General features: G+C 35.4%; 16 protein-coding genes and 1 long non-coding RNA gene across 20 annotated transcripts; 10 read left to right on the top strand and 7 right to left on the bottom strand.

The window, feature by feature from the left end:
- The first annotated feature begins 32,688 nt into the window (after positions 1-32,688).
- Positions 32,689-37,060, top strand: LOC136808343 (RNA-binding protein 42-like). Its single transcript, XM_067064874.1, has 5 exons — positions 32,689-32,766; positions 33,143-33,474; positions 33,859-34,071; positions 34,412-34,606; positions 36,304-37,060. Exons 1-5 carry the CDS (start codon positions 32,717-32,719, stop codon positions 36,414-36,416), a joined length of 903 nt encoding a protein of 300 aa, XP_066920975.1. The 5' UTR covers positions 32,689-32,716; the 3' UTR covers positions 36,417-37,060.
- Positions 37,061-37,785: 725 nt separating this feature from the next.
- Positions 37,786-60,833, top strand: LOC136808342 (uncharacterized). The gene is made up of 18 exons (XM_067064873.1): positions 37,786-37,850; positions 38,678-38,796; positions 39,079-39,231; positions 40,556-40,656; positions 41,768-41,997; positions 42,951-43,078; positions 45,660-45,795; positions 46,667-46,824; positions 48,598-48,838; positions 49,440-49,561; positions 49,946-50,444; positions 52,395-52,519; positions 53,203-53,749; positions 54,435-54,577; positions 55,009-55,127; positions 55,703-56,181; positions 59,020-59,385; positions 59,816-60,833. The coding sequence occupies exons 1-18, from the start codon at positions 37,790-37,792 to the stop codon at positions 59,881-59,883; spliced, it is 3,795 nt and encodes a 1,264-aa protein (XP_066920974.1). The 5' UTR covers positions 37,786-37,789; the 3' UTR covers positions 59,884-60,833.
- Positions 60,834-70,767: 9,934 nt separating this feature from the next.
- LOC136808341 (neurocalcin homolog) lies at positions 70,768-78,153 on the top strand. Its single transcript, XM_067064872.1, has 2 exons — positions 70,768-71,593; positions 76,169-78,153. Exons 1-2 carry the CDS (start codon positions 71,347-71,349, stop codon positions 76,486-76,488), a joined length of 567 nt encoding a protein of 188 aa, XP_066920973.1. The 5' UTR covers positions 70,768-71,346; the 3' UTR covers positions 76,489-78,153.
- Positions 78,154-84,794: 6,641 nt separating this feature from the next.
- LOC136808356 (uncharacterized) lies at positions 84,795-87,364 on the top strand. The gene is made up of 3 exons (XM_067064886.1): positions 84,795-85,075; positions 85,506-85,649; positions 86,339-87,364. The coding sequence occupies exons 1-3, from the start codon at positions 84,889-84,891 to the stop codon at positions 86,581-86,583; spliced, it is 576 nt and encodes a 191-aa protein (XP_066920987.1). The 5' UTR covers positions 84,795-84,888; the 3' UTR covers positions 86,584-87,364.
- A 626-nt stretch (positions 87,365-87,990) lies between these two features.
- LOC136808355 (tachykinin-like peptides receptor 86C) lies at positions 87,991-89,445 on the bottom strand. The gene has a single exon (XM_067064885.1). It carries the CDS (start codon positions 89,375-89,377, stop codon positions 88,268-88,270), a length of 1,110 nt encoding a protein of 369 aa, XP_066920986.1. The 5' UTR covers positions 89,378-89,445; the 3' UTR covers positions 87,991-88,267.
- A 6,602-nt stretch (positions 89,446-96,047) lies between these two features.
- On the bottom strand, positions 96,048-99,431 carry LOC136808340 (cingulin-like protein 1). The gene is made up of 2 exons (XM_067064871.1): positions 98,096-99,431; positions 96,048-97,618 (listed from the first exon to the last, which is right to left on the bottom strand). Exons 1-2 carry the CDS (start codon positions 98,991-98,993, stop codon positions 96,330-96,332), a joined length of 2,187 nt encoding a protein of 728 aa, XP_066920972.1. The 5' UTR covers positions 98,994-99,431; the 3' UTR covers positions 96,048-96,329.
- A 1,642-nt stretch (positions 99,432-101,073) lies between these two features.
- Positions 101,074-105,491, bottom strand: LOC136808339 (glutamic acid-rich protein-like). Its single transcript, XM_067064870.1, has 7 exons — positions 105,319-105,491; positions 104,938-105,050; positions 103,570-103,794; positions 103,225-103,345; positions 102,596-102,784; positions 101,808-101,955; positions 101,074-101,582 (listed from the first exon to the last, which is right to left on the bottom strand). The coding sequence occupies exons 1-7, from the start codon at positions 105,374-105,376 to the stop codon at positions 101,234-101,236; spliced, it is 1,203 nt and encodes a 400-aa protein (XP_066920971.1). The 5' UTR covers positions 105,377-105,491; the 3' UTR covers positions 101,074-101,233.
- A 3,469-nt stretch (positions 105,492-108,960) lies between these two features.
- LOC136808338 (AP-5 complex subunit zeta-1-like) lies at positions 108,961-116,093 on the bottom strand. Its single transcript, XM_067064869.1, has 4 exons — positions 115,413-116,093; positions 111,390-112,058; positions 109,387-110,918; positions 108,961-109,114 (listed from the first exon to the last, which is right to left on the bottom strand). Exons 1-3 carry the CDS (start codon positions 116,037-116,039, stop codon positions 109,611-109,613), a joined length of 2,604 nt encoding a protein of 867 aa, XP_066920970.1. The 5' UTR covers positions 116,040-116,093; the 3' UTR covers positions 108,961-109,114; positions 109,387-109,610.
- A 3,586-nt stretch (positions 116,094-119,679) lies between these two features.
- On the top strand, positions 119,680-124,224 carry LOC136808337 (dipeptidyl peptidase 2-like). Its single transcript, XM_067064868.1, has 8 exons — positions 119,680-119,880; positions 120,202-120,338; positions 120,683-120,846; positions 121,115-121,250; positions 121,531-121,846; positions 122,654-122,766; positions 123,230-123,531; positions 124,043-124,224. Exons 1-8 carry the CDS (start codon positions 119,712-119,714, stop codon positions 124,137-124,139), a joined length of 1,434 nt encoding a protein of 477 aa, XP_066920969.1. The 5' UTR covers positions 119,680-119,711; the 3' UTR covers positions 124,140-124,224.
- Positions 124,225-128,735: 4,511 nt separating this feature from the next.
- LOC136808336 (calsequestrin-1-like) lies at positions 128,736-137,423 on the top strand. The gene is made up of 13 exons (XM_067064867.1): positions 128,736-129,064; positions 129,797-129,881; positions 130,143-130,209; positions 130,860-130,893; positions 131,324-131,429; positions 131,802-131,875; positions 132,325-132,408; positions 133,622-133,671; positions 134,537-134,582; positions 135,063-135,117; positions 135,287-135,387; positions 135,888-135,962; positions 136,341-137,423. The coding sequence occupies exons 1-13, from the start codon at positions 128,795-128,797 to the stop codon at positions 136,569-136,571; spliced, it is 1,278 nt and encodes a 425-aa protein (XP_066920968.1). The 5' UTR covers positions 128,736-128,794; the 3' UTR covers positions 136,572-137,423.
- A 302-nt stretch (positions 137,424-137,725) lies between these two features.
- On the bottom strand, positions 137,726-149,501 carry LOC136808334 (uncharacterized). The gene is made up of 4 exons (XM_067064866.1): positions 149,238-149,501; positions 147,017-147,450; positions 138,825-139,043; positions 137,726-137,898 (listed from the first exon to the last, which is right to left on the bottom strand). The coding sequence occupies exons 2-4, from the start codon at positions 147,441-147,443 to the stop codon at positions 137,726-137,728; spliced, it is 819 nt and encodes a 272-aa protein (XP_066920967.1). The 5' UTR covers positions 147,444-147,450; positions 149,238-149,501.
- LOC136808335 (uncharacterized) lies at positions 137,845-147,131 on the top strand. Of its 2 annotated transcripts, XR_010846868.1 has the most exons (5): positions 137,845-137,926; positions 138,405-138,442; positions 138,888-139,083; positions 140,453-140,554; positions 147,041-147,131. It is a non-coding gene; the product is annotated as an uncharacterized lncRNA (long non-coding RNA). The 2 variants fall into 2 exon arrangements; XR_010846867.1 differs by lacking the exon at positions 137,845-137,926 and having other exon boundaries at positions 138,317-138,442.
- Positions 149,502-151,951: 2,450 nt separating the features above from the next.
- On the top strand, positions 151,952-169,263 carry LOC136808333 (neural cell adhesion molecule 2-like). 2 transcript variants are annotated; one of them, XM_067064864.1, is made up of 11 exons: positions 151,952-152,052; positions 155,755-156,024; positions 156,354-156,647; positions 157,089-157,367; positions 159,680-159,810; positions 161,320-161,473; positions 162,044-162,328; positions 163,366-163,632; positions 164,546-164,833; positions 165,379-165,631; positions 167,294-169,263. In XM_067064864.1, exons 1-11 carry the CDS (start codon positions 151,998-152,000, stop codon positions 167,322-167,324), a joined length of 2,307 nt encoding a protein of 768 aa, XP_066920965.1. In that variant the 5' UTR covers positions 151,952-151,997; the 3' UTR covers positions 167,325-169,263. The 2 variants fall into 2 exon arrangements, with proteins under 2 accessions (XP_066920965.1, XP_066920966.1); XM_067064865.1 differs by lacking the exon at positions 163,366-163,632.
- A 1,013-nt stretch (positions 169,264-170,276) lies between these two features.
- On the top strand, positions 170,277-175,407 carry LOC136808332 (acid-sensing ion channel 5-like). Its single transcript, XM_067064863.1, has 3 exons — positions 170,277-170,320; positions 172,351-172,559; positions 173,265-175,407. The coding sequence occupies exons 2-3, from the start codon at positions 172,448-172,450 to the stop codon at positions 174,635-174,637; spliced, it is 1,485 nt and encodes a 494-aa protein (XP_066920964.1). The 5' UTR covers positions 170,277-170,320; positions 172,351-172,447; the 3' UTR covers positions 174,638-175,407.
- A 4,362-nt stretch (positions 175,408-179,769) lies between these two features.
- Positions 179,770-180,888, top strand: LOC136808330 (neuropeptide Y receptor type 1-like). Its single transcript, XM_067064860.1, has one exon. The coding sequence runs from the start codon at positions 179,770-179,772 to the stop codon at positions 180,886-180,888; it is 1,119 nt and encodes a 372-aa protein (XP_066920961.1).
- Positions 180,889-181,616: 728 nt separating this feature from the next.
- On the bottom strand, positions 181,617-203,053 carry LOC136808331 (uncharacterized). 2 transcript variants are annotated; one of them, XM_067064862.1, is made up of 10 exons: positions 202,638-202,715; positions 193,756-193,857; positions 192,966-193,037; positions 192,646-192,773; positions 192,063-192,098; positions 191,406-191,478; positions 190,783-190,845; positions 188,161-188,281; positions 182,743-182,934; positions 181,617-182,195 (listed from the first exon to the last, which is right to left on the bottom strand). In XM_067064862.1, exons 2-10 carry the CDS (start codon positions 193,801-193,803, stop codon positions 181,957-181,959), a joined length of 972 nt encoding a protein of 323 aa, XP_066920963.1. In that variant the 5' UTR covers positions 193,804-193,857; positions 202,638-202,715; the 3' UTR covers positions 181,617-181,956. The 2 variants fall into 2 exon arrangements, with proteins under 2 accessions (XP_066920963.1, XP_066920962.1); XM_067064861.1 differs by lacking the exon at positions 193,756-193,857 and having other exon boundaries at positions 202,638-203,053.
- Positions 203,054-238,476: 35,423 nt separating this feature from the next.
- LOC136808354 (uncharacterized protein C14orf93-like) lies at positions 238,477-239,268 on the bottom strand. Its single transcript, XM_067064884.1, has 2 exons — positions 239,004-239,268; positions 238,477-238,832 (listed from the first exon to the last, which is right to left on the bottom strand). The coding sequence occupies exons 1-2, from the start codon at positions 239,064-239,066 to the stop codon at positions 238,524-238,526; spliced, it is 372 nt and encodes a 123-aa protein (XP_066920985.1). The 5' UTR covers positions 239,067-239,268; the 3' UTR covers positions 238,477-238,523.
- Positions 239,269-253,242: the final 13,974 nt, after the last annotated feature.

Raw genomic sequence — 253,242 nt, 5'->3', positions numbered from 1 at the left:
AAGAGGTGGGTCAAGTGAAAGAGTTCAAACAACTTTGGCTCTTTCACAGCAAAAAGCGAGCGCGTATTTCGGCGGAGCCTCTCCTTGCGCTGCTCAATCTTTCGATTTCGATGATAGACCTGCAAGAAAAGATCTTAGAAATCAAGGAAAGATTGAAGAGCTCAAGGAGAGGGTAAGAGGTGGGTCAAGTGAAAGAGTTCAAACAACTTTGGCTCTTTCACAGCAAAAAGCGAGCGCGTATTTCGGCGGAGCCTCTCCTTGCGCTGCTCAATCTTTCGATTTCGATGATAGACCTGCAAGAAAAGATCTTAGAAATCAAGGAAAGATTGAAGAGCTCAAGGAGAGGGGTAAGAGGTGGGTCAAGTGAAAGAGTTCAAACAACTTTGGCTCTTTCACAGCAAAAAGCGAGCGCGTATTTCGGCGGAGCCTCTCCTTGCGCTGCTCAATCTTTCGATTTCGATGATAGACCTGCAAGAAAAGATCTTAGAAATCAAGGAAAGATTGAAGAGCTCAAGGAGAGGGGTAAGAGGTGGGTCAAGTGAAAGAGTTCAAACAACTTTGGCTCTTTCACAGCAAAAAGCGAGCGCGTATTTCGGCGGAGCCTCTCCTTGCGCTGCTCAATCTTTCGATTTCGATGATAGACCTGCAAGAAAAGATCTTAGAAATCAAGGAAAGATTGAAGAGCTCAAGGAGAGGGGTAAGAGGTGGGTCAAGTGAAAGAGTTCAAACAACTTTGGCTCTTTCACAGCAAAAAGCGAGCGCGTATTTCGGCGGAGCCTCTCCTTGCGCTGCTCAATCTTTCGATTTCGATGATAGACCTGCAAGAAAAGATCTTAGAAATCAAGGAAAGATTGAAGAGCTCAAGGAGAGGGGTAAGAGGTGGGTCAAGTGAAAGAGTTCAAACAACTTTGGCTCTTTCACAGCAAAAAGCGAGCGCGTATTTCGGCGGAGCCTCTCCTTGCGCTGCTCAATCTTTCGATTTCGATGATAGACCTGCAAGAAAAGATCTTAGAAATCAAGGAAAGATTGAAGAGCTCAAGGAGAGGGGTAAGAGGTGGGTCAAGTGAAAGAGTTCAAACAACTTTGGCTCTTTCACAGCAAAAAGCGAGCGCGTATTTCGGCGGAGCCTCTCCTTGCGCTGCTCAATCTTTCGATTTCGATGATAGACCTGCAAGAAAAGATCTTAGAAATCAAGGAAAGATTGAAGAGCTCAAGGAGAGGGGTAAGAGGTGGGTCAAGTGAAAGAGTTCAAACAACTTTGGCTCTTTCACAGCAAAAAGCGAGCGCGTATTTCGGCGGAGCCTCTCCTTGCGCTGCTCAATCTTTCGATTTCGATGATAGACCTGCAAGAAAAGATCTTAGAAATCAAGGAAAGATTGAAGAGCTCAAGGAGAGGGGTAAGAGGTGGGTCAAGTGAAAGAGTTCAAACAACTTTGGCTCTTTCACAGCAAAAAGCGAGCGCGTATTTCGGCGGAGCCTCTCCTTGCGCTGCTCAATCTTTCGATTTCGATGATAGACCTGCAAGAAAAGATCTTAGAAATCAAGGAAAGATTGAAGAGCTCAAGGAGAGGGGTAAGAGGTGGGTCAAGTGAAAGAGTTCAAACAACTTTGGCTCTTTCACAGCAAAAAGCGAGCGCGTATTTCGGCGGAGCCTCTCCTTGCGCTGCTCAATCTTTCGATTTCGATGATAGACCTGCAAGAAAAGATCTTAGAAATCAAGGAAAGATTGAAGAGCTCAAGGAGAGGGGTAAGAGGTGGGTCAAGTGAAAGAGTTCAAACAACTTTGGCTCTTTCACAGCAAAAAGCGAGCGCGTATTTCGGCGGAGCCTCTCCTTGCGCTGCTCAATCTTTCGATTTCGATGATAGACCTGCAAGAAAAGATCTTAGAAATCAAGGAAAGATTGAAGAGCTCAAGGAGAGGGTAAGAGGTGGGTCAAGTGAAAGAGTTCAAACAACTTTGGCTCTTTCACAGCAAAAAGCGAGCGCGTATTTCGGCGGAGCCTCTCCTTGCGCTGCTCAATCTTTCGATTTCGATGATAGACCTGCAAGAAAAGATCTTAGAAATCAAGGAAAGATTGAAGAGCTCAAGGAGAGGGGTAAGAGGTGGGTCAAGTGAAAGAGTTCAAACAACTTTGGCTCTTTCACAGCAAAAAGCGAGCGCGTATTTCGGCGGAGCCTCTCCTTGCGCTGCTCAATCTTTCGATTTCGATGATAGACCTGCAAGAAAAGATCTTAGAAATCAAGGAAAGATTGAAGAGCTCAAGGAGAGGGGTAAGAGGTGGGTCAAGTGAAAGAGTTCAAACAACTTTGGCTCTTTCACAGCAAAAGCGAGCGCGTATTTCGGCGGAGCCTCTCCTTGCGCTGCTCAATCTTTCGATTTCGATGATAGACCTGCAAGAAAAGATCTTAGAAATCAAGGAAAGATTGAAGAGCTCAAGGAGAGGGGTAAGAGGTGGGTCAAGTGAAAGAGTTCAAACAACTTTGGCTCTTTCACAGCAAAAAGCGAGCGCGTATTTCGGCGGAGCCTCTCCTTGCGCTGCTCAATCTTTCGATTTCGATGATAGACCTGCAAGAAAAGATCTTAGAAATCAAGGAAAGATTGAAGAGCTCAAGGAGAGGGGTAAGAGGTGGGTCAAGTGAAAGAGTTCAAACAACTTTGGCTCTTTCACAGCAAAAAGCGAGCGCGTATTTCGGCGGAGCCTCTCCTTGCGCTGCTCAATCTTTCGATTTCGATGATAGACCTGCAAGAAAAGATCTTAGAAATCAAGGAAAGATTGAAGAGCTCAAGGAGAGGGGTAAGAGGTGGGTCAAGTGAAAGAGTTCAAACAACTTTGGCTCTTTCACAGCAAAAAGCGAGCGCGTATTTCGGCGGAGCCTCTCCTTGCGCTGCTCAATCTTTCGATTTCGATGATAGACCTGCAAGAAAAGATCTTAGAAATCAAGGAAAGATTGAAGAGCTCAAGGAGAGGGGTAAGAGGTGGGTCAAGTGAAAGAGTTCAAACAACTTTGGCTCTTTCACAGCAAAAAGCGAGCGCGTATTTCGGCGGAGCCTCTCCTTGCGCTGCTCAATCTTTCGATTTCGATGATAGACCTGCAAGAAAAGATCTTAGAAATCAAGGAAAGATTGAAGAGCTCAAGGAGAGGGGTAAGAGGTGGGTCAAGTGAAAGAGTTCAAACAACTTTGGCTCTTTCACAGCAAAAAGCGAGCGCGTATTTCGGCGGAGCCTCTCCTTGCGCTGCTCAATCTTTCGATTTCGATGATAGACCTGCAAGAAAGATCTTAGAAATCAAGGAAAGATTGAAGAGCTCAAGGAGAGGGGTAAGAGGTGGGTCAAGTGAAAGAGTTCAAACAACTTTGGCTCTTTCACAGCAAAAAGCGAGCGCGTATTTCGGCGGAGCCTCTCCTTGCGCTGCTCAATCTTTCGATTTCGATGATAGACCTGCAAGAAAAGATCTTAGAAATCAAGGAAAGATTGAAGAGCTCAAGGAGAGGGGTAAGAGGTGGGTCAAGTGAAAGAGTTCAAACAACTTTGGCTCTTTCACAGCAAAAAGCGAGCGCGTATTTCGGCGGAGCCTCTCCTTGCGCTGCTCAATCTTTCGATTTCGATGATAGACCTGCAAGAAAAGATCTTAGAAATCAAGGAAAGATTGAAGAGCTCAAGGAGAGGGGTAAGAGGTGGGTCAAGTGAAAGAGTTCAAACAACTTTGGCTCTTTCACAGCAAAAAGCGAGCGCGTATTTCGGCGGAGCCTCTCCTTGCGCTGCTCAATCTTTCGATTTCGATGATAGACCTGCAAGAAAAGATCTTAGAAATCAAGGAAAGATTGAAGAGCTCAAGGAGAGGGGTAAGAGGTGGGTCAAGTGAAAGAGTTCAAACAACTTTGGCTCTTTCACAGCAAAAAGCGAGCGCGTATTTCGGCGGAGCCTCTCCTTGCGCTGCTCAATCTTTCGATTTCGATGATAGACCTGCAAGAAAAGATCTTAGAAATCAAGGAAAGATTGAAGAGCTCAAGGAGAGGGGTAAGAGGTGGGTCAAGTGAAAGAGTTCAAACAACTTTGGCTCTTTCACAGCAAAAAGCGAGCGCGTATTTCGGCGGAGCCTCTCCTTGCGCTGCTCAATCTTTCGATTTCGATGATAGACCTGCAAGAAAAGATCTTAGAAATCAAGGAAAGATTGAAGAGCTCAAGGAGAGGGGTAAGAGGTGGGTCAAGTGAAAGAGTTCAAACAACTTTGGCTCTTTCACAGCAAAAAGCGAGCGCGTATTTCGGCGGAGCCTCTCCTTGCGCTGCTCAATCTTTCGATTTCGATGATAGACCTGCAAGAAAGATCTTAGAAATCAAGGAAAGATTGAAGAGCTCAAGGAGAGGGGTAAGAGGTGGGTCAAGTGAAAGAGTTCAAACAACTTTGGCTCTTTCACAGCAAAAAGCGAGCGCGTATTTCGGCGGAGCCTCTCCTTGCGCTGCTCAATCTTTCGATTTCGATGATAGACCTGCAAGAAAAGATCTTAGAAATCAAGGAAAGATTGAAGAGCTCAAGGAGAGGGGTAAGAGGTGGGTCAAGTGAAAGAGTTCAAACAACTTTGGCTCTTTCACAGCAAAAAGCGAGCGCGTATTTCGGCGGAGCCTCTCCTTGCGCTGCTCAATCTTTCGATTTCGATGATAGACCTGCAAGAAAAGATCTTAGAAATCAAGGAAAGATTGAAGAGCTCAAGGAGAGGGGTAAGAGGTGGGTCAAGTGAAAGAGTTCAAACAACTTTGGCTCTTTCACAGCAAAAAGCGAGCGCGTATTTCGGCGGAGCCTCTCCTTGCGCTGCTCAATCTTTCGATTTCGATGATAGACCTGCAAGAAAAGATCTTAGAAATCAAGGAAAGATTGAAGAGCTCAAGGAGAGGGGTAAGAGGTGGGTCAAGTGAAAGAGTTCAAACAACTTTGGCTCTTTCACAGCAAAAAGCGAGCGCGTATTTCGGCGGAGCCTCTCCTTGCGCTGCTCAATCTTTCGATTTCGATGATAGACCTGCAAGAAAAGATCTTAGAAATCAAGGAAAGATTGAAGAGCTCAAGGAGAGGGGTAAGAGGTGGGTCAAGTGAAAGAGTTCAAACACAACTTTGGCTCTTTCACAGCAAAAAGCGAGCGCGTATTTCGGCGGAGCCTCTCCTTGCGCTGCTCAATCTTTCGATTTCGATGATAGACCTGCAAGAAAAGATCTTAGAAATCAAGGAAAGATTGAAGAGCTCAAGGAGAGGGGTAAGAGGTGGGTCAAGTGAAAGAGTTCAAACAACTTTGGCTCTTTCACAGCAAAAAGCGAGCGCGTATTTCGGCGGAGCCTCTCCTTGCGCTGCTCAATCTTTCGATTTCGATGATAGACCTGCAAGAAAAGATCTTAGAAATCAAGGAAAGATTGAAGAGCTCAAGGAGAGGGGTAAGAGGTGGGTCAAGTGAAAGAGTTCAAACAACTTTGGCTCTTTCACAGCAAAAAGCGAGCGCGTATTTCGGCGGAGCCTCTCCTTGCGCTGCTCAATCTTTCGATTTCGATGATAGACCTGCAAGAAAAGATCTTAGAAATCAAGGAAAGATTGAAGAGCTCAAGGAGAGGGGTAAGAGGTGGGTCAAGTGAAAGAGTTCAAACAACTTTGGCTCTTTCACAGCAAAAAGCGAGCGCGTATTTCGGCGGAGCCTCTCCTTGCGCTGCTCAATCTTTCGATTTCGATGATAGACCTGCAAGAAAAGATCTTAGAAATCAAGGAAAGATTGAAGAGCTCAAGGAGAGGGGTAAGAGGTGGGTCAAGTGAAAGAGTTCAAACAACTTTGGCTCTTTCACAGCAAAAAGCGAGCGCGTATTTCGGCGGAGCCTCTCCTTGCGCTGCTCAATCTTTCGATTTCGATGATAGACCTGCAAGAAAAGATCTTAGAAATCAAGGAAAGATTGAAGAGCTCAAGGAGAGGGGTAAGAGGTGGGTCAAGTGAAAGAGTTTCACAACTTTGGCTCTTTCACAGCAAAAAGCGAGCGCGTATTTCGGCGGAGCCTCTCCTTGCGCTGCTCAATCTTTCGATTTCGATGATAGACCTGCAAGAAAAGATCTTAGAAATCAAGGAAAGATTGAAGAGCTCAAGGAGAGGGGTAAGAGGTGGGTCAAGTGAAAGAGTTCAAACAACTTTGGCTCTTTCACAGCAAAAAGCGAGCGCGTATTTCGGCGGAGCCTCTCCTTGCGCTGCTCAATCTTTCGATTTCGATGATAGACCTGCAAGAAAAGATCTTAGAAATCAAGGAAAGATTGAAGAGCTCAAGGAGAGGGGTAAGAGGTGGGTCAAGTGAAAGAGTTCAAACAACTTTGGCTCTTTCACAGCAAAAAGCGAGCGCGTATTTCGGCGGAGCCTCTCCTTGCGCTGCTCAATCTTTCGATTTCGATGATAGACCTGCAAGAAAAGATCTTAGAAATCAAGGAAAGATTGAAGAGCTCAAGGAGAGGGGTAAGAGGTGGGTCAAGTGAAAGAGTTCAAACAACTTTGGCTCTTTCACAGCAAAAAGCGAGCGCGTATTTCGGCGGAGCCTCTCCTTGCGCTGCTCAATCTTTCGATTTCGATGATAGACCTGCAAGAAAAGATCTTAGAAATCAAGGAAAGATTGAAGAGCTCAAGGAGAGGGGTAAGAGGTGGGTCAAGTGAAAGAGTTCAAACAACTTTGGCTCTTTCACAGCAAAAAGCGAGCGCGTATTTCGGCGGAGCCTCTCCTTGCGCTGCTCAATCTTTCGATTTCGATGATAGACCTGCAAGAAAAGATCTTAGAAATCAAGGAAAGATTGAAGAGCTCAAGGAGAGGGGTAAGAGGTGGGTCAAGTGAAAGAGTTCAAACAACTTTGGCTCTTTCACAGCAAAAAGCGAGCGCGTATTTCGGCGGAGCCTCTCCTTGCGCTGCTCAATCTTTCGATTTCGATGATAGACCTGCAAGAAAAGATCTTAGAAATCAAGGAAAGATTGAAGAGCTCAAGAGAGGGGTAAGAGGTGGGTCAAGTGAAAGAGTTCAAAACAACTTTGGCTCTTTCACAGCAAAAAGCGAGCGCGTATTTCGGCGGAGCCTCTCCTTGCGCTGCTCAATCTTTCGATTTCGATGATAGACCTGCAAGAAAAGATCTTAGAAATCAAGGAAAGATTGAAGAGCTCAAGGAGAGGGGTAAGAGGTGGGTCAAGTGAAAGAGTTCAAACAACTTTGGCTCTTTCACAGCAAAAAGCGAGCGCGTATTTCGGCGGAGCCTCTCCTTGCGCTGCTCAATCTTTCGATTTCGATGATAGACCTGCAAGAAAAGATCTTAGAAATCAAGGAAAGATTGAAGAGCTCAAGGAGAGGGTAAGAGGTGGGTCAAGTGAAAGAGTTCAAACAACTTTGGCTCTTTCACAGCAAAAAGCGAGCGCGTATTTCGGCGGAGCCTCTCCTTGCGCTGCTCAATCTTTCGATTTCGATGATAGACCTGCAAGAAAAGATCTTAGAAATCAAGGAAAGATTGAAGAGCTCAAGGAGAGGGGTAAGAGGTGGGTCAAGTGAAAGAGTTCAAACAACTTTGGCTCTTTCACAGCAAAAAGCGAGCGCGTATTTCGGCGGAGCCTCTCCTTGCACTGCTCAATCTTTCGATTTCGATGATAGACCTGCAAGAAAAGATCTTAGAAATCAAGGAAAGATTGAAGAGCTCAAGGAGAGGGGTAAGAGGTGGGTCAAGTGAAAGAGTTCAAACAACTTTGGCTCTTTCACAGCAAAAAGCGAGCGCGTATTTCGGCGGAGCCTCTCCTTGCGCTGCTCAATCTTTCTTTCGATTTCGATGATAGACCTGCAAGAAAAGATCTTAGAAATCAAGGAAAGATTGAAGAGCTCAAGGAGAGGGGTAAGAGGTGGGTCAAGTGAAAGAGTTCAAACAACTTTGGCTCTTTCACAGCAAAAAGCGAGCGCGTATTTCGGCGGAGCCTCTCCTTGCGCTGCTCAATCTTTCGATTTCGATGATAGACCTGCAAGAAAAGATCTTAGAAATCAAGGAAAGATTGAAGAGCTCAAGGAGAGGGGTAAGAGGTGGGTCAAGTGAAAGAGTTCAAACAACTTTGGCTCTTTCACAGCAAAAAGCGAGCGCGTATTTCGGCGGAGCCTCTCCTTGCGCTGCTCAATCTTTCGATTTCGATGATAGACCTGCAAGAAAAGATCTTAGAAATCAAGGAAAGATTGAAGAGCTCAAGGAGAGGGGTAAGAGAGGTGGGTCAAGTGAAAGAGTTCAAACAACTTTGGCTCTTTCACAGCAAAAAGCGAGCGCGTATTTCGGCGGAGCCTCTCCTTGCGCTGCTCAATCTTTCGATTTCGATGATAGACCTGCAAGAAAAGATCTTAGAAATCAAGGAAAGATTGAAGAGCTCAAGGAGAGGGTAAGAGGTGGGTCAAGTGAAAGAGTTCAAACAACTTTGGCTCTTTCAACAGCAAAAGCGAGCGCGTATTTCGGCGGAGCCTCTCCTTGCGCTGCTCAATCTTTCGATTTCGATGATAGACCTGCAAGAAAAGATCTTAGAAATCAAGGAAAGATTGAAGAGCTCAAGGAGAGGGGTAAGAGGTGGGTCAAGTGAAAGAGTTCAAACAACTTTGGCTCTTTCACAGCAAAAAGCGAGCGCGTATTTCGGCGGAGCCTCTCCTTGCGCTGCTCAATCTTTCGATTTCGATGATAGACCTGCAAGAAAAGATCTTAGAAATCAAGGAAAGATTGAAGAGCTCAAGGAGAGGGGTAAGAGGTGGGTCAAGTGAAAGAGTTTCAAACAACTTTTGGCTCTTTCACAGCAAAAGCGAGCGCGTATTTCGGCGGAGCCTCTCCTTGCGCTGCTCAATCTTTCGATTTCGATGATAGACCTGCAAGAAAAGATCTTAGAAATCAAGGAAAGATTGAAGAGCTCAAGGAGAGGGGTAAGAGGTGGGTCAAGTGAAAGAGTTCAAACAACTTTGGCTCTTTCACAGCAAAAAGCGAGCGCGTATTTCGGCGGAGCCTCTCCTTGCGCTGCTCAATCTTTCGATTTCGATGATAGACCTGCAAGAAAAGATCTTAGAAATCAAGGAAAGATTGAAGAGCTCAAGGAGAGGGGTAAGAGGTGGGTCAAGTGAAAGAGTTCAAACAACTTTGGCTCTTTCACAGCAAAAAGCGAGCACGTATTTCGGCGGAGCCTCTCCTTGCGCTGCTCAATCTTTCGATTTCGATGATAGACCTGCAAGAAAAGATCTTAGAAATCAAGGAAAGATTGAAGAGCTCAAGGAGAGGGGTAAGAGGTGGGTCAAGTGAAAGAGTTCAAACAACTTTGGCTCTTTCACAGCAAAAAGCGAGCACGTATTTCGGCGGAGCCTCTCCTTGCGCTGCTCAATCTTTCGATTTCGATGATAGACCTGCAAGAAAAGATCTTAGAAATCAAGGAAAGATTGAAGAGCTCAAGGAGAGGGGTAAGAGGTGGGTCAAGTGAAAGAGTTCAAACAACTTTGGCTCTTTCACAGCAAAAAGCGAGCACGTATTTCGGCGGAGCCTCTCCTTGCGCTGCTCAATCTTTCGATTTCGATGATAGACCTGCAAGAAAAGATCTTAGAAATCAAGGAAAGATTGAAGAGCTCAAGGAGAGGGGTAAGAGGTGGGTCAAGTGAAAGAGTTCAAACAACTTTGGCTCTTTCACAGCAAAAAGCGAGCACGTATTTCGGCGGAGCCTCTCCTTGCGCTGCTCAATCTTTCGATTTCGATGATAGACCTGCAAGAAAAGATCTTAGAAATCAAGGAAAGATTGAAGAGCTCAAGGAGAGGGGTAAGAGGTGGGTCAAGTGAAAGAGTTCAAACAACTTTGGCTCTTTCACAGCAAAAAGCGAGCACGTATTTNACAAGGTAATGAACAGCAGGATTGTTTTTTCTCAAGATTTTTATCTTTAAATACACCAATGAAACCTTAGCGGCGGGGTCTACAGGAAAAAAAAGAAAATTGAGAAGTATTAGTGATATTTCCATGATGTACCACTTTTTTCTCACCCTCTTTCGAACCGTGATTAAGTGGGTCAGCTATCACTGGTAAATTTTTCAAGGTCCGCTCTGTCGACACACACGGTATGTTACTTCGAGACAATTCCCTGAAAATGTAACCGTAGTAAACGCCGGCCATAATTTAACGCCGGCCTCTTTTACGCCGGTGTAACCGTAAATCAAGGACACTCGCTATACAAGTGTCCTTGCGTAAATCTTTACTCCCCGGAAAAAATCACTCCCTCAGTTATAATTTCCCGGGAAAAAATGACCCCCGGATTAATAATTACCTAAGAAATTATTACTCCCCCGTGGAAAAAATTACTCCCCTTCAAATTGCAAATTTGTTTGCTCTAATTAGGGGGGAGTGTTATTTTCCCAGTAAATTATGACTCCCTGGTGAATTCCGGCTATTGCATATTCGAATTAAACATTCGATTTGGACATTCCAATCAATGAAGTCACTTGCTAAGTAAAGACGTTTTAAAAATGTATCCATAAACTTTATTGTTGTGGTTGCTGTAAAAGAAAACCTAGCCATAAAATCATCTACAAGTTAAAGTGACCCGTTGTTACCCTCACCCATCCCGTTGACGCCAAGAATATTTTCATCCGTTCGGGGAAAATCAAAGAATGCTATCCCCACTGTAGCGATTTTTTATCTCCATTTTCCTTTTGAAATATTCTACTCTAAGGACCCGAATAATAGAGGGGTTTCTGTAAAATATAATAGACGAGGGGGAGGGTTCGAAATCAGTATAGTAAAAAAAGATGCCTTTTTATTAAAATTTTTATTGGGCCAAGAAAAAGCTCTACGAACAAGAATTTTTTGAATTAAATTTCAAGAATTATTTCAAAATAAAGAAAACAGTGTTGCAGTGTCAAGATGTAGCCAGGTTTTTAAAATATCTCTCAATTTTCTAACCCAAGCAAATCGCACTCAAGAAAAAAGTTTAAATTCAATTTAAATGTCAAAATAACAGTAAAAGTTTCCATATTGTTTTTGTTATTTATTCATGATAAACAGGAAAAAAAAGATTCGGAAACCGAATGTTGATCGTGATATATGCCAGTTTTTTGGTATACTATCAGGGGAGCAAAGATTTCCCGAATGGAGTCATTATTTTCGCGTAAATTTATACTCCCGGAAGTAATAATTTCCTGGGAAAAGATTACTGGGGAGTAATTATTTCCCAGTAAATAATGACTGGAGAGTATAAATTTTGGGGAGTAATATTTTACTGTGACACCGGCCCTTATTCCGCTACAGCCTTATTTTGGGCTTACGCCAATCAGGGCCGTAAGTAATGCCAAAACTTGTAAAAATCGCTATTCAGACTTCAAAAGAGTAAGTATTAACTAAAATTTACATTAAAATGTCATCTTTCAGTATCAAACTGTTGAAAGTTCCATTGAAAATCATTGATTTTCGTGAAGTTTTGGATATAGAGTAAAAAAATGGATAGTTTTCATCCTTTAATCATGCCTAACCTACCCATACTCAATTATTGATCTCGGCGAAAGTCAACTGTCAAACGTGTCAGATTTTAAATATCTTGGTGCTTATCTCAATTCGAATCAGCCTAATACTGGTGAAAAGGAGATCACTCACCGTATTCAACTAGCATCTGCAAAATTTTCACAAATTTCAAGTATTTTACAAAACTTTCATTTAAAGCTGAAAACGAGAGTTTTGTTTTTGAATTGTTTTGTTCGAAGTCGTCTTGTGTATGCCTGTCAGAATTGGAACCTTAATCAAGACAGTTTGATCGTCTTGACGTGGCGTATCGAAAATTTATGCGTCGAATGATACGTGGTGGTTTCAGATTTGTGAATCAGAATCAAAATGATTACAGATTTTCAATAAACAATGCGCAGCTCCACAGGATCTGTGAAACCTCTGATGTTAGCTATTTTATTCAATCACAGCAACATCACTATGCTGCACACGTCCTTCGTATGCCCTCTTCTCGTTCTTTGAAATTATTAACATTTAATGATGACCAATACACGAGAAGAGGTCGCCCTGTCAAGTCTTTGTTGGATCAAGTTGTTGGTCATAAAATGATTTCTATTAGTCAATTTTGTTCTCTTGCCTTAAGTTAGGGATTTATGTTAGGAACAGACCATGCTGATTACCCTCTTAAAATGTGCCATAGGTTATAAAAACTTGAAAAAACATCAATTTTTAGGGTAGGAACCATTTTTGGTTTCCCTACCCGGGTATTTAGGGTCCACCAACTGCTCAAAGGGGCTGCCCTAGGAGTGATTTTTTTCTTTGTCAAAAGATAGTCATGTGACCCCTCATTGGAAAGAGAATTTCATGCAGATTCCAAAAAAGGTCACAAGTAGTGGCTAAAAATGAGGTTATAAAAAGGTATGCCTGCTAGAAAATGATGATTTTGTGATTTTCCCTCTAAAACGCATGTTGAGTATATTAAGCTCTGACAATCAATTCCCTATCCAAATCGTTATACTTTGATCAATACTTTCAAAAAAATCATACAGAGTTGAGTAAATCAGACTTTTTGTCATAAGATAGCAGTATTTTTCAAGAGCTCAGTAAGTACATGTATGAAGAACATGGTACTCAATAAAAACATGACATTTCTTGAGCAAACAAATTCAATAACTTTAAAAAGTTTATAAAACCCTCCAAAGAAGTCAAGGTAATTAAACTTGAATAGGCTGATAAAGTCAAGGACCAGAAAACTGAAGCCTTTACTGAAAAAGAAAAGGCAAGATTGAGTGAAGGGTCAAAAAAGTACTCATTATTGGAGACTTATCTCAGGCCCATATAACTCAGAAGAAGAAATTACTTTAGAAGTACGTCGAAACAAACTTGGATGATAAACTTAAAAACAAAATGATGTATAATGAAGTGAAATATGCCAAAATTACATGCATGTCTCTCAAGCGAACGCAATCATCGCAACCTCTCCACAGATGAGTATGTCGAAAACTTGAGCTCTTACCTCAGTATCGCACGTTGTTGCCCTTAGACAACTATTAAAGATCTTAGAAATGTTATACATGGAATTGTGGGTAAGAGGGATGATAGTAAATCACTAACACTGGAACTCAACTCTCCTTTACAAGGTCAAGGGGATGAAACAATACAGTCAAAAAAACTTGTTATATTGGGGAGCAGTTAAGTCCAAAGACTTGTGATATTGGGGAGCATGTTATTGCCTTTTGGCATGAGGGTATTGGTAATGAGACAAAATGACATTTAAGAGTAGTAGAAAAGGTTCAACCAGTAAAAGGTTCATACATGACACGAACTGATAAAAGCAGACACAACTGGACATTCCCTGAAAAAGTTGAAATAATTAAGACATCTGTCGACCAAGTGATTGCGACTAAAATTTAAGTCCAATATCTAGGAACTGTGAGGATAAGATGTTGTCAAAAATACTTCAATTTCAATTTATTAGGTTTAAAATCTAATAGCAAACTCTGTAAAATATCTTTTGGATAAGGTTTGAGAGGTTGACGGACTTTCTAACTTCGACTGTTCTCGATTAGAGCAACGAAATTTCTTATTTGTCAAAGAGCTCCTTTATTCTTGGTTTTATAGTTTTTAAATTTTTAAAATGATCCTGTAAATTCAAAATGTATGATATCAGTAGAAAATAAGCACTTATGTTTATTTCATGTAGGTCTTCCAAAAAATATAATGAAAGTATAAATAATTGCAAAAGTATGAATTTTTTAAGACATTACACGATTACACTAAAAAAGCCTCTTTCAAGAGCAATGTAATGTACTCTACAACCTTATCACTTCATTTTTGATGCATAGTCATGATGTTTTTCTTAATCTACATTAAATTACCTTTCAAATGAGGGGTAACTTGATAGGTTTTTGAGAATTCTTTTTTTAGGCAACCTAGCAGTGAGATTCCGAGGTGGGCGTGGCCTTAAAGGCCCCGGTAGGGAAGTCAAAAAAGGTTTCTACCGAATTTGTTCTACTTTTTCTGAAATTATACATGTTTTGGCACATTTTGAAGGGGTAATCAGTTTATGATTCCAAAAATCCATTTTTAACATAGATCCCTACTTAAGTAGTAAAGTAATGATGTGAATTTGAATTTAATTAGTTCGACATGGGAAAATACCTTTAAGTGAATAGGCCTCACGGTGAGATACTTTCCCATGTCCAACCATGTCCAGTAATGGGCGGTTGTAGAATTTTATTACTTATTATATTATCATTATTATTAAAATCATTTTAAATTGAGAAAAAATGCCGCTTTTAGGTAAAAATTGGAAAATTTTGGCCCTTTTAACACCGGCCCTTATTACGCCACGAGCCCAAAAATAACGCCAATAAGAGCCGGCGTAAAAAGGGCCGATAAGGTATAAGCCTAAAAATATTTTATTATTCTTAAAGTGTTCTTATTTTCACCATTTTGTGAGTATTTTGCGTCGGGTGTTTTGGAGTACGCAAAGCTTTAGAATATTTTTATATAACGTGAAAGAATTTTATCTTAGGCGAAAATAAAAAAATGTAGTGTTTCCGGAATACGAGCGAAGGAAAAAAACTCCCATGCGGCCGGCTGGAAAAAATCTTTTTTTTGCTATTTTTGATCACTTTTGATCATTGAAATAGGACTTTAAATATAACTTTTATGTACAAACATTATGAAATAAGCCCTGAATACTAATGTATCAACTATAACGAACAAAGCTTGATTTACAAGCGGGAATATCTAACTAAACGACGTTTGATATTTGAACGGTCAACTTGATTTTCTTTATGAACCATATTAGATGAACCCATAGTCTGCAGTCAGGTCAGAAAATTTTTCTTTTTCACCCGACCGTTTCAGGAAACACTACATTTGTTTAATTTTCGCCTTATTTAGTTTTTTTTTCTTCTTGAACACCGTATCAATAGTGAAAGGAATAGATACATACCGAAACAAAATTCACAATATTCCATTTTGAAAACCAGACAATTAATCAACTTTTACATGGTCACGTGATCTAACTGGATCAAAATGATACTCGATGTTTCAATTATCTGTAAGGTAGAAAAGATGAAATTATATTAAAGGGTACGCCCGGAAAAAGTTACTCTTGTCTCCCGAATAGACGGGGGGGGGTCCGAATAAGCATGGGGTAGAAAATTTTCTAAATTCTAATAAGCGGGAGGGGGGTGGAATAAAAAGGGCCCCTAAAAAGGGGGGGGGTAATTTGAAGACAGAATTTTTTTTAACTGATATCAATTTCAACAACAAAAAAGAAAATTTAACAATAATGAGCACGTACAATACGAAAACCAATACTAACAAAAAGGAAAATTAACAAGTTTAAGATCTTTCTACACTGTAATAAAATATTGAATTATTCTAATTTAATTAGCGGGGGGGGTCTTTTTTCCAATAAGAGCGGGGGAAAAACATCTTGGGGCTTTCAAAAGAGAAGAAAGGGGGAGATTTTTTTCTCTCTTAACAATTAGCGGGGGAACAACGTCTATTTGGGAGACAAAAGTACTTAAGTTGGCTAAAGGAATAATTTTATGATTGTATATCTGTATATGGTGAAGATCAGAGATCTGAACTCCAGGGAAAGCAAAGTGTTGAAATACTAAATAAAATATATGAAACATGAAAAGGGACTAATATTTTTATACCACAAACTAAGGGCTTTCATTATTTCAGGGGGGGGCACGCAGTTACTACAAGACACTTACTACTGTGGTGGTACTGTTTTCAAAAATTTTGAAAGCAGTTACATACTACACAGTGTAGTAACTGCTGTTTTGGGTGGTGCCTTATTTTCCATTAGCTACGAAAAATTACAAAATAAGCTCTGAAACCCCATTTTTACCAGGGCCAATGTTGTTTTTATTGGATTAGGAGAGTTTGGGTGATAATTCCAGAAGCTTCAAATCCAGTCGACATTGAAGGAAATTAATTTTTAGAAAGTCTTCAGGCCTTTTTTATGTCTGAGATTGAAGATTTAAGGTTCAATGAGTTCAATGCTCTTTATCTTTTTCGAGAAGACATCTAATTAAATCCTATTTGAGATGGTTTAATCAATTATAAACAACTTTTCAGAGCTCCCTGATGCACCCACCACCTGCGTGACTGGGACTGAAGGTTCACCCATTTTAGTCCGGGAGCCAAACCTGAGCATTTTGCTTAACCCAAGATTTTACAGGATAAACTATACATTTTTGGAATCCTCAACTATCCTAGTTTAAGAAATGATCGGTCCCCGAAGCTAACTCCAGGTCAATTTTTCATATTTGGCCCGAGTTTAGGGGGTACTTTTTACCCTTTGCAAGGATTTGTTAAGGAAAATATCTTTCCATGTATGATTTAATTTGCTATATCTCATGAATAAATTGACCAATTGCTTTGAAACTTTGCCATTATTGGTGATCATTATTGGCAAAAGACTTTTGCAAAAAATTATTTTTGGGGGTTTACCTGGGGCAAAATAGGGAAAATTTGGGTATTTTCACTGAATTTTGACACTTTATACCCGACTTTATAAGACTGGGACCTACCAAAACAACTTTTAATGAGGCACACACTTTGTTTAACATGTTTTTTTTATAAGCATAACGTTTATAAGCATACCAAGACCTGAATTTGTCTAAAAAATAAACATATTACAAGCATATTACTGAGCTTGCTTTTGAGGTGTGTAAGTGAAAATGTTTAATACAGTACACAGCCTGCATTAAATTAACAAAACGTGTCTTCAAACGGCATTTTAATTTTAAAAAATAAAAGCGTAAACGCGGCAATTGTTCACAACTTTCCTGAAAAATCTTATAAATATCCTCATGTATAGCAACGACAGATTTTGAAAAAATTGGAGACTCAAATTTTTCGGTAAAATAAGCATATCATAAACATACTTCGAGCCTGAGTCTAAAATATCTCTAAGCATAACTGAGCTTGTTTCCCAAAAAACATATGCTTATAAAAAAAAAGCATGTATGATAAAATTTGATGCGATACACCAGAAAAATTTCTTGTCAATTGTATTTAGTTTCATTTTTGACGATTCAAATGCCCATTTTATTGAATTTTTACATTTAATTTGAGCAATTTTCACTGCTTATCTCGCCTAAAATATCTTCGAAAATAGTTTTAACTTGATCTTTGTGTAATATACTCTGGAAAATTACAATTCTGGCTTGAAACTATCACATTCAGAGTGCAACTGGACAAACCAGGGGGTAAAATTATCCGTTTTAGTGGATTTTTATAAATTTTTATTGATTTTTGGGCCCATTTGACCCATAAAAAAGTAATAAGGTGTACGAAATTACTACTGAAGTTTCCTCAAAAACCTAAATTTTTAGGATGGACACCAGCTCTAACAAACTTTAAATTACCATTCCATCATTTCTTAGTCTTTTTAAAGACAACAACACAACATTTCGATGCTTTTAACTGAAGTTACAGCTGCATAGTTACAGTGATTTAGCGTAATTTTGGCAGCTTTTACTTCCCGAAACGGTCACTTCTGCTGGTTTTTGAGTAGAACTTGTTATTTTGAGGAAAGCTACTGTCAAAAGGAAAATAAAATGGCGGAGGAAAAGAGAAGTCACATCAAAGCATGACCTTAAAGAGGACACCAAGTTCTACTTTCATCGAAGATGATTTGGCTTTCTTCGTCAGTCAGGTCGTATCCCCCTTAAACATGCAAAATATCAATTTTATTTCTACGTCTTCTAGTAATTATTTATCAAGTACCAGACTCCAGATAATAGCTGTACTTAAAACACTGCTAGTAGGGACCATTTTCAGGAGGTCCTGAGAAGCAATACAAGAAATCTACCGGGTCTGTGAGAAGGGGTGTAGCATACAGAGTACAGTAAACCACAATTATTATTATAGTAAAAAATAAAATAATATGATCCTAGCTATTTGGCAGTCATAAACTGTCAGTCACGAAATCTCTGTTTATCAAATTTATCGTTGTTTATGTGTATCCAAAGGTACATTTATCATATTAAAAACATTATCTACCATACACAGCCTTTTTTACAAAAGGAAGTACAACTTATTCTCCCCTTTCTGCTCTGTGCGAGAGCAGAGAATTTGAGAAATTCTTCTGTGTATTTTGCTTTCTGGGCATGTAAGCACGCCTCGGTAGAAAAGAATAATATCTGTAAAATCTCAATGTGTTACCTTATATCAAGATAATCTGTAGTTTATCGTATGATGGCTCCTCCAAGTAAAAGCATGACCAATCTTCCCATATTTCATCATCAGAGTCTACCAAAATTACCATCTCAAATTTGATACATTCACTGCACTGATGATTCTTTGATATAATTTACCCTATAAAAATTGTGAGACAGACGTTAAAAAAAAGATACATCCACACTAAAATACAGACAAAAAGAACCACTTGATTTCAAAACGACCACATGTGCGGCCCAAAAATGAGACCTTTGAAATCAGACCTTTACAATGTGAAAAAAAAATATTTGGCCGATCGACCTTTACGGTGTACTTTCTTGAAAATATACTTTGAGAAGCGTGAAAAACGACCCTTTGGGGCCACTTACTATATTGTACATTTTGTTAAAAGGACTATTTATTTATATTAGACAATTACATGCATTCTCCAACGCTAGATCCATGCAGGTAAATTCATCACAAAAGCAAAAGAGATGATCAAGAAACACATTCAACTATTTTTTTTTATTTTATCCAAGTATTTTTTCCTAAACAATATTTTGCTACGTACAATATATATAAAAATCTATCTACAATGTTTCATAATAATATGATATATACATGTGTGTTATCAAGAAAAAGTAAATTTTATTTTTAAATACTAGGTAGTAACTGCATCCTTTAGGAAAGGGTTGTGTAAACTATGGTTTTTTTCGTTGTTTACATTCTTTGAAAATCAAAACAGATACAAAAACACTTTATTTCAATCTGATGATATGAAAGTTTGCAATATCAGTATCAGAACAGCATAACTCTTAGTTTTGATTTTGAGTATTTTTACATTAGCTAAATATTATTAATAAGATAACATAACAATAAGAATAAACATCAAACAAATATATAATAGGTACAATACAACACAATACTCTGATATGATACGAAAAATCTAAAACAATACAGAAATTAAACTTCTTGCCTCACTTCATAAAATGTTTATTGCAAGCAGTGGCGGCCTGGCAGGGGGTGCAGGGTGTGCAGTGCACCACCCAGAAAGATCTGAGAGGGGCGCCAAAAGAGCTTTTCAAAGGGGCGCCAAAATTTAGTTGATGTTTGATTGGGCGATTTGGCGCCTTTCGACAAGTTTATAGCGCCTTCTATAAGTGCAATGTTTATTTTTTTTTGCCTGCGGCGCTTCGTTTTATTTTACGCTCTTGCATCCTTTCTCTTGAATTTTTTCAAAAATACTATCAACATTGAATCGCAAAAAGTCAAAGCAAGAGAAGTGTTGTGTATCCACCAGGGGTTAAAGAGGATGCTCACCCCCCCCCCCAAATTAGAGATTGCCAAAAAAGAAAAAGATCGAAACTTATTGATGCTCGCTGTGGTGTTTTGTGGTCATAAGACTAACTTTCTCCTTTTTAGAAGATCTTGTAAGCTGTTTGACCTTTTGCATACAAAATTTTTTTGCCTGCGGCGCAAAAATTACTAATAACTCTTATTCCTGCCAACCTTCGACTTTTGGGGCCTCTTTCATCCATTTTATCTTTAATCGACAGTACCCAGACGGCACACAACGTCAAAACAACGTCCATTTGACATTCATAACGTCCAAATAACGTTATTTGAACGTTAAAACAACGTTGTGTGCCAGCTGGGTAAAGTAAGACCAGTGCCGCAAAAGTTTAAAGATTATCAGGTATGAATTTTTCTGAAAAAGTTTTAGAAAATAAAAATATTGAGCAAATCGACTTACTAGGTATAAAACTTCCATTTCAAGTATCAACAGCTCATGTTTTTTATTTTAGGAGCTTTATTTTTTATGCTAAATCGGTATAAATTGGGGCATTTCTAGATGAGTATGACATTTCAAATTATAACAAGGAAACAGATAACTCAAAGTTTCCGGGCGTTACTTTCCACCAGTCACTGCTCTTACAGTTTAATATTTTCACTTAATGGTTAATGATGGAGGGCGCAAATAAGGACAAAAAAACAGGGGCGCCAATTTCATGTTTTGCACCACCAAGAAAATTAAGCCAGGCCGCTACTGATTGCAAGTTAATTATTTACCTTTAATTGGGGTTAATTAAGGATAACTTTCAAAGCTTTCAAACAGCAGACTTCTCTGGTCTGCAAGATATGAATAGACCTTTTCTTAATCACAATGTTTGTTTTTTCAATAAAACTCCAGCATCAAAATAACACTGATATATAATTAATTAAAACCAAGGACCAGAAAATACTGTGATTAAAAGGTAATGAAAGTTACCCCAAGAGTAACGGTAATACCAGCTGTAATTAAGAAATGTAGCAAAGTTTAAAATAATATGTCAATATATTTCCTAATGGAGATAAAATTGACACAATTCCGCATATGAATTTTATAAAACTAAAGTACATTTTGATCAGAAATTTATCACAAATACAGATGATAAAAATCGTTTCAAAATCAGGTTTTGATCAAAATTACTTCAACAAAATTAATATGTATATATTGGAGAGTATGATCCCTGGGTTCTTTAATACTATCAATTACTTTTTTTAAGATATGTCTAATCTCATTTTTAATTTATTTCTATATCTGGCTTTAAAATTTGTAATATCGACATTCCCCATCAATTTTGATACTCTTCTTAAGAGATATACATAATATGAAAGTTAGAATCACTGACTGAAAAAGGATTTTTCCTCTCCAACCACTAAGCAAAGAAAAAACTTTCCACCTTCTACAGTGAGTTGGTCTAATATCGACATCCCTCGTCTAATTAGACACCCTTCTTTAGAAAAAGGAATAATATGAGAGCTTGAATCACTGATTGAAAAAGGATTATTTCTCTCTGACCACTAAGCAAAGAGCAACAGTTTCAACCTTTCTATAAATTTCAGCTGAAAAAAAGGTGTCGGAATTAGAGGATGGGTTTCGACATTAGACCAAGAGTTACGGTATTATTTTCAGCTCTAAAAAAGGCTGTCCAACCTAGATGACGGATGTGGACACTACCAAGTTAGTTACGATAGTATATCTTTTTTAAAGACAGTCATGTAAAAGCAATGTAAAACATCCATAGATATTTAGAAATTTTTACAAACAAAGCATTTCATCAACAGCATGCTATAAAAATTTCCAGATAGTCAACAGAGCATGTAGAAACAAACTCAAAGCACGTCACCCATATAATGAAAGCAACAATTATGTTGTCTTTGCTAAGCAAGAAAATTATTTACTTCTGCTCTTTCAAATAGATTTTTACCTCAATATATTTTTTTACCTGGTATATAATGGTATATATCCATCCCAGTATAAAAAAATGAAAGCTTTATTGCAATAAAGTTCTTGTGGAATCACTTAGTCAAGGAAAAGTTGAGGAAAACTATTTTTTGTAGAAATTAAACGAGTCGGTAGGTATTGTAAAAGTGTCTGGTCGGTATGATGGCAAAAAAGATGAAACTTTACTTCCAAAATTTTTCCCATCATCATCAATCTTCATCATCTCCACCAATTAGAAAACTGATTCTTCTTTGCCTGGTGGCATTACCCTCTACACTATTTGAACGTTGAAATTTTCTTGGGGACAGTGGAAAATTTGGTGCAGAACCAACATGTTGAAAGTCAGAACAGGAAGATGGCGACGAGGATGATTGAGTGGTTGTTGGAGAATTTATTGGAATTGCTGCTGATATTGTTGTGGTAGTAGGACATGAAGATCCAAGTAAGTTTGAACTCGAAGACCCTTTGATCATTTGTGGTTTTGTTTTCCAAATCAGCATTGGCATACTGTTAGTTTTGGACATTTTAAATTAAAAAAGCTCCTTTTTTTGCACGTGTGATGTTTCTTTTGTCTGGTCCAGGTCGCTTCTGTCACCTTTCTGCACCTTTCAATTTTATAGCATGTTTACAAAAATCGGCAGCCGTAATAAAATTCATTAGAAGCTCAAAATGGTAGACAGAGCTATGACCCGTCATTTGGCCTGAAAACGTTGTTTGGCACGGTTTGGCACTGCTGCCTGTAACTTCCTGCTCGGCTTGTGCTACAAATCTGAGATACGAAAGTGAGATGTGAGAAAGTTATTTTTTAAAGGATATTTTCCAAGTTATGTTCATCCTTTCTTTCTATTTTTATCTTCTGATAACAGCTCAGTCAGCTAGTCCAACAGGACCCTGCCGACGCACCGGACTTAACGAACGTGAACACCGGACACGCGAAAGTTCGGTGTGAAATGAGAATTTTTTTAACCACCGGACAATTTCTACACCGGACTTAAGGAAGTCGGAAGTCCGGTGTTGGAGAAGGATATTTTTCCTACCGAACAATCAAAACACCAGACATGACCAGTCCGGTGCGCCCGGTGTTTCTAAATTTTTTGTTTCATAAATGTCAGGCGTCCAGAATTCCCTGTATGCAACACCGGACTGGCACCAGACTTATTGCGTCCGGTGTAGCGAAAGGATACTTTTTGCCACCGGACAAATACACCGGACAGTCCGGTGCGTCGACAGAGTCCTAGTCCAGACGATCTCAATCGAACGGAATCGACGATCGAACCATTCGAACCAAATCAAACGCAATCGACCGATTGAAATTCGATTGTCGAACGCAATCGAATCTCAATCGAATATTACCGCAATTTTCAGATTCGCTTGATATTCGATTGCGTTTGATTGATGTTCGATTGCGTTCGATCGTCGATTCGTTGACCCCCGGATGGTTCATCGCATAATTTCTACGGGAAATCGAAAGTAATTTCATTCGGCTTGTGATGTTTGAGAGCTTGGATGTTGGGAAGCTGCAAGAATAAAGCCAGACGATCTCAATCGAACGGAATCGACGATCGAACCAGTCGAACAACAATCGAACCAATCGAATATAACCCAAAATTTTGACGTTCGATTGAGATTCGATTGCGTTCGACAATCGAATTTCAATCGGTCGATTGCGTTCGATTTGATTCGACTGGTTCGATCGTCGAATCCGTTCGATTGAGATCGTCTGGCCTAGTCCAACATGTTTTATCTTTCCCTTCTTTTAAATTACTAGCCGTATTGTATAAGGGTTGCGAAGCGATCCAGACTCCACCTCAATTCGCAAGTTGCTAGCAAAATAAGAGACACTCTAAAAATCCCTCTAATAAAGCCGCTATAGACAATAGAGACAGGGTCGTAACACAAGTGTTTCAACCGGTATTCCAACGAAGCCATATTTTGGTTTGTACAGAAATTTCGCCCGCTCAAATCTAAACAACAAAATGGTCAATCTCACTAAAGCAAAACATTGCGGCCACAGCATTTCCCTGGATAAAAATTCTGGTCGCGTGACCATCCGTGATTTTAGACCAATGAAAACGCTTCATTTCCCCGGATTAAAGTTGTGTCTACACTAACACGCGGGAAATGGCTAGAAAACGAGAGAAAAAACCGGGGGTCAAATTAATTTTTTCTTCCTTCTTGCGGCAAACATAAAAGACTTTAACAGGCCATTTATTTAAGAAAGGGGTGTTATATCACCAGAAGGTGTCAATCGAACAACTTCGAACAAAAATCGCAATCGAACCAATCGAACGTAATCGAACGTGATCGAATAATTGCGATTCGATTGTCGAACGTAATCGAATCTCAATCGAACGGCTGATTCCTGGGTAATATTTGATTGTGTTCGATTGCGTTCGAGTAAGGTTAGATAGCGACTCCAGAAGTCACGCAACTTTCGTTGACGTCAAACCAAATGTTTCATTTTTCCGTGAACTTTGAACCCTTCAAACTTCTTTTCTATGTATGCTAAAGCGTTCCGGTTTTTACTAAATGAAAGCCCGTGATCTTAGCTTTCCAGCGGTATATAACACTGTGGACACGGGCTAGACGGCAAATTGGTAAAATGCCGAACGTTTTGCAACATTTTGAAAATTGTTTGCCGACGGGAGAAAAACATTTTGCAACTTTCGATGAATAAATGTGTCTGGAAATGGAGGAAAATGTGTTTGAAGGCTGAAACTTTGCATGTTTATCAGAAAAAGGGTGAGGAATTCAAAAATCACAATTCGCTAATTCTAATTCTTTCATTTTCATGTAGTTTTTTTCACTTTTTTGCTTCTTTTGCATGGGAATGTCCCAAAAAAAAGTTTTTATTTCTGCCGAAATGGATTTTCTTTTCATTTGGAGTTTCTCCTTTCAGAAAAACTTATTCTTTATTCATAAGTTTTTGTTCCTCCATTTCCAGAGGCCCCTTGAAAATGGGTCCTACCACCTTTTTTGACTCATTTCAACCTTTTCCAAGCTAATTTTCTTCAAAAACAAAAATAAAAACAATGCAATGTCTTCTTTTTTCAAAAAAGATATATCTTTCATTATTTTGATAAATATACTAAATATTTACAAAATATTTTTATATAATAATATTCTAACACCATCAAAGAATTCTCCCTCCAAATTTCAGGTCTCTAGCTACACTAGAAAAAGTGATATGCAAAATTGAAGAAGCATGACTGGAAAATTTCTTTTTTTTCTTTTTTGACACATTTTTCGAATTTTTCCAAGCTATTTTCCTAACCTTTTTTTGACATTTTTAGTCAAATTTTTGACACTAAAATTTGAATATCTTTACAACCACTTATCCTCTAGAGGCCTATGACCCCTCATTTTCTTTCTTTTTCAAAGCTCTACAAGATAGGATAGGTTTTGAGAAAAAAATTAAAATTTGAAAAATCTTCTGGAGTTGCTAGGTTAGATTGGTTCGATTGATAGTTGACTATGTTCGACTGGTTCGATTGATTGTCAATTACATTGGATTAATCTTCGATTTCGTTCTATTACGATTATGGTCGATGAGTTCGATTACGATTAAACTAAATTGGATCACTATGTTAGATAGAGCTTTTTAGCGTGGGCGGCCGAGTGCTTGAAGTACCATACCAAAGCGAATAAAATCTAATACAATTGAATCAATCAAACGCCGAATCAATCGAACGTAATCGAATACAATCGAACGTAATCGAAGCAATCGAACAGCAAATCCTGGGTAATATTCAATTGCGATTCGATTGCGTTCGACAATCGAATTGCAATGATTCGATTGCGTTCAATTGCGTTTGATTGATTCGGCGTTCGATTCGTTTGATTCGTTCGATTGACACTGTCTGGATATCATAAATGAATTATGTAAGTAAGTGATATTTTAAGTAACAAGCTCATTAACAATTTTGTTTTGAAGTTTGTTTAAAAAAACAGAACTCCTGTGCTATAAGATAATCTCATTTTCTTAACTTGTGGACCCAATTGGAAGTCTTTGTAATACAGATCCTTTGGCAGTGTAGTTGCAGCCTATACAAGAATTAAAATCTAAAGTCTGAAGTCGTAACTCCTTGTCAGTGACCCCGCAGAGAAGTTTTTAGTTGGCAGACACTGACTTTAGGTTGGTTTGGAAATCGTTTTATTTTGAAATGTAATCTTCACTTTAGATGAATACTTTTATTTATTTGGATTCATGAAAGGTTCAAGGTTTGTTTACTTTTTATTTCAAATTATTTCATTGATTTATTGAGCTGCAATAGCTGAATGAGAAACGAAGCTTTTTGATAGTTATCATCGTGGGCTTGGCCGCTATTTTGAATTTTGATTTTTTTTCTCCTGTACTCGGCAATTTAGAGGTTGTTCGTAATACGCGATTTGGCTTACGCATAACACTTGTGGTAAGAGCCTTAATGCCAAACATACCACATAATCCACGGCGGCACAACACTCGCCGCCGCCAACGCATCGCTCTTTTTTTCCTTCTAGTTCTAGTTATTCTAGTGTAAATGGTGCCTTAATAAAATCAAACGATATTCGTCGAATGATCGAACATTTTTATTCAAATCACGAATCGTCTGTCGAAATCATCAAAACATAAAAATAAAACAAAAACAAAAATGTACAAAGATGGTTTGTTGGTTCTTGGGCAGTTTTGATTTTATTCTTGACAAATTCGACAAATTTGATTACCTCCGTACTTCTTTATCATAGATAGAATATCCACTTGATTTTGCAAGGTAAGTTTCGTTCACTAAAAGAGCACTCCTTCCGCCCGCGGGACTTGCAAAAACCTCTCATTGATTGACAGACGGTGACAGAAAGGATCTTCATCATCTAACAGCAAAATAAACATTTAAAAACCGAAGAACCACTGCTTAGATTGCTTAGATGCGTGCCGCCCGCGCGACAATCTGATCAACTTCAGATTCTAAGTCCGTGTTTCGGCTTCCGGTAATTTTTTTGCTGTTCACTGCTAGGGTACACCATTTTAAAACGGCATTTTTCGCAGTCCTAGCTACCAAACCGAGAAAGTCTTCGTGGCTTTAAGCCAAACCATTCAAGGTCATTTTGATAAAATCATCAGTTTGAAGATGTGATTTATATAGAAAATTTTATAGCAAATTTTCTCTTGGGATAGAAGTTAAAGGTACGTGCACAATATAGCAAAACTGCTTCGCTCATAAATTCGCTTCGCAATAAACAATACAATGCTGCTGACAAGTTGACACAACACATTGATTGACAAGTAATCCCTGTGTGAAGTTTACAGATTGCTTTCTTGCGGCGCTCCTCGCAAACTGTTGATCAATTTTCTTTCCGCGAAAATAACTTGTAAAAAAGTTCATGTTACTGTATCTGTAATAAAGAAGAAGAAGATTGAAATTCTACCAATCCAATGCAATGGAGATAACTGCCTGTGGCCTTTTAGTGCCTTGCATGATAGACGACTGTAAAATGTCACCCTTCAGAATGCCTCTTTCATTTGTGTTTTAATCCCTGACCCCTAACTTGTAGGATTTTTCCCATCTTCAATTATTTTAATTTTAAGAAAAAAGCAGGGGATTTGTTTTTGATCAGTTAAAAACGGCAATTATTGCTGAAAAAAGCAATATTTTCAACAATGAAATGCCGAGTCAGCAAAATGTGTCGTCCTTATGCAAAGTCAAAGATATCAGAGCTGTTTGAAAATTGTAAAATTGTTTATCAGTTTTGCATGAACACTTGGTATTCCTGTTATTGTGCTGGACCAGGATCCTGAAAATTAAATAAAGAGGTGATTAGAATATAGAAAATACAAATTAACGGGAGCTTTCTTACACAAGATGTTTGTTTCATTCATTTTGCTTTTGTAGAGCTATTCTGGAATTTTAAGAGAAAAGCAGTCACTATAGCAAAGGTTTGAGTAATTTTTTGGTTTTTGCCTAAATTACACATAATTTAACAAGAATGTCCTAGAATATGAGTGTAAAGCGGGCAGCAGGACTAAAATTAACTTCATTTTCTTTTATCTCGCATAAATTATCTCCTAGAATGTCGTTTTGCGTTAATTAATGGTGATTTTTTGTGTGAAAATGTTTCTGTGAGAAACCTTTTAGGTATGTGAAGCATCTCTGAAAATATGGGTGTAAAGCGGGCAGCAGAACTGAAATTAACTTCATTTTCTTTTATCTCGCATAAATTATCTCCTAGAATGTTGTCTTGCGTTAATTAATGGTGATTTTTTGTGTGAAAATGTTTCTGTGAGAAACCTTTTAGGTATGTGAAGCATCTCTGAAAATATGGGTGTAAAGCGGGCAGCAGAACTGAAATTAACTTCATTTTCTTATATTTTGCATAAATTATCTCCTAGAATGTCGTTTTGCGTTAATTAATGGTGATTTTTTGTGTGAAAATGTTTCTGTGAGAAACCTTTTAGGTATGTGAAGCATCTCTGAAAATATGGGTGTATAAAGCGGGCAGCAGAACTGAAATTAACTTCATTTTCTTATATTTCGCATAAATTATCTCCTAGAATGTCGTTTTGCGTTAATTAATGGTGATTTTTTGTGTGAAAATGTTTCTGCGAGAAACATTTTATGTATGTGAAGCATCTCTGAAAATTTATACAAAAAATAGTCATCTTAAATGAAGTTATAGCCATTTTCCTGATTTTTTGCATTAATTTTTTGAATAATTGAACTCATTATTCCATAATTTATGCACTTTAAATATGCTTTGGATAGGTATTGATTACAAAAAATCTACAGGTGAAATAGTTGAGGAGCTCCTGAAAATTTGAGGTCAAAAGCTTCATTGGATGGAAAGTTCTATTAATTTTTGTATTGAATTCAATATGTAGAAAGCTTCTTTTGGTGCCGTTCTATATTGGGGTTTGGCTTATAAAAGGGTGTAGACTTATTCCTAAATTGTACCAAAAAAGCAAATTTTAGGCAACTTTGAACACGCATATCTTGAGAACCGCTTGAGCTATGAAGTTGGGTGACCCCTCATTGTTTTTCTAACGGAAAGGGCTTTTAGAAAAACCTGGTTTCATTTGGATCAAACCAATTTAAAATTTCCACTGGCCCCCCCTAGCATTATTGAGAAAAAGGTTTTTCGGATTTTTAAAAATGATTATTTCAATTTTTCAGTGCTCAATATACATGGAAAGTTCTAAAATAATATTTAAATAGATGCCAAAACACAGCAAGAAAGAGAAAACAAAACCCCTGTTGTAAGTTTGTTTACACATGACTCAATTTTGCTAGTCTGCATCATTTCCAATAAAAAACAGTTGAAAACAAAAGTAAGTGAGGTACAGTGGGCCTACCGTGAGATTGGGTAACTTGCATTATCAGTGGAGGCTAACATGCATAGCCCTCAAATGAAAGACCTGGCTGGTCATTAAAATACAAAGTTAAATCAAAACAAAAATGGTAGTAGAGTAGAGCTTGGAGTGGAGCTGCGTAGTTGTATTTTAATGACCAGACAGGTCATTCATTCGAGGGCTGTGCATGTTAACCTCCACTGATGCAAGTTACCCGATCTCACCGTACTAACTGCAAGGGTGTCAAATCCCACATGTTCAATAAATTCAGCTTTTCTTTCCAAAAACGGCAATAATTTCCAAGAACAGTAATTTTCATTTATTTGCCTTTTTTACTATTCTTTCTGCTGAGGCTGGAAATTGTTGGTTTACAGTTACCCAACCGACCCTACCTCGAAACCTACCGACCTAAAAAATTTTATTGCCATTTTAAAGAAGATTTTTTTCCTTCATTTGTCTCAAGCATAAGAATCGTAAATTCCCTGCTAGTATTTCTGTTTTTTATTCAAAATTACCTAAATGTAAACCAACTGTTAACCCTTCCATGGACAAAACTTTCAAAAATCGCCAAAATAAAAAAAAATTTTGACCAACCAACCCATCTCCAAAATCTAGGGTTGGGTGACGGCAAACCAAAAATTTTTTAAGCCCAGCCTGATTCAGCATTTCATTGTTGAAAAAAATTACGGTTTTCGGCTATAACTGCTGTTTTTATCTTAAAGGGGAACTCAACAAATTTTGGATTTTTTTGTTTCTATCCTGAAATGGTTTGTTTCAACGATAAATTTCAAAATTTCAAGGTTGCAACTCTCCTTTCACTCTAAAAATTTGTTTAATGAGCTTTTAAAAAGAGGCTCCCCTCTACTAAAATGAAATTGTTTATCAAATAAAAAAGACGCACTTTCAGCTGTTTTATGACGTAGCTGCATTCAGAAAGAGGAAGATGCTTATCTTCTCAGGCTAAAAATCAGTGAAGACAGGCCCTTCAGTAGAGTGTTTGTGACTAAATTTTTGTGTTTCTTGTTGGATTTTTTATTGTTATTCAGCTAAATCACCCACAATTTACCAGGAATACTATTCTATGTGTTTATTTCTTATTTAAAACAGAACTCTGAAAACATACTGTAGTCATAACTGAATTTGTTCTGTTTTCTGAATACTTTGACGTCATAATCCAAAGAGAAGTCGATCTTTTTTAAAAAGAAAGGGGGTGATTTTTTGAGAGATCGAACCTATATACTTTCTTTCTCATTTTTATACTTAATATTACCAAAAATCAGAAAAAAAATAAAAATGAAAAATTTGTTGAGTTCCCCTTTAAACACACCCAACTGTTGATGCAAGAGTTATATTATTGTCAACAAAGTGCCACAAAAAATCATTCAATAAAAGAAAAATTTGAAATCTTATATGAATATTAATTTTCAAGAATTGATGCAAAAATATGAACTATGGAAAAGTGCCCAACAAAGCTGTGTGTTAGGGTCTTAGGGGTGTTTAACAGTGTATATAGGTGGAACTTCGATATTCTAAGATAATGATTTCACCAGCTGTTTACCAATTTTTGCCTCGCTGACCCAAATCCTGCAACCTTTACCTTAAGGAAGATCCAAATCAGAGTTTTTCAGCGTTCTGAAAAAACACTTTGCCAAAATCTTCAATCGATTCTCAAGTACAAAAAACACCTTTTGTTCAATTGGTTTTATTTATAAACCTTTACCCCATTCGTCAGCATTTTTTTGGACCTACCTAAGGTAGTCCTTTAAATTAACCCTTGTCCGTTCGTTCGTTCGTTCGTTCGTTCGTTCGTTCGTTCGTTCGTTCGTTCGTTCGTTCGTTCGTTCGTTCGTTCGTTCGTTCGTTCGTTCGTTCGTTCGTTCGTTCGTTCGTTCGTTCGTTCGTTCGTTCGTCGTCGTTTCGTCGTTCGTCCGTTCGTTCGTGTTTCGTGTTGCCAGCTTTTCTCGGGATTGGCTCATTAGTTTTTTCTAATTTTTTGCACAATGATGCAAAATGGCAATGCCCAAAATGTGACGGAGCCCGATTTTCGAAAAAAAAAATTTTTCCGGCCGAAAATGGCGGAAATATGCCGGAAAAACTGGTTTTTCGGCATTTTCTCGAGATTTCATCATTAGTTTTTTCTGATTTTTTGCTCAAAGATGCGTATTAACAATGCCCAAAACATGGCCTAGACCGATTTTTGAGAAAAAATTTTTTCCAGCCGAAAATGCCGGAAAATGTCCCCGGAAATCGCCGTTTTTCTGGATTTTCATTGGACTTATTCCATATAATTGGTTGTTTTTTTTTTCATTTTTCATTCAAAAAGATTATTAATAGCAATGCCCACCATCAAGCATGTTTCAATTTTCAATAAAATTGATTTTTGAAGCCGGAACTTTCTAAAAATCGCCGGAACAGCCGATTTTCGCCGGAAAAACGGTATTTCTTGAATTTCTTGAGCTGTACTTTATATTTTTTCATGAAATTTTGCACACTGATGCAAAATGTCAATACCTAAATTGTGACGGAGCCCGATTTTCGAAAAAATTCATTTCCGGCCGAAAATGCCGGAAATATGCCGGAAAAACTGGTTTTTGGCATTTTCTCGAGATTTTATCATTAGTTTTTTCTGATTTTTTGCTCAAAGATGCGTATTAACAATGCTCAAAACATGGCCGAGTCCGATTTTTGAGAAAAAATTTTTTCCGGCGGAAAATGCCTGAAATATGCCGGAAATCGCCGTTTTTCTAGATTTTCATTGGACTTTTCCATATAATTGGTTGTTTTTTCATTCAAAAACATTATTAATAGCAATGCCCACCATCAAGCATGTTTCAATTTTCAATAAAAATTGATTTTTGAAGCCGGAACTTTCTAAAAAAAAAAAGCCGGAACAGCCGATTTTCGCCGGAAAAACGGTATTTCTTTTCTTGAATTTCTTGATCTGTACTTTATATTTTTTCATGAAATTTTGCACACTGATGCAAAATTTCAATACCAAAATTGTGACGGAGCCCGATTTTCGAAAAAATTCATTTCCGGCCGAAAATGCCGGAAATATGCCGGAAAAACTGGTTTTTTGGCATTTTCTCGAATTTTCATTTTTAGTTTTTTCTGATTTTTTGCAGAAAGATGCGTATTCGCAATGCTCAAAAAATGGCCGAGTTCGATTTTTGAGAAAAAAAATTTTCCGGTTGCCGGAAATCGCCGTTTTTGCAGATTTTCATTGGATTTTTTCCTGGTATTTCTATGTTCTATTTTTCACACAAAAACATTATTGATAACAATGCTCACCATCAAGCATGATTCAATTGTCAATAAAACTGATTTTTGAGACCAGAACTTCCTATTTATTTTTTCCCTACAACCCTTCTCTCCTCCCCCCCCCCCCCCCCCCATCAACAATCAATGATGAATTTATTGTGTTGTGTATTTTTGCTAAATGCTATATTTTCTGACTGATTTTTTTCATTTTTCTTTTCGCATTGCTATCAATGCTAACTAACTTTCATCATCAGGTAGGTCCATTCAGCATGTTGCTTGTTTATTTTTGCTCCGGCTTACATAGTTTTATATTTAAAAAATAGCAGAGATAGGCAGTCCAGCTCACTGTGAAGTTTTGAGCTCAATTTTTTTGTACAAAAATTGTAGTATTGAACAAAATAAAATAGTCAAAGATAACTTCAATTACAGTTGATAGCAAGTTGGGGCTTTCAAAGTTTTTAAATACGAATGGTGGCTTTCATGATCTAAATCTTGACGTACCATTTTCAACATTCCCTCAACATCGAAAATGGAGAAGAACGAATTTGTCTTTTAAATTATGACTATCAATAGATTGTAATATATTGTATTAAATTGTCTTTCCCTCCCTTCCCTCTGAAAAATATTAAACAATGAAGGCAACCATTTATAAATATATGATAATGATTAAATTCTTTATTGAAAATAGATATAAAAAATAAAAATGGGGGATGACAACAAAAGAAAACTCAACCTGGAAGATGAAATGAACAGGTATTCATGCCATGTGTGTTATAATTTGTGTAGTCTTTCTGGATATCATGATCTTCTCACAACCCTTATTAAAAACTTTTATTCCCTTACAACACTTTGAAATTTATCGATTTTGATGGTTAAGATAATGAAGGTTTCGGTTTTTGCAACGCAATGCTTTTCTGTTTCATCATTATGACGAACATGATAAATCCATCATTACACCTTCCTCAGACTGACTATTCTAAATCCATTATTACACCTTCCTTTTTAGACTGACCATTATACATTTTGAGTGAAACTTTAACGATATTCTTTTAAAGAAGTTCTTTGAATCCTTATAAAACTTTTATCACTTCAAACCCCAGGAATATACTTATTGTTCTGTTTTGTCCAGGTTTGAGCAGGAGATTTCTGGCAATCTCCCTCCTCCACCAAAAATGCCAAAGATGCCCAACATGGTGGGTCCACCTGGCTTCATGGGCCGTCCTCCCATGCCCCCTCCACCATTCATGAACCAAAACCGCAATTGTAGTGGAGGGCTGCCACCCATGTCATTCCCTCCTGGTCCCCCTCCTCAGATGCCACCTAATATGTTTGGGGGACCACCAGGTGGCCTACCGCCACCACCGGCAATGCGTGGTCTCCCTGTTCCTCCACCAATGATGGTCCCTCCTCCCATGATGCCAATGCCGATTCCTCCAATGGCGATGCCCTCATCTGCGCCAGGTAAATTTTACTACCCTTTTTTCAGCTACCCTTCCTTTCGGAACAATTAAAACTATAATATAGTAGACCCCCAATCTAGTAGACTTTACATTATAGTGAGCCTTTTCAGAAACTTATTCAATTGTCAAGGGTAGAGGGGAAAACAAAATATCTGAATGACTACAAATGAGAGTAAACATAATTGGATACCATAAGAAAACCTCAACATCTTTCGTTAGATTGTATAGGTATCACATAGTTCATGATTCAGAATAAATATATTTATTAGAAAACCACAGTTCTGCTGCCTTTTAAGGTGTGATGAAACATTCTGAATTTTGTTATAAAAATACTTGAAGGTTGAAGAACCTGCTGCCAACAATATTCCTGTCATTAATTTTATAGGAAACAATTTTGGTGGATCAGCGAACAATACATCAAGCAACGATAACATGTCATCATCTGTTTCAAATATTAACAATCCTACCGCTGACAATGTGGTAGGTGGACCCGGTGGGAGTGGTGGTGAAAAGAAGAAGAAAGATAAGAAGAAGACGGTTGTTCGTGTGGCAGGGAGCAGTGTTTGGGAAGATGATAGCCTTCTCGATTGGGATCCTAGTAAGTCTTGAATTGTTTGTAACTTTTTGAGACTACATTCTTCAAGTTAAGGCGTGGTTTCTAACTTAGAATAATAATAAAATTAATAAATTATAAAATATACTATCGACCCTTGCCATAGAAGCTGTTGGACCTGGTTGGACATACATCCAATACTTCAACACATTCATTTTACGGTGTTTAATTTGATCAGACAAATTATCTAGATCTATTAAAATCTCTGTGAATCCTCTGGAATACTGCCAATTTTTTTAACCTCTATTTTTTTACGACTTTAAGTGGAAGGGGCCACTTCTCAGCCTACAAGTTCATTGTTCTAAAATCCTTCTTCCATTTTCAGATGATTTCCGTATTTTTGTCGGTGACCTGGGTAACGAAGTGAGCGACGACCACCTTCTTCGGGCGTTCTCCAAGTACCCCTCCCTCAACAAATCACGCGTCGTTCGTGATAAGAGATCGAAGAAGACCAAAGGTTATGGTTTCGTCAGCTTCAAAGATCCTCAAGATTATTTGAAAGCAATGAGAGAAATGAACGGTCAGTAAAAAATGGTCGAATTTTGAATACAATTGGATGTCTCCAAAACTCAAACACTGACGAAGAACTTAAATTTGTTCGAGTTATGAAAACTAGATTATAAGGCATTGTTAACTTAAGGGGCAAGAAAAATTGTTCGAATTAAGGTGACATTTGAGAGAGGTTCGAATTCTGTAGACTCCAGACTACAATCAGTGACAAAATACTTGGCACAAAAGGGAAATTCACCGTGGTGTTTTGAAACCACAGTCGATTTGTAAGTGCTAAAGTAGGTTCGAAGGGTAGAGTTTTAACTCTGAGTTTTAACGCTAGACTTAAGACTGAGGATCCAAAAGTTCAAAAATGATCCAGTAGGGCTTGAAATATAGCCTAGAAACCAATACATCCCTCCCAGATCGAAATAATCGATGAAATTAAGTTGAAGGCCTAAGATGACGGGTGACTCTAGAGTAGCAGGGCAAGCTTACTCATGGCCACACCTGATGCCAGACTTTGGTCTTCATCTATCCGCTTTCCATTTATTTCTCAACTTTCTTTAAATTCACTTACCGGTTTTCTCTCCGCTAAATTTGTAGATTTATATTGATTGTTTGTCTATTGTAAGATTGTTTTTTTTTTTTTTTTTTTTTTTTTTTTTTTTTGTGGGTTGTTACTTTTTGGTTCTTTGTTTTTATTTTGTTATTGTTGTTGGTTTTAAGGTTTGTCGCTGTTTTGTTTTGTTGGTTTTCAACTTTTGTCCTTGTTGCGTTAAGTTGGTGAAAATGATTTCTCGCTCTGTTTGAATGTTTTTGATTTTTAGTTTGACACGCGTTTTCTGAATTTTAATTAGCTTTTTCAGATAAAAATTGACATTCTCGCTTGAACTTCAATTTTCAAAAAATTGTGAATTAGCCAAAAGTGCCAATATATTATGGCACTGATTGTAGTTCATTGTAGGTTTTATAAGAACCATGAATTTTTGAAATTTCGACATGGAAAAAAAGTCAGTTTTTTTTTAATTAACTTTCGAACTACTTTTTCAAAATTTAATGTATGATAGCTCAAAATTCAAGTAAGTGCATCCTCTATATAATAAAATGAAAGGTCCTATCGCTAGCGCTGGGCCAGCAAGAATAAACTAAAAATTTAAATCCAGAAGCTCACAATATCTCGACAAACTTGTATACTTTTTTTTGGTGCACCCGATATAAAATTATGTTAAAATTCGTACTTACTATAGCCGGGAATGGGAGAAGTTGTTTTCTTTTTTATGGAAATGCTGTATAAGCAGATAGGAGATACTCTCGGGTACCTAATATACGGGGGGTTAGTGTGGGTGGAAAAATTCTCGAAAGTTAATAAGCAGGGAGAGGGTTGGAATGAAAATATCCTGGAAAATTTCTTAAAAGGAGTCTAAAGGCTTGGGGACACGAGAAGTTTTTTTCGCGTCGGTGCAATGCAACATGCTCTTTCCAACCAACACAAGAAAAAAGGTGTGTCTACACGGTTTCTTTTTTTGTTTCATGGGACAAAAAGTGAGGGAAATACCCAAAAGACGCATTAATATTATTAATAATCGGGGGGGGGAGGTTGAATGATGTCCTGGGTGGAAAGTTTTCGACAAATTAATTAGCGGGTGCGACGCGTATTAGGTATCCGAGAGTACTTTAAACGATGTCATTTTATAAAGATTCCTAATAAATTCTCAATTTACACAGGTAAATACGTTGGTAACAGACCAATCAAGTTACGCAAAAGTAATTGGAAAGATCGAAACATCATGACAGCAAAGAAGAAAGAAAAGGAAAAGAAGAAGCTTGGCTTACGGTGAAAGTTTGGCGATCTGCAAGTACACGTGGACCTGATTCGGCCGAGATTATTATTTTTCCCTCGATCGTAGCTTCGAGAAGAATACAATCGATTTTCACATCGTATTGTTGTTGAGATGAAGTAGGAACAGTCCCAGATTTTTCACTTCTAGTTTTTTGGCTTATTATTTGAAGCTGGATACACATAGTCATTGAATATGCATCAATGGTTGCGTGCTTTACAATATTATGTTGGAGGCGAAGATATGGTGTTAGTCAAAGCTAATTGAACTCTACATTGCAGTATGTTTTTCTAGTTGGCTAAATCAATAAACAAAACAATCGAGTAATTATAAAGGGGCGAGCGTTGACTACTCCCTCTCTCTCTTTCTTTCTCTCTCTCTGATAAAACTTCTTGAAATCAAAATTGACTATTATTTTTTTTTTTCCATTATCTCAAATGTACTTCACTCAATATCGTTGAAACCTTTTTGTATACTTTTTCTAATAATTTGGCATTTGGAGTTCTAAATCCTACAAAAATTCGAATCTATGAAAAAAAAGATATCTGGAGTGACATGGTCGTTTAGCATTTTTAACTTGTTTCTTTATGTGGACGTTTTTAGGATAATTTGAAGAAAATAAACTACGGTATTTTCATTCTATCTTGCTTTTCCTATCCAAATTCCGGGATATCAATTTTTATGGGGTTTTTTCTGAGTTTTTATACAGTGTGGTCAGCCATTATTGGAAAAACTTTAATATACTGATAAAAAATTATTTTTACTTGAGTATCACCTAATGGAATTTCAAAGTATTGTGAGTTTATTTCAATGATTTTTGTTATTCGACCGTTTAGCAAAAAATGCTTCAACAAATAATCAAATACAGGATTTATAACGACAAAATTGGTTTGTCAGCCAATAATAAGGGAGGGCTGGCAACCTTTTCCTAAACGGTAACCACAACTAAAGAACTATATTCATCCTAAAATCGGTAATATCTTTGGATTTAATCATTTGTGTAAATGTAGGAAGAATTATCTTTTCAAGCTTTCGAAAAAAGCTTTTTTGATTACTTTCTAAAGATTGATAAATTGGACACCAATTTTGGAAAATTAAAAGACCAGGTCTCGGTCCCTCGTATATGAAATATTGAGATAACACTAATTTTCATTAAAAAAAATATATTATTTTTTTGGTAAAATATTAATTAGTTAGGCTCATATTTTATTCCATAACTCATTGCCCTATTTTTTTTCAACAAAGGGCGCTCTACAGGACCGTGGAGTAAGCTTTATATTTCTCATCAGTAATATATTCAATGTTTTGCTGAACAGACGATTCATTACAAAGTAATATGTGAGTTACAAAATAATCACACAAGTTTTTTGAAAATGGTGAATTTATGCTACGTTGTTTTACTTTTTAATCTTTACTTGGTGTTCTTAAATGAAGGTAAATGCTTCTTTAATGGGCAGTCTGTTCCTCTAAAGAATCCTGCATTGTAAACACGTATGCGTAGTATGTCGTTCTTTAAACCATATGTAGTTAATTCCTGTGATAAGCAAAGAGGAATGAATACGTAGGTGTGGTGCAGGCACTTTCGGTCGGGGTTCGTTGGGTATGTCAACATTTGTCGCTCTTTATGAAATTTGTCGTTCTTTTTGTCTATTTTTAGTAAATGCAGGATTATTTAGATAAATCCCCTCTGGGCAATTTCCTACTTTATAAAAGGGCTCAATTTTATTCAATAATAACATAATATTCATCTATACATACATTGCTAAATTTATTTAGATGTAACATACGATTTATCATGTTAGAATATTTATTAGGGTTGACGTACGCGCTCTTTTTATATAAGCATACGGGAAAATCGGATCGAGGCTCAATATGCTTAGCAAAATCTCGTGAATCTCTGCTTGGACTTCGATTTGTTTTCCTTGGGTTCTTGAAAATTTCGAATTTTTAAGTCGGAACATTGATTCGGCTCATAGAATGAATTTCTTTGTAGTTTGGCGCCGTAGGCGAAATTTTTTGGTATAAGAAAGCTCAAATTCCTTTAAAAAAACCTAAAAAGCTTTAGAAAAGCTGTACGATTTCTTTTTACATTACAGCTTGGATGTATGCTTGACATTGTCCTTATTTTTTACCGAATTTAAGCCTAAGCGTGCTTATTTTAAACGTTATGCTTATAAAAAAAGAGTACACTAAATCAGTTTACTTGTAATCACTCAGAAGTTGATCGCTCCAATTCACTGTCAATGTATTTCATTTTACAGCATTGACTTTCTACCCTGAGGATGGCGCAAAGCGAATGACTTCAAATCGAGTGAAATTGATGCTGGATGTGCCTTTCAACTCAAATTTTCAAGGGATCGATACAAAAGATCATGTTTATGTAAGTTCCTAAATACACGTACTTATTTGGATCTCAACCGCAGAATCCCTTAAATTTCCAATTCTGGTGGAAAGAAGCAGCCATCGAAGCAATATTTTATACAAATGATGTGTTCTGATTTCTAGGAAATCTCTGTTATACTCTTTGTCTTCCTAACTGTGAACTGTTTAGCATAGTGCCTTGTACTTAAAGAGCAGAAACTTTCGCGAATATTACTCTTGAAACGAATTTAGCTGATATAACCTTCGCGAATTTTATGAAATAATCTTTTGTTTTCTTCAGATAAGAAACCATGGCTATATTTCTACTGAGGGATATCATTACAGTAAGAAGGGAAATTATATCAAAGATCATCGAAGAGGGTTTTACCCTTTTTGTGGTGATTTCGAACCAGGAAAGAAAGGTTATGTCAGCTTCTATCAATCTCAAGCAAAGGTACGTGTTTTTTTTAATAAGAATTTCCAAAATTTTTGAAGTCTTCGGATTATTTTAACTTTTTGGGTTTCAAGCGTAAAAATGTTCTTATTTCACCATTTTTAGAGTATTTTAGTCCATTTCCTAAGAAATTTGGTTTTCTTAGAGTCCACAAAGCCTTAAAATATTCTTAACTTGTTCTTAATATTTCAGCCATCGAAGCCTTATGTTCTTATAGTTTGTTCTTATAAAAATAACGTTTAATACAGTAGCCTCTCCATAATTCGAATCCCTCTTTTTTGGCACCTTCTAATTTTCTACATACAAAACTCTCTGCAATGAAACAATTATTCCTTTTTTTAATTACTTGTATGAATAAATTGAACGAATTGTCAATGTCGGTTTCTCTCTATTTCGATTCTCTCGCAGGCTAAAAGAACTTGCATTGGTAATTCATTAGTGTTTCCAATTTTACTTCCTTTTGACAATCTATTAACAGTATACCAGAAAACTTAGACATTTGAATATTGTGATGTTTCCTTACTGGCCCGGTAAGGCGAGACAAATTTAATTTGTTGTTCTACGGGCAGAACTTTAGCAAAATATGTCAGTCGGTCGGTAAAATAAGAATAAATTTTTCATTTATCAGAGTTTGGTAAACACCGAAAATGTTTTCCAAAAAATATCTGGTTAAAAAATTCACTTTATTTTATCTTTGATGAAGATCATAATAAAATCTTAGTGTATGGAATACTTGATTTTCTAAATTTTTCAATTTCTTGAATTAATTTTCAGCTTTATTCAAATTTGATTCTTAAAAATAACTAGTGTGTAAAATATATTGTAGTGGAAATTCAATATAATTATTTTTTTTGACTTTAGCAAAAATAGGGTCGGTCGGGCCTGTAGAACAACAAATTAAATTGGTCTCGCCTAATTGATACCCGGGGGGGGCACTGGGTTTGCGGACTGACGGTATGTGCGGGCCAAAAATTGGCTTTTAAAATTGCACCCTTACAGTGCAGCAAAAATCAGTGAAAATCATACCCTTAGAGTGCATTTTCCCCTAAATTTTCGATCCCTTTCGTGCAAAAAATGGTCAAAATTCTAGTATTTTTGGTCAAAATATCTAGATTTTTCAAGAATTTTCTGATATTTCTACCCTTACAGTGCATCTCTAGTTTTTCCGACCCTTACAGTGCATTTTAAACATATTGGAAAAGATACCCTTAGGACCCGCACATACCCGTCGGTCCTTTTGCCCAGCTGCCCCCCCCCCCCCCCGGGAATTGATAAAACTGACAACAAAAAACGTTTAATCGTATAACTTATTCATTATTTTCAGAACATTAAAGATTTGGTTGATAGCGATCTTCAAAAAATGAACGTAGCAAACTTTGTTCCACTCAACACCCTTGTCATTACCTATAAAATTGGTCGAAAAAGGTGAGGATGTTGTTGCTATGCACATTTCTTTCTATAAGCAAACCATGTTGCTCAGGAGGCACGAGTAGGCATGAAATCTGCTTTATCTTTTTCACTAAATCCCAAATGAAAAGCTTTTTAGATAATCTTAAACTATGGCAAACGATAGTCCGAGACCCAATGGGCTTTTCCAGAAAAAACCGTATACCCCCTGTTGAGGAGGTCCATCCCTCTGTGGCTGAAAATGCTATAACCCCCTAGAATTCCAGGCCATCTCAGGCTTAAATCCCTCCGGAATTCTGAATTTTAATAGGATTTAAAAAGCTACCCCTAAGGAATTCCAGTTATTTTAGACAGATTTTTGTATCTCCCTATGGAATTCCGCCACATATGAAACCTTACCCCTTGGAACGGAAATGGACCTCCTCAACAGGGGGTATACGGTTTTTTTCTGGAAAAGTCCAATAGCACATTTTTCAGAAATTGAACTACTTAAAATGGTTGCTTCAGCAGCTCTAGCCCAGACAGAGATTAAAATTGAGTGTTCTTCTTAATTGCCCGGTGGAGACGGAATTTTGGAGACTTCATCCTCCCACATTTAATCTGATATTCTTTGCAATTTTTGTTTATATTGATTCTTTTTTAGACCTACCTCAGAGGTAGGTAGGAGGTGCCTAAAAACCGTTTTTTTTGGCATTTTCTCAAGATTTCATCATTAGTTTTTTTGTTGTTTTTTGCATAAAGATGCGTATTAGCAATGCCCAAAACATGGTCAAGTCCGATGTTTGAGAAATTTTGCCGGAGATTGCCGTTTTTGCAGATTTTCATTGGACTTTTTCTTCGCTTTTTCGCACAAAAACATTATTGATAAACAATGCCCACCATGAAGCATGATTCAATTGTCAATAAAACTGATTTTTGCAACTGGAAATTTCTATTTCTTTTTTCTCTACTCCCCTTCCCTCTCCCCCATAAACAATCAATGATGAAATTCAATGCATTTTCGCTAACCGCTATATTTTCTGATTGATTGTTTTTATGTTTTTCCTTATTGCTATCTAACTTTCATCATCAGGTAGGTTCATTCAGCATCTAGCTTTTTGGTCCTAATAATAATTAATCAAACTTTCAGGAGGAAAAACCTTAACCATTACCAAATCATCATAACCTACAACACATCCAAAATGTACATCATCACAATTTACAAGGAATTATATGACGCAGCAATTGTTGGTTTTAATATTACTAATTGCCAATCCACCATTATTAATCCTCAAAGAGCAACGGATATGGCCAGAGAATCTAATATAGGTGAAGCTGGCAAGTTTATATGGGAAATCAACGCATTAGAATGTGATTCAGGTATAATTTTTTTTCTCTGGTAAAAGAGGGGGGTTCTTTTTAAACACACTTTTTGAAGCAAAGATAGAGGAGTGTTCTGAGATGTAGTGTTTAAAGATACAAGTCAAATAGACTTTTTCCGTATTTGTTTGACTTAATAAATCCAAAAAATCCAAACAAAAACCAAAAGTGAAAAATTAGTTGAGTTCCCCTTTAAACAATTTCAAACGCTGGAATATCTTTCTTTCCCTTCTCACAGGAGAGTTAGAATCGGAAGAGAAGGCTCTATTCCATTTTTATCAGTCAAAATGGATCATGGGTAATCAGGACTAATTGCGCCTCGATAACGGTTTCCCGTTGGTTAGACGCAAAAATATTCAAAAATTATCAAAACATTGGACCAATAGTAAGTCGTTATTAGCGCGCAATTGTCCTGATTACCCATTACGCTTTGCGACTGTGAAATGGCCTATAATAACGCCATGCTGTTTTCTCATAACCTAGCTAGTGGGAAGGTTTAGGGAGATTCCACTGATTCTACCTACTACCGATTCTTCGGCCTTTTCATAAATTGTTTTGAGTGCAAAGGCTGCCTCTTTTTGAAACCATTACCATGGTGCTTATATCCCTTGAGACTCCAAGTATTATTTTCTATTTCAAAATAGAGTGAACTTTTTGTGAGCGTCTCTGGGAATCAATTGCCAAAGTAATATTTTAAAAGCAGGTTTTAAAAGCGTTCCTCATGACGCAATTTATGAAGAGGTCTATTGGCCGACTATTGAGTCTGTCAGACTTTCGTGTTAGTAGACAAAGCCCCCTTCTGGGTTTCACGGTTGGTGGAATCAGGCCTTTTTTTCGGACGGAGTGCCGGAATTCGGCGATCATTTGGAAGAAGGAAAATTGAACTGTTTTTATCCGGGCTCGGTTTTAAGATCTAAAAGTGATCACTTTTCTCTTTCTCTTTCTTTTTTTAGAGAAGTATTTTCCTAAAGTGACGGAATTTCTTGGTTATAAATATTTGTCACGTGGGAGCAGTAACGTGGATAAGATTCGACTCTCAAAACAAATGCCATTGTTCAGTGGTTACCATGACACCTTTTATGTGAGTATATTTCTTATGGAGTATGAAATCTTTACCGAACTTCCTGGGTCAATTTATGATATACACCATCGCAATGTCTTCTGGCATTACATCACGGTAGCTGATTGGCTGTAAGTGACGTAAAATCAGTCAATATGTCACTTTCAACCAATCATCGACATGTCTTCTGGCATTACATCACGGTAGCTGATTGGCTTTAAGTGACGTAAAATCAGTCAATATGTCACTTTCAACCAATCATCGACATGTCTTCTGGCATTACATCACGGTAGCTGATTGGCTGTAAGTGACGTAAAATCAGTCAATATGTCACTTTCAACCAATCAGCTTGTTGGGTCCGTGGAAGACATTGCAACGGTGCATGTCATAAATAGACCAATAATACTGGCAGAAAAGAAAATCTTTCAACAATTTGAAGAAATTACAATGGGTTATTTCGATTTTTAAACATACAAGGGAAAAAATTTTCTTTATATTTTAAAGTGAGGGTGGACGAACTAAAATCAGTCTTTTACGCCTGGAAATTTTAAAATAATTTTTTACCAAATGGAAAATAAAAAAACCTGCGTTTGACCCCAAGGAAATATCTTCTTCACATTATCCACTGGAAATGTTCTTCCACCCCCTGTAGATGTTAAATAGAATGGCCCTAATTGTAAAATAATTGAATTATATTTCATAAATATTATTTTATAGTATAATGTAGAGGCCATATTCAAATAATACTCGAATTCTATAAACTCGAACTCAGTACCTCAGTTCACTTTTTATGATTCTGATAGCGCACAAGATTGCGTATCACGTCCATCAGTATAATTAAAAATGGAGCAAGTGGTTCTGGGTAGGAGACTGCCATTTTTAACGCCCTTTTTGTATTCGCTTTTTTGAAACCTAAAGAGAGGCCCTTGCTATTATTTGTCCCTTTCTTCTGTTATTTCTCGTCTCCATGCTCTGAATTTTCTATTATAGTAAGCAAGAACTTTTAAGAGGGGTACCACGAAGATCAGTAGCGTGGACAAGAGGGGTGCAAAATTTGTGTAGGAGAGCAGATTTTAATGACACAGTAGTTACCTTTTTATATTATGAATAAATAATTACGGCGTAGTGGTGTAGTGGTTATCGTGCCTGACTTCTATCCAGGAGTTTCGAGTTCGATACCCACCGTGGCACTACGATTCACTTGGCAAGTGAATGCTCCTTCGCCCGGGTCAACCCATGCCATGTGAGGGGAATTGGGTACCATAACTCTGATACAAGAGTATGGGTAGATATTCCAGACATTGTGGTGTGCCGAGACACTTAGGAGGTTCTACACCTGCGAGGACATCCGTTCTCCCGTGTAGTTCGAATGTCGTGGTATACACCATGGCTCGGCAGCTCGCATCTGTAGGGTTACAATGTCTGCTTGCGCTGTGACTCCTACTCCATCGTGGGTACGACCCATTCCGACCCATCGGAGGGCATATCTATATATATAGTCTAGAAGTATAAAACCTTCAACTACTCAAAATGGAAACAATAAATACAAAAACCCACAAAACAAAAAGACAATACAAATACAACAAAAATCTAGAATGAACATTCACAGAAAATCAATCAGGTTGGAGTAGAAAAGGAAAATATGATGACATAGAAATCCGTCAATGTAAAACTAGTGATCTAAAATGACTTTAAGGAAGAAAGTAACTCAATATGAGTTAAGATGGAAAGAAGTAACTCAATATGAGTCAAAAAATATTTCAAGAAAACACATTATCTGTTCCTCAGTTTTCGACCTACACAGGATTTCGGCCATTTGTGAAAATATCCTCCTATATGATGGAAATAGGGTTGTGTAGGTAGGCCAAGCAGTGTTAATTAGACACCACCACAGATAAAAGATAGTAAAAAGATGTGTTTATTGAAAGTATAAAACGCGCGCAATAATATAAAATAAACTAAAACGTAACACGGAACCAGCCGAAGAAACTAAAATTACAATGAGAAAAGAAGTATACTTTCTACTAGACAAAGTTGCCACACCTTTGACACGTTTCTGCCACAACGTTGAAGAAAGCATACTAGAAGAGAAGGAACTGGGATTGGATTGCCACTATCCAACCCTGTGGCTCTCACACACATTTTACAGTTCAAAGAATAAGATGGAAAGAGTGGGGAAAGAATGAGAATTTAAAAAATCGGACTATAACCCGGTTCGAAGCCCCGTACACCGTGACCGCTCACCGCAAGAGCTGGCGAACGAGTGAATCTTGAGAGAGTTGAAATCTTGAAAATTCTGAAAAATGACGAACTATAACCCGTCGAAGACTGCAATCTAACTTTGCGTTTTCAGCACCTTGACATCGCATTCTTTGTATAAAAACTTTGGCTTTAACTTTCAAGTCCTCGAAAAGTAACGTAGAACGAGCAATCCTGAGAAGTTCACCAACAAAAGAAGAATAAAAAATCGATTCTGGCAAGTTGCTATCTTTATGTGGCATTCGGACTATAAATAATTACTGTTTCATAAAAGTCTGCTCTCCTTCACAAAATTTGCGCCGCTCATGTCTATGCTACTGAAGATGTCTTTCTTTAACTCTAGTTGGGTACTGATGGCTACCTTTCATTGGAGAATCTAAATAATTCACGATTCAGTTGGATAATCAAACCTCAAAACATGGTGTACAATAAAATCTACTTTGCGAATGTCAACTTCAATACAGGGCAAGATGGAAGAGGTATACTGTTGCCTCAAATTCCCTGCCTTTCTTTGATAGTTCCTACCTGTAAGACCTAGTTATCGGTAAGAGCCTGCTTCTGCCTTGCCTCCTCTCGATGTAAGCGACGGCATAAGATCGATAGAAAAGTTTGCAGTTTCAAATCTTTGCTTGAAAAAGATAGAACAAGTCGTTGCATTGACGTCAAAAGAAGGCATCACATTGACTTTAGACAGTCGATTTTCTGCCGACTTTCGTCAAAAATGAGGGAAGGCAAGGTAGAAGGTGGACCGTCTAAACTAGAGCTAATTATTTCTATGCCTTTCAAGCCCTTGTTTATATGTCTATCATTCGCACGGGGAACGCACATTTTCTCGAGATTCGTAAGGGGTTGGTTATTTAAAAAGGGAAAAGAAAACCTCTATCAAAGTCCTCTTCAAAAACTTCAGGTAGTAGGGTAGGAATCTGTTAGTTGACGATGAAAAATTGTTCAAGTTAACAAGAGTACCGACTGTCGACGTTCTAGTCTACACAATAGGCAGCACCTGGCTTTTAGGCCTTTTTTTTAAGAGGTCAGCCTTACGCTTAAAACGAAGGAATTCATGGCGTAGTCTAAAACCACATTCAGACGTTTCGGGTTTTCCGAAACACTGTGTAAACTTCAAAATTCGAAACGTCAAAAATGAAGACGTTACAAAACAAAACAGATCGAAACGCTTTCGATCCACTATTTTCATCGGAACGGTACTGCTCCACTTCGTTACTCCAAGACGTTCCGAAATCAATATGCGCACTTCCTATCCGTAACAAACACCATGTAGGAGTATTACCAAACTGTAACGTCTGAACATTGTTTTAAACGTTTGCTTACCTTTCATCATTTTCCCAACAGGAAACATTTCTTACCTTGAGATCACTGACACATCCTCTAAAGTCATACAACTTGCTAATTCACAAATGAAGTTTTTCCTTGGAAGGGATTTCAATACCAATCATGTTTTTATGGTGGATTATGACAACATGCTTGAAGATGGCTCCAACTCCAAACCGGTAAGACTATGATATTTGTTATGTGAAAATGAAATCTGTAAGTATGTCTTTGACCACAGTCGGAGGGGGGTCGCTCTTTCGATAGCTAATCTGTTTTATCTAGCTATATATGCGATAATGAAATTTGTAGCTTCGGAATATTAAAGGAACCTTCTGAAACCATAAACTACAAAAAAGGTTATTCACTAGAAACAATTTAATTTATTTTGGATTGAGTTTCAAAAACTGATTGAGTATTTTGGCCGGTAGACGGACATAAAAAATTCCTGCTTACTGAAAATTCGTTACCGTGAAAAGCACAGGTCGAAATCATATATCGACGCTGTACCGACGAATCCAAATTCTATTCAGCGCGCAATCAACGAAGACAAAAGTAACCGTGACGACCATCCAAGATCTTGGATGAAGTTCAAAGTTGATATTTTTATTCCCGTCGTTGAAAACACAACTAAACAATGTCATCAATGCTTTTTAAAGAGAGTCAGTTGTTCGGTTTTTCAAATGCCTAATGATGCCAGCGTGTTGGCATTTCGTTGGCATTTGAAATATTATTCAATACTATTATTCAGTTCTTTCTTTCTAATGATGCCAGCGTGTTGGCATTTCGTTGGCATTTGAAATATTATTCAATACTATTATTCAGTTTCTTTCTAGATTGTAAAATTTGCAAGATTTGCCATAGCCTAGCCCTACGGCAAATGACTTAATGACTGCAGTTTTTGAGAAATTCCATGCTTTTCATTGTTTGATCTGTCAAAGTTGAACTTGAGGGAATCACCTTTTCAGTAATGACTCTAAAAAGACGATTCCTTAAATGCCATGACAGAAAATAAAATGGAAAAGCTATCAAAATCGAATCCCTCATGAGCAAATGCCAAATTACAAATCCAATTGGTCTAAACGCAGCCTTCGATTACACTTGGAGGTTTCTGGGAAATTCGTAAATAGTAAACTGCATACTGATACAGTCTGCTAGACATTTATATGGTAACATTTGCTCTTCATCTTTGTTTTTTTTTCTACAGTGATTAGATTGACACATGTGCGATAAAATTTCTATTATTTGTCTCCAGAGGTTAATATATTCTTTGAAAACTTAATCTCTGATACTCAGGGTAACAATTCGTATTTTCAAAGAAACAATAAAGATCTCAATAAATAAAGGCGGTGCAAAACATGAATTTTAATACAGTCAAAAAAACACGTCCCTATGAATTAAAACCTGTGTCTTGAGCTTGACTTTCTACTTTAAAGGCTGCTATATAGTATTAACTCCGGACTGAAATAATTGAAGCGAATAACCATTTCGAAGTCTATACACTCGTTGATGTTTTGTCAATTCATACATAGCAGAAGCCGAATGAAATCTCTCGAAGTCAAACCCCGGGGGGGGACTCATATGGTCCGACCCACGGCATGTGCCGTCCTTAAGGTAGGTTTTTCGAGACCCTTGAAATGCACTGTAAGGGTGTACTTTTGATGGAGTGCACTACAAGGGTGTGTTTGGGGACAGCTCAATTGGAAGTCTGACAATAAAAATCTCATATTTATTTATAGTTTTAACTTGCACCCATTTTGATTTGTTTTGTACATTGTGTCGACATAACAGGCTCATTTGGCTTCGGTAAAACAAGATATAAAACAAACTACAACAGTGTAAGGGTCAGAAACTTTCAGTAAAATGCATTGTAAGGGTACCTTTTCACTACTCAAGAGTTGCACTCTTGAACGCCATGCTGTGTACACAACTATAATTGAATCTTTTATCTTTAGAAATCGTTTCAAGTAGCACTGGTCAGTAACGGGATGGAGGCTTATATCATCATACAATATCATACCTACCTCGGGTATGGAACAAAGAATGCGTATGAAAGCAAGAATTGTAACTGGGATGCGAACAGACTAGATGTATTCTTTTCATCTACTACTGGAAATCAGAACAGAGTGCTATCAAATACAGGTCGATCTGGACAGTATATTTTCAAAGTGTACGATCAAACTTGTATGCACAAAGGTACTCTTGTTTCATTTGGAATAATATTTTTGATTCCTTAGATTTACCGACATCTTAGTTACTCTAAACCAAAGTGTATCTCACATTTATCGCTTCGTAGTACACTCTGTGCGCACTATCTGTTTGATAAAAATTTCCCGTACGGAGACCTCTGCGATGAAGTATGATTTATAATTAGCAAGACTTCTCTAATCGTCTCCCCTCTTTCACCAGCACTCCATCGCAGCTGTTGATTTGAAAAATCTCAAATGAGAAAAGACAACGACAATAGATCCTCTACGGCAATTAACTTTGAAATTAGCCGTAGATAGCTGGGTCTGTGTACAGACAAGATCTTGGCATATGCATGCTAATTTCTTTCGGTGATGAATTTACACCCATGGTAGAAACTCGATTTACTGAGGTTAATACGAAAGAATGAATAATTATTCTGACCTAAGAGTCTTTGTCAAGGAAAAGAATTTATTGCACGTGTGAATCTTTAGATTCTATTTAAGAGACTCCTGATATGTTTATAGAAATATTTTATATTTTTTTTAGGAACGTGAGTCCCTTACAATTATTCCTGCAAGAGTCTAATTTCAGTAATTTCTTTTTCCAGCCTTTATACCGTACGGTTCATCTAACGGAGACACAATATTGAGCAAGTTCGACGATGCAGAACGTCATATTGAATTGAAAAAGACAATGCCTTTGTTTACAAAGCTCAGCAGATTTCTTTACGTAAGCAAGTTATCAATGCATTAATTAATGTTAGGATAGAAAAATTTAACCTAACTAACTTAACCAAATTTCGCCGTTATGAAAGAAAACACTTTTCTTCCAAATCTTAAAATGACCACAGCATAAAGTTTGAAAATACCCAGCTGGCACACGTAACGTTCTTTTAACGTTTATCTAATGTTCACAACGTCCATATAACGTTAAAACAACGTTGTGTGCCAACTGGGTACGTGTTGTCCCTGTTTCCCAGCAGGCACCTATAGCAAACTCGAACCTAACCTCAGAACTTTGCTTTAGGTTATGCCTGTAAGGCATCTCAAATATTTTTAGGTAAAGTACCAGTCGAAAAGGGAATCAATTTTTTGTCTTCATTTTACTTTCCAGCTATCACCAAATGGCAGATTATCGCTACTACGGGCTTCTCAATACGAAACAGAGCTCATGACCAAAGACTCTGTCGCTTTCTCTACATTATACAGTGACTTCGAATCAGATTCGATCGGGAACATTTATTATCGAGAAACATTCGATCAATCCGATCTTGACTTGATTAATAAAGCATTGAATCAGACTGGTTTTCGAATGAATCATGCTTTTGTAGTGACTTTCATTAACGTTCGAGATGCAGTTGATGATATCTTCAGCCGTGGTTATAAAAACAGTTTTCAAATGATATTGGCTAGTGATGGGGAAACTGCGTTTGGGATTTCAATATACTATAGAGTTGACAGCGAGCGTTGGGCTGAGGCAGGTTACTCGGATAATACTTGTGAGAAAAACGTTTATTTCCATATTCCATCATATGAGGATTTGAGAAGATCAAATTTTCAAGAAATGACCAAAATTCATCAACTGACAGATCATGGATGTAAAAAACGCAATAGTAAGAAAAACAACCCTTTCATTAATTTCAGAGGACCTGAGAGGAAAGGTTTTTAAGCAGAATTTGGTGCATGGAACGTGTAACTGGGTTCAAGAATTGATTTTGACAAGCATAATTCTTTTCTTAGATAACGTCGTTCCAAAACGTTCATCAATTATAGAAAGGCTTTGATTTATGCATACGTGATATCTCTAAAGTTGATTGGGCTACTAAACAAATTTCAAGTACACTGTTTTCACCAAAAACGTTGATTCCAATCTCCCCGTCTATTATTTAATTGGTACTCGAGAGTACTCTTAGGTGCCAAATAAACGGTCCCCCCCCCCCGCTTGTTAATTTTTCGAAAATTTTCCAACCCCCGCCCCCCCCGGACCTTATTAGGACCCCCCGTTTATTAATTTTAAAGAATATTTTCAATTGGCTAAAAGAAGTCCCCTTATTTTGCTCCAAAAAGCCTGATTTCGCCTATATTTACCTTATTTTGGGATTTTCATAAGTCCAATTTCCACCCCCCCCCCCGGCATTAGTTCCCCCCCGTTTTTAAATTTCAAAAATTTTCCAACCCCCTCCCCCCGTTTATTCGAACCCCCCCCCCGTTTATTTGGTACCTAGAGTACAGCCTCACACCAGTAAAGAAAGCCGGGCTGGAATATTACCACATTGTCTTCTCAGTAATTGCTGTCTATCTCTGTCTCCGAGCTTTATAAGAACATCAAGATGCTCAGTTTATTATTGGTAGACAGTTTTTGAATTTTTTCTCTTATTTTCCTTCACAAAAAGTTTTTATTTTCTAGATATCTTTGAATGTACCCAATAGAACTTGAACTAATTTGGACATATTTTAGAGGTATTTTGGAAATATAATAGTTTTTTCGCCAAAATTTAAATATAAGAACTATATTCAAGGATGACAACTTTCTTGTCAGTTTGAATGATAAATTTTGAAGGTGCTGGCTTGAAACTTTCACAGTATTATCTTAAACTTTTTTCTTGATTTCTAAAAGATTCACTGAAATATTGCGAAGGCATTCGAGGCACTTTGTTTATTTTTGAGTTCTTTCAGCCCAGCCATTTTGTGCTTGTTTAAATTTCTTATTGTTGATCTTTCCTTTACAATGATTTTATAATACAAGTGTATTATCAAGGGTATATCATTAATGTCCAAAACACACTGAGAAGTAAGTATTAACGACAAACCAATAAAATTTACCATTAAAGATGCTACATTACTGATCTCTTGATAAAAAAATAGTCATCAAATACGACAGAGATAGAACAACAGAAGTTCAGATGTTATCATTCCAGCCGCGGCTTTCTTATACTATACTCACACAATTTATTTTCGCATTCAAGTTACGGTTGGTGCTCTCTACAGGGTGTCCCTAATTAAAGTATCGAGTCGAAACACAACTATGAGTAGAAAGTTTTATGTGCGTGTTCACAAAATTATATTTTAAGCTCTCCCTCTTTTTTCTTTGTCATTACGATTAATTTATACGTTGTAACTACCTTTTGTAATAAGCCTGTGTGATGGAGAACGTTCTTATATTTTGGCGATAACACACACAAACTTTTCTACTCAATCGCATGTTCAAACTCGATACTTTAATTAGGGACACCCTGTAATTCAACGTTCTACCATTCGATGCGCTCATCTATTATTTGATGAAAATCCAATAGATGTCTTTTTATAAATTACGTCACAAACATTTTTTGCCTCGTATTTAAACAATTACCATAGTGCTTATGTCTTTTGAGACATTAAATGATTTCTTAATGAATAGAAAGCAGTTTTAATATAATCCGTTGGGAGTTATAATCACCTTGGCAATGATTTCAAAAAGAGGCAAGTGATGTCCGTGACGTAATTATGAAAAGATCTATTAAAGGGTATCAACTGCATCTTTAGAAAAAAAAAGATTAGGGAAACGAATCTTTCTTTTTCTTTAGATTATTTTCCATTTGATGAGACTCGAACTGATGCTTTCGTACCTTACAACTCTTCCGATTCATTTATTGAGATTCAATTGAAATTCCCGATGCTCCTTGGTCAAGAGAATGTCACCAAGATATACGTAAATAGATTTTACTCTTTTTCCTTCGTTATGAATGATAATTTTTTTGAAGCGATAAACGTATTATAGACTAGAACCTCATTCGGGCTAGAACGATATCACGTGGGAATAGTGAGCGTATGAGCGAAGTAAGCGTACCAAGAAAATCTGTCGGTGGAAGTGGCTGAAATCTGCACCTTCTCACAAAGGTTTCCTGGACTAGCGTTTCCTCCCACGCAGTTCATATTTCAGCAAACGACTGCCACCATAATGTTCTCGCCTTCCGACATGAGTAATTAACAAACTAGTTTGCCGAGATACACCGCCAAAGAATTATTGGGACAAACCGTTATTTTTCGTGCACTGTCAGAGATGAAAAGTGTGTGAAAGGTTATCATAGTTTCTTTAACATACAGTGTGTCCCGTAAAGAGCGGCTAAATCTTTATATTAAAAAAAATCCTCAAAACTCAATTTCTAAACTGGGTTTAGAATAATAGAAATAAGATTACAATTTTCTCTGTAATCAATAGATATTCAATTCAATTTCCAAGATGAATAAATAGGTTTTGGAGAAAAAAATATTAGATATGCAAAATTTTGCATAAATTATGAGGATTTCACTTTATATAAAAAATTTTCCGCTTTTTTTTTTGGGACACGCTGTTCTTATTACTAATATGAATCACACGTTTGTATCTTTCAGGTCAGTAAATATGGATTCGTTTCCTTGAACAAAAAACCTAAAGAAGACATCGTATGGTTTCCGTATAATCATTCCTCAATTGTATACGGATATGTCACGGATCTGCCCGGTAACGTCTATATCCAACAATCAAAGGATCAAACCCTGCTATCTAATGCTACGAAACTACTTTTGCGAACTAAAGATCAAATTTCCAAAGAAAAACCGTTGACAGATTTAGTGATGATTACATGGTTCACGCCCGAGAGGGACGGAAAAAATCCCGCCCATTTGAAAGCAAATGATTTTCAAATTGTCTTTGCTTACAATGAAGATGCAACTTGGCTTTTTCTGTTATATCAGCGGTTAGATTCCATCATTGGTCAAATTGGAATTAATGTACCTAGATGTTACGTTGCACAACCGTATAAGCATATAGAGAGCCGTTATATTTTTGCTAAGAGTGAGCTCACAAAGCAATGGCCTAATGTACCACCTGGTGTATATGTGTATGAGTTGAGTAAGATATTTGGTCAATGTTTTAATGGGAGAAGCAAAGCGAATACTAGTAAGTTTTTAAATAATGAACAAGAATATTCTTTTTGATAACGTCCACTTATCTACAAGGACCAATTTTATATGAGTTTTCAAAACTACAGTTTATGTGTCAGTTACTTTAAAGGGATAAATTTTTGCGGGGATTAAATTTCGTAACCAGCAAACTACTACTTTGATGCCAGTAAACATTTTAAGTAGTTATTTGACATTTTTTTCAAAAATATTTCGTGGATAACACCTTTCCAAATTTCCATTAGGACTTGATTTAAAATTTGATCCCCGCGAAAATTTATCCCTTTAAAGTAGGCGCCTAATGGATTTCAAGCCTAATGGAGTGAGAATACTAGTCTACAGGTTGTGAATCAATCAAAACCCTTAATCCACGAGGTTGTATTTGAAACCGTGGTGCAGTGGTAGTGCATTCGTCTACGGTTCGCAAGGTTTTGGGTTCAACCCCCAGCCGGGTCATACCAAAGATTCCCAAAATGGTACTTGATGCCTCGCTGCTTGATGCCCAGCAATTAAGAGAAGATCAAGGATAAGTGGAGAAATCTAGGGAGAAAGAGTGGCGCCCTCCCCTACCTTCGGGTAGATAGCTATCGAAAGAGGAGCCTTCGGGTCACCTCCGATTACGATCGCAGACTTTACTTACTTACTTATTTACTCACTATTTGATTGGTTACTTTGTATTTCAGATTTCGTTGCAAATGGATTACCACACGGAGACTCGTTTCTCGGTTATTTGGATTTCATCGAAGATTATGCAGCACGAAGTCAAATATTTCAATTGCAAAAACCAATGATATTTTTTGGAAACAGAACAGCAACACGATTGAAAGTAAGCAATAGCATACCACAGTGATTCTTTCTAATTCAATTTTCAAGGGACCTAAAATTTTTTTCGAATTTTTTAAAGGAAGATTTGAATAAGAAAAAAGGGTAATTTATACCACTCTCCACTACTGAGGGAACCAATATTTCTTATAGTTTGATATCTCAATATTTTGTAGTTTTCGACCAATATATTGTCCTCCTAATGTTGTTGATTCGAAGAATCTTTCAGAAACAACTTCCCATAGAATTAACGGTTATTGAATTTTCAAACAAGAAAAACACAATTAATTTACAAGAATTTTCGCTCATATTTTTGAGCAATATTTAGTGTCTAATAAATCAGATAATCAAAAAATGACAAACTTGAAAAAAAAATCACTAGAGCCTCTCTCTTTCTAAAAAAGACATTCAATTTGTTGTCAATTTTTGTCATAGATCTTTCCAGATGGTTTTATTGTGATCAACAACGACAAGGACTCTATGTTAGATTTGGATGAAGATCTAAAAAAGATGGATGTAGTTGTTGCATATGCCAGTCCTTATCATACTAACAGGTATTGAAAATTACCTTTGAATCTTTTCTCAAAACACAAAACGTGTAAATTAAAAACTATTCCTTGATCACAGCGACTTGTTTTAGTTTGCCTAGATATCCCGAGTGCGGCACATTTTTTAATTGACCGACGAGTATGTGCGGTGGTTAAGGGTATGCTTTTCAAGATAGCAGAAATGCAATTATACCTTTTAAGGGTGGAACTTTTGATAAATGCACTGTAAGGGTTGAAATATTTCAGTAAATTCAGGATAGATTGCAAATTTTGATTCTTTTGCTCTAAAAGAGTTGAAAATTTGAGAAAAATGCACTGTAAGGGTATGAATTTCCCGAATTTTTGCTGCACTGTAAGGACGTCATTCTAAAAGCCATTTTTTTCACTGCGCATGCCGTCAGTTGGTAAACCCACTGCCATCCCTGGTAGAAATTGAAGCTTTAGATTTCTGGATAAGGTTAAAAACTTAGATATCATGTCAAATAAAGCAAGTTATCAATATAAAATTCTTTTACAAAAGATATTGAAAAATTTGGGACAAAGTTTTTCATCCCTTTTTAAATGATTCTATTTCCTTCTAGAAACGGTGAAGACGCTCTTTATATACGTGAGATATTTGACGAAAAACAGACATTCGATCATACAGATCACGCTATTACAAAATATTTGGAACTAAATGCTCAGTATGGAATAAGCCAACCAGCTTACAGCTCAAACAATGCCCAATATGGTATTAACCAATCAGATTCAATGCATTCTGGATTTGGCGCCCGATGTAAAACGAACCATGCGGTCGTGTCAACATTTAACACGTTATATAATGCTCATTTTCAAGTGATCTTTGCTTCATGTGAAAATCTTAACAATGATACTTTTCTTGTCATCAATTTTGGTGATTTACCAAGATTTTCAAGATTTATGCATGGTGTTTCAAATCCAGGTTGCCGTTGGCAACAAATTAATAAAATTTCTTTGATTCAAACGGAGAGTTATGAATTTCAATCAAATATTGGTGTCCCTGGACAGTTTGTGTACCCGATCACGAATCGTGAATGTAAATGTAAGTTTGATTTCAAAGCCCCCAAGGGATTAGATCCGAAACTCCTGAATGAGAAATGAAGCCACGCTTGACCTGCATTTTATCAAACAAAATTTCAAAATGCAGCTTAAATCGTTAAGACTTCACTTTTTCTTGCTTGAGAAAGGTTGAAGATTCTTCTCTAGCCTCTTCGGGGCTTCAAACTCAATGAGATAAGAACTCACCATTGATTTTAAATCCCCGAAGGGGCTCGATCCGAAACTACAGGATGGGAAATGAAGCCACTTATTTCCCATCCAAAAAATGTGAACCGCGTGTTTTTCAAACAAATGCGGGGCAAACTTAAGGCTTCACTTTTTCTTGCTTCAGAAAGGTTGCAGATTCCTCTCTAGCCTCTTCGGGGCTTCAAACTCAATAAATGTAAGTTTGACCAAGGTGATTAAATCCTTTTAGTCTTCAAATATTACTTTTATACTTCTTATGAGCTCTTCTGGGAATCAATCACCGTAGCAATATTTTGATGTAAACCCTACTCGTTGACGTAATTTATAAAAAGGTCCACGCGCAAGTGTCGGCTGCTAATCAGACACGAAATTTCCGATGGGTGACCCCTTGTTCGGGGAGGGGGGTTAATTGAAAAGTCTATAACAAGTTTGAACGAATCTTTACAGATTAAAATTTAGTCAGGAAGAAAAGACACTTTTTTATTCTGCTACTAGCAGTTTCATGCTACTTTGGTGACAATCTTCAGGCAGATTTGGTTGGCGCTCAATAAATTGACACATGATTTTTAAAAGGAAATGCTTTTTTCTTGACCTGTGTAATAGAAATCAAGCATTTAAAGGATTTACACTACCACTGAGATAATCCACACGAGTGCCTTATCCTTTTGTGTAAAAGAAAAGCTGTTTGTCCTCTGTTATTTTAGTCAATGTTATGACATAAACAAGCAATTTTTCATATATTATTTTATGGGAAATCGAAATCTATCTTGTTCCAACATAATCCACATGTTTTTGTATCATATCCTTTCCGAGGCGCATTCACGCTGTTCGCTTGGCGTGATTGAGACGGATAAGTAACAGTTAAATGTCAGGTTATATTATATCCTAAATCGCAGCATGTAGGAGATATACTGCTGGTTAAAACCAATATGAAAATATATGATAATGATATGTTAAAAAAATATTTCAAAGTTTTAACATTCAATTTCTGCAAAATTAGCTTTTCGATTTCCTACCTATATACATTTAGTGAGGTCTGTTAGCCACATGAAAATTTGGAGTTACTGTTTAAAATTAAGCTTAAGACCCTCTAAGGATCATTTGTGCCAAATTTCATGCTTTTATCACCATCTGAAGTATTTTTGTGCTAACAGACCCCCGGGGGGGTACTACCCTTGCCGACCGACGGGGGTGCTCCGCTGAGGTTCGAAAAATGGACCCTACGTGGGACTCGAAATTTGCGAAAAAAGTGACCCTGAATAGGACTGAAATTCCAAAATTTTCTCAATTTTTCTACTTTTTCCCCAAATTTTCTAAAATAGGCACCCCACGAGGGACTGATTTCTCTATTTTGGTGTTTTTCGACCCTACCTGGGACTCGTGGAGGTTAAAAAAGGTACCCTGACCAGCGGAGCATCCCCGTAACCCATCTTGCCCTAGTACCCCCCCCCCCCGGGAACAGACCTCACTAATTACCCTATTTTATAGAAAATAAAAAGCAACTGCAAAACTTTCCAATTATTATCATAAGATTGGTGTTTTTAGTACATTATATTTTTCTACGTCACTGCAGTAACCAACTTTTTATGGTAGAGCACCTCTTTTGCAAATTGAGAAACGTTTTTGAAAGACAAACAACGATCGGAAATAGTTCTTGATACCCAAGTCAATTGAATATTGAAAATAAATCAATTTTTTTAATGTCTTTAAAGGGAAATATACATGCATTGATTTGTGCATTTTATCCCTGTAAGTTCAATAGAAAATAGAATTTAGTAGAAACACGACCCGGGGGAGGGGGTATACCTTTACCAACCGGCGGCGATGTACCACTGAGGTTCTAAAAAATGAACCCTACTAGGGGGACGTTTTTTTTTATTATTGCGAAATTTGCGAAAAAAGTGACCTTGAATGGGAAATTTTCTCGAATTCCTTCATAAAAATACCATACGAGTGACTGATTTTTCTCTTTTTATTGATTTTGCGACCCTACCTTGGACTTATGGAAGGCAGAAAAGGTACCGTGACCAGAAAGCACATCCCTGTACCCCTTTTGGCCTGGGATTCACGAATCATACGAATGAAATACAGGCCCAGCGGAACAACCGTAAAAGTGGGGAGGCTGAAGACTCCTTTGCTCAAAGTTGGGGGGGCTGAGGTCTCCCCGCTCCCGCCGAGCCTGAAATAGGCTAATGAAACATCGTTGTCTAGACTCTATCTTCTTGGAAATGCTACATTTCTTCTTGGTCTTTCAATTCACCAAGATAATATTTTTCAAACATCCTAAGATATAACAGAAGCGTGGTGGCTCGACTAAAATTCGGCAAACTGGGAAGGCAATTTTAGAAGATTTAGACTTTGGCGCCTACAATAAAAGGTGCATATCTATTTTCTCACTTTTTGGCCAAAAACTGTCAATTCTAAGGTGAAAAAGAGAAAAGGGGCGCTGAAATTAGTAATCAGAAGCATCTTCTTTTACGCCTTTCGTATTTCGCTTTTTGGCACCCAAGAGAATTGGCCGCTGGCGGGGGTACTACCCCCTGCCCCTCCCCCTGCCGCTACTGAAAATAAGGTTCATTCGCTCAGAAATTAGTGCCCCCTTTATATTTCAACACAAATTGTATCTTTTTTAAAGCTCCATTTACATCGTCATCGACAACGACTACGACCACTGGTCCATCCTCGACAATCGTTTCTACACCAAAAACCACTTTGCCAAAGATAACACCACCACCAAGAACGACAGGAGCGAAACCCATATCAGAGAAAAAAACAATCTCACTAAAACCATCAACAAACCATCCTCTACAAACAACAACTCATCGACCAATACCAACAAAATCTCCAGAAACAGCACTGCAAACAACAAAATACTATTCAAAATCAACCCAAAGTTTTCAACATACAACATTCAAACACATTCAAACCACGCCAGAAAAACAGAATTGCAAATTAGTCATAAATTCAACTAATTGTCAACCGATATCAGCTGCCCATAAAGGTATGTTTTATTTGTTTTACTACTACAGTGAAGTGACTCTATAACTCGAACCTCTGTAATGTCTCCTTTATTCGAACAAGTTTTTTCTTGGTTCCTTTAAGTAACGAACCTTCTAAGTTATAGAGACTTCACTCTGTATTTATCTTAATTTCAAGGATAATTATAGGATTATAACGTGATTGTAACATTTAAAATATTTATAGCAAGATCTAATGGTGTGTCAATAACACATTTGTCACAGAGCTAGTGTCCTCCCCCTCTCTCACTGTGGAAAATCAGTTAGGCCATAACCAAAAATTACAGTAAAATTCAACCCACGAAAACAAAATCAAGCTGAATTCTCCTCATACAGTATCTCTTGACAGAGTTACTGGGCCACTGAATTGTGTATGATACTATCAAAGGGTGTAATATTTGATTACTTTTTCAGATATGGTTTCAAACATGGTAGCCATCACTGCACTGGGAATCTGCTTGGTTTCTTGGAAGCTTCTTTGATTTTTATCAACAGGAGAAGTTAATAACCCACCGTGGCACACAACGTTTGGTTAGCATTTATCTGGCGTCAGTCTATAACGTTGTATTGGTGTTATAAACTGACGGTATGAATATTAAGTGGGCGTTGTTATGACGCTTTTGTCGACTGGAGAACATTTCAAAGAATTCACAATATGGAACTGTCTTACTCTATTTAAAAATGCAATTGTTTGTAAGATACACCTATCAAAATCGCGAGGAGACTGTTAGCGTCCACAAGGTAGAATTAACATCACACGTCTGAACTCCTAAATGACGGCATAAATTTTCGTTAGAGGAGACATGCCCCAGTGCGCTTTTTTTTTGCTGACGGCATACCTTCCTCCATTTACGACCCAATCTCTTTGCTTTGCAGCGTTTTAAGGTTGTAAAGTTAGTTACACATAGATGTAACTATCAGATGAATAGATCTTATCGGAGTTTTTGGTTTTTCTAAAAAAGCGATGCATTGTGGGATTGTTTCGAGTGTATTACAATAGAAATCTTTTAGGAATTCCTCGAGGGAATTCTATTGTAATACACTCGAAACAATCCCACAATGCATCACTTTTTAAAACAATTAAAAATTTCGATAAGGTCTATTACCATGGTAAAGCCTGTTCAGCCTCTACAGATTTTCACATTTTCTACACGTTTTTATTTTAAGGCTTTGCAGACTCAATAACACCCATGTCTTAGGAAAATGGACAAAAATACTCAAAAAATGGTGAAAATAAGAACATGTTACATGAACATTTTTAGGCTTAAAACTCCAAAAGTTAAGAACATTCAAAGGCTTCAAAAATTTTGGATGTTCTTATAAAAAAAACATGTATCATAAAAATTAGCGACTTTACTGGAATGAATACTTTGTAAAATGTAACATACAAAGTGTGAATTATAATAAAGAAAAAATGATATAATATTTGTTTTGGAGCTTTTGGAGGTGTTAAGCTTCGTCTGGTTGGGTAGAGTACTTTACTGAAAATTTATAGCTATAAAGGTCAGATTCTTTTTGCAAAATATTGTGCTTGATAGGCTCTTTCATGGAAAAAACTTGTCTCGATAAAACTCTTTTTTGTGAAAGCTTTTTTCATTTTCTTTACACTTTGAGATTCAAATTGTTCGTATCTTGTTCTTATTTTTAGGGCAAAATTATGGTGCTTTTTTTACTCTCTACTCTACCCTAAATTTTTGATTTTTTTAGATCTATGTTTCTTATAAAAAACTTCTATTTGTGTTTTAAGTTTGTTCGAGTTATTGAGAGTAATAGACTTTAAGGCTGGTATTTTCTGAGCTGAAGGGACAAAATTTTCAAAACATTTTTAACTGAACCTCAATCTATATAGGTTTTGTTTTATTTCTACTTAAGTGTTCCCGTTTCATATCAGACACATATTTTATATCAGGACGGTGTCTGCCTATTGTATTATTATACTGGTGTAAGCAAAAAAATATTTTATTTTCCTTTTTTTAACTAATCTTGCTCCACATCCATGTCAATCCAATGTGAAAAAGCTTGAAAATTAAAATTGATGAGTAAGCAAACGATATCATTCTTATTTAAAAGCAAAACCTTCAAATGAAAGCAGCTGGTTATGAGCTCAAAACAGTTTTACAGCTAGATTTCTAAACTAGATTTAAACCTAAGATATCGATTCTTTTATAGTCGGTAGGTATTTTCTAGTGTTCGAAGGACCCCATGCTTCCAAAAGGCAGACACCGTCCTGATATAAAATATGTGTCTGATATGAAACAGGAACACATATGTAAAAACAAAACCTTTAAGAAAACATAGATTGAGGTTCAGTTAAAAATGTTTTTCAAATTTTGTTTCAAATATTAGGAAGGAAATCATAACACGCCTTTTCACGTTGTGGGGATCTTTGAAATTACATACACGTTTTTTTTTTTATAAGAACAAACTATATAAGAACATAAGGCTTCGAGGCCCAAAAGTTTAAGAACATTCTAAGAACATTCTAAGGCTTTGGAGACTTAAAAACATGCATTTTCTTAAAAATTACATCAAAATGCTCAAAAAATGCTGAAAATAAGAACGTTTTAAGAACATTTTTAGGCTTCAAATCCAAAAAACTAAGAACATCCGAAGGCTTCGAAATTTTTTGACGTTCTTATTAAAAAAACGTGTATTAGCAAACTGGGATGACAGAAATTGCTGTAAAGGTTGAACGTAGATCTTAGCTCTAATGATTTTCAGCGCGTGTCTCTTCCTTTTTAAGGCGGTACTTTTTGTTCGTATATATTAATATAGATTTGATAAAGAAAGCTAAATAAATGTAACAGTTTTTCTTTATGGAGAGTGATATATCAAATCTGTCATACAGACTACAGTATTTTCAATTTAAGAGGTGAGCTCTGCGAAGAAGGGTGCTCAGTGCTATAAAGGTGTTAATTTTATTGGTGCTTTAACTTATGAAAATCTTCCCCAAAGATGTTTTTCCAAATTAATTGTTTGATAAAGCTGTAAAGCTTTATCGCGGTTTTTTTAGCATGAAAAGATATCAGTGATTTTTCTTTTTACTTTTTTTGCCATTTTGTTTTAAGCTATGAATTGAGCGCTCGGTAGGATGTAAAGCTTTGAAGTCATGATTATTAGAGCATAGCGGTGTCTATAATCCCTCCATCTTTCAATGATAGCTCATAATCTCTACTATAAGACCTGTATAGACGACACTTGACTATTCTCATTCTTTCTCATATTGGACAAGTCGGTTAGCCTGTCAACATTATTTTTGATTTTATTTTTTAAAGGATTTTATTTATATAGAGCTTTCTATATTATTGAGTCGGATTTCTTTAATTGATTTATTTTCCTGGAATATTCCATTTATGATTTTATGGGATGGTTTGTGGTTTTAAATACACTTTTTCGACCGTAGTCACGCGGTCAGGCACGTGCCACTTTAATATCTAATCATCCCCCTAAACCCGATCCAATCCTTTTTTTTACACCTTTTTCTATTGTCTATAGGTGCGAAAAAAAGACTGGAACGGTTTTAGGGCGGTAAAACGGACAAAAGATGACCGCGCAGCAATTTGTGGTTACGATCGAAAAGGTGTATAAGACGCGATTGGAAAGGATGTGTGGTTTTCTATGATTTGCGTAAATGTGAGTGGGATATACAACTGACAGTAGGGTGATGGGTCAACCAAAATTTGAGCAAACTAGGGAGGCAAATTTTGAAATTAGGTAAATATTTCTGTGTCCCTTATCAAGAAACTTTGCATGGAACATGAAATCAATCTAGATAAGCGATAGCGACGATTTCAAGCCTCCGTATACGATATCTCGGTATTCAAAACACTGCCGGTGACGGTAAATTGATGGAAATTTGTTCGGTATTCCGAGTTTTACTTCATAAAAACTACAACACACGAATCACAAAGTCTGCCCAAAAAGTCAGTAGAAGTTCTAAATTTCTAATGTTGATTGCATTGCATTGCGTGACTGAACTAGCGTATTCTTGAGTTATAAAATAGTTAGCGAGAAAATTGATCGGAATTTTAACTATGCAAAGTCTAATATAAACAAAAAAAACTTCGGCTTAATATTGAATAAAATTTCTGATTTTAAGTTTGAAATGTTCAGAAAATGTGAGGAAAATGTTTTCATCCCTTCGAGGGTAGACTGGTACGCTGATCGGAATGGAACGATATCACGTCGTTGGAAAAGACATTTCATCTCCATTAGAAATTCAATGTCAAAAATTGCACTCCAAAACCATCCCCACTGGATATTTCACAGTCTGGAACAATAGAGTTTCTATCCCCATTGCTATATGTAATATATGTCGGTATCTACGGTACCGAATGAATATGTGATGATAATATTATGTTTTAGAATGCTGATTTAAAAAAATGTACTGGGCTTCGACACAGCCCTCACAGACCTAGTAAGATCAGCCGGTAGGGGTAAAAATAACGGACCAAAACTCAATGGGAATTAATATTCCTTTTTTTTATGGTGGAGCATTTGAATTATATTGTTTTCAAGCCAGAAAATTCAATAGGGATGGAAAAAATAGCACAATATTTTGCATGATTTGCTTATCTGATTATTGTCAGCGGGGACCAAAATAATTTTCCACTGGGGACGATATTTTTGCCAGTTTTTCAAGTGGGAAGAGGTCCCAGGGGGTCTGCGAGAATGGAGTGTTTTGACATGCCCTGACAGGTACCTATGTTTTATCCAATAACGTACAATCTCTTGCGGTCATAATATTTTCATAAAGATTTTTCAATGATAAGAAAATTGTTTTTTGAGATAATAAAACAAATCGTGAAGACTTTAAAGTAATGAGATTTTTAAATTTTATTAACTTAACAGATTTGGACTTAAAATGAATTATGGCGACAAGAAAACAATAGTTCTCATTTAAGTTTGGATCAAACTTTAATCCATTCCTTTTAGATATTTTTATTTTTGTGATTTTTTGATAAATCTTCTAATATTCTGATTTACTTTTCATATGCGGTCCAAAGTCTTCTGTTAAACTCATTCAAAAGCACGGAAAAAGACGATCGATCAAATAAAGATTTTAATTTGAAGTTAGTTCAGTTGAAGATTATTTTTCATAACCCCTTATTTATGGTAAAGGGGGACGTGCTTGATTGTTTTTAAGGGAACCAAAACGAAGTCGGTTATCTTATCAGGAAAACTAGAAGGCAATAGATTATTTCATTTTAATCATAGAGGTATAAAGAAAGACAGGAGATGAATTTGTCGGTAATTGGTCGTTAAAGTCTTTTGATTTCTTTTATGTAATAAATCAAAAGAAATTCTAGGCTCGCCCGATGAAATACGACTTTTTAGTAGAACTCAAGTCTGTTCTGAACATTCTTACTATCAGCATCGAAGATTTCTAGCCTTCTAATATACGAGGATAAAATAAAATTTAGCTCCACGAAATAAGTTTGCGTTCAATTTTGGCATCCATTAAATTTTGTTTTGAAAAGATATTTTCTCTAGCCAGAAAATAAAAAGTTCTTTATAAGCACACACAATTTCAGACCCAATTTGTAGGCAAAAAGTCGCTGGAGAATTTTGGAGGAAAGTATTAAGCAATAGGGTTCACCTTGAAGAAAATGTTGATCGAAAAATCTTGTCATTTGATGAAGGATTGCAAAGTATACAGGCCCTTTTTTAGTCCAAATATTTTCTTACACCAATGTCAGAAACAATGAATCTCGTCTCATCTCATTTCCAACACTTAAGTTAGCCAATAAGATTTCACCTATCAAAAAAAGAGCTCATTAAAAATGCACGATATATGAGATTATGAGCATGCATACCTCGTAATTTTTTTAATCGTAGGGCGAGCATGGTTACAATAGCATACTTCTCCTGTTTCTTTATACCTCCATGTTTTAATATAATACCTACACGTGAGTTGTAGCACGACGAGATTTTCCAATTTTCCTGTTCCTTTTTGTTACTGTTCTTGTTCTGTTCATAGTGGCCCTTGGTGGAAACAATTCTTGAGCTGTCTAAAAGCTTTAGAATCTTTCGAAGCCAGCCACTTAAAATATGCGTTATTACTATTTATTATGTATCGACTTTAAAGCCCGAAGGATAGAGAGAAATTTCTTGTATGGAAACTAGCGAACACCTCACCAAACTGGGATTTTTCATTTAATTGCGTAGAAAGAACGCAGGTGACGTCTAGTATAGGCTATCTTTTTCTTACTTGTGAAAGGTTAAAAATGTTCTCTCTAACCGTTCGGGACTTAATCTCCAAAGCTAGACGGCGTCTACGCTTTACGGTTCGTTATATTTTCGAAGTAAAATGAAACAATTCCATTGGTTAAAAAATGATAATATTCTCTTTTTAATGAATCAACGGATCCTGCACTAATGTACTTCCCAGTTTTCTCAAAGGTAACGAATCGAATGGGAATTGAACCCACGACCTCTCGCTTGCCGGACGATTGCTCTCCCAACTGCGCTATTCTCTTTTTATCCAATAGAATTAGTTTTGGATCGATATAGAAAAGGGGTGTGTGAACGTGTATCAGCTTTGATTTAGTCCGCTCAAAAGGATGAAGCGATACGATTTTTGTTAAGAGTCGAGAATAATGGTATGTGACTGTGGTAGTAGGTGGCACGTTTGTAGTATACACTGACCTTTATATATCCCTGAACCAAGTTACTCAATGCCAAGCAAAATATTATGATCGGAGTTTTTTGAAATTGGTACCCGCGGAAAGGGCGCTAGATCTAGTTTCGCTTGTACACTAATGATGTAGCGCCGTTTGTCGTTAGGCAAAGTTTCAAACACTACAATGGCTTCTTTGTGGGTACCAACTTTTAAAAAAACTTTGATCAAAGATGGCGGATATAACTTGGTCCAGGGATATGTAAAGGTCAGTAGTAGTATGTAAATCAATCAACTTAGGAGCCTTTCCAGGTATTATCAATGTCACACTAATTCGAACTGAAACGGGAAACCAAACTTGTTCGAACTAGAGAGAGATCCAAATTAAAGGTATATTTCCACGAGGTTTTAGAAAAGGAATTGGCCTTAGAAATTAGCTCAAATTCATAGAAAAATATCAAGTCCAAATGAGGGAATCAGTGAGATTCGCAGTATACCGGGTCATCAAAATGTTTGATGTTTTTATTGGTTCCACCCCAGTAATTAAAGTAAAAAAGTCTGCAACCGCAGTCGGATGCAACCCGAAGGCTCCTCTTTCGATAGCTATCTACCCGAAGGCCACTCTTTCTCCCTGGATTGCTCCACTTCTCTTAATTGCTGAACATAAAGCAGAGAGGCATCAAGTACCATTTATGGGAATGTTTGGTATGACCCGGCTGGGGGATGAGCCCACAACCTTGCGAACCGTAGCCGGATGCTCTACCACTGCACTACTGTCCTCCCCAGTAACATCTCTTTATTAATCTGGTGGTTTAGCTACGGCGGACTATTGAGCCCATTTTGGCAATGTGAGCAAGTGCCCTGTCGGCAACCCTTAACTGACTTTTCAACTCCCCTCATATGGCATGGGTTGACTTGGGTGAGCTCAATGTTTTCACATGATGCAAGGTGTGGGTGGGGCGTACGATGTTTTAGTATTAAGGAGCTTTTATCGAGCTTTTTTACTTCGAATTTCGAAAAATGATATAATTCTCTTTCGGCGTTTCGGAGTTCTGAAATTGCTTCGGTATCAGAAATCGATCCATTTTTACTTCGGAATTTCGGTAATGAGAAGTTTATGCTCAAGTATTTTGGTATCTATGCTCGTAAAACAATTTTTTGCGTCATTTAGGCAAGATGACGAAAATAATAAAAAATTTAGTATTTTGGAAATCAGAAACCTTGCCCCCCCCTCAAGTTCTTTTCCCATCAAAGCATCATATCATATGCACGAGACTTTGTGTAAAATACATACTGAGTTTTTATCAAAACGGTCAATTTTTATTGGTGAAAATGTTTATCAGATAACAAAAAGAGCTATAATGTAAATCTTAAAATATTTGGAGATCTCCTTTAAGTCGTCATATGTTTGACAACCTGTTTATTAAACAGAACATACTAAGTCTGTCAATATGCCCATCAAAATTTGAAAAAGTTGTTACGCAAGTACATGTCTGCCCCAATGAAGTATAAGCCCGAAGGGCTAGAAGTCAATCTCTTTGGTAGGATTTGAAGCCAACAAATCCTACCAAAGTTGCGCGGCCTTGAGTGACCCGCCTGGTTTTTACACAAATGACAGATTGAAACTAAAATTTACCGCTTAATTTCGAAAAATATATCACTCGAAAACAAAGGAATTGCTAGATTCAATCCGTCATAAAAAATACGGCGCATATTTTAAGGCTTCACTTTTTCTTGCCTGGGAAAGGTTAGAGATTGACCTCTAGCCCTTCGGGCTTGAAACTCAATGGTCTGCCCTCACATTTTTTCACAAGCAGAGAGAATTTTTCTGGAAAGCAGGCTGGTTGGAACAATAAAAGTAGTGTTTTCCTGTAAAACTAAATATAGAAAGACAACGTTTATTAAAACCTTGAGAAAATTTAGAAACCACAAAAAACGCCCCTTCAAGAAAGTTTGGAACCTTAAATTAGTCTTTCTCTTCCAAATAGAAACATGTTTTAGTAAGGAGACTCGGAATGTTGTGAGAAGAAAGGCGTCTGCGTGTTATTGGGAAAAAATGAAGTTAGTGAGATTCAAAGCCGTGGACAGTCTCACTTAGAGATGTATACAATAAGTTGATGAAGATTTCATATACTTGGCCAGTCTCACTTAATCTCACAAGGGTAGAGTTTTTTGGACATTAAATGGACGTCAAATGAGCATTTTTTGGTAGCTTGGTTGTGTAATAATGGGAGTACTGTTTAAAAATTTGTTTCATATTTTTAAATAAACAGCTCTTGAGATACCTTCAGTCAATAGCTTCCCACCATTCATTCTCCAAGTAGAAAATTATGTTTGGCAAGAATCGGTTTTGTTGTTCTCTTGGTGGAGCTATTTCAGATCTTATCACCGCGTAAAGAAAGAATGGTAGTTGAAAACCACGCCTTTTTTCTTCGTTGCGGTGAGTACCCGGTGAGAATTTCTCTCACTGAGATTGAAGGGGTTTTAAAAGGCAAGTTATAACTTGTAAACACTGGACCTTTATATATGTTTAAAGATTTGCCCTATAGTGAAGTCAAAGTGTATCTGGCAACCATCGGTAAAGTTTGTTCAATTGGAAATTATATTAGAAGATTTTTCGGTTTTGTGATTTGAACGAAAAGGATAATGTGTCGACGACATTAGGTCTACCGAGAGGGAATCCGAACCACAGATTTCTGTAAAACCAAAAGGGCTAGATGTCGTGTTTTAAGCTCTTCCAAGCAAAAAAAGTCGCAAAAATTATTGCTGCAATTATTTTCGAAAACCCGCGAAGCTTCTGATTGGTCAAGCGCTGAAATTCTATTGTAACGTCACATGACCTAGCTAGGATTTCCTACCTAACCTCAGCACACTTTTCAGCCAAAGTACGACATCTAGCCCTTCGGGCTTTATAAATCTATGATCGGAACTCTGTGGTTTACGCTGAACATGACAGTAAAGAAAATGGATACAATGAATAAAGAAATATTTTACTTTTTCTTGATTTTCTCAGAATCTTTGCGATCGTCAAGAATTTATTAACATAAGATAAATTTTGTTTCACAGTTTTCATAGTACCGTACAAACGGAAAATAAAAATTTATGCAAAAAATGCTTGTGGGAACAGATTTTCGCAAATAAAGTCAAACTTGCAAACTTGCAAAAACTTAATTTAGAAGTTGCAAATAATCCTGGTCAAATAGGATTTGATTTAATTAAGCTGTTAGATAGTAAAAGAACTTTTTTTATATATGATTGATTGAATGATGACACGCTTCTCCTTACAGGGGATGTCCGGTTCGTTATTGAGTGGTCTTGGAGTCGTCTTGTTAGTACCGTCTATGCTGTAGTTTATAGTGCCTGCCAGCTTGCGAGACACTGACACACAGTTATTCGGATCAAGTGTATTAGTCTGGTGCGAACCACTAGGGAACAGTGAATTCTCAACTCATCCTTGGTGTATTGTGAAATCGATCGCACAGTCACCGATAGGTTTCTTGAGCTTATGTCTACTTAATTCCCCTCACATGACATTGATTGGCTCGGAGGGATGGTACATTCACTTGTGAATCACAGTACCTAATGGGAATCGAATCCCGATCTCCTACATTTATGGTCAAAATCTATTGAGAATTTAGCTTATTTCCTCGTTTTTCGAGATTTGGATTTCGGGCGAGAAATATTCGGATATTTCGATTTGGCACGGGTTTTTAGACTTCCGAGCTATATTTGGACCATTATTGAACTTTTGGGTCCTCGATCTTAAGGTCGTCTTAAGTCTAGCGTTAAAACTCAAAGTAAAACTCTACTCTTCCAACCTAACTTAGAGCACTTCCAAATCGTTTGTGGTTTTGAAAATTCGTGAGAATTTCCCTTTTTTTCCAAAATATTTATGACCGTGATTGTAGACGGCAGTCAAGATTGATAACCATTACACTACTGCGTCCTGAATTTAGACCTGCACCCTTTTAATCTTCAAATCTTGATCTTAAGATAAGGTAAAGATAAAGTACGTAGATTTGGTGTTGGGTGTAAGATATTTGATACACCCCTGTCTCAGTGAACCGGTTGCAATATTTAAGCTAGTAAGTAAGGATAAAATGAAAGTACTGAATGTCGATTGGAAAGGGGTGACATTTTCTACTTCATTGTTTACATTACAGATCAAAGATGCGGTGACAATTCTTAAAATCATTTCATCGGGGATGAGAATTAAGTAGAATTTTCTAACAATGAAATTCGTCGGTATTTCTTAGGGGGGACGATTGTGGTTGATTTTCCCAGTGGGTAGATATTCCACCGGGTGTGTGATACGGAGGTGTTTTATAGAAAAATATCGAGTTTCTGAACTAACTGCAAATCAGAAATACTTTTCATTTAAACACCCCTGTCTCACAACCCCGTTGAAACTTTTTCCTACAGTGGGGATAAAAATTTCGATTGAAATCTCAATGCACAATGGGGATAAAAATTCTTATTCTTCCAAGGTTAAAAAAATTCTAGGGTATTTTTTCCACCGAAGACAAGATCTTGTCAGATTTTCCACTAGGGCTGGTGCCCCAACAGGTCTGTGACACTGGGATGTATTTAAACATTCGGATAAGTTTTCCAAATGGATGTGTTATTATAAAGTGGATAAAACTTTGTTAATGTTTGAGTCTAAAAGTAGAAGTAAAATTTATCAGGGACTTTTAAAGTCTTTTGAAGTCATGTCAGCTAGATTAAACATTGTTATTTATATAATTTTATTGTTATTTTAGGGAAAGGAAAAATATATCCTTTAAAGTAGATTTAATGAGAAAAATAATCTTATGATCTTTTTTGATGAAATTTGAATCCCAAAAATTTGTCAATATAAAAGAGATAAGGTCATCAAGTACTTGTTTTGATAAACTTGGCATTTGACCATAAAGGTTGTTGTATTAAATCTCACTAATCATCATACAAGATAAATATACAAACCTCTTAAAACGCAAGAAAGAGTGAAAGGAGTGCGAGAAAACGTCTTTTAGTCTTTACACATTGTTGGATAGATTTGAATTTGCACAACGAAGTGATTTTCTTGAAGAGACCACCGAGTCATTTATAGGGACGTATATATCTTTGTGAAAGATATCCAGAGCGACAAACATTTTGGATTGGAAGAGAGAACCATTTTTAAATATCTTCTGTATCGTGGTATATTTTGAACTGAGTCAAGAGATTTCCTCCAAGTCTCATAATAATTCACCCTTAGTGAACCGAAAGAGATTTTTGAAAACAAACTGTTGACAAGAAATCTAACATTATTCATATATAGATCATCTAAATATTTGAATATCTTATTATGGGTGTGCATGGATCAAAAAGTAAAATACCACCTCAGCAACTATGTGAGTTGGTCAATCATACTCATTTCGATAGCAAAGAGTTGAAGAAATGGTATAACGGTTTCCTGAAGGAATGTCCTGACAATCAAATGAGCAAGGAACAATTCATTAAACTGTATGGTTCGTTCTACGCACATGGGAATGCAGCGAAATTTGCACAACATGTGTTTCGTACCTTTGATTATAACAGTGATGGTAACATAGGTGAGTCTCTTGATTATTTCCTTTATTATACTCTGGAAATCGTGTAAACCCAGGGTCAGAAAGTTTCAAGCTTTGCACAATAATTGAATTAACTCGTTCTAATTAGAATCTCTATTATTCGAATCTCTCTGTAACTCGAACTAAAATATTGCGGGTCCCTCAACTGGAATGTCTTTAAACTACTCTCTTTAATTTGAATCTTTCTCTAATTCGAAGAACATATTTGGTCCTGTGAAGATCGAATTACAGAAAGAGTCAATTGTACGCATGTGCTGCCTTCTGATATCGGTTCTCAAATCGCTTTAAAAAGACAAGGCGAAAAAACAGGAACATCAAAAATAAACCAAAAGGTTTTCAACCAGGTTAACAAGGCTATTTGTATTACGGCTGTCGAACATGAGCTTCTAAATTTAGATCAAACAGCCTCGAATCGACTTTTGCTACAATTTTGCTAAAACTAGAAAGCTAAGAAAATCTAATTGGCTAAAAACTGTACATATTTTACATTTAGAGAGTCTGTCTATACACTCGATTACACCCCTGTGTCACAGACCTGCTGGCACCCCAGCCCCAATGAGAAATTTGCCCGAAATTTCGTCCCCGTTTGTAAAAATACCCTACAATTTCAGCCCCACTTGGAAATTAACTTTGTTTATTCACTTTAATGGAAAACTTGAACTAACCATCATCACATGAATTTTTGGGCTGGAAACAATACAAATTCTTGTTGTGAGACAGGGGTGTTTTATTTGACATTTTTCGTGCGAATTACACGGAATCGAAAGATAGTACAGTAGATCTAATTCGGAAGTCGCATATATTTGGTGAACTCGAATAGGAACTTTTTCATGATCAGGGTATTTTTCTCACGGTCGTTAGCGATTCTTAGAAGTTTTTTGATTCTTTAAGAATTTTAGCTATGGAATTCTTTTGGAATATCTTTCGATGAATATTGTTAAAATATGGACTAGTAAAACATCCAAGGTTAAAGGCTATGCTGTGACCTTTTGATACTTATCTATTTCGAGCATTTCCGCATAGGGTCTGTTACAAAAATGTTAACATTTTCATGAAAATATTTTTGCTTTCCTCAAGGTATAAACAGTTTAGAATTCCAACTATTAGTAATAGTGGATCGAAAAAAAACTATAAACGAGCTTTTATCAACGCATTATTGACGCTTGGTGACCACTTTATTGAACGAGAGAATGGAATAAAAGTGTCGGATGGATAATTGAAATGACTATTGACTATTGACAATTGTTAAAATATGGACTATCAAAAAGTCGAAGGTTAAAGGCTATGCTATGACCTTTTGATCTAGATCTATTTCGAGGATTTCCGCATAGTTTAAAAACAACCACAATTTGTCAATGTTGAATCGTCTTTTCTTTTTTTTCTTAGCAACTATGTTGTGGTCGAGACACAAAAGGGTCAAGTATACTATGAACAACACAGTTTAGCTTCCTCCAAAATATACCTTTTATAAAAGGTAGATAAAATGGATAGAGTTTAGCTCCCTCTAAAATACACCCCTTCTCACAAACCCAGTGGGATTTTATTAGCCAGTGAGGATAAAAATAACGGACCAAAACTCGATGCGGATTCATATTCCTATGTTTTTTCTGGCTGGGGATTTGAAATCCATTGTTTTCTAGCCAAAAATTAAGCACAATATTTTGCAGTGTGGGTTTGCTTATCTGATCATTTTCAGCGGGACAAAAATTTCAGGATAATTTTTCACTGGGGACGATATTTTGGCCGATTTTTCCAGTGGGAAGTGTTCCCAATGGGTCTGTGAGAAGGGGGTGTTAAATTTTAACATGAGGCGATGGACATAAAGAACTTTGATATTCAAAGAATTGAAGACAGAGAACCTCGGCAAAAATAGGTGCTGGGTATGTGCGGACGGTAAGGGTCGGGTTTTTCACCTTTCAAAGTCTCTCTAAGGGTTACAAAAATCAGGAAATTTCAAAGTAGTCTCTCTAAGGGTGGGAAAAACCACGATTTTTAGAATAAAATTTTGATCTCGAGGGAAAAAATTACAAAAAAGTCTCACTAAGGGTATAGGAAATTCTCTCTAAGGGTCACTTTTTCACTAAAATTTGGTCTCTCTAAGGGTCGGTTTTCGGAGGTCCCGTCCGCACATACCCCTCATTCACCAACCCTAGTACCCCCCCCCCCCGGGCAGAGAACACATATCATCATGTTAAGCTTGAGTAGATTCTGTCTTTGAATTACAACTAGCATTTTACATGTCTTACAGCCCCGGTGGAACTTTTTTCCTCAGTGGAGATAAACATTCCCATTGAAATCCCAATGGCGTTGGAAATTCTATTGTTCCAAGGTTAAAAAATCCAGTGGAGATGGTTTATGAGTGCAATTTTTAAACATGGAATTTCAAATGGGGAGGAAATCAAACTCAATTCCCCAGTGGCGCTGAAATTACAGGGTCTTTTCCCACGGGGGACGAAATTTCTGCCAAACTTTCCAGTGGGGCTAGGGTCCCAGTTGGTCTGTGACACAGTGATGTCATACAACTAGCATTTTACAATTCTTCCATCTATTTAAGTGAGTTTACTTCAAAAGAAATAATCCCAATTTTCGAGCTTTGTCTAAGATAATCTTTTTCAGTTTCAGTTTGGCATTAGGGCATTGTAGATTGTACTCAGTAGAAGATAAATGATTTTAACGCTTATTTCACAAATATTAGGACAATATAGACTATTTATTTATGTATTGTTTCATTCCCACAAAGGTTAACCTTTTTGTCCATTTTCTAGAACCTTAGATATAGTATCAAAAGGTTTAACTTTAATTTACAAATTTGGTATGTTATTACAATTACACGTGTTTTTTATAAGAAATAACTTTATAAGAACATAAGGCTTCGATAGCCAAAATACTGAGAACAAGTTAAAAATATTTTAAGGCTTCGCGGACTCTAAAACACCCGATTTCTTAGGAAAATGGACAAAAGTACTCAAAAAAGGTAAAAAAAAGAACATGTTGAGAATATTTTTAGGCTTAAAACTCAAAAAGTTAAGAACATCCGAAGGCTTGAAAAATGTTAGATGTTCTTATAAAAAACGTATGCAACCTTGGCAAGATTAATATTAAACATGAATTTAACGTCTTTAAAGTAAAACTTTTTGGAAATGTGATTTTTAAGGTGACAAATGTCAATTCTTGAAATTCTTGAAATTCTTGAAAGGCAAAAGTTTTGATATTAGCTTTGTAGACTTTTTTTTTATAAGAACATCCACAATTTTTGTAGCCTTCGGATGTTCTTCATTTTTTGAAATGTAAGCCTAAAAATATTCTTAGCATGTTTTTATTTTGACCATTGTGTAAATATTTTTTACCATTTTCCTAAGGAATAGGATGTTTTTTGAGTCCTCAAAGCCTTAAATTGTTCTTAACTTGTTCTTAACATTTTGGTCATCGAACCCCCCCCCCCCGGGGGGGCACTGGGTTTGCGGACTGACAGTATGTGCAGACCGAAAATTGGCTTTTAAAATTGCAACCTTACAGTGCAGCAAAAATCAGTGAAAATCATACCCTTAGAGTGCATTTTCCCCCAAATTTTCGATCCCTTTCGGCGTGCAAAAAATTATCAAAATTCTAGCATTTTTGGTCAAAATATCTAGATTTTTCAGAAATTTTCTTAAATTTCTACCCTTACAGTGCATCTTTAGTTTTTCCGACCCTTACAGTGCATTTTTTAAACATATTGGAAAAGGTACCCTTAGGACCCGCACATACCCGTCGGTCTTTTTGCCCAGCTGCCCCCCCCCCGGGGGTCGAAACCTTATATTCTTATAGTATGCTCATATATAGTTTTGATAAAAGCTTCGTAGACGTTATAAATCATAATTTCTTGTTTTGGAGTTTGAAAGATGCACCTCCCCACTCTGAACACCTTCCTCTAAAATGTCAGAATATTTGCAGACAACATTTTTAGAGTCAAGAATAGTTGTTTAAGAATCAAAAATTTAATAACATGCTCTAAGCAAGAAAAGTTTCAGATGTTGCTTTTCTACTTTCCATGAGCCTAATCTTTTTTAAATCAAAAATATGTGTAACGAATTTTGAGCCAATGAAACACCGAAAAAAAACAAAAGAAAAAATGCTGGAAATATCTTCCACATCCACATTAGCATAGAATCATTAATTACAATCAAATCAAATACATCATGCAAAAGCGCGGATGTTAAACCCTTTCTATGGTACAACTTCTGGAATGAGTAAATAGACCGATAGAATTGAGATGGTAAAGTTGTGGTCAGAAGATTTTTTACACGCTTTTTTTATAAAAACCAGAAATCCTTGGCTAAGGCTCGGCTTTGTAACCTTTAATAGGGCTTAGAATCAGTATTTTCACTATCAGCATTTTTTAAATCTGAGACTCGGTTAATCCTTATAAGAGTTTGGACAAAATTGAGCCTCGTGTTCTTAAAAAGTTTTTCTTACAAAAAAGGGTATAATGGAAATTTGGGTAAGTTAAAAAATCAAAAACCTTGTAAGATGATAATGGAGTGTGCCTCGTCTAAATATTCCTCTCTTTTCCAACAGATTTCCGCGAATTCATCATGTCACTATCCGTCACAACTCGAGGTTCTATCGATGAAAAATTACGATGGGCATTCCAAATATATGATATCGATGGAAACGGTTTCATCACACAAAACGAACTCTTCAGTATCATGAAAGCTGTTCAAAATATGGTTGGTGCTATTGACGATGAAAATATCATGAGTAAATCAAGAATGTCTAATGTTTTCAATAAGATGGACCTTAACAAAGACTGTAAATTGAGTTTAGAAGAATTTCTTACGGGAGCACGAGAAGATGAGACTTTTGTTCATCTGTTGAGCGCTTATAACGGTAAATAAGCTTCAGTAAACGGATGGAGTTATACTGGTATAATAATGTCTATCTTTATTCTTTACTTAATATCTGAAATCTTCAATTTCATTAGAAGAATGAAAGAAACGTAGAAAGACAGTATGGTTATTCCATTGACCAGACATGTGTTTTGCTTTAACACCGACCTGGTTTTTGTTTCATTTGAAATCACAATAGTTAATGGATAATACTTTAGGCGTAGAAACTTTCGCGAGCAGAAACTTTCGCGATTTTCGCGAATTTTGGCCCTTTTCGCGAAAGTAAATGTCTTTAAAAATTCTAGGAAGGGCCATTCGCGAAAGTTTATGCTCGCGAAAAATTCTTGACAAAATAGAAAATCTGTAAAACTTCAAACTTTGAATAAAATGTAACTTTTATGGCACTTTTTAGCCTGCTAAAAGACTAATAAGTCAAAGGACAAATGTTTCAAGCCAACCCAAGAAGTATTTGTGTCTCTAAGCCATTTTTTCATGTGAAAATTCTCAATTTTACGTCTTGATTCGCGAAAGTTTATGCTCGCGAAAAATATTTTTCCGTTAAATTCGCGAAAGTAAATGTCGTGAATTTCGCGATTTTTCGTCCTCGCGAAAGTTTCTGCTCGCGAAAGTTTGTACAGTCCACTCTCGCTTATTCGAATTTCTATTATTCGAATCTTTCTACAATTCGAACTTATTCTCAGTTCCCGTCAGGGAAAACCCTCTTTAATAACTCTCTATAATTCGAATTCGAATCTATCTGTTATTTGAATAAAAAAGATTCCCGGTTTGAGTCTGAATTAGCGTGAGTCAACTGTACGATAGATGGATTCTTTAAGCCAGTCTCTGTAAAGGGGAGGGTAGGCCCGGACTGGCAGAACAACCGTTAAAGTGGGGAGGCTGAAGGATCAAAATGAGATAAAATTTTCTAGGAGTTCGAGAAAAATTCTTTCCATTTTAAAAGGTGATACGATGTAGCCATTCTATAATCCTAATCCTTATTGGTACTTAGTTCTTTCATTTTAACTCCTCTTTTGACAATGGTATTCTCACATTTTCACATTTCTTTCCTTCTGATATATCTAATACCAATATCTTAAGGCAGAGTCTAAGGTAGAATGCGCCAATGAAGTATAAGCCCGAAGGGTTAGAATCGATTCTTTAATTTTTCTCAGGCAAGAAAAAGTTAAGCCTTGAAAAAGCGCCGCATTTTTGACGACGGATCAAATCTAGCAATTCCTTTGTTTTTGAGTGATACTGTTTTCGAAATTCGGTAAGTTTTAATTTCAATCTGTCATTTGTGTAAAAACCAGGCGGGTCGCAGTAGCCTGCGCAACTTTGGTAGGATTTGTTGGCTTTAAATCCTACCAGGGAGATTCAATTCTAGCTTTTCGGGCTTATACTTCATTGGAATACGCCTTTTCGGCAGCCCGGGATGATAGAACGAGTTGGCCATTAAAGCTTATTATGCGTAACTAAAGAATTCTTATGATAAAATCGAATAATAATATAACATCATGTAAAATTTTATATACTTAAGTCAGTATGAATTTTTGAGATTTATGAGAAATTTTTTTGTTCATTATAATTAGTGAATTGTTTTATGAGGTACTTGTAAATATAACGAGGCATAGGGTATAAACCTGTAACAAAAAGATAAAAATTCTCAAAAAACTATTAAGGAGTGTGACTCTTCCAGCGAAACAATGACATTACCTATTCAGCCTAGAAAAAAGACCTAATTTAGATTCTACAACAAAATACACGTTTTTTTATTAGAACACCTAAAACTTGGCTGAGCCTGGATGTGCTTATTTTTTTAGAAACTTTCAGCCTAAAATGTTCTTAAATGCGTTCTTAATTTTTCAGACTACTCTAAATCGACAATATCATGCAAAATAAAGAGCACTTAAAATTGGTAAAATTTGAACAATTCATATTTGACTCTCGATTTTAGAAAATTCATTCCTAAGTTCAGTTAAAAGTGCGTGAAAAGAGGAAAGAATTGTAGTTTCTTGTCATTTTTTTCCAAACTGAGGCTGGGCATGTTCTTAAGATGTTCTTAATTTTTGGACGAATTTCAGCATCAATGTTCTTATAAACTAGGTTCTAATAAAAAAAAACGTGTACACCCACTTCTCAGGGGGTTGTAATTTTACGGTGTGACGAGATTGGCCCTTTTTTAGTATGGTATCACGGGGTTTGACGAAAAAAGAAATGGGAAAACGGTATTTTAAAATCAGACAGGTGACGGTTTTTAGTCTTATTTTTTGTCATTGGTCCGTTATTTTACCCTCTAAAAACCGATGTGACGGTTATCATAGTTATCTTTTGATTTCAATTTTCGGGATTCCACTATTTAGCAAATATTTTCACGAGAAAATAGTATTTCGAGCCCCCACAAATCCCCCTCTTCTCACTGATCTACTGGGACCCCTTCTCACTAGAAAAATTGGCCAAATTATCCTCCAACTTTTTGTCGCCACTGAAAATAACCAAACAAACTATCTACCGTGAAAAGCACAGGTCGAAATCATATATCGACGCTGTGCCAACGAATCGAGATTCTATTCAGCGCGCAATCAACGAAGACAAAAGTAACCATGACGACCATCTAAGATCTTGGATGAAGTTCAAAGTTGATATTTTTATTCCTGTCGTTGAACACAACTAAAAAATGTCATCGATGCTTTTTAAAAAGAGTCAGTGATAGAAAATCATAACATAAAGTCTGTCTATTATTTCGATTCAATTAAAGTGACATTTCCACATTAATAGTTTAGTAATTACTGTTATACATTTGGGATCATTGAAAAAATTTCTTTCGAAAGAAACTCACTTCAATTACACTTGGAGGTTTCTGGGGAATTCGTAAATAGTAAACTGCATACTGATAAGTATGCTAGACAATTAATAAGGTAATATTTGCTCTTCATCTTTGGTCGTGTTCACACTGCAGACCTTCCTTAATTAAATCCATTAACAACAAACAAAGAGATTCATGATAAACGAATACACTGGTTTATCACAGTTCTTTGTAGCTTCACAAAATCTTTTGGTAACAGATAATTGATTTTGCTTAAGCCTTCTGATTGGTCGTTTTTAATTGATAATCTCATGTAAGTTTGTAGACTGTGTTTTACGAAAAGTTTGATGTCGCGCTTAAAGCCAAATAAGTAGATTGAAGTTTTGAGATTAATCGTCCTCACGCATCAACAACACTGATTGATATGATTCAATTTTTCACATTTTTTCTCTCTTTTTTTTATCTTTTCTGTTTTGCTGAAATATACTTTAGTGCACGAAACGCTCCTTTTGTTCATGTTAATGTATCTTCCTTAATAAAATCTTTTGTTTTAAGGGAAGCCTCTACCCTACCTTCCAGTTTTTATTTGACGTCAACTAGATCAGACGCTTTTGCAACGCTCTTCGAAAAAATGGCTGAAAACAAATAAAAACATCAAAATTCATGAAAATAACATCAAAATGGATAAAGATCAGCATTTCGAAGCAGCCTCATCACCTCAAGCTTGCACGCCGTCAAGATGTACTGAAGACGATGACCTGGATCGCTTAACATGCAAAAAATGTAAAAGATCAGTTCATTATGAGTGCACACAGTTACCCCTGTATCAATTACAAATATTCGTGACATCCTACAACGATCATTACTTATGTTCAAACTGCGTACGAATAACGAAAAACCTAAGAAATAAAGTGGGAAAAAACACTCAACATATGATGCAAAATGAACTTAAAAAGAAAGACGACGTCATACAAAAACTGAACAATGAGGTCAACACCAACACAAAAACCCGTGATTCCATCAAAAATGACCTCAAAACCTTTCTGGCAGGAAAACTACAAGAGATGGAGGAAAAGACAAGAAGCATGATAAAGGAGGAAATAAAGCACACAGCAGAAATAATGACGGAAACATCAAAGAAAACATACGCCGAGATTACCAAGAAGCAAAAAGAAGACTTAAAATCTGCCGAAGAACAAAAACGGAAGGAAGAAAGTGAAAAGAGAGACATAGAATCTAGAAAACTGAATATGATCGTTCACGGGTTTCTCGAATATTCAGGCCCAGATAAGGAAGAAGAAGAAAATGGGAAAAAATATGACATATTTCGGTTCCGAGAACTCCTAGATGACATCAATGTTCCAGAAATCAATGTTACTCACCACAGATTAGGAGACAGAAAAACAAAAAATGGCCGTCCTCTGAAGGTCACCCTGCAAAGTCAACATGACAAAGATCTTATCATGAAGAATTTACACATGCTAAAAGAAACTTGTTTCTTTCAGGTAAGTATAACGGAAGATTTCACAATCAACGAACGGAAAAAGATCAAGGAGATGCACGAACAAGCAAAGAAACTCAACAAAAACAATAACGATAAAGCTTTCAACTGGCGCGTAAGAGGAAGCCCAAGAACAAAACTACGCCTCGTTAAAAAATTACAAAACCAAACAAAAATATTTTCAAATTACAAACCAAAATGCTCTACAGAAGAAATCGTCAGCGATTGGGCATTAACAGATGATGATGAATGATTCATTTTGTAAAATAGGCAGTCGAACTCTATTAGCTTTAAAGCTAGTACAGATTTGTACACATTTTTCGACTTTAAAGAATATATACATTAACATTAACATTAACATTAACAAGACAATAGAGCTTACGACTTTTAATTAAGGAAGATCGATTAAAAGTTACAATACTACGCGTTCGACTCTTTGTTAAATGCACGTTCTGTATTGTAGTCAACAAAGGATTCTCCTAACTATATTTTAATTAAGGAAGGTCTGCAGTGTGAACACGACCTTTGATTCTTTCTGCAGTGATTAGATTGACACATGTGTGATAAAATTTCTATTATCGGTCTTCAGAGGTTAATATATTCTTTGAAAACTCAATCTCTGATACTCAGGGTAAATAAACCACTCCTCATTGCAAAATAGTATGCTATTTTTCCTGTTTTTTTTTTCGGCTCGAAAACAATAGAATTTCAATCCCTAGCGATAAAAAATATGGGGATATTAATCCCCATCTTGTTTCAGTCCATTATTTTTACCTCCACTGGCTGAAAAAATCTCACCGGGTCTGTAAGAAGGGGGTGTCAAAATGAGAGGACTATTTTTTAACATGAAGACGAGGCCGAATTTGACCAAAATCTAAACATTGAAAAATCAAAAACATGTACACATTTTTTATAAGAACATGATGTTCTTAACTCTTTGGGTCTAAGCCTAAAAATGTTCTTAAAATGTTCTATTTCCATTTTGTGACCATTTTGACTGCACCATTTCGCACGAAAGTAGAGACCGGCCTCAACATGTGATACTCATGGTAACAGTTTGGTGCTTTTCATAGAATCACCTTTCATCCAGTTGTGAATACACATTTTTTATAAGAACATCCAAAATTTTTGAAGCAGTGGGATGTTCTTAACTTTTCGATTTTTAAGCCTAAAAATGTTCTTAACATGTTCTTATCTTCACCCTTTTGTGGGTATTTTTGCCATTTTCTAAGAAATTCGGTGTTCTAGAGTCCGCAAAGCCTTAGAATGTTCTTAACCTGTTCTTAACATTTTGGTCATCGAAGCCTTGTGTTCTTATAGTTTGTTCTTCTAAAAAAAGTGTATTGAATAAGCTTTATTTCGCGAGGATTGACTTAAACCTAAACAAAACAATCATAACAAAATCAAGTGCCAATCCTAACCAGAAAGATCACTTTCGCTTTCGAAATTATTTTAAAGCAAAAGGCAACGGTTTTGAATGTTTTAGTTGAATAACGATGTCAGGTCAAAAGTGTTTTGTACCCAAGACTGGTAGAGTTAGTCTGAATCACAGACCTCTACAAAACCCCAGGTAGTATAAGGAGCATGAATCCGTTAGTGGATGCTAACAGCCTATGGTTTGAGTAGCCTTTCTTTTTCATGATTTTACCTAATATATCACTATTCAAAATGAAACTTTTGGAAAGGCATCTTATTGCTAAAGTTGACAGCCAGCTCATAGGTTTTAACTGTTTGTATATCAAATCTTCTAGATTTGAATAGATTTGAAGAAATGAATAGGGATCAAGTGGAATCAAAGAGAGTTACATATAGATCTTAATCAGAATATAAAAATGTTGATCACTTTTTAAGATGGGAGGATTTTTATTAATCATCAAAATTTTGAAATGTTTTTAGAAAAAGCATCAGGACGACGTCTGTTTGTCAAAATTGTTTGAAAAGTTTTGAAAGTTAACTTTTTTCATAAAGTTATTACTTTAAAACTATGGCTTCTTGAAGAGATCTTGTTAACACTATGCATGCATGTTTGTATTTTTGTGGTTTCTCAAGGAAGTAAATTTTTGCCAATGATTTCTTGTTCGGCGTCTTTTGCATTTAAGTTTTTTCCTCGTTTTGCTTTTCCTTATCATCTTCTTGGCCATGCATGTTCACATAAAAGGAAGCCATTCTGTTGGTTCGTTTCATCAAAGGAAGCCATTCTATTGGTTCCTTCATCAAAGGAAGCCATTCTATTGGTTCCTTTCATCAAAGGAAGCCATTCTATTGGTTCCTTTCATCAAAGAAAGCCATTCTATTGGTTTGTTTTATCAGCAGTCTTCCTCAATGATGATGATGATGATGTTGACTCGGATGTTGGTTTGAAAAACTTACTCATATTTTCAAGTTTGAAATTAGATTAGATGTTTAGAGTTACATTAGCAATGTCATACATAGATGCTATGGTCTATTTCAACAAGCATGTTGGTATCACAACACTTTATTTGTTTACTTTAACTAGTATACTAGTATAAAAAGTCAAATTGACATCGATAGCTCTAGATGGATTTCGAATAACCGTGCCCGTGTGGTATCATAAAATATACAATATAAAGCCTAAAGGTTCGCAAATATTACAAAAAAAACAGAAAAGAAATTTTGCAAATTTGTCTTTTTAGTTATGGTAGGTAATAATAATCCTGGATAGTTTATTTCCCAAACGGTGCTCAACATTGGGTTTGAGCATATTGTAATTTGGATGTTGTGGCGGATGTTGTTGGGCTTGGCAATGCATGAATAAGGTTTTGAGTTTTTGTGCTAGCTGGGTTAGTATCTGAAAAGAGGTATGTACAATTGTTGGCTAGAGAGCGGCCCTACTTTTGGAATGAAAGATTGGATGTAGTGTTTTTTTTTTGTTTCACGCGACATTCTTTTCGAAATCTACCGATTGATTTTACTTTCAATATGGCGTTTGAGTGAAAACCGCGTGGATTACGCGTTTTAGATGGGAAACAAATGACATCTTTCTCCCATCCAATATTTTCGTGGTAGCCACTTCGGAGCATTAAACTCAATGAATTTGTACGGCCTTGTTTGATCTAGTCATCTAGGAGATGAAACGATGTTATCGTCCATTACAGTGATAGTAAAGGCGGGAAAATGGTGGTAGGCGGGTGGTATGGCGTTTTGGTGGTACAGAAAAAAATCGGCGGGAGCGTTTCAAAGAAGGCTGGTAAACTCTACCGACTATAAACTCTTTTCGGAAAAAAACCCTTTAGCAAATTTTCTTCGGCTTTGGGCTTATTTCTTAAATAGTGATTTGTCTTAGACTATAGTATAGTCTACTAGGAGATGTAAAACCTGAAATTTGACTTTAGAGGTGAGAAAGTCTGTCTGTCGTTTAAAATTGCAAGTTTTTAAAAGAAATATTTTTTAACAGTTTATAAAACTTTATATATGCAGAGGTCATTTATGTATTTGTCACAGAATCTGTGTTTGTCGATTCTTCGTCACGATTTATTACACGATATATGAATCAGTTTGAGCTTATTGACAAAAAGGATTGATATTAGGTTTTTGATGTTTATTCAGTAATAGCGGATAATCTGCAGTAGTATGTCTGTCGTGATGTCTCTTAAAATTAATATGGTAAATTTTAACAATGATCATTCGAGAAGATATAGGTTATATTCTTTATTCGGTATGCTGAGCTCAATTGTAATTCTACAATGATTTATTGTTTTGTCAAATTTTTCCATTGTAAAGTGTTAGTTGCTTGTTCTTTGAAAATTCCTGTAAATATGAAGAAAAATAATTCTTTGTACGTTTGAGTCATTTTTCTATTGGAAACAGCCGTAAAAACCAGGATTTGACCCCCCGTCTGTTGCTAAAAATAGAAACACGGTAGGCTTCTGATCATCTCTAGAATAAATAGTTTCTTATAGAAAGTATATCTATAGAGGTCTGCGATTTAGAATTGAAGCAGGGGGGTCAGAATCCGGCTTTTTCGGGAGCTTTCGTTAGAAAATATGAATTTACGCATATTAAGAATTTCATAGTTTCTGTTTTCGAAAAAAGTATTTTTACCCATGAGATTTTAGCTAGTAAATTATTACAAGCCGATTGGAAAATGGGAATGACAGAAAGTACTCGAATTCGTTTCTTTCTATTGCACCTCATACTGACCATGGCCACTTTCACTTTGGTTTTATCCAGCACTGTCAGTGATTACTGGTCCATCTTCAAGTATGGATTTCATGGCTTGTTCAAAGAATGTCATCTCATTGATGCCTGCAACTCGAAGACACACTCTAAAGGTAAGTTACAAGGTTTTTTATAAGAGCATTAAACAATTTTGAAGCCTTTGGATGTTCTTTGAGTTTTAAGCCATTTTTTAGCATTGTCTAGTTTTAGAAATTCCAGGAAAATTGGCTCGTGACTTCATAGATGCTGATGGTTTATAAAAAATCATGCTTAAGGTCCCAATTTTTAACGCCTAATTTATGACATCTTGGGATATTCAATGCACCCTTTCTCACACAACCGATGGGACCCCTTCCCACTTTAAACCCCTTGAAAGTTTACCAAAATATCGTCCCCAGTGGAAAATGATACTCCGCGAATTGTCGTCCTCTACTGTCTGGGAAAAAGGGCTGTTTCGATAATTTACACAAAGCTTCTTTTACTATTATTCATCGATCATCCCGATTACCAGCAATAAATTGACATTTCAGTTTTCTATTTTAGCTGTATACCGATTGGTCCAACTCTTGCAAGTCTTAAGTGTCGTTTCAATGTTGATTGCTGCCGTCTACACTTTCATTTCACTGCTTCTACGACAGTACATCAAAAACAAACTTTATGTCTTGGCTTTGTTCTACGGAATTTCAGGTTAAAAAAACTGCTAGCTACGTCAATTTTCACCCCATATCTCACTGATCTGTTTAGATTAGTAATAGAGCATAATTGACACTCTCCAATTCGACGTTTTTCTATTTGATACGCTCCGTTATTCGATTATATTAAATGTTGACGACGGTAAAAACTCTTTCATAAACGACGCTCCCTTATTTTATTAAATTGCGCTTGGAAATCGAATTAGAGAGCATCAACTGTAAAAGTCTAATATTTACGAGACTTACATGCTTCGAGCAGCCATATTCATGATATGCGCTATTACAATGTCTTCTACACGGACCCAACATTTGATTGGTTGTAGGTGACGTAAAATCAGTCATTACACTTTCAAACACGAATCAGCTGTTGGGTTCGTTGAAGTCATTGCAATGGTGCATATCATGGATAGAGATAATTGACCTGGTATCTTATTTTACTTATTCTTTTTTGATCCAGGGAGTAGAGTTTGACATTCATTATGCAGAAGTTGAACGAAATGGGTATTGGGGAAAAGGGGACTTGAAGAGCAAGGGATAAAAGACAATAAAAGACAATTCTTTTTAAAAGTCAAACGGAATAAACCAGGCTGTCAAGTATTCTGACATTTTCAGGGGCTTAATAAGGCCCATTTCAACTCTTACATAAAGGTAACTTAAGTTTTTCTATTCTTCTCTAATTTCCAGTAATGAGTGTTGTGGTCGTCACACCATTATACATTATTTACCTACACCGACCTTTAAAACAAGATAAACTACGAGTTGGATGGGCATTTTACGTTTTCGTATCGTCAGGGTTTACAAGCCTACTTGGTTTGGTAATGTCGTTGTTGATGTGTAAACAAGAAAGGAGCAGAGAATCGACACTTGTTGTTATGGATGAAAAAGAAATGAAATACCATGTCAAGTCAATCAATAAAACTAAAACTTGAAAATGAAATTGAGAAATGTCGGTTGATATGATAATTTTTCATGAAGGCCAGGATCTAAAGACAATTCTTCAAGAACTGTAATTATTGACAACCCCCTTGGTTTTTTACCTCAATATTTTTCTCAGTTGGACAACCAGCTTTCTGCTTTCTCAGATGGAACAAAATGTCACAAAACGTCATCACAACGTCTATCTGATGTCCATCTAACGTCCAATCATCGTTAGAAGAGTTTCGAAGCCACCTGTGGTAACATCCCTATATCACAAAAATTCACTCCAAAACCATCCTTTTTTTACCTGTGAACAATAGAATTTCTATCCTCGTTGGGCTTTCGATAGAAATGTTCATCCCCACTGTGGGGAAGAGTTTCCACCAGGGCTGTGAGACAGGGGTGTGTGATACCTTCTGGAGAAATTGGCCGTTTAAACATGAAGGTTAGAAACTGGAGCGTAATGATTTGGAGGATTGAGAAATAATCTGATAACGAACACAGAGATGGGAGAAGAATGCTGCAGAAGTTGGCGGGTGGATGTGGATTTATATCTTTCAAAATTGGTAATGCAAGAATTTCATTAAAATAACATCTGCTAAGGGATATAATTTTTCTGCCAAACTGGCTCACGGCGACGTTTCGACGTTCAAATATCGACGCGCATGATCCAACTTTTTCGTGGGCATTCATTGACTTCTAAGCCCGAAGGGCTAGACTCGATACTCTTGCATGGGAAATGAAGCCACTTGTCTCTCATCTAAAACGCCCACGCGTGGTTGTTACAGCAAACGCCGGATTGAAAATAAAATCTATCGCTAGATTCCAAAAAATATAGTCCTCCAAAACAAAAGAACCGCTAGATACACCCGCTGTCATGCTTGCGGCACGTTCTAGACACGTTCTGGGTGGGAAATAAGTGGCTTTACTTTTTCTTGCCTGCGAAAGGCAAAGAGATTCTACTCTAGCCCTTCGGGCTTCAAAATCAATGTGAGTATTGTTATTAGCCTGTATCATAGGATTGGTGCATCTGTTACATGCTACTTTCTATTCAATTTAAAGGAGACAAATTCACAAAGCTGTATAGACTTCAATTCGAGAAAGACGTTGAAAACTTTTTCTAATCATTCAATTTGCTTGGGAATTCTAGAACTCGTTTTCATTGTTTTTGCTTTTGTAAAATTTATAATCTAAATTCACAAAAGAGTGCTCATCCATAAAACATATAAAACAGTTGATTACTGCAGTGACGTAGAAAAATATCATATACTAAATCACAAATCCTATGAAATAGGCTAATTGCGTTTCAAACCGGTTTAAGTTAGCTTTTAGACTATATTATAGCCTAAGACGAATCACTATCTAAGAAAAAAGCCCAAATAGCCGAAGAAATTTCGCAAACGAGTTTTTTTGCCGAAAAGAGTTTACAGTTGGTAGAGTTACCAGTCTTCTTCGAAACTCTCCCGCCGATTTTTCCCGTATACCGCCATAACGCTATATTTTCCCGCCTTTACTATCACTGTATGTAACGGACGATAACATCGTCTAGTTAGCTTTATAATGCTGATAAACTCAATTTTAAATCTATTTTATTTAAATACAGAATAGTTTTTACTGAGAATGTAAATAAGAATTTCAATAACCATAAACTTTCAAACCAATAAGTTGTATTCAACAGTCCAGTTAACGCCTAAATCAAAAGCTAGATGGACTTTGAATCAACAGTTCTGTCTTTTCCAATGGAATCCTCTCTCCTTTCTCTGGGACCTCGTCAAACGGGCACAAGTCGCCATTATCATTGTTGATTACTGTCAGCGCGTATGACTTAACTGTAGTAAGAGAGATCTCTTTCAGGTTGTTATTTTGACATGGATTTCCTGGCCGGCGACGGCAAATTTGCGTTAAGATGAATCTACGAAAAGTTGGGAATTTCCCAGCGTAAATTAAACAATTCATAACACTATTTAAAACAACTAGATAGGACAACCAAAAACCAACTTGATCATAAATTTGAATTTGATGCATTTTTTCCTTCGTTGTGTAGACGTCAAAGCGAAACATTATAACAGCTATAACATATAACATGTTATATGGTAGTGAGCATAGTACGAAAACTGCAAATGCTATTAGTAATGTTTGTGCTGTCATTTTCGATTTTAATCGAATACTTTTCGATTTGTGTTTATCATTAAAACCTTTCAGAGTACTGTTCATGTTAAGTTCTTGTTTCTTAAAAGCATTCCGAATTGCTAAATAAGTGAGCCCCATTAGCAAAATCGGGATAACACTTTGAGATATTAATCCGATAATTCCAAGCACGAGGTGTTGGTCCCTGTTCCAGACGGGAACACATTGGGAGCCGCGAACGTCAGTGTAAAGAAAAAGTGGCAAAGCAACGATGGTGGACCCAAGCCACATAAACGTACAGATCAAATTGACGTGTTTTCTACTATAACGTGGTTTCAAGGGATTGCCAATAGCTCTATATCTCTCGTATGCGATTGCGCATAAAATCCAAGCTGAGACATTAACAGTTATGAATCCAATTGGCGTAATGACTTTACAAAGGAATGGACCCAAGTACCAATTCCCATTATTTGACATGAGATAAAACGTTAAGACGGGGGTTATGATGCACACGATGCAATCAGCGATGGCTAACTGAACGATAAACCAACGAAAGGTTGTATGACGTTTGATTTTAAATGCAAAGAAAATAACAACCAAAGAGTTGGCGATAATACCAAAAATCAAAACGAAGGAGTAAAGAAAAATGTTCAACCATGATTGATAACTGCTATCCATAATGGCACTTTCTTTTGATCTGATAACAACCCTTTTTAGGTATTTTTGTTTCTGAGTTGTAATGTATAAAATCTAGAAAGTATAATTGAAGTATATAAAAGTTGAAATGTGCATTTGAGCAATGTCAAAATATGAATTTGAAATCCGACATAAATGATACAAAAAAGTCATGCTACAAGTCATAATATGCGTGTCCATGTAAAACTTTGACGTAGTTTAGGAAGGTAGAGCTTTAACGCGTCTTTAACATTAGACTTAATTCTCAAGACCTTCCCATATCTTTGGGATCCAAAAGTTATCAAAAATACTTCAAAAAGTTTGAGAACATTGCCCGGAAGTCAATAAGCCCTATACAAATCCAAATTATGAAAATATCGAAACAATCTCGTTGAAATCAGAGAGGCCGGTGTGACTGCATCCTCGCGACTTTTTGTCAAGTATAATGTCTTTTCTAAAAGATTGTCTTTCAAATGTGCATAGCAACATGGTGGGGCTTCCGTAGACAGCATTTTTTCCAACTTCTTCAGTTACCATATAGAAACATTTCGGTAGCCTTGCCAGAAATTCAAACATATTTTGATCGTTATTAAAGAAATTAGCCGAAAGTTCTTTAGGGAAATATTCAATGATTTTAGAACTTTGCTAAGATTTTGTTGGAGCTCGGTTAAAATTATCTTTGGGATATTTTGTATTCGGATAAAATTTCATAGTCATCATTTCCACAACCTTTCTACAGACCTTTTTCCCGATAAAGTCTGGGTGTTTTCTTTAAAAATTCTATCAAAATAACAAAATGTGAATTTAGCATAAAACATACTGTATGTTTGAAGCCAGCAAAGAACATTCCAATTTTTAATAAAATATACTAAATATTGAAACGAAAGTTGTTTTATTATTGGAAAATTCATTACAGATAGAACAAGCTTTGGAATAAATATTTGTAGAACCCCTTGGAAAACAAGTTCCTGCAATAAAAATTGTCACACCAGCAAAATCAATTTAACCCTTTCCGTGCCAGTGTCGACATATGCCGACACGAGCACTTTCCATTTCTTTGCCGCGGTTTTTTTTTTAATTTATCAAAAGTTCGATTTTGCATTGCACCAACGAAAAAAAATTCTCGTGTCCCCAAGCCTTTAGCAGTGTACTTTTTTTCTGCGATGAAAGATTCTGCAGTTCGTCAGAGCTCGCAAATTAATTCTAATAGATCAGTAGACTTTTAAAATTGCGGCAATTCATTCGATGAGCTTTTTTTGCAATTTTTAGGTATTGATTTCAAAAGAAATATATTTTATTTTCTATACCAATGAATAACCTAGGCACTTCTAGTAACTTAGAATAAAAAATTCCAACCTTAGAAATTACTCGAAAGACAGAAAATATTCCTTTTTGACTACACATTTTTTTATAAGAACATCCAAAACTTTTAAAGCCTTTTTGAGTTGCAAGCTGAAAATGTTCTTAGAATGTTCTTAATTTCATTTGTGAGTATTTTTGTCCATTTCCTTAGAAAGAAAATTTTCCTTATGTTCTTTTATAGTTTGTTTTTATAAAAAACGTGTAAACTTTGCGATCCCAGTGAAGTCGCAAGTAGAAAATTGTTTTAACGCGCCTTAAGAGCCCCCCACAAAATTTCTTTATATTATCACGTTTACAAAAAAATGCCGAAATCTACAATCAGTGATAAAATATGTGAAAGTTTCTTGAAAAATCTCTTCCCCCCAGCCTAATATCAGTGTTAATGTGAGGTTTTTCTGAGTATGGTGGCAGCCTTTCCATCCACATTAATACTGAGGGGAAAGGGAATTCTTGCCACAATATTTAGTCGCAGATTGTAGTTGAAATGAGCGAAAATCACACACCACGCCTCAAACTTCCATTCACTTTATCTTTCCAAATTCTTGATCCACGCAAGAAAAACTCAATTATACAAACATGCAAATTGCGCTTGGCCGTTTTCTCTAACATTCTATGTCTATGGGAGTTTTTGAACAGAAAACTTTATTGAATATTTTAATCATTGCCATAATCTTTCAAGGGCTTCCAGTAAGCGTAATTCTATGGAGAGCCTCGGACCCTCGTCCCACACAAAATTTAATCAAATTCTAATATATTTCACTAGCATTTTTTTCAAAAACCAAAGATCTCCACAAAAAAGACCAAAAGATTTCCCGCAAAGCCAACACCTACTTTCTAATTAAAACGAATTTTTTTGTGAGAGTGAAAATTTTAACAATTAATATTTTTCGTTCGACAAATAGGAAAAAAAAGGTATGCGATGAATAAAGAAAAAAGTAAACGAAAAAATTCTAGAATTTCACAAGAAAAAGATTATTCCTTTTCTTGAGGATTAAAAGTACAAACAGACTTTGAAATGATTTGCCCCCTTCTCCCAATAATTTTTCACTTTTCTTCGACAAAAAAAGGTGACATTTCAGAGGCGTGCGTAAATAACGGAAAAAATTAAAATATTTTCTTTACTTACATTTTGAGGACAAAATATTAAAATTTTGGGACTCCAGGATAACCCCTCCCTTAATCGTCAATTTCAATTTCACGCTATGGCAGATGTCTAACAGGACAACACCCCCTTCCCACAGACCCACTGGGACCCCTACCCACTGGAAAAATCGTCCAAAATATCGTCCCCGCTGGAAAATGATTCTCCGATTTTTGTTCCCACTGAAAATGATCAAATAAAGCAATCCTCACTGCAAAATATTATGCTATTTTCCCCACTGAATTTCCCGACTTGAATACAATGGAATTAGAATCCCCAGCCATAATATGGGAATATAAATCCCCATCGAATTTTGGTCCATTATTCTTATCCTCACTGGCTGAACAAATCCTACCGGATCTGTGAGAAGGGGGTGTAGGACACAATATGACAAGTCTTTGTACTAGGAAGATCGGTCACTTAGGATTATTTTTACCCGATATACCCGATCCCGGTAAGGGTACCATTGTTACATTCCAAAAATCTTTGTAATGGTTGTACAATAACCAATCCACTTTCTAAAAGAACCTCAAAATCAAATGACATCAAATACGTTTTTCTGATTTCGTGCAATAGGGAACAAAGAATTGTGACAATCGACCAAATTCTAGAAATGATTGTTCCCTTGGAGTCACACTGGGCAAAATAAGAGATTTCCAATCCTGGAAATATCTTGAAAATATTATATTTCCATATACTTTTGTAAATATGCAAATATGACTTTTCTATATTTCCAAAGTTGTGGAAATATCATATTTTATGATATTTCCAAATCAGTGGCGTTGTGGGAAAATTTTTCTGGAAGGGCCAAAGTCAATTTTTAAAAAATGGCGCCCCCAATTTTCCAAAGTTGCGCTCCACCCATCAGTTGCTGAACTCTTACTATTTACTAATTCGTTTGCCTAGGCATAATGAGGAAAGAAATATTTAGTGGATAAAAGTAGATATATCTTTGATGAATGGAAAGGGGAAAAATCAGGCCCCACCATGGTTGGGGCCGACAAGAAAATTTTTGAAAATAGACTGTCAAGATACCCTGAATCACTAAATAAAAATAGACAAATTTCATATACTGGCTAGAGTGAAAAGAAACTTAAAGAAACAATGTGTAAATGCGAGCGAAGCGAGCGAAAAAATTGTTTCATGATTTCAATATTGTTGTCAGCAAATTGATATTGGGGCGCAGTTAGATTTTTATTCAATAATGCTATATTGTACACAAAAAAACTTGTAAATTAGCTATATTACAAAGAAGTTACCAATTAACTTTATTGCGAGCGAAGCGAGCGAGAAAAAAAATTGCAAGTAATTTAAAATTATCTCAGTAAAATTGATCCTGGGCGCAATTTCAGGAGTATAAAGTATGATTTTTAAGATTGGGGCGTTTAAAAAATCTTTTGGCGCCCCTTGCTCTTCGGCGCCCCCTCAGAAAAGCTCCGCTGGGGGGCCATGGCCCCCCCCGGCCCCCCTGCCACAACGCCACTGTTTCCAATTCTTAAATTCATTGAAACATCATATTTTCAAGATATTTCCAATATGATATCTCCACAACTTTGCAAATATAGAAAAGTCATATTTACATATTTGCAAAGGTATATGGAAATATAATATTTTCAAGATATTTCCAGGATTGGAAATCTCTTATTTCGCACAGTGTCAAGTTGAGGAAATTCCCGTGAACTGCCAAACCTAGAATCCATCGGTGGTATGTCATTTGATGGTGACTAGTCCTTGACATACTGGTTTTGTTATCCGACATTGATGAGCGTAACATCAACAGCTCGAAAAAGACATTCAAGATGTAGTGCTTACTTTTTTCCATATACTATCTACCAAGAACCATTTCATCATTCTTTTCTTCAAATAGGAGTTTTACACAAACAATGTTTTGAAAACAAGATAATTATAAAAATTTGACGATTCTTCATATAGTTTTTTGTTCATCCCATGGTCCTAATAAACGAAATGAATTTAAGACATCTGTTTTTCACTGATAGGGAAACAAAATTTGATTATTTCCCATCTCTCCAATTTCTAATTAAGTGGAAATCTCAATAAGAAAAGCTCATATAGAAATATAGATAACTGCTCGAAACAATAATAATTTTCAGGCTAATATTATTGGATTATCTTTTGTCTCTCTACCTAAAATAGTAGTAATCGACAGTTAAAGATTATCTTATATCTGCAACAAAGCACTGAAATGAAAAGTTTTAAAACAATTGGTAGCCAAAACTTCCAATATTATCACAACAAAAATAAGACAGAAGCCCAAAGATGAAATAAAGACTTGATTTGTAATAAAACAAAGCTCCACTTTATTCGCACATTGATCTTTCCCAAGACCAACATAAAATTGAACAGATACAGGAAAATAAACACATAAAACCCAGTGATTCTACTCGTAGGAGTTAGGTAAGCGTAGGAAAAGATTTTGTCGGCGGCAAGGGCTGAAAGCAGCAGCCTCTAACCAAATTTTGCTCGATCTCCTACGCAGCTCCTATTTTAGCAAACGCCGGCCGCCTTTATGTTCCCGCCCTTTGACATGATTAATTAACAGACTAGTTTGCTATTCTAAAAAATACATTCTGGTATTAGTTCCCAATAATTTGATCGAGTAATCATATTGAGATTTTTTGACCACTTTGACTTTACTGATGGGCGTGATGGTTATTAGGACAGATTGGGTCCTTGATACTAAAAAAGTTGAATGATTCGAATCAAGTGGATTCGAAGAGCTTGCTAACAATTTAAGTTTGATTTTAACTAGCAGTCATACATAATCATTTCCCTAGTCAAATTGGTAGCGGTGGAAACCCCGGTTGAAGAAGCCCCTAAGAAATAGCCTGAACTGGGATTGCAAATACTGGGCACTGGGGCCACGTAAGCGTTCAGATCATGTATAGGAAACTTTACCACATTCTCCAAAAAAGTTTTAGTTAGTGGTATTATATACTTACCTTCTTCCATGGATTTTCTTCAATCGAGTGACGGCCGACGTTTTCCGTCCCTCGATTGAAGGAATACCTTTTTACTAACATTTTATCAATCAGCTTTAAACACTTACTAAGTACTAAAAGAGAGATTTCTGAGTCTTACTACAGCGAAAATTAGATCAGTTGAACAAAGGATCTTCTAGCCTAGATAACAACCACTCGTTAAAATCTTAACAGTAATATCCTCCCTTTTTATATATTCTTTTTACTTGGCAGTTTTTCAAGTTTTTTTAATCGACATTTTTGATACGGTTTCTAAACTGAAAAGTATTCAAATTTTCTGGTGCAACAAGTACGTTTTTATAACCTTTATCTGCTGAAAATCTGGAAGTTTAAAGCGCATTAGAGGAACTTGTGGTTTTAAAGCTCTCTTAGATTTTGAAACGAAACGAAAAAAATCTTAAATTGGAATTCGTGGTTTTTGGGATTTAAGGCTTTTTGCTAAATCGGGGGGATTCTTGACGTAAAACTCTCTTAGAATTTAGAAGAATCTGTGGTCTGTCTCTCAAAATTTTAAAAAGAAACGAAAAAAATAATAAATTGAAATTCGTGGTTTTCAGGATTTTGAATTATTTTTGCTATATTGCGAGGAATCTTAACACAAAACTCTTCTTATAGAATTCAGCAGAATTTTCATTTCAGAATTATGAGGTTTATTCACAGATACTTCCTGCAAAGAAGAGCATTCAAATTTGATCCCAGTCCCTAAGTTCGTTTCTTATAATTATGATTATAGCGCTCACAAAAGGATCACGTCCATCAGTAAAATAAGGTTGTGCAAGTGCACAGTGCAGTTCAAAAAAAAACGAACCAAAAAAACCAAAGGAAAAAACATTCTTCGTCAAATCTTTTAATACTACCACAGATCTCTGTAAAACCCGAAAGGCTAGATTGAGTGCTTTAAGCCTTTCCAGCTTGCAGGCAAAAAAAGTGAATATTGCAAAGAAATATTGTGGCTAATGTTTTCAAAAATCAGTAAAGCTTCTGATTGGGTCGGGTGTTGAAATCCTATTGTAATGTCACGTGACCTATAGGTAGTGTTTTCTACTGAACTACGGCACACTCTTCAGCCAAAACACACCATCTAGCCCTTTGGACTTTAAAAAGATTTCTGCATGCGCCTCTAATTAACAAACGGGGGGAGGGGTGTTTATCAAGTAAGCATCTTTGAGTATTTGAATCAATCACTATAAAGTATAAATTCTTTATTCATTAATAAGTTTCAAAAAATCTGAATATCCAAATGTAGAATTTATAGATTCTGTTCCCAATTTTCTCTTGACTGTAATTTATTAGTTGAGTTCGATATAGACTTAAAATCAGATTTTTTCCGAGATTTTTTCAGTGTCGTTGGAAGATCGAATATTCACTTTTTTATTCGAATCACCAATAAAATTTGTAAGAATATCCTAAATGATACATAAATTAAAGCTATACTATATTAAACAAAAGGGTTCTATAAAAGGGCGTTAGCAATGTCTTTATTGGTGTTGTTATTGAGGAGATCACTGAATGTAGCCAAGTTGCCAACTTGAATGTCTCCCTCTTCTTCATCATCATTAAAGCTCATAATAGTGTCATTAGGGTTTGGTACATCTAGACTAGCACTATGTTTATTCGGACTCTTAGGTGGACTACGCGTTGGATATACGAGATGCTCGCTGCGTGGCGAAATACTTTTGCGAGCTGTGTTGATGCGACTGGGTGCCTTGCTACTTCCGTTACAACTTTCTGCAGTTACGTGGTTTAACACTTTTTGTTCTTTTTGTAATTTTTCAATTTGAGCACTCATTTCACTTAACCGATCAAGAGAATTGTTAGAACCATGTTTTGAAGATCGTCCATGACCCTCGCCCCAAGCCCTTTGAACGCGTTGTGATTGGTCCCAGGCTCCTTGTTCACCATCTTCAATGTCCCAAGAGTCACGTGATCCGTTTCGGCTCCGTTGGATTTGTGCTTTCTCCTTAGAGACTTTCAGTTCGTTCAATGTATCAAGAAAGGTGGTCCGTTTTTTATCACTTGATGTCCCTCCATTTTCTGGTCTGGCTTTTTTATCACTAATTTTTTGATACAGTTCAAAATACAAAACACGATCTTTTAAATCTCGATTCTCACGCCGTAATAGCTCATTTTGCTTAGACGTTTTCTCGTAGTTACGTTTCAGATTACGATATTTCTCGATAGTGACTTGGCATTCAGTATTCAAGAGTTCTTTTTGTGCGCGTTCCTTCATCAGAGTTTGTTTCGTATCTCTGAGCTCGCGTTCTGATTCAGTTTTCAATGTACTTGCTAACTGATATTTTTCTTTCTCAGCAGACAACTTGGTTGAGTATTGACCAATAGTTCGTTCAGCCATTTCATACTTAGATTCTAACCGATTGAGCTCTTTATTTAAATGGTTGTTCTCTTTAACAAGCTCACTCGTTTTGGATTCAATTTGTTCTTTTTCGGCAATTTCACGTTCGAGACGTTTTTCAATGATTGAATGTTCCTTCTCTTTGATACCAAGTTTATTGATCAAATTTGTATTATCACTTGACACTAATTTAAGGTTAGCCTCACTTTCGTACAGCCTCTTTTCCAGGTCAGATTTCATTAGAGATTCTTGTCTTGATTCCAGTTCAAGTTCTTTCATAAGCTCTTCCAGTTTGGAAATCCTTCTTTCAGCATGATCAAGACCTTCGAAATATTTCTGTTTCTTGCTTTCAGTTTCGATAAGCTCACGTTGGAGTTTGCTTTGGCATCCTAAAAAATGAAATCATTGGGATTTATCAATTCAAAGCTTTGTAGACCTTTGTAGGCTAGTGAGACTTAGAACAACCCTTATATTGTTAAATTTAGAAATGCATCGCCGTTGCGATAATTATGCAGTGTCCGGGGAGCTGAATTCATGTTAACAAAGTCCTAATTACTTATACAGAATTAATTTTCATGACCAAACTACCCTATTACCGGCTACCTTCTAAATTGAATACATATTATTGATTGAAAAAATTTCAAGAGTTAAGAGACTATCGAGGTAGCAAAGACGAGACCCTTTTGCCTGGCACATACCTGACACCGATTTTGCTACTTAGATAAAACATTTTAAACTAAAAAGGTCCTATTAGACAGGGTTCAAATGATGTTCTAAGCATTGAAAACCTTCATACTTAGTAGATGTGTATAAAAATAAGCAATACCAGAAACTCCCTTTAGATTAGAACCCATTCTGTTTCATACCTATAGCATGTGCTGCTTCCCTTTCTGCATCTCCAATCCTTTGTTTTGATGTCTTTAATTCCAACGCCAACTCTCTCTGTTTCTCACTCCAAGTGTGTCTTGTTACCTCAAGCTCTGATATTTTCTTATAAGCATCTAAGACCTCTTTTTGAAGCTCGCTTTTTCGTTGCATTGCGTTCTGATTGATATGGTTCAAACGATGTATTTTCTTATTTGCTGAATTCACTTCTTCTTGCAGCCTCATGTTTTTTAGTTGGTACCCTGTCAATGCTGCGCTACCATTTTGGTTTGTACACGGTTGCCTTGACTGCAGTCTCTTGGCGATATATTTTGATTGGATATTGAACTTGTCACCCAAGCAACCACGTGTTGTAGAATAGTCGTCTAGACTATCAGGTGTTGATGATTGTGGTTGTTGCATATTATTTTCTTTACTATCTGTAAAATCTCCTTGATCTCTCCCTCGTGCGTGGTTTCTCAAAAATTGGCGTGGCGAAATACTGCTTGGGCGGATCGGTGATCTCTGTGAAGGAGAGACATTTTGTTGATTTTGGTCTGTACATTGTTGATCATCTATATCAAGTAGGAGTTCCTCTGGTTCGTCAGTTTTGATTCGTTTATTTGCGACTTCTTGCGATTGGGACATCTGCGCAGTTTCAGAGTTGGTTTGAACCTCATCTGGTGGTGTAAACGGATTCAAGGAGTTTGTCCTAGCTACTCTAGGTGGTCGTGGTGGAGGTTGCTGACTGTTGCTAGCTGCAGTATCAGCTGTTGGTGGCTGCATCCTGACTGCTGATGCTTCCAGTGTTTGGTTCCCACTGTGTATGATCCAACTATATCTTGCTTCAGTTGGTGGTGTGGAGAATATCTCTTTCAAATCGTTGAACGAAGTGTTCATCTTGTTAAGCAAGGGGTGTAGTTTTAAAGGTTTTCTATAGCAAAGATTTCTCTTCAGAGATATCTTGGTTTGTAAAGGTTTCTTTAGAAAGATTTTTCAGAGAGAAAAATAGTTTGTGAAAGATTCTCTTTTCACTACGGTTTTAATATCATTAAATATTCCGTCTTTGAAAAATATACTTAAGAGTTCAGTTGGGAACAAATTCTATTTCACCATTTTTCTTCTTCTTCAATTTGAATTTAATTTTAGAACTACATGATTTAATAATCTGATGTCCATTATAAGTTGCGAACCACCTGCGACAGATTATTTTGATCCGAATCACATCCTTTCCACAAACTTGTTATTTTAAGAATAAAACCACAGATTTTCTTTCGCTACCAACGATGGATGATCTTACCAGGATTTGAAGTTCGGTGGAAATTTCTATATTTATCTAGAAGAAAGAAAGTAATACTATTTCAAAAATTTATAATTCCTAAAAATGAGGAAAAAGAGCTAGACAGATTCAAGAATAGTTACTGGCTCTGTTTACCTTTAAATTCTATTTCCAATCCACCGAGTCCATTACTTTGAGGGAATTCTGAGATACTGTTTGTAAAGATGGGCTATTCCCAATCCAAAGTTAATGAAAAGTCTATTCACAAAATTTATCCATTATTACCCTTTGATCCGAATCGAATAATTTTAATGCCCAAATTTTCTAATTTAAAAAAAGAAAGAAGGGCACACAATAATTAACCGCAGTTTTAGTTTCCCACTAATAAATAAAATGTTGATCAATTTCTCGGAGGAAATCCAAAAGTCAGCGATAATACGATATGATACTATTTCTAAATCAAAAAGCTTGAAAATCAAAACAATTTCCAACTATGGTTTTGATTTTCGTTATACAGAAGACGCTTATAAATAAATAACATCATCGCTCAAAGCAACCTGAATCATCCAATAGCAATTCTCAATCGATGAATTCTCAATGTTCTTTTTCATCAATACAAATCAGAATACAATCAGAATACCTCACTTTCAATTGAATGTCTTCTTTTATTGCATATTTCAACACACCTACTAGCCTAAAATTCTAAGCTAGTTTGATCCAGTCACTAGGATAAAGCTGATGGTAAGTTCTGACTGGATAAATATTCCAAACTTAAAATCTGTAAATATAAAAAATCTTTAAAGCGCTGAGAACGCTCTAATGCAAGCTGTGTGTCTTAGCTTTGTGAATACAGCCTTAGTTAACTAAGCTAAATACCTACATTCCATTAGATTAATAATCTTGTAGGCAGAACTCCTCTGGTCTAACCAGGTGCTTGAATTTTGGTCTTGCTTCAAATTTGTAATCTTCAACGAATCCCATTCCATCATATTGAATCAATTTTTTTTCTAAAGCAAAGCACGACAAAAAACGGTTCACGATTTCGATAAATGATAGCTTAATACTAATAAATTTTTAAATAAACCCCAATTCATGTTTTGCTTTTATAAATTTTTAACCGAATTATAACGCTAGTGTTATTAAATTGACCTAAGAGGTTTCACAGTTAAACGATAGATTATGAATCCAAATATAATTTGAAACCATTGAGTATTTTATTCTCAATAGACCTTTTCATAAATTACGTCACAAACATCACTTGCCTCGTATTCAAACAATTACCATGGTGATTATGTCCCTTGACTTTTTTTATGAATAGAAAGAAGTTTTAGTAAAATTCGCTGGGAGTTAATAACCATGGCAATAATCTCAAAACGATGCAAGTGATGTTCGCGTAAAGTAATTTATGAAAGTTCGAAAAATTGCTGCCAAGTAGAGGGGTTGGAATTACGGCAGATACTTCAAAGTGTCATAATCTTTTATACGGGGGCTTTTGCTTACCTTTTTATTGCATTTCTGTTATCTACGGAAATTCTGCGTCGATTGGTATACATTTTGAAAGTATTCAAAGCAAAATGGAGGGTACAAAGCCTTTGAAAGTCAAACTTTCGATGAAAGGTCAAATTTTTGATTTCTGAAAAGGGTTCGGCAAAGAAAGACAACAAAAGCGCTAAAATGAAAACATCAGATCTTGAAATGAACTTTGATATAAATGGATGGGTTTCTTTTTATATAATGAATATAAACAACCTAATGAAATTGTTAGAAATTTTAAAGGGATAATTATTATCCTGAAAATATAGGTATCAAATCAACTATAAAATAAATTGGGATATACGTGAAGTAATAATTTTCAAATCTCCTAAAGGCGTTCTTTTTCTTGCTCCTCGGGATTTCTTCTTGGCTCTTCAATCTCTTTTGTAACCTCTCCCTCCATCTCATTCTTCTCGGCCACATGTTTCTCCTCGGGTACGTGTTTCTCCTCGGGTACGTGTTTCTCTTCGGGCACATGTTCTTCTTCCTTAGGTTCCTCGTGTTCCTCATGTTTCTCTTCAGGCACATGCTCCTTTTCGGGCACCTCTTTCTCTTCGGGCACCTTAACAGGTGTTGGAGTAGTGAAGATTTCCTTATGTTCAAGCTCTTCTTCATCTTCTTCTTCAAATTCTTCATTTTCATTTTCCTCTGGCTCGATGACATCCTCGTTTCGTTGTCTGAAAATATAAGGATCGAAAATCATAATAAAGCATAACGTCTATTAACCTGACGAAAAAGTTCGATATTAAGTTACCAAGGTGTCTAACTTGTCTGTATCAGTAGAGTAGCAACGGAATTGCGGATGGAATAATTAACATAAACTTGATGTTGTCCTCAAACCCAACCCTCTTTCGTGCGCTTATAAGGGAAATTATGGAGAACGTATGAACAATTTTTCTTACTGTTTCTTCATTTCATTTTCGTAATCTTCTTGTTCAAAGAATCGATCTTCGTCTTCATGGTGCTCTCCTTCTTCTTTCTCCTCATTTTCGAGCATGGCTTCTTCAAAACCTTCACCGTCCTGTGGTAGTTCAACTCCTTCATCTTCTCCTGAAAAGAATAATCGGAATACAGTCAAGTTTTCATAACTCGAACTTCTATTTAACCCAAATATCTCCTTAACTCGCAAAAGTTTTCTGGTCCCTTCAGAACAATGAGCTATATCAACCAATCTCCATAACTCAAAATTTCCTTAACTCGAACAAATTTGCGTTCCCCATGCGTGTCCGTGTGATTAGAAAACCTTTTACATCGATCACTTTCATAAACTCTATTGAGGAGCGACCTCATTTTTTCCACTTATCGCAACCGATTATACAAAGCTTAACGCTAGTGTCTTTAGCAATGGTGAGAACAATAGTCTATGCTCACCCACCCGAGTCAGATGGACGAGTGGGATGAAACATGTGTCTGCAGATAGAAAAACACTGGACTGTCAAATTCCTTGCCAGTGAGAATACACCCCGGGGGTAGGTTTGCAAGATGATAGATCTCCGAGCCAAAATTGACGCCTCAGAGAGACTGAATTTCGAAAGTTTTGTCCATGTTTGACGTTTTTGCCATCCTTAGAGAGGCTATTTCCGCAAAATTTCAGCCAAAATTTTAGTCCAAATTTTAAAAGTTTAATCGACAAATTGACTTCCTGTTGGTCAAACACAAATTTTATTGGTCTTTATCAACCTATATATACCTTCAGTTTCAATAAAGTGACCATCAGCCATTTCCTCAGTGTGGTGTTCCATTTCAGTAAATTTCTTATAAACAGCGTCTCGTTCTTCTTGACTCATTCTCTCTAACTCCCATGGAGGAGGGACTTGACCTTCAGCTAATTTCTCAGTTCGCAACACTTCTTGGTGCTCTTCCTCGTGGTGCTCTTCTTCTATAAAAGAAAGACAGTTTAAAGTAATAGAAGCAGCCATAGTATAAAGGGAAAGTACCAGATACGGAGCACAAGGTTGGGAAGGAACCGAAACCAAATCTTATTTTCATGCTCCATAAGATAAAGCCGGATATGAAAACCTTTGCCTCTATTCATACTAGGCTCTTATGGGTGGTTTAGATCTGGGGGGCGGTTCTTGTACCGCCCTTAACTTTTGATCTAGTTTGAATTTGGCACACGTGATCCTTGTCCTTGTCATACAATACTACTTTTGACAAAAAAGATTTTTTCTGATGACGTCACTCAATTTACAAATATTTCAAGTCAAAAGCTTTATTTTAAGGAATTATTAACACAAGTTTTGCCATTCGAACAGAAAAAGCCCCCCCCCCCCCCCCCCTCCACCTAGTACTAAAAGATTGAAAACCTTGAAAAAATACCTTGTTCTTGTTTATTCAAAAGTTCTTGCTCTTCAGGTGTGACGACTTCAGATGGTGGGTTGACTGGTTCTTCTACTGGACCTTCTTTGTCTTCATGGTCATTTTCCTCTTCAACTGGTGGCTGTAAACAAAAAAATTATCTTCTATATTGATTCCCGCATAGAAAACAAGATGACAGGCTTCTCCTTACAGAGAATGTCCGGTTCTGTATTGAGCAATCTAGGAGTCATCTTGTTAGACCCATCTTACACTGTAGTTCATACTGTCTGCCAGCTTGCGACACACTGACGCACAGTTTCTCGGATTAAGTAATTTTTTTTAAGTTTTATATATTATAATATTAACCTTAGCAGCGTTTTTCTCCTTGTGGTGAGCATCAAGTTTCTTTTCGTGCTCCTCGTGTTCTTCGTGATGTACTTCGTGTTCTGCGTGCTCATACTCCTCTTCCTTTATTTCACCATCTTCAGTAACAGGGACAGTTTCAAATCGTTTGTGAAATTCAGCTTCAGTGATTCTTGTACCATCTTCAAGTTCGTATAAAACTTCGTCCTCATTTTCTTCAATTTCTTCCTGCAAAAATGGAAGATAAAATAGCGGGTAAATTAGGTTTGTGAATTGAGATTGTAAATAACACCCCTGTCTCTGTGCCCCAGTGGGTGTTGATTACCCAGTGGGGCGAGAATCAAAAAACCTGAAATTCACTGGAGTGAAAAATATTCTTTCAAATATTGAGTGGGGTGGCGAAAATTTCCTTGACATTCACTTGGGTGAGAAAGAATTTTTTGCATGAGCTAAATTTTGGTTAGTCTGTGTGTTAGATTGTAGACCGCTTAATTTTATTGTGTTTTAACGATGGAAGATACTGGCCATCTTTTGGTTTAGTGCTAGTCAAATATGCTTCTTACATGCTACTAAATATCACTAGAAATATCATCTTGATCAGGTGGATCTACTCTTACACTGTAGCAAGAAATGTAATGAAGTCTGGGGGAAGGGGGCTATAGAGGAGCAGTAATATCAAATTTTATAAACTCTGGAACCTAGTAATGTTTAGTCGACATGATTTAAGTAGAGGTCTTTCTTTCAGTATCTACGCAAGTGAGAAAGCCTCTCGAAAATCTTTCAGGCTATAACCTAGCTTTAAAGAAAGAAAGGTACAAGTTCAACTGTGGTTTGTGCTGACAGAAATTTTTGATTTTCAACCCCTCTCGTTTGGCATTTTATACGTTTTAAAATGACCATGACAATGACCATAGAAGTTGGGTTAAATACAGATTTTTTTGTTTTTTTTGGATATTTTACCTTTAATAAAGGGGAAGGAGAAAATTCTAGTGGGGTGATTTTTTGAAAGAAAAGTTCTACGTTAAGGGGTACGTTAAAATAAGGGCATTTCGAGTGGGGTATGTGTAAACTTTTTATCATTTTCAATGGGGTGATTTTTTACTACAAAATTCAAGTGGGGTGAGTGATTTGTCCAGTGGGGCTGAAAAATGAGCCATTTTTGGTAAAAAAATTTACTGGGGTGGCCAGTGGGGTGGATCCCACTGGGTCACAGAGGCAGGGGTGTTAAATATGTATAAGGTTATTAGTAACAACCCTGTCTATATATTTAAATTGTACAATTTTCGATGGACATTAATTTTCAAGATATAATTTCTTATTTTTAGAACAATTTTTCTTTGGCATAGGGGTCTATTAACAATATTGTCTTACTTTGTCTCCAGGGATGGGTTGATCGAATGGTTCGATGCCAGTGTAATAAGGGTCTTTGATTAACTCCCCTTCTTCGTCAGTTGAACGAATCACTCGCAAATGGCCATCAACCTCTAAAATGATAATATAGCGGAGTCTCTTTAACTCGAATGTCTACTTAACTCCAAAAAGTTTATGTTCCTTTTTAGTTAACAATGCCATGAACCCCAATTCAAATTGAGTTAAAATGAAAAATCTCCACACATTTTGAATTTTACCTTTTCCCAAAAAGTACTACCCGAATTCTCTACTTTCCGAAAAAGGGAGCGCCAGTTTTTCAGGGGACGTTAACATCCGCTGGACTTTTTATAAACTTGTTTACCAGATTTTCGTAAGACTTACCTAGGGGAACCGATCGAACGGCAACCAATCCAAACAGCATAAAAATTAAGATCTTCATTCTATCTTACAAAAACCTTACGTTTTCTAACTACTCAAACAACGTCTTCTCATAAACTAAGAAAGATATTTTCTCTTGACTGACAAACGTCAAAAACGATGAGATTTCAAAAAAAGGTTCCACGAGACAAAGCACTCAGAGGTTAAAACAAACATTATTTTTACATGCGGACAATAGAAAGTTTCAGATTTCAAAAAAGGGCCTTGACTTTTTTACCATGCAATGCAAAGTGACATGACGCAGCAGGGACGTATTTTGCTAATCATAAATTTAAGGGACGAAGGGGGGGAGAGTATCTGTTAAAATCCTGTGTGGTATATCCAGCAGAACTTAATATACCCTTAAGCTGAAGTTTAGTCTCCATAGTTTGAATAGACTCGGGGAACGCAAATTTGTTTTCGAGTTATGGACATTGGTTTAACTGAAGGGACCAGAAAACCAGAAATTCGAGTTATACATACTTACAGTTATGGAAAATGTACATGTACTAGAAATCATAGGGAACCCTACTGGTATAGACTGTGAATAAACAATATTGGCCATTTTATATTTTGTATTCATACGGCAGAGGAGTATTTCCATGGGGTAATCGGAGAATTTTCAGGTCCGTTTTTTTCATTTTTCCAGGGGGTAATAAGGTATTTTAAAACCTTCAAGGATTTAAAGACTGATTCAGTTTATCCACCCTCACCTTAAGGTATGAAGAAACAAATTTTTCAAGGGTTTTTTTTTGCAAATTTTGCTATTTTCTAGACTTTCTTTTGACTTGAAAAGATTCGTCCAGCCCCTTGTATAGATATTAAACGTAACAAGCAAATGACTGACTTCGTTTATTGTTTTATTTGCCCTGGAAGAACAAAGTAATTAAATCTAAAAAGACTGCTTACTGAAAAATTCATTTTCTAGGGTATGTAGCAATGATTCACAGGATACATATCAATTATATGACAAGAGCATGTGATATATGAAATTCTAGACAAAAAATAACAAAGAGAAGTAGAATTTAAGGGTTGCTCTTATATCAATCAAGTATAAAAAATATCAAGTTTATTCGATGGAAAATCACATGACTGCAACGTGTTGGTAAGGCTCCTTTTACATGCCAAATATTGAAATTATCTTTGACAGTTGAATCATAAAACTCAATTGATTGAAATTATAAACTTAAGTGATGGTTACATTGAAATGATTGAATTCACGTTTTTTATAAGAACAAATGATATAAGAACACAAGACTTCAATAACCAAAATCTTAAGAACAAGTTAAGAACATTTTAAGGCTTTACGGACTCTAAAACACCACTCACTTTCTTAAAAAAATGGACAAAAATACTCCAAAAATGGCGAAAATAAGAATCATGATACGAACATGTTTAGGCTTAGTTAAGACTTAAAAAGTTAAGAACATCCAAAGGCTTCAAAAATTTTGGATGTTCTTGTAAAAAAAACGTGTTCGCCAAAAAATGCCACGAAAATCACTGGCAACTAACAAATCTTATTGAATTTCAAAAATAGTTTTTCTTTATTTCAATAAAAATATAAATATTTATAATGTACTTAGAGCCTGTTCACAACAAGTTTTGCAACTTTTTAGTTATACCAGCCACGCGGAAACCACGGAAACCTCAAGGGGATCGGTACTATAAACCCAAACTAAGACTTATCGTGAACAGACTCTATTTAGTGCAAAAAATATGATATAAAAAATATCCATCGTTCTACCGCCCGACGTGGTGTTTAGCACACCCCTTAAGAACGCCCATAATTTGTCTCAAAGAACCAACAACTTCTGCATGCTGTCCGAAAATATTGAATGACCCTTTGACGATCCAGAACAATCTTAGCCAATCCTTAATTGGAACGTCACAAACTGATGGGCGGATTTCATTTGAGGGTGTACAGGCGGGACCGCCCAGGTAACAACAAACGTGTGAGTCGAAAGCTACTTTCTTCAAATTCTTGCATGTAACACTTTGGTCATCTAGATAGGGTACTAAAGCACGTTGCAGGCAAAGGCGAGTTGCATCTACCCATTTTTGACCAGTGGTGCCAAATGTTGAGTATTCTTGACCGAACTTGGTGCAAAAATGATGGGCATATTTCATTGCGTAATTATCGTTCCCAGGACAGATTTGACGTTTCTCGATGCATTCTGGGTACCAAGCACATGTTTGACCATGTGGTTTATGGCAGTATGCGGGTATGTTGGTCAAACATGATGTCCCGGTGATCAGGGTGCACCCGATGAATACTAATACCGCTGTTGTATGCATTTCACTAAATGAGAAGATTTTTGTTCAATTGGTTCCCTCTAATTCAATCTTCAATGTACCTCGATGATGCTAATGTCGATTAGAGGGATATTGTAAACGGGGAATATATAAATTCGTGGAGTTTTCAGCCGTAAGGCGGTTTACGGAAAAAAAGCGGTGGTACACATTTTTCTATAAGAACAAACTATATAAGAACATAAGGCTTCAATGGCCAAAATGTTAAGAACAAGTTAAGAACATTTATGGCTTTATAGACCTTAAAACACCCAATTTCTTAGGAAAATAGACAACAATAAAAAAATGGCGAAATCAAGAACATGTTAAGAACATTTTGAGGCTAAGAACGTTAAGAACGTCCGACTTCAAATATTTTGGATGTTCTTATAAAAAACGTGTAGAGCCTGTTGGAATTACATAAAATTTCGTAAAGGGGTTAGAAAAAGAGAAAATTTACTGTATAAAATTGCTAGAGTGAAATTTCGTAAATAGTAAGTTTGAAATGGCCAGTCTATCTTTGAAGAAAGTTTACTTTGAAAATGTATCATTAACATTATCTTAGAGTCGTCATTTTAGAAGTACTAGTTGAATCAGTGATTGGATTGGAAAGAAACACATTATTTTAGATCTATAAATGTTGAGGTCGAATTAACAAGTTTCTAATAATGTAAAGTTAAGTAGTTCAGTAAAAACATACTACATACCTGTGTGCCCTCTGGAAAAGAATGAAGTGAGTGAATAAATTGAAAACAAAATTAAATTGATAAGGTCCCATTCTGGTCAAATGTGTCAATTTGTAGCTCTAGGTGTATTTGACCATCTGCAAAAATATTTTTACGAAAAAAATAAATAATCGTCAATAAGAAAAATGACTTTTGTTTTTTGATAAAACAAAGCAAAGGTTTCAGGCATTCGAAAAATCAAAGATCTGATGAAGTTTATAATAAACAATGTAAGAATTATAACCATATAACATTATGTTTTTCATTAAAAATTCGATACAAAGCACGTGCACGTACTAACACTAACCCAGCCGATTGGGGTAAAAATAATTGGCTAAAACTCGATGGGGATTGATATTCCCATAATTTTTATGACCGGGGATTCAATTTCTTTTGTTTTCAAGTCAGAAAATTCGATGGAGATCGGAAAAATAGCATAATATTTTGCAGGGAGAATTGTTTTTTTTTATTGTTTTAGTGGGTGCAAAAATAGGAGTATAATGTTCCACTGGGACGATATTTTGGCCAATTTTTCTAGTGGGAAGGGGTCTGTGAGAAGGGCGTGTGCTCGTCGATATTTAACAATTGGAGATTTCATGCTATCAAAAAATATATTTTGTTGAAAAAAATATCAATATACAAATTTCAAAATTAAATCAGTGGGTAAATAATAAATTCAATTTTTGGAAAATTCACTTGATCCTTATTTATGATATTCATGACGTAATGTTTTCTACGGAAATACTCTGGTTTTAGCCAGTAGTGGAAAATTTAAACTAGACAAAAATCGTATAAAATTTGCCACTACTGGCAAATACCAGGGTCTTTCCGTAGAAAGCATTACGTCATGAATATCATGAATTGCAAATATAGTGGAGTCTCCATATCAACTTGATAAGCACATTCGAGTTATAGAGGTTCGAGTTGTAAAGACTCCACTGTAATTATTTTCAATCAATACGCACCTGGCGAATTTTCGAATGCTGTAATAATTACAAAATTAAAAGATTCGAAATACAAAATCCACGGGTTCTTATATACAAAAAGAAAGTGCTCAACTTTTTACTTTGTAAGACATTTGGCAACCAAAACATTTAATTTCAAAACTAAACAATAAATGGAAGTTGGGATTAGAATTATTAATAAGCAAAGTTTCACGCAACCTTTCGTTACAATCTTCAGTCAAAAATTCTATACTTCATATAATTTAAAAACTAAAAAGAAATTAAAATTGTTTAAACTCTATTGAGACAACACATGAATTTTCAACATCAAAGAGGAGTCGCCGGTCAGGTGCCAAGGGACAACACCCGATCGTTTACAAAGAATAGCCGGTGCTACTTGTGGTCTATTCAACATGTTTGTCAGTTCCTGAGCATAACTTTTAAGGTTGACGAAAAGCGGTGAATCTGCAACAAAGCTGACCACTTTGTTTAAACAGACAACGGCCCGTTGAATATGTTCTTGAGCATGCGCAGCTATCTTAGATATAGTCGCTAAAAGACTCTGTAAGATCTCCATGCTTGATAATATATATTCTTTATTAGAATTCATCCCATTCAAAGCTTCGTAAGCTAGTTCTTCAATGGTATCGTAAAAACTGGATAAAATAGCGTTATCCATTGCAGAAACAGAATCTCCAATAGCGTGTAACACAGCATTGACAATGTTGGATGATTTCTGGACAGATGTACTGTTTCGGAACAGTGTTAGAAAGGAGATGATCTCACCACTATGAAGGGAAATGACTTCTGGGTACCATTCAGCAATTGATTTGATCTCAGTGCCAAAGATCTCTAATATTTTACCATGCTCGGCATCTACAGGGAACAATTGGTATGTACGCTCGATTAAGATTGGGAAGATCTTCTTGTACACTTCTTCAGAATCCAATTCTTCAATGATTGACATATAAGTCACCAGCAATGGTGGTAGGATGTCAGTCACGTACTTAACCAAAGGATCTTGGCTGAATTCGCCTAACAGTCGGTGAAGCTCTGGAATTTTATCAATGGTTTCAACTCCCATGAGTTTGTCACGTAAAATAAAATTGAATAATGCTTTCGAATAAGGCGGTAAGTCGGTTTTCAAGCGTTCACCAAGCTTCACTGGATCCTCAATAAAACCGTCATGGCTTAGTTGCAACAAAGCTGTCAGGCAAGGTAGATCCAGGATCAAATGCAGAATCTCAGCAGCAGTCGATTGGTTTAAAATCAAGGATAGAATCTCACAGATTTCTTCCATGAAATTACAAGGCCACCATGCAGCGAAACGAAACAGATTGGGCACATATTTAACCAACACTTCAGGATGGAATTTAAAAAACTCTTTATTTTTCAAACATAGCTCGTAGATTTCAAAACCAGTCGTTTGACTTGTGTATAAATGTTTGGGAATGTTTTTGAAATAGATTTCAAGGATTTCTTCGACCTGGATCATCATTTCCTCGTGGTGATTGATGTAGAACTGAACAAGAGCAACCAACACTCGACGAGCAGCTACAGGTTTCTCCTCTAAACGACGGTACAGCTTCTTGATCTCATTGAACACCTGCAAACGAGAATAGATTAACAGAGATCGGGTAATTTAGATCCATTCTTCCGTCCTAGAATTTTTAAATAGCGCTATTCTACAAAAAGTTCATATTTTCTTCTGCATTTTGCTTCACTTTTTGAAGGAATTTTGACACACAAACGAGTGGATAGTAATGTAAGCGAATTTGAATAGCTTTCCAACGATACCAAACCCAAACCTTTTACTATACAACAAACTATTGGAAAGTTATGGTTAAAAATAAAAACACTGCACACCTTTTTTGACACAGACTAGATTAAACTATCAAAAGAAATTAACGATTTAATCCGTTTGTGGAATGAACTGGCGAATGCTTGAGAAAGCAAGAAACTTTGAGTATTGGAAAAAAGTTTCTCCTTTCATTTTTTTTAAGTATGATAAGGCTCTAGCTTTACAGATAACAAGTATTGAGCACTCTTTTGAATTAAAAGTCAGGTGTATAAATACCTTTTGAGTAAATGTACATTCTTCTTTGCAAAGCAAGTCCAGGATTTGGATCGCTTCAACCACACTAGCAGTTACCATTGCTCGGTCAGTATCTTTCAATGGGCCTCGTTCTGATTGTAAAATGATTCTCAAGCAATATTTTGCCGCTACATTCTTCAAATTGGATGCATTTGAAAAGATATCTGAAGTAATAGAGACAGTATCGAAAGCTTGGCTTGTTTTACGTGGTGTAGCTATGAACGATGGTGTGGCTGAACGTAGAGACATTTGATCGAATGTTCGGCGCCGGTCAAATTGCTCGTTGGTTAATTCGTCGAATTGGGAAAAGACTGGGGATGAAGCAAATGAGGATGACACTGAAGGGGACTCGGTCGAGCTTTCAGAATCAACGTCATAAAACTGACTAGCGCCGAATGCTGATAAGGGACTATCTGAGTATGATGCTCCTTTTGGCGTTCCTTTAGTTGTTGGGAATTTTGGTAAAGTGCTTGTTAAGCAATCAGTCATATCTTCCTGTGATAAAGCAAACTCAAGCCATGATTTGAGGACAGCGAATGTGTAGAGGTTTAACATGTGTTCTTTGATGTAATTTTTACTAATGTTGAGAACTGTGAAAATATCGCGACATGGTGATCCGTCTATTTCCATAACTGCCGTATTGGTTTGCGACTAGAATGTAAAATAAAATAAGTTTCTGTTTTAAATTGTTTCAGATATTCAAAACATTCAAAAAAAGGTAAAGCTGTCTTTAAATTAAAATACTTTGCCGATTTAATTTAGGAGAATTTCAACTTTAGACCCAAGGAATATAGGAGAATATCATATTTGAAATATTAATTACAAATTTGCAATAAGCAAAGTCCCAAACATCAAAGATTCAGAAAGATATAAACACAATCCAATCAAAATAAAGTTCATACACATATACTTCTTTCTTCGTTTTAGTGTAGAATTTTTTTAAAGTCGTAAAAATTTTCAAAGAAATTTTTATATCAGAGGTTTGAACATTTCAACTTAACTCGACCATTCAATACAATCCCTGCTAAAGCCGTAGATAAGATTTTTCATTAAACCCTTTTAAACTTTCACTTTTCTTTATACATCTCCTCAAGAGAATATTTTTGTAATATATAATTATCACAATATGCTTATATCAAAATCATATCTCAGATTTTGCATATTAACCATTTAGTTCATGGCACTGCTTTTCAATTTTTCAAAGGTCTTTCAAAGTCACCTTAGACTGCCTTAGAAGGTTTTAATCATAATGTCCAAAAAAACAAGGAATCGTTTTCATTTGAAAATACAAGGAATTGTTTACAACTTACTATTATTTTCCTTGGGAAACACAAGGAATCTGTTTAAGACTATTATATTTTCCTTTGAAAATGCAAGAAATTGTTTAAGACTATTTCCCTTTGAAAATACAAGGAATTGTTTTCAAAAGGTTTTCTGTTATGAAACTGATGAAAGTTACCCCCATAACAAAGAAATTCTCAAGGCTGCCATAGTTATATAAAGAAAAATCAATGATGTTTAAAGATACCGTGGTTTTTCCTTTATCCGATAGAGAACAATAAATAAACAAATATCTAGTGAAAATTTCAAGTGTATGCTGGACTAATTTTCTATTCAATATACTGTCACGTTCTCCTAAACAACTATTTTGAGGGATCTTAATCAAACACTTCCAACATTATCCGATTTTGAAAAACCTTCTTTAAAATCGATCCTTATAGGGTACCCTAATCGGGGCCCCAATTCGGCTACTTATGGGCACCCCTGTTTGCCCTGAATTTTACAAAATAATTTTTTGAGTTCATGATAAAATGATACTAAAGCCTTCAATTAATCATTTACAAAAATCAGATTTAAGATTGCCATAAAACAATATAGTCGCAATACTCATTTTCCCAAAGGTACTGAAATCAACTATTTCTTTTATCATGATCTATGATCTATGTTGTCTTCCTTCTTCTCTTATTCGAAAAAATACAGACCAGAACAACATTTCTGAAAAACACAGAACAATGTATTTTTGTTTGGTAAATTTGAAGATGTTGCGAAAATATCATTTTCTTATACTTGAATTTTTCACACAAGGATAATTCACTGACTAAAAGAATGTGGTCCTTTTAAGTCATTTTAAGTATAACACTTATTACAAAAATTAACTTTTTTTTAATTTTCCTGATTTTTAAACAGAAAATCTGTGTAGGGCGTATGGGCCTTCGGGCCTAATGTTACTTAAATATATAGATGAATAGAAACATTTACTGTGAGTGGTCCTAAATCCAACAGCCCTGCCTAAATCTGACCCCCCAAATAAATGTTATGAAAAAATTCTATGTTTACAAACATTCCCTCTCCAAGTTGAACAATAAACTATTGCAAGAACTCTTGAAACTAAACATCTAACAATATGACTATAATGTCAAGATCTCAATTAAAGTGATAAAAAACGTGTGAGTTGTAAAAATAATTACCTCTTTTCTGTATTCTGAATCCGTTGCTCATGTTTAACGTTAAAAATTTGAACAATTTTGTAATAAAAAATTATGTTTTGTATAAAAGCAATTATTGCTATTTGGTTCAGTGTATCAAATTTCTCAGCTTAGTTGACACTTTGGTATCTTCGTTGCGTCACAGCAAAAGGTTTGTTTTTATTTTAGTTTGTCAGTGTAGCTCTAAAGCTCTAAAATAGCATCTAATAACATGAAAACCAGAATATGATTCTTCAATGGGAATCAAAACTAAAATTGTAAAAAGTGCACTTACAAACATCAATATATCAGATCTAACAAAATTAATAACGGCACTGTCATCATTGACAATAAAACAAAAGATTTTCTGTCAAGAGTCTTGTAAACATTCCAACAACTTCCATCGAAATGATCTGTCACAGCTGAGTCTACCATTTTTAACACGGTCCGAGGATTGAGCTGAGAACGCTTGCAGACCGCTCGCAGAACGTCCCCGAATTCCTGCGCGGGTGAAAAATTTAATCTGTCAATCATTTTTTCAAGCGAAGAGTACGCGAAGCGATTCTAGCTTTACGATGGCGCCTCGGATCATCAGTGGATAGTATTCAATTATCCTTTTATTTTCATTTCTAGAACTTTTGCAAAAAAAAGGAAAAATAGAAAAGTTTTATTTTTTACTGCTCTATAGACCTTTTTTCAAAGAGGACGTCCTGTTGAATAATTATGTAGTCCAGCCATAAAAACAATGATAGAGCCATGCATAATTACTGTATCATGTATATTGTAATAATTATGCATGGTTTTATCATTGTTTTTCTGCTGGACTACATAATTATTCAACAGGGTGGCCTCTTTGAAAAAAGGTCTATTCACATACTGAATTTGAAAGATCTTCTATGTGGCGTTTTTATGCAAACTGCAAAAAACTGATTTTTATCCCGCTTTTCCGGGATTTCAGCTTAAGTGCTGGCGTGCAGCATAGGGTACAAAGTCCAAATATGTGTTTCCCGTAATTTTTTTATGAAGAGTTAGGTCTACACTGAAACTGTTTGTATCTTTGAAAGACCCCATTGGATTTAGGTTGGGCTGTCGGATTTAGAACCACTCATGATTAACTTGATAACAGCTGTTCATAATTTTCTTACATGCACGGTAAACCTCTAAAGACACTTGAAAATTATACATCTGAGGAAAATAGTCCTCCCGCGGAAAATTCTACAACAAGAATCTTGTTGTGCGCCAGAAAGTCAAAAACTGATACGGTGCCCTATTCACAAACACAATCATGCAACTTTGTTGTCATCCCCAGTCCTTTTAGACCAACGCGGTCCTTACGATTTCGAGATTGCATATTCGTCAGATTGTATGTTTTCACCCATCCCTTTAGAGCTTCAGCGTGGTGGGCAGAAAACAACCACAATCTGATCTCAGGTTACTCATGGTGTATACTCTACCACTTTTGTGCATCCAAAGATTTTTAAAACCATTTAGCCTTATAGGTATTATTTTGAACTAAAGGTAATAAAATGAAATTACTTACAACATTAGGGGACTTGTTTTGGAAGAGAGATTTCTTTCCACTTGAGCCAGGATTTTGGGTTGTGTAGACCAAGAGCCATTGACAAAGGTATTTTGAAATATCACCAGCTTGTTCAAACTTCCATGGAGACCCCTTGTTAAGTGTGTGTGGTAGCTTTAAGATTGCTTGTCTTGGAATTCCTGATTGAGGCTCAAGTGCTGGAAAAGTAATGCTGTTTAAAAGGGGTGCTTTTACTGACATGTCTTCTAAGTTGCGTTGAATGATACTGTAAATCAAACCAAACATTCGCTTCCATTTTAAATCTGGTGGCAATTCGCTTATATTTGTGTATGATAATTTGAGAAAAAGTACAATCAGTAGTTTATTTCTATGGTTGATACCACTTTGGGCAGCAAGAACATCACTGAAAGTGGTCAAATGACAAAGAAATTCAAAGATTGTTTTCTTGAAATTTGGGTGCAATGATCCAGGTTTGGCTCCATATAAAATTAATCTTACAGCAGATTTCAGTTCTGTTGTGATTGATACCTTCTTTCCCGATTTAACTTCTTCAAATTTGGCTAATAAAGTTTTGCAAACTGTATAAAGTTCCCTGTCTGTGAAAGCTTGACCACTTACCGCCGCCATATTTGTTTTCTTTCCACCGCAGATGATTTTTCCGGAATTTGTTGACCTTTGGTTGATCTCCTGTAAGAAAAGTTAAGGCTCTGAGGAAGAGAACATTGTTTCACGCCTGCATCACATGAGAAATGAAAGTTGAATAAAATCGAAAGTGAATTGCAAATGCGCCATTTTGGCTTTCATGGCAGTGATTGCAGCAACTTGCAGTGCAGCAATCAATGGACATCCTCATCCCAGAAGTTCTGCTTGTTGCTTATGTTGCATCATTATTATAGGTATAACTTCTATGCATCAAGTAATCTGGTATTTATGTTGATTTATATAAAGAGACTTTTCTGTGGAGCTTAGGGGTGGTATAGAACACTGCGATCTCGTTTCGGAAGTTCAAGAAGTTCTTTTCACGAATTATTTTCTCTTTCCTCTAATTGCTGTGGAAGCGTTCGGTAAATAAGTCAGAGTTCCCTTATAATTGCGTCTAATTGCAGAAGACTTTTTTCCGAAATAACTCACACTTCTTATTTAATTACGTTGCTTTGGTAACCTAATTTATATATCCACAAAAAGAGACAAAACATAAATGAGCAAATGACAGAACATATTTTTGCCATATTTAAATCTGTTTTTTCAAGTTTGAACCGTGTTAAGAAAAAACTCAAAATTTGGCCTTATCCATGTGAAATTGTAACAAATAAATTAAGATTAAGAAAGAAAAAAGGTTCGTTTCTTGTAAGAGCGGAATCTATTCTTGAAAAATGTGAAAATTGAAGGTGATTTTTGTGATTAAAAAAACAATCCCTCGACTACATACACGACTCCCTCGACTACATACACGACAAAAGATCTTCATTTAAACAGTCATTTTTTTTTTTCAATTTTCTCAATTTTAGGTTGATATCGAAGGCAAATCTATTTTCAATACACCAATATTGAAATTAAATTAAAATATTATGTTTTACAGTCAAAATATTGAAAATAAGTTTCGTGATTGAAAAATTAACAAAAATCGGCGTAATTAAACTTCAATTACTTAAGCTAATTTTGTAGAGAGCGAGATCGCCGTGGAAGTGGGTAGACAGTTCCATCAATATTCCAAACCAATTTTTGAAAACATGATTTAAACAGGCGTGTAATTTCAGGACTGAATTTTTTTAACATTTTCTTTGAGAAAAACTTGGTTTCTCTTAATTATATTAAATATATGAATGTTGTAAATTCATATAAATATTAAATGTCTTATTTGGTATGAAAACATAGTCATAAATATACTTAGGGTGGAAATATTTGCTAGACCGATGAAATTTACATATGAGTTTACCGTCGGCCGCCCGCATCTCTAAAAAGCACCCGCATGAAAATTTCATTATCTTCAAAATTCCTAAAATTTTCATTATTTCTATATTTCTTTACAACTACAACCTCCATCGTTGTTAAAATCGTCTCTACGCAGGATTCCCTCTACGCATGACTTTTTTCCCAGAGTAAACACGGGTAAACAAAGAAGATTTTTTACAGAAAATGTGACCGCCCTCAATCCTACAACTAACAGCGGGCCTCACGCCCATCTATCTGCCTAACCGCCCTGGCGGCCATTTTAGTTTTTTGCCAAATCTAGCGCCACTGTAGCAATCGATCTTTATTTTTCGTTTGCAAAACATGCGTAGGGTTGAAGCGAAGCAAAATTTTTTATTTTGAGAGAGAATGGTTAGCAGAAATGGTGGATAAGGTGCTGTTGGGAAAATAATGAATAATGAATAATAAAATCATGCCGCATCTATTTTTGGGTAAGTTCACGACGGTAAACTCATATGTAAATTTCATCGGCCCTAGTAAACTGGTCCTGGTTTTAAACTGCAGCGTGTCCAGGGGAAGCTCGTAAAGTTTTTTTGAGCGATATAAACAAAAAACAGACAAATCTTATTTTGTACTATTTTGTTTGACTGGACATGATGAATCAATTTAACATTTAACATGGCCCGAATGACTCGGGTCATGTTCGGGCCAAAAGAATTGATAGGGTCTCTCGACACGAACATGGCCCGAAGAGGCCCGAGAATTCTCGGGCCATGTCGAGGGTCGTCGGCAATCACAAATATCTTCATTTCGCATCCTCGTTGGGTCTAAAAAGTGAGTCGGTCGGTCGTAAAAAATTTCGGGTTTCCATTTTTCCATCCATTTTTGAAGTGCATTCTTGAGGAAACTGCCAGTGCCAGCCAGCAGCCAAAACAACCGCATGTAATGGGTGGTTTAAAATTATGACCTTTGAACACTATTAAACTCCAACCCCAAAATGGCGCATGTAATGATAAACAAAATCAAAATGCTGCAAATGCGCTAAAAATCGCTTGCGAAAAATCAGCAATAATAAAATTTGAACGAAGGAAAGGTCATTGACAGAAAAAGTCCGACAAATTTACCGACTCACCGGCTCAATTATTTTCAATTTTCAAGAGTCGGTCGGGCGATGCGAAACGGAGATATTTGTGATTGCCGCCTAACTAGCCCAGAGAAAAATTTTAAACCTTTATTATTTGAATGCATGCCTTTTTAATACTCAAATATAAAAAAATTAAAATTTTTTAACTTGGTCATTAGTCAAAAAAGTCATTAAAATTGATAAGCCTCTGCAACAATGGAGTGCAAGGCTGAAAGCCACATGAATATGGTTCATCCTATAAAAGGAAGTTCATTCTATGGTGGCCTATCTTGAAGTCTAAGTACATGCGGAAATGGGAACTTATAAAAACAACATTGTACAACTTTCCCTCCCTGCACTAAAAGATTCTCCTTACTTTTTTTGTAATTTTTCAACTACCCACTTGAAACACTTGTGGAAATTATGTAGAAAACGAATTTATAAAACTAAAACGTAAGAAACACTTATTTTCACAAGAAACAGAGAAATCAAATTGATAAAGCTAAGCATAAGAGACACTCGTAAAAGTTATATACAAGATAGCAAATTGATCAAACCAACCATAAGAGGCACTCGTTAAAGAAAGCAAATTGATAGTACTAAGCATAAAAGAGACCCTTATAAAAGCCAGGAAAAAAAGCCAATTCATTACTTTAAATGGACCAATTTTTTCGGGGATTAGATTTCACAGACTTCACTGATTTAGTTGTCATCTGACAAAATAAGTTGCAATGTAAGTTTGAAAAGGTCAAAGATTAACTGCAAACTTTTTTTGAATTAAACTCCAAAAAAAGAACCAAGTCAAAAACAATGAGTCATCCGCAAAATTAAGTCTCCGCAAAATCTTAATAAGATTTCCCAGATGAGCTTGACCCAGAATTTAATCCCCACATAAATCAATCCCATTAAGGTAAACGAAGCAGAGGAGACTGTCGTAAAAGTAAAAAAGAAAGCAAATATATAAAACTAAGAACTAATAAGAAACACTCATGAAAGTTACAAAGAAATCAAATTGATAAGACTGAGCATAAGAGACACTCCTAAAATTTTATCAGGCCCGGGGACCTTGTTCTCAGGGGGGACCTAGAACCCCAGTTGGAGCCATGTGCTTTTATCACTATTTGAAGTGTTTTGTGCTTAAAGAGTTCACTATCAGCAAAAAGAGGTAAAAGAATCAGGGGTTAAAGAATCCTATATGCACTATACTGTAAACTGTATAGACTTTGTGCATTATTACAATAACTTTTTGTTTTTGGATAGGAAATATGAAAATAATATTTCTATTTGTATGTATTGGGCTGGCTTTAGCTTACCCACATCCTCTAAAGTCAGAACCATATCAGACCAAATATATTGGTCAATTCATTGATCACTTTAACTTTTTGGGAAGTGCTGGACCAAATGGAAGATATCAACAGCGTTATTTGATTTCAGGTATATATAGAAGATAGTTGGACAGAAATTCTTCGAATTTCTTCACATATATATAATTTTTCAGCATTTATACGATACAAAGGAAAATATCTCATTTGCATAATTTTTCCTGTGTTATTTTGAAAGGAACAATCAATTTTCATAATCTTTTTATAATCTTTACTCATCATCCTTATATTATTTCAGTTTAAAAATGTATGGCAAATAATATTTATGAAAATTGAACTGGCTTGTTCTTTTTCAGTGTAAATTTTGCAACTATTTGTGTTATTGTAATGAGAAACCACATCCTGTATAATTATTTTCTATTGATCTTTTTAGATGCATATTTTGATGGAAAAGGACCCATTCTCTTTTATACTGGGAATGAAGGAGATATTACTAATTTTTGGGACAACACCGGTTTTGTCTTTGCACTTGCTAAGAGATTCAAAGGCTTGATCTTATTTGGAGAACATGTATGTCACTGAAACCTATTGATATTTGAATAACTTGTCTTTGTTCATCTGAATTCCTTTTTTAATGTCTATACTTAGCTTGATCTTTAAAAAAAAGAGAAAACCAATTATATGATATTATTTTCACCTTGAACTCCAAAGCTTTTATTTTTTTCAAATTTTTAAGTTAAAATTGAATCTCTGATAATAATAATTCCAGTTTTTCTTGTGTAACTTATTTTCCTGTGTTTCTATCTACTTGTATGTTTTATGGGGAAAAAGAATGCTGCTATTATCATTTGATTCTTCCCGAAATGTTTTGGTCCATTCTCAAGGGGAATGATATTTCTTATATCTATTTATAGAGATATTATGGGAAATCTTTACCATTTGGTGACCAATCTTTCAAAGGAGATAACATTGGCTTCCTCACAACTGAGCAAGCATTAGCAGATTTCGCATACCTTGTCAAGCAAGTGAAAAAAGATCATTCTGCTCAAAATAACACAGTATTTGCTTTTGGTGGAAGGTATGTGATTGTTTTTTGCTATTTAATAACTCAACTCTTTGTTCTCTTTTTACTACTACAGACAGTTAGTTTTGAAACTAACGAATATTTAAATCACTCTTTAACTATCAAAGTTTGTGGAAAATTGCTAAACTTAGATTTTAAAGAAATTACCTTCAATTCTAAAACTGAGTTCCAGTAGTTTTAGTCTTGAAGTTTGAGTAGTAGTCTGGTTTTACTTCAACGATTTAAGCTTTGCAACCAAAGTCCTGTTAAATTTAATTTTCAGCTATGGAGGTATGTTGACAGCATACATGAGATACAAATATCCTGATATCATTGATGGTGGAGTTGCCAGCAGTGCTCCATTCATGACTGTTGCTGGAAACAGACCAAGATCAGAATTTTGGGAAGCTGTCACAAACGTATGATGATATTTCTACATGATAATTATTCAAAAATATTCAAAATTCATACCATTCATATATTAAGTTTATAACCAGTCTAAATCATTTGAAGCATTTGATCACGCTCTCTGAGGAGTGCAATCAACCATACACCATAAATTAAGACTTTTCTATTAAAAATACTGTGTGATAAACTAGCAAAACTTTTAGGAGTGTGATTGACACACGTCTTGAGATTTTAAATAAAAAAACCCTGTATACTATACAAATAATACCAATATGCTCTTCATTTTTCTAGACATTCCATAAGGCAGACTCAACTTGTCCTACATCAGTTCAACAAGGATTTTCAGCACTGATCAAGCTTTTTGATTCTGGCGATGTTGGAAAACAAGTCATCCAAAGCACCTTCAACTTGTGTCCTGAGCAAATGAAAAACCCTAACCTCAAGAATAATGTTTTGTTATGGGCTAGGAATGCATTCACCCTGTTGGCTATGGTTGATTATCCTTATCCAGCTGATTTCATGGCAAAATTACCAGGGCATCCGGTCAATGTTGCTTGTAGTTATATTAAAGGTGCCAACAAACTATCTGGACTTGCTAACATCACTTGTAAGTAAAAGCTATATCTGGAGAATATAAAGTGCTAAATACCCACTTTGAAAGGTCTGCTAGCTATCCTACCTAGTTCCTAGTCTGGAAAACAAGGCATTGTACCCTGGAGATATTTTAAAATCAAACTTTCAATTTCAAAGACCTAGTTCAAAAGCTAATAAATGAAGATATTGATTGATATTGTAAAATGGCGCAGTAGTGTAGTGGTCATCATTCTTGACTTTCGTGCTGGAGGTCAGGGTGCGATTCCCACTAGGTGCTGCGATTCACTTGGCAAGTGAATGTACCTTGGCCCGGGTCAACCCATACCATGTGAGGGAAATAGGGTACCATCACTCTGATACAAGAGTATCGGGAGATATGCTGGACATTAAATGTGGTGTGGTGATGGTTCTCATATGTTCAGTACCTGCGAGAACGCAAGGTTCTCCCGTACTGTTCGAGTATCATAATCGATACAGCACGGCTCTGATGTGTCGCGAGCACAGAGTACAATGTCTGGTAAGCGCTGTGATTTCCCCATCTAGGGGTAGGAAACTATCCCAGGATAGGGCCCGGTCCGATGATATCGGAGGGTCAGCTTCTCTCTCTTCACTCTCATTGTAAAATGTAATGATAAATAGTCCTCATATACTTCTTTGGCCCTCTTTAGGCGTGTTTACACAGACAATCTCTCTAATGATAACATGGTTGATAAATGTCCTAATCAAGTTAAGTTATATCCAAGAAAGAGTCTTAACTTAACTTTTCATCTTTAAAAAAAAATTGATGCTAATCTAAACAATTGCATTTTTGTCTTTTTAGCTTTGTTATATGGACCAGATGCAAAGTGTCACGACACTTTCACTGAGTATGTCTATTGTGCTGACCCAACTGGCTGTGGAACTGGACCTGATGCTCCACCATGGGACTACCAAGTAAATGATTTGATTTACATTAAGGAAACTTATTTTGGCGAGAACTAATCTTGGTGAGTTTAGACGAAATTCACCAAAATTAGTTATGACTAAAATTAGATATTATACTCACTCGCCAAATTAAGTTCTTGCCAAAATAATCCCTAAGTTTCATCAAAATTGCTTAAAATTGGGCAAAAGAGGACAGATTTAGTCAGTCATCCCCCAAAACTAATTCTAGCCAAATTAAAAAGTTTGACTATTTGCCTATATTACAAGCTCCCTTATTAAAAATGTATCTTTAGTCTCGTTGAATAATGTATTCACTGGAATTCGGTATATACATATTTCTTTCATTGACCTCAGTGACTTGCCATCCAAAAGAAAAACTAACTTTAAATTTCAACATGGATTGACTTGCAAGCTAAAATATAAAGATCTATGTGAAGAAGTATCCAAAAAATTAATACTTTTATGATGATAGGCTTGTACTGAATTGGCACTGCCAGGGAGCAGCACTAATGAAACTGACATGTTTCCACCATTACAATTTACTTTGGAGATGCGACAGCACTATTGTGCCGGTAAGTTTGGTCTTGGCATGTCCAGAAATGACTGGTACGGAACTCACTATTTTGGTACACTTGATGAAATCAAACATGCATCTCGTTTGATCTTTCCAAATGGGGATTTGGATCCTTGGATGCCGGGAGGTGTGTTGGAAGACTTATCTGATGACCTTATTGCCATTGTTATTGAAGGTGGAGCTCACCATCTTGATTTAAGGTAAAGTAAAAATATTATATGTTTTATCCTACTCACCTTGATAATTTTGTTGAGGAATATCAAAACCATTGACAGAATTAACAATTGACAAGTTTTTAAAGAACTGTAAATTTTAATTCTCTTAAGACCACTGATATATAAAACATTAGATAGAGCTACTCTGTATTTCCCAAGCAACGACATGGAAAAAAAATAATCAGCCATCTTTGCTGAAAGTAGGTCACAGTAGGTTTTCTTTGTTGAAACTTTTTGACACTGCAGTGACTTCAAAATTTCAAGGATCTCGCAAGCTTAATTTTGACGTCACCTCATCGTCCAAGATAGCGAATTATTTTGCTTCAAATAGGGTAGGAAAAGCTCTATTTAGTGTTTTAAATAAGATATTTATACTAAAGACCAATCAAATTACAGGTGAATTTTCTTGAAATTAGCACAAATTTACTACAGGCCCTTTGGGTGTATTTTTTGGAGGACATTTTAATTTTTAAATCAACATAACATTTTCTTACAGAGAAGCAAATGATGCTGATCCACAATCTGTGATTGATGCTCGTGAAAAAATCGCAACCATCCTCCAAAATTGGATGGAGCACCCTGAAAAGAAATGAACGAACACGGAATGATCAATTGTCATCAGTCATTTCTTAGTTTTAATTTATCATGGGGAATCATGGCTTAGCTCTAATCTAGAAGGCGGCTTTCTACCCTACCTAGCCTACTTGCAAAAGTGGCCAGAAAGTTATTGCATTGACATTAGATGATCAACCAACTTTCTGCCCACTTCATTCACAAGTAAGATTGGCAGGACTGAAAGTGGGCTGTCTAAACCAGAGTTATAGCAATTTCTTTGTTGATCAGACACACAAGCAAGTCTTCAGAGTTTTAAGATATACAAGAAGTAAAGATTAAAGCATAGAGGTCCTGATTCCCAATGATTCATTTTGACTATAAAGACCTATGACTTGCTAATGAATTGGATACTAGGAGCTAAAAACAAAAAATGACAACTTTTATAGCCTATTATTGATTGAAATTGTTTTTGTTTAAATTGTTTTTGTTAAAATTTCCTTTAAATCTTGACAACTTTGATTTTAAGATTTTCGTTTATGTCTAAAATTTAACATTACTATTTTTGGACCTACCGGGAGGTCCTTTAATTTGACCGTTGTCCGTTCGTCTGTTACAAGCTTTTCTCGGGATTGGCTCATTAGTTTTTTTTAATTTTTTGCACAATGATACAAAATGGCAATGCCTGAAAAGTGACGGAGCCCGATTTTTGAAAAAAGATTTTGGGGGGCAAATTTGGGCCAAAAACTACCTAAAAATAAGGTTTTTTGGACTTTGTGCAAAATTGCTTCATTAGTTTTTCCTGATTTTTGGCAGAAAGATAGAGTGCAAGGTACCCTAAAATGTGGCTGAAGTAATTTTTCTCGGAAAATTTTTTTTTCGTCGTCAAATACGGATTTTCGCAAATTTGGGCCAAAAACTACCTAGAAATAAGGTTTTTTGGACTTGGTGCAAAATTGCTTCATTAGTTTTTCCTGATTTTTGGCAGAAAGATAGAGTGCAAGGTACCCTAAAATGTGGCTGAAGTAATTTTTCTTGGAAAATTTTTTTTCGTCGTCAAATACGGATTTTCGCTTTTTTGGGGAAATTCCCTTTTACCATTTTCCTGTTAGCAGCTTTTCTCAGGATTGGCTCATTAGTTTTTTTTAATTTTTTACACAATGATACAAAATAGCAATGCCTGAAAAGTGACGGAGCCCGATTTTTGAAAAAATTTTTGGGGGGCAAATTTGGGCCAAAAACTACCTAAAAATAAGGTTTTTTGGACTTTGTGCAAAATTGCTTCATTAGTTTTTCCTGATTTTTGGCAGAAAGATAGAGTGCAAGGCACCCTAAAATGTGGCTGAAGTAATTTTTTCGGAAAATTTTTTTTCGTCGGGATCGGCTTTTTATTTTATTTTTTTTTCATTTTTTGCACAATGATACAAAATAGCAATGCCTATAAGTGACGGAGCCCGATTTTGAAAAAAAAATTTGGGGTAAATTTGGGCCAAAAACTACCTAAAAATAAGGTTTTTTGGACTTGGTGCAAAATTGCTTCATTAGTTTTTCCTGATTTTTGTCAGAAAGATAGAGTGCTAGGTACCTTAAAATGTGGCTGAAGTAATTTTTCTAAGGAAAATTTTTTTTTGTCATAAAATTTTCAAAAAAAGACGACCAAGTTACACAATGATAAAAGAAAATAAATCAGACGTTTTTGCATTGTTCTAAAACTTATTGTGTTTGCTCAATACCAATAGTAAAATATGTAGAATACCTACTTTTATCTGATATTGATCAAGGTAGGTCCATTCAGCATGTTGCTTGTTTTTAATAATTTAAGGGATTTTGAAAATTTTTTTCCCATTGATGTTGATTGGTAATTTTGTAATGATCTTTGTTTTTTTTTTTTGCATTTACATTGTATATATACAACACATGGTATTTTTTTACACCATTAATACCATATCTTTGTAAAAGTTAATAAATGATTTTGAAATAAAGAAGTTCGTTAAACACCTTCTGTTTTTCAATCAAACTACTCTCGCTCGGGTACGTAATAGCCGCCCGCCTTCTTTTCAAAAGTTTTCCACCCAGGACATTTTTATTCCAACCCCCTGCCCTCCCTGCTTATTATATTATGAGATTTTTCTACCCCCCCCCCCTCCGCTTATTCCAACCCCCGGCTATTAGGTACCCGAGACCAAGGAGTATAAAAGGAATATATTTGGGAAATTAATCCCAGAGAGTTAAAATGTTAATCATGATCCTAGATGTATCTTTTTTTTAGATCTTTACGCCTTTTCTTGGATTTTAAATTTTATACTGGAGGGTGTTTGATGAATCGATCACATGTACAGTGTGTCCCAAAAAAAGCGGACAAAGTAAGATCCTCAAAACTCGTAATCTAATCTTGGATTTGAATGATTGAAATAAAAATGTGTCCACTCTTTGGTACACAGTATACCGTAGTATGTTAGAATAAATCGATCACATGTATAATAATACCTTCCTAACTATTTTTCTTTTCTTCTTAGAGAAATAAAATAATAAAAGAAAAAAAGATAAACAAATTATTGGTTGAATTTGGATTCGGGATTTACGTTTTAGATGATAATTTATCGCGTCGATCCAGTCTGACGTTACTACGATGGGTGCAACTGGTTGCATTTGAAGTTTGTATCTTATCTATGCGATTTCTTTTATCAATATGTGGTTTTAAGCCATTTTGTTTTTTAAGATACTCTTATTTTTCATTAAAAGTTGAAATTTACATTGCTCAGAATTTCATGCTCACAGCAATCGTCAGATATGAATAAGAAATTGAAACAAACTTCTCTTATCTTAAGGTTAAAAATGAAAAAAAATTATTTGATAAACGCATTTTCGGGTATTTCAGGGTATCTTTCTAGAGCTCGGAAGCCTTAAACTATTCTTACAATATTCATAAACCTTTGATCTCGAAGCTTTATGGTCTTATAGAAAAACACCTGTATTTATGACCACCAGAAGTTGGCTAAAAACTCTTCAAACAAAACACCTAAACTTGGCCAGTAAATTGATATAAGTCGCAAGAAGATTTCGATTAGATTTTCCTGGTGACTAAAAAATCGTTAAATTTAGTGAAAAAAAAAACATTGAAAAAGATGAAAAAGATCACTGGATACAATGTACACGTTTTTTTTATAATAACAAACTATATATAAGAAAATATGGCTTCAATGGCCAAAATGTTAAGAACAAGTTAAGAACATTTTATTTTAAGGCTTTGGGGACTCTAAAACACACAATTTCTTAGAAAAAGGGACAAAAATACTCAAAATGGTGAAAATAAGAACATGGTAAGAACATTTTTAGGTTTTAAACTCAAAAAGTTAAGAATACGAAGGCTTCAAAAATTTTGGATGTTCTTATTCAAAAACGTGTGTATTTCCTTAGAAATCAAGGTACTTAATAGAGGGCGGTGCTGAACAGAAGAACAACGACAGCCTATATTTTGCATTACTGCACTAGTCAACAGTGACAAAATTCGATAACATAGGAAAATCTCGAGATATGTTTCTTGTATAAACAAACTGTTTAAAACATTCAAATAGGCACAGTTCAAATAAGTTAAAAACTTGAGAAAATCGTGTACCACGTCACATTTAGACATGGTAGCTTCTCAAAATGCATAAAATCATCAAATATTAGCAGTTTTAAAATGAAAGTATTTTTTGAAGAAGATATGTTGAAGATATCAGTTTTTTTGGAGAATTTCCCCTCACAACAAACTTCGAAAATCATTTACACTCTCATGAAAAGATCAATGCTGTATATTTTGAATTTATGTATAATTTTGATATGATTTCTGAAATTACTCGATACAATCTAAATTATTCTTTAAACCAGGAAATTGAACTAGTCCAATATCTCGTATACTTTTAGGGGACCTTTTTGATGATTTGAGTTTTTGCATAGTCTTATTTTTTATCGCAATTTTCTATAAAATGCGGTCAGCTTTTAAAGATTATTAAATTATGAATAAAATCAATACCATAAATCTGCCACTGTATTTATATGTTTTAGTTTCAACTTCGAATATTATTCTGTCAAACTATTTTCAAAGAGGTTAGAAGATGCAATACAATACGTTTTTTATAAGAACAAACTATATAAGAACATAAGGCTTCGATGTGTTAAGAACAAGTTAAGAACATTTTAAGGCTTTTTGGACCCTTAGAAAAAGGGACAAAAATACTCAAAATGGTGAAAACAAGAACATGGTAAGAGTATTTTTAGGTTTTAAACTCAAAAAGTTAAGAATACGAAGGCTTCAAAAATTTTGGATGCTCTTATAACAAAAACCGTGTACTTACTGAATTACACACTATTCTGTATGCCGTGAGTTTCTTTGGATTAAGCATTGAGTTTACAGGTGCCACTCTTTTTGGGCCAATATCTTTTACCCTTATAATGTAATGACTTAATGTGACCTTTTGTGACTATTCATTAAAGAATAGATTTAGATGATTTACGGGCATTTATTTTTTATATACCTGGATCCATTTCTCGGACAGACTTTCACTCGGTCAGCTTTGAAATTTAAACAAAACTTAACCATTTTTTAGAATTTTTGTCAAAAAAATTAATGATTACTGTCTTTTTTATTCAGATGTTAAATCAAATAGATTAAAATAAATGTAAATACATCTTGTGAATTGCTATTACTTGGAAAATGGTTAAAATGAATTTGACTACCATCTTTATTTGTTTATTCTGGTTGCTAATGGTAACCTGGGCACAAGTGGACGAAGAAGAAGTACGGGCATCCCATCAAAAGTATGCGGAAATGATGAAACACGATGGTAAAAAGAGGGTAAAAGTCATCACTCAAAAGAACGTCAAATCCTTGATGAAAAAGAATGAGATTTTGGTTGTTTTCTTTTGGGTGGACAATGATAAGAAATTGGAAAAGTTGAATGAGCAGGATATGTACTTTCTGGAGGTAAAATGATTATTTCTCAATTTATTTTCCTGGTAAATTTGGGTATATATACGTCAAGGTCTGCTTAATCAAACAGCATTTCTCTCTAAATAAGTTTGAATTCATTGACCCAGTGATATCCATATTTGAAGCCTATCGTAGCTTGGATCATGAGATTTACGTTTGGCTTGCTGCTTTTCATGATATTTTTCTCAAATTATTTCTGTTTAATAATATTGAAGGGCTATGCAGTCGTTGTATAGAAAATTCATCAGAGCAACGACTGTGTTACAACCCTTCTTAAAAATCTACAATACCAACTAAGCAGTCTATCTGTTCCTTGATTCGTTACCGGGCTGCAGAGACAGGTTAATGTTAGATATAGCCGGTTATTATTTCAAGTCGATATCCCAGTTATCTAGGACTTGCCTGGAACTTCCGCCATTATGGAAGCAAACGTTCGATTTGCGTAAGGGATTGCCCTCTACAGATTCGAACGTTTGCTTCCAAAATGTCGAGGATATTACGTAATTTAACCAAACATATAAAAAACCTCTACACAGTCTTACGATTGTTTTCACGTGAGGTCCACGGCCAGCTGTTTCGGCTCGGGTGTAAACTCAATGTAACATTGAAGAAGGAGTTGAGATTTGAACCGGGGACCACCCCTTGACTGTGACGCTGACGCTTTAGACCATCACATGATTCTTCCCTGAATATTATAGTTTACTTTACTCGTATTTTTATTGACAGACGGTAGCACAATCGTTTGAACTACGCAAAGTTGTCATAAGCACTTGTGAAATCATGGCTAACCAAGAATTTGCTTCAATAGCAGGTATGAAAAAGAATGAGATGTTTTTTGTAAAGTTTTTGATTTTTCTAGCTCGGATAAAATTCGGATACATTCTTTTAAGGTGTTTTTTTTCAATTCTGTGAGAGTTCTATCCGAAGCTTGGTTTTGAAGCTCTCTAATTTGCTGAAAGCGATTTCGGCATGTATAGCCGTTCCAGTAACTGTACCAAGGGAATTAGACGCGGGAAATATTTTCGGCATGATATAGCATTATTTCGATTTATTTTTCAATTTTGTTATTTAGAGCTTCGATTCAGTGGGATGATAAAGATTTTCCATAAAGGCAAAGTTCAAACATACGGTGGACAAAGGTAAGGCGTATAATTTTTGCCAAGACGGTAAATAATAAGCCGATTCCGCATGACGTCATTTTCACCCGCGATCAGCCATTTTTTAAGAAAATGGTACAAACAACATGTCCAGGATGATTTAGTAATACCTTGATAGCTCAAAGAGTTCAAATGTTTCCCGTTTGGACCTGTGTGTAGATTTTTGCTTGTTTTTGTTTCGTTAGTGAAATTTATGTCAGTTAAGAACAGGTAGCTTGCTTGAGGGTTTGCTTGAAGATAGTCCCTTAATGGATTTTGCCGAATTAGTCTATAGTTGACTCTCGCTTATTCGAATTCGAACGGGGAATCTTATTTGTTCGAATTACAGAGATTTGAATTATTATAGAAAGTATTTTGAGAGGGATTCTCCTTGGCGGGGACTTGGAAAAAGTAAATAGATAAATAGATTCGTATAAAAGAAGTTCCAATAAGCGAGAGTCTCAAGGAGTAGAAAAAGGAATTAAAACCATGTTTTTTATGACAAAATACTTGAAAACTTGAATATACAAATAAAATCTATCGAATTCATAATTCTTCACAGGAAATTTTAAAATGATTTGTTCTACATTCAGTTTAATCTCCTTCAATCACTGCTGATATTCTGAAAAAAAAATTATATCTTTCTTACCTAGGTCACCAGACGTTCTTATTCCGTTCATCTTTAAGGTTGGTAGTCTGCAAAAAAAACTTATCAAAGTACAGAAGTTTACATAACTTTCTAGCTTGTCCTACTCCTACCACGGGTGATTCTCCTCAAAGGTTTTCTTGAAATTTATGCTCGCGCGGCGCGGGAAGTAGCAAAATTCGTTATCTTTTCCAAGCTTCCCAAAGTGTACTGTAAAGGTCGAAAAGAGCAGAGATGAGAAAAATTGCACTCTAAGACTGTAAAATTAATAAAATCTGACCATATTTTGCCTTTAAATGCTCAAACATTTTCAAAATACACACCTTATGGGTCATTTTTTTGCCAAAGTTTACTCAAATTCGGCTAAATTTTGGGCTGCACGTACGGTCGTTTTTGAATCGAGTAAACAAAGGGTAAGAGGTACTTTAAATGATACTCTTTAAAACGACGATAATTTTGTATTTACCATAGATGTTGACACCATCGGTCATTCAAATTAAGAAGAAAGCAGAAAAGAAGAATTTTGACGATATTGATCTGGTCAAAGTCATTGCTTACGTCGATAAAAACAGCAAAGGTAAACCATAGTCCGCATGGAAATTTTTGGTTTTGATGTTGGACCATTTATAGTAGTTTGAGCTTTCTGTGCGAATTTTTTTGGAACATATGTTCGTAGGATTGCAACAAAATCCGAGGAAACATTTAATTTCGAGGAATTTACTTTCTCATCCTACCGATAAATTATTATTCTTGTGCAATATAGGAGGACCGAAGGGCGAACTTTTAGAAAAAGTCACTCTTAGGAGAATCTCTTTACGTCCATTCTATGAACTTTCGTTTTAAAAGTGTTAAAATACCATTTTTCTGAGTTAGACCAGAGCAAAGCTGAATAACAATACTGGAATAACTAGAAGTATGTATCGGTTCTTTTTTCTTCTTCCACCATCAGAATACAAAGGATTCGAAGAAGCTTCTTACAAGTACCATCCGTTGATACCATTCTACTATGTCACCGATGCCAAAGTAAGCTCTACTCAAATATTTGGAATATTAGTGATATCTTCGGTGACAATACTGTTGCTGTTGGATTAGCTTAAAATGGCTTGGTGACTTTTGATTACAACGGTGACCTTTAGTGAGTTTTCGAACATCTAGTTGCAGCCTGAAATATAGTGGCAGTGCCCCTGTCAATTTCTGTGAGGGGTGTTGAAAGACAAAGGGCTGTGTAAGGGGTGTGTAATCTCTCTAGGTTACTTTTCTTCTCCTTAGCTTCTTTGTTCTAAACTGTGTATGAAATGGCTGCCGCATAGTATGATCATACCCAGCTGGCACACAACGTTGTTTTAACGTCCAAATAACGTTATTTGGACGTTATGAACGTCACATGGACGTTGTTTTGACGTTGTGTGCCATCTGGGTATGCCTTGATTATTCTAATACACTGTTTGTCTCTTTTTATTTTTACTTTACAGATTGCAAAAGTGTTTCACTTGAAAAAGAAGAACTCCTTTCAGATCATAAAACCATTTGAAAAATCCATCAGTTTTCCTGCAAAGGTATTACAGTAGACTATCTTTATATCAATCTCGTAAGGGAAGCAACTTTTTATTCGAGATAGTCCTTGGTTAATATGGATAGTGCGGTGTCCTGTACTAAGTAGACCATAGATTTATTAAAGCCCAAAGAACTATGTCGTACTTTTGCTGAAAAGTGTGCCTTAGTTAGGTAGGAAATCCTACCAAGGTCACGTATCATTACAATAGAATTTCAGTACTTGACCAATCAGAAGCTTTGCAAGCTTTCGAAAACAATATAGACGAGCGGCCGAGCTAGTGAATTTTCACTTCGTAGGGCACCCCTTAGATCAGGGCAAATTTTTGATATTATGCTCCTAATAGGGTGTAGAATTGACGAAAAAAATTTGCCCTTCGAATCTCCTGCAGTTTTCGAGTGAATCGATTTTTAGTTAATCGATAGAACTTATCAAGGGTCCCCCCTTTACTAACGGTTTTTTCGAAGTCTGAAAATCAAATATCTGATGCTACCAACTGATTCAGCTTGAAAAGTAGATAAAAAATGGGGTTATTTTTTAAGTTTCGTTCACCTGGTGCCGAGAAACGGCATTTTAAGGCGAAAAATCGACGTTTTGGGCGTTTTCCGATGACGTCAGCATTTTCCTAGAAGCATTTTCAGAAAAAATCTTTCCCACGACTGGATAGCCCTGAATTAGTAGTATCCAAAAATGGTATGCTTTGTTAACTTTCTATGTCTAAATCTCGAGATAATTCATTTTTAAAAAGGTGGGTAAATAAATATGCTGAAAAACTGCTGACTCAGCAAAAAATATCGATAATTTTCAATATTTAAACCAAAATATCTCGATTAACTAAAAATGGATTCACTCGAAAACTGCAGGAGATTCGAAGGGCAAATTTTTTTTGTCAATTCTACACCCTATTAGGAGCATAATATCAAAAATTTGCCCTGATCTAAGGGGTGCCCTACGAAAACCATTTTTAAGGCCTTTTCTGAACCTCGGACGCTGGCCTAATAGCAGTAATTTTCTTTGCGATATTCATTTTTTTTTTTGCTTGGAAGAGCTTAAAGCACGACATCTAGCCATTCAGGTTTTACAAATCTGTGGAGTAGACTTGCTATTAGGTCTTCGTTTTATCCGACCACCACGCCACCAAGTGGCAAATATTTAATCGGTTTCCCTTTTTAAAAGTTCCTGATTTTATCATCCATTGTATTGTTATTGATTTCTAGGGTAAATTGACTTATGAGTCCATCGTCAAATTCATGAACACCAATAAACAGTAAGCTATCTCACAGAAATATTAAATTCACAGAAATAAACCGAATTGATAATACTTACTTTAGGCGTACAAACTTTCGCGAGCAGAAACTTTCGTGAGGTCGAAGAATTGCGAAATTTACGACATTTACTTTCGCGAATTTGGGGAAAAAATTTTTTTACGCAAGCATAAACTTTTGCGAAATCATTAGATGAAAAAGAAAATTATAATGAAAATTGCCTTAAAAGTGAAAGATATTCCTTGAATCTGATAAAGAGGGTTGCTCTTCGACTTTAAAGAGGCATTAAAGGATAAAAATTGGCCAAAAGTTTTATATTTATAACGATTTCGAGGTTTTATAGATTTCCCTTTTTTTTGAGAATTTTTCGCGAGCATAAACTTTGGCGAATTGCTCTGTTAATAATTTTCAAAGACACTTACCTTCGCGAAAAAGGCTAAAATTTGCGAAAATCGCGAAAGTTTCTGCTAGCAAAAGTTTGTACGCCCAAAGTAAATATTTTCTTTTTCATTGACCCTTGGGGAGATGGAAAATTGGCGTTTAGAGAAATATTTCCTTAAGTTTTGATGAAATTTTCAGGACCTTTTTAGAATTTGAGTCGGTTTTTCATTTGAACGAGATTTAGTTTATGGTGTGAAAAAGGTACCTTCCGCTCGCACATACTTTATTGTTATTTTCTTATTTATAGAAGTATATTTCTCAGGTCTATTAACCTATATAAAATAATCATTTGTTATTACAATTTATAAAATTATATTTCCATTCCATCCCCTTCCCGAACTCAAATTATACCATGAAAAATCGGGTTTTTAGGTTCTTAAGCTATTACAGGTTCGCTTTGAATTTATACCGTATTTATTCTTCCAGGGAAAGGTTGGTTAAATTGCGTTTGGAAAACATACATGAAATTTGGGTAGGTATCTTTTTCTTCATTAGGTATTGGAATAGTTAGGTTAAGTGTCGAGTTTATATAAGTTGCGAGCTTGCTTTCCGGTTAGCCTGTAGAATAGATCCGGAGCTTGAACGAAGGCTAGAGAAAATTCGTCCGTCGTCGTGATTTATCTATCGATACTTAACCTCACTAATGCTTAAAGGTTATGTAACAAACCCATCATTAATTCCGGCCAAGCCATTTTATTTGATGACCCAACAAGGGAATCTCATCAGCAACAAATATAAGTACCTTAAAATTTGCTAACCTAAACTCGAGAATAGACTGCAGTTAGTTTCGACTTTAAACCACCCCAGAAAATCAAAGTTATAACATCCCACGTGAGGGCTAAGAATGTTAAATCTAAGTGATTGATTGAATTTGTACCTGTGAAAGAATACCGTAGATATTTTCCTAAAGTCGCCACTCAATGTAATTAAACACGATTATCTTTCTCAATAGGCAATTGATCTCAAAGGCTATTTGGTAACCATATTCGCCAATGTCAAAACTCAAGGTATGTCTCTTCTCTCATTCTAAATAGATGGTCATCCGATATACTTGGTTTGAATTTATTTTATGACTTGTTCGTGGCTTAAATAATTACGTGCTATCAAAATTTCGAAGGAAGAGAGGGAAATTTTCAGTCGTTACCTTTATCATTACATTTCTTTTAAATCATTTAGGTGGCTCCAATTTCTTTGGCAAATGTAAGAAGCTCAGTAAACAATTCGAAAAGAATAGCAATTTGACTTTTGTTTGGATTGAAGCTGAGCCGTTCCCACAGGTTTATATGGAAATATTTTCGATTCTAAATGTTTCTCGACACCTTAAAAACAAAAGTTTTTCAAATTAGCTGTCAGTAGAAAATTGCAATTACGAATAACTTTTTGAAGTCAATCAGTGATTAACCTTTGGTTTTACTAACTTTAACACTCAGCATTTTATGGTTCCCTATTGTTCTTGTTTAATTAATTAGCCAATCAAAAGAGACCATAAAATGCTGAGTGGGTAGCGGCCTTAAAGAACTTAAGTTACTGAACACGACTACAAAACCTATCCTAGACGTAATTATCAACATCTACTTAACAAGTGAAGCTTGAAATATAGGTACCTTTTTGCCTTGAAATTGTGTCTAACCGGCACATAACTGGAGTTTCGGAATTTTCGAGGCTTTTGTGACCTTTGCTTTTATATATATTCTGTGAATCCTTTGTGTTTATCTAAACAGATATTTTTTTATTCACATTTATTTATTTATAACGTTTTTGTCTAATTCTTCCAAAGATGATTGATTACTGGAGAAAAAGTTTTCGAATCGATCCTTTGAAATCGAATCTTGGGGTTGTTGATATACATACGGTAAGTGGTTTTGTATACCTCACTTTCTTTCTTGAAATTATTTGGCCCTACAGTTGACTCTCTCTAATTCGATCTTCATGAGACCAAAAATTTTCTTCGAATTAGAGAAATATTTTAATTATCGAGAGAGTAATTTAATCCACTTTCCAGTTGAGGGGACCAATATTTTAGTTCGGATTACAGAAAGATTCGAATAATAGAGGTTCGAATTAGAGTGGGTTGATTGTATTTATAAGGTAAGTAATGTAATGAAAACGGCAGTAATGAAAATTACTATACTATATTACGTATTCGGAAAATTCATTCAATTAATATTTCCTTGTCAAAAATTTCTACAGTTTAAAATTCAAATGTTCGTGTCATTCAACTTTTTTTCAGCAAAAGTCAACTTGGTTTGAACTTGCTGAAGGTGCAAGTGATCAAGAAGAATTCAAATCAATGACCAAATGGTTGTCATCTGTTTATGATGGACAAATTGAATTTGTTGCTATGCGACCAGCGGAAGAAGTGAAAAAGGAAATGATGGAAGAGGCGGAAGTGAAGAAACGAAAATTACAAGAGTACAGCGAAGAAGAAAATGAAGAAGACGTTGAAAAGGATGAGTTATAGTTTCTTTCTTGGCTAGGGAATTATTTATTTTAGTACTGCCCCTTACATTGTTTGGAGTGACAGGATATTCGAAATTCTCTCAACGTCATTTTGAAATTGTCACATCATAGAAGTCACGTGTGTAAAAACAAGAAGAAACGAAAATTAAAAGATGGTGAAGATGAAAAGGGTGATTTAAAGTTTAATGGTAGAGCCTCTTGTTTGGAAATTATTTATTTTAGCTATAGTACTAGTACTGCTTATATATTAACTAAGAATTTTTCTGTTTGGCTAACTTTAAATTTTGAGATTGACCCTTTTTCATGTAGATGGGATTCCCCTCACTATGAAAAAAGGGCCAAGCTCAAGTTTAAGGCTAGCCTAACAGAAAAATTCTCAGTTTTCTCAGGCACTAATTTTGAGATTGGACCTTTTGCCTTGATGGCAGCGATATCTGTATTACTTGACAGGCTTCTCTACAGCAATGAAAAAGAAAAGGTTTATAGTCTAACTTCTCTTCTCATACGTTTCACTTGGAGAATTATTTGTTATAGCTTGTGCATATAATGTAGTCTGTACACAGACCCGATATCTATGGCTAATTTCAAAAATTCATTGCCGTAAAGGGTCTCAAGATTCGATCGCGTTCGACAATCGAATTTCAATGGGTCGATTGCGTTCGATTTAGTTCGACTGGTGCGATCGTTGATTCCATTCGATTGAGATTGTCTGGTATTAGGTATTTCTTTTGAAGAATTTTAAGTTATTATAAAATTAGCATTATAAGGCATTTTACATTTTTTATATGAAATAGTATTTTATATTTTAGATTATAATGGGCTTAAACTCAAAAAATACTTACTATGCAATTTATAGATTATTCCTTTTTCTTAACGTTAAGGATAATTTTGACTCACACCCAGGGTCGAACATTTTTCACTTTGTAACTGGGTAGACACGGTTGATTTAGTTAGTTTTCCAAGAAAGAGCTTTTTTACTACCTTGGTTTTACCAAAATTTGGATAAAAGTAAAGTTCCATTACCAAAGATTTTCTAAATTGAATTTCAAGATCTTAATGGTTACAGTTTCTTTGGGTAATTCAAACCTAGGAAATAAAGACATTCGATTCTAAGTTTTTTTTTCAGTAATTTTCTTTATTTCATCATTCATTTATTTAATTTCCACGTCTCATTGTCGCTTTCATTGGTGACATGATAACAAACATGAAGCCTCGTATAATGAGAATAAAGAAACCGGTTCCATACGCAAATCCAAGAAAAATATCCAACAATGTGAAAAGTCCTTGAATACATCCAATCACAATCATTGCTGTGTGAAATGTGACACCTGAAATGTGGAAGAAGATTATTGCAAGGTATACGTTTTTATGGCCTCAAAACTCAAAAAGTTAAGAACATCCGAAGGCTTCAAGACTTTTGGATGTTCTTATAAAAAAACGTGTAATGAATGGTAGCGCTCTTTTTTTTATAAGAACTCATACATTTTGAGTGTGGCTCGATTGTTCTTATTTTTTCGTAATTTTTTGGCTTAAATGTTCTTAAAATGTTCTTATTATGCTCACTTTATTCATTTATGTACTTAAAAGGGGCCCAATATCTTTGCCATTTTTGAAACCTGAGGATAGGAGCGTTTTTTATTTATTCTTAGATTTTTGCCGAAAAAAAGGTTTTATAAAAAAGGTACAATACCTAGGCTTATTCCATTGAATCTTTCTGCTCGTTGGAAAGGTAAAGGTCTCCACATTTTCGTTGAACTAAACATTTCAATTTCTTTTTTAGAAGTTTGGTTTTGCTGATTTTATATAATATCTTCAAATACTTCATACTTCGTAGGTCATAAGTTACTACTCTTCGAAGTGGATTTTACTCAGGTTAGGTGATTTTTTACCATGTTGCTAACACATACTTTGAAGGAGATTTACGAGATAATTAATTTTCGTTTTCCTAGACTCCCAGCTGGCACACAACGTTGTTTTAACGTTCATTTAACGTTATATGGACATTGTGAACGTTAATTAAACGTTGAAACAACGTTGTGTGCCAGCTAGACTTGGTTAGTCTGCTGTTTTTTATTACGTCTGAATATACCTGCATTTTCGTTGATGAAAACCTCTACTTCTACGCTCTCATATTTATGATAACGTTTACCTCACAAAGATTCAAAAACTCAGTTCTTCTTAGAAGTTACTTGTTTAGAGTAGAAGCTCCCCACATATTTGAATCTGACTTATTTTTAAAGAAATTTTCCCATACCTACTCTCTTCTTTACACATGGCAGATCATCCAGCTTATTGAAGAAGTGTTTATGTGTTTTAGTGCCATAGTCTTGATTGACACACCAGAAAAGACGAGCTCCGCTATACATCATGGTTTGAACCAACTCATACCTGCCGTCTGATGTACATTCTGGCTTATGACTAACAGAACGTGGATCGCTTGCCACTATAGCATCGTTTTGACAATTTGTACGATCTAAATGAACGAAGAGAGAAGAGAAGAGATATTTTAACAGGTTCGATTGTATTTGATATTGTTGGGGCGGGGGCTGGGTTGATTTTTATCCAAACTCCACCCTCCCTGACATACACGTTTTTTTTATAAGAACATAAGACTTCGAAGGCCAAAATGTTAACAACAAGCTAAGAACATTTTAAGGCTTTGCAGACTCTAGAACGTCGAATTTAATAGGAAAATGGACACAATTACTCAAAAATGGCGAAAATAAGAACATGTTAAGAACATTTTTGGGCTTGAAACTCAAAAAGCTAAGAACATCCCAAGGCTTCAAAAATTTTGGATGTTCTTATTAAAAAAACGTGTAATAACTTTTCAAATGCTTCAGAGATCCACTCGCTAAGTCGCACATGTTTTTTCCTCTAAAAAAAAGGTAGTTTAGTTTTCTTGATCATAGTGAACTTAAAAGAGCTTGTGACTATCTGATCTAAAATTTCACAAGCTTTTGGAAAACATTGGATTGACACAGATGTGGAGCAAGATTGGCTAGAAAGAGGAAAAGAAAAACAGTTTTTTGCTTTGAAATATGTGTCTGATATGAAACGGGAACACTTACGTAAAAATAAAACCTTTAAAACTTTGTATTTTGTCATTCCAGGGAGGCTACACGTTTTTTTTTATAAGAACATCCAACTTTTTGAGTTTTAAGCCTAAAGATGTTCTTAACATGTTCTTATTTTCCACTTTTTGTGAGTATTTTTAACTTTCCTAAGAATTCGGGTGTTAAAATGTTCCTAAAATATTCTTAACTTGTTCTTAACATTTTGATCATCGAAGCCTTATGTTTTTATATAGTTTGTTTTATAAAAAAACATGTAGTGACCCAGACATAACACATGTTGTCATTTTTTAATGTCTGTACGCAAAAAGGAGTAATCTGATCCAATCAATTCAACACAATTACACAGCACTGTGTGAGTATTTTTTGGAATATTTTTCCCTCGTTTTTGCAAAGTCAAGTATATTGTATTTGGTCTCATTTAAAGAAAACTCTATGATACTCCATCTACCTGTGCAAGTATACACGTTTTTTTATAAGAATATTCATTATGAAATCGGCCAAAAAATGTAGAACACGCTAAGAATACCACCATCATACTATTTGGCAACTGAACCTAAAGAATACTGATTTTTAGAGCCTTTAACGTGGAAATTGTCAATTATCCTCTAAATATACTAAAAGCTTTCACAAAAATAGTCAGACTTGATTCTTAACCTAGGAATAAGAATATTTCAGGATGGTTTTTCCCAAAAAGTTAAGAATGTGAGATGGAATGAAATAGAAAAACATCATTCTTACAAAAAAAAGCGTTTAATTGAAACATTTGGTATTTAGATTGACATTCATATTCTATCGATTTTTTTAGAACACATTTTTATGCTTGGCACACCAAAGGAGTAATCTGATACCTTCCACACGCGCAGTATGGAGACGTTCCAAAACAATTTTCAACACCCAACACCGAGCTGTGAGTAATCTTACGTCAATATCCGAACAATAATTTATTTTTGTCATTTTTTTATAAGAAAATCAATCTCTGTCTCTAATTTCAGAAATAACTAAGATAAGAACATTCTAGTTTCGATAGTTTCGAACATTATAAGTACACGTTTTTTTTTTATAAGAACAAACTATATAAGAACATAAGGCTTCGAGGCCCAAAAATTTAAGAACATTCTAAGAACATTCTAAGGCTTTGGAGACTTAAAAACATGCATTTTCTTAAGAAATTACATCAAAATGCTAAAAAAATGCTGAAAATAAGAACATTTTAAGAACATTTTTAGGCTTCAAATCCAAAAAACTAAGAACATCCGAAGGCTTCGAAAATTTTTGACGTTCTTATAAAAAAAAAACTTGTATTATCAGATTGTAATGTACGTTGCTCAGATTGCTGCTACCTTAAGGGAACTTATTTTAGCGGTAAAAAAAAAATTCGACCAAATTTGAAATTCGCGGATTCTGACTTTCGCGATTTTGCCAAAAAAAAGCAAAAATTAGTTCCTTTAAGATAGAAAATTCAACAGTTTCTTTCTTGAGAGCTTCTTTATGTTTCAAAGCCATTGAAATATGACCTGGGTACGAAAGTCTAAACAGTTACTTTTTTCTTTTGATCGAAAGCACAGAGAGGGGGCCTAAGTACAAAATGAATTTGAGGCACCTAATATTTTAATGATAGATATTTCATTCGTCCTGTCAACAGTAGATATTTTAAGCATTGACATTTTATAAGAATGTCCAAAATCAAAAATTGATTTGAAGGATGGCTTAGGTAACTTTGGTTATACATCAGAATAATCCCCTTTTGATTTCAAGTAACTTAGGTACATAAGTCTTGCGATCACAGTTGGCCACTTCCGAGGGCTCCTTCGATAGCTATCTTCCCGTAAGTAAGGGGCGCCACTCTTTCCCCCTGAGTTTCTCCCATTGAGTTTCAAGCCCGAAGGGCTAGAGGCGAGACTGCTGGATGGGATAAATGAAACCACTTATTTCCCATCCAGAACGCCCGCGTGTAGTCTTTACACAAACGCCGGATTGAAACTAAAATCTATCGCTAGATTTCAAAAAATGTAGTCCTCCAAAACAAAGGTACTGCTAGATACAATCCGTCGTCGTGATTACGTCGCGTTCTATGCGCGTTTTGGATGGGAAACAAGTGGCTTCAATTTCTCTTGACTGAGAGAGTTAAAGTTTCGCCTGAGAGAGTTAAAGTTTCGCCTGGCATCAAGAACCATTTTAGAGTCTATATGACCTGCCCCTGGATATGAACCTTCTACCTTGTGCACTGTAGCCAAATGCTACCTTGACACTACGCAAGGACACTTGTATAGCGTAGCTACACTATACAAGTGTCCTTGCACTACGAATCATAGATAAGACATGGATTGGACATCGTAATGTCAACATTATTTGATATATCATGAAAGTCGAAGAATATTTTGAGCTCAAAACTTAAAATAAACCTAAGATATAAAATAACAAGTTACACGTACACTAGCCCGTATTTTTGTTTACAAACAAAGATATTTGTCTCGTTAGGTTTTGTTTTTGCTTGTGTTATGGATTTAACAGTTATAAAAGAGAGTCAATAAAAACATGGGCTAGCTACTGATCCTTAAAAAGCCATATTGGAATTAGAGATAAGAGTATATCCTTCAGATGGATTAACATTACTTAAGAGAAGTTGAGGTTCAGTCAGACCTCATAAAATATTTTCTCCATAGGAAATTAAAATATTAGTTGTTCTTATTTCTTTAGAATTTCCAGACTCAAATTGTTCTTATTCAGTTCTTATTTTGGTGCAAATTTATTCCCTTGATTATATTTTTCCTAATTTAGAAAGTGTTCTTCTGATTTTTCATGGACGGGACTTTTTTCTTAACTTGTTCTTATACTTTTTGGCATTGTTGAGCCTCGTAAAAAACAAAAAACAACCCAATTCATCATTGTTAAGTAGTTTTCATTATAACCTAAAAGTTAAAACTTATTTCAAAGCCTAAAAATGTTGTTAATTTGTCGGTGTTTAGAGACTGTTATTTTCACAATCTCTGTCGCTTTTTTATTGGAATTAGTGAACTTAAAGGTGTCAGTTTTGTACATCTTTTTAGCACTTTTGTCTGCACTAGCCAGCCGAATGCCATCTTTATCAAGGTGTGAAATATGTTAGCTGATAAATCACTTATCTCCCTCTAGACATAACATAACACGCGTCTTTCGTATTAGAGTGCTAAAAAGGTTTTTAATCAGAAATTATGACAAAATGACACATTTACGTTTCTTTTAAAATTCGGGTAAAACGACAATTCTCGTTTTTTAACCTGACACGCATAATTTATGCAGTTGATCATTGAACATAAATTATGACAATATATGACTAGAATATTTGTACATCATTTTGAAAATTGATACAGTAGTGTAGAAAAATTGTGTAAAGTTAAGCCTCCCCTTGACCTTTCGGGGTCAGTGTCTTGAAAGAAGGGCTTATGTAATTATGATTAGATACATTTTTGATTAGCACATGAACGCATCAAAATAACAAGAATGATTTGATATAGTAAGGCGATAATATGACTATCTCGTAATCTGTAACTTAGATTCTCTGAGAGTGAATTTTTGTTTGTGCCAGAGTATTGACAGAGGTGTATTCTTTAAAGGATGTCAAAATTAAATTCTTTAGAAGTCTTCTTAAAATAAAATATCTCTGTTTTAAAATTTATATTTTCAAAAACATTGCAGGAGTACCTCCTCTTTTGCCCCCCTTTTTTTGAGAGTTGATGAGGATTACATACGTACAAAGAGAACTCGTTACAAAATTTTTGTAACGTTTGTTTCAAATGTTTCAAATTTTGATCACCACCAACAATCATCATCATCATTTTTGTGATTTCTGATGAGGTTTTATGAAAATTACTGATGATCATAAAATTGATGACTTTTGCAGGACCTTATTCATTCTGAAGGACCTTTCATCAAATTCTAAATCATGATGAGTTGGACTATGAATAAACCCTCATTTTTACTTTTTAAATATTTTTTATTTGGAAACGTGAAACCCTAGAAAGTAAAAGTTATGTTAAAAGACACGGAATTATTGGAAACAAATATAAAGTTAAATAACACCAATGCTTCTAAAATTCCTAATGTATTGGGGTGACTTAATGTCTTTAATTAAAAATGCTCTCTGTCAAACAAAGATCAATGATCTCCTCTGACCTGAAACTTGAAAAGCTTTCTATTGCAAGTATCATAGATGCCTAAATAATGCTAAAAGCAATAATTTAAGATTTTGAAGGCATATTTTGTTAGATTTGTATCTCATTTTTTGTGGTAACAAATGTTCTTTATCTTTTCTCTCAAGAAAAGGTATTGGTATGACACCGTATGACTCAGAAAACGTGAGGGACTGACCTTCCTAACCTCAACTCTATTGTTAAACATTTTGTTTTCCAAAATTACTCCCATTTTTTGTCCTTGTACGCTCTATACATTTCATGCATGCTTTTCTATGTACTTTCCTTAAATAAATTTCTAATGAAGCTTGGTTGTTCTAATTTTTTGGTATTTTCAGGCTCAAATTATTCCTATTTTAGGGCAAAATTTAGGCTTTATATCTGATTTTCCAGCCCAGCATTGTTCGTAAACTTTCGTTCTCCGTTATTTGATTGTCTTATCGGTCGTTATGTCAATTTTGAATTAATTTTAATGCACACACCAGTTTAAACGGCTTGTTTTCGTCAGAGCAAAGACCTTAAAATCGAGGGCTGGATTTACATGGTCATTGTTTTAATTGACTCCTCCCATTAAATGTAACATCATTTAACGTATCATCTGCTAGTCATCATTTTTACCAGAATTAATATCTTCTTTTCTTTAATCGCATGAGGATTTTCTCATTGCAAATGCTGAATAAAATCGGGTGCAGGGTAAGGGAGTACAACAGGCTCCATTGACTAAAAACATTATTCTAAGATACAAAAACATTTTAATATCGTTTTTAGGGTCCAAACATTAAGAGCTAAGACTTACAGCGCCCAATACATAGCTTTTAATATGTTGATGGGACCATTCAAAAAGTACGTACGCTCTGAGGGGGAGGGAGAGGGTACAACCAAAAGCGTACGAAAGCGTACGAGGGGGAGGGGGAGGTCCGGTAGAAAGGTACGTACGCTTTGACATTTTTCAATACAACGAAATTTCAGTCAAAGTTTAGATCTTCTGATTATATCATCAACAAAGACAAACAGAAGTTGAGCTTATTTTAATTTTTCTCAAAATCCCCTAATTTACCTTTGTATAGACTGTTTAATACGATCTAAAATTTTTTTGAGGGGGGGGGGTCATTTCAAAAGCGTACGTACGCGAAGGAAAGGGGGGTAATGCCAAAGCGTTCGAGAGCGTACAAGGGGGGAGGGGGTGGTTAATTTTCACCGATTTTGAGCGTACGTACTTTTTGAATGGTCCCGATGTTTTCATAAAAACGAGTATTTAACCCTGTTTTACTGTCACCACAAAGAATATTCCAACGCAAGGGATATTGTAAATAATTTATCTTTATCAATCAGGATTGGGGGTGGAAGGAAGATAAAGAATCAAATCGGCGTGGTCTCTCTTTCCCATACCTCTACCTATGTAGGATTGCACGTGTGAAAATGACACTTTCTGTGATAAAACATTACGTAATAGCTATTACATTATGAACTTTATCTTGATCTATCTATAAAACTGTTTGTGGTTATTTCTGCTCTGGTGTGGAAACACTACCTCACAATCAAAGTTTTGAAACAAAACAACTTTCTTTGAAATTTGATTTCCTTTATCTTTATATTCATCATAAAATTCAATTTAGCAATGATAAATTATAATTTCGCCATATAAACTTCAAAAATATATTTTTACTATAATTTTTACCCAATGAATCCTACACGTTTTTTTATAGAACAAACTATATAAGAACATAAGGCTTCGATGGCCAAAATGTTAAGAACAAGTTAAGAACATTATGGACTCAGAAACGCTCGATTTCTTAGGAAAATGGATAAAAATGGTCAAAAATTGGTGAAAATAAGACCATGTTAAGAACATTTTTAGGCTCATCCGAAAAATTTTGGATGTTTTTATAAAAAAATGGTGTACCCATGCCCAAATTCTAAAATTGTGGTATTCTTAGCATATTCTTATATTTTTAGCCAATGTCATCTTGGATCACTTTATTGCCACACACGTATACGAATATTCTTGTAGCAACTTATTTAATGAAACCAATTTAGAATTCATTTTACTTAATTAGTGAATTTATGCCTGAGCAAATCGTCGCAAATCAAATGCCTAGCCTCAAAACAAATGATCGAAAAATTAGTTTTTAAATGACATTGGTATACCAATTAAGGATTTTTTGATTGATCTTGATTGACACTCGAAAGAAAATATTTTGTCAACGGGTTTTCAACTTCAGACTTAAAACGTTAGGATACTCAATTCTGATACTGATATTGATTATTCTAAGTTCAACCCCCGGGGGGGGGGGCACTCAAGCTAATGACCTACCATACGTTCGGCCTCTAAGGGTTTCAAACTTCCCAAAGTGCACTGTGAGGGTCGAAATCAGTAAAGATTGCACCCTAAGGGTGTAAAACGAAAATCTGACCATACTTTACCTGAAAATGCACTGTAAGGGTCGATTCTTTCCGTCAAATGTGCTCAAAGTTGGCAAAATTTTCTTTGCATTGTAAGGGTTTCAAAGGCCTACTTTTGGGCCACACGTATGGTCGTGTTTGAATCGAGTGCCCTCACCCTAGGTCATTCACAAACGTGAGTAAGGTTAGTAAGGTTAATTGTCACTCGGTGTCACGCTCATTAAGTTTAAAGCCCCGAAGGAGCTAGAGTAGAAACTTTTGGATGGGAAATGAAGCTACTTAATTTCCCATCCAGAACGGCTGCGCGTGGTTTTTACACAAACGCCGGATTGAAAGTAAAAGCTATCGCTAGATTTCAAAAACATAGGACAGGAGATTCCATCACTTCAGACTATACCTACAAGCCTGGTCAATATAAATACAGTGGCTTCTCCAAAACTCGAACACGCACTGCGAATGCAAATTTGTTCGAGTTAAGGAAAATTTAGAGGTATAGAGTAAGGTTTATACAGTATTGTTAACTGAAGGGATTATAAAACTTGTCCGAGTTATAGTGGCAGGTTCGAGTTAAAAAGACTCTATTGGACAAAAATAGACCTTATCGGAGTTTTTGACTTTTCAAAAAAAATAATGCATTGTGGGATTGTTTTGGGAGTATTACAATAGAATTTCCTCGAGGAATTCCTTAGAGATTTCTATTGTAATACTCCTGAAACAATCCCACAATGCATCGCTTTTTTAGAAAAATCAAAAACTCTGATAAGATCTATTGTTTAAAATTTGAAAAGAAATCTTACTATCTTGTTCATTCTCATTTTTAGGGATCAATTCAATTTCCAACGTATCAATAATAATGGCATATCCATTCCGCGTATTATTCATTTTACGCCGACAGATATAGCTTCCGTAATCATCATCCGTAAACGGGGTTACGTGAAGAATTGTCTGATTCTGGGATGGTTTTTTTAACGAGAAGGCAACACAATCAGTAATGGGACATATATCTTGCTGCACGTAATATTGATCATTTGCTTTTTCCCAGTACAAGTCTCTTATATTTGGTGTGAAATCAGTACATTGGATTGTAGCATGTTCACCGATATTCAGTCTGATTGTCCGTTCCGGTGGTATGTATTCGTAGCTGAATGTGGGTGCAATTAAACCGAGAATGGCGATTGTTAATATGAGAATGCTCGTTGTGGTTGCTTTGGAGTTGGTTGACATGGTAACACTATGAACAAAAAACAATAATGGTATTAATTTAAGTAATTATGAATTTACATTTGTTTACATACAATTTCCCAGTTCACATATGATGCCTCAATCTAATTTAACATTTCTTAGGTCATGTCAGTTTCTGAACGAGGGCCAATTTTTTAGCCAAAAATTAAGAATAAATTATGAATTTTAAATAGCTTTCTCACAGCTCTGGCTACAATTATAGAGGGTGTCCATTTGATCAAAGTGTGGTGTGTTAAGTCATCGTGCGCCAATGCACTGTATTATTTGCAGAAATGAATAGGAAAATCATGGTCAACCTCTACCATCAGATAAATTCATCATTCACATATAAACTCGTTAAGAAAATATTGCTAATGACTTAACTACTACTAATGACATCCATTAATAAAAGGTCCTAATCCGAAAAGGAACGTCCTAATAAAATGGCTGTACGGGAAATACTCTTCATTAAGCCCAATTAACATAGTTTAAGTGTGTTTCGTTTTTTTCTTCTTGTTTAGATTTTGATTGTTTGTAAACGTACTGTATAGTAGTTGGTAGGGGTTGCTTTATTTGGCAATGTTCAAGTTTTGGTTTGAATGGAGGTATAAAGAAACAGGAGATGTAAGCTATTGAGAAAAAATCTTTTTAAAACAAAATTTAACAGACAACGAAATTGAACACAAACTTGTTTCGTGGACGAAGTTTTATTTAATTGCTAGAAATCTTCAATACTGATAGTAAGAATGTTCAGAGCAATTTTGAGTTCTACTAAAGAGTCGTATTTTGTTGGGCGAGCCTAGTATTTTCTTTTGATATATTCCATAAAAGAAATCAAAAGACTTAAACGAACAATTACCTGCAAATTCAAATCCTTTTTTTTTTATACCTCCATGGTTTGATTTGATATAGAAGAAAAGGGATATTTGGAATTTTGTGTGTTTTAATACGTGTTTTGATATCTTCTCTAGCTTTTTTTTAAATATAAATTTTATTCTGGAACTAATTTGGTTTGACTGTTGTCAATCTTGCCAATGTACAGTCAAGTTCACCGAAAACAATCGAATATACATTTTTGAATTTTAAGCCTAAAAATGTTATTTTCACTATCTTGTGAGTATTTTGCTCATTTTCTTAACAAATCGGGTGTTTTAGAGTCTGCGAAGCCTTAAAATCTTCTTTATGTTTTTACCATCGAAGCCTTATGTTCTTATATAGTTAGTAGATCTCAAGAATTGTCGGATCTTTACTTTTCCTGACCGAAATTTGAAAATTCTCGTAGTTATAACAAAAATGTTCAAGTCCATAGGACAATTTTTGTATGTAAGACAAAAATGTCTTTCCTTTTACCTTATCTATCATCTTTTTAAGTGTTTCTAATATGTTTTTAAAAAGATGATAATTCGATTTGTCTTTACCCCAAAGTACATGAAAGGGAGGTGTCATCCTTTTAAGCTTTAAGATTTGTTAAATTTCACGATCATGTATTAGAATAATGAACAAAAATATCGTCACATATTAAAAACATTTTACTAGAAAAATCTTTTCATCGGTAGCTGAACTTTTATTGTCAGATTTTTTCATCTACTAATAAAACTTTTAACATATTCGTAAAAAAAATTGACTTTTTCCCTCCTTCAGATAACTTCTTGAATATTTACTGACATGGCTTTGAAATTAGGGTTACAACTGGAATGGACTTTATTTAAAAAAGGGCGTGGCTAAATTGACATTTAAAGGCGTTTGACGTTTAAACTATGCAAACGAAGAGATCCAAAAATGAAAAGTTTAACTTACTAAAGTTTTAAGGAGGTTGCTTTTGATGGCTCTGTGTTCCCAACGCTTCGTTTTAATTTTCGTTAACATACATCTTAATTTTTATGTATTTGTTTTTTTAGTTTTTAATTTGACGTCACTTATTTTTATGACGTCAGTTTTCATTTATTTTCAAGTCACGTGTAAAAAGTTCTCCAATCAATAGCAATACTTTTCGACCGTAGTCGCGCGGTCAGGCGCGTGCCACTTTATTATCGAATTATCCCCTGAAACTCGATCCGATCCTTTTTTACACCTTTTTCTATTGCCTATAGGTGCGAAAAAAAATACTAGGACGGTTTTAGGGGTATGGTAAAATGGACAAAAAAATACCTGCGTGGCAATTGGCGGCTACGGTCGAAAAGGCGTGTACAAATTGTTTCGATAAAGCAAATAAAGAATCCATTTGTAAAATTCGCGATCGGGCCGAAAAGGTAGATATCTACTGGTAAGATTTTTAGTAATTCGTATCGGTTGTTCCTTTTTATTGTATTATTTTGTTAAAAGCCCATGAGGGCACCTGCTCAGGGCGCTTACCCTGTTAACTTTATCTATATATTAATAGCGGTTAGACTATATATAATTTCGTTTTCTGTGTGTAACTTTCGTTTTCGCAAGCAATATTCCCTTTAATTTCATCGTGCTTGCCACCTTCAACATCCAAAGGACTTTAAGTGCGTTCAGCAACAGCTTAACCGGTGTGCGACGCCGGGTACCGGCTTATAGTACCCTTTATTCATCGGCCCCTCTATGGAGCTATTGGTTTATTACCAATCTAGGATTCTTTCATATGTAGTAAATAAAGATAGGGTAGGGGAATGGAATTTCTTAGATTGATAAGATTTTTCACCATGCTGTGTTAAAAAACTGAAGATCTTGTTTCATGATTGTTCCTTATAAGGAAAACAATGCAAAGATGAAGGAATACTAAGTACGAAATACTATCAATGGGATTTCTGTCTCAGCAGTATGCAATTTACACGCTTTTATTATAAGAATATCTGTGAGATTTTTTATAACCCGTTGGAATGTTCTTATTGCTGAGTTTTAAGCCTAAAATGTTCTTAACATGTTCTTGAAATTTCGCCATTTTTTGAGTACTTTTGTCTATTTTCCTTAAGAAATTGGGTGTTTTTAGAGCCCACAAAGCCTTAAAATGTTGTTAACATTTTGGCCGTCGAATCCTTATGTTCTTATATAGTTTGTTCTTATAAGAAACGTGCATTTTCCCTTGATTTTTCTATAAGTCCTAGATGTTTTGAATAGCATCCCTTCTGTTCTATGTTTCCTCTTGTTGAATGAGCAATCTGTTTGTCTACATTGAATTTATCACGAGGCAAAAGATTTTAACATTTTAACTCAAAGTGGTGGTCAGTGAAAAAACAAATAAAACAGGAACTGATTTTTTTTTCGTGAATTCGAAAAGCCCTCCTCCTCTCAATCATCATAAACCGTAAAATCTACAAACTTTTTTATAAGAATAGACTTTATAAGAATATTCATAATGAAATTTCCCCAAAAAGTTAAGAAATAACCAGTGATTTTTGTTAACGTTGACTGTTTGAGGGGGCCTTTGAGTCTTAAACTGTTCTTAAAAAATCCTTCGTTATATCATTTGACCAAAACTCAGTTATTTTTGGGACCAAATTTTCTCTTTTTGTCTCACTCTCAAAATTCAACAATTTCAGGCTCAGCATTGCTACCAAATCGTTCTTTTTAATGCCTTTGAGCCTCGTTGTTCTTAAAAAATTGTATTTTAATTATTGAAAAAGAGCGCATTGTGGACGTTGTCCAATCGTTTTGACTTTTTTCTCTGTTCAACATGAAATTAACGGGTGTTACCGCACTGAGTCTTTATTGTTCTCACCCACCCCTCCCTTTCTCTCCCCTGTCCTCTAACCTAATGATGGGAAGGGATGGGAAGGGAATGGGCGCCAATTTATTTTGCGCTTAATTCACTAATTTATGCATCAGGGCTCAGAAATATTTTCGTTTTGCGGCCTAGGATAATATTACTGCGGAATGTATTTTCAAAGTTCTGTCGGTTTCATCCGATTTCATTGAAAAACAAATAAAATTTTAACTTAAAGAGGGTTTACATTGGACAAATAAGTATGGATAAATAGATAAATATAGGTTGCTCTCTAGAAAAGAGAAATTAAATTCATTACTAAACAAACTCATGAGTCAAATAAAACTATCATTTCTCAGCAGCAGTTTGAAAAAGGAACCGATAAAATGGAGGTTTCTTTCAATAATCTCAGTTTTTCATGTTGTTATTGAGTATATTCAATTGGAAAAATTTTTATTCAATTATTTTTAAAAGACTTCAAACAAAAATTATAAACACTTTTTATTTTTTGGGATTCCTCTCTTTCGAGATTTCTCCTCTATTTTTTAAACGCGGTAAAGATCAAAGGCCGACAAAAAATAGTCGGAAAAAATAATCATAAACTTTGCATAATTAAAAAGTGGACCAATTGTAATCCGAGAGCGGAGTCCACTTTTCGAGAAAAAAAACGCATAAATTATTTTCTCGTGTAATTTGTGATTGATAGCCTTTTTTGTAAGCGCGGAGATATTTATTTCTTCACTGTCAGACTCTTGGCTGCTTGCTGACCAACGAGATAATTTTGTCATTTGTTGGTGTTTTCCATATGTTTTGTAGTATATTTTGAAGTGTGCTTTACTGTCAAACCATTCTTCACACTAAATAATTCTCCATTTTAGAAAAAGTACAAAATGCATGGAAAACGTCTTGGTTTGTTGTTGATGCTTGGGTTATTCTTTAATTCAGGTATGATTTTTCGTCACTCAATTTTTCTGCCTTAATCTCTACATTCACAATTTATCTTTATATAATTTGAGTCAGTTTTAGTTTAAAACGATTATAAGGTATTTAGTGGTTGATATTTTTAGTTTATGGGAACTTAAATTTCAGACGTTTTTAGATCGGTTTCAAGACAGTTTTTTTACTTTGATCAAAATACAAATATATATGATTACAATGTGTAAGCTTGTTTTTGGTCACCATCAATTCAAATTGGAAGGAGTGCTTATGAGCTCAGATTTCTCTTTGGCTATGTAGAAAGCAGAATATAGATGTGACATTATTTATACCTTAACTTGTCTAATATCGACACCGCAAAAATATATACACTTAAGGTATATATCGTTTGGGAGAACGCAAAGTTCTTTTAAAATGTAATTTAAACTAATTACTCCAGCAGAAATTTTTTTTATCGATATCGACAAGATATAATTTATCCCCTATGTACTGGCTGAGGAAAAGTAATGTTTGTGGAGTAATTTGTTATTCAATAGACTGTTGCATTCTCCTAAGCCACTACTATTTTGCATCTCATTTGATCACTGTCTCATAGTCATACAGATCCCATCATCATCCTAGTTAGAGTTTCAACTTAATTCTTGTCTTTTAAAGACATTTTCATCAGTGGAATTTGATCATTCTCAAAGTGTTGGGACATTCAAAATAATTTGGTAACATATCCTTTAGTTTGGGACCTTCTACTAAGTAATACCGTAACTTGGTCTAATTTCGACATCCTTCCTCTAATTCCGACACCCTTTTTATCAGCTGAAATTGATAGAAAAGTTTAAACAGTTTTTCTTTGCTTAGTAGTCAGGAGGAACGATCCTTTTTAAATCAGTGATTTAAACTTTCATATTATTCCTGTCTCTAAAGAAGCGTGTCGGAATTAGACCAACTTAGCTATGGTACGATCATTTCCTCAAATCATGATGTTCTGTTAAATAATTAAAAACTACAACATATAAATTGCCAGGCCAATTAAAAACTACAACATATAAATTGCCAGGCCAATTTTCATGGCCTTTTAGCAACCAATAGATACTGCCACCCCTGAAATTTTGGTAAAATCAGCTTTCTAGTGGGAAAACACTGGAAAAAGTGTCCATTATAGCCACCAACTGGCGCTGTCATGCCTTTCTAAAATTGACCTGATTGCGGTAACTCCACTTTTCAATAATGTTGCAGCAAGGGTGATTAAAGCATCAAGCTCCTGCCTCAAAACGTCACTATTTTTTGGTCTGCTTACCATACCTTAGGTATCGCTGCAATGCTTCTTTTCATTGAATTTAAATAAAAGACTGTTGGAATATGGTGTTCCAAGTAAGGAGCTACTTTCCCAAGAACAAGGAGTTAACATATTGGAGAAAAGTCGAAAGGCCTTGTACTTTGAAGCTTTGATGATTTGATGATATTGATTTGATAACAGGGGTCAATAATTATGTTACAATATCATTTTGATCTTTTTTTTAAAGATTTCAGTCATAACTTATTTGAGAGTAAAAATTTCCTTTGTGTTTTTTCTTTATTCAAAAGGCTCTGATAGGATCTCTGGAAGAAAACATGATTCTTGTTTTTATTTTTATCAAGTGGGTTTTTCATGAATAAGTCTCTTTTTACTTGAGGTGTTTCAGTCTTTTTAACCTTTTCTACATTCAGGAAACAGCAGGATAGGTTTTTGAGGATATGAATGATTTATGACCCTTTTTCGGACCATATGGTAAAATACATTCTTCTTGCATTGAAAATGAACATTTCAATTATTTATAATCCTTTTCCAACCTGAAAACAGTTACAAATTTGATTTTTATTGTTAAGAGTAACAGTATCACTTTTTCATATGTAATATGTTATGAATAAGTCTTAAATGGAGGCAAATTACTTAAATATAAACAATCATATAAAGTTTGGAAAAGTCTATTTTTACTCATAGCGGGAACACTTTCACTGAATAGCAAAAAAAGGAACATCTCTTTTTTAAGTAATCCAGTTTTCTCCCCTAATGAAAGAATTCAAACAAATCTCAAAACAGATGTGTTGTAAAGATAGAAGTCTTTTTATGTTCACTTTTTTTATTCCTTTTCTAATACTTAAAATTTTCTGCTCTTTCAACAGAAAGAAATATCAGACTTTCTGTGGTTTTCCTTATCATCCCTGTCTTCTGATAAAAAGAGGCTGTATTTCATTAAATCTGAATAAGTCACATTTATGCATGTTTGCATCATTCTATTATTTGATTAATAAGCATGGGAGTGTTTTTGAAGGTTTTAAAAATCATAAATTTTAAAACATGTGTTTATTCTGAAATCTCTGTTAGTCTAAATTCATGTATATTCCTATACAGTAAAATGTGTTGTACAACTAAACTAAAAATACTGAAGTGTCAGGTACATGTATCTGAACATATTAAAGCCCAAGTAAATTATGGAGTCTAAAGCTCATATCAAAAGTGTATAAATTGCAACATTGGCAAAAATCTTTTTTATGTCTTTTATACAAAAAAAAGCTTATGATAGTTTTACTAAGATGCTCATTGACTGATGTTTTAAGATTACCCTTTATTAATCTTAAACGTTACAATGTAAACGTTTCTGTATTGAAATGGATTCTTATTAACACTCACAACATGCCTGCAAACAAATCAACCTCTAAGCATGACTGATATCTTTATAATAATGAATCAAACTGTTTTTCTCTATTATAAGATAAGGGTTTATATTGAGAAAATCAACAGGCCGATATTACATTAAAACTTAGCAAATCTTATGTACCTTTTTTCAAGGATCTTCTGTTTTAAAGTGTATAGAATAAAATCCCATTCTATATGTTTTTGTGCATTATCAACAAGGTCAGATCGCCTGTGTTATAAAATACACAAAAAGTATTTTGGTAACTGATAAGCAAACTGCTAAGCAAAGCAAAAAATAGATAAATTTCACCTCTGTACTAACCCATACCCTGACTATCTGTTTATGTAAACCTTATCCTAATCAAAAAGTGCTAGATGAAAATAGCAAGTGAGGGTGCTTCATTATTTAGGAAATCATAGAACCTGTAAAGAGAATAAGCAATTCAAAATGTTATCCTTATTTTTGATAAAACAACCGATTAGTGTTTTGTTCATCGAGTTTTACAACCGTCATTTTTTTAAATATTTATTTAGCATAGTGTCCTCCCGCCCCTTTATAAAGGGGGGGGGGGACCAATTTTGGATGGGTGAGGGGGGAAATGAAAATTTGAATAATAAAGGGGGGAGAAAAGAGGGAGGAAATATTGATAGTTGGCAAATTTAGTGGGAGGATTTTATTTAGGATTTTAATTTTTCATTTCATTGTTGTTTTAAAGTGTGTTTTTCTAAGCATGTTTGTTTACTAACCCATTTTTGTTCTATTTTGTCTATAGTATTCCTTTTGCAGCAAAATTTTACGTTTGTGTCAGGTTGAAATTTGAGAAATTTATATCCGGGTGTATGGGGGGAACTGATATTTTCAGAATTTTCTGGGGGGGGGGCAAAAAAAGGGGGGAAACTAAAAAACTGAAAAGTCATTTGGGGGAAAAAGAGGGAGGAGATTTAAAAAATCAAGAATTTGGTGGGGGAACAAACTCTGGAGGACACTATGTTAAGAATTTAATAAAAGCTAAGTGGCAATTTTTTTATTTTATTTTCAGATTGTGCAGAATGGCAATCTAGATTTAAGATTTTCCAGGTTCAACACGGACAAGATGCTTTCATGAAGTGCAAAGTCACTGGAACATTTGATGGTTTTTACGATAGCAGTGGTCAGCTAATCAAGGACAATGATAAATTTAAAGTGATCAACCCAACAGATGGTTCAGATATTTACACTCTTGATGTCATCGCTGTTGAGGAATCTGATTATGGCGATCTGATTTGTAGAGACACTACATCAGATGATACGGCTACCCTGGAAATTGATAGTAAGATCTGCTAAAAATATTGTGCTTTAGGCCATTACAAATTAATAATACTATAATACTAATACTTTATTATTTATGAAAAAACTCTGGTCATAAAACAATAAATTTATTTGTCTTAGCTAATCACCTGATGTATACAATCAACTGAAAATAGAAATATTATGAAATTTTGCATCATCTAAAGAAGAAAAAGCCCAAGAATTATATAATCATATACATAACCCTTGTTAATTTTTTAAAATCATGGGAGTTAACTACTTCATGGAGCCAAATCAACCATAAGCTTTATCAGAAATTCCTCATTAAATTTTGATTATGTTTTTCTCCAGTTTCAATTGAACCAATCAAGGATGCAAATTTGGCCATCGGTTTTGAAGGTGTAATCAAGGCTGAGGTCTTTGGCATGCCTCGAAAACAAATGGAATGGAAGAAAGGGACAAAGAAAGTTGCAATCATGGACAACTCTGGGAAGATTATTCTTAATGAACAGAACCGCTATTCCATTGATCCGAGAGGTTCTTTGATCATCAAAGAAGTAGTTGCAGAAGACAAGGGAGACTACACTTTCACTGTTGTCAAAGATTTTTCCAGAGATAATAAACCTGTTATGGTTGATACTGGAAGTAAGCTTTTTTCAATTATTAAAAGCTAGGTTACAGCCTTTTCATTGGTTAATATGCACTGAAAAAACTTTGGAAATCATAAGTTGTCTAGTTTTTTCCACTTGCAATGCGTCCCCTTCTGTTAGTTATGTGTTGTGGTTGTGAATAGTTTTGTCAAAGATCTGAAAGGCGTCCAAGAAGTGCATATCACTGAAAGAAATTAGGAAAGTTGCACACTTTTGGGTTTTGGGTTTTGAGATAAATTGCTTTATTAAGGAAACGACTTTTCAAAACTAATTTCAACAATTTTTAGGCTGCTTTCAAAAGTATGATAGGAGTCTTGGATAGGGGTTTTTAAACATAAAATTCTGGAAAACTCAGTTGGATTTTTTCAACTGGCCAACAAAATTTGTATAAAACATGAATATCTACATAAATAATTTCAATTATATATTTTTTCAGTCAAACCAACCATCAAGACAGCACCTGCTGCCTCGTACACTAAAACAGCTGGTTTAGAACTGAAACTCAATTGTGAATGGAATCTCAATGATGGAACACCTAACTGGACTTTCACTCCATTTGGTGGCAACACGTCCACTGAGGTTCCCGCTAACCAAGTTGATAATACTGGGTTGACTTTTGCAGCTGTGGAAACAAGTGACGAGGGAGATTATGTTTGTTCTGCTAGTAACAAATATGGAGAAACTAAAGTTTCAACAATGATCAAATCTGTTATTAGTAAGTTTTTTGGACCTACCCCGGTGGGGTGGAGGTCCTATAAATTAACCCGTGTTCGTTAGTTAGTTAGTTAGTTAGTTAGTTACCAACTTTTCTCGAGATTGGCTCATTCAATTTTTCTGATTTTTTGCACAAAGGTGCATTACTATAAACCCTCGAATGTGACGGAGCCCGATTTTCGAAAAAAATTTTTTTCCGGCCGGTAGAACCGGAAATGTCCCGAAAAAAGCGGTTTTTTGAGATTTTCTCGAGATTTTATCATTAGTTTTTTGCGATTTTTTGCACATAGATGCACATTAGTACTGCCGAAAAGGTGTCGAAAACCGTTTGCCGAAAAAAAAATTTTTCCGGTCTGTAGAACCGGAAATGTGCCGGAAATCGTCGTTTTTTCACATTTCCGTCACATTTTTTCAAACTTCTTTAATTGTTTCTTTACAGAAAAATGTTCTTTATGATGATGCCCAAAACTTAGCATCGTTTGATTTCCAAAATATCATCCTTTGAATCCGGAACTCCTTAAAAATCGCCGGAACAGCCGAAAACCGGCGTAAAACGGTTTTCCTTCATTTTTTCAACTTATACTCCACAGATTTTCATGACTTTTTGCACAATGATGTAAAATGGCAATGCCCAAAATGTGACAGAGCCCAATTTTCAAAAAAGAAATTTTTCCGGCCGGTAGAACCGGAAAATGTCCCGAAAAAAGCGGTTTTTGAGATTTTCTCGAGATTTTATCATTAGTTTTTTGCGATTTTTTGCACATAGATGCACATTAGTACTGCCGAAAAGGTGTCGAAAACCGTTTGCCGAAAAAAAATTTTTTCCGGTCTGTAGAACCGGAAATGTGCCGGAAATCGTCGTTTTTTCACATTTCCGTCACATTTTTTCAAACTTCTTTAATTGTTTCTTTACAGAAAAATGTTCTTTATGATGATGCCCAAAACTTAGCATCGTTTGATTTCCAAAAAAATCATCCTTTGAATCCGGAACTCCTTAAAAATCGCCGGAACAGCCGAAAACCGGCGTAAAACGGGTTTTCCTTCATTTTTTTCAACTTATACTCGACAGATTTTCATGATTTTTTGCACAATGATGTAAAATGGCAATGCCCAAAATGTGACAGAGCCCAATTTTCGAAAAAGAAATTTTTCCGGCCGCTAGAACCGGAAATGTCCCGAAAAAAGCGGTTTTTTGAGATTTTCTCGAGATTTTCTCATTAGTTTTTTGCGATTTTTTGCACATAGATGCACATTAGTACTGCCGAAAAGGTGTCGAAAACCGTTTGTCGAAAAATTTTTTTTTCCGGTCTGTAGAACCGGAAATGTGCCGGAAATCGTCGTTTTTTTCACATTTCCGTCACATTTTTTCAACTTATTTAATTGTTTCTTTACAGAAAAATGTTCTTTATGATGATGCCCAAAACTTAGCATTGTTTGATTTCCAAAAAAATCATCCTTTGAATCCGGAACTCCTTAGAAATCGCCGGAACAGGCGAAAACCGGCGTAAAACGGTTTCCTTCATTTTTTCAACTTATACTCGACAGATTTTCATGATTTTTCGCACAATGATGTAAAATGGCAATGCCCAAAATTATACATTACTTCCATTAAATTCTAATTATTCGTTTTATAAATAGGTAGGTCCATTAAAGTATTACTTGTTTTGGTAGCTTTAATAGGCACCATTGCAATGTGTTCTGATATTTTATCATTGACCCTACAGCTGATTGGTTTGACATATTGTTTGATTTTACGTCACTTACAACCAATCAGCTATTGGGTCTGCAATCTAAATCAAAAGACATTACAGGTGAATATCATCATGAATATAATACTATTTGAGAAGAAACTTTCCTGTAATCCTGTTCCATTGAATTTAAAAATATTCTCTCCCCGAATATAATACACAAGGCACTTGAAGAGCTCGAGGTTTTCCAGGTATAAACACGTCATCAAGAATACTCACGTCTAGATCCCAAGCTGACAAACAACGTCGTTTTAACATTTTTCTAATATTCACAACGTCCATTTAACGTTGAACGTTAAAGATGAACGTTGTAACAACGTTGTGTGTCAGCTGGGTCAGGTTTTTTTACATAATGTTAGTGCTACTTATTTGTAAAACATGCCTGTATTGATTTAGTGGGATGAGGTTTAAGGGACAATATTGGCTCACCCTAATATCCTTTTTTCTGAGAAAAAAAACTAAACATCGATTCTATTTTATTCTAGAAAGGGTAAAAATTTATACACAACCCAGCACAACCATCAAACTTTCTGCCAAAAAAATCAAAAAAGTTTTCTCTTTTCAGCTCCACCTGAAATCACTTCAGACTTTTTGGACACAAAGCAAGTTGTAGGAGATGTTTATGAACTGTCTTGTGAAGCATCTGGTCGGCCTTTACCAACAGTCAACATTTACCAGGGTGGTGTATCTAAAACTGTATGTATACGTCATAATCTTCAGTGTTCAAAGTTTGTCCGTCTCAGACGGATTTTTGTCTTAGGTAGAAATGTGCCTAAGTAGAATTTTGTTGTGGTGATTTTGAAGACGAAAATTGCATCTCTCATGAGGCCCCCCCAGCGGACCCTCGATTCACGCAATCACGCAATTTTTTTTCGAAATTCACGCATTCATGCAAATTTTCCTCGAGTTTCACGCAATAACCCGATTTTTCAGGAAATCGGAAAATTTTTGGGGAAAATCGGGAAAACTGCACATGATCCGTGGAAAAAAGGGAAAATTCACGTATTCACGCACAAAATAGCCCAGATTCACGCATTCACGCAATCAAAAAGTGAGTTTTCACGTTCACGCAAGTTTTTTCAATTCATGCATTTTCACGCATTTTTTTCCAATTTTCACGCATTCACGCAACCGAAAATGCCTATTCACGCATTCACGCAAACCGCTGGGGGAGGCCCTCTCATGCTAAACCAAACGAAGCATCAAATCCAGGAAAGAATAATAATAGAACTTCATCATCAACCATTTCTTGTAACAATCACACAAAAATCAAATCAATTCAACTCATTAAAGCATAAAAACCAAAGAAAAATAGCGAAAGAGCAGTAGCAACCCGTTGTTTATTTTTGCCGCCATCTTTATTTTGACTGTTAAAAAGCAGTATGGTCCGATCAAAAATACGCTTCTGAGTTAGAATCTTCTTAGGTACAAGAAAAGGCTTTTCCGCCTCAAAATTCTGCAAGACATGGAGAATCGGGCCAGATTTGTTGTTTAAAGTCAATTTCCTTCTGTGATGAAAACTTTTGACCACTGAATCTTGTGTTGATAAAAAGTGTTCGATCTGCTCATTCTTATTCGACGGGTCTTACTAAAACCTAAGTACATGAACCAGGCTCACTTTTCACGGAACCACACTACGGTTTCGAAAAAGAAAAATAAAGCATAGGCTCGAACTAACATCATATTCGGCAAATTATGTAACTTTTTTAGAATAAGGTGGAGGAATCCATAGAAAAAATTGACCTCCCCTACTATCGCTTTGATGAACCAAACCTTTTTGTACCATTGCTATTGGTAAATAGATCGATCATTTTTCGCCATGCAACACCCCCCTTAAGTGCTAACCCCTCTTAGGAAATTCTATAAAATTTCACCCCCCCCCCCCCCCTTAAAAATCAGTATAAATAAAAAAATTGAAATTTCGCATAATTCAAGGAAGATCCCCCCTTATCTAAGAATCCCCCCGCCTTAGGTAAGAAGACCCCCCTTAACTGGCAACCCCCCTTTCGGAATGTCATACTTTTGACATCCCCCTTGCTTTTGGTTCATCAAAACCCAAGACCCCCCTCAATGTAGGGGGTAGAAACTATGTATACAATGACTTTAAAAAGCTCGACAAAATTTTGTTTCTAAACTGTTTTAAAGACATTTGAAAAACTTACGTATCGGGTATAGGATATTCCGAATTATCATTCCTTTTAATAGACTGGCATTGGAAATACAACCTTCAACGTCAAAGTAGCACTGGCTGCAAACGGGGGTTACATCACCGATTACAAGTGTGTTGCCGGAAACGGAGCTAAAACGGATACAGGCGCTGACAGAGATGCCGAGAAAAGTATGAAACTCACTATGCTCAGTAAGTCGTCTTTTATTGGAAATTCTTTTCATGATATGCACCATTGCAATGTCTTCTGATATTACATCACGGACCCAATAGCTGATTGGTTGTAAGTGACGTAAGATCAGTTAATACGTCACTTTCAACCAATCAGCTGTTGTTGTCTTCCACTACATTGCAATGGTGCATATCATGAATTGGTGTTTAGCCATCATTCTTCTAGAGGAGATAAAATTAGATTTGGTATTCTGAAAAAGATTTTCTCTATTATATTGGTACTACAACGGCGCAGGTTTTTGCCTGGAAGACTTGGTCTCAATTCTACCGGGTGACCCACGAAAAAGTTCAGACGTTTCCCGACGTCTTGAGGCCGAAGAAATGTCCCAAAGTTCTTGGAGTTTTGATAGTCTGAACTTTTTCGTGGGTCACCCGGTATTTATTGAATCTTGAAATTTGTTTGCTTTTCTATTTTCCCGCAAATAGCAAAAGTGACAAAGCAGAAAAACAGAAAACATCACTACTTGTGAAAGTAAAACCTTTTTAACTGCTCTAGTAGAAGCTTGCTATTTTTGTACCTCATTATTCTAGCTCCTCCAACTATTGAAAAGATCACTGATGACGTCCAATCAGCTATCGGTTTAAAATTCTCCATCGAGTGCGTTGCCAATGGTAACCCCATGCCAACTGTCACTCTCAAACAAGGAGGAGTGGATCTAGTGCCCGCTGATAGCAAAACAGACACAACCTTGATTAACAAGCGAACTGTTCTTTATGAAGTGTCTTCGGCAACTAAAGAAGATTTTCAAGACATTGACTGTATAGCTTCTAATGATATAGGAAGCACTAACAAGACAGTTAAGCTTATTGAAGTTGGTAAGTATCTTACTCTATGTTTTGTTCTGTTTGTAGGTTTTGATGTTTGATTTCGTTTGTTTGATATTACTATAATGGGATAAAATTTCGCGGATTTGGGTGTCATCCGCGAAATTAAGTCTCAATGGAAATTTGGAAAGGGCTCAACTGCGAAATATTTTTAAACAAAACTCAAAAAACGTTAAATAAACTGCCTGTGTTTACTGGCATCAACGAAGCATTAATAATGCGCATTTCAACAACCAACATGCATGATTTGGCAGTAAACGGCACAAAAGCCGGAAAATCCATCTTCTAATAATAGTGTCATACGCGAAATTAAGTCTTCGCGAAATCTTGAAATTTTGCGGATGAGCTCAGACCTGCAAAATTTAATCCCATTAAAGTATGGCATGGTGCTTGTCTTTCTATCTATCTAGCTTACTACTAAATGACATCAATTTCTAACGACCTGTAACCTGCACACTGTTTGTCTTTGCACGTTTTGTATTATTGCTATTGACATGATTTCTAATTTTATGTCTATCACTAGTCCTTGTGCTTTGCCAAAATTCATAGAAAGGCTTTTTTTATCTCTTTTTGCAATTTTAAGATGGAAAAAGATAGCTTCCCAAATGTCTTTTTAATTACTTTTAATGATGAAATTGAATGCAACAAAACCCTCGGCTAGTGGCTTCTAGTATCACATTTTTAAAGTCTCTAATGAGGATTTGACTATGAAACTGACTTGAAAAAATTAGATATTGTCCGCCAATCGAGAGGTGAACTTGTGGACTTACGCAAATTCTCTCTACTACCACAAATTATATTTTAGTTTGCAGAAATTTGTAAAACTTACTTGTTTTTATACATAAAGCAAGCAAAGCCACATGCCTATGTGACAGCATCAATAATTTATAATACTGCATACTTCACCAGTAATTCACCACTAATTCACTCACTTCTAATGAATGACCACACAAAAAAAAAAAAAAAAAAACACAAAAATACATTAAAAATTCACAATCTCGCCATTACACATTTCTAATACTCTTCAGTGAGAGCTGAACCACCCGATGGCTTAGAACGGTATGGCGATGCTGGTCTTAAATATATTGTCTTGTCTTGGGACAAAGTGATGTCTGCCGACAGTTACCTTATATATGTAAACGACACTGAACCACCCAGAACCATCAAAACTGACGAAACAAGTCACCAGGTTCAAAACTTGAAACAGAACACAATTTATCTGTTCAACGTTGCCTCGGTCAATTTGGCCGGTGTCGGGGCTAACACGTCTATAGTATTGTCTACGTCAGACATCAGTGAGTTTTTTGTTTACATTTTATGTTTCCATTGATGGCGGCGCAGGGTCAGCAATCTTGATTGTGAAATGTTTCATAGATAGATTGAATAAGAAATAATTACAACCAAAATTGTTCCATTCTTTCAGTCAGCAGAAAGAACTTGCTTTTATTAACTTTACCTTTTCGTGATATGCAGTACTATGACGGCTAGACGAAATGGGTTTCAAATCTGCCAAAATTAGTACTTTTTTAGTAACTGCGGAATCCGAGGCTCAGATTGTTCTTAATTTGTTCTTGGGGTTTTTGGCCGATTTTCAGGCTCGTTTTCTTATAAAATTGTTCTTATATATAATAAAGCGTTTAGTCCAGATTACTGGCCCTGTCGCGTATCATTTTTCTGTTCTTGTATTTTCCGTTTACCATTTTCGTTTGTTTTTATTACCACGTGTTAGTTTAATCCCAAAGTGATGTTCATTCCATTGGCAATAACTAACAAATATCATACTAATTCCTCGAGGACAACCAATCCGACCATACTAATAGCACGACAAAACTTTTTAATATTCCACTAATAAGGTTGAAGCCTTATAACGAGGCTCCCTTTACACTGAATAACGTCGCATGAGCTCACGGCTCGAAGTTTCTAGAATTATAACTTTATAGCTAAAGAATGGAATGTGTAACGAAATAACCAGGCGCTATTTAAGAAAACTTCCATTAAATGTATTCATGATATGCACCATTGCAATGTCTTCCACGGACCTAGCACCTGATTGGATGAAAGTGACGTACTGACTGTTTTTATGTCACTTACAACCAATCAGCTGTTAGGTCCGTGATGTAATATCAGAAGATATTGCAATGGTGCATATCATGAATACTCTGGTATACTGTATGAATATCTGAATATACTTTATTGCCTGTTTATCAGTTCCCCCAGGAAATGTAACAAATGTTCAAGCCAGTGATTTAACAACCACTACCGTGCTAATCCGTTGGGAACAGCCTGAAAACATTGAAGGGATCGACATCTTATACCGTATATCGTATTGCCAACTCAATAACGGTACATTGGTTGGTGCGTGTAAAAGCGAAGACCAAAAAGACAATTCTTTACAACTGACCGACCTTGAAGTTGGATCGACGTACCAAGTCAAGATATCAGCTGTTAATCAGAAAGTGGTTGGCCACCAAACTACATTCAATTTCACAACACTAGGTGAGTTCTTGTTTTTTTAGATTCATGATTGAACTTTTTACTTTTTTATCACGACGTTTTCTTAAGCACGATGCCATGTTGAATAATTTAAAAATCCAGTTTAACAACAATTACACACTGCATAATCAGTAAAGATACATGTGCATTAATTTTTGGTTTAGTTTTGTCTTGATGTTGGAGTGTTTTAAATTATTCAACAGCTTTCAATGAGCTTTCTGTAGTGCACTGCAACAACAATGGCTCACACTTTCCGAAATTTCGCGGGTTTTTTTTTTGACAAATCTGTCATATTGTAAACAAGAAATTCTCTCAACCGCGAATTTGAATTCCGCGAAACTTCTGAATTTTGAGCTGTGAACCACGAAAATTTCTTAAGGTAGACATATGAGGCGAATGACATCCTACCTTTGGAAGAGTGCTTGGATTTATTTCATTTGGTAAATTGAGGGGGAATAAAATTCATAAACGAGTTTAGGTTGAGATTCTCTGTTCCAGTTCGAATAAATGAGATTAAAATACAATCTCTTATTATCATTTAATTACAGAGGAGAAAGTGACGCCTCCGCCACCCGCGCCTACCAATAAAAAGAAAGGGATGTCAACAGGTGCGATCGCAGGTGTCATCATCGCTATACTTCTCATCATTCTGTTGGTGGTGGATCTCTTCTGTTGTTTCTTCAACCAATGCGGTTTCACGCACTGTTGTACGGAAACATTCTGTGCAAACAAATCAGCAAAATATCAACCGACTGATACCAAGGACGGTGAGAATATGGATGAGACAGCAGAACTAAAGCCGTAAGTCCTTTTTTTGATACGAGGCGTTAGCTCCATAGATTTATAAAGCCCGTAGGGGTAGATGTCGTGCTTTGGCTGAAAAGTGTGTCGAGGTTAGGTAGGAAATCCTAACTAGGTCACGTGGCATTACAATTGAATTTTAGCGCTTGACCAATCAGAAGCTTCGCGGGTTTTCGAAAACAATAGCAGCAATATTCACATTTTTTTGCTTGGAATTGAGCTTAAAGGGACATAACAGTACTTGCGAAATTTGTAAACAAACTGTATGCAGCGGATACAAAATCAAAACAAATGTCACATGTCAAAATAAAAAATCAAACCAAATATGGCTAATTTTGATTGTTCAATTGTTTTACAAGTTTGTTTTGGACACGTGATTTCAATGTTTACATTTTACTACGTTAATGTCCCTTTAATAGATAGAGAAGCATTTTTCGATCCCAGAAGCTTTGTTTCGTAGTTGTAAATCATTTTCTTATTTTGATATTTCTGCTATATACAGCTTGGTCTACCTAGATGCTTGTAAACCCAGAGTCGGCAAATTGTTAGCTTTGCGTGTTATTTAAATTGACAAAATACGCATGCGCTGCCTTCTAATATTAGAATCTAATAGACGATATCGGATTTAGATAAATGCAATGCATTCTGGTTTCTAGGGACTCTCAAAGGAATTATAATCTATTATAATTGATCTATTATAATTCCTTTGAGAGTCCCTAGAAACCAGAATGCATTGCATTTATCTAAATCCGATATCGTCTATTCGCTTTAGGAAGACCAGGATACTGTTCCTCCTGCCATTGAGTTTCAAGCCCGAAGGGCTAGAGGGAGGCGAGACTCCTGGATGGGAAGTGAAACCACTTATTTCCCATCCAGAACGCCCGCGCTAAGTTTTTACACAAACGCCGGATTGAAACTAAAATCTATCGCTAGATTTCAAAAAATGTAGTCCTCCAAAACAAAGGAACCGCTAGATATACAATCCGTCGTCATGATTGCGGCGCGTTCTATGCGCGTTATGGATGGGAAATAAGTGACTTCAATTTATCTTGCCTGAGCTGGCCTGAGAAGGGTTAAAGTTTCGCCTCTAGCCCTTCGGGCTTGAAACTCATGCTTCTTGCCTTCGCTAATGCAATGACTTCTTTCAATCCCTTACAAACAAATATTTTCACTGCCAACTCTCTGCTCACTTTTTGCTTATTCTCGCTATTAGAATAAGCAGGGTTGAAAGTCGTCTAAACTAGACTGGACACGGTTGAGTTTTTAAAAACTTCGAGGTTTGTCATGTGTTGTTAAGTTACGTAACTTCCACCATTATGAACCCAAACGTTCGATTCTTGATATTCATGACGTAATCTTTTATGCAGAAACACCTGAAAAACACCGGGTGTTTGTCACCAGTTTTGAATTAAAACAATGAAACTGGTGACAAACGCCCGGTCTTTTTTCGTGTGTTTCCGTTTAAAAGAATACGTCATGAATATCAAGAATTGGCGTCAAGGTGACCGCCTCTACAGGTTCGAACTTTTGCTCTCATAATGAAGGTGATTACATAACTTAACCAAACATTTAAAACCTCTAGACTTTCATCGGTGAAAAATTGGTCACTTTCTCGACTTTTAGTGCCTAATTATACTATCATCTTTGTTTGTTTGTTTTCAGTAAAAACATTTCGAAAGAAGATGTTGTATGATGATATAATGCATTCACAACCATCAACACACTTTAGATGACATTTACAACAACCATCACTTACTCATCATGTCTGGTGTTACAGTAGTTTGAGAGGAAAAGTTGAAAAAGAATTCATCCATTATAAATGGAAGTACATCAGAGGCGTTAGTCAGGTAGCTTGATAGAAGAAAGTGAAAATTACTCTCCTGTGGATTTATGCTTGTCTATATTTTACAGGCAACTGATGGTAATATTAAACAAAAGACGAGAATCGACTGTGTAACAGTAAATTTGTTCTTTGATATTTGAAGAGTTCGATGACTTGTTTTCAAACGAATATGTTGGATATTGCTTGATTTTTTTTAATGAAATACGTTTATTTATTATTTTTCTTTCTTGATTTTATCAAAATCTTAAATGATTATATTGCAAATTCATCATCGAGCCAGTAAGGAGCAAAAGTCTTTCTCCCTACTAAGAGCAATCGAAATTCATTGAAGAACATTGTGGTTTTCTTTAATCATAGTCATTATAAAAAAACCTTGTCTGTATTGTTTTAGCTTTATTGTCCAAGTTGCGATTTGTATACTTTTTGACCCCGTTACCGTTTCTGACTCTTAAGGTTGGTTTATTTTCCAGTTACATGATCAAAAACTATACAAAACAAATCCATTTAAGGTACACAAGCTCTAATGGTTAATAATAGAAAGACAAAAGCCTTCCAGACGGGGGTTTTTTATAATGACTTTACTTTAATGCAAGTTTTTCTTCTATGATATGACTTCTCTAAAGAGAAAAGCACAAAAAATTATGTTTTCTCTTGTGGGAACAGTCAGACTAACTAATAAATTTCCATTCAAGTTATGGTTAAGTATTTTAATGTAGATACCCGTCCATCCAGGTATATTATAAATTAGTTCAAACTAATACATTAACTTTATTACTAAAAATCTTAGAACTTTTTTTCTTGGAATTTTCTTACAAAAACTTAGGAAATTTTTAAAAAACTAAACTTTAAAATTGTAATATTATATTGTTGTTAAGCTATAGATAGTTTTTAATTAAGGTTTAAAAAATGTTTTAGGTTTAAGAATGTTGATAAGTGATTTTAACCTTGGTTCCAGGCCTTCTTTGCAGACTAAACTCGAGATTCTTAGAATTTTTCTCCTTTGTCTTAGCTTTGATACTTTTTTATTCAAACTGCAGGCTATTTGTTATAAGAAAAAGTAAGATTTAACCCAGCCTGTTCAAGTCATTATTTCAACCTTAAAGATTTTGTTTTTAAATGAGAGCGATATCGTTTGCTTACTCATCAATTTTAATTCACCAGCTTTTCCACATTTGATTGACATGGATGTGGAGCAAGATTGGTCAGAAAGAGGAAAAGAACATTTTTTTTGCTTATATCAGCATAATATAACAATAGGAAGACACTGTCCTGACATGAAATATGTGTCTGATATGAAACGAGTACACTTATGTAAAACCTTTAAAGTGTTATTAAGATAAATCGGATATGTTTATTTTCCCTACCTAAGGCTTCTTAAAAGGTTATTCTTAATTTTAATGAATCCAATACTTGAAGACGTTTTGTGCAATTTCAACGATAGCTTTTGTTTGGTCTTAATTTTGTTCTAAGGTTATGGCCTAATTTCAGCCTCAGGTCTTTGTATGAATTTAAATCTTCTTATAGAAACACGTGTTTTGTCCTGGATCCTAGGTTAAGATTAAACTTATCGATGTAAAGTTTTCTTCTTAAAGATGATTTTATGTCAAGCTCGTTCCCAACTCTCCTCATAAAGAAGGTTGGGTTGGAGGTTGAATTTTATTGTAAATTAGTTGTTTTTTTTGTTTTCTTTCATTATTTCCCAATCATAGTTTTCTTTTCTAAAATGATTTTAAATTTTTTACTTCATATTTTTTTTCTGTAAAGACAATTCATTCGTTCATCGTCATGATTATTTTAGAATTATTGACCCTTATATCGTCAGTTTTATTTCCCTTTTTTGACCTTTAATATATGATAAATTATTAGTCCTTGATGAAATTCTTGTACGAAATGGGAATGTGACCTTTTTTATTTATTTGAAAGGGTAAGGTTAACTGTAATTTCCAAATATCCTAGAATTAAGTTTTAAAAGAAATATTTGACAATTAATTAGGGTCTTATGTTATAAAATTTTTCAGGCTTGTCCGAAGTTTTAAGTTTTTTTTAAGACACAGTAAGTTATGGTAAGAGGGGTTCAACGTTACGATTCCTGCATTGCTAAAAATAGACAAAAAGAACGACAAATTTAATAAAGAACGACAAATTTTGCCGTCTACTCCGTCCACCTCAAACTTTTGATTTATTTCTGTTTATTACAAAGATTAGAGGTATTTAGAGGTTTTAAAGAACGATAAATTACGCATGCGTGTTATTATGCAGGGATTGTCAGTCGGAACCCACTGACCATTTCATACAACAGCTATAACGTTTCAAACTAAAAGTACAAAGGTCGAAAGTTTAGAACTTTTTTACTGTATATATAACTGAATTAACAATACGGGGTTTTTCGTGTGTCCCCCAAAAGAAAATATTCGCACTTTTTTAGGAAACAGATTTAAGAAGAGAATTTTGGTCACCAGAAGGGATAAAAAGAATCACCCTAAAAGATAATGAAAATGTTCAGTCGTGCCCACTCCCCCATCTGTATATTCCTCTTTATTCTTCTTTTCTTTTTCATTTTCTTTTCTTTTTTTTATTTCAGAGTAACACAAGGAAAAACCGCAACTAGTTTGTTGGTACGCAATAAAAAATCGTCATTTTGAATAAAATGAAAAAAATATTTTTTGTCACCCTTCTTTCCTGCTTTTGATTGGATATAACCCGATCTGAAGAATTTCTTTATCACCACTATAACATGGAAAATTATTAAAAAAATATTTTTATCATTTTTTTTTTTTCTTAATTCATTTTCAGAATTGACTGAAACATACTTGTGTCAAGCTATCATATTGCAAACAATGAATAAGGTGAGACGAGTGAAATTTCTTATAATCTCTGACTTTAAAGTCAAACGTTAATTCTAATATACACCCCTGTGTCACAGACCCGCTGGGACCCCAGCTCCTCTGGAAACTTCGGTGAACATTTCGTCCCCAGTGGGAAAATACTCTGGAATTTCAGCACCACTGGGAAATTGACTTTAACTTGATCCCCATTCGATGTTCAATGTTTAAAAATTGTACTTCAATAACCATCCCCTTTGGAATTTTTAACCTTGGAAAAATAGAATTTCTATCCCCATTGGGATTTTAATAGGAATTTTTATCCCCACTGAGGAAAAAACTTCCACCGGGCCTGTGAGACAGGGTTGTTAATATAAATTTGATAGTCACAGTTGGTATAGTTTGGCTAATCATCAATTTTTGATATCTTCGATTGCCTTCAGTAATTGGTAGGCATACTCGATAAGCAATAAGCTCTATCGGTTGAAAGTTACTTTTATAAAATAATGCCAAAAGGCTTGAATTAGTAGTTTTTGCTGAATGGTCAGTTTAGTTACAGCTTTTGCGAGAGGTTTTTTGACCAGCAAGTGTTTTTTGATATACAGAATGGGATCTGGTCCTTTTTTCACCAGGTGCTTTAAAGAGAAATGAATTCCTAAGACAGTTCCTGCTAAGCATTGTTGTTTAGAGGACTGGTGAGGATATATGAATATCATACATATAGTTCAAACAGTTAAGATTTATTAAATTATTCATTAAAAGTAAATTTAATTCCAATGACAATTCAGACTATTTTCAGACTTCAAAGGGATATTATGTCAAAAAGGATATATTCTGATATCAATATTTCAAAATTTATCAAAATAACTGAAAGTGTATCTAAGCAGGACTAAGATAAGTTTGAGCAAAATTTATGTTGTTAAATGTATACTTGGGGTTTAGAGCTTTGATGGCGTGTGTGTGATTATTTTTTGAGAGTTTTTAAAAATTATAAGGTTACGGTAGGGAGAAAGGTAAGAAAAATATAAGATTGAAGATTTCAACCTGAATTAGATAGAATTAATGGGCTTTCCCATAAGGAGGTCCAACTTTTTGTGACAGAAAATTAATACTTTAACCCTCTAGAATTCCAGGCACTCATAGGTTTAAACACCTCTATAATTCTTAATTCTACACGATTTAAAATAATACACCTTCGGAATTCCGGTATATTTCCTGGATTTTGGTATACCCATATGGAATTCCACTATATTTCAAAATTTACCCCCTCGGAACGGAAATGGTATGAATTGTTTTTTCTGGAAAAGTCCAATAAGTAGTTCGAAAATATTCAGAACCATCAAACTACTAGGACTGTTTAAAATATAGTTGATATAAGTAATAAAGAATTAACACTTCAAGTATGAATCTATGAAAAACTCTTAGGTTAAGATACAGAGTATTTTTTGCTTATCAAATTATTTTGAAATGAAGAAGTACTATCATAACATTTGAATTCGAATTAGTTTTTATAATCCTCGTTTATCTTCATCTAATCCTACCATCAACTTTTTCATAAAACCAAGAGATTATAAAGGAAGGTGAGACTATTTCGAAGTACAATTTTTACCCCGCGGAACGCTGATGGAGTTTTCCCCATTTTCCACAGTGCAACCAAGACAGTATATATTTTGTATTAGGAAAGTAGCAACTGTATATAACTGTATATAAATACAGTTGACGCTCTATAATTCGACCTTCAATGGGAATCGGATTCTCATCGAATAAGGGAGCATATCGAATATTAGAGAGTGGTTTATGAGAGTTTCTTGTTGATGGTGAAATAATAACGAATAATGGATCGTATCGAATAGAAGAACGTCGAATTAGAGAGCGTCAACTGTATAAAATGCTATTTTCATAACTCGCCTTCGAAATTGTTTTCTGGTATTAAAATAATTATCTTCAAAGTCTTATCTGCTTTTTGTCTGAAGAAGAACAATCTAATCGGCATTCAGAAATTTTTATTTCTTATATTTTAACAATTCTGACATAAATCTTTCTTATTTTCTCAGAATTACAACACAGAATTAACGCTATCTATATCATAAAGTCAACGCAATTCAATACGGTATCCTTTTGATAACCACCTACACCTGTTTTCTCCGAATCATGGATTTGATTGTATCAGCTGAGGATTGCACCACAAGTAAAAAGAATAAGAAAAAACCAACGGTCAAACCTGTTCCTCCAAGATACGCACAAAATGGATCCAAATCACAAGGTATGCTTTCCCCTTTCTCCTGTCTGAACCAACTGATATAAAACACAGTTCTATACACAATGTTGCAACTTTTTCGGCTGTAGACGAAAATCAATGTAGTTGAATTTTCTATCATGGATTCCGTACAAAAGCAAAATTTTCGTGAAATTGGAGTTCGATTTTAGACTTTACGTCCAGATTAACCAAAGCTGGTCGCAACTCTGTCTAGAAGATCCATCCAGGTTAAAATAACTTGTGCTCACTTTCAATCCAGGATCCTTCACTCTTTCTTTCTTGAGACAGGTTGTAGATTCAACTCTAGCTCTTCAGGCTTTAAACTCAATGGTAAATTTTAGATAGGAAACCTAGAAAGCAACCCTGGAACTTTAGGGAAGAATTTAGATTTTTTAACGATTTTCATGAGGATTCTTTAAATTTTCAAGACACTGCTGGATTTTATCACTTTTTATCACTTGGCCTTTCAACGTAAGGTTGCATCACTTCTTCAACTATATTTAATCCCGCATCACAGTAGACGTTAAAAATTCTTCTCTCTTTATATACAACTCTCCTTTGATTCTGGGACAATTGCCTCCGTGACAATTGCCCCCACCCCCGAGTAATTGCCTCCGGACAATTGCACTCAGGACAATTGTCCCCCAAACAATTAACTCAACCCTCGGCCCCAAAAAAAATCCAAATAACTGTCACCTTTCCTTTATCTAGGTCTATCATCCGGCTTCACCAACACCCGCCAACGAAAACCCGCTTCATCTTCATCCGAAAGTATCCGTTGGCATGAAGGTCAAATTACCAGGAGAGCTATCATCAAACAAAAGATTAATGAATATGTTAATACATTTACAGTCCACGGTTTGACCAAAGTCTTTATTGGAGAACGTTTGGAATCAGCATTCTGGCTTGTCATATTATTCTGTGGTTTGATATTCTCAGTTGTTGTTGTTTACGGGCTAGTGGTGAAATTTCTAAATTTTGGCATTTATACAGAGATCAGATCACAAGTCACTGATGAAAACTTTTTCCCCAGTATCACATTCTGTGAGAAAATTATGTATACTGATCACCATACATCGTACTGTGGAATACCATATGATGATTATATGTCAACCGTTGATAATCACCGAGATTCCACTTGTGATCATACTTACAACCGTACCAACCTCAATATCACAATATCAGAAGGGAACGGTACGTTTTGGTCTAATGGGTTCTTCAATATTACTAAATGCAAAACGAATAAACATATTCATTGCGCTAATAATGGTTATTTCAAATCCTTAAGCTCCTTCAACCATTCCTGTATCAGATGGAACTATAACGGAAATTTATCCGGAATCAACAACCACGTTGATATTGAATTCGAATTCAACATACCAGACTGGTTTGATAAAGACCGTGCGGAAATCATCACAGCGACGCCACACGATGCTAGCATAAACGAACTAGATCGCACACAACGTATAGAAATTGAACCACATAAAATCTATGATATCAATTTAGATAAAACAGAGATCCGTAGGCTGCCATACCCGTTCCCGTCAAATTGTTCCAACAATAAAGATAAATTTCATTTATTCCCTGGACGCTACACGCGTCGATCTTGTATTGAGTCTTATAAATTCATTGAGATGTATAAAGATTGTGGTGATACAACAGATCATATCAGACCGATGATCCCTCGTGATATTATAGAGAAATATCATCAAAATAATACCATAAACAATACGATCCCATGCATATTTTCGCACATGCGTGGAAATGAAGTTCGCGCGGAGAAATGTGCGTTTCCATGCTCAGAGATTGAGTTGATGTTTTTCCCAACGTTCAAACGCGCCCGAAATAATACGTCGACGCCCACTTATAAACTAACTATCAAATACCACCATGTGGCGGCTTATCGAATAATGGAAGAAAAGGCGCTTTATTCATGGGATCAATTAGCCTGCGAGATTGGTGGATTCATTAGTGTCGTAATTGGCGCATCAATTATTTCAATGATTGAAGTACTCGTCTTCTTAATTTTGGTTATCGTGAAAAAACTGACAACAAGTTGCGTCATATTGAAGCGGCAAGTTTAACTAATTAGAAGTTACTAGATGTCCGAACCATGTGCTCTTTTGAAAGATCACTTAAAAGAGGAGAAATCTTCGAACAAAACTACTACGTGAGTTTCAATACACCTTTTCGACCGTAAACGCGCGGGTATTTTTTGTCAGTTTTACTACCCTAAAACCATCCCGGTCTTTTTTTTTGCGTCTAAAGACAATAGAAAAAAGTGTAAAAAAGGATTGGATCGAGTTTAGGGTGGTCAATTACATAATAAAGTGGCACGCACTTGATCGCGCGACTACGGTCGAAAAAGTGTTTTACAGTGGACGCTTTCTAATTCGATTTTCAAGGGGAATTTGGATCTCATCGAATAATAGAGCGTACCGAATAAAAGAACGTCGTTTATGAGAGTTTTTTGTTGACTGTGGCTTTCACTTTTATCGAATAATGGAGCGTATTAAATAGTAGGACGTCGCATAAGAGAGCGCCAACTGTGTTTGTGTAAAGGTAAAAACGAAAAATTCTCGATGTTTTGAGCTTATCATGGTAACCTCATCTAATAGATAAGGCACGTCTAAATGGATTTACCCGATAAAATCAAGATTAATACGCATGATGAAAATAGACTACAATGGATATCTCTTGGGAGCGGCAAGAGAACTTAATACACTTATTCTTGTACGTTGTTTAGACATTGGGCAAAGCTGGAAATTGCTGGACCCTGGGTTTACAAGCATCTACTGAGTAGACCGAGCTGTAAATCCATAAGATTCATGACGTAATGTTTTCTACGGAAATACCGCCCGGTTTTTAATTTAAACTAGACAAAACTTGTATAACTTGTATAAAATTTGCCACTACTGGTAAAAACCGGGGTCTTTCCGTAGAAAGCATTACGTCATGAATATCATGAGTAGTAGAAACATAATTTCCAATTCGGATATCCAGGCTATGAAATATTCTCGGTTGGTTTAACCTAAAAAGGATGAAACTAGAGGATTTCGTGACTCGATGACTCTTACGATGGTTATTTTCATAATCTTTTAAAACGAAGAATCTTTTTTTTTTAGGTTTCTTTGAGGCTTTTAAGACTTCAAGGAAAAAGAAATGTTATTGTTTCGCGATTTAAGAAAGAAGATTATTTTAACCATCATTTTGAAAAAGAATTCAGAAAGTTGATGTCTCTAATATTTTTCGACTGTGCATCCTTATTTAGATTTCACATTTTTATTGTCCATCTTTCTACCCAGTTGATCCAGTACAACGTAATATTATGAACCTGGGAAGCCAACCACGACTAAAAATTATACTGAAAGTTCATCCCTGGGGTAATTTTGATTACTACTAAAGTGTCTTCTTCTGATAGCCTCATTGCAAACTCACGATGCTATATATGGCAACAACGTAGCTCATTATCTGGACCATAAAGTCTAAAGTCCATTCGCTTTAAGTGTGCACTAATCTTTGTTCTGTTTGTCATGTTTTAACAATTACTTAATTCTAACATATTATATACCGTTTAAAAGTTAATTTAGAACACTAAAATTTACTACCGGTTGCGCCACAAAAAAAGTTTCTCTCTCTTATAAAACTAATTTTAGTAACCCAGTAATTTAACACATAAATTTTAAAACTGGATGGTCGAAAGGGTTTGAAATCTTCATCAAAATCACTATAATTTCTTTAACCGTAATTTTCCTTAGATTTTTGGTTTTAGACTGGATAAAGTCTATGTAAGGCTAAATTTACCTTGAAACCTATATTTGATGTATTTTTATGAATTTTACCACAATTTTTGTTTTTTTTCCGAAGAATTTTCTTCCTTTTTTCAAATTCAACCCTCCTTTGTATAACAAAAGGTCGTCTAAATGAGGAGCTGATTATAATTCTTAATGATTAAAACGAAAATACTGATGTATCATGTAATTATACTTCTGTTTAATTTGATACGTCGATTTTTGACGTTTTTGAGCAATTTCAGAAAGTAACTTTTTTATTCAATTGAGTATAACTTTTGATCTAATGAACCAAATTTAAGAAATGACCCATCAAAATTTAAGTTTATCTTTCTTCTTTCTAATGAAAAAGGATTGTTTCTTTTAACATTTGTAGACCTCAGTAAAATTCACATTGACGAGAGAAACTATAAATGAAAAACTATACGCTAATTTTTGTCCCTACTGAAAATAAGTCCATCCCTACTGGATTTTCAGGCTAGAAAACAATGGAATTCGAATTCGCAGTCATAAAAAAAAACATAGGAATATCGTTCCCCATAGAGTTTTGGTCCGTCATTTTTACCCCCACTGTTGGAAAAAAATCCACCGGGTTTATAAGAAAGGGGTGTAATATAGTAGATACTTTAATCGTAGAAATTTTAAAATAAATCTCGCTAAAACACGCCGAATCGTCAGATCGCTAAAATTTATCCGCGCGAAATTTCTGGTTATATTTCCTTGATACATTTTTATCAATAGGAAGGTTTCCGTGCAAAGAAATGCTAGAAAACGAATTCAATCAAGAATGTAGTATTCGCTAAAATTTATCCGCGCGAAATTTCTGGTTATATTTCCTTGATACATTTTTATCAATAGGAAGGTTTCCGTGCAAAGAAATGCTAGAAAACGAATTCAATCAAGAATGTAGTATTCGCTAAAATTTATCCACGCGAAATTTTTTGAAATCGTGATTCGCTAAAATAAATCCCAAAAAAAAAATCAAGATTTTCCTGACTCGCTAATATACGCTAAAATTAGTTTCGCTAAAATTTATACGATTAAAGTAGTCAATATCGATTGATTGATCAACTGAAATCATTAAAGACAGGATTATAAAACTTTTTAGACATGTCCCTCCCCTCACCCTTTTTTATAAGAACCAATAAATTTTTGTCCTGGCTCGGCTGTTCTAATAATACTTTGAGCCTAAAAAATCCTGTCCTTATTTATAGAATAAAACTGAGGTATTTTAGGTTCCTTATCTTACTTTTACTAATTTGACCTTTAATTTGTTTGATATTTAGTCATTACAGTCATTTTTTATCATCAATGTTCTTATAAGATTATTCTTATAAAAAAATACTTTCCTAAGTATGATGCTATCTCAAACATTGCGGGTTGTAGGATAACTACACTTTTTTATATAATCCTATAAATAATAGCAGAATAAGAACAATTCGAGGTTCAAAGTGCCAAAAAAAAAAATAAGAACAGCCGAGCCTAAGAAAAATTTTGGATGTTCTTATAAAAAAGCGTGTATTAAGCAATCTCTAAATTATCAATTTACATTCTTCTACTAATTTTTGTTTTGTCAACACAGCAATTACCATACACACGCTCATCTCATTTTAGTTTAGATTTTAATTTTCTTTGTCATCGTTTGTTTGTTGTTTGAGAGCCAAAATTACAAAAAGGGAGGTCATCTAATAGCTCAAACAAGGTAGAAGCATAAAGTTTAAAATACACGGGCTGCAAAATTATATCAATACAGTCAAAACATGTGATTACTCGAAAAAGTTCACGTGATTTTTTCCCCATGTTTCTTGCTTTACAACAATCAATTCGAACCAATCAGAAATAAATGTCATGCAACAAGCACATAAAAATTTCGAGTAAAAGCATGATTTGTCTTCAGACTTTACTTTTGCAACCTGTGTATTGCTTTAAATTCAAGACGTATTGTATCATTTTTAGTTTTATAATTTTTCCTGTGGTCGAATCTGCGGTGGTGGATAATTGGCTAGGTGGTCATAAGAATTTTGCTACCTCGTTAATGGTTGTATATGATTACAGATTAAGTTACGCCTGGTTTGTAGTATACAGTGCGCTTATTTGTTATAAATTGACAAATGGCGAATCCTTACAAGTTTCATTGGTTTACCCATGCTTAAGAGATAGTTCACTCATGACAAGCCAACCCAAAGTTTCTTGTTTATTTACTAAGACCGTGCACCAATTAGCGACTTTTTATGGATATACAAATTACTTATTCGGTTTATTTGAACGACTCTATATACTATTTTAAGTACGTGATCTACAAGGATTTAAAACTAATCAAGCTTCAGCGGGTATTAATTTATAGTAAAGACCTTTCCTAAGAACAATTATAAGGCTTTGCAGACTCTAGAATGACCAATTTCATAAGAAAATTGACAACAATGCCAACAAAATAGAGAAACTAAGTTATGAACATCCTAAGCCTTCAAAGATTTTGGATGTTCTTACAAAAAATGTTTATGACGTATTCTCAGATAAGTTGTAAGTCCATAAAAGTCACTAATCGGTGCACGATCTTAGTAAATAAACAAGACATTTTGGGTTGGCTCGTCATGAGTGAACTCCTGTTTACGCTATTGATCGTTTACGAAAGGCTATCATTATTTCTTTATCTAATAAGTTCGCTTAGTATAGAGTAAGGTAATTTAGATTGATTGTTTGATGTCTTAAATCTTTTGGATCTCATCTGATCATCTAACTATATATGTAGGTTAGATTTATTTTTTCTCTTTCTTTGAGTTAGTTTGTTTGTAGGTAAAGTAAAAGTCTAGCAACGACGCTGCCATTGAATTATTGTTTTATTTGCAGCCACTGTGTTGATTTAGCAAGCTTATATCCAGTCCCTTAGCTTTTTAGCTGCTTCTGTTGATTTTGTTTTCACTTCATTTTGTCACCCCTGTCTCAGTGGCACATTGGAGATTGTTCACCCAACAATGATTTAAATTACCCCGCGGAAAAACTGGGTTCTAATAAAAACGTTTATTATGTCACCTAGATATATGAGCATTTCTATTGGTAGGATTTGATGAATTTTTCTAAGGTTGATTTTAACGATTGTAATACGTTTTGAATTCTTTTCTATAGTCATCAAGAGATAAAACTGTAATCAACACACTGATGGTTGCTGTAAGGTGAATCGAAAGCAAGAGAAATCAAGGGTAAAGTAAAAATCAGAAAAATCGCCCATTGGTCCAATCTTGGAGAGAGAGCCACTTGCACCAATTCTTGGTTTTATTGATTGAATCAGAGTATTTATAAACGGTATTTGGCTACTAACTTGTTTAATGCTGCTAGAATCTACTGAGATTATAGATTTTATAAGTCAGGGGATCTAACACCTTAAAACGACGATCGAAAGGAGGATTCGTAGAAAAGAACTATTCACGATGAATTCACATGAAAAATTCACTCTTAAAGACTACGTATTCGTTATTGCTTTCACCTTAATCTTTGTCACTGGCGTTATCGGCAATTCGCTTGTTATTTACATCTTCAAGCATCGACAAAGACGAATAACAACTCCTATGGAACTGATCATCATCTACTTAGCAGTGACAGACTTAATTGCATCTGTATTCAACTCGCTTCTATACATATACTTGCATATAACATCATTTTCACACTGGGATTTTGGTCCATTCATGTGTGTTCTATTACCTTCGATCACAACCGTTTCGGTATCAATGTCACTTGGGCTTATTATTCTAATCACAATCGAACGTTGTCGCGTACTTTCGAATCCTTTCGATGGGATGTTTGACAAAAAACATGTTCACTACATGGTGGCTTTTGTTTTCATTATCTCAATTGCCAATGAGATACCTTACATCAAAGATCTACATATTACCCACCGAGGTGTAGCAACCTATAAATGTGTGAAATCAAATTTAGCAGCAAGCTACACTCAAAAGAAGGGCATCGAGTTCAAAACATTCCCCGAATCTTGTAACAAAAACAAAACCTTACAAAGTTTTGAACATACACTTTCTACATATGACGAAACAACACTTTTTTCGTGTGTTCTCCAAAGTTGCCATGAAGTTGATAAATGTATGCCAAGAAGTACCCAAGAATATATGAAAGGTCGTCTTATAACACTTGTTATTCGTGATGTTTTGTTTATCTCAGTTTTTACCGTATGCAACCTATTCATCTATCAAGCTCTCAAAGGGGACGATGAGCGTGAAAAAATCCTTAAACAATCAGGCATTAACCATACACGGATCAACCCTACCAAAATGTGTATTATGATTCTAGCTCTAGCAATCGTTTTTGCAGTATTGGTTCTACCTAAAGATATATACCATATTGTTTATTTAGCTAGACTTTTGAATAAAGATCATTCGATTTCGGGAGAAAAAGCTGTGGACATTAACTCAGCCCTCAAGTTGTTACAAAGTTTCAATTGCGTTGCAAATGTTTTTATTTACGCAAGACTTCATGGATCGTTCCGAAAATCATTGAATGAAGTTTTTACGACTATCATTAGCAGTACAGATAAATGAATGAATGAAAGAATGAATGAGTCAGTTGATGAATGTATGGATGAATAAAACGATGTATGGACCAGCTAGTAAGAAGACGAAGGAATGATTGAATGAATAGAGACAATTACACTCATTTTTTTTATAAGTATACGCCTCGACTTATGCTTAACCCTATGCTTGGTAATAAAATATGAAGGGGAGGGGGGGGGGTAAAATTTTTCGCGCATTTTCCCATCTCTTTAATCTTGAGAGAAATGAAGACATTCTATTCTTCTGTTATTTTCTGAAGTTTTGGAAATTATGATTCTAAAAATTTATTTGGCTGAGCCTCAAGGTATGCTTAGCATATGCTTAATTTTTCTGGAAATTTGAGCTTCAGTATGCTTATAAACTTATAACTTATAAAAAAAATGAATGTAATCAATTACATGTGTGTGAGATAATTTACCAATGAAAAAGTACGAAATTAAAACATATTTTTTATCGCAGGGCTTATATTTAAATATTTCGAAATCCTAGATGCTACATATTTTATATGATAATACAATAAATAAAAAAAGACTGTAATAAAATTTTATGATACAAATAAAAATGCAATGAAATACTTCTTATATACACATCAAATATCGTGGCTAGTTCAGACCCGGTTCAGACGCTTCGTTATTTTGTATATAATATTTTCTCCAGTAACTTAGATAGATCAAGATGTTTTAATCTTTCATCGGGAAAACCGGTCAGATTTTGGAGTCTTCGTATTGGTTTCGAAAAGGTGTCATTTCCTATGTCATTGAATATTTGACATGAAGTTCAAAATCTTAAAACTAGCTGAAGTAAGGTTTACAAGTCTAAAGGGGTATTCAAAATTCGATATATATATAAAAAAAGTAACTTCTAAATAAATAGGTTTCTTTTTGAAAATTCTAGGAAATTTAGAATTTCTTATCCCAGCAAAGATGTCATTTATATTATTCACATAGGAAATAGGAGCTCCAGAAAAATTGTCATTATTATGAATTATGTATTCAACGTCAGGATGTCGTATACTTTTCTGCCACAAAGGATCTTTGAAGAAATTTGCTGAGTTGTTCAGTTCATTTGAGCAGCAGCCTCGTACGAATATTGGAGCGGTGGCACAAACACTCTTTTTTGTTGAACTTGTTGTTGATTTAGTTTAACTTGTTGCTGAGTTTGTTGTTGAGTAGGATTTTGTTGATGGATAGGTGTTTGTTGTTGTTGATGAAAACGTTCGAATCGTGGCATCTCAGGAGCAAGCATTTGCACCATTTTCATGTGTTTTAACATGAGTTCGTTCAAATCCTGTGACACTGAGAAAAACAACAGAAAGAAAAAACTGCTTTTTAATAACTCTTATAGTAGGGGACCGTCGGTATGTTTTTGAACTTCAAGCGGTTATTATGCCTAATGCCTGGAATTCAAAGAATCCCTTTTAAAGAAGGCCAATCTTGGAAAAGAAACAAGAAAATTAGAGAAGAATAAGCACTTGGAAAAGGCTACTTTAATAAGATAAATTTTCACGGAGATATGCGGGGATTAAATTTCGCGGATTTTTCGGATTTGGGTGTCATCCGTGAAATAAAGTCCAAATGAAAATTTGAAAAGGTCTTATCCGCGAAATACTTTTAAGCAAAACTGAAAAAAATGTCAAGTATTACTTTTTAAATGTTTATCAACTAATCAACATGCTTTGGTTGTAAAAGGCGCAAGATCATGAAAACGTTGTCTCCCAATAGTGCCATCGGTGAAATTTAATTCCCGCATAAATGTATCCTATTAAAGTATAAAAGTAACGTTATGTAGGCGTTATAAACGTTGGATGGACGTTGAAAAGATATTTTGGGATGGTGAATATACCTTTAGTTTGATAAGAATGATCTCCATGAAGTAATATTCTTTGTAGCAAAAAGATCATTGCACCAGTGGCCAGGATGTAATCTTCTGGTGACAGCTCATCGAAATAAGTGTGGTCAACCTCAAAAGGATTCCTTGGTGATGGTATAACGTTGATTCTGACCACCTCAGCAATGATATGCCATAATTTGATCTCTACAAAGAACAAATACATATTATAAATCCTCAGAAATTTCTAAAATTGGGTTCTTACACAGTTCTTACTAAAAGTTAAAACTTGTAACTTGATCATCGACTTTGGAAAATATATTGGACGATGAAAAGGATCTTAGGCCGTCTATGTATATGGTGTTGTTTTTTGTATATTTCTTAAAAGTCTAGTTGCTTTTATAAGTTTGTTTGTCGATGATGTTAATTGATGTTGTGTTGCTTCCAATGGTAAACCAATAGGCGCGGTAAGCGTTTTTACGGCAGGGAACTACCTTGGAAAATAGTTAGGCAAAAATATTTTGAGGGTTTGCGATAGAAGTAATCCATATGCCAAATATGGAAAACCCCGACCAACTCTTTATATGTAGCTAATTTTATCACATTTACGACATTCATTTTGACCACCTCAGCAGAACTCAGAATACACTCATTTTGTAATAAAAGCATAACGTTTATAATTTTTTTTTTTTTAATTTATAGAAGTGTATTTCTCAGGTCTATTGACCTCTATGAAACAATCTTACATCTTTACAATTTATAGATCTTATCTTTCCATTCGTTTGTCAATTCTAGTTTGAATTTCCCTACGGACGGTGCATTTACAACATTGGTTGCCAAACTGTTCCAAGTATCAATGCTTCTATAGTAAAGTGAATTCGTTTGGTATCCTCTAATGCCGTCTTCAGCGAAATTCCTCTTTAATTCGAGATTGTGCTTACGTTGAGGTCGATTTCGAAGAACGAGTTTCTGACATAGGGAAGATTTATCATAGACATTAAGATGTTTATATACTTCCACCATGTCCCCGATTTTACGCCGGATCTTGAGGCTGGGTAGGTTCATGACTTGTAAACGTTCTTCATATGAATGGTTTCTATAACCACCGACAAGTCTTGTGGCCCTACGTTGGACACTTTCAATTGCATCAGAGTGTTTGATCAGTCGTGGAGACCAAACAGCTTGCGCGTACTCAAGGTGAGGTCTCACAAATGCAATGAAAAGTGTGCGGAGCATCTCGGGAGAAAGGAAGTCGAAGCTTCTATTAATCAATCCAACGATCGAGTTAGCCTTCTTGATCTTGGTGTAGATGTGTTCTTCGAAATTCAATTCACTATCAATAATCACTCCAAGATCCTTCTCTTGATCAACATGTTCTAGGACAGAGCCAGCGATCTCGTAAGGATGTGCATGTTGAATGTTCCAGAATTTCCCTAGTGTCAGCACGTGGCACTTGTCAGGATGGAATTTCAACAACCAGTCACCAGACCACTTTTCCATTGCCTCGATATCGTGCTGAAGTCTAATTGCATCTTCAGCGTTATTTATTTCTTCAACAAGCTTTTGTGTCATCGGCAAAGAGAAACATTTCTGAGTTGGTAACTTCAGCTAGATCATTGATGTAAATAACGAAAAGGAGTGGACCTAAGACACTTCCTTGTGGTACACCACTTTGCACCTGGCATTTCTTAGATAACTTTCCATTGACCTTCACATATTGGTAACGATCGGACAAAAATGCTTTCATCCAACCAAGTACCCTTCCTCTGATACCATACGCTTCGAGTTTTCTTAGTAATCTGCGATGTGGAACGGTGTCAAATGCCTTTGCGAAGTCGAAATAGATTACGTCAAACAACCTTATCATTGGATATCGAGTCTGCACATTTGTCTAAGTAGTGAAGTAGTAGTGTCACTGTCGATCGTTTTACCCATGAACCCATGTGTTTGGTTGATAGCAATTTCTCATTCATTCGTGAGGGTGTTCCATTATTTGTTTCTTTAGGATTCTTTCCATTACTCTACACGCAACTGATGTTAAACTAACGGGCCTGTAATTTTCTGCAAGGTTCTTTTTTCCTTTCTTGTAGATCGGGGACACATGTGCAGTCTTCCAATCATCAGGTAGTTTACTTTCTACGAAGGACTTGGCCATGATAGTATGTAAAGGACCGGCTATGTAAAAGGCCAGCTTTTTCAGCATGACTGGGTGAATCTCATCAGGTCCTAGCGATTTATTAGGATTCAAATCTTTCAGTTCCTTTTTGATCATGTCGATTGTTAGATCGAATGCTACATCTGTGTCTGTTCGTGATGGAAACTCAGGTAGTGATCCAGCAGGTTCATTCGTAAAAACACTGCAAAACTGATCCTGTAGGATGTCAGCTTTATCCTCATCAGTAAAACGAAGTGATGATTTATCATTTGGATCAAGGAGAAGAGGGAAATTCCCGTTTTGGTCTTCATTGAGTTCCGGATATGCTTCCAAAACTTCTTAGGGCTTCTTTTTGCTTGACCACAAATTCGTTCTTCTAGTGTTCTTCTTTCTCGTCCTGATCTTTCCTGTAACCTTGTTTCTCGCAGTAGCGTAAATAGCTCTATTTCTCTGTTCCGAAGTTGTACCTATTGATCTTATCCATTTGCGATGAAGGCGACGTTTTTCTTTTAAGCTTTGTTGAATATCTTGATCGATTGCAAAACTTCCCTTTTTTCCGTAGGCATGTTTCCCCTTCGTACGAGGAACGTACCGATTCCTAAGCTCGAATAATTTTATCTCGCAACATCTTCCAGCAATCATTTACGTTTGCATTTTCTGCTTTTGATGGAAACCTGTAACCCAGTCAGAGTTCTCAAGATGGTCCTTTCATTGCTTCAAAATCTGCCTTATTGTAGTTATAGTTTTCAATAATGCATTCTGTTTCAAGGTTCGAACGTAAATGATAGAAACACACTGTGATCACTTTTATGAAGTGGTGAAAGATAGGTTATGTTGCTAACCTGGCTTTCTTCATTTGTCAGAATCAGGTCAATAATTGATGGCGTATCGGTACCTCTAGCTCTGTGTTGGTTCATCGACGTGTTGGTAAAAAAGGAGTCTCTTAAAGCTTCGAGAAATTGTTCGTCTTCCTTCGTGTCATCGTGAGGAGTTGACCAGTTTTCCCCTTTCCCAATTGATATCTTTATAGTTGAAGTCACCGACGATACACTTATGACTGTATTTCTTTATTCATTGTTATTTCCTTCAGAAGAAGATTAAGTGCTGTATTGTTTTTTTTTTTGCTGTTAGCGTGTTGGTTGGACTTCGATACATACATCCAAAAAGCAAAGAATCCGCTCCTTTGAGTTTGATTTCCAGTAAGCACAACCTCCTGAAATTCACTATTGGGGTGTCACTTCGACTACATTTTTGATCGATTTATGTGTCAAAAACGATGATTCCACGTCCAACATTATTTAAGGCATTTGGTTTCGTAGGGTTCGGAGTAGCCTTCAATGTGGTAGTCTTGTATGAGACGTTCTTTTTTCGAATGTTTCGGTTTTACTTCACAAATTGCAATGATATCGGGTTGTTCTTTTGAAATCACTTCATTTAGTTCTTTTCTCTTTATTTTAGTTAGTTGGTCTGCATTAGTTATAGTAAGTTTTTAAGGTTTTTTTTTCGTTTTGTTAGTTTGTTCGTCTTTCTTCTTTGTTACGTCTTTTTTTTTCGTGTTTGGTTTATTGCCGATCTTTGGCGTTTATCTTCTTTACACCGAATCCGTTTTTTTGCAAAACCCCGCACTCTCCAGACTCCATCTTTTTTCGGTTTCGATTTCGTGCCTTAGCATCTTCTGCCGCCTCCGCTTTGCCGCCTCTTTGTACTTTTTTCTTTGAGCTGGAGTGAGATCTTCGCAAATGCTCATCCCCTTATAGGCATCAATTCCTTTTAGCGCTGGGAGATTTCCAAAAACATTCATTTTCTCTTCCTCACTGTTCAGAGTAACAATGAGGGGACGCTTTTTTCCCGTCTACTGATTTGCCAATTCTTGAGATATACTTGATGTTAATTTTGACGTGGAGCTTTTCGATGAGTGTTTTCACCCATGCTTCATCTTTTTTGGTAGCATCCTCTGTCGTTGGATCCTCAACACCATGGATGATGATGTTCTTTGATCTTCTGATCTTATCCCTTTCTTCTGCTGCCTCCTCCTCGTGGACCTCTTTAACGGCGGTCTTGATATTGTCATTAGGCACTTGGACATTGGCAGAAGTGGCTGCAGCATACGATTTTTTACATTCCCTCTTTCAATGATGTTAAGATTTCCGTTCGGAAGGTTTCTAGTTTCTTTTCCAGTTTACTCTCTACATATTCGACAGTATGAAACGCCGGGTCATTAGACAATTTCTTCTCTCTAGATTAGTGAGCTCTTTTTTTTTTTGAGATTCAATAATCTCGAGAAGGTGTTGTTCATTAGACTTCAATTTCTTAATTGTCTTTTTGTCGTTTTCTTTGCTTAATCGTCTCATTTAATTTTGCAAGCTCGGCGGCCGTTCGCAGGGATGGTTGAGGTCCAGGTTGAGGGGAGAGGACCAAAAGATCTTTACTTACTTTCACACAATTTTGACACACGTATTTGCATGCGTTCGCAGTTCTTCTCCCGTCTTTACAGACTGCAATCATGTAGGCTGGTAGCCTTGTACAAATGTAGTGCACTAGTCGATTACACTTCGAGCAGGTTAAACTTTCTTCGTTTTGGTCGTCAGCACAGGATGAAGGACTGCAAAGCGGATTTGGAGTATTTCTATTCCTCGTGGACGTCATGATGGTTGGTTATGGTGATGTTTAAGTTGAATTGGTTGATGTTTTTGATGAATTTGAGTGGGTCTAGTAGCGATTTTTTTTCATGATTTTTCAGAAAAAACTCAGATTTTGTTGAATTTGACTGTCGCTATCAGATGTGACCTTACTCAATTGTATTTGACGTCAATTTATAATCATGCTTAGGCTCAATTTCAGTAAAAAAATAAGCATAATGCTAAGCATACCTGAAATGCAAAATAAATAAATCATGCAGCTTTTCTTAGGGTTACTTTTAAAAGCTGTTTGAGCTTTCTTATACCAAAGATTTTCACCTGCGGCGCCAAATTACAAAAAAATTCATTCTTTGAGCAGAATCGATGTTCCGACTTAAATTTTCATAAACCCAAAGAAAATCAACTAATCGAAGTCAAAGCATATAAATAAGCACAAATTAAGGCTGAAAATGAGATTTTGCTAAGCATATTGAGCCTCCACCCGATTTGTACAGAATCGAATATCTCTGTATAACAAACCTTTATTGATCCTTTCAAATCAAATTCAAGAACATATAAGCTGGAAGATTATAAAAAAAGGAACAGCCGAACCAATAATGTACCGGACCTTTTTGTTCAAAAAAAAAACTTGTTTTGTACCTTTATGTCTCCAATTAGTGGTAGATTTCAATTTCAATGGACTGTCTTGAATTTGATAGACTTCGTCTTGTGAGGTATGGCACTCGGTGAATGAAATTAATCGATGGTGATTCGATCGTACCTATAAGGTTTTAAACACATGTTTTTTTTTTATAAGCATTTGCACTTATAAGCATATCTAACCTCGGATATGGCAATCATTTAAGCAAATGTGAAGCATTATCTGAGCCCTATATTTTTTTTTTTCGATTTGGCTGTTTCTGGCTGGGATTTTACGAATTTTCGAAATTTCCCTCCCCTAAAATTTGGCTTAGGATATAAAGCATCCTTCAAGCATTTTTCATGATTGTCGATCTCTAGATCCAAGCATCTCCAAGCCAGCTTTTTGGATTTTTGTGTGCTTAAAAAAAACCCGTATAATTGTTTTCTAGTATGAATATTCTTTTTTTTTGTCAACAAGAAAACAAAAGTTGGCTGACCGAAAACAAACAACCGAAGACAAAATCATTAACTTAAAATGCACCAAAGTATCGATGCTACAAAGAAGCGTAAGCGTAACAGAGAAAAGAGAATATAGACATAATCGATGAGTGATGACCGGCCGCCAATCGTCGTTATGGAAAAGATTCGGTTAAAGACGTAGGTATATGTAAAATTCAAAAAGTTGAAAGTAAATTTGAATCTTGAAAACTAACTGAGCTATTTAATTGAAAAATAAACCAGCTGCGCTGGAAATCACCAATAAATAACCAGTTTTGTTTAGAAATATTTCGCGGATGAGGCCTTTCCAAATTTCCATTGAGACTTAATTTCGCGGATGACGCCCAAATCCGCGAAATCAGCAAAATTTAATCCCCGCAAAAGTTTATCCCATTAAGCCACGGGTTTTTAGCTAAGCATTATTTTTTCTGCTGGGATAATACTTGGAGAAGAGTAGGATAAACCAAATAAAATGGTTCAATTGTGTGTATGTAATAAATAGTGTTATATTTTTTGGAAAAAACCTGTTTCGCGTTTTGAAAAATGTTCAAAAGGAAACGGTCGCCCCACAAGCCAATGAAATTACGACAAAGTCCAAAAAAATCATTTTCAGTTATAAACACTGTGAAAATTTCTCCGATGTTGTTCAAATTTACGCAGGAATTGTGTTTTAGTATCCTTTACTGAATTCTCATAGTGATATGTTTGTAAAAAATCTGTGTCGGGTTTGAAAATTCAAAAGGAACGGTAGCCAGCTGCGACAAAATTACGACAAAGTCCAAAAACGATCATTTTCAGCCATAAATACTGTGAAAATTTTCTCCAATCTTGTTCAAATTTATATACAGGAATTGTGTTTTTAGTATCCTTTTTACTGAATTCTCATAGTGATATGTTTGTAAAAAATCTGTGTCGGGTTTGAAAAAAATCAAAAGGAATGGTCGCCAGCCGCGACGAAATTACGACAAAGTCCAAAACGATCATTTTTTCAGCCATAATACTGTGAAAATTTCTCCGATCTTGTTCAAATTTACACAGGAATTGTGTTTTTAGTATCCTTTACTGAATTTTCCATAGTGATATGTTTGTAAAAAATCTGTGTCAGGTTTGAAAAATCAAAAGGAATGGTCGCCAGCCGCGACGAAATTACGACAAAGTCCAAAACGAACGATCATTTTCAGCCATAATACTGTGAAAATTTCTCCGATCTTGTTCAAATTTACACAGGAATTGTGTTTTAGTATCCTTTACTGAATTCTCATAGTGATATGTTTGTAAAAATCTGTGTCGGGTTTGAAAAATCAAAAGAAGGAATGGTCGCCAGCCGCGACGAAATTACGACAAAGTCCAAAACGATCATTTTCAGCCATAAAACTGTGAAAATTTCTCCAATCTCTCGTTAAAATTTATACAGGAACTGTGTTTTTCAGTATCCTTTATTGAATTCTCATAGTGATATGTTTGTAAAAAATCTGTGTCGGGTTTGAAAAATCAAAAGGAACGGTCGCCAGCCGATGATGAATACGACAATAACAAAGTCCAAAGCAGGATCATTTTCAGCCATACATAACACCACAAAAAATACTGTGTATCAATGGCTGTGTGTTTGAAAGTTTCATTGTCAAGTTTGAAAATCCAAAAGGGACAACCACCAATTATATCATCATGAAAAATGACCTAAAGTCCAAAATAGATCATTTTTTTACAGCATAAAATCATGAGAAACACACGTATTTGAATTCAGTATACAGTAGCAGTACAACGTACAACGCACCATGTAACTTCTCATAAATCATGTCCAAAACATCATGAATAAGGATGAAAATGATCAATTTTTCACTGAGATTTGCCAGTATGTATTCACAGCTCACCAGTCCACGACCTTTCGATAGCCATTTTTTCTAAATACTTTCGGCCAATCAAATCACAGTATTATCGGAATCAGTGATTCGTTTTTGTTAAATCGGAATAGATCATCGGATTAGATAAACAGACAAAAAATGTCTTGACGATTGTCGGAAGAGAGAATTAAAGGCTCCTAGGCCGGAGCAAAAACGAGTATTTTCCCCCAGCAATCCCTACAGAAATAGGTTTCATAGTAAGAAAAAAACTTGAAATCAAAAAAAGAAATTAAACACATACCCAGACATAAGGATTCTTGTACCGAGCATAAGCCGCTATCAGAAACAAAGTCGAAGAATATTCCTACAAAATGAAAAGATAATAAATAATTTTCCATGTCTTAAATACAAAACTCATTAATTATTAATTATTAATTAATTTTTTTATTGATTTTTGAGTTTCGTCATCTTTTCGGGCTTTGTTATAAGCTTATAATGATCAGTTGATTGAACGACTTCACATAAAGAAATATAACAATACAGCTCACTTTCGCTAATTCGATCTTCAGAGGACCAAGAATTTTCTTCGAAGCTGAGAAAGATTCGAATACTGAAAGAGTTTTATACTAATAGACGATATCAGCTTAACATGAAAACTCAGATTTGATCCCCGAGAATTCCCCACAATGCTTTGCGCAGGAAAAAGTTCGCGGTGAAATATTTTCCGCGCAAAGCATTGTGGGGAATTCTCGGGGATCAAATCTGAGTTTTCATGTTAAGCCGATATCGTCTATTTTTAGCTGAGGGGACAAATATTTTCGTTCGAATTATAGAAAGGTTAGATTTAGAGCTAATGGATAGGGTAAAGCCAATTTAAAGGATGGATGATCAACCACAAGGAAACAATATCAAATATTAATATACCGCATTGGCTGCATCTGTTTCACAAGGGCTTGCTGGAGGTAATCCAATGTCCAAAAAGTGAAAACCACTCAAGCTAAAAGAAATTAAAAAAAAACATACCATTCATTACTTTTGATTCAACTCAAAGAACATGAGACTCGAAGTGACAATTTCAAGTGGGTCGAATAAATGTTCGTCATTGTACCATAGTTGTTTTAAATGGAAAATTATGTTTTTTTGGGTCAGACTGGTTGGAAAAGTAGCAATTTAGGTGGGATATTGTCTGACCGTATTTTCATCCCTGAATTATAGTTTTCTTCAACAATCAACCTTATTCAGATGAGTTTGGCCTACTTTAAACATTGAATATAGTTCTAACACACTCATATTGGAGCTTGTTTCTTTATCACAGTGCTGCAACCAACTTTGGTTAATCTGTACGGAAAATCTAAAGTTGGACTCCAATTTCACGAAAATTCTGCTTTAAAGGCTTTTTGTTATTTGGGATGGAAATACATGTTAGAAAATTCGACTGGACTGATTTCAACATTTTCAACACTGTTATCAGATGCTTCTTCCAAATCAAGTCAGTAAAGATTTATGGTCTACATATAAAGAATCAATTGTTTGCAAATCGATATCACGCAAAATATTGGTTAACAGAATATTGATGCATACTTTCTCTGAGTGTTCTTTGATAACATCATTGAATCACTGAAATTAAAAGTAATGGTTACGAAATTAATAATGCAGAATACTTTTAAATCCTCGGGGGAGAAAAAATCTGGAGATGATAAGAGGAAATAAATCAATATATTTACTAAAAATCCTCAAGTTCCATAACAGCCACTGCTAGCAAAAACAATTGTTTATCATTGCTAAAGAGGCAGGAGGGCTCCCCGTAGGGTCCTCCAGGGTTCAGGTACCCCCAATCCTTTTGGTACCCCAAAAAACTTTTTAGAATTCTAAAGTAGCCCCAGACTTTGAGTTACCCCCTTTTCATAAAGTCTTGAAATGAAATGGTTCGATTCAAAATTGGAAAATTGGGTTAGTCAAGGAAAATACTTCATACAAAAACAACAGCCCCCGCCCCCACTAATGAAAATGCAGGTACCACACAACATATCAGGTACCCCCTAAATTTAAGAATACTTCCAGGTACCTAGCTTTTTTAGCACTATTTTTAGGTACCCCCAAATTTCTGGGGGGGGGGGGCCTATGCTCCCATATAAATAAAACACAAAAGCTATCTAATACTTACTAAGGTCTTGGAAGTGGTTTATCATCGTGTGAATTATTTGGTTCTTTACCAAATTCATTTTGATTTTCTCGACCATGTTGGCTACTGACATCATCTTCAACAAATCTTTGAGTGATAGGATGTGATGTCTGGAGAATTGATATTAACAATTACTGTATTAACGTGTGGAGGAGGTGTTTATTCGAGGGGGCGTTTTATTCGTTTATTCAAGCTTAGCAACCATGAAAATTTGGATATTGTTTTTCAAAAAAGATCAAACCAAAACAGCATTTCCTAAAACGAAAGCCAATCCTTCAATTATCTGGTGCTATAATACTTACAACTTGTTCATTTTGTACTTTCAACAAAAGTTCTTCCCTGCCTCTCAAGTACATTGAAAAGAATCTGAAGCCCTGGTAATAAAAAAAAGTCAACATAAAAAAAACAGTAAGTCACTGAAAAGAATAGGAGGGTGGAATCACTTATTGAAAAGATATTTTCCAACTCTGCCTGCTGAGTACAGAAATAAATTCTCAATCATTGCTTCTGACCTTCTTATTTTTCCTAGTCTACACAATACACAGCTCCGGGCTTTTAGGCCTTACGCTTGGTCTATAGGCACTGCATTATTAGGCGGCCACTAGTAACCCCCACCGGGAATTGCTTATAGGTTTAAACATAATAGACAACTTTCACAAATGATGTTTATCAATAGAGATTTCAAATAAAAGAATGTTTAAAACACAGCTGATTGGCTTAAGCTTCGAAACTCTATTGTTCTTTAAAAACCTCAGTGTGCATGCGATGTATTCGGAGAAATTCAATACAATATTCAAAACATAAGCAGTGCTCATATCATATCATATCCCAAAGAGTAGGAGTTTAACGCTCGAAACGAAGGAAGATATGACGTAGCCTATATCCCTATCTCTCAAAAAGGATGTGAGAGCTACCTTAAGAGAAGAAATTTTTGGGGAACAAATTTTTGAGGCATTTAATTTTTTTTTTTGCGGTTTTCTTAGACAGTTCAGCAAAGGTAAATTCCGCAAAACACAAATATTTTCAGGAATTAAAAAATTACCTCTAAATTGGTCTTTGATGGCAAAATAGGCCATATTATAAAAATCATACCCCGAAATTGAATTCTGCCAAGCTTTGGATTTTTGAGCTGTGAACCATGAAAATTTGTTCCGTTAAGGTAGAAGGGGTTTGCCAACATTAGACCACCTTACACTATGAAGCAGTGTAAAATAAAAAATATATCTAAATGTTAAGAGGGGGATCCAATGGCTCTGGAGTTATTTTCATAGTTGAGAAGTAAAACATTAATCGACTTTAAAAATTCCAAAAGGTTTGGCTAAAGGAAAAACAAATTTTGAGATGTTTCCTCTCCTGTTGGAATCAATCAATGAAACTCAAGAGCTGTTTGCATGTAATAGCTGAAAATTCTCTAAGTTGTTTCCTCAATTTGCATCCATGAAGGAATGTATCAACAGCAAGAGCATTTTCAAGCTGTTTCAAGCTATACCATTTTCCATTTTGTGAATTTCATGACCCTTTATTGGGGCTAATTTGATCCCAAATTTCAATCATCAAAAGGCAAAAAGATGTAATTTGCTTGATTTAATTCTTTAAACTTTCCAACAGGAACATTCAGGTTCCAAAAAGACACCCTTGTTCAGGTTGGCACATATCATACAATAATCCTTCTTTAAGACCGTCAGGTAAATTTATGAAGTCATTGCACAATCAGCTGTATTATTTTTTTGAGTATAATGTGTTTTTTGCATTATTTTTTTTATTGTGTTTTCAAAAACTGAGAGCAAGGGAGTAGAGCTGTTTTAATAGTTTTCTAGCAAAAATTAACAAACCAAAGTTAATGAAAATCGGTTTTGACTGATTTGTTGTTGTTCGATTGAAAACACCGTCTCTGGTGATGTGGTCTGGAGGTTTATGATGGATATTCCCTGCTCTGGCTTATGGAAATAAACCCCAACTGACAAAATTCCACTTATATTCTACAAAATGACTGATTGAGGTGTCCTGCTCTAGCTTATGGAAATAACCCCAACTGACAAAATTGCATTTTATTCTACAAAATGACTGATTGAGGTGTCAAATGAAAAAAAAAATTATTGACAACATGAATACGAATCGCAAAGGTTTATACATATTATGGCCGAATATAAAAGAGTATATATTTACTAATGCCAATCTTTTAAACTATATTCTATCAAAATTTTGAGGCAGCTTCTATTTTAGATCTAAAGATATTTATACCGGGTGCGCCACAAAAAAATTTCTCGCTTTGAAACTAATTTTCTCGAAATCTGAAAAATTTTAAAAGAACTATTCCTATTTCATTGGAAAGAAGAAAGATAGACTTGAATTTTGATGGGTCATTTATTAAATTCGATTCATTAGATCAAAAGTTATGCTAAATTGAATAGAAAAGTTACTTTCGGAAAGTGCTGAAAAACGTTAAAAATCGACCTGTCAAATCAAACAGAAGCATAATTACATGATACATCAGTATTTTCGTTTCAGTCATTAAAAATGATAATTAGCTGTCTAAATGACCTTTCTTTTGTTGTATAAAGGAAGGTTGAATTTCAATAAAATGAAGAAAATTCATCGAAAAAGGCCAAAAAATCTGGTAAAATTCATAATAATACATCAAATACGGGTTTCCAGGTAGATCCAGCCTTACATAGACTTTATCTAGTCTAGAACCAAAAATCTGAGGAAAATTTTGGTAAAAGTAAATTAAAGTGATTTTGATGAAGATTTTAAACCCTTTCGACCCTTCAGTTTTAAAATGTATGTGTTAATAAGTTACTGAAAAATGCTTTTAACCATGTAAAGGATATTGCGACCGCCAATTTTAAAATAAAAATTTAATAGGTCGATTTTTAACGATTTCGAGCACTTTCTGAAAGTAACTTTTTCATTCGATTGAGCATAACTTTTGATTTAATGAATCGAATTTAATAAATGACATATCAAAATTTAAGTTTATCTTTCTTCTTTTCAATGAAATAGAAATGGTTCTTTTGGAATTCTTAGATTTCGAGAAAATTAGTTTCAAAGAGAGAAACTTTTTTGTGGCGCACCCGGTAGCAAAGAAATTTCCACAAACAATAAAGAAATCACAAAATTTGAAGAAGTTTGCATCTCGAAAGTTTCCCAATAAAATGAAAAACTTCTTTTTAGAACTATAAAGAAATTGTTACTCGAAACAAATTCTCATTTTACCTAAAAAATAATTATGAGGTTTTGTTTGACGGAATAACTTTACTTTTTTAGTTCTCATACTTAAATGGGATAAACTTTCGCGGGAATTAAATTTTGCGGTTGGACCTATCCGCGACATTCAAAAATTTCGCCAAATCATGCATGTTGGTTGTTGAAATACACATCAATAGCGCCTGTTTGACGTCAGTAACCATTCAAAAAGTATTTATTTGACATTTTTTGAGTTTTGTTTAGAAATATTTCGTGGATGAGGCCCTTTCAAATTTCCATTGGGACTTAATTTCACGGATTTTTGCGGATGACACCCAAATCCGCGAAATCCTCCTCGAAATCCGCGGAATTTAATCCCCGTGAAAGTTTATCCCATTAAAGTAATCTATATCTTGACTGATCTTTGCTATCAATGATTGGTAATCAAAGGAGGCTGATTAGAAAGAAATTTCTAAATAGTCTTATGACTTCTTTGGTTATTACAGAAAAGTTGTTACTCAGTCTAACTTTTATTACCTCTATGATGCAACGCAAAGTTCTGATTATTTCAGGAAACTGACCAGACTAACCCCGTATTAAATGATTTTTTTTCGCCCTTTTTTCATGATTGATGACAGAATTTGATGTAGATTTTTATCTTGAAATCGAAAGAAGTTTATTTTATTTGCCTGCATTAAGGAATGGGTACAAAAACATGCAGGCCAGGAAATTACCATCCAATAGATGAGGCCCCCCAACGGACCCAAAATTCAAGCAGTGATGCAATTTTTTTTCTCAATTCACGCATTCACGCAAGTTTTTCTTGAAATTCACACAAACCCGATTTTTCGGATAATAGAGGAAATTTTCAGAAAAAATCGGGGAAATTGTCAAAAATAGGTGAAAAGGGAAAATTCACGCAATCACTCAAAAAACAGGGCAGATTCACGCATTCACGCAATAGAAAAATGGATTTTCACGTTCACGCAAGTTTTTTCAATTCATACATTCACGCAACCAAAAAAGCCCATTCACGCATTCACGCATTCATGCAAACCGCTGGGAAAGCCTCATTAGATGCAAGCATCTATGATCTAACCTATCTTATATTTTATGCAGCTGTATAGGGAAAAATCTTGGATTATAGAACAAATTTTATGCATTTTCTGACACAGATGACCAAAAAATTAGGAAAATCATGCATTTTCTGGAACCTTTTTCAAAATTTTCAAGCTTTTCAAGTGAAAAAAATCTTTAAAAACCCTGTCTCCACAGGGGGGTTATATTTTTTTTCTAGAACTGCCCAATTCCCTGTTGAGCTATTTTTGTTAGAATTAAGCCTAAGGCAAATGCTTTTTTTTATTTATGGGTTTACGGATCCGCCGACGTTATTTTTTGCCAAAATTTAAAAAAAATAAAAAATCGAGATTTAAAAAACTTTTATTTACTTTTTCTCCCTCCGACCTTCAAAAAAGAAGAAATAAATAAAAAAAAAAACCTAAAAAAAAAGAAAAGAAGAGAAAGAGCGAGGGAGTTAAATGATCTAACACAGCTGTGCCCTATTCTGTCAATGTAAAGAAAGATACTTTGATTTCCCTTAATGTCAGGGAACTTCCCCATGGAATTTCCCTATCCACAAAAAACGAACTAAATTTATTTAACTCTTTGTGTACTACACAGTGGATTTTCTTCATTTTTATAATTGCTTTTTATTTAAAGTCCTTTACTCTTAGGTGCCAAATAAACGCCCCCCCCCGCTTGTTAATTTTTCGATTTTTTCCAACCCCCCCCCCGGACCTTATTAGGACCCCCCCTTTATTCTATTTTATTTCCTCCGACAGCCTCCGATTTTAAACTTTTTTTAAAGAAAATAAAAAAAATTAAAACATAAATTTTATTTTAATTTTTTTTCCATCCTCCTGTCCAAAACTTTTCCTCATAAAGTCCGTAAACCAGAAAATAAAAAAGTAATTGCCTAAGTATGGTATATATCTGAAAGAAATGTTACAGTATGTTAATTTAGTACTCAGTACTCAAACTCTGGCCCTGTTGATATATATATATGCATTTTGTTTGAGGGTGATTGAAAAGCAATACGCATTTTTTTAATAAAGAACACGTTTTTATAAGGAACTTGAAAATGGTCCAAAAAAATAAGGAATTGTTAAAGGAACTGCTTCAGGCTGAGAATACGAAAATAAGTTAAGAAACAGACAGTTAAATCTGAATTTGCACACATTTACAAAAGCCCTAAACAAAAAGATGACAAAATATTGACAAAGCCACATAAAAAAAACGTCTTTTTGCTACATTGTGTGCACATACCAGAAAAAGGTGACTGATTAATCAGGAAGAATCAAATGCTGTACACACAGTTACAAAGAAATATCAGCGTGTGAAGGCATTATCAAGGCGAAAAGCAAAAAAAATGAAAAGAGGCTTAATGTCGTTGTCAAAGAATTACAATCAAGGTGCCAGGAGTACAACAAAGAAAAGAATCAGGTCACCGATCTCATCCAAAATCAATTTTCCATCTTGGAAAAGAAATTGACAGCAAAAATTGAAGATGCAGTAAATGCCAAACCTGTAAATAACCAAACAAGGGTCAATCAATTAAAAATTTTTGCTGAGGTCACGAAAACACACAAAGAATTAAGCATCACAAATATCAAACAATTGATTCGGAGTGAAAAAGTAGAAGAGCAAGTAGAAGAACAGTGGAAACAATCAAGAGACTCAAACATCATTATCCATGGTGTAAAAGAAATTGAAAATGAAAACGTACATGATTTTGTAAATGAACTGCTGGAAGATGTCAATATCAAAACTCAACCAGCTTATGTATCCCGAATCGGAAAAGAGTTTAAAATTAGATTGCGCCCAATAAAAGTTGTCTTCAATGATGAACACGTGAAATACAAATTCGTGATCCCAAGCGAAAATTTGCTATATATATAGTCTAGAAGTATAAAACCTTCAACTACTCAAAATGGAAACAATAAAGACAAAAACCCACAAAACAAAAAGACAATACAAATACAACAAAAATCTAGAATGAACATTCACAGAAAATCAATCAGGTTGGAGTAGAAAAGGAAAATATGATGACATAGAAATCCGTCAATGTAAAACTAGTGATCTAAAATGACTTTAAGGAAGAAAGTAACTCAATATGAGTTAAGATGGAATGAAGTAACTCAATATGAGTCAAAAAATATTTCAAGAAAACACATTATCTGTTCCTCAGTTTTCGACCTACACAGGATTTCGGCCTTTTACGAAAATATCCTCCTATATGATGGAATATATATTAAAGCCAAGAAAATTTTCTCGGTCTGTTAGGACTGCGAAAAATGCCAGCTATATTCGAAAGTATTGGTCGCAATATCGAAACTAAACTATCATGAGTTGGCTGATTTTTTTTTAAAATACCAGTGTGCACAGTTAGGGGAAGTGCTCCGGACGTTTCCGGAGCGCCAGGAGGGGTCCTAGCAAAATAAGAGACACTCTAAAAATTCCTAAGCTAAAGAGACATGGTCTGTTGTTCACTACTAGGGTACCATTTGCTAATGATGTGACAAATTCAATTTCATTAATGGCTGAACCATCATCCTCAAAGAATTTAAGTATTTTATTTGACCACAGTCCATCACCCGGAGACAAATATTTTTTTTGTAACCATCTTTAAACGGTCTTTTAGAAAGTGATAAAAATCACTTGCTCCGGCAGCACCGGAAGAAGTTTTCGAGTGATATTTTTTCGAAATTAATTAATTTTTTAGTTTTAATCTGCCATTTGTGTAAAAATCAGGCAGGCCGCGCTAGGCCGGGCAACTTTGGTAGAATTTGTTGGCTTCAAATCCTACCAAGAAAATTCGATTCGATTCTAGCCCTTCAGGCTTATACTTCATTGGTTCTAATCGTATAATAAATACAATTAAATTGAAAATGTAAAAGAAAGAAGGCAAAAAGGGTATACTTTCGAAGCTTTACTTTCGAGCCCAGTATTCCTTGTTGTGTTGTTGCCGCCATCTTCTTTTGAAAAATGATGCGATTTCATTGGTTTGGCCTGACGTCATTTTAAAGCGCTAAAGAATTATGGGAACATATCTTAAAGCCCTATCTAGACTCACGGTCCCAGAAATACCGAATAGCTCATGAAAGCAAACCGGAATGTTTGAATATTCTATATGTATAGTGTAAACAGAGCTTAAATGCCATTTTTTTTTTTGCAAGGACGTGCAAGGACCTCATTTTCTCCAGTCGGTAGAGATTCACCATGGTGGATTTGAGTGCCGGAAAACGCTGTGGGGCCAGGCAATCGTCATTACGGGAAGGTCTTGCGCTGTACCAATTCTTAAAACAGTCAAAGTCCAGACCGACTTAAGGCAAAATCTAAGGGCAGGCGGCGTATTGATATAATCGATAATCGATGGATTAGATATCGATTAACCGATAGAATCGATAGGTAATCGATACTCAAGATTTTTCAAAGCTAGATTATTTATCGATCAATTTTGTCATCGATTGTTTATCGATTATAGATCGATTATACTTCGATTAAATTAAGTATTGATTAATTAATAGTTAATCGATCAACTATCGATTCGTGATCGATTATTTATCAGATTTTAGGGAGTGGTACTTTAAATTGGATTAACTTTCGCCTTTGCGAGATTAAATTTCTTGATCTCTTGAATTTTCGCCATTTTCGCGAAATTAAAAGCAACATTTTTTGCTGATCTCGATTGGGATGTACTTTTTTTTGAATTGAATCCAATCCCCTGGTAGCATAGGGCCTAGAAAAGCTACTACACTCATTTTTTTATAAGCATACGGTAAATTTCGGCTGAAGCATTCTCAAACCCCCCGAAAGGCTGAACAAAAAAAAGTACAAAAAACAACAAAGTTACCGTTTTATTTAGAGAAGGGGCGTTATTGAATGGTTTGCCTTTTTGTTTTGTTGATCGATACTCAAGATTTTTTGAAGGTCTGATTATCTATCGATTCTATCGGTTATAATCCCTATCTAATCCATCGATTACTTATTGATTATTTATTGATTACTCAAGATTATTGATTATATCGATTAACTACGCCTGGCTAAGGTCATTGATTGACAGTTACATCAAAATGCCTCGAAAATGTCAATATGAAAATTGCGCAATCAGAGAACTTATGTCTTACTCATTATAAAAAGGCTGAGACAAACTTTCAATAATTGGATTGTAACATCGAGTTAAGTCTCTTTTGTTAAGTCACCAGGGGGTAAATAAAACAGACCTTGATACATTTATCGTTCGTTTCAACTTGACGATTCGTTTAAAACTCAGCCTCCTAAATATTTGGGGTAGGTAAAATATGTACAAAGAAATTCATACAACCCGGCGAATCTTTAAAAAAGAAGCAAACAATAAAATATAAATACCCTTTCCAATAAAACATCTTCGGTGGCGAGCGTAGTCTACTTATGTGATGGGGAGTTTGACATAATGTAATGTTGTTTGGGGAATTACAGTCAGGGAAATCCCCGATTGCGGTAGTAATTTCTTACTGCAATTGCAGTATAAACGTCACTTTTAAATTTTTCATATACCGCAATTACAGTATACTCAAGAAACAGAATTCAAGATTCAAGGAGAAAACAGGCAATTTTTGTACATAATATCTTTTTAACGCACAGACAAAATATTTTTTCCGTAGATCAGATTCTTTTGATAAAGAAAAGCTATCTTCTCATACGATTTTTTACAGTCGATGTTTGTTTATCTTTGTCAACCAGCACTATATGTAGCTGTTATAAGCCTTTGTAGGCTAAGCACGATTGAAAACTGCCGCAATTGCAGTATACCGCAATTGAGGGATTTCCCTGACTGAATTACGAAGTGCTCTGGAATTTCGATCGCATTTATTCAGGTTGATTTTTTATGACTTCTATTCTAATGGTACTTTTTCTAACGAGTTTGATTACTCTGTGCTGTTCTCACACTTATGTCTTTTTTTTTTTTTCGTTTTTTTTTTTTTTTGTTTTTTTTTTTTTTTTTTTTTTTTTTTTTTTTTTTTTTTTTTTTTTTTTTTTTTTTTTTTTTTTTTTTTTTTTCGTCCTTTTCCGTGATTACTTTTATTTATATTTTTAAAGACATGTAAGAAGGCATATTGATGTAACTGATTGAGTTTGATTGATTCGATTGACAATCAAATTCGATTGTGTTGGATTATTGACATCCCCTGGGACAATGTAATTTCGTTTTTCAAAGGGTTCCATTTTTGGGGTCCATTTGGGGATCCATTTGATGGTCCATTTTGGGGGTCCATTTAGGGGGTCCAACTTTTGTCGTCGCCCGAGAAAAGTTGTTTTTTTAGAGTGTTTTTTAGCTGCTCCGGAAAACTTCGGAAGTTTCCGGAGCGCTGGGAGGGTCCTATTTTGCTAGCAACTTGCAAATTGAGGTGGAGTCTTGATCGCTTCGCAACCCTTATACAATACTACTAGTGCTAGTTTGTACTTACTTTAGTCTATCTTTATACTTACATGTTTTACATATAAGGTACATACTTAGCAGCAGCAAACCTAATCTTAGTAGCTAAGTAAATGAGGAACTCGATATAAGGAACTTTGAGGCTGAAATTCTCTTACTCTTGAAAAAATAAGGAACTCCAGGATCGGAGGCAAGTTAAGGTTCCTTAAAAAAACGTCTCTGCTCTACTGTAGTGTCCTTCCCTTGCCTTAATATTTTAAAAGAACACAAAAAGCTATTAAAGTATATAACTATATTCAAACAAAAAAATTACCTTGATACAACCGATCTTTAATAGATCTTTCAAAAGTAATTGCAGCTTTCTCTTGTCGTATTCTGTAGTTAAAACATCCATGTTTAGTTTTAAAGTGAGAAAAATTAGAATAAAGTTTGTTTCGGCTTTTGATTTCTCTTTACTCCACTATTAGTGTCTACCATTTATTTACACCTGCTTCATATTTTGCATAACGAGAGATTCCAAATGCTGTTACACATTAAACAAGCATTCCGTAAATTAGATGTTGTGTAAAACTTGCAGATTTGTTTCCTCCTTGGGGCCTTCTTGTAATTGTAACCTTTTTTTTGCTTATTTGATTGCTGAAATCAGCTCTTTTAGCTGATTAGTTCGTTGAAACCTTAAAACCTTAAAAATGACCTCTATCACTTTCAATTATTCTGTCAGGGAACATTTGAATATAAAATCATAAAAAATTTCAAATTTTTTTGACAAAAGTCATAAAAGAAAAGATGAGTAAAAAGCCGGCTTTACGCTTACATACGCATGATAAAAGTAGTTAACACGGTGGAGAGGTTTCTACCATTGTTATTCCCATAAAAAGAAATTCAAGTAAAGCACTCTACCTAAGGGTTTCCACGACTCGGAAAATTTTAACTAGTGCCCATGCTTCTTTGCACATTTTTCTTATCAACAGCGCGGACTTCCCTTTTTACTTCTCGCGAAGTTTGACGCGGACTGGAAAATCAAATCTCAAAGAAAATTTAAAAATTTTCTTCTTTGAACTGTAAATTCAAAAATTTCTTTTGGAATAGTTATGAGTCATGTCGTACAAAATGATGTTCAAGGTCTAGGCCAGCAAGTAAGTATTGTTATTAGAGCTACCACACCATATGCATGCCATACTTTGCTTTGATGTAACGTGAACTTTCATTTATTTAATGGTTGTTGCATAATGATAATTATTTTTATCATTTGGATTTCCATTCAGCCTAGGAATTGCCAAGGCAAAAATCTCAAAGCCTTGCCTGTACTAATTTAAATTTGCCGAGTAATGTTAGTTTTTAAATTAAATTGAATAGTAAGACTACTGTACTCTAAGTCTAACCCGGACGGTGTCAATCGAACAACTTCAAACAAAAATCACAATTGAATGTAATCGAATGCGATCGAATAATTGCGATTCGATTGTCGAACATAATACACCTTTCCCGTAATTCGTAAAACTAATGCGCGCGCATTATTTTGATGCTCTCCACCGTTTGGTCTCTGGAGGTAAACAAACCCGTTTTTGCCTGCGTTCCCTTAGGGAAAGTTGGTTTTTTGAGCTTTTCTTAAGTTCTGTCGAACAAAATCCCCTCAAATTTTAGTATGTTCAACCTATTCATGATATTATACCACCCTGAAAATATTTTGCTAAAAGAAGGTCGCTGTCAAAAGTTAGAGGCTCAAATCCCACTTTCCCTAACCCCTCGCAGGCAAAAACGCGTTTTTTACCTCCCAAACAATTTTATACACAACGGTGGAGCGCACATTTTCCCGGGCCATTTCTGAGAAATTTGAATTACGGGAAAGGTGTATTGAATCTCAATCGAACATCCAATTCCTGGGTGATATGTGTTCGATTCCATTGAGTAAGGTTAGATTTGTTTGATTGATACCGTCAACTGCTCTAACTTTGGACTATCTGACAAAACATGGGACAGCAATTCGGCCAACATTTCACCAAACCTCCGAAGTCATTTGATTTGAGTTAATGAACAGCACATTAAAAAATACACGATACCTCTTTCGCACAGAGTAGGCTTTTAAGGGGTCACTCACATATTAATTCTTCCCACGACTAATGTCAAATTGACGCTAATTTGCAATAGTTGTTGACTGTTTCATCGTTGTTTCGTCAGCCATCTTTAATTTCGCTACGGTTTGCTCAGGCAGTTTACATTTTAAAAATAATGGAGATAATTTCTAAACATTTTTCGGAAAAGTTGCCGGAATTAATCTCCATAATCATGATCAACAGAAAAGCCACATTTCACAAAAAATGAATAACTGTTGGCGAAATTCAAGGGCCGTGCGGACCTTCTGAACAAAAGGAACTCGAGACATAAACATCAGACCGTTTGTTTTGGTTAAAATTGTTCTGTAAAATAACGAAGCGAATGAATACTTAGGTATATAAAAGGAGGAAAAGAAATATGGAAAGTAACATTTGTTACAGAAGAAACGTATTAACCTTTTCGGGACGCATGATTTCACGGCTATATGTTGCAAACAAAAATTTAATTTTTGACGGGCTTCACTAAAATAGCAATAGAAAGTGATACATAAAAGTTATCACAGGTTATCATGATAATTAATACCTTGTTTTTTTCACATGTAATAGGGGTTTTGAAATACCAAAAAAAAATTTTGAAATATGGCTGACACCTGCTAACGTGACCAAAAAATCAGCAGATTTTTTTTCGGAACAGCAAAATTTTTGACTTTGAATAAAGAAATAGAGTAAAAGGCATTTACTTTGAATATGATTTAGAGAAATGAATTACTGACCGGGTAAAAAAAATTTCATGTCATAAGCGTTCCAAGAATCTGAGTAAAGTAATTTTTTGTCCAAATTTTTTGTCCAAATTTTTGAGCAATTTTTCCCTTACAGATTTAGCCTGAGTAAATTTACAACAAATATTGAAATGTTATAATTCTATTTGTAAACAAGATATTGAAAAGCGGTTTTTTGCAGGTTACGGGAAATTTATCTCAAAATCATTATTCAAAACCATGTTATTGTATTTTGGCGCTCTCAGTGAAAGTTATCGTGACATGTTATGACAGAAAGTATGATTGATAAACTTGGTGGAGTTATCAAAACAAATTTGTTGTCAAAGAGATTTAACAGTTAGTGAAAATACAGGCCAGATATCAACAGTCCCATGTTTCGACCAATCGTCCCAAGTTAGAGCAGTTGGCGGTAGTTGACTATGTTCGATGGATTGTCAATTACATTCGATTTCGTTTATGATTATGTTTGATGTAACCTGAGATCAGATTGTGATTGTTTTCTGCACACCACCCTGAAGATCTCAAGGGATGTGTGAAAACAAAACAATCTGACGATATGCAATCTTCAAAATCGTAAGGACCACGTTGGTTTAAAAGGACTGGGAATGACAACAAAAATCTTTTTTATCCCCCATCCTACAGTCTAAGCTTAACTCCTATATCAGGATTAGAAACTAGGCTCGCCTTACCTCTTTTATCTTTCCCTTTACAACAATACAATGCTGAAAAGTTGAGTAAGTACATGTACATTGACAAGTAAATCCCTGAGAGAAGTTTATAGAAATCTGCAACAAAAACTAAAGTGGTCTCTTCTACTGATTGTTTCCCAGCGCTCCTTCGCAGCTGTTTATCAAATTTCTACCAATGAGGTTGCCGCATTTCAAACAACCCTTCTTTTTGGCACCCGTGGCCTCTCAGTGCTTTCTTTGCTTGACGTGTGGCTGTAGAATCCCACCCTACGTATATTTTTCAATCTGTGATCCATGGCTTAGGTTTTTTTATCTTCAATTTACTGAAGAAAGCGGGAATTTGATGCGAGAGCTAGATTGTCAAAAAGTGCCGTAAAAAAATCATTGAATAAAAGAAGAACTTAAAATCTTAAATATTTTCATTTTGAAGAATATGTGCAAAAAAGTGAAACATAGAAAAGTTTCATTTTTATTGCATTAAGAGCCATTTTTTTAAGAGTCTTCAGGGTGTGATACCTCACCCTCTTAGATTTTGATGAAGTTTTGACCAAATGATCTATCACAAAAGAAAATAAGACTCTGAAAATTTCACCTTGATATCTCAAGTAGTTTTGCAGATATAGTGTCTCAAAGATAGGCTACTAAGCGAAAATTGACCCCTAAAAATCATGAACTCTTGTGGGGAGCAGATTTTGAAAGCCAATGAATTTTTATTCAAGTACATTAGAAAGCTGATTTATAGTGGATTTCAAGAACTTTTTGTAGGGAATCAGAAAAAATCAAATTGAGTCTCCAAAATTTTCCCCGAAAATCTCTAGCACCTCCTGTAGAGGGCTTCAAACTTTGCGTAATCTGGGTTTGGAAGCAATTTTAGCTGGCTGCTGATGGTCCTTGAGACTTTTTTGAAGTAAACTTTTGACCTGGAGTGGTTTACTGGTGGGTTTTGGCCACAAAAATAACATTTTCAGGATTTCCATCTTTGCGTAACCGTCAAAAATGGCCGAAAAAATTGGTATTTTGGCAGACCTGGAGCAAAATTCAAGATGGCGTATCTTTTAAGGCAACACCAAATTTTTTTGAAACTTTCAGCAATGCTTCCTTAGTAGGTCTAAAGCTAATCACAACACTTGGACTTAGAAATTTTGTGGTAAAGCGCAAATTATTGTCAAAGTAGGATTTCTGAATGAGTCTAAAAAGTTTTTGAATAGGAATTAAGTACTGTTAAACCCATTTAGTTGAAGTAACCTGCTTATATTTAAGATTATTATTCACCAAACTGTGAAAGGTTGAGGCGTTTCCTGGAAATATGGGCTCTGGAATGGTAGGAAAGGCCAGATGCCAGTCTCATTTTTTTACATATTCTGTACTTAAAAATAAAGAAACTGTCATAAAATGTCATCTGTTGATGGAAATGACCTGAAATCTTTTTCAGTTGTTCCCCTAATGCCAATGATTAGTTGGCTAGAGAAGATCAACCAATATTTTGACAAAAATTATCCTGTTAGAGCCCTTAAGTGGGCCTGATTTAGCATTTTAAGAGGGAGAAAACAACGTAGTTAAGCAAATTTTCAATCAAACATATCTTTAAGAGACTTCAAATGCCCACTGAGATTTTTTGAGGCTATAAACTAGACCTACTAAGGAAGCCTTGCTGANAAACTAGACCTACTAAGGCATTACTGAAAGTTTCAAAAAAATTGTAGGGGGTTAAAAAAGATACGCCATCTTGAATTTTGCTCCAGATCTGCCAAAATAGCAATTTTTTCGGCCATTTTTGACGGTTACGCAAAAATAGAATCCTGAAAATGTTATTTTTGTGGCCAAAACCCACCAGTAAACCACTCCAGGTCAAAAGTTTGCTTCAAAAAAGTCTCCAAGGACCATCAGCAGACAGCTAAAAGTGCTTCTAAACCCAGATTACACAAAGTTTGAAGCCCTCTACAGGAGATGCTAAAGATTTTCGGGGAAAATTTTGGAGACTCAATTTGATTTTTTCTGATTCCCTACAAAAAGTTCTTGAAATCCACTGTAAATCAGCTTTCTAATGTACTTGAATAAAAATTCATTGGCTTTCAAAATCTGCTCCCCACCAGAGTTCATGATTTTTAGGGGTCAATTTTCGCTTAGTAGCCTATCTTTGAGACGCTGTATCTTCAAAACTACTTGAGGTATCAAGGTGAAATTTTCATGGTCTTATTTTCTTGTGTGATGGATCATTTGGTCAAAATTTCATCAAAATCTAAGAGGGTGAGGTATCACACTTTCTTTATTCTGAAGATTTTTAAAAAAAATGGCTCTTAACAAGAGTAGACTTATAATGAAACAAACTTACTTTATTGTCAGAAAAATTAAGAAATCTTTCCAGTTATAAAATCATCAACCACAGTCACAAGATAATTCATTGTACCAGTATATTGCCAATAACCTGAAAAAAGAGAGGGAAAAAGAAGAAAAGCCGCACAGTTCCATTTCAGGGTTTGAACATGAAAAACTATTTCAAAACATGAGTTGACTCTTCAGAATGCAACTATGTTTCATCCACCCAACCACCCTTTCACATTGTGTAAAATATCTAAAGAACAGTAATAAAACAGGATTAGCCAACGGTATTTAATTATAAATAGTAATACGTTCAAGAATATAACACAAATGTACTCTTTTCTACCACAATATAAATACACGGTTAATCCTTACAATATGATATGATACTGTATCCCATCATTCCAAAGGAACTTTCACCACTTTATTTCCCCTACTTTACTCTAAAATCATCAGAATGTTACTTCTTAATGACATGCATTTTTGTTGAAAACAATTAACATATGGAATCAACTTTTTTATCCATATAAAGCAAAAAATAGTTTTTATAAAACAATGTCCCAGAAGAATTAGCTTGGCTTTCTTATCCAGTAACAACAAACTGCCAGTTGATAAAAATTCAAAAAGAAAGAATTGTCTTTATAATCATTAGTATGGTAAGTTCGAAGATTTTCATTTAGGCAGGACAAATTTAATTTCTTTAAATAATTTTGTACCACACAAGAAATCACAAGGGGAGAGGCCATGGCCAGCCTGAAGCCTGTAAACAAGCCTTCAGCCCTACCACTGTGCCACTTGTCGATTTCCTCCGCAGTAAAAATTATCAACTAAATCAGCCAACAGCCAACGCTAGAATTCATCTGATCAACTTTATGCGAGACCCTAACTTACAAATGCACTACGATTGCTCTAAAAGCCGATCACCTGAATTTGCATGATTGGAGCCTGATTTTGAGATAATTTTGTACCACACAAGAAATCACAAGGGGAGAGGCCATGGCCAGCCTGAAGCCTGTAAACAAGCCTTCAGCCCTACCACTGTGCCACTTGTCGATTTCCTCCGCAGTAAAAATTATCAACTAAATCAGCCAACAGCCAACGCTAGAATTCATCTGATCAACTTTATGCGAGACCCTATCTTACAAATGCACTACGATTGCTCTAAAAGCCGATCACCTGAATTTGCATGATTGGAGCCTGATTTTGAGATAATTTTGTACCACACAAGAAATCACAAGGGAGAGGCCATGGCCAGCCTGAAGCCTGTAAACAAGCCTTCAGCCCTACCACTGTGCCACTTGTCGATTTCCTCCGCAGTAAAAATTATCAACTAAATCAGCCAACAGCCAACGCTAGAATTCATCTGATCAACTTTATGCGAGACCCTATCTTACAAATGCACTACGATTAATCTAAAAGCCGATCACCTGAATTTGCATGATTGGAGCCTGATTTTGAGATAATTTTGTACCACACTAGAAATCACAAGGGGAGAGGCCATGGCCAGCCTGAAGCCTGTAAACAAGCCTTCAGCCCTACCACTGTGCCACTTGTCGATTTCCTCCACAGTAAAAATTATCAACTAAATCAGCCAACAGCCAACGCTAGAATTCATCTGATCAACTTTATATGAGACCCTACCTTACAAATTCACTACGATTGCTCTAAAAGCCGATCACCTGAATTTGCATGATTGGAGCCTGATTTTGAGATAATTTTGTACCACACAAGAAATCACAAAGGAGAGGCCATGGCCAGCCTGAAGCCTGTAAACAAGCCTTCAGCCCTACCACAGTGCCACTTGTCGATTTCCTCCGCAGTAAAAATTATCAACTAAATCAGCCAACAGCCACGCTAGAATTCATCTGATCAACTTTATGCGAGACCCTACCTTACAAATGCACTACGATTGCTCTAAAAGCCGATCACCTGAATTTGCATGATTGGAGCCTGATTTTGAGATAATTTTGTACCACACAAGAAATCACAAGGGGAGAGGCCATGGCCAGCCTGAAGCCTGTAAACAAGACTTCAGCCCTACCACTGTGCCACTTGTCGATTTCCTCCACAGTAAAAATTATCAACTAAATCAGCCAACAGCCAACGCTAGAATTCATCTGATCAACTTTATACGAGACCCTACCTTACAAATGCACTACGGTTGCTCTAAAAGCCGATCACCTGAATTTGCATGATTGGAGCCTGATCTTGAGATAATTTTGTACCACACAAGAAATCACAAGGGGAGAGGCCATGGCCAGCCTGAAGCCTGTAAACAAGCCTTCAGCCCTACCACTGTGCCAATTGTCGATTTCCTCTGCAGTAAAAGTTATCAACTAAATCAGCCAGAATCAGCCAACAGCCAATGCTAGAATTCATCTGATCAACTTTATGCGAGACCCTACCTTACAAATGCACTACGATTGCTCTAAAAGCTGATCAACTGAATTTGCATGATTGGAGCCTGATCTTGAGATAATTTTGTACCACACAAGAAATCACAAGGGGAGAGGCCATGGCCAGCCTGAAGCCTGTAAACAAGCCTTCAGCCCTACCACAGTGCCACTTGTCGATTTCCTCCTCCGCAGTAAAAATTATCAACTAAATCACCAACAGCCAATGCTAGAATTCATCTGATCAACTTATCGAGACCCTACCTTACAAATGCACTACGATTGCTCTAAAAGCCGATCAACTGAATTTGCATGATTGGAGCCTGATCTTGAGATAATTTGTACCACACAAGAAATCACAAGGGGAGAGGCCATGGCCAGCCTGAAGCCTGTAAACAAGCCTTCAGCCCTACCACTGTGCCACTTGTTGATTTCCTCCGCAGTAAAAATTATCAACTAAATCAGCCAACAGCCAACGCTAGAATTCATCTGATCAACTTTATGCGAGACCCTACCTTACAAATGCACTACGATTGCTCTAAAAGCCGATCACCTGAATTTGCATGATTGGAGCCTGATTTTGAGATAATTTTGTACCACACAAGAAATCACAAGGGGAGAGGCCATGGCCAGCCTGAAGCCTGTAAACAAGCCTTCAGCCCTACCACAGTGCCACTTGTCGATTTCCTCCGCAGTAAAAATATCAACTAAATCAGCCAACCAATGCTAGAATTCATCTGATCAACTTTATGCGAGACCCTACCTTACAAATGCACTACGATTGCTCTAAAAGCCGATCAACTGAATTTGCATGATTGGAGCCTGATCTTGAGATAATTTTGTACCACACAAGAAATCACAAGGGGAGAGGCCATGGCCAGCCTGAAGCCTGTAAACAAGCCTTCAGCCCTACCACTGTGCCACTTGTTGATTTCCTCCGCAGTAAAAATTATCAACTAAATCAGCCAACAGCCACCGCTAGAATTCATCTGATCAACTTTATGCGAGACCCTACCTTACAAATGCACTACGATTGCTCTAAAAGCCGATCACCTGAATTTGCATGATTGGAGCCTGATTTTGAGATGATTTTGTACCACACAAGAATCACAAGGGAAGGCCATGGCCAGCCTGAAGCCTGTAAACAAGCCTTCAGCCGTACCACTGTGCCACTTGTCGATTTCCTCCACAGTAAAAATTATCAACTAAATCAGCCAACAGCCAACGCTAGAATTCATCTGATCAACTTTATGCGAGACCCTACCTTACAAATGCACTACGATTGCTCTAAAAGCCGATCAACTGAATTTGCATGATTGGAGCCTGATCTTGAGATAATTTTGTACCACACAAGAAATCACAAGGGGAGAGGCCATGGCCAGCCTGAAGCCTGTAAACAAGCCTTCAGCCCTACCACAGTGCCACTTGTCGATTTCCTCCGCAGTAAAAATTATCAACTAAATCAGCCAACAGCCACACTAGAATTCATCTGATCAACTTTATGCGAGACCCTACCTTACATATGCACTACGATTGCTCTAAAAGCCGATCACCTGAATTTGCATGATTGAAGCCTGATCTTGAGATAATTTTGTACCACACAAGAAATCACAAGGGGAGAAGCCATGGCCAGCCTGAAGCCTGTAAACAAGCCTTCAGCCCTACCACTGTGCCACTTGTCGATTTCCTCTGCAGTAAAAATTATCAACTAAATCAGCCAACACCCAACGTTAGAATTCATCTGATCAACTTGATGAGGCTCTACCTTACAAATGCTTTAAGCTATGCAATTAATGTTTGGATTTCTAGAAAGCTTACCCATTCCATTGTCAACATATCTTTTATTTGAAAGTAATTGCTTCGTGGAATAATAATTGGCAAGTAAATTACGAGATTAGAGATCTTTTTACCTAAGTCTATACTAGACATAGGACTGGGTGCTGCTTAAAAAACTTTTAATATTTAGGGGAACCTATTTTTTTGCTTGGGACCTAGACCTGGGCTGGACCCACCAAAAACAAGCAAGCAATTGTGAAAAAGTTAACAATACCTCATGAAGAAGGATGAGATGTCAGGATATTTCAAACTTCTTCACGAAGAGAGAAAACGTGCGCTTTGTTGACCAACCAAATGGACTGGGACCGAGTTCTTTATCTTCGGTAGCCGTAATATTTGAGCTAGCCTAGCTACCGTGCATGTCCCGCCCGGCCCATACTGCGATAATGAACGAACATGGGTTTCAAATTAAATCTCGCCCCGCACCCGAAAAAATATCACGCAAACAAAACGACAAACGACAAGAAACGAGTACCCAGAATGAACGAGTAATAAATAAACAAGTACAGAATGTTAATAGTTTTGCTGACTTTTCTTTTTGAAACCCCTTCATCAAGGGTTTTCCAGGTGCATCGCCCATCTTTCAGTTCATTCATACAGATTTTCCAGGATGAGACAGAGGAGCAATCTCAACTCAGAACAGACAGGTTTTTCCAGGAGGAGCATCACCATCTCTCTCAGAACAGATACATCCCAGATACATGTTTTCCAGGAACACTAATTTTCTCCCAGAACAGATACATGTTTTCCAGGAACACTTATTTTCTCCCAGAACAGATACATGTTTTCCAGGAACACTAATTTTTTCCCTGAACAGATACATGTTTTCCAGGAACACTAATTTTCGCCCAGAACAGATATATTTTCCCAGGAGCGGGTTATGAAAATAACAGTTCATATTTTCCAGCGAAAAAAGGCCTCCCGAACAGTTATTTTGTATTTTCTAGCCGTTGGCTGCTCTTGGATTCTTCACCCCTCACCCCTTCACCACCCTCGTGAATGTTTTTTTTCTGGAAGAGCCCATTACGTAACTTTTTTTCATTAGTCAATCCCAGGACCAAAACCTTCTAGGACTTTCGAGTAGATTTTGGACTTTTGGGTATTTCATTTTCGTTATCTTCTTTTTGGACCTACATGGAAGTTCTATAAATTAACCCATGTCCGTTCGTCTGTTACCATCTTTCTTCGGGATTGGCTCCTACTCTTGGGTACCTAATAAACGGGGGGTTTGGAATAAGCGGGGTAGGTGGAAAAAATCTCAAAACTTAATAAGCGGGGGGGGGGTTGGAATAAGAATGTCCTTGGTGGAAAATTTCGAAAAATTAATTAGCAGGGGGGCGCTTATTAGGTACCCGAGAGTAAGTTTTTTCTGATTTTTGGCACCATAGTGCACCGAATAGTGGTTCTAGCCTGGTTATTAATTTTTGAAAGTTATTTGGTTTCCTCTTTTATTCGGGAACCCCCCCCCCGTTTATTATATTTTACAGAAATTTCGGACCCCACCCTTTTTATTCGGGGGCCTACCTACGAGTAATACCCAAAATGTGACTGAGCCCGACTTACCTCCTATGATTATAAAATAACCTTTGTCCGTCTGTTCGTTCGTTACCAGCTTTTCTCGGGATCGGCTCATTAGTTTTTCCTGATTTTTGGCACAAAAATGCAAAATGGTAATGCCCAAAATGTGACACATGCTGATAAATAACGAGATTGCTCACGGGAATTCCTAACCCGTGCGAGCAAACCCGCACCTGTCAATCATTTTTTAGACCTGTCAATCATTTTTATCTGCTTTTCTTTTCACTTGTGGTTTCGAAAAAAGTGTTTGTAAGATAATAAAAAAAGACGAAATTTATGCATTTTTATGCATTTTTTTAGTTCAATGTTTTGGAATACTGGATTTTCAAGAGAAGGGAAAGTCATAACTCTTGATTCTTGACTCTCCACCCACCTAATCCATTTTGAAATACATTACTTGACACACTTGAGTCAAACTGCACTGAGGTGACACTACTTATAAAATTTTTGTTTCTTAAAAATATAACGGGAATTTCCAAAAATATTAATAAGAGCTCATAAAACCAGAAAAAGGTTGGTCAATGCTGACAAAATAACACAAACTTCAACGCACCGTATAGGATTCGAACTCTCAAAAATGATTTTCACATATTTGACAGCTCATCGCCTTATCCACTCGGCCACTCAAGATGTTAATATAAACGAATAATGATTAACAAGATTATCTCTTTATTTGCAATGACCTGTATAATTTTATTTAACTTCTTAAACAAATAATTTGAGATCGTTTCCAACATGCGGGAGCCGATAACTCATCGAGATTTTCAGGGGATTTTCAGGACTCTTTAGTCTTTTAAAGAGGGACTGCAGCAAACGGGTTGTAAACCCTGCTAGTGCCTTTAAAATAGAATTTCCATCTGGGGGGTTAGGACACTCTCCAATCTCCTTGAATTCTCAAAAGAATGAAGAGAGGAGCTTTTTCTAGTATACAGTACCCATATACAGCAGACAGAATTCACAGAGCGTACACGCGCGGGCGATTAAACACGATCGCGCGGAATTAGGGTCAAAAAATTCCCGTGAGCAATCTCGTTATTTATCAAAAAGTAATGTGACGGGACCCGATTTCCAGAAAAATTCATTTACGGCCGAAAATACAGAAAAGACTGTTTTTTTGGCATTTTCTCGAGATTTCACCATTAGTTTTTTCTAATTTTTCCCTTAAAGATGTGCATTAGCAATGCTCAAAACATGGCCGAGTCCGATTTTTGAGAAAAAATCTTTTCTTCGCCACGGCATGACGTCACAAGTGGGGGTACTAAAGTTTTCAGTAAACAAAATCTTTTAGTGAGTTAAACCTATTGTGTTTGTTTTCCCCTCGAAATAATTAAATTCTATTAGTTGAGAAGTACCATCACGTAATTTTCCGTGGCAAAAAATAATTACCGGTGCCAAATTAATTTACCCGTCAGCCGAAGCAGTAAAATCAAAGATTTGTACTAAAAAACAAAGATTCGTACTAAAAACAAAGATTCGTACTAAAAACAAAGATTCGTACTAAAAAACAAAGATTAGTACTAAAAAACAAAGATTAGTACTAAAAAACAAAGATTAGTACTAAAAACAAAGATTAGTATTAAAAACAAAGATTAGTACTAAAAAAAGATTCGTTGACCCTTTTGGGCCACCGTAAACCAAACTCCTTGCCTTCATTATATTCAAATTTGTATTTTTTAGGACTGATAAGTACATATTTTTAAACACCAAAACAAAGCAAACAACATACCAGTTCTTTCTGGACAAATATATGTATACTTTATTGTGTGCTTTGATTTCTATTTTAATCAACCCTCTCAACTGCTGATCTTTCAACTATCATTTAGGAGTATAGAATGGGCTTCCATAGTACCATTTTCTCTAAGTATTTTGTGCAAATTTTCAAAAAAGTAGATAGGTAATTAGACGTTGGTTTGTCTCTTCCCATCGTTTTGTTGATTCTTGCGTTTTGGATGGTTTTTGGGTGCTCTGCTTCAGTAGCTGATCGTGATTTATCTTTTGTCCTGAAAAATATGAAATTTTCTGAAATGAAATGAGAGGACAAACATTAAGCAAGGATGTGCAAATATTAAGATTTTTGGTATACTTACAATATACTTACTCTTTTTACCCTGAGTATCAGAGGTTAAGTTTTCAAAGAATATATCAACCTCTGAAGACCAATAATAGAAACTAACCGTATGCGCAGCGTCGCACGCTGCGTGTCCCAATCAAGTGGGGGTGAATCACTACACATCTAAAATGGGGGGGGGGGGGTGTTTCAGGGGGTACCCGAATCCGCAATTCCGCCAATTTTTTCTCCAATTTCCGTCAAACCGTCTTAAATTGAACCAAAATTCCGTCACCGAAAATTCCTTTGAAATTCAATATTTTTGTCGAAAATTCCGCAAATTTTGAATATCTTTTACCAATTCCGAAATTCCGCAAATTTTTTTGCTAAATTCCGTTTTTCCGCACTAAAATTGTCTAATTTTCCGTCTCCGTCAGAGAACCCAATTTCCATAATTCCGTCTAAAGTTTCGTCAAATTCCGCCACTCCGTCCGAAAAAAGGGCCGATTCCGCTCCTCCGCCAACCATGAAACCCCCCCTAAAAGACTCTAACGAAAGAAAGATAGCGGCCAATTTATAATACAATTTTGATTTTAGGAAATAATGGAGAAAAAAGATAGCATTGCATTGCAATTTTTAACCACAATTAAGTAAATGGCTTAGAAAAATTATATTTTAGATCTTCTTAGCCATCGTAGCTAGCCATCGTGGAAAAGTTTTGAAAGTGATAGGGAGCCGCTATTGTAAGCGAAAAGTTTTAAAGAGCATCTGAATAAGAATTCTTCCAAATGAAAAATAAAATTTTCGAAGAAGGTTGATTTTAACCCGTCCAGCACCAAACTTCCTGTATCGAAAATAGCATCTTGGGTCCAAAGTTAGTCTAGTGGTAGGAAATCTGCATAAGGTGCAAAAAGATGACGGTTCAACGCCATGAAGAGGAGGCTTTGTAGAGCTTTTTGTTAGATTTTCGAAAACTTTTTACAAAACGTTGTAAACACACACGTTTTAGCGTATTAATATTTAGATTAGAGAGACAATTTCAAAGTGAAAGTTTAAAAGACCCTCTTGCCATACCCTTGAATGAAATAACTAATTTTACGCATGCCACAGTTGGCTTACTGGTTCATCAAAAGAATGCACATTCTTCTAAAAGACCAGAGTTCAAACCGGAACAAAGTATAATATAAAGATGTTTTGGAAAGTTTTGAAAGTGATAGGGAGCCGCTATTGTAAACGAAAAGTTTTAAAGAGCATCTGAATTAGCCTGGATATCCAGACCGTAAACTATTTCACCGTCACAAGTTTTAGCGTATTAATATATAGATTTTATCGAGTATGTGTTAATCTAATCACTGTAGAAAGAACCAAAGATGAAGAGCAAATATTACTTAATTAATGTCTAGCAGACTGTATCAGTATGCAGTTTACTATTTACGAATTCCCCAGAAACCTCCAAATGTAATTGAAGTGAGTTTCTTTCGAAAGAAATCTTTTACATGATCCCCAAATGTATAACAGTAATTACTAAACTATTAATTACGGAAATGTCACTTTAATTGAATCGAAATACTGTAATAGACAGACTTTATGAGGGGAAGAAAGGTCCCATTCCGAAGAGTATACAATTTCCCCCAGAAAGCCTCTACTACACTTTACAGATCATTTAAATAATGACGTAATGTTTCGAGCTCCAACCCTGACCCTAACTGATAAGATCGAAATAATCAAAAATCGAAAATATCGAAAAGGTCAAAAAGGAAGAATAAAAAAAGTCCACTTTTGGCCTTCCACAACCCCGACCGAAAAGTGACTGGACCACCCCTACTGATTCATTCCTAATTGTTTATCACGGGAATTAATTACATGTGGTCTAAAAGAACGACAAATTACGCATGCATGTTAATGCAGAAGTCTGACTTTTTAACTCTTCGGAATGGGACCTTTCTCTGACTGTTATGTTAGGATTCTCTATCACTGACTCTTTTTAAAAAGCATTGATGATATTTTTTAGTTGTGTTTTCAACGACGGGAATAAAAATATCAAGTTTGAACTTCATCCAAAATCTTGGATGGTCGTCTTGGTTACTTTTGTCTTGATTGCGCTCTGAATAGAATCTCGATGCGTCGGCACAGCGTCGATATATGATTTCGACCTGTGCTTTTCACGGTATACTCTTTTGTGACGATAGCTTCATTTCTATTGGTTTTTCTACTTGTGGTTTTTAATTTTTAACGTTTAATATTGACTATGAAGTGTTTATTATAGGTGTGTATGCATATGTCACGATTCTTTTTTTATTATTTTTATTGGTTGTTTGTGATAAGGTGGTGAGGAGTTTTGTAGTTGTCAAGGAAAGTTGTCGGGAAATATTTGTATTGTTTGTGGCTAATGATGTTTTTTGGATTTGTGGATGCTTGGTTGAACCAATTTTTTGCTAATGTGAGTTGGTAATGTTAGTTGGTTCCTTCATTCTCTTCTGCTTGTCATGTAATCAGCTCGCAAGGTGGCGCGTAAACATTTATTTTGGCAAACTTCGATTTTGTTTTTATTTTGTTCTGACAGATTCAGGAGTGCAGGGCTTCCGTTTTCTAAAATACTTCTGCCGGTTGTGAGGTAAATTTTTCTTTTGGATTTTTGTTCAATATTTTTTGGTAGATTGTTTAGTTTGTGTAATGATTGTCTGCATCCATTTGTTTTGTTAATGATAGTTTTTATGTGGGTGTTAAAAGAAAGTTGCTTGTCGAATGTAGTACCGATGAAGTAGATTTCGTTGACTTTTTTTAGTTTTTTTGTTGTTGATGGTGTAATCTCTTTCAATTTCAACGGGACTTTTGGTGAATGTGATTTGGTTGGTTTTGCCTACATTAAATTTCATTTTCCATTTCTCACACCATTTTATGATAAGATCGAGTAGATTTCGCAGATTTTTGTTTTTTTCGTAATTATGATTTGAACGTTTAGCATGAATTGCGAATTTCTGCAAATTGTGAAAGACTTTTAGGTCGGTGGGGATGTCACTTGCAAAAAGTGCAAATAGTAGGAGGCTTAAACAGCTACCCTGAGGTAGGCCTTCTTTTGGATAGAATGTATTTGATTTTTCGTATTCGATTTTTATGAATATCGATCTGTTATGTAGAAACCTGTTGAGAATGTTTAGGTTTTTTTGGGATATTTGCATTTTTTTTTAGTAGTAGTGGTAGTGGTAGTGGTAGTGGTAGTGGTAGTGGTAGTGGTAGTGGTAGTGGTAGTGGTAGTGGTAGTGGTAGTGGTAGTGGTAGTGGTAGTGGTAGTGGTAATGATAGTGGTAGTGGTAGTGGTAGTAGTAGTATTTTATTTTTCATGATTGTAGCAGTAAATATGATACAAAGCTTTATGTTCAATGATATAATAAAACTAAACAATGCTAGAATGGAGACCTCATATTAGCAAGCTATTTGAGATGGGCCACCTTTTTGTAATTCCAAGCAAAATTGGTATAATTAGGAAGAATTTCTTAAACTACTAAACACGTAAAAGTCTTAAAACAGACAAATAATGAAGGAGGAGAACAAAAAGTAGAACACTAAACTTAAAATAATCAAAAAATAGAAAAGATACACAAATGAAATAGACAAAAAAGAAAAAGAAAAAAGAAAAAAATATGTATGTAATATATTTATAATGACATCATTATGAATAAATTAATTAAGCATTTAGGTATATCAAAATGGAAACATGATTGTGAAAGGTGAATTTTTAAAGTAATTCAAAGAAAAACAAAAATAAAGAAAAAATAAAATGAACAAGTGATACTTTTATGGACCTACCTGATTATCAAAACTTATCAATGGACATTGAAACAATGACAATAACTGGACAAAATAAAAAAATATATAATGAAAGCACATCTATTGGTAGAAATTATCAACACTATTGAAAATGACTTTTGAAAAAGAAATAAAAAGCTATTAAACGCTTTTCTTTAAAACAATCCACTATCCAAAAAATGCACAGCTTAATAAAAAAGGTTCCTAGAAAACTCAAACCATCGCACTCCACCGGGACATTTTCATCTTTAAAAAAAGTAATAAAAATAATAATATGGCTACAAGAACACTAATCTATGCTTATAAATAGCGATTCTTATGGATAAAGATTCGTTTTTTGAGCCGAAAATTTTTTTTTGTGAAAATATGCTTCAGCCATCTTTTACCATAGCCTGGAAATCCAAGCGTTAAACTTTGTTCACAGTCTAGTTTATGATATTTTTGCTGCTATTATATTTTGCTATTAATGCCAGACGATCAACTAAGAAAGAATGACATCAATTTTGACAGGTTTCCAACGCGTCTTTCAAACATATGAAATACGGCTATAAAGAAAAAATACAAACAGAATATCAGTACAAATCTATAAGTAAATGAAATACTGAAAACATACAAGACGAGAAATATTATCGTTCAAAGGCACAAGAAAAGAAAACTAAGCAAAATGGTACAAGAATAAATACAAATTTAGTAAAGAAATACAAGAAATACAATGAAAAACAAATATCAAACTTACTAAAAACACTGTCCACAAACACCACATGAACACACTACAGCTTACATAACAACACACTGACAAACACATTACATACTGAACTTTTTAATACATAACATTAAACTATCACGGGAATAACAATAATAAATAGACTAACAATACTATAAAATACTTTACAATTCCCAATACAATTGACATAAACTGATACACATGAGACATTAAGTAATAATAATTAAGTGACAATTATAAACGTTTTACATACAAAATACCTTTTAAAATTGATTTACAAACAAATGCTACAGAACAAAAGATAAATCAAATAAACGTAAAATCAAGAGCCTGACTGGCAGTAACACTCCCACCGTCAAGAACTGAAGTTCTTGACAACAAACAATGCCAACAATGAATAAACTAAAAACATTATCCAAACTAAATCTTAATGACATACAAAATACTGAATACAAATTAAAATCCGAGAATAAATAAAATGTCCAAAAACATCTCAGAAGGTTCTTACAATAAATTACAAAAAACATAAACTCGTACTTTACGTTACATTTCTTCTTTGAAACTGAACTGTCCATTTTGACAAAACAACCATCTAAGAAACAATTTTCAGGTATTTCTACTTCATCCACGAATGAACAATCAGTTTTTTCAATAAGTTCAACTTTTTTGACTGGTTTGACAACAACTGTCGACATAGTAGGCAATCTCCTTGACGGATTATTGGCAATAACTGGTACACAAACAAATTTGGGTGTGGTCTTTTTAACTACCGCGAGTTTAGTAGCTTTTAACGAACTAACGGCTTCACAAACCATTTCAGAAGACTCAGAAATAAGCATTTCAACATTTCTTTAGAGCTTGTGAAAGAGTTTTTATGGTAAGTTGATTATGTGTGTTTGCCTGGGTTTCCAAAGTTCAGAAAGTCTGTCAACAAGTCTGACACAGACTGTTTATAACATTCTGTGTCAGACTAATCTACCTGCACCAAGCTCTATAATTTTAGAACTTTGTGAGGTGAGGTATTTTTTGTTTTTTCTAAGATTATGAGCTTGGATTCCCAGGCTACTTTTACCAATGATGTTACCCTACTTTCATGCAAAAAATCAGAAAACATAAATGATCCAATTTTTAATTACCACACATCTATTGGATGCCTAAATTACATAAAAATCCAATAAAGTTTAGGTTTATTATAGCTGCCCCTTGCTGTTCCATCAAGCCGCTTTCTAAAGCAATTACAAAAATTCTGAAATTATTATTTCGTCAGATAGAAAAATATAATGCTAAATCTTTTTTCTATTCAAGTGTCAAAACATTTTGGGTTATTCAAAACAATGCCGATGTTATCAAATGCATTAACAAATTGAACAAGCGAGGTTCTTTTAGATCTATGGCCACATTTGACTTTTCAACCCTTTATACCAAAATTCCACACGAAAGTTTACTTGATGTGTTGAACACTCTTTCTGATTTTTGTTTTCAAGGAGGTGCTAATGATGTGATTTCTGTTTCTGGTACTAGTGCAAGATGGGTGACAAAGAAAAGTAATGCCGGTGTAAAATTTTCAAAAGATCTTTTCAAGGAGGCTCATATCTTATGGGGAATTGTTATTTCACTTTTGGGGTTAATATTTTCGTCAGATCATTGGGATACCGATGGGGTCAGACCCAGCCCCATTTTATCTTTTCCTTTATCATTTTGAGTCGAAGTGGATCAAGAGCTTGAAAAAAGAAAATCTTCAAAAAGATTAAAATTAAATCTTGAAAGTTCTGGTGATCGAATTACTTTTTTAGACATTGAATTGAGAAACATCAACGGTCGTCTAGATGTTAGACTTTTTGATAAAAACACCCTTGCCTCTGTGACCCAGTGGGATCCACCACACTGGCCACCCCAGTGAATTTTTTTTCCAAAAATGGCTAATTTTTCAGCTCCACTGGTCAAATCACACACCCTACTGGAATGTTGTAGTAAAAAAACACCCCATTGAAAATGATAAAAAGTTTACACATACCCTACTCGAAATGCCCTTATTTTAACGTACCCCAGTAGAACTTTTCTTTCAAAAAATCACCCCACTAGAATTTTCTCCTTCCCCTTCTTTAAAGGTGAAATATCCGAAAAAGCCAAAAAAATCTGCTCGCTTCGCTCGCTCCCCATTAAATGTTCCACTTCAATATATTTACTGTATTTAACCCGACTTCTATGGTCATTGTCATGGTCATTTCAAAACGTAGAAAATGCCAAACGAGAGGGGTTGAAAGTCGAAAATTTCTCTGTCAGCGCAAACCACAGTTGTTCTTGTACTTTTCTTTCTTTAAAGCTATAGGTTATAGTCTATATAGGTTATAGCCTGAAAGATTTTCGAGAGGCTTTCTCACTTGTGTAGATACTGAAAAAAAGACCTCTACTTAAATCATGTTGACTAAACATTACTAGGTTCCAGAGTTCATAAAATTTGATATAACGTACTACTCCTCTATAGCCCCCTTCCCCTAGACCTCGTTACATTTCCTGTTACAGTGTAAGAGTAGATCCACCTGATCAAGATGATATTTCTAGTAATATTTAGTACCATGTAAGAAAAAATTCTTACTTACCCCAGTGAAAGTCAAGGAAATTTTTTCCACCCCACTCAATATTTGAAAGAATTTTTTACACCCCAGTGAATTTGGGAGGTCGTCAGTAGTCCGACACTTTCTAGTCCGACAGTAAAAATGTCCAACGTTGGATTTGACGAATGCGTCAGTATTCTGACAACAGTTTTGTCCGACGACGAGTCAAAAAACAACATATAAAACGAAATATGAATCGCCGAAGAGGAGGCACATCTTTTATAAGCAACCACGTGCTTATAAATATCCAAAGTTCCGACTTTGAGGTTGGGCCCCTAAACCGGACCTTTCTTAAAATTTGGAAAGCTTATTAGGATTAGGCTTTCAAGAGTCAAGAAATTGGATTAAGCTGTTTTTACGACCCTTTTTTTGGCGGGGGGGGGGAGCTGGAATTAAAGTTTGTGTTTGACAACCCTTGTAGCATAATTCTGAACAAGCAAAAAGGGACCCTTAAAGGCGGTGCATTATTTTTGTTATAAATTATCTTTACGCAAATTTGATTAGTCCTTTGTTTCTAATTATATCAAAATGCCGCCAAAATGAACATTAATATTATCTCAGTGAAAAACCCTTATTCAACATTTGACACTCTAAAATCTTTCGTTTTCGGACAAAAGTGACATCGGAAAAAATACTTCTAAATTGTAAATATATTTTATAGATTCGAACTATTTTACTGTCGGACTAGAAAGTGTCGGACTAGTGACATGCACCCGTGAATTTCAGGTTTTTTGATTCTCACCCCACTGGGCAATCAACACCCACTGGGGCACAGAGACAGGGGTGTATAAAAGGGACAGTTTTTCCTTTGAGATTGTGCGTCTTCCTTTTTGCACTAGTAATTTGCCTTCAACCATGTTTTACTCTTGTTTTGGTGCTGAAATCATCCGAATAGCACGGGTTAGTTCATCTTTGGAAAATTTTAGCTTGGCTGGTAGAGTTTTAATGGACCGTGCTTTGAAACAAGGCGGAAAAGTCTTTTGTTTACAAAAGACATTGAAAAAAATATATGGACGCCAGCAGGTATTCCATTCCCTTGCTAGCAAAATAACGCTATTCTTAGAAAGTCTTCTCTAGTTTTATTTAATCATCATCATCATCATCTAAAACATTTATCGGATTTGTCGTTTTATTTTAACATTTTTAGTTTGAAAATTGTGAATGTCTCGTTTGAACTTATTAGAAAGTCTATTGGTTGGTAGCGCTCCACTTGTTTGCAGGATATGTGAATTAGCGACTCACATTAGTAAAATTTTGGTTAAAGAAGTTCACACGTATTGATATAACATGGTTTCAGCCCCCCTTAAAATAAGGGGTGATTTAAAACTTAGAGAAAAACACAAAGGGCAAAAATGTTAGAAACTGAGAAATAAGGGAGGACTTGGTCTCAAGGGTCAAATGGAAGCCCTTGCTACTTGAGGGGGGAGTAATCTTGTTCCTTTCTGTTCCAACAGCTGATATTTCTTCATCACTTTTTTGCATTTTTACCTCATTCTAAAATAATTTTGTTCCTGCTGTGTCCTGATCTTGCAAAGCATCTAAGGCTCCAATCACATTTCAGCTATGGAATTTTCTATCTCGATTCGAATGTTACATTCGAAAATATTTTTGTTTCCTTGGTGTGTCATCATCCTACACTACATCTAAGGCTCCAATCACATTTCAGTAATGGAATGTCCCTAGCCTGGATATCCAAGCTCAAAATTTTAGAAAAAACAAAAATTACCTCAACATACAAAGTTCTAAAATTATAGAGCTTGGTCTCCCTAGAGAATGAAAGTGAAAACCCATGTTTCCTAGTCAACCCAGGGCAGCAAAACAGAAATTAATAAAAAGCAGTCTTACAAGATCTAAAACTGTTTAAAACATCCAAAGATTACACCAAAGTCCATAAAAAAGTTTTTATGCATTATCATGACCAACCATGTTTTCTTGGAAAATGAACATGCCTCTGTTTTCTTCTTTTTCATGTTTTCATGTAACAGAAAGCCCTATTTTCACTAGTAACTGGAGGACTATCCTATTTTTGCTTTAGAATTGCTCCGCGCTGTGTAGATTGGCCCTTACGGCTTTAGCGAAGTGAGCGCAAACAAGCGGACTGCATTCTCTTAAAGAGAATGCAAATCGCTCTAGGGAGACCAGGCTGTAAACCAGAACATAAAAATATCAAAAACTAGATTGTGAATAGTTTACAGCCTGGATATCCAGGCTAGAATGTCCCGTGATTCGAATGTTTACATTTTTTAAAGACATTCAATTTTTCTGTTCTGCTATATAAGGAATAGTTTCCAGTTTGAGGAGAAAACGATTTTAGAAAAGTGTATTGTAGGGATTTTTATACCAGGTATGGGTTACGACACTTCTTGGATCCCCAAAATGGAACACCTTTATAGACCCTCTTATGGACCCCATTATGGACCCCATTATGGAACACCAAAATATACGGCAGCCGAGCCGATAATTACGGCAGCCGAAACGACGATTTGAATAACCGTTTTTCCGATTTTCCGAGGAAAACCTTTAAAGGGATAATCCAATACTAGAACAAAAGACGCTAGCAAATAAACTTGTTTCATTTTATCCAGCAAACTTAAAAACGATTCACGTAAAGTTTGTGCGGGAATTGCGAGAGAAATGAAGTTGAGATAGACTAGCACCAGAAGCTTCGAAGCTTTCAAAATGGAAGCGAAATAATTTGATCAGTGAAATGTTTATATTTTTACCACAGATTAAATATACTTTTAGGTGTCTATAACATGTTAATATTATCAAAATCATAAAGTGTTTTTATTCAACTATCTTTGTCCAAAGTTTCAATGTTTATTTTTCTATGATGCTGAAGATACAAGAAGATATTTAATATCAAGGTTGAATTCTTTTGCTAACCAATTTATACAGAACTATCTCTTCTCTTGCTTCTTTCAGTTAAATAACAATGTAGTCAATTTTGAACACTCAAGAGGAGAAAGAGATTTCTATTTTCTCTCGAAAGTGTGCATATACTGAGAAGTGAAATGAAACTCATCAAGACAAGAAAGCCTTGTTCAAAGAAGATTTTCATGGTTCGTACTTCAAAATATGGGACATTTTTGTACATCCAATGACTTGAAAAATCAACTCTGGAGACTGTAGTCTACATAACTTCAGAATACTTCGATAGAATCATGGAACGCGGATATTATTTTCTCGATAAAAGCACTGTATCATGAGATTTTGCACGAACCAAATAAAATGAAGTGAAAAGTAACTCTACGATGAACGAAAAACTCTGGTTCTGAGCATCATATTGTACTGATTTGGAATTTTATGAAATAATGTTGAGGAAGTAGCAGTAGGACACATTGATTTGATTAAATTTAAAATCCTGTGACTATCATTGAAAATTAAGATCAAACCACTTTGTCTTCTTGTGCTTCTGGCATGGGTTCGACTCTGAAGCTACATATCTCTGCACCCTTTTTGAAAGTCCTCGTACATGCTATGATTTGGGAACAGTTGAACATATTTTTCATGTACCAGTTTGTTTCGTGGTGGATGGACATAGCTGCATTTTTTACAGTGGTATGGATATGCTGCTGTAAGAAGAACTGTTTACATTCTATTTACGTTGTTAACTTGAGTGAATGTGGAATATTGTGACTGATGTTATATGAAGTGACGATAAATACATATACTCAATGATAAAATTTTAAGATATTAAAAACATTTTCTGCTAAAAAAAGGAAGTATTTTTTACCAACAGTTTTGATAAAATTTTATTTACTAGGCAACTCCCTATGAAGTGCTACTGTGTGAAAAATTCTGAGGGTGCTTTAATTGAGAATTTATTTTGAATGGAAAGAAATATTTTGGAAGGCAGCTTCAAAAAAAGAGGTCATATTATTAAATTCAAATACATTTGCATCACTCTTGATAAAAGTGAAGCCATAAAGAATTTGTAAATACTTTACAGTATATAGTTTTCAAAATCCAAATGTATATACAGGAATTTTGTAATGTGATGTTATTTTTTTCAAAAAATGTTTTATGCTTTATTTGTTATTTTGTTCATCTGCTCTTGATGAAACACAAAGAACACACGAAAACAAAAAAGAACTGTTTATATCTTCTCATCTCACAATCTCTTTGTGTATAGAAAAACTCTTGTGTAGTATTTACATTGGTGAATTAATTTTGGCATAGCAAAACAGAAAATTTCCTTCATATAAGTATGATACAAGACAGAAGAAATTACAGGAGAATTACACGAAAGATTTTTCATTCCCCTCCCAACTTCTAACTTTTTTTGGATTATCCCTTTGAATTTATTCTCGAATACTTATTCCGTATAAAGAATTACATCATGTTTCTTGAATATTACGCAATCGTAACGGGTCCATAATGGGGTCCATAATGGGGTCCATAAGAGGGTCCATAAAGGTGTTCCATTTTGGGGATCCAAGAAGTGTCGTAACCCTACCAGGTATATTGTTTATTGCAGTTTATCATACTCTACTATTATTTTAAATTTGCTGGTTTAGAAAAGTATATACAGGATAAAAAGCTTTTTCACAAAAGAAAGAAATATCAGTAGAAGAGCTTCCTCAAAAGATGGAGCTAATGCTGATGCACCACCAACCAAGAAACAAAAAAAATAACAAGCAACATGCTGAATGGACCTACCTGATGATGAAAGTTAGTTAGCAATGCGAAAAGAAAAATGAAAAAAATCATTCAGAAAATATAGCATTTAGCGAAAATACACAACACAATAAATTCATCATTGATTGTTGATGGGGGAAGAGAGAAAGGTTGTAGGGAAAAAATAAATAGGAAGTTCTGGTCGCAAAAATCAGTTTTATTGACAATTGAATCATGCTTGATGGTGAGCATTGTTATCAATAATGTTTTTGTGTGAAAAACATAGAAATACAAGGAAAAAATCCAATGAAAATCTGCAAAAACAGCGATTTCTGGCAACCGGAAAAATTTTTTTCTCAAAAATCGAACTCGGCCATTTTTGAGCATTGCGAATACGCATCTTTCTGAAAAAACTAAAAATGAAAATTCGAGAAAAAGTCAAAAAACCGGTTTTTCTGGCATATTTCCGGCATTTTCGGCCATGGCTAGACGAAGTCTAGCGAAGTTAAAGGCCATGTATTGAGCATTGTTAATACGCATCTTTGAGCAAAAAATCAGAAAAACTAATGATAAAATCTCGAGAATGCCAAAAAAAACCAGTTTTTCCGGCATATTTCCGGCATTTTCGGCCGGAAATGAATTTTTTCGAAAATCGCGCTCCGTCACAATTTAGGTATTGACATTTTGCATCAGTGTGCAAAATTTCATGAAAAAATATAAAGTACAGCTAAAGAAATTCAAGAAATACCGTTTTTCCGGCGAAAATCGGCTGTTCCGGCGATTTTTAGAAAGTTCCGGCTTCAAAAATCAATTTTATTGAAAATTGAAACATGCTTTATGGTGGGCATTACTATTAATAATCTTTTTGAATGAAAAAACAACCAATTATATGGAAAAGTCCAATGAAAATCTAGAAAAATCGGACTAGGCCATGTTTTGGGCATTGTTAATACGCATCTTTGAGCAAAAAATCTGAAAAAACTAATGATGAAATCTCGAGAAAATGCCGAAAAACCAGTTTTTCCGGCATATTTCCGCCATTTTCGGCCGGAAAATTTTTTTTTTTCGAAAATCGGGCTCCGTCACATTTTGGGCATTGCCATTTTGAATCATTGTGCAAAAAATTAGCCTCCGTCTCGGAAGAGGACTGGGCCCGAATTTGCGGACGTTTTCACAGTTTCACTTTCGTTTTCGGCTATACGACTGCGTTTTCAAGCAGAAAGCAGAGGAAATCTGTGAAATTATGGCAGGGAATGCTAACCTATTTTTCCAGTGTTTCTCAAGATTGGAGCAAGATTATTGTTCTAGAAAGTTCATAAAGGCCTAATAGTTTCAGATTAGTATGATTTCATCAGAAAAAACATTTACACCAAAGCTCCTTATTGATATGTGAAGGCTACCAAAAATAGCAATGTCCTCCATCAGAACAACTTTAACATTAGGGACAAGGACAGTCAAGAAGTCTACTTTTTTGTTGAAAATTTGCACAAAATACTTAGAGAAATGGTACTATGGAAGCCCATTCTATACTCCTAAATGATAGTTGAAAGATCAGCAGTTGAGAGGGTTGATTAAAATCGAACTCAAAGCACACATAAAGTATACATATTATTTTGTCCAGAAAGAACTGGCATGTTGTTTGCTTTGTTTTGGTGTTTTAAAAATATGTACTTATCAGTCCTAAAAAAATACAAATTTGAATATAATGAGGGCAGTGAGTCTGGTTAAATGTTACTATATTTACAAGAAAGGATTACTGAAAAATACTACTGTATGTACTACTGATGAACTAAACTCAAAAACTAAAACTTTACCATAAATTTACATTACGACAATTTAAAAAATCTATCTTTAATAGCAACAAAGAAAAAAACATGGCTCAAAGTTTTAAACATAGAGCTAGTCAGAGCTTCAATTCACAGATTCAGTAGGTTAGAGCTTTCAAAATTTGAAAACGACCTGCATTGGTTACGACAAGACACTATCCACACGGTTTTTTCGATTCATGAAAAAAATAAAGTATTTATCAAAAAAAGGTTCTCTTAATTTTTTTGGTAATCAATTCCAACAAACAATAATCAATATAACAGTTTTTTGAAAACCATCCCACACCACAGTGTAAACATTATCAACCAACTAAACCCACACCGCCAAAATTGTAAAAATAAGTCAATATAAATTCTATCAACAATTTCTCGTAAAATGTTTTTTTCCAACATTCTGATACCAATCATGGCTGGAGGCATCATGCGTAGAGTGACTGTGTGGCATTTCATTGCTTTTAATGATCACAATACCAAACATCAACCAAACAAAACTGACGCCAAGCCAAATCTGGCGATTAAAAATTTCCATGAAAATTATAATTGAAACTTATCTCGTAAAATGCTTTTTTCAACATTCTGGAAGTGTTCAAAGTTAGAGGTATCATATGTAGAGCCAAGCAATACATGAAAAGTCATTTGCTAGCCCATTTGCATGAGATATATGAGTCAACAATCAAACAAAAACCAACAAATCATGTCTCTTCACTTTCATGTCACATCGTGTTTATATGGGTATCAGAAAGCAATCCACAAGAAGAGCCATCTTCCTTTATTATGGAGTGTTCCAAAACTATTGGTAGGTTGTTTGGAAGTAAAGAACCCACACAGTTTGCTTTATTTTGAAGATTTAACTTGAAAACAAACTGTATCTTTCCAGTAGAAACTCATGTTTCAACCTGCTACATAACATTGGTCAGTCGGGTCTGCTACTAACATGTAATAGTTTTATAATAGCTGAGCTTGAGAATCCGTAGGCAGAACTTGTAACATGTATTATGTGTATAATTATGTCAGTCGACTTGAATCATGATACATTACTTACATTTCACTGGATGCATTTTCGCTGTGAAATTATCCGCAAAATTTTCTGACCGCGTTCTGAGACGGAGGCTAATTAGAAAAAACTGATGAACCGATCTCGAGAAAAGCTGGCAACNGTGTTGAAACCATCTCAAAATGTCAGGAGAAGTTATTATTTTGGAAACTTTATGTTCCTGCATTTGACTTTGAAGCTTAGTCAGGATTTAATCGTCCTTTTCATTTACGAATTGGTACAAATATCCAAGTGAGTAAATATCTGTTGCGGTTGATGTTTTTGTTCCCCGTACATTGCGTAACTCATAGGCAAGATACAAATATTTTGAATTGTAGGATACTCCTTGTTTTTCTGTTAACCTGTAAATTTCAGGGCACTTCCGAAGGGTAGCCTTACCAAAATCTACAAACACAGGCACAAGATTCGATTTTAGCATTACATTGTTGCTTTTGATGTCGTTATGTAATACGCCTTGTCTGTGCATGTGAACAAGACCTTTAATGAGCCCATAACAAACTTTTATCCATTCATTCTGTGTTAACATATTGTTATTTTTGGCATTGTATATCGTCATTGTTCCGCAATCATAAAAAATTTATTCCATGACGAGTTTGTCATTAAGAACGCCAAACAAATGAGGAAAATATATAGTCTTTTGGAGACGTTGAAGGATAAGTGATCCTCGTGATCTGCATCGAAATAATTTACCGTTTTCCCAGATTTCACAGCACATTGACAATCAATTTTGTTCATCCTCCCCAAATAAACCTTGCCGAAAGCACCATCACCCAGGATGGTATCCGAAATATCTACGACTTCAGACGAAAGTTTATAAGGCGTTGCCTCAAAAATGTTACGTTTTGATACCACCCTTGATTTCGAAATACTCGTAAGTATTGTAGTGCAGTCTTTCTTAGCAGCCTTCCTCATATTGGTATTTTCCCGTTTCACTTGCATGTTCTCTTCTTTAACTTGGCCATTCTCTTTCTTGATATGTTCATTTTCCCCCATTATTCATAAAATTTCATCTTTTACTCTTTGGTAATTTTGCTTTAGTCCTTTCTTGTTATGGCTCTTTCTTTGCTTTTTCTTTTGCTTTCGTTTTTCATAAGCAGCAAGGCTTCTCTTAGCTTTTCCCATTTTTACTTCTATAAGAAAAAAAACATACATTAAAACAAGTTATCAAATTGAGCTTCCATATTCTTTCGCGGATCAGATCTCTCCTTCCTGTAAAATGGCGCACTTTTTCACATGAACATTGCTCAAAAAGTTCTATTGATAATTGCCGTGAACGAAAACAATTCTTATCAAATAAAAACAATAAATCGTAATAGACTCGGCCCCGTACGAATCACCTAGGAAAAAAAACAACGAATGCTTCCACGAGGTCCGAAAACTTTAGTTGCACAATTTAAACCCCAATCTGACCCGCCGTGAAGAATTTCAATTTTCCAACAATTTTCCCATTTACTGCATTCCTCTTTCCACACCTGAGGTAATATGTGATGTTCTTTGCAAAGAAAATAGTTCTTATTTCTTGATGTTCTTTTCAGCTTTGGTTTTGACTGTTCCTCATTATCAAGCTTGATATACTCCCTTGCTCTTGTCTTTAACACCTCTACTTCATTAAATCCTGTATCATTCATTCTCACTTTTTGTTTTCTCTTTTGTATTACTATCTATAAGCAAAAAAGATTCAATTTACACTCAAAACTGGATAGCAGAAACTCATCATGCTCTTCTCTGCTTCTTCTTCCTTACTTTGTTTTGAAGCTGCCATTTCCTTTTTCAAAATTTGCATTGTCATTCTTTTTGGCATTTTACTGACCAAAACACAATAATACATAATCTATTCTTGATATGCGTAAGTCATTTTTCTAGCAGAAACGCCCTAAAAAAGCCGGGATTTGACCTCTCTGTTACTAAAAATAGAAACACAGAGGTCAAAAACCGGCTTTTTTGGGTGCTTCCGTTAAAAAATATGACGTCTTCTTGACTTACGCATATCAAGAATATATTGATAGCGGTATTCTGTATGTCGTTTTGTATGTTTGTCTGTTATACTTTCGTTTTCGCACGCAATGTTTTTGTTCTTCCAAAAGATAACTTTTAGTTCTTGCTCCACAAATTTGTTTAACAATATTCGCGCCGTTTTATAAAAACTTTGTTTTGATTGATAGATTGATAGATTTTTTCTTTCTTTTTTTTTGTTTTATTTTTTCGAATGTAATTAACGACCTTATTTGATTTGAGACATTCGAATTCTTTTCAAAACAAAAGAAAATCTTTCAAACAGAATCTGTTAAAGAAAAGAACAAATATAAAATAAAACATAAGAATCACAAGACAAGTTTGTTAGAACAACAGCAACATTAAAAATACATTCAAAGGCGGTAAAAACTAGAGTTCTTTCTTCGTAAAAAGGGACCTTTAAACATCTATGTCGATAATTATTTTGCTGTAAATCTAAGTCATCGTTGAATTTGAAAAGTTATCGAAGTTATGACGAAGTTATTTGATAAAAAGCAACATAAAATTGCACAAATTGCATCGCGCTTCGCGCTTTTTTTGTCTGCGTGTCCAAGCTGCCTTCCGGGGGACTATGATTGCGAGCTGACATTCGGCCCTTCCCCTCGGACCCTTAGCAGAATAAAGAGGAGAAGAAACAAGGGAAATTGTGTGAATTTTAATTCACTTTTTGGAACTAATTTGACCAAATTTCTATCTTTCTGGGGGCAAAAAGTTGAATTGTCTACCGGGTGACCCACGAAAAAGTTCAGACGTTTTCCGACGTCTTGAGGCCGAACAAATATCCCAAAGTGCTTGGAGTTTTGGTATTTAAAAAGTAGATATCCTAACTTAAAATTTGAGCCATCACTTTTTAAATTTGACCAACTTGTTCTCTACTTATGAGCTTTTAAAGTCAAAATTCACTTTTCGAAAAGTGTAAAAAACACGTAAAAAAGAGGTATTAAATTCATGCAATCATTAGAAATCACTTACAAATTGGACTTATTTAACGAGTTTTATGACTTATAATTAAAAAAACCTTTGAAAGTAATTTTGTTTAAAACAAGACTAGTTTTTATAAAAATTGGCGCTTTCATAGATTTTTTTCAAAAACTGTATATCAAAAACGTCTAAAAATACCAAATTTGATACCCCTTTTTTACGTGTTTTTTACACTTTCCGTAAAGTGAATTTTGACTTTAAAGGCTCATAAGCAGAGACCGATTTGGTCAAATTTAAAAAGTGATAGCTCAAATTTTAAGTTAGGATATCTACTTTCTAAATATCAAAACTCCAAGCACTTTGGGACATTTGTTCGGCCTCAAGACGTCGGGAAACGTCTGAACTTTTTCGTGGGTCACCCGGTATTATTTCACTCCGCTTATCTTGACATCAAAGTTTTCCTAAACATCAAGAACTACGGCAAATATAACGCGAGCGAAGCGAGATCTGCTTTCTGATCATTTTTGCCACAAAAATCTTTTTCAACATATGGTTAAAAGATACGTCACCGGGAAGGATTAAGTCAAACTTTGAAGAGAATTCTTCCCTTTAATTTTGATTTCATCGTGTTTAAGCCACCTTCCCAACATCCAAAGGACTTTAAATGCGTTCAGCAAACAGCTAAACCGGCGTGCGACGCCGGGTACCGGCTAGTACTTTTTTATTAGTTTAAACTTTATTATTCCTAATTAAGTTATAACTACAAAACAATACAATACTTTTTAAAAAAATGTTACTTGAATAAAACTTAGAAGTTTGTCATTGAGCGATCATGTCTAGGTCTGGAGTTTGTTCAATTTTTGGCAAGTTTTTGTAAATTTTCATCAAAAACCTGAAAAAGAAACAATGAAAACTTTTAAATGCTTGATTTTTGGAATCTACATGAAATTTCTGACAATTTGGTATATCACATGCCTATGTTTTGAAAAAGTTGCTACAAGCCTATTTTGTAGGCGGGTTTGCGCTATGGGGTCCGGGGGACCCTTAAAAAGGGTCCCCCATCAAAAATTTCACTTTCTTACCTGTTTTTAGGATATTTAGCAACTTTTGTACATGGTCCACTAATTAAAATCAAAAAAATTTTCTCACAGTCCCTCCCCTGATATATTTAGCAATTCAAATACATTTCATAATGACATTTCAAAAGCAACCCATGAACTGCTTTTGGATTGTATAATTTGAATTGTATTTGAATTGTGAATATCCAAGAAAATAGTTAGCAATTCAAATGCATTTCAAAATCGCATTTCAAAAGCAATCTGTGAAATGTTTTTTAAATATCTAATTTGAATTGTATTTGAAATTTGTTTCAAAATTATAATTCAACACACATTTCAAATTGAATTGCATTTGAAACATAGAAACCATGCCATTGCAAATTTCACATTTCAAATGCAATCTAAATCATGCATCTCACAATGCAATTAAAATTGAACAAGATGGCAGAATTTGAAAACACCAGAAAATTCAGAAAATTTGCTGAGTTTATTATGAAAATAAATTTTATTATCAAGAAAGATTCTTTATATATATATATACTCCCGTATACTCACATGAAATTTAACGAAACTTCTACCTCCTTTTAATCAAAACATTCATGCATTTTTTTGAAAAAGAATGAGGTTGTTTAGTGGAAATTCAACCAAGACTTCCAGAACAATGACTCCTACAAAACGTAAGGTTATATTTCGAAAGTATACTGAAGAGCAGCTTCTCTGATCTCTGTTTATAGATCGCAAATGGCTAAAAACTTTGACCCGATCTTGCTATCTCTCCCTTTAAAACCAAATAAATCTGTGTAAATTTAGAATAAAAATCCTGTCCAATTATCTAACATGCAAAAAATCAACAACTTAAATACATTATTGCCAGGACGGGAACTATGTGAAAATATATACTGTAATAACCATCCTTTAAAAAAGCCACAATCAACAACCTCATAATAATTATGATCTGGAGCATTTCAAATCAAAAAAATAACTTTTAAAGCTTTCAGTCTTTCAAGTGAACCTTCTCCTAGGCTCTGAAAGTCTTGAAATGTTTTGTTTTGATTTGAAATTCGAATTTCTGACTAGTTTGGGCATGCTCAGTATTGGATTGTATCTGAATTTTCGAATGTTGCTATTTTTAGTTTTTGTAGATACTTCAAATACCATCCATTCTGAATTGTATTTGAACTGCTTTCAGAAAAGGTGTTTGAAACAATCCAAAAATATTTCATTGTTCAAATAAATTGGATTGTCTTTGAAATACTTTTAGACTTTTAGGGAAAAAAGTTTAAACAATCCAAACAGTTCATTTTTTCTTCAATTCTTCAATTGCATTTGAATTGTGTTCTTTAATTTTGAAATGCATTTGAACTATGTTAAAGGATTTTATTTTACGGAATGTGTTTGGAATGCCTGTCAAATGCTTTTGGATTTCCTAGAATTCGTAAGGGTGTTGACAGATTTTCCTGCATGAATCCCATGGCTGCAAATAAATATATGCACATAATGACATGCATAATTTCAAGATGGTACCCCAGCAGTGATAAATCAATTTAGAATGGCAGCCTTGACCATAAAATATAGACAGTGTGGTGGAAAGTCTGTTTAGACAAAAAGTACAAAGTGAATTTTGGAGAAATTTTTTTCTTCAAAATCCAACCTAAAACAGCAATACAAAATTAGCAAACAGAAAAGAAGAATTGAAGCAAAATAAAAAATATACCTTTTAGTTCTTTACACGATGCAACCAAGTCATTAAGAAGATTAAAACAAGAATATCTAAGCAAGTAATTGAAAAAAAAACAACCAGAACATCTAAATTCCCATGCTTTGATCTTTCCAATTTATCCCTACCATTATTGTTATTTTTATTTGGATGCGTGGTCAAATAATTAGACATTCTATTGTTATTTGCTTCGAAGAAGAAAAGTCAGGGAGATTTGCAAAGCAGCGTATGCGCCTTGCTGATCGCCTGCGTGGTCCACCTAAATATTTAGGCAAACACTTCAAGTTGGCTCGCATAATTTCTTATACGCGCGCCACCATTCAGATTTCTGATTCGCTTGGACCAACCAATCAGAATATCTGCATAATCATCCTCAGATGAGAATGCAGACGATCTAGGTAAACCTAACCTGAGATCAGATTGTGGTTGTTTTCTGCCTACAACGCTGAAGCTCCAAAGGGATGGGTGAAAACATACAATCTGGCGAATATGCAATCTCGAAATTGTAAGGACCGCATTCGTCTAAAAGGACTGGGGATGACAACAAAGTTGCGTGATTGTGTTTATGAAATGGGCGCCGTATCAGTTTTTGACTTTCTGGCGTATAAGATTCTTGTTGTAAACTTTTTCGCGGGAGGACTATTTTCCTCAGATGTATAATTTTCAAGTGCCTTCAGAGGTTTACCATGCACGTAAGAAAATTATGAACAGTTGTTATCAGGTCAGGTAAACCAGACCCTAAACATAAGAAATATCAAAATCAAAAAAAAGTTTATGGGCTAGATATCCAGGCTAACGTCTGCTTTGCTATACGTTATAAGAAATACCCTTCTCTGATCATTGACTTTTGATTTGCTAATTGGTTCATTCTCAGGTTTTGTCTTTTTAGGCTAGCCCATTCTTTTGTTTACTGTTTACTTTTTATTTCTAATCTGAAAAAAAACAAACAAACTATACTTGTAAATCACGGCTGAAGTTATTCTCAATTGTGTGTCTCAGTTTTCCCCAGCTCCGTTCTATTACAGGAAGCGAACCATGGAGTTAAGCGCACTTCGTTATAGCTAGGATTGCGCAGTTTTCTTAGATGCGGAAAACGGATTGGTTTTAACAGGTTAGACGAATGTAACCATAACTTCGCTTACGTAGTTCTCCGAAAGTCGTGTAACTGATTATTAGACGGGGTTAGACGAATTTAGACAAACTAATCTTTACTAGTTTACCGTCAGTTGTAAAACTTAAAACTGAGTTATATGGAATTGTATAAAACCAGACAGGCAGGGCTTAACGAAATGATGTTACTTTAGGACGGGGCTAGACGAATTTAGATAAACCCTGCTTTCCTAGTTTACCATCAGGCGTAAAACTTAAGACTGAGTTATACGGAATCGGATAAAACCAGACAGGCGGGGTTTAACGAATAAATGTTACTTTAGGACGGGTTTAAAATATCGGGTTTTCCTGAATAGACCTCTTCCAATAATACTATCGAAACATTGGTAGAAAAAGACCGAAATATTCGATGACATTAAATTTTTTATCTCATGTAATTTTTATTCTTATTATCAAAATCTGTTTACTTTTTCCTCCAAACACAACAAGCAATCAATGTATACAATTTTAGCAGTTAAGGGAATGTATATATTTTACTTTCAATATGTTGTTTAAAAATACATAAATGGTACATAAATAATTTTCCACACATATCTATATAATAAAAATACACTAGGTTTAAGAATATGTTATAATCATCAGGGTTTGAGAATAATCATAAATATAACATTTTAAAATGAAAAGTGAAGTTAAAATAAATTTTTACACTCATTGTTAGAAATATAAATAAATACACTGAGTTTAAAAATCAATTATTTTCTATTATTATATTAGACTATTTGCAACATTGTACTACGGAAATGGCTTACATTTTTGATTTACACTTTGAAATCACTCACATGGTCCTTTAAATACAATAAAATTGTTAAGTTAAGATCAGTTTTGGACTTCAGCTCAACTAGGTTATGTGACAGCCCAGATAGCCCTTTGCGTAACCTTGCGTTTGTTAAAAATACAATTAATACAAAGCTTAAATCAAAATTAAGGACATGTAACTAGTAAGTTAATAAATAAATATACAATATCAATTAATCATTCTTCAGAGAGGCAAAACATTAACACATAGATCATTTACATCAGCAGGTGGCTCTCTTTCTGAGGGTTCACCAAAGACCCTCGGTTTGACCGCTTTTAAGGGTTTGTGCGCATCTATCTCCAAAATCAAATCGCCCAGCTTTTGACTGCGCCAAAGAAGTTTTCTCACAACTAAACGCCCAGTTTTCTCTCCATCATCATCAACTTCGGACTCCTCGTCTGTCATCAATTCTCCTTTTAAATGTCCAAGTAAGGCTTGCTTTTCACCATTCAATACCATTTCCAACCCAACTGTCCGTCTTCTTTGAAATGCCTGTAGAAAGAAACAAAAATAAACATGATTACAATTCTGAAAAGCTTTAATCCGTTTTCACTCAAAATTTGCAGTACCCTTTCCTCAAATTTTAATTTCTAACAAGGAATTCATGGCAACAATATTGAAAAAATATGGACGGATAGAAAAAATGGAAGAGTATTGACTCACCTTAGTTCTCCTAGAGGTGCATCGATTGGTACTATTTTCGGATTGCAGTTGGGCTTCAGTCATTGTTTCTCTTTTCTTCTTTTGGTGTTTTAAATGATTGATATATGTGACCCTCCAAACGATTTGGAGTACATTAAAAACGAGACCGGTCTTGGTGCGGTCGTGCTCGTGCCGCTTTCCGACTGGTTAATTGTGCGAGTAAAAGTTGAAAAAAGCGGCCAGAAGACCGCACAGTACCGTATGGTCCGTGCGTACAAAACACCGACTAAAGCGGACGATGGTGCGGTCCTCGTCGACTAAAGCGGTCGATGGTGCGGTCCCGCCGTTTGTATGTATGCTGTATGCTGTTTGTTATGATTTCTCGTTTGCCGGCAAACGTTTCGAACGGCAAAATGTCCGCACCATGACCGCACTGAATACCGCACTTATTCAAATGGTGCTCTTTAGTGACCGATCGAGTGCGTTTGAATGGATTTTTAGAAAAGATTTTTGGATGATTTCTGGTCGATACAAAGGTATAATTTTACCGCACGGTATATCGTTTCGCCGCTTTTTTGCCGCACATATTATCGATCTGTCCGCACCAAGCCTGGTCTCATTTTTAATGTACTCCAAATCGCTTGGGGGGGTCACATATCTACAACACGCAGCTAAGATTAAGAAAAAAAGTCTTTGTTACTACAAAATTGACAATACAGAGGGGAATATATATATTGGAATAAATCATTTGCTTTGAAGAACATTCAATAAAACCCCCAACCCAAGAAACTTTAGTATTTAAGCCAAGTATAGTATAGAGAAGTGCAATTTAAGATCAGTGCTAAATAAATATACCATTTATTTTCAAAAAAGGGAGAGGATCATCAAAAATAGTTAGTAAATACGTATAATATACTTACTTCTTATGAGGGTTTCTGAGTTATCCACGTTGCTTATTTCTTTCACCATATTTGTAGCAAACCCAATATTCTCTCCTCCGTCAAACCTTAGGTCAAGGTTCCAATTGTGATTTTCCTGAGTTCTTTCACTTTCTACAATTTTCGATTCGATGAAGGCATGAACTCTTGCCTGAAAAAAAAACGAAAAACGTTGCGAATGGTTAACGAATAAAAGACTTAATTGGAATGTGACATGATGACCTGAAAAATATGTGCAAAATAAGCTTGATGGGATGAAAATTACAATTTGATAAGGATAGTTTAAAGTCAACTATTCTGATCCCTGTAATGGAACACATTATGAATGATCGGTATGATAACCAAACATTTGTTTGACATTGCCTGGAAATTGATTAGCTGCAAAAAGAATCAAATTAAAAGACTAAAATCTACTTTACAAATAATACCTGTAATTCAGCAGGAATTGGCTTATCTTTTTTGTTTTGTATTTAATCATTTTCCAATCTCCTTTCCAATTCAGCTATCTGCTCGGACATTATTTTGACAGTTGCCTCCAACAAATGAATTCTCTCGATTCTTTGTTGTTTTGAATCTTCCTGCAAACATTAAGGTATGTGTTCACCTTTCTTGACACATTCTCTTTAATTTATCATATCTTTAGAACAACAAATTTTTATATATCAAAAGTATATATATTTTGAAAGCCAACAATATTCTCTTTCTAATAGTAAAAGTTTCAGCTGAATTTAAAAAACTGGGCAGGATATAATTAAAATCTTAAGAATTTTAACCTTACCTACTTCAAAGAAGTTAAAGTCACCCATAGCTTTTGAATTTTGAAAAAATAATTTCGATACTATGTTCCCAATAGATTGAACTAAAAAAGTGTCTTGGGATTTTTTTTGGAATTGACTTTAACTCTTTAAATCCTAAATTCTGTAAAAATATCGATAAAAAAGTAAATTTAAATGTGATTTTTTCAGTTATCTGTTAATTGAGGAAAAACAAATCGGTTAGAAATAAAATCCTAAGACACTTTTTAAGTTTTATCTTTTGGGAATTTCATAAAAAAAGAATGAAGTCGATATTTAAATGCTATGGGTGACTTTAACTTCGTTAAAAGTAGTATGGTGTGGTAAAATTTCCGAACTTTGTTTTGAAATTTAAATGGTTATAACTCTGGATCAAAAAAATATTTTACGATCGAGATTTTTCCAAAATGAAATCCAGTAACTTTTCTTCCACTTAAACTGAAAAAAACTTTTTTGACAAAAAATCGAAAAAAAGGTGTACACATACCTTAAAAGAAAACAAAATTAGCTACTCTTCAGATTTTCAAGAGACAGTCAGGTCATGCAAAATGAAGATGTTTGTGATTACCGCCTTTCCGGGGGGGGGGTACTAGGGTTGGCGAATGAGGGGTATGTCCGGACGGGACCTCCGAAAACCGACCCTTAGAGAGACTTTATTGCAATTTTTTTCTCTGGAAATCAAAAAATTTCCTAAAAATCCTGAATTTTCCGACCCTTAGAGAGACTAATTTAAAACTTTCTGATTTTTCCGACCAAGTTCGATTGGTTCGATTGTGATTTTTGTTCGAAGTTGTTCCATTGACATCGTGTGGAGATGTGGTGTGTCAGTGTAAATTAACCTGATAACAGCTGTGAAAAACTAACATCTGAGGAAAATGGCATAATCTCTACAGAAAATTTTCAGTCATATTTTTGTCTCTAGCTGAAAACTTGAAAATTAGAAATCAGCTGAAATGGCGCTTCATGAAAATTCTGTTTTATAATTAGGAGTTAAAATTCTATCCTATAATGCTTTGCAACTGGAAAGGCTTGAAATTGGAGGCAGAAGTTAAATGGATGTTTGTTATTGTTTTAAAATTATTTGTGATAGTTCTCTGGCCTTTATAAACTTCCTAAAAGTATTCAGTAAAGCCTGGGTCACAAATAAGTTATGTTCGCGTCATTTCCAGCCTTAAAATGTGAGTTGGTCAGTAAGTATGGGTGCTCTGAGCATAGGCGGTCAGGCGGTGGGTGATAAAATCATCGGTTTGTTTAGGTGACAAGAATTATCAAGCGCGTGAGCTGCAATGTGATTGTTTTGCATATCGTGACCACGCAAAAACAGTTCCGTACCGTAAGTTGGTCTAATATCGACATCCCTTCTTTAATTCCGACACCCTTCTTTAGAGACAGGTTTAAGAAAGAAATTCCTATATTCGATTATGGAAGAGCAAAAATATTTCTTGTGCATTGTTTACTTTCACTCTCTGTCTATTGTAAGATGTTCACAAGGTAGCTTCCATTATCAACATTATTATGCAAGTTAGTTTTTTTCATAATTTTTCATCATTATTCGTAGTTCCATTGCTTGCTTATTTCTTTTTTGTTGCATGAATTTACCGTGGTAAACAAAAGCGGGAAAAGATTATGCCATTGGTTTAGAATTATGTTATGTAATCGCACGATGGGTTATTTTTTCTTATTTGGCACGCCCTCAAAGAGAGCAATTAATCGTTAATTGCATCCTGCAGAGAGCAATTAATCGTTAATCACACTCTCCAATGCTGCGCCAATGTTTACAAAATTGATTTTAATGTTTTTTCTTACATTTTTTTTGCATCGAACGTTTTAGTTGCATTCGAAATTTATTTTGTGAGAAAGAAAATCAATAAAATACAATAAAAGAAAGACATAAAGAGAAGAGAAAAATATAAAACTCTCTGTGTAATTTCTGTAATTTACTTTCCTAACTGGGAAAAAGTAGTGAAAGCCATTGTGCGATTAGCTCGTAATCACATAATAACTCGTACAATTCGAAAATTGCACTCGTGATTTTTTTGTTTCGAATTTTCCTCGTCCTTTCGGACTCGGAAAATTAATAACAAAAAAATCACTCGTGCAATTATATTCGAATTGCACTCGTTATCATGTGATTACATATACTAATTTAAGTTTTATGATAATTATTCGGAATAATCAGCATACTTTATGCATGGATCGTGCATCGTGAATCGTAAATCGTTAGATCTTGCATCTTAAATTACACCAACCCGGGGTTTAGTATCTACGCTGTTCTTGTTTCTGAGGCGGCCGCTCGGGCACGGGACGTCAAACCGGGTTCTAGGCCGACTTTTTAACCTTTTCTTTTCTGCTGTACTGGACTGAATGCTCACACTTTGTGCCTATGTTTTAATTTCTTTCTTCTTGTTAAGCTTGAAGGTGACTCTAGAGTGGTAGCGAGACTAACTTTAGCGTTTTAGCGAGTTTTCCTTATTTTCGCTAAAATAAACCTCGCTAAAACACTTGACGCTAAAATTTATCCACATGAAATTTCTGGTTATATTACCTTGATACATTTTTATCAATAGGAAGGGTTTCAGTGCAAAGAAATGCTAGAAAACGAATTCATTCAACAATGTAATATAAGTATTGGCTAAAATTCATCCACGCAAACTTTTTTTAAATTGCGGTTCGCTAAAATAAATCCAAATAGTATGCCGATTACAAGAACCTAGTTGGACATTGGTCCGTTGCTCATGTGCCCAAGGACGAGAGTTGCACGGCCCCAGTATATTAACAGCCTCAAAAAAGTGTGTTGAAGATGATGCCTACTTTTGCTGTGCAAATTAATTCGGAAATATTAATTGTGATATTATAGAGCCGACCAAAGCAAATTTGATTAGAAAAACAATCTATAAAATAAAATATAAATTCAGCATGTATACATAAAATACAAGTACAACTAAAACCAACAACAAATACAACATAAACAGGTAAAGCTAAAACCAACGCCAAATACAACATAGACATTAAAAACCAAAACCTAAGACCCGCTAGGACCAGCCTCCCCAGGATCTTTGTGTTTAGGGCAAAAGTATTTAAACCTATCAAATTCTTTTTTATCCGTTATGTTCGTATTTCCAGTGCAGCGTAGATGTTTCCATGTGTTGCACGGTGCTTCCTCAGTGCCTCCAGAACACCCGACCGACCTATTTTGGATCTTTCCGTACAAAGCCACCATTCTCTTGTCCTCTGTCGACAGAAATACCACCTTGCACGTTGCACAGTTATTCTTAACAACCTGGTTAGCCTTCAGTGTCTTTCTTGCACATTTCTTCGTTTTCTTTGAAGAAGGAAGTCCGACAATGGGTATCTCTGTTCGGATTTTACGGCTCAATTTCGGGGGAGAAATAGTGGGATCCATTTCGGGCTCGACCTAAAGACAGTTAATGGTGAAACATGGCATGGTCTGTCATTGTTTTTCTTGGAACAACTATAGTTAAGGAACTTTTGCATTGGGGATGAACCGGGGCCGTAAAAGTATTCAAGTGCACAAGAAATCGGCAAGAGCCAAATATGTTACCTCAAGTCGTCCGCAATTTACTGCGCTGGGTTGATCAATATCTCCGGTCTGAGTTTCAACGTCATTTAGCTGCAGAGATCGTAAAGAATACATAAAACGCTATAACGTACTCAGAGTGGATTGATTTCCATGAAATTTGTTTGCGCGAAATATACAGTTATCAAGACAAGAGCAATAAACGCAAAATCATACACATGGAATTTTTTTTATTCTAGGTACATCAGTGTAACCAAAAAGGACAAAGATAAGAGACTGAATATATCATCGTTGACAGTAATCTAATCTGCAAATACACCCCTATGTCACTTAAAATTTAATTGAAAAACTTGCACTGTAAAACCATTCCTGGAACCCATACAGTGATTATTATTATATACAAATAAATATAATACATTGGGAATTAGAAAAATCGCAAAATTGCAAAAAATCATTAATTTTTTTATCATTCTTACGCGGATCATTTCAATAGGATACTGGTCTATCTATTTTATTAGGTCGTTGTCCCCACCGAGGTGAAAAACTCCATCGGGGCTGTGATGCAGGGGTTTGTAAATTGTGCTTTAGAAGAAAGATTGTACAAGTACTTTGAGAAATTCTTATATGTTAATTTCTTGTTCCGTCAAGCAATTTATTTTTTAGGCAGATTAAGATCAAAATCGAAAAGATTTTAGAAGTCATCGATGACGAAGAGTGGAGAGAGAAGTTTGTGACGAAAACAAAAAGCCTGCGGACCTTAAAAGATGTTTTTATTTAGTTTTTAGTCGACCTTTACCGTAATTTCCCTCATGTTGAGGAAGTACAGTATGTAGAAGCTGAGGACGCAAACCAGGACGAAGAATAAACCAAACGTGATACTATTGTACTTTTCGTTGTTTTGCTATTTTTTGTACATAAAATATTTATATATTTGGGCAAGCTAATTTTCCATTCTAACAAACGTAGGAACGAAGAAGCTGGAAAAAACACAGTCGACCCCTGGTTGGTCAGTTGGTGCCCTACATACCTTTTTCCGGCAGACTTCCACTCGCTCGTCGAAAATTTTATTTTTGATCTCTGCCTGCTCATCTTTTCCTTCCTTGCGCGCTGTTGATAAAATCAAGACATAAATACATAATTTAGATCAGTTTGTTTACTTATCGTGCCTCTCATTATAATAGACCATGGCCAGCAGAATACTAAAGTTTCAAAACTAAAGAAAGAATTAGATTCTGTTAACAACTTTTTGATATGTTTCTTACTCAATTTGAGGGTGCTGATTTGGAATTGAAATGTTACCAAGCTTGAAAAACCTGCAGTTTTTGCGTAATGTGCGATTTTTTGCGTTTTAAGGGAAAATTGTAAGCCCTGAAAATTCATGATTTTAGGGGGGTCTTCAAAATCAAACAAGACCCAAACCACGTGATAGAGCTCTTCAAACTGAGCGAATTTATATTATTATATTATTATATCAAAGTCTCAACTTTTCTAGAGCAAAAGTTATAGATGATTTTGTGGTTCTGAATAATTTGTGCAAAATTATGGCAATTTTTATCACAAAAACGCCCATAACTTTTGATCTAGAAAAGAACAATGTGTGAAGGAGCATTCCAAGGAAGTGTCAACTTCAAGTAAAATCAAGTTTTTCTTTAATTTCTTTCGATAGCAGCATCCCTTTCATCTGAAATTTGACCACAAATTGAGGACTATACAGTTCATAAAATTTTCTAGATATGTTTTTAGAATGAAAAGACATTTAAAAATAGCAAAAATATGACTAAATATTAACCGTTTAAAGTATCTTCTTTCAACAAAGTATTATTTGCTATTTTCAAGTCACAAATTTCAAATTTATATACCGAATGATAGATAGCCAAACCACATGTTTTTCATAATTTTTAATAAAAAATTGTAACTTTTTTGTAAATGAAAATCATCCTGAAATCTAAAAATCATAAAGCGTCACACACATAATGCAGTAATTTTGAAGATTTTAAAGGAAAACAACATGTTTTTTAAAAACTTTATTTTCCTTCGCCAACTATAAAAATAAGAAATACACGTAACGGACCGTTCTTTGGTCTGTAAAATAGTCAAAAATGAATTTGATTTTAGTTTGGTCATTAAGACAACGACAAAAAAGTAACTAGAATTCGAAAAAAATCAAAGAAATTATTTTGTTAAGATTCTATTTGGATTGCTTGTTTATTTTTTCTCTCTAAAGGTGACACCCGTAACCATGGAATGCTCCTAAAGTATTTGGACTTACACGTCCATCCTTGTTTATCTTTCTAAATATTTCCCTCTCTAGTCTTTGCCAGAAAGGCGGCGTGTTGGGTAGATATCGAATTAGGTGGTTGACCTCGTCTAGCAGTGACAGATGTTTGTTGATTGATCTAAAAAGCTGATATAAATTCAAATATTTTGGTCTAAATCATTCACAGATTATGCAAAATAGGATTCTTTTGCTCGTGTCAAATACATATCACAACAGATCACAAAGCAACGTCAATTTATAAACAGTTAAATTTATGTAAAGTTTTTTTCTGGGCCACCAGTTAACTAATTCTTACAATCATTTTGGTGTAATAGTGTGATGGCGACAGCATCAAGTCATCGCTCATCTTGGTTGTCAAATATCACATCAAGAATCTTTGACAGACTTCTTTCGAATTCCAGATATTGTTGTTTCCATAAATGGCCGAAATGTATCACCTATGAAAGTAGGAAACCCTAAATATGAAAAGAAAAAATGTTTGGTGGTTTACGGGAAAACGAAAAACATGAAGAATGTTTTTGTTAGTTATGTATATTATATATATATCGTCCCGCAAGGCACTAAGTAATATCACCAGGGGTAGTAATTAGTTTGGAGTTGTCCAATTAACAAAAACTGGACGGAAAGATTTACAGAACCTCTAAATTTTTATTTTCAATCATTTTTGTCTACAATTATACCCATAATTACCTTGTATTTCTTGGAATTGGCTAACATATTGTCAAGGTCTTTCCTACTATGATCACCTTTCACAAACTCTAACTTGACAACTCTTCCTTTCAATCTAAAACATTGTAATGTATAATGACCAATAACAGTTTGTCAAGTGAAAAATTGGTAAAAACCTCATAGTTAACACGTTTGCTGCAGAACTTTTTTCAGAAATCAACTGACCCCTTTTGAAATTTAAACAAACGTTTGCCTTTCAATGCCTTTAAGCTGTATACCATTTGACGTAAAATTTCAAATTAGATTTCTAAAATGCAATAAATAAGCAAGCACATATTTACGTATCATCAAAAGTTATGGTCAGATCAAGGGAAAAATATGATTTGAAAACTTAGGGGTATGGGATGGAATAAAGATTTGTTTAAAATTTTCAAACCTTGCTGATTTATCTTTTCATGAATTAAAAGCCCTATGAGGAGATCCGGTGTCACAGGAAATAAGTACTCCCGGAAAAAAGTACTCCCTAATAAAAACTTCCTAGTTATGTCCTAGGAAATTTGTACCCCTTTCAGGAAAAAAAGTGACCCCTTAACTCTACCACTTTTGGATGGACGAACTCAGGTCAGTGCACTACCAAAATAATTCATGACGTCATAAATCTTAAAACCGTGATATTCTTTAAACTATCCATTGGATCTTCACCAAATCATTATTATACGATTTTCGCAATTGGTGACGTCATCAAAACTTTTCAAAATCTTTATACGTATATCATATGCATTTTTGGTCCAGATTGAATTTAAAATTCTAAAATATTTCGATGTTTTAAGATATTTTCAAGCCATAATGGGCGATTTCTGTACTGAGTCCAAGTTATTGGAGCTGGAAACGCTCTTTTTCGACAAAAATGAATAAAAAAACCTGAAGGTTTGACCAAAATATTTCACAATTCTGCCAGACTAAAAACATTTAAAACTTTTTCGTACATTTATTTTTTACATTGTACTCGTATTATGATATATTGTTATTTCCTCAAATAAGCGCCGCAGGGCTTATTTAATTTTTGTGATTTTAGGTGCAGCACTTATTAGAGGGCAGCGCTTAATAGAGAGCAGCGCTTCTTTTGAAATTCGATATTTCAAATTTGTAAAGTTATGTCTATTCTATAGATTTGATTAATTCTTAGGTTGCAAAAATCAGTTTCATTGACAATTGAATCATGCTTGATGGTGAGCATTGTTATCAATATGTTCAATCGGGCCAGAAACTTAATGATAAAAATTAACAGAAGCATTTTTTATTTTTGTTAAAAATTTATTATTTTTATTATTTTTAACAAAAATATAAGGAAAAAATCCAATGAAAATCTGAAAAAACGGCGATTTCCGGCATTTTCAACCGTAAAAAATTTGTTCTCAAAAATCGAACTCGGCCATGTTTTGAGCATTGAATACGCATCTTTCTGCAAAGATCAGAAAAAAATAAAAATAAAAATTCGAGAAAATGTCAAAAAACATATTTTTCCGACATATTTCCAGCAATTTAGGCGGGAAAAATGTTTTTCGAAAATCGGGCTCCGTCACATTTTAGGTATTGTCATATTGCATCAGTGTGCAAAATTTCATAAGAAAATATAAAGTACAGCTCGAGAAATTCAAGAAATACCGTCTTTCCGGCGAAAATCGGCTGGTTCGGCGATTTTTAGAAAGTTCCGGCTTCAAAAATCAATTTTATTTGAAATTGAAACATGCTTGATGGTGGGCATTGCTATTAATAATGTTTTTGAATGAAAAACAACCAATTATATGGAAAAAGTCCAATGAAAATCCGCAAAAACGGCGGTTTCCGGCATTTTCGACCGGAAAAGATTTTTTCTCAAAAATCGGACTCGGCCAAGTTTTGGGCATTGCTAATACGCATTTTTGTGCCAAAAATTAGAAAAAACTAATGATGAAATCTTGAGAAAATGCCAAAAAACCGGTTTTCTGGCATTTCGGCCGGAAATTAATTTTTTTCGAAAATCGGGCTCCGTCACATTTTGGGCATTACCATTTTGCATCATTGTGCCAAAAATCAGAAAAAACTAATGAGCCAATCTCGAGAAAAGCTGGTAACAGACGGATGGACGCACGGACAAAGGTTAATTTACCTCCAGGTAGGTCCAAAAAGGAAGTTAAAAATATCAATTTTTTCGTCACTTTGGTCAGAAGAAATAATAATAATAAAGCTTTACAGGTTTGCAGGCCACCGTGAAGACACATGGGCCTCTATAAACCGCTCGTACTTTTTACAATGATCTTTTTGAAATAGTGTTTTTTTCGCGGGCTCCCCCGGACTTTCCATTTTGTGTTGTCTTCCTTGATTTTAGCATTCATTTTTTCGGCTTCCTTACACCATTCTTTAATTATCTGTCTTTCATTTTTGGTCAAATCCTCTGTCACTCGGTAAGGAAAGCCTTTTTCTTTTGTTATTGATTGCAACACTGTGTTCTTGTCCTCTTCGTTCGTAAATGCGACTTCAATTGGGCGGTATCTCGCTTTATCTTCTCTTTCCCGATCTGCTGTGTCTCGGTAATCTTTATATTCCTCAGATGGAGCCGCCGACCAATCATTTTGTCATGGATAAATTCTTCGTCCTCGATTTTTGTTTCTTCTTCAGTTTCATCTGTCGATTCATCAACCCCATGAAAAATTAGGTTGCGTGCTGTAGATCGAATCAGCTGCTCCTCCTGCTTTTCTTTTCGAATCGCATTTCCAATGTTTTTCTCGATGTGTTTGGATGTGATTTTAGCATAGCTCATTGGTGGTTTGTTCTCTTCTTTCTTTTCGATGATGCTTTCAATCTTCTTTTCAAGCGTGGTTATTCTGGTGTCGATAGTTTCTTTCATTTCGTTGACCATAACATTGACGTCTTGTGCTTTCAAATGGTTTATTTCTTCGTCCTGCCTTTTCATTATATTCTCACAGGCTTTGATTTCGTTTTTGAATCCTTTAATTTTTGATGTTTCATTTGAATTATACCTTTCCATTACCTGTGGTGCGATTTTGGTACAGTTTTGACACTGGAAACTTCTTGATTTGTATGACAAGCATATCTGGATCTGGTAAAGTGGCAGTTCTGTACAAAGATAATGGACTAAACGGTGGCACTTCCTGCATTGTAGGGTATCTTTTAGTGCGTTTTCTTCATTTATGATGCACTTTAACGGGCTGCAAAAGTCGTTTATTGATGGTGATTTTTGATTGTTTTCTTGAATTTTTTCCGCCATCTTTGTGCATCTTTCAGACGACAACCGTTCAGTTTTGTATTTGGCGTCAAATAAGTATAAATAAATAAGCTCAAAAAATTACCTTTTCCACTCGTTGAGCTGTTTTCAACCGTGAATGCAACTTGTTCGGCCGGTTCAATTTGAGAACCACGCATCTTTGCCATTTCTTCATTTGAGACGGGTTTTGTTATCTAGAAACAAGTTGGAAACTTATTATCTATTAAATTTTAACGATTGAATTTGCTCACTTGAAGAATAGAGAATAAGCAATATGTGACTCCCCAAGCGATTTTAAGTACCTGAAAAGACCGGTCCAGACCGATCGGCCAAAAAGTGGTAGAAAAACGGCTTTTTGCGGCCAAGATTTTACTTTTACCGGTCCTGCCTTTCTTTCTATGGGCCGAGGATCGGCCACTCTCGTTTCACTTTAAAGCGGCCTCTGTTTTTTGCGGCCGCGGCTAGCCCTGCCGAACGGGCTAAAGTCCGGTAAAAAGACCGGTCAATGCATTTGTCTGCAACGAAAGAAACAAAACAAACTTTTTGGAAGCTTTATTGACGAAAAATGTCCAAAAGTTTTTCCCCGGGGATTTTCCACCTTTTTTGAGTTCTTCCTTTCATTCATAAAGATAAAATTAAAGACCTGAATTATGTTACCTTTTAATAAAACTGTAATAAAAGGGCTGACCCAAAAAAAGAGCTTCTTTTTATATTATAAACCATTTATATTTCTGAAGTAAGACCGTTCCTTGCCTTTGCATTGTGTTCTTCATTTGTGCTCAATTTATTTCGTTTTTACTCTTTCGTTTTAACGAAAAGACTCCCTGTCCCAATACAATTAGCCTGGGAATCCAAGCATTAAACTTTGTTCCGTCTAGTTTATGATATTTTTGCTGCTTGGCGCAGGTAACTCGCCTGCAGGTTCGGCCTGATTGGCCAGCTTTCGGCGTATTACTTAGCAGTACATTCATGCGCATTTTGATAATTTTGATGCACGCGCACAATTTATGGAAAAAGCTGACTCTGCAGAAAAAAGGAAAACAAATGAAAATGAAAACATAGATTCATTTCAAAACAAAATGGCTGTTGGCTGGAAGTCTAAATGTATGTGGCTGATGTTTTGATGTGGTTTTTAGTAGTTTTGAAACGAAAATTACCCATAGGTTTTGTAGAATAAACCAATGCCCTTGAAAAATCAAGTGAAAAAAAACAATGTAGAAATGACAATCTTCCAACGCTGGTTGGAAAACATGACTTTTTAGGTGGGAAATCTTTATTTTCCAAACAGTTTGGGAATTGAAAAAGGTCAAAAATCGATGTTAAAATACATATTTTTGTAAATTTGATACCTCAGGTTAAAAAACTAGACTTTTTGGGTTGGAAATTTGTGTTTCTCCCAAACAGTTTGGAAAACGTTAAAAATCCATGTGGAAATTACATTTTTGTACCATTTTCTGCGCATGTCCTTTGAGAAAACCACTAGCAATTTTTCGCACAAAACTGTTTTGATGTATAGCTAACCTAGACATTAGGCTATAATGTGAGCAGTCAAGCTGTAAGTTTCCGTCAGGTGAGGTGTCCCTTTGGAGCGGCCTCAGTCAATCGCAGTGAGTTCGCACAGTGAAGCAGGGTACCTGTGTCATAGTTTCAAATGGTGCCCCGCTGAGCTGTGTGAGTGATCTAAGATCAACCACGTATCTGTGCGAACAATAAAGAGACATTGACCGGGAGCCATGGAGCCTAGGCTAGCGAGTGACTGTTCACAAAAACAAAAACCTTGCTTTAGATATCTTTTTCCACATCTCTGTCATCACTTTTTGGATTTTAGCTTTTTTCAACCTGAATTTTGGAAAATTCCAACCTTTTTTAGCGTGGATTTTGGCTTTATTCAACCTGGAAGTTTGTTTACTTTGGATTGTGGCTTTTTCAACCTGGATTTTTGAAAATTCCAAGCCATGGAAAATGCAAAATTTCCAACCTTGGAGAATGTCCCACATTTCCAGGTTGGATTTTATCTTTTTTCCAACTAAGAAAACTTGGAATTCCCAACTTTTCCTGTGAAGGGTTCGCACACAGACTGTTTATAACATCCTTTTTAACCCTCTTCTATTTTATTTTGTATGCCATTTTCTTACAGCCTTCTTTCCTCCTAACCAAAACAATATAGAATAAAAATTAATTATCTTACCTTTTTTCTTACTACTCTTTGAACTTGTTTCTTCTTCCCTCTTTTTGTTTTGATTTAAAGTCTCGCAACATTCTTTAAAATTTCGAATGTTTTTGGTCTTTACTCGAACGTTTTGAAGAGATTCGAATGTTATGATAAACATTCGAACGTCAATATTCTTGACATTCTCAACAGTCAATAAAAAGTAAAGACACCAAATAATAAAACTTTTTGCAGTCATACATAAAGCCGGCGAACGAAAACAGAATAAAAGCGGCCAGCAAACCGGTAACTTGGCCGATTTATATAAGCCGCTAAGGCCGCTTTAATTAGCCCCTTCTGTAGCGGACTTTCATCGGCCTTTAATCTGGCCCGAACGACCTAAGCGAGTAAAAAGCCGGTCACGGACCAGTAAAAGAAAGTACAGTCTTTGAGGCCCATCGGCTTTTCATGTACTTAAAATTACTTGGGGAGTCACATATATCCTTCTAAAAATGAAAACTTTCAGAGGAAGTATTTACTTTTCGAGGGATGAAGTCGTTGCTGTCTCTGAGGAAAAACATTTCTGGCTGGTGGATTGGACTAATGTTCTTTTTGATCTCTTTCACGAT

The sequence above is a fragment of the Clytia hemisphaerica genome, unplaced genomic scaffold (assembly GCF_902728285.1).
Source record: "Clytia hemisphaerica strain Z4C2 unplaced genomic scaffold, Clytia hemisphaerica genome assembly, whole genome shotgun sequence".
Taxonomy (NCBI): domain Eukaryota; kingdom Metazoa; phylum Cnidaria; class Hydrozoa; order Leptothecata; family Clytiidae; genus Clytia; species Clytia hemisphaerica.
Note: the sequence above shows the minus strand (reverse complement) of the source record. Positions and strands in the feature narration are given on the sequence as shown.

Excerpts from the sequence above, each read along its gene's own strand:
- LOC136808343 (XM_067064874.1), top strand. The coding sequence starts at position 32,717 with ATGGGGGATGACAACAAAAGAAAACTCAACCTGGAAGATGAAATGAAC. Across the intron at positions 33,475-33,858 it reads GATGCCCTCATCTGCGCCAG|GAAACAATTTTGGTGGATCA; the intron begins GTAAATTTTACT and ends TTAATTTTATAG. Across the intron at positions 34,072-34,411 it reads CCTTCTCGATTGGGATCCTA|ATGATTTCCGTATTTTTGTC; the intron begins GTAAGTCTTGAA and ends TTCCATTTTCAG.
- LOC136808342 (XM_067064873.1), top strand. The coding sequence starts at position 37,790 with ATGGTGAATTTATGCTACGTTGTTTTACTTTTTAATCTTTACTTGGTG. Across the intron at positions 43,079-45,659 it reads GTTACCATGACACCTTTTAT|TTGGGTACTGATGGCTACCT; the intron begins GTGAGTATATTT and ends CTTTAACTCTAG. Across the intron at positions 48,839-49,439 it reads TCAAACTTGTATGCACAAAG|CCTTTATACCGTACGGTTCA; the intron begins GTACTCTTGTTT and ends TTCTTTTTCCAG.
- LOC136808341 (XM_067064872.1), top strand. The coding sequence starts at position 71,347 with ATGGGTGTGCATGGATCAAAAAGTAAAATACCACCTCAGCAACTATGT. Across the intron at positions 71,594-76,168 it reads TAACAGTGATGGTAACATAG|ATTTCCGCGAATTCATCATG; the intron begins GTGAGTCTCTTG and ends CTTTTCCAACAG.
- LOC136808356 (XM_067064886.1), top strand. The coding sequence starts at position 84,889 with ATGGGAATGACAGAAAGTACTCGAATTCGTTTCTTTCTATTGCACCTC. Across the intron at positions 85,076-85,505 it reads CTCGAAGACACACTCTAAAG|CTGTATACCGATTGGTCCAA; the intron begins GTAAGTTACAAG and ends TTTCTATTTTAG. Across the intron at positions 85,650-86,338 it reads TTTGTTCTACGGAATTTCAG|TAATGAGTGTTGTGGTCGTC; the intron begins GTTAAAAAAACT and ends TCTAATTTCCAG.
- LOC136808355 (XM_067064885.1), bottom strand. The coding sequence starts at position 89,377 with ATGGATAGCAGTTATCAATCATGGTTGAACATTTTTCTTTACTCCTTC.
- LOC136808340 (XM_067064871.1), bottom strand. The coding sequence starts at position 98,993 with ATGAACACTTCGTTCAACGATTTGAAAGAGATATTCTCCACACCACCA. Across the intron at positions 97,619-98,095 it reads GGAAGCAGCACATGCTATAG|GATGCCAAAGCAAACTCCAA; the intron begins GTATGAAACAGA and ends TTCATTTTTTAG.
- LOC136808339 (XM_067064870.1), bottom strand. The coding sequence starts at position 105,376 with ATGAAGATCTTAATTTTTATGCTGTTTGGATTGGTTGCCGTTCGATCG. Across the intron at positions 103,795-104,937 it reads AACCCATCCCTGGAGACAAA|GAAGAAATTGAAGAAAATGA; the intron begins GTAAGACAATAT and ends CCATTTTTGCAG. Across the intron at positions 101,583-101,807 it reads GAAAATGAAATGAAGAAACA|ACAACGAAACGAGGATGTCA; the intron begins GTAAGAAAAATT and ends TTATATTTTCAG.
- LOC136808338 (XM_067064869.1), bottom strand. The coding sequence starts at position 116,039 with ATGGCGGCGGTAAGTGGTCAAGCTTTCACAGACAGGGAACTTTATACA. Across the intron at positions 112,059-115,412 it reads AAAACAAGTCCCCTAATGTT|TCGCAAACCAATACGGCAGT; the intron begins GTAAGTAATTTC and ends TTTACATTCTAG. Across the intron at positions 110,919-111,389 it reads AATGTACATTTACTCAAAAG|GTGTTCAATGAGATCAAGAA; the intron begins GTATTTATACAC and ends TCTCGTTTGCAG.
- LOC136808337 (XM_067064868.1), top strand. The coding sequence starts at position 119,712 with ATGAAAATAATATTTCTATTTGTATGTATTGGGCTGGCTTTAGCTTAC. Across the intron at positions 120,339-120,682 it reads TGATCTTATTTGGAGAACAT|AGATATTATGGGAAATCTTT; the intron begins GTATGTCACTGA and ends ATCTATTTATAG. Across the intron at positions 122,767-123,229 it reads CTCCACCATGGGACTACCAA|GCTTGTACTGAATTGGCACT; the intron begins GTAAATGATTTG and ends TTATGATGATAG.
- LOC136808336 (XM_067064867.1), top strand. The coding sequence starts at position 128,795 with ATGGTTAAAATGAATTTGACTACCATCTTTATTTGTTTATTCTGGTTG. Across the intron at positions 130,210-130,859 it reads CAAACATACGGTGGACAAAG|GTCACCAGACGTTCTTATTC; the intron begins GTAAGGCGTATA and ends TTTCTTACCTAG. Across the intron at positions 134,583-135,062 it reads AAAACATACATGAAATTTGG|GCAATTGATCTCAAAGGCTA; the intron begins GTAGGTATCTTT and ends CTTTCTCAATAG.
- LOC136808334 (XM_067064866.1), bottom strand. The coding sequence starts at position 147,443 with ATGTCAACCAACTCCAAAGCAACCACAACGAGCATTCTCATATTAACA. Across the intron at positions 139,044-147,016 it reads AAATGAGAATGAACAAGATA|ATCGTACAAATTGTCAAAAC; the intron begins GTAAGATTTCTT and ends TCGTTCATTTAG. Across the intron at positions 137,899-138,824 it reads ATGTGTAAAGAAGAGAGTAG|GTGTCACATTTCACACAGCA; the intron begins GTATGGGAAAAT and ends TCCACATTTCAG.
- LOC136808333 (XM_067064864.1), top strand. The coding sequence starts at position 151,998 with ATGCATGGAAAACGTCTTGGTTTGTTGTTGATGCTTGGGTTATTCTTT. Across the intron at positions 156,025-156,353 it reads GGCTACCCTGGAAATTGATA|TTTCAATTGAACCAATCAAG; the intron begins GTAAGATCTGCT and ends GTTTTTCTCCAG. Across the intron at positions 162,329-163,365 it reads AGTTAAGCTTATTGAAGTTG|TGAGAGCTGAACCACCCGAT; the intron begins GTAAGTATCTTA and ends AATACTCTTCAG.
- LOC136808332 (XM_067064863.1), top strand. The coding sequence starts at position 172,448 with ATGGATTTGATTGTATCAGCTGAGGATTGCACCACAAGTAAAAAGAAT. Across the intron at positions 172,560-173,264 it reads AAATGGATCCAAATCACAAG|GTCTATCATCCGGCTTCACC; the intron begins GTATGCTTTCCC and ends TCCTTTATCTAG.
- LOC136808330 (XM_067064860.1), top strand. The coding sequence starts at position 179,770 with ATGAATTCACATGAAAAATTCACTCTTAAAGACTACGTATTCGTTATT.
- LOC136808331 (XM_067064861.1), bottom strand. The coding sequence starts at position 202,718 with ATGGATGTTTTAACTACAGAATACGACAAGAGAAAGCTGCAATTACTT. Across the intron at positions 192,774-192,965 it reads AAGTACAAAATGAACAAGTT|ACATCACATCCTATCACTCA; the intron begins GTAAGTATTATA and ends TCAATTCTCCAG. Across the intron at positions 192,099-192,645 it reads AAACCACTTCCAAGACCTTA|TGATTCAATGATGTTATCAA; the intron begins GTAAGTATTAGA and ends TTTTAATTTCAG.
- LOC136808354 (XM_067064884.1), bottom strand. The coding sequence starts at position 239,066 with ATGACTGAAGCCCAACTGCAATCCGAAAATAGTACCAATCGATGCACC. Across the intron at positions 238,833-239,003 it reads GCACCTCTAGGAGAACTAAG|GCATTTCAAAGAAGACGGAC; the intron begins GTGAGTCAATAC and ends TTCTTTCTACAG.